Source organism: Lissotriton vulgaris, chromosome 3_1 (assembly GCF_964263255.1).
Source record: "Lissotriton vulgaris chromosome 3_1, aLisVul1.2, whole genome shotgun sequence".
Taxonomy (NCBI): domain Eukaryota; kingdom Metazoa; phylum Chordata; class Amphibia; order Caudata; family Salamandridae; genus Lissotriton; species Lissotriton vulgaris.
This window is the reverse complement of record NC_141689.1, coordinates 1,512,099,106-1,512,349,253: the sequence shown is the minus strand read 5'-3', so window position 1 is coordinate 1,512,349,253 and position 250,148 is coordinate 1,512,099,106. Positions and strand designations below refer to the sequence as shown.

The 250,148-nt window shown below is 46.3% G+C and overlaps 1 protein-coding gene across 1 annotated transcript; it reads right to left on the bottom strand.

Annotated features, from left to right (window-relative positions):
* Nucleotides 1–6,821: 6,821 nt before the first annotated feature.
* HPSE (heparanase) lies at nt 6,822–172,364 on the bottom strand. Its single transcript, XM_086961979.1, has 12 exons — nt 171,995–172,364; nt 162,769–162,914; nt 111,619–111,744; nt 102,125–102,298; nt 100,614–100,785; nt 98,388–98,435; nt 97,268–97,361; nt 96,883–96,989; nt 78,237–78,351; nt 67,616–67,743; nt 27,922–28,068; nt 6,822–7,318 (listed from the first exon to the last, which is right to left on the bottom strand). The coding sequence occupies exons 1-12, from the start codon at nt 172,168–172,170 to the stop codon at nt 7,135–7,137; spliced, it is 1,617 nt and encodes a 538-aa protein (XP_086818105.1). The 5' UTR covers nt 172,171–172,364; the 3' UTR covers nt 6,822–7,134.
* Between the last annotated feature and the right edge of the window lie 77,784 nt (nt 172,365–250,148).

The following is a 250,148-nucleotide window of genomic DNA, read 5'->3' as shown; positions in this document are numbered from 1 at the left end:
TCCTTGAAAATATTAGGAGTGGGTTTGAGCATTCCCTTCAGCATGGGCAGGTACTACATAGAACAGTGGGAAGAGGACAGAGTTTCAAAGAGGAAGTCCTCTTCTATAGGCTCATTATGCATCTGTACATTAGGATAAGTTGCAGCCCTACCTAAAATCTCATGGTAGGAGGTGCTGGTGTTTGGCGGGGAGGGACCGGCAGGGTAAAGGTCAGGATCAATATCCCCAGATGGATCCATATCACAAGAGTCCCAATGACCTCATTGTGGGGGCATGTCAGAAGTGTCGCCATACCCCCACCATGTTCACCCAAATCAGAATGTTATGACCCTTGCGAAGTGTATGCAAGTGGGTCAGGCACAGACGGGAAGGGGGAAGTCTGGGTGGAGTGGTAGGGGGTTACAGTCTGGGGTTAGGAAGAGCACTGGTGGCTTTGTTGTGCTTCTTTCACTGGTTTAGTGGAGGAGGTGCTACAGAGCTGACTTCACTCTAAGGTGGTAGAGTGCCTGACACCACAGGTTGCATGAGGATTTGGCCAATCTGAGGAGGTAGGATTAGCTGCCTCTGGCGAGCATCAAGTTCATCCTGTAGTTTCTGGAGGACTGGTTCGTTGGTTGATTTTCCAGTCAGCGCCGACCTGGGTATCGATGCCAACTGCTTTGGATCCGATGGTCGGGTTTATTGATTTATTTTTGAGATTTGTAAAGCGCACAAATGCCCCGGGCGTCTCGGCGCTGCGGACGGTGAGCAGAATCGGTGGACAGAATTATTGGTTGAACAGCCAAGTCTTTATCATTCTTCTGAAGAGTGACAATGACTGACTCTGAACTCCCGCGGGAGGGTGTTCCAGAGTCTTGCCGCCGTAACAACAAAACGATTGTCACCCCAGGAGATGGTTTTTGTGCGTGGTACCGTTAACTGACATGCAGTGGAGGAGCGAAGCAGTCGGTTAGGAAGGTAGGTGGATAACTGATTTATTAGGAACTGGGGGCCTATTTTACGAGAGGCTTTATAGGCAATGCATAATGCCTTAAATTGTATACGGTTCTTTACTGACAACCAGTGTTACCTTTTGATCACGTGGGAGATGGGTTTAAATTTGGGGGTCCCTGACAGCCTCCTGGCAGCCACATTTTGAATGGTTTGCAGTTTTTTAATAACCCTGCTTTGTGCATTAGCACACAGCTCGTTGCAGTAGTCCAAGGATGACATCACTAGTGTACTGACCAAAGTTTTACCTGCATTAACAGGAAGAACTTTTTTGATCAGTCAAAGTTTGTGGAACGCTGCCGAGACCACCAGATTGGCATGGGGTGCAAAAGTCAATCTATCATCATGATGCCTAGGTTCCTAACTTTGGGTACTGGGTTAGGTGGGGCGCCTAATGAAGGTGGCCACCAGGAACTGGACCATGAAGGGGATAGCTTACAAAAGATAATGACCTCTGTTTTATCGGAGTTCAATTTTAGGCAATTGCTGGCCATCCAGTTACTGATGGCCAGCATGCCCTTTTGAAAGCTGGCTGCTCCCTTCTCTCCATTGTTGTTAACCGCGAGCACCAACTGGGTGTCATCAGCAAAAGATGTAAGGCCCATCCCATACGCCTTGATGACTCTAGCTAGGTCCGACACATAGATGTTAAAAAGTGTCGGACTTGAGGATGAGCCTTGTGGAACTCCGCACGGTAACGTCAGTTGGGCAGAATGGAAAGAGCCCAGAGTCACCGCCTGGGTCTGGTTGGAAAGAAAGGATGACAGTAGTTCTTTTGCCTTATCTTGCATACCCATTGCAGTGACACGGTCGATCAAGGTGGCGTGATAGATCGTGTCAAAAGCAGCTGACAGATCTAACAGTATGAGCATAGCCGTACCTCCCTGGTCCATAATGGTTCTTATGACTTCTGAGGCTTTGATTAGAGCTGTTTCTGTGCCATGTGCTTTTCTAAAAACAAATTGAGTGTCATCTAACAAGTGGTGATCTTCTATGTATTTAGAAAGTTGTTGGTTCATCACCTTTTCAACCACTTTGGCCGAAAAAGGTAGGCTAGCTATAGGCCTATAGTTCTTGGTGTCCTCCGGATCCAAATGAGTTTTTTTTAGTAGTGGTTTTAAAATGTTTTTTTTCCATGAGGTGGGGTAAATCCCAGATGTGAACATGGTGTTACAGATTTTTGCTAATACAGGAGCTATTAGGTCTGTGACAGGGGCAAGAACCTTAGGTGGACAAGGGTCATTAGCTGATCCAGCTTTAATAGTATTAATTACATCAGCGATTTGATCCCCAGTGACTGTTTTAAACTGCACATGGAGGTGATCTAAGGGGTTCATAAATGTGAACTGTATGTTATGATTAGTGTGTGCTGAGAATTCAGAGTAGTTCTTATTTACTTTCTCGTAGAAATAATCCGCTAGTGAGTTACATAGAGGCTGTGAAGGTATGGGAGCTGCCACTAGTAATCAACCCACTAACTTATTGACTACTTGATAGAGTTGTTTATTTGAGTTTTTGGCTAGTTCGATTTGGGCTGTGTAATATTTGCTTTTTTCCTGCATAATCATAAGTTTGTGTTTGACCAATTCTTCCTTATAGCGAAGTTTATCTTCGCCAGCGTAGAGTTTACGCCAGTGTCTTTCACGATTTCTACACATCTGGTTTTGTTCCCTGAGAGAGTCAGTGAACCAGGGCGCTGACAGAGAGGTCCTATTTTTAGAGATCGTTTTCTTCGGCACCAGCAAATTAATCGCATTATGGAGCCAGTTAGCGTATCTGGTGGTGGCTATGTTAGGGTCAGATGGAACCTCAGGAAGAGTGGAAGACAAAAGAGTTTTAAATTGTTAGTTATTTATGTTATTCCATGCTTTAAACACCCCTGGGCTAGTTGCCGGCACATTAATGAGCGGGTTATTATCAGGTAGTATGTTAAATATAATGGCATGGTGATCGGTCCGTGCTAAAGGCAAGAAGTCTTTTACTAGAATGTTTTTTGAGTTAATGAAGAGGCCATTCAAGGTATGGCCTGCCTCGTGAGTGGCCTTCATGACTAGCTGTACTAAGCCCATGGACTCCAGGTCTGCTAATAACGAGTTGTTATCCTTGTTTTTGTGTATTTTCCAAGTGGAAATTAAAATCAACTAAAATGGTGAAGGAGTCCTCTACCACTAAGGTTTCCATCAGATTGTTAAGAGTGGCTAGGAATTCTGTCCTAGTTCCTGGGGGTCAGTAGAGCAGAATTCCTTTGAAAATTTGTGAGGGGGTTAGTGAAATCGAGAAGTAAATTGCTTCACACGTTGAGGAAGGAATGTGGACTATTCTAGTAGAAAGATTACTTCGCGAGATTATCGCCAGTCCACCTCCTTTTTTGTTTACTCTATCCTGTCTCAGGGAAGCATAGCCTTCAGGGGCGGCTAACGCCAAATCTGGTTCAGAGGCTTGGTTGGTCCATGTTTCTGTGATAAACAATAGATCGATGTTGCGGTCAGTGATCAGGTCTACTATTTCTTCCTTATGTTTGCTCAGGGAGCGAGCATTGATAAGAGCAGCTATTATGGTCAGTGCCTTGTTGTTATCCAAAACGGGTGATGGTAATATTCCGGTTAGATGTTATGGATAGCTTAAAATCACAGTGGGGGCATGATGTTTTCTGTTTTTTGGCCAGAGTGGTACAGGTGTTATCAAGTGGTCGGCGTAGTTGAAGAAGTTCCTTGCATGAGTAGAATTTCTTAGTATTTGTGAGTTGTCGACCAGGGGGTATGGCCCTGGGCCCGGTCCAGGCGTGGACGGGCACAGACGGACTTGTCTTTGTTCTGTCTGGTTTAAATACTATTTGCGGCTCGAAAGACTGGAGCGCTGACCCCAGCATGGGGGAAGAGGAAGTGTGAATCCCAGCAGCCCTCCGATCAAGCAGCACAAGCCGTGTCGGACCGGGGATTAGGGAGAGAGAATTCGGCAGCAGGTAAGCAAGTGTGTCAGTAATAGGACTATTTAAAAACACAAAACAACTTAAAAGAGTAAAAATAACCTTTGCGTGGTCACGCAGCTAGCAGCATCAAGTAAATACAGAGACTGATGCGCCCGCTGCGGGTGCGCGTTCTGTCTGGCTTAAATACTATCTGCTTTGACACAGGGATAGAAGGGTATAATAATTATAGGCCACAATGTGCACTATAATGGCAAAAAAAGTCCAGCCGGACTTGCAAAATTTATTCAATAATTCATATAACCAGTTGAAAAGAAGCAATAAAACAGTGGGACACAGTCCTGTATCCACAAAGCTTACACAGTCTCAGAGACAATACAAACATATACAAATACATCAGGCATGTAAACGAAAAAATGGAGCAAGAAGGGGACTATGATATACTTGCTTCACATATGTGGGGAACAAAACATATTATGCACATAATAGTGAACTAGTGTTAAGCCCACATATCATGTACGTGTCCCACTGTTTTATTGCTTCTTTTCAACTGGTTATATGAATTATTGAATAAATTTTGCAAGTCCGGCTGGACTTTTTTTGCCATTATAGTGCACATTGTGGCCTATAATTATTATACCCTTCTATCCCTGTGTCAAGGACCATTGTTTTTCGTAAAATTGATACCCCAGGTCCTTGCCTACCTAGCGGGTTCCCTTGTTCTTTATAGTATTAAATACTATCTGCGGCTCGAAAGACTGGAACGCTGACCCCAGCATGTGGGAAGAGGAAGTGTGACAGTAGGGCTGGGAGCGGGAGGCGCACAGAGATGTTTAAGAATTTCTTCAGCACTGAGGGTAGTCTCGAAAAGGCCCCTCTTCCACCACATGTGAGGCATAGGGAGAGCAGGCTGAATGGAAGGGAAAGAGGACCAGACAGGCAAGGCCCCACCGAGTCTATAGTAGTTCGGAGAACCGTCCCAGACAAGACTGGAGGCATCAACCTGATACGAGAGAAGGGTAAAACGCAGTTGCATACAATACCAATGGAGGGAGAGGATCCATGAAGACCAAAAAGAACACTGCAATTGATCTGGAGTGCAGGAGCACACATTCGAACAAGGCGGCGGAAAGAAAACCATCTAACAATGTAGCTGATGACCATGCACATATCAAACAGGAGGTGGAGTAGAGAAGAATTCTTCAAAGAAAAACAACTTGCACACATCCGGGCCCAACACTAGATGGCAGGAGTATGCATGGCCTACAGACACACATCTCGAACAGACATTTTCAGTATTACATTGTTTGGAATCCCATCAGCCTTCCAATCGCAAAGAAAATACATCCGCCACACTATGATGATGGACATTATAGCAAAAGCTAAAGCTTTGACTGTATCACGTATCAAATTACAAAGGAATTTGGAATGCATTCCAAAGTCTGTCAGGAGTTTTGCTGAAGCAATTTCAGTCTGGAGGGGGTTGCCACTATCGGTACACATTTAATCATGAACTTGGAAGAATATGGTGCATATAATGGCAGACCAGGTGGCTAGATTCTAACCCGAATAGCTCTTTAACAGGACAATTTTCACTTTTCTAAACCCCTAATCTGCCAATGTGACATGAAAGGCCAGATTTTTAAACCTAGGGGGCCAAACAGAAAGCTAAAGAAAGGACTAGCTTGACTTTAACGAGCAGATTCAGTTTAACCACAAACCTTAGCAAGCCAGCCTTTCTGGATCCCTCCATTCCCAGTAAAGTTGGTCCTTGATCTCACAGTTAATAGGAAGGGTATGCATCTGGAACTGCTGTAGCATCCTTCCAGAGTTCCTGGATTTCTCATCATCCATAGACAGGTGTAGATTCTCTGCCAAATGCTGGAGAACAGCTGCAGGTCAGACACTGGACAAACTCCCCTCTGAGTGGAGGATCCGGATGAGACCCACCTCATCCTTTGAAGAGGGCTAGGAAATAACTAAAGAGGGAGACTGAATGGATAGAGAAGGTGCTGCCAGCCAGTCTCTCCTGATATGGAAAGAGTAAAGAGCAAGGTGGCCTGAATCTGCGACTAAGGAACTGAAGGAGGGATCTCTGCGTTTAAGCCTCTTTTATTCCCCATGCCCATAGCGTGCGAGGAGAAATACAATTTAGAAAAGTGCTTCTTGTGTTCCATAGCAGTGGTCAGGTGAAAAAAAACACACACTGCAGGGAGCTCGTGTGTTCATTTAAAATAGGAGTTTACCAAGGATCTCTGGGGCCTTAGCAAGTCTGCACCTCCTGCCATCCTGTGCTCAGAGGCAGGACCAGTCATACAAGCAGAAAGAAATTGTCACACAAGTGTACATACAAGTATGAGTGAAATATGCAGAAGGTAGGGAGAACTTACCTCACCAGGGCTAGTTTCTGCACCTCAGGTCTCCCCGCCTTGGGTCTCGATCAACTGCTGGAAACAGGACCATGGAGGCTGCGTAACATCACCGAGCCTCACAATACCTGGGACAGCTGGTCAGTGTAGGCCAGAATGCCCATTCAGCAGGCTGTGCCATGCATAACCCAGAACGGGTCTCCTTTTCTTAGCGGCAGGGCAGAAGTGGCTCCTCAGTGGAACGAGCATCAGTAATGCATGCCCCAAACCTCCTCACGCTATACCCCTGGGGCACAGATAAAGGACCTGCAAGTTACCCGCCTTGTAAGGGTTAGGGTAACGAACGCTTGAGATCATGAGCATCATTTGGTTAATCAACTCAGTTATTGCAGAACTACAAAATTGCAGAAACAAAAAAAAGCATGTTTCTCCTACTGACCCTCTATGATGCACTAAAACCTACCATTTAATCTGAGATGGGTTGCAGGCTCGCCCATTAGGCTGATGAAAGGTGGTACCCTAATGAAATGTTTCTAATAGACAGAATATTTAATAAAAAAATGCAATCTTCACAATGCACATTGGACAAGGAAAGAATTCTGTATATGCTAGAGTGTGTGGTTTAGTGCTTGCACTACTCCAGTGGCCTGTGGAACCAGACTGAATTCATATTATAAATACATTATTCACAATCATACGCATCAATGTCTACAGTCCGCTGACTCGGACAAATATTTTCCTGAGAAATAAAAATCTGTCTGTCAGTGGAAGTCTTAATAGATAGTCCTTAGAGCACTAAGCACAGTGCAGATTCTGACTGGAACACTTGTTGTAGGATAGCAGTAAGCTTTATTTCCCTTTCTTCTCAGACATTTCACCGCAGGCAGTAACATTGGATTTTTTTACCACGTAGAAACCATATGTGAAAGCTGGAAGCTCAATGAGGCTGCCTGCAGCCAGTGGCTTCGCACCCAGTGAAGGAAGTGTTCTGTCGTCCACCATCTTCAAAACCTTGTTGTTAAGCTGGACAGCTCTGTGGAGAACACAAACAAAGGGTTATTTCACTTGGCACATAAACGGGACTTGTTTGGTGGATGTCTTGTAGTGTTCCAGTCACTATTGGGCAGTACAGCACCAAAACACCACAGACGAGATTTTAACGAAAAAGACTGCTTTAATAGAACAGTTATGTGTTTACAAGAACCTTGACAACAGGCACTACAACTAATTCTTGCCACATCAATAATACACCTGATTTCCTAACATTCTGCAATCCTTAATCCTCCCTGTAACTCAGCAGCCACAAGTAACTACACATAACAAAGTCCCATTTACTTTGGCCCACTAAATTGTCGCAAATTCCTTTGAAGTCCCCTTCCTATTGTTCCCCCTTTCACATCTTGCCCATGTCCTTCAACCTTTCACTTTAACAACCACCATTCACCGTACAGTGTCCCTATACCCTTTTCTGTGCCCGGTTAATCCATGCTGGAATAATTAGCTCTATAACGATCCAAACTTTATTATACTTTAAAGAGGTTGCTTCTTATCCTACCCACCTGCAACCCTGATCAATCAATGGTAATAACATCTAGCCTATTACCCACATTTGTTCCTAGATAGCTCATTAGAAAATGACTACAGAAATCCTACCAAACTCCAGAAACCCTACCAAACTCCTAACCCTGCCTACATACAGTACGCGAACATTACCCTCTACTATGCCCCACCTGTCAGACCCATTATGTGAACTCGGGCCGGTAGGGGCTAATGGGCCTAGGTCACGATTTAAGGGGATAAACCCTCACGTCTAGAAAGGTGGCTGTCAGGCAGATAGCAGACATCTGAATGCTTGGCATAGCACTCCCTTGATCATAAAGTATGTGGAGCTGAAACAAAGTGGGGTTCGTGGAGCACACTTTTATACACAACTTGTCAGTTGTGTATAAAAATACATATGGACCCACCGTCTCAACTTTAGTACTGGTTAGGGGTAGTTATTCTTTCAAGTGTCTTTTTCAGGCTGTTCTCCAGAAACATCCTTTGTGAGAGTGATGCTTCTCATAACAGGGTCATCCCGATCCTACAGCACCCACAACAGAGGCATAAAGACAATGACATTTCTACATCTGGCTGTCATCAGCCCAAGTGAAGGAGTAATCAGGGAAAGACAAGGCCAGACCTCATCTTTCACAACAGAGTATGCACTTCCACCCCTCACAGGCTTGTTTATAATCAAAAGGCTTCATCGAATATCTAAAGGAGTCACTTTTTCGCTTCTCAAGGTCTCAGCCCTCCAACTACAGGAATGGGAGAAATACATTTTCACTGTCTGGGTTCAGAGTCCTCAAACTCGTGTAAGGCTATGTGTCGGGCATCCAAAAGGGATCACAATGACCTCCATTACTCTGGCTCACTCATACACACTGCATATACCACACAGGCTACACACGTTTTACATGCCCTCCGAATGTTAGTGCAAAGTACTAGACAAGCACATTGAAGCAGAACTTTACATGAATGGTCCAGTAGGCCTCCCCCAGTGACTCCAACTAAAAAAAAGCTACTGATTGTAAAACACAGTATGCGGCCACTACCACTATCCTGCTAAATCCAAAGACAGACAGTAGTCCTCTGTCTAAAATTAGGGAACACTTGCTGCACCCCTCCAGGTCACAGGATAAGTCCAGGACCTCTCATTGTTAGAGATAGGGCTAGGCTCCTGTTCACATGCTAGATTAGCGATGCCAGGGACCAAAATAAAACGTAAGGACAGCAGATACATGCAGTTAGAAATTAAGGGCAGGGAAAAAGCTTGTTTACCATGTATGGGATATTCCCATCTCAACACCACCTTTGATCAAAAATTCAAAATATTCCTCCTTTCACCAACAGATTTAAAAATGCCATTTCATTTGATAGTCCTAGTTTGATGGTCCTGGCAGCAGGGCATGGGTAAACAGCAGTACTCGACCTATCGGTGGCCATCGGACGCGTGACAGATGGACAAGCATAGAGTAGAGCTAGAGCTGAGCAACTGTACCTCCTAAGAAACAATTGTCAAACATGGGAAATCTGTATGGGTGGAAAAAAAAGTGACAAGAAGGTGACACCACCTATGTAAAAAAAATCAAGTATTGTTGGGAGACAGGCAATACCTCTGTTGCCTGGATTTTATAAAACTCGTGACTAACTACTTCTAACACCAAACCATCATGGTTCTACTTGAATTAATATTTCCTCCAATATGCTTAATTTTTCAGAGCTTAGACCAGCCTTCTGCAAGTATAGTTTAGTATGTTTATAATCAGAGCTTGATCCACCTTTTCCGAAGGCCAAAAGAGCAGTGGACAGTCTCTTATCAGTGTGCAAACCTTCTCAGAAGTCATTGCCAACATTCATTTTATTTCCCTCATCCCCTATGTGTATGAAAAACGCAACAGCACCTGCTCTTCATTTCCTAAAAATGTAATTTTCTTGAAGTTTGAATAGTGTCTTAGGGCCAGATTTAGGTCTGGCAGACATGGTACCCGGTTGCAAATGTGATGCAGTATCCTGCCTGCCAAATGTAGCGTCCCCCCCAAACCCGAGCAAATCGATACACCACACGCAGAGCTCTGGATTGTGCATCTTTATTCCTCAGCATACAATCTCACTCTGTTCTCTGATTACATCATAACCATTATTAACAACACCTTAACACCTCCCAACCAGTTATGTACCTCCTCTCCCAAGTCCGACCAGAACCACAAGGGTTTTGGCACACAGAATCTCATGACACTAACCTCCCTTTGTTAATTAAAAGTACAAATATCAGTTATATTATATTTCTTCGATGAGTCAGAGACGCTTGCACTAGTCAACCAGATCGAGTGACAGGGAGAGGTTGAGATGTACTCTGTTCAGGAACGGATGGTTCGGATGCTTGATCTAGACTGTCAGGAAAGACAGCCTTATTGGTAGGTGTAGGAGCCGATGATTGCAAGGGGAGGTGTTTGAAATGTGATGAGTCCTGTGAGATGGACTCTACGGGACGGTGTGCAGTCACCATGCGTCCTTTGAGCGTCACAAGCCTCAGAGGATCAAAAGCAAAAATTGGATTCCCGGACTGACGCCGGTTTCTAAGCTACACTTTAAAATCTTGTATGAAACATCACATAAGGAAGGTTCCTCTTTTTGATACGGAGGTTTCTGACGACCGCTCATATAACACACATCCTTTCTATACCTCAGCATTTAATGCAAAAGCGGCTGCGACCATAGATCAAGTTCATAGTTCTAGGCTGTTTCTAATAGACAATAGAAGAGTCTCTTTTCTAAGCATATACTACCTTCCTGAAGATGGTCTGATGGACTGAAGCTGCAAAGACCGAAACGTCGGCACCACCTTCCATTCCTTAGTAATTTTGTTATTTCAGAGCGACACATATTCTCATTAGGAGATTTGTTGCCTGTGATTAGGTTGGAATAGTTGTTTGTCATGTACTGCTAGGTTAATTCAATTTGACTACTTTCCATGACTTCTTGCTGACCAATTTCATGCGTTTGTACTCCCTTTTAATTGCCTTCTATACATAAAAATGTATACTTGCAAACTATTAGGATTTCCCGTGTTTTCTACACTTACAATTTACATTGATTGGTGTTGTCTAATGACACTTGGGTTTTTGTTCCAGATGGACTGACCCTTCAAATAATTACACAATAATAGAAGTTTGTTCTAAATAAATTCCCTTGTAGGCACCTTTTACCTTTCATTGTATTGCCCAAGCCTCCAAGGGTACATTGGGTCTCCCAAATTATTGACTGTACAATACTACGATGTCCTTCATGAGCTAGTTCAATGACCTGTTGTCTCAGGTATGACAACTCTAGCCTCTCAATACTACACCTTCTTTGGTCACAGACAGTTCGTCCGGTACATTTAAAAAAAAAAATTATTTGACATTGTGAACAAGAGGTCGAACACTCCTTTTCCAGGATCGAGCCAGAAGGAGGTCTTTGAGGCATTTTCTTGTCAGCATTTGTTACCTCAATAATCTGTTCGATTGATATGGCTGCTTGTGTACCAGACTTCACAATGAAGTTGATGTACTCCTCAGCTGTCTTGGGTGTCGAACAGTGACAATTTAGGGGTATTCGTGAAAACAAATCAGCAGGGTTCAGGTCTTTACCTGGATTGTGTACAACTGTTTAATCGTACTCTTGCAGTCTCAGACGCCACCTCTCAATGTAGGGGCCAGGCTTCTAGGCTTTCAGATTTGAGAAGATGGTGAGTAGCACTTGGTGTTCTGTGATGACAGTACAGAAACACTTGAAAATATTTAAAGGCCCACCCTACAGCCAGACTCTCCTCTGGCTGAGAATAGGAACATTTGGTCGGACAGGCTCAGACTTGGCGTAGGCCACAGTGTGTCTCTAAACATTCTTACAACCATTACGTGGAGCAAGGAATGTCACAAACAAAAATTAGGGCTACTGTTCCTAAAGAGAAAGAGGAGATATCGACAGGTTGTGCAGGACTCTGGCATATGCACGGTGGCAGTCAACAGGACTGTTCCATGTTGCCCTCACACATCCCAAAGGGTTGTCATGCTTCATCATAGTGCTATTTCTCCTCATTGGGCTGGCGCTGCAATGCCCAACGGGTCCCCCAAAGGGTCACTTTGGCAGAGATCTTTTATTGGTATGCAAGGTAGAGTCTAGGTGGGGTGGTATCTCAAGTGTGATGTTGTGGGTTAAAACTGATCAGGGAGGCCACCAACTACTTTTTAATAACTGGAACGCCCTGTCTGATTAAAAACCTTTATTGGTTAATGCTACCAATGGGGTCACCGGGCTCGCATCCACTGTGATCTCAGTGTTTAGTTTGGAGTCAAAGTAAGCCATCTCGGTTGCATTGTTATTTGCATGGTTTATTCTTTTGAACTTTGATCACATTCAACAGAGCTTTGAAACAGGACATTTTGTTTTGTCAACTCTCTTAATGGAGCACTTACAGTAGCAAAATCACAAATGAACCTTGAGCAATAGCTGGTCATAGCTAGAAAGGATTGCAGCATGATGACTTATTGCGGGGGCAAGAAGCTGACAGTGCTTTTACTTTGTCAGGAGTCATTCCCACAACAGAAAGTATGTGTCCAAAGATTTAGAGTTTTGTCTTGGGAAACTCACACTTTGTTGCATTCAGAGTAAGACCTGCATCACACTTGTGTAAGAACCTTGTTGTGCTCCTTTTCTGTTGCTCCAAATACCAAAGGCATCACTGCAATTAAAAGCATTTGTGACAGGTTGATTTATTCGAAGTATAAAATCATAAACTAGTTCTTCAGCTGAAGACACTCCAAAACTCAACCTTTTGTGTCTAAACTAACTAACAAGAGTCCAAAAAGTTGTGTTGTACCTTCAGTTTTCTTCACCTCAAGTTGATGATATCCCTTGTTCAGGTCAAGAGGGGAGAAAACTTTGGCACCGTTCAGTTGCATAATCAGGTCATCTATGTGTGGACAGGATATCTTTCTCTCTCAATTGCTTCATTGGCCTGGCACATATCAACACAGATGCACAATGCACCTTCATGTTCATTTTGTGACACCACCAATATGGGCAACAGCCATGGCATAGGACCAGTGGGGCGCTCAGTGATGTCATGCTTCAACAGCATTTCTACTTCTTTCTCAACGGCTTCATGTAAATGGAAAGTGACTCTGCTCTTGCTGCTAGTCAACACTTTGAATGTCCTCATTGATGTGAAGTCGAACTTTCAATGTCTTGAGCCTGTCCAGGCCATGACGTAGTGACGGGAAATGACTTACAACTTGATAGATATCAGTTCCATGTAAACAGAGGTGGGAAAACGGAGTAGGCTAGCACAGTACAAGGCTAATTGTAGAACATGAATTGGCGCTTGCAGGGATACTGCTTTATGTCTCAAAGTCACTGTGAATGACCCTTCAGTTTGCAAGGGTTTAGAAGTAGCTCTCGTGTATACTTTCATGTTTGATGGGTGGAGACGTGGGACAGGAAATTAGCTGTTGAAATTCTCAACTGCCAGGATGTTAATCGATGAACCAATGTCTATAATGAAAGTTGCAAGGCAACCGTTGACCTTTATTGTAACCTTGAGGCAATGTCCAAATAAATTTTATTGCTTCTTTGGTGGTTTACTTTGGTCATTGGTACTTCCTTGCAAGCAGCCAGACCGACATGTGCCCATTGTTAGTTGGTTGAGGTGATCAGCACACATCCATTTTCCCTACTGGCACTCTATGACATTGACTAGCCTCTGTAGTACGAATTTGACGATGATTGACTTTGTCTGGTTTCTACTTGTCATTACTGATTAACGCCTTTTTATTTGGGGGGCATGGTGAGAAGGCTTCTGGAACTTTCCGCCATCCATTTTTTCTTCTTGCTGTGATGCAATTATTTTCTCTTTCGCTCTGCAAAATTAGGATGTGGTTTTCCTTACTTCAGCCTTTGCACATATGGCTTATGGCAGGACAATTGTCTTGTGGACATGAAAGCCCTCATCGGAAGCAAGACGGCAACTTTCAATTGTCTATTCAATGTTTGTCCTTACTCTTCATGGCCTACGCGGATTCATTTTTCGCTATTCCAGCTTCCCTGCCAGCGGCCTGAAAGACAGCCATCGATAACAAAGACATATGGCTTCTTCATCATTACATTCTCCAAATTTGCAATGCTTGATTAGCACCTCAAGTCTTTCAACAAACTCAACCATAGTTTCACAAGCTTGCTGTCCCACTTGAATGAAAATGTACCCATCAGAGTCAACTTTTGGCACAAGATTGAACTTGACATCTAGTGCTTCCTTGACGGTATCATATTGCGTCAGCTTCTAATATTTTCTTCACCACTTCTTTTACTCCACCAACGACATGGTTCTTTAGGTACTTAGTGATTTTATTATCATATACCGCTTCTAGGGCATCTATGAAATCATCAAATGTCTCAATCCACACAGTCGATCTGGCGCCAATATTCTGCTTCTTGGCGCTGGTGGTTTCAGAAATGTGGCTGCACCATACTTCATGGTCTTTTCAACTTCTGTTGAGAGTATATGCTGTTCAGGTGATGGCAGCTGTTCTTTTGGGCCAGTACCTCCTGCAAGCACGGGCTGTGTGCTCGAACCTGGGTAGTCACGCCTGATCAGACTTCGTAGGGCACCATCTTCTTTCTTGGCAGTAAGCAGCAGTTCCATCTCTTGTACTTGTTCATCATTGCTTTCCGCTCTTTGTATTGCGCCAAGTTGTGGCTGATTCTAGCTTTTAGCTCTGTATCGATGATGGTTCTGAATTAGGCTGTGGCGCAGTATTTCTTCCTGGACTCAACAGTGATTTTCTTGTGGGCTTTCGAGTGTGCTCCTCTGCAGGGTCTTTAACTTCTTTGAGACCCCTATGTGGACTGGAGAGGGCCTCAATTCCACACAGGCCAACTTTGAACTGCTTCTCATCGATATAGGCACAAGAGGTCCACACACTGAGATTGCGGTAGCGTTGCAAACTTCCAGGGAGAGCAGTCTTGTTTCTTCAGGACAGAGATCCCACACGTGTCACCAGTTGTTGCATCCTCCCCAACCCAGGAGCTTGCAAATTAATACGCCACACACTGAGCTCTAGACTGTATGCCTTTATTCCTCAGCATACATACTTTGCTCTCTTTCTTCCTGCCTGTAACACTGTAGGTCTATTCATAATAGCAGTCTGTAATTATTTTGAGTGAGCTAGAGTTGTACCATCCCATCCGAGGACATGAGGTCAAAAGGGGGTTCATAAATATATTCATTAGGAGGGGGTGGTGTTCCAATGGTGTTAGATGATGAATTGTATATATAAAATTCTGTATTCTTATTCATCAAACAGTGTAACAATACGATCTCCTTATGTGCACAATGTGATTTTAACTGATTATTTTGTTATAAAAAATACAGGAGGTGAGCCAAGTCTACTTTGCGTCAACTCTTGAGAGCGGACCCTCGTCAGTCTATCTCTTGCTTAGGACTCCGAGACTTTAAAAAAATCAACAAATTATTAGCATTTTGTAGCATTACAATCGACAGCACACAAGTATAGTCAGTGTCATTGGGAAATCAAGAAAACATGTCAGGTAAAAAGAAGAAAGAAAGTGTACAGCAAAGAGAAATAAAGAGCGTTACAGCTAATTGCAGATATATTATCCATTATACATTGGGCTTTGATGCCGTCATCCATATCTCTTCAAGCAGACAGTACATGTTACATTTCACGATATTTGCTAGCACATTAAGGGGCAATTTAGTTCCTCCTGTTAGCCAGCAACATTGTATACAGGTAAGCGGAGCTATGTCTCAAGAGTGGGTTGCTCTACATTATGTGGAGTGGGGTTGGAATGTGCATTGTTTTACAGTGACACAGTGGGGTGGGTTGGTGATGTTATTGGACCTGTAGATTCTCTAGATCTCAAGTAAATAGGGGTTCCCAAATGTCTCTAGGACAGCCCATTGCAGCATTATGCCTCAGAAATGCGACAATTGGTCAGTGCAGTGAGCAGCATGTTTTAGTCAGTCCTTTACCCTCTGCGTCAGCATTATGCCCCAGTTCATAGCCACTCTGCGCTTGTCCAGGAGAAGGAGCATGGCCGCAAGTTTGCTGTAGTATGTTTGGACAACTTTAATGTAGCCCAGTAAGCCTACTAGTGGTGTGCACTTGATGTGGCTTTGGGTTATTGACTGAATAGTCAGGAAAACTTCCTCCCAAACAGTTACCACTCTTGGCCAGTCCCAAGCTAAATGGAGGAATGTCGCTTGTGGTGCAGTGCATCTAAGGCAATTGGGGTTGCTAATCAACACAATTGATGTAATTACAATGGGGTGCGGTATATCCGGTGTAAGAATTCAAAATGTAGCAGCTGGAGTCTATAGTAAGGTGATAGCATTTCGATCTGTCCACAACAAAATGTCCAATGGGGGGGGGATCTGTCAGTTCGGGGCCTATGTCAGTGTCCCACAACCTTCTAGCACAGGGGGAGCTGAGCCGGAGCGCTTCACTGAACCACTGAGTATAACCGTGTTATCAGTTTGCAAGAAGATGTTGTGGTGGGGATGTGTTCAAGTGCTGGAAGTGTCAGAGGCTGTATTGAGAAGGCGTTGTTTAAAGCGTGGCATGTGGCTCTAGTCTGGTAGTATAAAAAGAGGTCTAGCCCAGCAGATGGGTGAGCAGTATCGGTGGGCATTGTTTATAGGAATTTAGCATCAGGTAGAGGTCTGAAAAAGTATAGATTTTAAAGCGACCAGCCCTCTGCTTGGCCTCTTTGTCTTGAAGTGTCGGCATCAGGTGGTTGTCGTGCAATGGGATCGACAGAGCGTTTAGCTGCGCTAGACCAGCCCTGTTCCTTATGCATTCCCATTCTCGCCTGTTGCATTTTACTGTGTTGATTTTAGCTGTAGGTGCCTTGTAGGGAGCATATAGGGCTGTGGTTAGGGGCCAGGGGTCCGCACAGTTTTTTCTACTGCAACATGGGGCGGGAAGGGAGTCGGATGAATCCAGAAATCTAGAAATTGTGATTATGCACAAAAAGCATAGAGGGTCACGCCCGGTGTTCCCCGCTCTCCCTATGCAAGGGTTATTGTGAGTAGTTCCCAGGATATATGGGGCTGCCCGCCCATGCTAAAGTTATCAGATTGGACCAGAGGCATTGCAAGAAAGCACTCATGAGTGGTAAGGGAAGGTTCTGGAAGAGATATAGGAATTTAGGTAGCACTATAATTTTGGCGTTAGCAATGTGGCCAGCTAGCGAGAGTGATAACTTTGACCATACAGGAATCCTATACTCTAGCCATTCGATTACATGGCCAACGTTTGCAGGCCATGATTCCTGCGTATCTCAGCTTAGCCATTTACCCAAGTATCCCACTGGATACACTTTCAAAGGGTATTCAGTACTAAATCGGCTTGTGTGGTCCGTGAGGGAAAAGAGTGTGGACTTCGCCTAGTTGACATTTATATCAGAAAGGCCCTCAAAGCGGTACACCTCCCGTATTATTGGAACCAGGTTTGTTCACATATCGCATATATACAGCGTGATATCATCTGCGTATAAGGAAATTAGGAGCCCTCTTGAAGAGAAGCCAATACCTGGTTGCGTATGGTGTTGCCTGAGTGTAGCAGGTAGGGGTTCATTGCTATGGCGAATAGTAATGGCGAGAGGGGGAATCCCGACCGCGTTCCTCGATTGATCAGTATAGATTCAGAAATAAGCCCATTCAGGACGGACTCTTGCTGTGGGAAGTGTATATAGGAATTGTATATACCGAATAAAAGTAGAGCAGAGTCCCAGCCGTTGGAGTAGAGAGAACAGATCGTCCCACGTTAGGGAATGAAACGCCTCAGTTGGGCAAGCAAGGCAGCCGCTCCTGTCCTGATATTGAGTGCTTCTGGGCTGCAATACTTGAATCAATCAATGAGATCCTTGAGACTCAAATATCCCCTTCGCCCAAAGTATGTCTTCTGGGTAATGTTCAGAATGTTATACCGGTACATTATAAACTTCTGGCCATGTTGTTCCTCCTGGCTAAACGCCAGATTGCGATGCACTGGGGCAAACAACACCCACCTTCTATTAAAACTTGGGTGCTAGACATCACGTTCTGCCAGGAACTATTAAATACGTATTGGAAAATCTTGCCTCAGGCATCTCGACCCAAGGACATCTGGGGCCCTTTTTTAGCCTGGCTATCTACTCGCAACACAGGTACTACGCAAAGTCCAGAGGTCTCCACTGAATCCCATTGAAGGACACTCACTAATTATGTCTTTTGATCACATAATGTCATTATATCTCTGTACATTATGCTGCTCTTCCGTTTCCCTCTTCTGTGGCCCCAGCCCTATAACCTATATGCGATGATAGTCTGGTCGATTCTAGATTGCGATCATGTTTCTTATGAATGTACTTGTCAATTGTGATGCCTCTGTTTTGGTTCTAATGTTTATTTGTTCACTCATGAGTATTTTCTTACTGCACAAGTGTGCACTATTTGCTGATTGCTATATATTTGCTTATGTCAAATGCCAATAAACAAAGATTTTTTTTTTTTAAAGCAAGGCAGCCACTGCTTGTACATGCGGGTCAAGGTGGTGCATTACCGTAAATAGTGTGTGCAGGTTGTGCTGCCTGGGATGAATCCGGCCTGGTCTGGCCTTATCATATTGGGCAGCAGGGGCAGCAGGGGCAGCAGAGGCAGCATGGAGTTTGCCAGGATTTTTCCAGTATTTTGTTGTCCACATTTATTTGTGATGATGGCCTGCACAAGTCACATCTAGTGACAAGCTTGTCAGGCTTAAGGAGTGAGATGATTAATGCCTCTCTGAGCCGGGGGGATGCCTTCTTTAAAGGGGGTCCTCAAACACGGCCAGCAGATTGGGGTCTACGAGGGCGGCATATTCCTTATAGATGGACGTAGTAAAGCGGTCAAGGCCTGCTGCCTTATCGCTCAGTCACTCAGGAGGGAGCTAATGGTTTGCACAATCTCTTCCATCATAATGGGCATGTCAAGGAACTCTCTATGCGCATTATCTAGCCAAAGTAATTGCAAAGTTTTGAGGTATGCATTTAGCCCAGCCTTGTCCTGGGTCGGGTTGGAGGTGTAAAGCTTGGCATAAAAGGTGGACATGGTGTCTAGAATTCCTGTAGACATGTCCTGGACACAGTCTTTATCGTCTTGCAATTCATGTACATATATGGAGGTGCGTGGGTGTCTAAGGAGGCCCACTAATGTCTTCCCTGGTCTGTACCCTTCTCCATAGTGGCGGGACAGGGACTCACTTCTCGCTCAGCCTCAGTTGTGTATTCCGATATTTTCTCCTGGATAGTTGCCAGTGTGCTCGGATAGTTAGAGCGGGTATAGTCTGATTCTAAGTCTCATTTGATGCTCTCGAGTTTAGTTATTTGAGTGTGTACACCTAAGCACTGCTGCCTGTTTGGAAATACATGCGCCACGTAGTACCGCCTTGAACGCCTCCCATACAAGTGATGAGATTCCACTGTGTCCTTATTCTGTTCGAAGTATGCAATTATGTCCGCACGTATTACAGTACCCCTGGGTGAAGGCGCTGGGGGGCGTTTGAGGAATCAATATCTCCAAAACAACAGGGGGATAGTCCAATAGTGTACAAGCCAAGTGTGTAGCGTGTAGCCCTAGTGCTCCATAACTTTGTCTTCTGTGATATAAGCCAATAATCTATTCTCAACCAGTGTTGTGGTGAGAGGAGACACGGGTACCATCTTGCTGCTCACACCAGGATCATCTCCATATGTCAAGTGCATGATCGTGTTGAGTGCGTATTCTGCTCTAGGGTGTGGCCAGCGTGACAGACCAGTTCTATCAAAACTGTCATTAAGTACTACATTGAAGTACCCTTCCCAGAGCATCGCATCGTTCGCCCTCCCCACCACTAGTCACCACAGTTCAGCAAAGAACCCTGGATCATCTGTGTCCGGCCCGTATACTGCCACTAGGGTTAGGGGTTGTTTATACAGTGTTCCTGTCGCAATGACATAACGCCAGTCTGTGTCTACAACAATGACATCCTTGGAGAGCCGTGGCAGTCCTTTACAGAGCAACATGGCTACTTCCTCGTACGAGGTGTATGCCTCGCCATACCACCTGGCTTTCAATCCTGGAGCAGTGTGTGTTGTGAGGTGTAGCTCCTGAAGAAAGCAGATATCTATAGGGTGGCGTACGACATTCGTATGTATAAGGCGGGATTTAGGATAGCCATTGAGACCCTGGATGTTCCAGATAAGACATTTTATAGACATCTAAGTTGAACCCGTGTATTCTGCATAGTGTTGTGCTGTCGTGATCATATAATAATGAGGTGTGACCGATTACCCATGTGTTGAAGCATTGCTGAGAGCTACAAATGAATTTAAAGACAGAAAAACAAGAAGATACAATTGGGAGAACCGTAATCCACCCCCCCCCCCCCCACCCCAATCCCTGAACATGGTATAGCTCCCAGAGCCCCTTCATCAACCCCAAACATTACAACAGGTAACATCCCAGGAGGCAGGACAGGACCGGGCTAACTCCCTAGGCTGGATGACCAGATGGGCCAAAGTCCAGTGTTAGCACACAAGAATATGAGAAACAACAATACTATAGTCATCTTGGGGTACCAACAGGCTGTGTGAAATACCCCATGTGACTTATCTGCAGTTGGTTTGAGCTGGCGCTCTCAGTAATGATTCTGCCATTATGCGTGCACACCTGGGATAGCTCAGTCCTTTTCCTTAAGAGGATCCTCTAAGGAGCCCCTCGCCGATCTCGCCGGGGATACCTGCTTCTTGGCAAGATGTTTTGCAAACTTAAGGGCCGACTAGACATCTGTAAACAAGTGTGGTTTGCCTGCCTGTGTGATGTGGAGCTTAGTAGGATAAAGGAACGCATATGGAGTTTCCACTTGGTGGAGAAGTCTCTTAGCAGGAAGGAATTCACATCTGGCGTTTTGGACAGTGATAGTGAAGTCCGGGTAGAATGATATAGAGTGGCCTGATGAGTTATTGATTGTTTCTCACGGGCCAGGTGGAGACTAGTGTCTGGTGCACCTGGAGAGGGTCGCTGGCTCAGGGATCGATGCGCCCGTTCTACAATTAATATAGGCGACAAGGCATCTCAGAACAGGTCACAAAGAAGCAGCTCCATAAAACTTTACATGGTCGTGATAGCAGTGATTTCGATTAAAGCACCTCGTTCTTAGCCCTGAGGAGATTGAGGGTCTTGTCCTTCCATAGCAGATGCTACTTAGACTCCAGTTGAGCATCTTCAGCTTTGGAGACACGGTTTTCTTCCTGTTCAAGTCTGGCGTCATGTTGGTCTACTCTTCATTTCATGATATCCAATCTGATGGTAAGTGCATCTAGCTTGGTGTGAATGGCTCTAAGGCTGCTTTTGACATCAATTAACAGTTCTTTATATCTGTATCTTGTATACTGCCACTCGTCCAGGTCTTCGAAGGAGTTTCCGAATGCGTCTCCTGTTCTGCATGGCGAGTAGAGTGTTTGCCCTCGAAGGTGAGCTTAGACTGCCTGGTGTCTTGCTTGCCAATGTTTCCCACAGGAGTCGGCATAGTAGCGATGGGTGTGCCAAGGTTCTCCCTGCTTATAGTACTCACAGAGCAACGATCAGGACTCCTCTGCCCACTGAATGTAATAACTAGGCAGTGAGTCTGCGTCCTGGCAAGCCCTGCCACACCCAGTGTCCGGCCGGGGGGCACAAGCAGGCCCAGGCCCAGGGAGTTCACTTACCGTGCGATCCTGGTCCCAGAAACTGATGTGCTGATTGGCAAGTCCCAAGCTCCAGGAGATTACGGGAGCCCCCTTTGTCAAGGGCTTAGAAGATGACAGCCAGATGTAACAAGACGATTGTAGCGGTGTGTTGGCTAGCCAGGAGTTGACCTCCCTGCTTCAAAGCCTACGGCTACACGATCCATCGGTCCCAAAGCCACAGCGGTGTTCGCAGGGTATTTTCTCACCGCTGGTCTAGGGCCGTGCGGCTATCCCATCCAGGGCGCCCTTTTACTATGAGACTTAACTTCATGTCAGACTCTTTGCTACATTTGATTTGCCCTTCTACTAATTCCCTATATTGGTTTACCAAGCATTCTGACTATTTTTGCTTTCTGTATCTCACTTTAAATTACTTAATTAACCTTCAGGATTACTAATTTGTATTGGTCACAAGAAGGCTTATTTAATTGACTATGCTGATTTATTCACTGTCAATCTTAACTCTGTGGGGACACACTGGCTCATATGGTCTTGAGGTCAACACCGTCCTCAATCTTATGTAAGCACTTTAAGATTATCTGATCACACAGCATCAACAGCAGTCAGTTGTCCAGTACGATAAGGGCCTCATTAGGGGACTAGCAGGACTTCTCCCTTGGTAGCCCCACACAAGGAAGAACCAGTACCATAGGGAATGTACTTCAGCGAGGGATAATTACTAGTCCATTCAGAGCAGGCCAATGAGAAATGGAGACTAACCACAGGAATCAGTGTTTCAGCACAGATTCCCACTTGAATATCTGCATAACCAGCCTTTTTTCTCCTGTACACGCCACCTTCTTTCAGCAGATGTCTGTGGAAAAGTATCGGGAGACACACTTTTCCTATGTTACTTTTAATTAACAGCCAATTTGCCCAATAACTCAAATCCCTATCTTCAAGACAACACTTACGTAAATTGAGCTATGTTGTATATGATAGAATCAGAGCCTGCATGGCCACACTGGCACTTGTACGGTTATAGTTGGGTATGTCAATGTTATGACATGTGCAAACAAAAACGTTTTATGTACGCAACAGAAAATGGCCCGGACTGTAAGGAGCTGCTACAGAAAAAGCACTGCATTGTTGTGAGGCAAGGCACAAAGGAACTAGCTAGATGCATTGTTGTGTCACTGTGGTGCATAGTACAGAAGCAAAAGAGTACACGGATTTCACTCCTGCCTTTACTTTATACACGGTCAGGTATGTCACGTACAGGCTGAATGCTATGGAAGCAGCATCCTGCCCACCCCTCAAAGCAACCAGTGGTTCTTAAAAAACAGACAAGCGTTAGTAAAGCCAATAGGCCTGTTTTCTGGTTTTTGTTAGGGGAACTGATTAGAAATACTTGGTGACTTATGTGTGATGTCCCCAGCTGTGTACTTAAAAGGCGTACATAGCAAAATATTGCAGTTGATACATTTCATAAAAGGCCAGCATTTTTGTTGGATCGTTGAGAAAGCCCATGTGCATCCATATCTTTTTTTATTTTTCCACAAAGTAAAAAATAAAGTACAATTTAGAACCATATTATCAATACAAAAAAGAAAAACCAAAGGGGCACGCAAGTGTAATTAGTGAATAGCGCTGTGACTTTATGAGAGGTTAAGGCATCAATAAGAGACACACTTACTAAACAAAGCCATAAAGCAGCAATTCAAAATGGCTTTGTGTCAGCAAAGTAGATGTGTGAAAGAGCAATCACTGTCTATAGCCTAACAAAAGGACTACTCAATGCGCCATCAACAAAACCCAATAGAAAGACAAATGGACCAACTCAAGCAACGTTAAACCATGAAAATCACATCAAAGCCAGAGGACCCCTAAACCTCATAAGTTGCCTAAATAGAAAATAATTTAACAGCACTAGGGGGGAAGGAGCACACTGCTTCTCATCCCAGCACAGTTCTCCCCATTGCATCCTGATCAATGCAGTACGCTTACTTTTAAAGTTGCTGTAGTTCTTCACCAAAGTGGGTCCGGTCGTGCTGTTATCTCTAGACATGCGTTTCTGGGTTTAGCCCTTCATCAGTGGAGAGCAAAAGGTTAGTAGAAGAGATAAAATTCATCAGGGGTTGCTGAAATCGTGCCCAGGTCTTTACAGGTCACAGTACCACTCCACGGGCACACAGGTGCATCCCAGGAGAGCTTGTCAGCTCATTGGCTCAAGGGAGCCTTTCAAACGCAAGGTGGAGGGAGCACACTGCTTCCCATCCCAGCACAGTTCTCCCCATTGCATCCTGGTAAATGCATTATGCTTACTTTCAAAGTTGATGTAGTTCTTCACCAAATTGGTACAGGTAGTGCGGTTATCGCTAAACACGTGTTTCTGGGTTTAGCCCTTTACCATAAAAAGAGCAAAAGTAATGTAGAACAGAGAAAAGTCATTAGGGGTTTGCTGAAATGGTGCTCAAGTCTTCACAGGTCACAGTACCACTCCACAGGCACACAGGTGCATCCCAGGAGAGCTCGTCAGCTCATTGAAGCTCATCAAGAATTTAACAGTAATCGGCCTTAAACAAAAATTACCCACCCATCGAACAATGCACCACAAAAATCGTTAGAAGAGTGAATAGATTAAAAATAATGGGCCATATGTATCATCCCATATTGCGATCGCAAACGCCGAAATTCGCAGAATTTCGGCGTTTGCGATCGCAATTGGGCTCAGTGGTATGTATGAAAGAAAAACTGCCTCGCAAAATAAGGAATCTCTCTGAAAAATGCACTTTTTTGCATTTTTCAAAGTACCATGTGGCGCAAACACATGCCCTTAGGGCAGAGGTCTTCAAACTTTTGGATGCCGAGACCCCCCTGTCAACATTTTCAAACGTAAGGACCCCCTCCTGACAAAACTTTCTAAACCTCTAGGTTATGAGGAAGATGAGGACCAAATTATGCGACAGGCTTGACTAAATTGTGGGAGTAGAAAATGTAAATAATGTTCTGTGATGCTGCGTATTTTGGGGTAGCATTGCTTTATTATTTAGAATTTTTTTAAACACAGTAATACTGAGGAAAGATTTCACCCCATCAGTACCAGTTTATAACCAAAATACAGCAATTAACATCAGAAAGATGTCTAGTCAACCTCTGTGAAGGGCCTCCCAATCCACAGGAATACGCGCTGCCACATTAGAAGCTCACCTGGCCATGGCCGGGAGCAGCAAGGGTGCATTCAAACCGTGGTGGTCTTGTGCAGAGTTAAGCAGTTTACCCATGCCCCTTTCCTCTCACCCCCTTCCTTCCATCCCTCTCTTCTCTCCTCTCTCAACCCCGGATCCCTCTCTCACATTGCAGGCAGATGGTTATTAGCCCCAGGACAACTTTTGGTAACAGTAGCGCACTACAAATGTAAATAATAGGCAGAAGCAGGGGATCCAGTAGACCCGAACTTCGGGGGAGGGGGGGGGGGGGACTAACACTTTCAGCCAGGGCTTGTCGAAGCACTGGTCGCACACGGTGCAAAAGTCTTTCCACCTTCTCCGTCAATTCCCTCACTACCACTCACCAACAATACACCTCATCTCTCTATAGCACCTGTCTGACAAACATTTCATTTTTTTATAGCGTTAATCATAGTTTACTCACACTCAGTTCTGTGATGTGCATGGTACATATTCTTTGTACCAGGCACTTTAACCTTCTGCACTGTGTGGGTGACAAGAGCACCCATGTGACTGCATGGTGAGCAATGCAACAGTGTGATAGTAGGGTAAAAGGAGTGACTGCAGGGTGAGTGAGGTGACCATATGAATTTGGGTTTGGCTGTAAGTGCAGAGCGGGACGAATTAGTGCATGGTTAGTGATGGCCTTGTTTGAGTGAGCTACAGATTGAGCAGTAAGGGGGGGGGGGAGATAGGTGAGTGGAGTGTCACATGAGTGCAGGGTGAGAAGTGGGCTCGTGTGACTGCAGGGTGAGGTACAGAGTGAACAATGCAAGCGAATTTTTAGTGCAAAGTGTTCACTGTGAGAGCAGGGTGAGCGGGTGAATGGTGTGAGTGCATGGTGATTGGTGTGAGTGCATGGTGATCAGTGTGTGTGCATGGTGATCAATGTGAGTACATTATGATCACTGAGAGTGCAGGGTGAGCGGGTGAATGGTGTGAGTGCATGGTGATTGGTGTGAGTGCAGGGTGAGCGGGTGAATGATGTGAGTGCATTGTGATCAGTGTGAGTGCATGGTGATCAGTGTGAGTGCATGGTGATCAGTGTGAGTGCATGGTGATCACTGTAGGTGCAGGGTGAGTGGGTGAATGTTGTGAGTGCATGGTGTGAGTGCATGGTGATCAGTGTGAGTGCATGGTGATCAGTGTGAGTGCACTGTGATCAGTGTGAGTGCACTGTGATCAGTGTGAGTGCACTGTGATCACTGTGAGTGCAGGGTGAGCGGCTGAATGGTGTGAGTGCATGGTGATTGGTGTGAGTGCAGGGTGATCAGTGTGAGTGCAGGGTGATCAGTGTGAGTGTATGGTGATCAGTGTGAGTGCAGGGTGATCAGGGTGATCAGTGTGAGTGCAGGGTGATCAGTGTGAGTGCAGGGTGATCAGTGTGAGTGCAGGGTGATCAGTGTGAGTGCAGGGTGATCAGTGTGAGTGCAGGGTGAACGTGAAAGTGAAGGCGAGAATGAGAAGTGAGTAGTCTGAAAGCAGGGTGCATTCCCAGAAACTTGAAGCGTAGGGTTTCAGATATAAGTTAAACTATTGCTATAATGGCATTAATCAGGGTTCGAGGGTGGAGGAAATAAATAATGTGCTGATCCAGCAACAAACTTCCAGTCTAATGATTAGGTTACCAGCTCATTATTTTGATGGCCCAGAAATAAGCAGTCACCTAAAGCTGTATTTTTTGCACTTATCTATGAATACGTAGAACAGCAAATATGAATAGAAAAGCACTTTTAATTGTGTTCTAGGGATGCCACAATGATCAATGACTAATAATTAAAGAGGATAAAAACAGAAAAGTCACATAACTAATTAATACATACTTTATTATTTATAACTCAATTTAGTGTCAAGAGCAGGTCTCTGCAGGATCTTTAAACACATAGCAGGCATGTTTCTTTTGGTAACACAACTTTATTTCTTTTCATTAAATGCATTCTCACACTACAGCAGTAAGTGTAAAAATACAAATGTAAGGAATAGGCAGAGTGGGGGCCCAGGGGGTACTGGAACCATTAAAAAACCGAAGCTTTGGTAATCAGTTAACAAAGGCATGTAAATATGCTAATGGTCTTAAATGACCTGTGAAAAACTCGGGCCGGAGATAAGACTCCAGACACTGCCCAGCCGAGGCCCCAGGAGCGAGCAGCAGCCCGGGCTGAGCCACAGGATGGGGGAAGAGGGGGGCTGAAGCCCTGGAGGCCAGGGCAGAAGTGACACTGTGAAGCAGCGACCCCCTTTGCATCGCTCCACGGCCCCCCTGGAGGTCGCGCCCCACAGTTTGAAGACCCCTGCCTTAGGGTATGTATGTGTGCCACATGTGCACACATGCACATTTCAGGGGTGCAACAGGGTGTCCTTTTGACACCCTGGCACCCTTGAAATTGCATTCTCAATTTGCGATTCTCTAATTGAGAATAGCAAATTGAGAATGTCTTCCCTTTCATTCCTACAGGCTTCTAGGCCCATAGAAATGAATAGGGAGCTATTCCTTAATTGCAAATCGAAATTTGCAATTCGCAATTCGCAATTAAGGAATATGTAGGATTTGCAAAATTATTTGCAAATCATACATAGCGTTTTGCGATTCTCAAATAGAGATTCACCCCAAAAAAAAACCGCAATTTGAGAATCGCAAAATCAGAGTTTGATACATATGGCCCAACATCTCTAAAGAATGATTTCTCAAACCACTCAATCCCTTTGAGGAAGTAGTTTGGAACAAATCCTTTCGATTTTTTGTTTTCCCAAATCACTGACTCCTCTCTCCCAACTGAGGATGCACAACTTTAAAGAGTTAACTAAAGAAGATTGTTTTTCAGTTAAAATATTGCATTTAACGTTTATTTGGAGAATTACTGCCATACTCCTACTAAATGCACACTTTTAAAATCCTGAAGAAATACTTGAGAAAATGTATCAAAAATCCTGTGAGTCGATGAAACTGTGACACATTACAAATTGGGATTAAGAAACATTACACAGAAGTTCTTCTTTGGGAAGATACATGACAATGGTAATATTAGATGTTGAGTAACATGTGAATTAGCTTTACTACTAGAATTGTTAGGTTATAGTGGGGAAACACCTTGCTCCATAATCTCAAACCAGTTCTTGGCCACTGGACACAACTCACCTGGAAAGTAAACCAGCTTCTCCAACTGGCTGCACCAAGTATTCATCGATGTCGCTTTTTGAGAGAAATGTGGGCAGCTGCACTTGACTGGTGCTGTTGTGCAAGTTTAGAGCAAACAAGGTGACATCCCCAACTTGGTATTTTGGACTGAAAAGAAAAAAGTTTAAAGAACATTTTTAATCTGACTGTGAACAGACTCTCTGGGTTCACTTCTGTTGAAATTGACGTACTACATGAAAACTGAAAGGAGTGCTATCGTCACAGCAACTTCATCCCTGCAGGTAAGAACGTTCTTGTGTTTTAGTGGGATGTCATGCATACGCAAATGAAACCACCACAAGCAACATGGTCATGAATACAGATGGGTACAGAGTTAAATACCCAGAGGATACCCTGCCTCCAGCACCTCTGGAACCTCTCCATCTAGCTCATGTAAAAGCAGATCTTCAATTACTTGTGTGTACACACTGGGATCTGGTGTCTGTACATATTGTACAAAACAAATTTGCAACAAACACTACTTGGGCAAATCAGTGCATCTCCTCCACCAGCATTCATCCCAACCCCACACAGAGAAGCTATGCCCTCAATATGCGGCATCATTGTGCAAAATGTCAGTACATGGTAACATAGGATTGGATTTTCACACATGACAGACTGCAATCAAGAACACCTTTTATTTGCTCAGTAAATGTTTTATTCGAGAAAACGGTCCATAAAACCACAGGAGTAAAAATAAAATTACATAAATGGAATTCAATTTTTATACTTTTCAAGTATAGTTTAGAAAATCTACTGAACTTTCAGCCAGATTCATCATTGAAAATTGCGCTCGCAAAGGGCCAGATTCTGAGAATCTGGCCCTTTGCGAGCGCAATTTTTGCATTTGGGATTCATCATCCCAAATGCAATAATCGCTAATAGCAAAATCGCTAAATTGCGAGGAATTGCATTTAAGGAATCTCTATTTGAGATTCTTTAAATGCAATTCATTAACCATTTTTTATATGCGAATTCGCAATTTTTGACTGCTATTTACCGTGAAGTCTGACTTCGTGGTAAATAGCGAAAACTTAAAAAAATGCACTTTAGTGCATTTTTCTAAGTTGTATGTTAAACACACACACGTCCTTTGGACATGTGTGTGCGCAACATCAGCCTACATTTTCATTTCAGGGGTGCTACAGGGTGTCCTTTGGACACCCCTGGCACCCTTGAAATCGCATCCTTATTTGCGATTAGCAATTTGTTAATCGCAAATAAGGAAGCTGTAAGAATCACAATTTATTTTGCGATTCCTACATGAATCCCGTTTTGCAAGTCCTTAATAGCGATTCCTTAATAATCGCTATAAAGGACTCGCAAAACGGGACAATGATGAATCTGGCTGTTTATTGCCACCCTAGGTCTCATCATATAATAAATCCATGGCCTTTATAAGATTTTGTATTCATTCAGTTTTAAACAGATGCTAGAGATATAATTTCCGCCGCACTAAAAATAATGAACTTATTAGTACACAGTGGACATTTGGATCCCCACATTCTATCCCACAATGGCAAATATAACTTCCTACTGCCCTGTTCTTCTATGTTAACACGCTCTTACAAATCAGTTGCTCTAATCTAAATTTCAAGAGGTGGGATCTCATATCAAACGTGGATACCATTAATATGTATGGACCATATGCCAGCCTCAATCTGAACCTTCATGAAGTTTCCCAATTAGCTTTTCCTCCCTAATGTAAGACAGGTATTCTTGATCGTGATTTTTTTTGTAAAATATATTTTTACTATTTGTTATGAAATACAGTATTCGCTGGGGCATACTATAACTGTGCATTTCAGTGCCTATATAGAAAACACATCTCTTGTGCCCAGTTTATGTGGGTCGTGGCCCCCCTTTTCAAATCTACCCTCCACTGCTATCCTAATGGCTAATTAATTGAGCCTACTAATGCAGACATCTTCTGCTACTCACATACATTACTACAATCAAACTGATAATTTAAAAAAAGAAACGGTCATTGGGTTTCTTAGAGCTCAACCTCACATAGATTCCATTGTCAAAATTTCCTTTATAAACTCACCTGCGGTAGATAAATTCCTCTTTTTCAATATCTTGACAAACAAGCATTTGCAATGCAATAGATCTCGCATTAGGACATTTTGAGCTATTGGTATTGTAAATGACAATTTTTTATGTATGTGTTGGTTTTGAAAATAGCTAAATAGCTTTGGCAATAGTTTCAACTTTCGCAAATGTGACACCTATAGCATTTGTAATGCGATATGTGTTGTATTTACGTGACTTAGATGTATTGAGATTACAAATAACAATGGCTTTGCATTTTTTTTAATAATTAATACTTATATAAAAGTTTTTGTAATTTATAATGGCAAAAGCTTAAACTTTTGTAAATAACGTTTGTGAAGATTATGTTCATTGTATTTTATTGTGACGAAAATCCAAGAACAGAAGTGAAATATTAACATCTTAATGTGACATTTGTTATAAAGCTTGAAACATTGAGAGAACATATTTGAACCAGTTGTTGTTGAATGGTTGCAAAGATTGATGCTGTGGTGGCGCTGAGTGATGTTGTGGTGGCGACGAGTGATGCTGTAGCAATCAGTGATGCTGTGGTAGCGCATAGTGATGTTGTAGTGCCCCTGAGTGATGCTGTGGTGGTGCTGAGTGATGCTGTGGTGGTGCGATAGATAGATAGATAGATAGATAGATAGATAGATAGATAGATAGATAGATAGATAGATAGATAGATAGATAGATAGAGTGAGATAGATAGATGATAGATATATAGAGGGCGAGATAGATAGATAGAGGGAGGGCGATAGATAGCTAGACAGATAGAGTGTATTATTTATGTTGCATTGAGTAGAGTGTAAGTACGAGGTGTGTAATTATATGGCACTGAGTGGTATTATGTGGAATGTATTTACGTTGGATTGAGAAGAGTAATTAAGTGGAGTGTAATTATGTGGCACTGAGTGATAATATGGGGAGTGTATGTTGTATTCAGTAGTGTGTAATTATGTAGCATATAATTATATGGCACTGAGTGGTATTGTTTGGAGTGTATGTTGCTTTGAGTGCAGTGTAAATATTTGGAGTATAATTATGTGGCACTGAGTGGTATTTGGAGTGTATGTTGCGTTGAGCGCAGTGTAATTATGTAGCATATAATTATGTGGCACTGAATTGTATTAGGTGGAGTGTATTTACTTTGGATTGAGAAGAGTGTAATTAAGTGGAGTGTAATTATGTAGCACTGAGTGGTATTGTTTGGAGTGTATGTTGCATTGAGTGCCGTGTAATTATGTGGTGGGTAATTATGTGGCACTGAGTGGGATTTGGAGTGTATGTTGCATTGAGTGCAGTGTAATTATGTGGTGTGTAATTATGTGGGACGGAGTGGTATTTGGAGTGTATGTTGCATTGAGTGCAGTGTAATTATGTGGCGTGTAATTATGTGGCACTGAGTGGTATTTGGAGTGTATGTTGCATTAAGTGCAGTGTAATTATGTGGAGTGTAATTACGTGGCGCTGAGTGGTATTTGGAGTGTATGTTGCGTTGAACGCAGTGTAATTATGTTGCATTTAATTATGTGGCCCTGAGTGGTATTGTGTGTAGTGTATGTTGTATTCAGTAGAGTGTAATTGTGTGGCGTGCAATTATGTGGCACAGAGTGGTATTTGGAGTGTATGTTCCATTGAGTGCAGTGTAATTATGTGGCGTGTAATTATGTGGCACTGAGTGGGATTTGGAGTGTATGTTGCATTGAGTGCAGTGTAATTATGTGGCGTGTAATTATGTGGCACTGAGTGGGATTTGGAGTGTATGTTGCATTGAGGGCAGTGTAATTATGATGCGTGTAATCATGTGGCACCGAGTGGTATTTGGAGTGTATGTTGCTTTGAGTGCAGTGTAATTATGTGGAGTATAATTATGTGGCACTGAGTGGTATTTGGAGTGTATGTTGCTTTGAGTGCAGTGTAATTATGTAGCATATAATTATGTGGCACTGAGTGGTATTAGGTGGAGTGTATTTACGTTGGATTGATAAGAGTGTAATTAAGTGGAGTGTAATTATGTGGCACTGAGTGGTATTTGGAGTGTATGTTGCGTTGAGCGCAGTGGAATAACCTAACATGTGATGTTTTAAAAAGTTGCCTAGAGACACGCGTTCCAAAATTGTCTCTGGGTTTTGTTTTAGAAAAAAAATCACACGCTGTCTGGGCACATTTGCATTTCGTGTTAAGTTTCCTTTAAAAATAATATAAATGCAAGTGCAGATTTTCTAACTTTGTCTTTAAACAACATGCAATCCCCAATTGTACGATTTCTGTGATCTTTCTTAGGCAGGCTGACACAAAAAAATATTTTTTAAAAGCTGCAGCCTAATAATAGCCCCGGCACCTCTTTTGTCCCAAATTAAGCACTGGAAAGCGGCTGAAAGTAACCAGCACTGCGCGAAGCAGCTGTAGCTAAGCCACAAACAACAAGGAACGGCAGCTGGCTGTGTGCACGTGCATTGGGTGATAAGTTGCTTTCAAAAACAATATACATCAAGTGTTTATTGTCTAACGTTTTTATGTACATTAACACAGTCAAAAAACGGCAAGTGACTGAATCTGGCTGGGCACATATGATAAGGCTTATATGCGGGTAAAAAAGGCTGGCATGGCCTGGAAAGGACACGCACGGATTCCAAAGGCCGCCAAAGAAACTCTTTTAGGCCAGAAATGGTGAAAGCGCCTGTAGCTTCTTTCAAAGTAAAATAAACACGAGTGCTAAAAGTCTCAGCTTTTTTCCTCTAAACAACATGTCCTCCTGAATAATATGATTTCTGTGCTGTTTCTTAGGCGGGCTAACAGAAACCTATTTCAATAAAAGCTGCCACATAATCAGAGCCCCGGCACCTATCCAGTCACAAATTAAGCTTTATAAAAGCAGCTGTAACCCGCACTGTAAAAGCGGCACTAGCTAAGCCAACAAAAAAAAAACAACAAACAACAAGTTCCCCTGTATTTACTAGTTGCGCACAGGAAGTGACAATTTCTAAACTATAGGATGGGTAGTGCTGTGCTCGAAAACGCACCCTCTAGTCTACAAGCAGGCAAGCAGACCCCATCAAGTCAGTGGAAGAATTTTCGGGCCTGAGCCAGAACAGAAAACATGAAGAAATGACAGCCAGAGGCTGAGTCACTGAACCTTCCCTGGTGCAGAATTTCAACAAAACAAGTTAAAAAAATTAATAGCTTTGTCATTTACAATGCCAATAGTTATAACTTTTGCATTTGTAATGCAATATGTGTTGTATTTACGTGACTTACATGTATTGATATTACAAATAACAATGGCTTTTAATTTGTATTCAATAATTAATACTTAAATAAAAGTTATTGTAATTTATGATGGAAATAGCTTAAACTTTTGTCAATAACTTTTGTGAAGATTATGTTCAGTGTATTTTATTGTGACGAAAATCCAAGAACAGAAGTAAAATATTAACATCTTTTTGTTACATTTGTAATAAAGCTTGAAACATTGAGAGAACATATTTGAACCAGGTGTTGTTGAATGGTTGCACAGACTGATGCTGTGGTGGTGCTGAGTGATGTGGTGGTGGCGACGAGTGATGCTGTGGCATTCAGTGATGCTGTGGTAGTGCATAGTGATGTTGTGGTGCCCCTGAGTGATGCTGCGGTAGTGCGGAGTGATGCTGTATAATTTTTTTTAGCATATTACAATATCCACTGCTATAACCAGTGTTGCACGTTTAGTTCTCATTTTAACATCCCTAATTCCTTCTGAAATTGCATCATAGAGGACAACACTGTACATGACGTTTATGGTCTAACGTTTCGGTTTTTGTTTAGGCAGGCATTTGTTTTCCACAGTTGCTACTTGCCAGGCATTTTATAGGTCCAAGAGATTTAGAAAACCATTACTGGATAAGAGAGCCTTGTGAAAAAAGTAGGTAATAATGGGAGCGGTTTGCACTATAATCCGCGGTTCACCGATAAACGAAACAATGTTATTTGGCACAATAAATCGAACTCATTTTTAGTTTTTCTGAAGACGCTATCCCTTCCAAATTATGGTGAAAATCTCTATTCTTCTTTTGATCCTGGCAATGAGTGAAATATAGCTTCACAAGCCACTGCTTGGAATCTGTGATAATATGTAATCCGACTGTCAACAGACCAGAGAGAAGGTCTGTGCCTCCTGCAAAGTGTGCGACAGAGAGCAGTGTTCCTCCTGAAATTATTTACTGTGGTTTAAGTTTATAGACTTTTAAAAGATTTATAACAGCTGATTAAAAGCCGCTGCTCCCCTGCAGCCTAATTGACGGATTCCACGTTTATGAGCCGAGCAGCCTGACTACTGGCGAAGATTTGCAGTCTGGAGACAGTAAGTCTGGCTGCGCCATTTTTACCTGACATACAAGAAGGCAAGTGGAGCCAGGGTAACGCTGCTAGATAAGCGCGGGCTGCAGACAGCATTACTGAAAAGAAAGCCCATTGAATTCAAAAGAAAAAGATCAAAAGAAATTCTCGGCTATTTCATTTTAATGTGCCAGAGAGCTCGGAAGAACAGTAAACGCAGTAGGCAAGGAGGAAAAAAAATGCTGTGCCTGCAGAAATGTTGTGTGGCGAAAACAAATGTAAGCCTGGGGCCACGAATTACTTGTTAAATCCACTTGGGAACGTAACTGTCAACGGCAAATGGCTATCTGCGCCACAATAGCAAACGAGACAATTATGTAAAAGAAAATGAGTTTTTGTGCTTAGTGGATATTGGGAACAGAGTTTAGACGCTTTAACCTCTGTATCACCCCAGTATCCCTTTCAGGTCTCAGAAATATCATTTAAACTAAGATAGATTTTCATGTTGGCCCGAATGTAAATGTAAATGTAAATGTACAGGAATTTATATAGCGCAAATCACCGAGCGGTTTCTAAGCGCTTGCTTAGGGAACCCGTCCTGGTATTCCCCTGTGAGATAACCCCGGCAGGGTATCCGCAAGGTGAAAGCCAGGCATCCCGCCGCGAGGGGCCGTTGTGGAGATTAAGCAAGCTATTGCCCAGAGTCGCAGAGTGTGAACCCGTGAATCTAGTAGGCACCGGAGCGAGAATTGTCGAGTCCATGGACATTTTTTAGGACTCAAGACCCCGCCGAGCCGGTAATTGAACCCTGGTCCCGGGCTGACCTCTGCTTCCAGGTCTGCCTCCTCTAACCAGTGAGCCACACTTCTCCACAATGTCATTATAAAATCATTACATGGCGTCCACAGACGCTGACCATATGGCGACATATTGATTGTGCTCTGGTCGTGCCCTACTCATTCTTTTAGCCAATGAAAGGTCAGATATTTCTTCATAGGTGCTTATGGTTCTACAGTAATTCGCAAGTGACAGTCATTGGTATATTGCTATTAAAACAAGATAAAACCAGTGGGAGGGAACGAGCATATGGGGGCGAGCGGCGGGGGAGTATGGTGCGTGGCGTGGGGGGAGGGGGAGCTGGCATATGGGGTGTGAGTATCTACAGAGCTCTAGACAACAACAGCAAAGAAAATAGAAGTAAACCAGCGGGAAATAGAAACACTCTAGAGAGGCAGGTGCAGATATTTTTAGCTTCTCCGTGGCTGTCACTGTCATTCTTTCTAACCGAGCACATTTCCCTCAATTGTCAGAAAAAGCAAGCAGCATTAGCTCATTCACGACCGCCAGCCAGTCAGCTCGGATGCCTCTTCAGAAGGTAGCTTGGGAGTTCTGCGTGCGAATTTCAAGGGATTTCCCTTTCATTTTCCGATCTTCGTAGAAGCGGTGATACCCTTGATAAAATGTAATATGCGTCTCTGTGTGAGCCCGTGCGGAATACTGCTTCCTGCCACGCAAATGAATCACCCGTGCATCAAATCCTATTCTATGCATGTGTGGCAAACAAAAAAGAAGTCCTTTAGGGCCAGAAGTACTAAGAGAAATATTTAAATACAAGCTCTTGGCATTGCTGTGGGGAGGCGGGGCGGGAGCGCATTGGCGGGGGAGCAGCAGCCTTTGATGTGCGAGCGAGTGGGAGGTAACACCATATGGGATGTGATTGAGAAGTGAGGCCAAGCTCGCGCTGGGGAAGCGTCGCGGTTGAGTACCTCACATGCATTAGGGACAATCCTCGCTGGTTTCAAGAGTTTGTTTTGCCTGCAATACTCTCGCAGAACAACGCATGCGCGTTAGTTCAGCGAGACCTAAAAACCTAAAAGTTGTCACCTGTTTATTCTTTCAGCCAATCACACACCCGCTAACTCACCCATACAGCTACTCATGCACCCTCATTCATCATTTACAGTCACTTACACACCCACTCACTCACTCACCCATACTCCTTAGGCAGTGCTGCTTTGCATGGCACACAGGCAGTGTGCCATATCCACCTTGTCGTTTTTCTCTGCACCAAGGCATGCAGGCTACAGTGGCAGTTGCATGGCCTTGGTGAGGGGTCCCTAGAGGACACTCTCCAGTCCCAATGCCCTAGGTACCATGGTACAATTTTATAGGGACTTACAGGGGGTTTGAAGTGGTCAATCATGGTACTGTTTTTAGGGAAGAAACTCTGGCATGGGGACATGGTTGGCAGGGATCCTGTGCACTTTCAATCGAAACCACATCATTTTCCTGGAAAAAACTGGGGGGCTAACCATGTGCGCATTTTCTCACACAGGTTACAGAAGACCCTCAAGATTTTGATAGTGAGGGACAAAGATGCTGGGTGGGTAACAAGAGAAGAGTCCGAATTTCTTCTGAGCACTCGCCCTAGGATTACCTACTTTTACACCCTACCGAAGATCCATAAACCAAGACTACCACCCCCAAGGAGACCTATTGTCGCTGGGACCTCTCTCCCAATTTGTCGATTGGTCTTTACAACTGATGGTCCATAAAATGCCCTCCTACCTATAGGACACCAAACACATACTCATGGTACTAGCTGATATCCCCTTTGATCCAGAACTACACTACTTGGTTTCCTATGATGTGGAATCGCTATATATATATATATTCCACAAGAAGACACCATATCAACCGTTAATGAACTACTTGAACAAAAGGTTCAGGATGATATGACCCCCAACTCTTTCGTGATGGAATGTGCTATGACTGCCATGAAAGAAAACTTCTTTCAGTATCAGGGCCAACTTTGTTTGCAGGTGACCAGTTCTTCAATGGGCAGTACTTATGCCCCAAGCATGGTAAACCTCTACAAGCACAGTTTGAATCTATCCACATTTACCCAGCGGACAATCCTCATCTGCAGAGCCTAAAGGTATGAAGGAGGTTCACAGATGACATCCTGGTGATTTGGGAAGGTGATCTCACCTCTCTACATAATTTCTCTGAGTGGTTCAACACAAGAAATCCCCTCCTCAGATCCACTTGTGAATACAGCAAGGTGGCTCACCCGTTCCTGGACCCCCTGAGGTAGCCCAAGGATGGAGGCATACACTCCAAGTTATACACAAAACCTATGGCCAGTAATTCTTTCCTGTGTTACAACAGCATCCACCCAAGTGCACTTCGAAATAACTTACCAGCGGGACAGTTCCTCAGGATCAGAAGGAAGTATATGAAACTGGCTAAATTCAAAGAACATGCGGCTAGACTTTGCACCCATCTGTCTCAAAGAATATACCAAAAAGACCTCATCTACAGGATATTGAAGAGAGCTTTGAATAACAACAGAGAAGCCCTCCTCCAGGCACACTCCAAACGTGAAACAGACAGATTGGTGTGTCAATACATTTAGACATCTTACCAATACGGTCAAGGTGGTGATCAATGAGAATTGGCATATTCTCATCACAGGAGACCAACCACTACTGAAGCCTCTCTTTGCTCTCAAGCAGAGCAAGAATATTGGAGACATGGTGGTTCATACCAGACCGTAACCCATTAATCACGGGATGAACCAGGACACTTTATGGCCACTACCTCCAGTTAGAGGTCATTTTACAATGCAGAACCTGCTCAGTCTGCCCTCAAAAGCGACCCATGGTCCGCTTTGACCTTGGTCTCAGGACACCTTGGGAACTCTTTAACCACACAAATTGGAACACCAAAGGAGTCATCTACCTCCTTACATACCCGTGCAAACTATTTTATGTGGGCATGACCATGTGCAAGGTTAGAATGAGGATACTAGAGCACAGGAGTTCAGTGAGATGTAAGGAATCCAATACTGAGCTCAATAGACACTGCCTTGTTTCTGGCCACACAAAGGGTTGATATCAGTTGGGTGGCCTTAGATAAATCCAATTTTTCACTGAATATGGGCACCCTTGAGTCAGTCCTCTTCCAAAGAGAGCAGTGCTGGGTCTTCAAACTCAAAAGTGATTGATTGGGTCTGAATGAGGACATCCCATGGACAAGCTTGGGCTGCTAACCAACCGCTGAAAACATGATCAGGATGGGCTCATTACCCCCGTACATATACTATGTGTTATGCCCACCTTCGAGAGGTAACAAATGTCTGGGCAGGCTAGCACACATACTGACCTGCCAGTTACTCTTTTCGTTAGGGCACAGAACATGACGTGTCTCTGTCACTACGTGATTGGAGCATCCCCTAAACAACAAGGTGCCACACACCCTCCCATAGGCTCATAACAAAACTGCATTTGTGGCCTTTGTTATACTCTTTTGCTTGCCATCTACTCCACCACCTTTATAGGCTTGGACAAGCATATGTTCTATAACTTTTGTTCACTTCACAGCTTTGCTACCCTACTACCCTGTAGCCCAGTGTAGCCACCTACTGCATCCTACCACTTTTTGGCCTTCCACAATGACTAGGATGTCAGTGATTTTGACACTATCTCCACATAAGTTCTCATTTGAGATGGCAGTCTCAAATCAAGATGACTACATCCAGAGGCCCATAGCTCCCAACCCTTGGGACGTCCAGACAGCACTTTGTTACCCCTTGAAACTAGATATAGTGTCTGAAATATGGCTGTCTGATATATCCCTCTATGTCGCCCCATGTTATCTCCCCATATGAGTATGGTATAGTTTACTATTATGTGGCCCCCACTGGGAGACTTTGCCTGTACTGCAGACACTCCCTACATCAGAGACCTCTTTTTTCATGGGCACATACCCGCTTACACATACGGTGTCCGGATTAGTTCATCACCATTCTAGACAGTGTGCTTAATCTTATGTCCTTTTTACATGCATAATAGTTCACTGATGACGGTGTTACCCACACACTGGGCATATCCCTTACATTGTTCATGCTGCCACCTCTTGAAACCACCTCTCCCAGAAGCGCTCTGATTTTTAAGTCTTCGTGAGCATGGCACTTCCCTCTGCGCCCTCAGAATTTGATGTGCCTGGGAGGCTGTTTTGACTCTCACAGGGACGCCGCTATAGCACTGCACTGTTTTAACAGGCAGAGGGGCACATATAGACTGTTCTTGCTTCCCGGCCCACAGCCTGCGGAGCATGTTATGGACTTTTTTGTATCTTTTACCATCTGCCCGGCCGGGGGTATTAACATACCACAATTGACACGCAGGAGATTCTGGACCCCCGCTTTGTGAGGCAGGCGACAGTGTGCATTTTCCCTGCTCTAGCTTCTCTGTATTGCATTATATGTTAATGGCCTCCCCCTGCTACAATGCATTGTTCACATAAGGGATTGTAGGCGAACATGCCATTGCTATGGTACTCATACCAAGGTTTATCCACACACCACTAGCTGGCAGCTCCCCTACCCTTTTTTGGCCCATACTAAATCTTGTGAAGAGTGGGTAATCACTATATCCCATCCCTCCTACAGGCTCCATCATTTAACATTCCTCTGAGTGATCTATTATAAAATAGACTTGTGCTTTGCTATCTGGTCCCACCATTCAGTTACCGATGCCCCTGGTGTGTGCCCCTTGCCCATCAGTACCTCCTTGGGGCAGGCCACATAGAAGGGCCCCTGGTTTATTACTTGTACTGAGCAATCTAGTGGCGTTTTTTGTTTTGCGTTTCTATGACACTGATTGTATATTTATTTCCATTAGAAGACCAGCTTACACACCCCCGCCATGCCCTTCCTTTCATTTGTTTCTTTGAGGGCATATTCTGCATAACATATGAGATTTCAATGTACCCTTTCTCTATTTTTGTATGTGCTTATAGAAAATTACAAGCCTCAGTGTGGGATTGTACTAGTGTTTCTCTATTTCTCTATCTTCTTATGACTAGACTACAGCTCTGTGGTTGAGACGCTACCCAAAAGGTTTGGAAGTGGATGGTATCTCCTCTAATTTTTGGTAAGATGATCCATTCAGTACATTCACCTGGCATCACTTTGGTTGGTGTTAGGCATGAAATATATGTTGTTAGAGCATTAACAAAAATTGTGCCACTATGTTTTGGAGTTGCATTGAGAATGCTTATCATCAATTTGTTTTTCATTTTTCACTTTCGCAGAACGCTGGTGTACCTGAGGAACTGTTGGACCATCCACGTTCTTACCGGTCTTTCCCCTGCGAGGACAGTATTTCATTACCTTTCAATTCTGTCCGATTTTTTTATTACCAGCAGAGTGACAGACTATCTCAGTTCTGACAAATGCCTCAGAACTTCTCCCTGGGTCGACTGTGGGCAGAAAAATGTTGACCACATAAAGGGAGTATATTTGTTGAAAAACCTAAGACCGCTCATACTTTTAGTTCTATTCCAGAGAGCATTTGAATAAAGTCAATCCAGCCCTTCTGGAGATAGTTTTATTCGTAAGCTTGTTTTTGTTTCAAACTCTGCCACATACTCTCTGCCAACACCTTCTCATCATTTAAAACAACTCAGCCCCTCCCCATTCAGGAGCGGTCGCCCACACCAGGTACCTTGCGGTCCTGGTATGAAGAGGGAACCCAATGATGAAGCATGTCGCGTTAAAACTGAATAGAAAGATTGAATTAGATCGTTAAAATGTTTTAATTAGTGCCGCAGATTGAATTTCAAAATTTTAAAAATTGTTACGTGTCAATACAATTCTGTGCTACACGAACTACCGTTAGTGGGAATTTGAGGGGGGGACTAGTGACACACAAATCTGCCCGCCATCTTGGAAGTTAGCGCTCCAGTCGCACTAATCATCAGGGCTATAGTAAGCCTGATGATGCGACCGCGCAGTGAGTAAGAAGCTGCTTGATCCTTGCTGGCGCGAGAACGGCGTTAAAACTGAATAGAAAGATTGAATTAGATAGTTAAAATTTTTAATTAATGCCGCCGATTGAATTTTAAAATTGTTAAAATTGTTACCTGTCAATACAATTCTTTGCTGCACGAACTACCGTTAGTGGGAATTTGAGGGAGGGGGGGGGTGAGATGAACTAGTGACACACAAATCTGCCCGCCATCTTGGAAGTTAGCGCTCCAGTCGCTCTAATCATCAGGGCTATATTAAGCCCGATGCGCGGCCGCGGGCACGCCAAAGGCAAGCCCGTCTGCGCCCTTCCGTGCCCTTTCGGGACCAGGGGCCAAAACCCCTGCATGTTCCACATCAGGAAATTTACAGTACAGCTCAAACCTACTCAAATCTTTTAATTCATCCTTAGACCCTGAATGCCTTCATTCCATTGCTCCCGATCAGTGGAACTATAGATGCAAACACAGTTACCTTAATTTGCAGGACCTTGGTCCTACTAACTTAAATACAGTCAAACCCCATCAAATTTTTAGGTTACTCCTATTGAACTGTCGTTCCCTATCAAAACACTTGGAAATATCCCTGCTCCTTTTGGAGGAAAGTCCGGACGTCCTGTTTCTAACGGAAACCTGGCTGAACACGGCCTCTGATCCTGATATAGCACAAGCCCTCCCTCCTGGCTACACAATACAGAGACTTGACCGAACCCATAGTAAAGGGGGTGGAATGGCCATTATTTCAAAGAAATGTATAATTTGCAGAATCCTGGGGAGTCCTCTCTCAAATTGCGAAAATCTTCACTTCGATAAGATTTACTCCTATGGTAACCTTTTCAGGGATTTTGACTGAAGTACGGCATTCGATAAGTTGAATCACCGTCTCTTGATTGGATGACTTAGAAGTTTGGGGGTGACTGGAACAGCGTTATCCTGGCTGAGGTCATTCCTGGAAGGGCGCTCCTTCCAAGTATTTGAGGGTGAATCCAAGTCCAAGTCCTGGCCTCTCTCATGTGGAGTCCCTCAGGGCTCCTCTCTAAGCCCAACGCTTTTTAATGCTTACGTAGCCCCACTGGCAGAGATCATACAGCCCTTTGGAGTAAATATTGTAACATACGCTGATGACACTCAGCTAGCTGGCTCAATGGAACATCAACCCATCACTGCTAAGAGCGATCCAGTCTTTGTACCAAAAAACGTGGGTGAGAATCAAACTCTTGAGGCACTCCGCATCCGCGAAGATCGACACAGATCGAGGTCTAAAACAAGGGTGCGTTTTAGCCCCACTGTTGTTCAATCTATATACATCGGACATGGAGAGGGCCTTAACTGGGGCAGCCTTAGCAACCCCAAAGATCGGAGGGACCAAAATCCAATTCATGCAATATGCTGATGACTTGGTACTCCTGGACCACACTAGAATTGGGCTACAAAAGGCTCTGACGGCACTTGCAGCATATAACAAAAACAGGCTGGTAGCAAATTCTTCCAAGTTAAAAGTAATTATCTTCGGACACTAACCAAAGAAAAAATCAGTAAGATGGAGGCTTGGTCATCTCTCCTTGGAAAGCACACAGCGATACACCTACTTGGGCATCTGCTACCAAGAGTCGGGGCTTTCAAGCGTCCACTTAAAGAAAATTCAAGGCAAAGGTAAAACCATCACCTACGCCCTCTGCAAGTTACAAGCCTCCTTATATAGCCCGTCTACAACGGCTATTCAAAGAGTACTCAAAGCTAAGTTAATGCCGGCCCTCAATTATGCTCAACAAGCATTCCTGGGTAAACTCAACATTGACCTAGAAAACATTCATTGCAGAGCTTACAAGAGACTGTTCCACTTACCAAGGTGCATCAGAAATACCCTCGTCCGCTTGGAGTTCTCGCTCAACCAGCAAAACTTGGAAGAGATGGCCGCCCTAAGTAAATACTATTTCCTGACAGCGGCACACGAGAACACACTCAAGGCAGTTCTGAAACACATCTTCATGGAACCCGGGAATCCCTGGTCGGCCACTCTTAATGCGGCAGAGGACCTTCTCAATCTTGCCACCGAGTCTTGGAACACCGAACACGTTAATTACACTGCCATCAAAACCGCGATTAAAAAACAAGTACGCACGCGTTCGCGGGAACTGGACTTGGAGTCACCGGCAAAAAGAGATTTTCATGAGTCCCTATGCCTGCCGCATACTGTGCACAACCCTAAACATCATCTTACGCAGGCCGTGGGCCGTGCAGCCCTTCACAAGATTTTAGCCTACAGACTACATCCCCTGCCCCTAAAAGAACTATATGCTTTTGAACAGGCTGGATCAGGAGCCCGGGAATGCAGGCTCTGCAGGTACAAACGAGAGTCATTGACCCACCTTCTATTTTGTTGTACGGCTCTGCGTACGGCTCGCAGTCTTTATCTTAGGCCAATCCTAAGACAAGCAGGGTTACGCACCGCAAAGGAGGCGATCTACCAACTATATACACTGACTATGGTAAAACAGATGGCCTCTTTTGGAAAGTTTATCCATCAGACACGGTCCAAGCTGATGGCCACCCAGGGCACACACGAATAGAGACTTTGCAGACTCACGTCGGGCTGTCTTACCATGAACCCTATTCACTGTATCCATCAGTGCCCAGGGAACTATCACACAGACTAGCTTGCCGACACTTCCTTGGTTTTAACTTTTGTAATTTTGTATTCTGGTTTTTAATGTAATGGTTTTGAGTAACCAAACAAAGTATTCATTCATTCATTCATTCATTCATTCACTCAGCTAGTGGTCTCACTCAACCAGTCTGACTCATCATCATCTCATCTCCGTACTTGTCTTGAAGAAGTGGCCAAATGGATGCATCATTCCCATTTGAAGTTGAACGGAGACAAGACGGAGATAATGCTCCTTGGTAATCCTTTACTATTTAGACCAAGGGAGATGTGGCCTATTGTAATGGGATCAGCGCGTGCCCCTAAAGCAAATATAAAGAGTTTGGGGTTCTGGTTGGACTCAGACCTCACCCTTAAAGTCCAGGTCAGAAAGGTGGTTGCTTACTGTTTCAACGTGCTCAGAATGCTTCGTAAAGTGCTGCCCCTACTTACTTTTCAGGCTAGGAAAATGGCTGTTCAAGCCCTCATACTGTCACGATTGGACTTTAGCAATGCACTTTATTTGGGTGCCCCAGAGGCGGTACTTTCTAGGCTTCAAATGATACGGTGCGGCAAGAACCTTTATGGGAACTCCCTATCAACAGTCGGCTAAACCGGTCTTAAAAGCCTTACATTGGCTCCCCATTCGGGAAAGAATCCATTTTAAAGCACTTTGTATTACTCACACATTGCTTGGAGGGAACGGACCAAAGATTATCTCCCCATTAATCAAACCCTATCAAGCCAACAGGCCCCTAAGATCGGATGAACTACACTTGCTGTTTGTACCAAGGATCAGAAGAACTAGAAGCGGAGGTCTGCTTTTTTCTTATAATGCTGCCAAACTTTGGAATTCTCTTCCTCTCCAGTTACGGAAAGAAACCAATCATTTGACCTTTCGGAAGCTGTTGAAAACCTGTCTCTTCCCCAGATAAGCCTCATCTGCCTCTTCCTACTTCCAGCGCTGGGATGCCCATGGGTAGCCATGCGCTTTATAAATGCCACTTCTATTCTATTCTATGTCACCTTTGAGTGAGGGTTTTCGTTCTTAAAGAAGCGCTCTTGGAGAATGGCCGCTGCCTGAACGAGCTCCTTCCTTCCTGTCAAGTCAAGTCAAGTCAGAGATTTATATAGCGCGCTACATACCCAGAGGGTCTCAAGGCGCTTGAGGAGGGGAAGGGAGTTACTTGTCGAATATCCAGGTTTTAAGTTGCTTTCTGAATGCTAGGTGGTTCTGTGTGAGACGTAGGTGGGTGGGGAGTGAGTTCCAGGTTTTAGCTGCGAGGTAGGAGAAGGATCTACCTCCCATGGTGGTTTTATTGATGCGAGGAATGGTAGCAAGGGCTTGGTTGGAAGATCGTAGCTGGCGAGGGGGGGTGTAGAAGGAAAGTCGTGTGTTGAGGCATTCGGGTCCAAGTTCGTAGAGTGCTTTGTGAGCGTGGGTTAGGAGTCGGAAAGTAATCCTCTTATTGACGGGGAGCCAGTGGAGGTTTTTCAGGTGGTTAGAGATATGGTCTTTGCGTGGGATGTCTAGTATGAGTCTGGCTGATGCGTTCTGGATGCGTTGGAGTTTTTTCTGGAGTTTTGCGGTGATACCGGCGTATAGGGTGTTTCCGTAGCCCAGGCGACTTGTAACCAGTGCATGGGTGACTGTCTTTCTCGTTTCGGTGGGGATCCAGCGAAATGTTTTTTTGAGCATGCGGAGGATGTTGAAGCATGAAGATGAGACTGCGTTGACTTGTCTGTTCATCGAGAGAGAGGAGTCCAGGATGACGCCCAGGTTTCGTGCGTGGTCCGTCGGGATGGGTGCTTTTCCAAGGGCCTCTGGCCACCAAGAGTCGTCCCAAGCGGAGGGGGAGGTGCCTAAGATAAGGACTTCTGTTTTGTCTGAGTTCAGTTTCAGACGGCTGTGCTTCATCCATTCTGCTACTTCTTTCATGCCTTCATGTAGGTTGGTTTTGGCGGTGTTGGGGTCTTTGGTGAGTGATAGGATCAGTTGGGTGTCGTCTGCATAGGAGATGATGTTGAGGTTGTGTTGGCGAGCGATGGTCGCGAGGGGGCTCATGTATACGTTGAAGAGGGTGCGGCTGAGTGAGGAACCTTGGGGTACGCCGCAGATGACTTCAGTGGCCCCGGACTTGAATGGTGGGAGGCGGACTCTCTGGGTTCTTCCGGTGAGGAATGAGGTGATCCATTCCAGTGCTTTTCCTTGGATCCCGATGTTATTGAGGCGCTGTAGGAGAGTGCTATGGCAGACTGTGTCGAAGGCTGCGGAGAGGTCGAGGAGGATGAGGGCGACTGTGTCTCCGTTGTCTAGTAGAGTTCGAATGTCGTCTGTTGCTGCGATGAGAGCGGTCTCCGTGCTGTGTTTGGCTCGGAAGCCGGACTGTGAGGAGTCGAGGGATTTGTTGCTTTCGAGGAAGGCAGCGAGCTGGTTGTTGACGGCTTTCTCGATGACTTTGGCCGGGAATGGTAGGAGCGAGATGGGGCGGTAGTTTTTGAGTTCGGTGGGATCCGCTGTGGGTTTTTTCAGAAGGGCGCTGAGTTCGGCGTGTTTCCAGCTTTCCGGGAAGGTGGCGGAGTTGAGGGAGCAGTTGATGACGTCTCGGAGGTGTGGTGCTATGATGGAGTCTGCTTTGTTGAAAATGTGGTGAGGACATGGGTCTGTGGGGGATCCTGAGTGGATGGAGTTCATCAGGCAGATGGTGTCCTCGGTGGAGATTGGGTTCCAGTCGTTAAGGATGTTCGAGGGGGGTGCAGGTAAGGCAGAAGATTGGGTGGGATGGTCTCCGGGTTGGAAGTCGAAGCTGTTGTGGATGTCTGCAATTTTGTTGTGGAAGAATGAGGCTAGGGAGTCGCAGAGGGCTTGCTAGGGGGTGATGTCGTTGGAGTTGGCTGAGGGGTTGGTGAATTCTTTGACGATGTTGAATAGTTCCTTGCTGTTGTGGGCGTTGTTGTCTAGTCGGTCTTTGAATGCGGCTTTCTTGGCAGTCCGGATCAGTTGGTGGTGTATGCGGGTGGCGTTTTTGAAGGCGTCCCTGGTGCTGGTGTTTGGGTCTTTTTTCCAGGTCTTCTCCAGGGAGCGACAGAGTTTCTTGGATTTCTTAAGATCATCATTGAACCAGGAGGCGTTTTTGCTGCCAAGTTTGATTTGACGTTTTTTCGGTGGTGCTAGGATGTCGGCGCTGTTGGATAGCCATTGGGTGAGGTTGAACACTGCTTGGTCGGGGTTTGAGGAGTGGGCAGGTGGGTTTTGAAGAAGCAGTGAGGAGATCTGGTCGATGGTGATTTTGTTCCAGTTTCTTCGTAGAGTAGGTTGGAGTCGGTTGTGAGTGGTGGTTTTATTGTAGAAAAAGTGTACGCAGCTGTGGTCCGTCCACTGGAGGGTAGTGGTGTGACTGAAGGAGACATGTTTGCTGGAGGTGAAGATGTGGTCGAGTGTGTGACCTGCGATGTGGGTGGGCGTAGAGACAAGTTGTTTGAGTCCGAGGTTAGCGAGGTTGTCCCGAAGGGAGGTGGTGTTGCTGTCGTTGTTCTTTTCCAGGTGAAAGTTGAGGTCTCCCAGTAGGATGTATTCCTCGGAGGGGAGGGCATGTGGGGTGATGAAGTCTGCGATAACGTCGCTGAATTTTGCACGGGGTCCTGGAGGTCTGTAGAGGAGAGTGCCTCTGAGTGTGGTCTTGGGGTCGGTGTGGATCTGGAAGTGAAGGTGTTCGGCGCTAGCTAGGTTGACGTCTGAGCTGGTTGAGATGCGGATGGAGTTCTTATGGACGATAGCGATTCCTCCTCCTGTTTGGTCGATGCGATCCTTACGGATGATCTTGTATCCTTCCGGGATGGCAATGGTGACGTCAGGGGCTGATGAGGCGTTCATCCATGTTTCTGTCAGGAAGGCGACGTCGGGAGAGATGGTGTCTAGTAGATTCCAAAGTTCGATGGCGTGTCTGTGGACTGAGCGGGTGTTGAGCAGGATGCATTTAAGGTGGTTGGTGTCGGGTCTCTGCTTGGTGTCGGTGGATGAGGAGTTGGTTTTGGTGCCGTCGAACTTGCAGGAGTTGCATGAGAAGGGTCCATGGGTGTGTCCAGGAGCGGCTTGGACGCAGTTGGGGGAACGGCCGGGGTTAAGGGCTAGGAGGGTGGTGGCATCATAAGTAATGCGGGGGTGGTGGGAGGTACGAGGGCCAGGGGGTCTGGCGCTGGGCGCGGTCCAGGCGCGGACGGGCGTAGACGGGCTTACCTTTGGCGCACCTTCGGCGCGGATAGGGCGCGGTCGCTGCGCGTGGACGCTGCGCGCATGGGCTACTGTCATATATGGATGGTGGGAAGGGGGAGGGGCGAGGGCGGCTCAGCTGGGAGGCGGGGCGGGCTCACGAGGACACTGACCGAGCACAAACAACAACACCCAAAATGGCAGCGGAGGGGAGGGCAGAGAACAGCGCCGGGGGTAATCGCGCTAAATGTGGAAGGTTCTGCGCAGGTAGAGCGGAGCAGCGAGCAGGGGAGCACAGGTTAAAGAGATACTGGCCAATTAAAATAAAGTAAAAGCGGAGCAGCGAGCAAGGCAGCACAATGCTAATAAGCTAATAACACAATTAATGAACGCGGAGCAGCGAGCAGGGCAGCACAATGCTAATAAGCGGATTACAATTAATGAAAGCGGAGCAGCGAGCAAGGCAGCACAAGGCTAATAAGCTGTGGTAGGCAGTACAACGATACCAGGTCTCGCCAGGGAGACTGGGGAGCGACCACTCAGCACGGCGGTGGAGAGGGGATCACCCTGCAGCACCCTGCAGCTATCCTGCTCTATCCTGTGCCATCCGCAGTCGTGAAGTGCATTAAAAAGCAGGTGTTCATTTCCCGAACCCCCTGGGGACACTTTTGAGCTCCCGGTGCAGCGTGTGCACAGTAGAATCGTCCTCATTGTTGGAGTGCACTCGGCAGTAATGGCGGCCCGAGGTACGACTTGAGATAGGAGACGGCCTCCAGGAGAGATGGGGATTCCACCCTGTGGGCTCCGTGGCGGCGGGGTGAGGCGCCACAGACATCGGCAGAAGCAGCGTACAGCCTGAAGCGGCAAGCTCAGAGAGAATGGCCTGGCGTGGCAGGCGATTTCGCAGGGTCCTGGTGGGCGCCCCAGTGCGAGAGGCCCCGACTTTGCGGCCTACATGGCGGGCTGCGCCGAGACGTGATCGGCGGCCCGGAGGCGACGGCGTGAGAAGGCCCCACGGTGGGGCGTTGTCCGGGTGGAGGAGGCCCAAGAGCGGGGAAGACTGCGGAGACCATGGATGCCGTCCTGGCCGCAGTATATCTACCTGAGATCCCGGCTTGAGGACTAAGGGGGAGAGTGACTGCCTAGGTGGAGCAGCACAGGAGGTACTCGCTGCTGCTTTTGACCTTTCCTGGCCAAGGGGGTGCCGGTGGATTGCTGGTGACATGCCAGGGAAGCGCTGGCTGGCGCCCTTCTCCTGAAGTGGTGCCACTTGACTGCCTGACTAGGCTGAATACCCTGGCGGCAGGAAGGTAGGAGAAGAGGGTGACAGCGGCCGGCCCCGGGGTCTGTGTGTGCAATTGTGGCCTACCTCTGCTGGGCTGATATCGGACAGGCTGCTATATACAGGGGCCCTGCGGGCAGGAGCCTGAAGTGAGTGCTGAGCCAGTGCTGCTGCGTATGAGAAGACTCTTGGGGTGGATACTGGCGGTTGGAGCCACGCGCGCTGAGGCCCTGCACTGAGGGACGTGCTCTGGACTGGGGGGCTGCTCTAGTGGGTTCCCGGTTTCGGGACTGGATTGGTGCAATGATTGTTGGCCCTCTCCTGTGTGACTAGAGGAGCTGCGACATAGACATTGCAGAGCTATTCTTAGGTGCGAGGCATTGACTTGTGGGCCTCCCTTTTAATCTTTGCTGCAGGTTTACTGAGTGCCGGTGTTGAAGCCAGTAGAACCTTTACTGTCTGAAGTACATTGCTTAAGAGAGGGCTGGAAACCTTGGCCCCTCCGCGAGAGGTTATTGTGCACTGGTGACGTGACTGGGGGACGGGAAAGTGACATGCTGGAAGCCGCCACTGCGGACCCCAGAATGTTGAGGTTTACTTTCATGAACGGAGTGGCCCAATTGCAGTAACGGGCTCCAGGAGAGAGTAATTCAGTTTAAAAGAGTGCTATGTGCTAGTTTGGCCGCTTCCTTCCACGAGTTGCGGTTGTCCCCACAAGGCTGCCCTCTACTTTCACTCAGTGATTATCCGGGGTTGCGCAGCCATGGCGACAGGGTCCCAAGGCTAACGCCCAGAAACAGTTGGCGAAATTCGCTTGGTCAAAAACAGGTGAAAAAGACGCAAGCGGAGATGGCGGTCGCAGCTTGCTAGAGCTCCCGCCGGCCCGCCATTTATCCGACGAGTTATCCGGGTCCCCAAGCCCACAAACCCACAACCGGACCAAGACTGATGTTCCTGGAGGCGCCGGGGACCATCCGGTGTGTTCGGTGGCGATCCCGTGCCCCCGGACGGAGCTGAGCAGTGAAGGGCGAGGTGCGGCCTGGTGGACAGCGGTGCAGCCGGGGCCTCGATTTTAGCGGAGCTGAAGAGTGCGCTGCTTGGCCCGGGAACGACCGCGTTGTTTGCCAACCCTGAGGCCGAGACACTGCTGACGATCCTTCTCCCGGGGCCAGGCTGGGCCGAGGAGAGGCACAGGCGCCACGAGTGGGCAGTGGCTGCGGAGGCGGCCTGGTGGCCTGGGCGCAGCCGGGATCTCGATTTTCGCGGCCACGTGTCAGGCCGGGGCCGGCGGCCTGGAGGAGTGACTGGCACCCCCGGCGACCCTGATCGGAAGCAGACGGACAGAGGGCGACCCGTGGCCCGGCGGGCAGCAACTGTGAGTAGTGGCCCTCCCCCCCACCCCCCCCGGGCCCGCTGATCAGTGACAATACCGGTGCGGTGGCGCAGGACGCTGGGGGTCCTCGCACCTCCTGGAGGGGCAACGCAGGTCACAGGAGACCCTGGTTGGCGGCGGCTGGGGGGGCTGTTCCTGGGGGAAGTGGCTGAAGCCTGCCCTATTTCTCATCTGCCACTAGATCTTACCGGAGAGATATCTTTCGGGACTCCCCTCCTGGGGGCCGGCGACCCTAGTGGCCCTAATACACCCAGACAATCATGACCTGGGGAGGTGGCGGATCCACCAAACAGGTGACCATCGACAAATTTACTGGTCCCGGTGGGGGCCCTGGATCGTCGGGGGGGTGGTCCATCTGGAGGAGGGCCGGACAATGCAGCCCTTATGGCGGCCATAACCCAGTCAAGGGACATGCTGGACGCCAAGATAGGGGCAGTTGGTGCAGATGTAACCCTGTTGCGCCAGGACCTTAGAAACGCAGTGGCACGGATCACAGAAGCCGAGTCCAGGGTGTCGGTGGTGGAAGAGGATGTAAGTGCCCTTAAGAAGAGAATGGCGGCGATGGAGACCGCGCAGCGGACCACAGCACTCCGTGTGGAGGATGCTGAAGGGCGGGCACGGCGTAATAACCTCCGTTTTCTTGGATTTCCGGAGCGCTGTGCCAAGGGCAATATGGAACAATTTCTCACACAGTGGCTGGAGTCATGGATGCCCCCGGGGTCGCTATCTGCCTGTTTTATTGTCGAAAGAGCACACCGCGCCCTGACGCAAAGGCCGCCTGAGGGCGAGCGGCCTAGGGCGGTAATCGCTAGGCTGTTGAATTACCACGACAGGGACGCTATACTGAGGGAAGCCAGAACTAAGGAAACCCTCCTGTATGAAAACCAAAAGATCATGATTTTCCCTGACTATACTAGACTCGTGCAGCAACAGCGCCATTCTTTCATGGCGGCTAAAGCTAAGTTGAGAGGCCTTAAGCTACAATACTCCCTGTTGTACCCAGCGCGCCTGAGGGTAATATTCCAATCACGGACACTGTTTTTTGATACCCCGGAAGACCTTTTTAAGTGGACGGATGAAACAGTGCAGGTCAGGCCGAATTCTCAGCCAGGACTTCATCCGGGCCCCCCTGAGGGCTCATCGCGGGTGCAAAGAGACCAAATGGCAAAGAACGGGCGATCCAAACGCTCCAAATCGCGCAGGCGTGCGGCCTCGGTGGATGGCTCACAAGACACTGGTAGAACCGAAGATTCAGAGCAGGCTGGAACGGATCACTGAAGTCTCCAGGAGCCTTGGCTCCATTTCTTGCTAGTAATGCTGTGACTCCTGGCTGAGTGCGCCGAGTCGCTTGAGACCTTTGAATTGCTGACTATATTGCAGCTCTGAGATAGTGCTGCTTCGGTCTCCTAATTGTGGGAAGAGTTTTGGTGGGGTTGGGGACTTGGGGACTACGAGATGGGGGCTACCACTCTCCCAGTTGTGAGTGGGACATCAAGGGGAGGGGGGTGTGTTTACTGTTTTTTCTTTTTGGGATGTTGGGATCCATTGGTATGGGTGGGCCCGGGCCCTCTGTTTTCGTCTCGAGACTACCCATGCAGCGACAGGTACTTCATGGTTCATTGAGGTATAGGGTGGGGGGAGGCGGGAGATGGGCAGTCGAGGGTGTGACTGCTGAGTTGGGGAAGGGAACTGTTGCAGATCGTGGGACGAGGGGGTTGGTAGTTTTTCTTGGGGTAGTTAGTGAAATGCATGTGTGTACCGAGATGATGCTTTGTGTGGTGTGCGGCGGGTGGAGCGGGCCTAAGGGGCTTTTATGGTGGACTCCAATTGACTATGGCTGAATCGACTCATCGACTCCCTGTAGACTCTATGCGGGTGATTACGTGGAATGTCAGGGGGTTGTTAGACAAGATTAAACGTGGGGCGGTGTTACGATGGGGGAAAAGAGAAGCGGCAGATGTATTATTGCTTCAAGAAACTCACATGATGGGCACAAAGGCACTGGGTCTACAGAGGTTTGGTTATCAGCAGGTTTTCCACGCGGGGTTCTCCAGGGGATCCAGGGGAGTGGCCATATTGATACACCGCAGGGTGGCATATGTGCACGAGAAGCAGTGGGTGGATCCTCAGGGCCGCTACTTGTTTGTTAAGGGCATGGTGGGCACGGAGCCCGTGGTGTTTGGGAGTGTATACGCCCCCCCTCCCCTGCAGTGGGCCCTGGCCGAGCGGCTGTTTGCAGTGTGGGAAGACGTCTCTGGATCACTGGCAGTGATTGGGGGTGATTGGAATGACGTGATGGACGTGAGTGTGGATCGCCGGAGACGTCAAGAGGTGACCGAGACCACCCCCCCCTCCCTTCCACCCACCAGATTGCATGCAATGAGTGAGGGGCTAGGCTGGGTGGATGCTTGGCGACATATGCACCCTGTAACCCGTGAGTATACGTATGTCTCAGCGGTATATGGCTCGTTCTTGCGGTTGGATTGTATGTTTCTACCTAGAGAATACTTGTGTAGGGTGAAGGGCGCAGACATCTTGCCGAGGGGCCTGTCCGACCACTCCCCAGTTTCAGTTAAAATAGATCTACTTCAGAAACGGCAGCCGTTTAGATGGAGGATGTCCTCGTGGCATCTCCTGAAACCGGCATATGCCAAGCATTTGCGAGAAACCATCGACCATTATTGGCGGGAGAACCTGGTGGAGGGTGCCGACATAGGTGTGGTGTGGGAGGCTATGAAACCTACCATACGGGGAGTCGATATCGCATGGTGCTCAGCGGCCCGTCGGCAGCGTCGTGAACATACTACAGAGGCAGCTGCCCGAGTGGCGACCCTAGAACGAGAACACAGCGTTGGAGGTGATGAGGTGGGTCTGCGGCTGCTCCTGCAGGCACAGCAATCGTACGCGTCCCTGTTGCTAGATGAAGCCAAACAGGCGTGGCTGGCCACAAGAAGTAGGGTGTATCAATGGGGGGACAAGTCGTGCTCAATGCTCCATAGATTATGCCAGCACAACTTCCAGCCCCTCGTACTGCCGGGTCTCACGAACTACAACGGGGAAGTCCTGACCGACCCGAACGAGTTGGCGACAAGCTTCGCCACATACTTTACAGATCAGTATGCCCTGTGCGACCAATTGCCTGAGGGCGACTTGGCCCGCTTCTTCGCGGAGTTCCCGCCAGTACCAGTGTCGGACGAGACCAGGGAGGCCCTAGATGCACCCCTCACGGCGGAGGAACTGGGAGACTCATTGGGGCAACTCAATGCCGGTAAGGCCCCTGGACCGAATGGCTACCCATGTGAATTTTTTAAAAAATTCCATGTGCAGTTGGGACCACACTATCGCCGAGCGCTGGAAGCGGCCCGTACACGGGGTATGCTGCCCCCAGACTGGTGCCATGCAGAAATAGTGGTCTTTCAGAAGCCTGGTAGACCCCCAGATAGCCATGATTCGTATAGACCCATCTCCTTAATTAATATTGAGGCTAAGATATTGGCCAAGGCTCTGGCGAACCGTCTGGCTCCGCATATCACGGATTTAGTCCATTCGGACCAGGCAGGCTTTATGCCCCACAGGGCAACGCGACATAATATCCGACGCGCACAGGCGGCGATCGACGCTGTTGGGGCCTTGGGGGACCAGGCGGCGTTGTTGCTGGCCGATATCAACAAGGCCTTCGACTCGGTTAGCTGGTCGTACCTATTTACATTACTATCTTGGCTCAACCTAGGCCCGGTCTTCCTGTCCTATATAAAGCTCCTCTACACCGATATCAAAGCCTCGGTGCGGGTCGCCGGGGCGGTATCAGAGACATTCCGCATAGGCCGAGGGACCAGGCAGGGCTGCCCGCTCTCCCCCTATCTATTTGCACTGGCCATGGAGCCCCTGGCGGCTAGAGTGCGCCGGGATGCACAGATACGAGGCTTTGTATGGAATGCTGCCCTGTCGGATAAGATTGCGTTATACGCGGATGATGTTCTCTTTTTCCTTACAGATTTGCAACGCTCGGGCCCGCGTGTATTGGAGATCATGCACCAGTTTGGGGAGGCCTCGGGCTTGTATCTCAACCTACACAAGTCCACCCTGTGGGTGCTATCAGGAGACCCGGTGACAGACCCCTGGGCTTCGGGATTACGTGTGGCCACGAATGGGCTGAAATACCTTGGGGTGTTTCTCTCGGACTCGGCTGACACTGCCTGGGAGCATAACCTGCTGCCCGTCTGGGAACGAGTTCAGACGGACGTCAAAACTTGGTCTCGAATGCCCCTGACAATCTTTGGCCGTTCTGCCATCTTCAAGATGGTTGCGCTCCCGCGCCTACTCTACCAGTTACAAAACCATCCATATCCTATCCCACCTCGGTGGTTTAAACAGGTTAACTCAGTGCTGGGTCGCTTTCTTTGGGCGGGAGGTGCCGCCAGGGTGGCACTGCGTACATGTTTTTTGTCCACCTACTGTGGAGGCCTGGCCACCTCGGATCTGCAGTCGTATTACCAGGCCGCCCATCTCCTTATTCTGAACGAATGGTGGTACGGTGACGGTGGGGATCCGGCCTATGCCCTGGAGCATGCTTTGATGGGCGATAACTCGCTCCACACCATCTTATACTCACCCCGGCTGCGTAGTTCGCTGCCGAGGGTTACCAAACTCGTATTTGCTATATGGCGACAGGCCTTGCGTCGCGTGGGCTGGTGGGGCAGACTAACCGCAGAAACGCCTTTATGGCGAAACGGTATGCTACCTGAACTCTCTAAATTATCAGGCTTCGATGGCTGGGATGCAATAGGTATCTCGCAGTTGGGCCAGGTGATATCTGGAACGACGCTCAAATCCTTTCAGACCCTTAGTACCGAATTCGATATGCCCCAATCTCAATTTTTCCGGTACCTACAATTCCGACATGCACTGATGCCCAGTATTGCCAACCTTGACTCACTCCCTGAATTTAGCCCGATCGAAGCGAAGGTCTTCATGGGTGATCTTGGGGACAAAAAAGTATCGCGCATTTACCAAACAATGGTCACCCACTGCTCCCCTACTCTTCTTTCACTGAAGACGACTTGGGAGGCTGATATCGGCCCCTTGGACGAAGATGACTGGCGAGAGGCCTTAGAATCCCCGAGGGGGGCGGCTATCGCAATGCGATTTCGACTCATACAATTCAAGATTCTCCATAGAGCGTACTATACCCGAGAGCGTCTGTGGAAGGCGGGCCTGATTGGGTCCCCAGAGTGTTTGCGGTGTGGGGCTGAGGTGGGTACGTTACTTCACACAATGTGGTCGTGCTCTAGGCTGGTTGGCTTCTGGAGGGGTGTTTGGGGATGTCTGTCTGAGGTGCTGGGCTGGACCCTCCCCCGTACTCACCGTCTGGGTCTGTTGCACGTCCTGGAAGGGGTTGGTGGTAATATCTATAAGCGGCACCTGCTCCTCCTGGGGCTAGTGGTAGCTAAAAGAGACCTGGCCCGAGCATGGAAGAATGTGAGGCCCCCCTCCCTGAATGCATGGAAGGCTGGTATAGACTTCTGTATGGGCCTGGAGAGACCTATATTTGAGGCACGAGGATGCCCCCGCAAACACTTTAAGATATGGAAGAGGTGGGCAGACTATCGAGGTTTGACACTAGACCCCCCGGCGGAGCAAGAAGAAGATCTTTAGCCCCATACGGTCTGGCAAAACCCGCTGTCCACACACACATAAACCACGTCAAAAGTTTACGTCGATACGGTTAGTACACACATGCATGGGGTTAGGGTGGGTTCCAGGGTTGGATCAGGGAGTTGGGTAGGTAGATAGCGGAATAAGATGAAGGTGGGGTAACTGTTTCCTGATATCCTTGATTGCATTACCTGCTTGCTTGGACACTCAGTTGAATGCTGCGATTGTATCAAAATGTCTGGTGGTATAGTCCTGATTGTGGGCTGCCACTCTATTTCATATGCTCATCTTTATCAATAAACTTGTTGTGAAAAAAAAAAACTGGTGAAAAAGGCGAAACAGCGATCAGAGAAGGAGGGGGGAGCAGTAGCCCCTGCACAAGGTCCGGAGTTAACTCTTCATGATGTCATGGCAGCAATAGGTGGGGTGCGTGCTTCAGTGGACTTAGTCACCGTTGAGGTCTCTCTACTCAGAGTGGACTTCAGGAAAATGGATGAGAAAGTTAAGGAACTCAAGATAATGACAAGCGCCCTGCAGACGGGTACATCGGAACTTCAAACGCAAATGCTGTAAATGCAGAAGAAGCAAGAGAGAATGTTGCAACAGCTTGATGATTACGAAGGTCGGGCCCACCGCAATAACATTTGAATTTTAGGAGTTACGGAGAGAACGGAGTGGCCGGCTGCTGACCTATATGTGGAAGATCTAATTACGAAACACCTAAAACCCAAGACTATGTCCAGCTATTTCTCTATTGAAAGAGCCCACAGGGTACCGGGTAGTAGACTAAATCCTGGTAAAAACCCCCAAGGCCCATTATTGCCAGGGTGTTCAACTATCGAGATAGGGACATAATGAATGAATGAATGAAAGGCGTCTTATCCTGCGCGAACTTAGCCCAATGGGCGTCAAGGCGCCTACTTCAAAATACCAGCTCATATCCATGGCGTAGCAGTCCATCATTAATAGGCTCTTGAGAAGCACCACGTTTTTAAGGCCTTTTTGAACAGGTCCATTGAGGGTAGGGTTTTAATCTCCATTGGAACGGCGTTCCAGAGCTGAGGGGCAACGACGGAAAAAGCCCTAGCTCCCCATCTGGTCAGCCTGAATCGAGGAACAACAAGTTGGAATAATCCCGCAGAACGGAGGCACCTTGTTGGATAATAGCGGGTAAGTAGAGAGCTAATAGCACCCTTAGAGCCATCCTCGAGTACTCTATACGTCAAGCACAAAATTTTAAAGTAAATTCTGTGCTGGACGGGAAGCCAGTGGAGATCCCTCCTCGCGGTGGTGGCAGATGATGTCTTAGGAAGGGCTAAGACAAAACGCGCTGCAGCATTCTGCACGATTTGCAGTCGATGTATGAGGCCCTTGTTGGACTCCATGTATAAGGAATTACAGTAATCTAACCTGGAGCCAACAAGGGTGACTGCAATCTGCTTGCGTGCCTGAAGGGAGAGATAGCTACGAATTCTGTTGAGTATCCTGATCACACCCCAACAAGTGGCCACGGTCCGATTCACTTGTAGAGACATCGAGAGTGAAGTGTCAAAGACCACGCCGAGATTTCTGGCAGATTGAGAGGGGGTGGGGCAGATGCCAAGAGAGGAAGGCCACCACTCACTCGACCAGACATCTTGGTCCTTCCCAAAGACCAGTACCTCTGTCTTGTCGCCATTCAGCTTCAGGGAATTGATGATCCTCCAGTCTGCCACATGCTGCATGCATGACCTGAAGCTGAAGGCAGATGTAGTGACAGAGGAATGAGTGAGTGACACCATGATCTGGGTGTCATCGGCGTATGATACCACCTCCATCCCCTGCGATCTTACCAGCCTAGCAAGGGGGGCCACGTAGATGTTAAACAGGGTCGGGCTTAATGCCGACCCCTGTGGCACCCCACATTGCAAAGACTTGGCAGGGGAGAGGTGGTTTCCGAGCATCACTCTCTGTTCCCTATCAAGGAGAAAAGAGTTGAGGAGACTCAGGGCCGACCCAGTAACCCCTGCCTCCCTAAGCCGAGATGTTAGGATGGCGGGAGACAGGGTATCGAACGCGGCCGTGAGGTCCAGAAGCACTAGAACTGTAGTTTGACCAGCGTCCACTTTGCGTCGGATGTTATCGACCACAAGAGTGAGAGCAGATTCTGTGCTGTGATATTTTCTAAATCCGTGTTGGGTGTTGTCAAGGTACTCGGAGGCATCCAGAAAGGAAGACAGATGGAGGTTGAGATGTGCTTCTAGTATTTTTGCAGGTGCAGGGAGTAGGGAAATAGGCCTAACATTTTTAAGGAGGCCGGGGTCAAGTGATGGTTTTTTGAGGAGAGGCTTCACAATAGCCTTCTTCCATACCGATGGAAAGGAACCCTGGGCAATCGCCTTATTCATCACCTCCAACATGGAGGGAAGAAGACTGCTTCTACACTCTTTCAGTTTTTTAAGAGGTAGAGGGTCCATAGGGGAGGAGGATTTCGTCCTGTCAAGTAGAAGGTTCAGTCCTTCAAGAGACAGAGATGGAAATTCCATGAATGAACTGGAAGGAGCTGCATCCAAAGAATCCAAAGTACTTATAACAGGAGGGATATTCTCGTCCAGAGAATGACGTTGTACTTCTAATGAGGTATGGATGTCAAGAATTTTATTGTGAAAAAAGTTTGAGATGTCATTGCATAGATCCTGAGAGCTGACTACGGGATCTGGGAGTTGAAGGGAGCATAGCGAGTCAGCGATTTTAAAAAGCTCCCTAGAGGAAGCGAGAGAGCTAGTAAGGCTGGAAAAGTATTCCTGCTTTTCCAATATCACTTTCTGTTTATACTCCCGCAGAGCAGACTTATGGGCCTCCCGGTCCTTAGGGTCCCAGGATTTCCTCCATCTTCTCTCACTGCTTCTGCAGCCCTGTCTTAGGGATCTCAACTGGTCAGAGAACCACAGTGCTGTCGGCTTGCGTCGGGCTACATAACGCAGGGATGCAGGGGCAAGCTTTTCCACTGCGTTAGTGATAGAATCCATCAGATCTTGAGCTGCCTCATCCGCATCTTTGGGGGAGAGGACCTCGGGAGATAGAACTAGAGAGGCAAAAGCCTCATCCGTGATGTTTCTGAGGTTTCTTCTAAGAACGAGTGAAGTTGTATCCTTATTAGTGGGGCATGAGGCAGAAAGAGCAAGATATAATGGTACTGCAAATTGATCAGTCCAGACCAACGGCAGAGGAGAGCGTCTAGAGAGTCTCGAATCATTAGAAAATACCCCGTCGAGGATGTGACCTGCCTTGTGTGTGGGACTGTTCACAAGCTGAACAAGGTCACAGGCTCCGAGTGACTCAACCAATGACAGGGTATCCTTTGAATCAGCCTTGTCAAGATGGAAATTGAGGTGGCCCAATATGGTAAGACAGGGCTTTCCAAAATAGGGTTCGAGAATTCTCAATAAGTCAGAAGAGAAGCTGGCTCTATGGCCAGGCGACCTATAGATCAGTATCCCCGTAAAAGAGACCGATGGAGCACACATGATACAGAAGTATAGAGCTTCAAAGCGATCTTGAGGCATGGATAGCGGTTTAACTGTGCAGGAAAGAGAAGATTTAAAAAGAATGGCAATTCCTCCTCCTCTACGTACAGGTCTATCCAGCTTATGAAGAGAATAGCCCCCTGGGATAGCTAGCACAAGATCATGGCCTGAAGAGTCAGAAGCCCAGGTCTCCGTAATGAAGACCCAGTCCGGCTGTCTCTCTTCCACAAAATCGTGGAAGGCTAAGTTGTGTTTAATGAGCGAACGCGCATTAATAAGAAAGCCAGTTCTGAGAGAGGTGGTAGGCTGTATAGAAGAAGGGTAAGGTCTAATAGGGCCAGAGACGGGAAATTGAAAGGAAACTGTACAAGTCATACAGCGGTGAGAATGCAGTATCCCTTCAGGGGAGAAGCGATGTAGACAAGGGCGCACTGAAGGTCTAAGAGCCAAAAGTTCTAATAAGGAGTATCGCCTGGTTACCTCTACGGAAGGTGGAAGAGTATGATCCAGGTCCAGCCCGTCCTGCAGCCCGTCCTCAGCACAGACGTGGGTGCAGGACCCGCAAAGTGCGGTGAGTTTTAATAATTACAGTGCGGGAAAGAGGACAGCAGTGTGAGTATGCGTGGCCGGCTTTTAAAAACAGGGGAAAATATCTAAACCTAAAAACAACGTAAAAGACAAAAACAGGAGCTTTAAAAACTCGATGAGCTGCAAATGAGGTCGCGCTGCAAGTAAGGCGCCAAAACTGATAATACTGCAGATAATACTGCAGACTGCACGATCTAACCCTTCCTTGAAGATAGATAACTATGAGGTGGCGTTCTTTTCACAGCTAAAGTTCAGGCACAGCGCCCTAGCTTCCAGACGGTGAAGAAGGACCTGAGAGATCGGGAGGTGAAATATGCAATGCTCTTCCCTGCATGGCTGCGAGTGGAGTCGGAGGGCAAGTTGTGGTTCTTTGACTTACCGGAGGCGGCCTGGGAATGGCTTGAGGACTGGAGCACGGTGGAAAGCCAAAGGAGAGATCGCCCTGGTAGACCTGGCCTGCAAAGAGGTGTCCGGATAGAGGCGGACAATAATGGTTCAGCTGAGGACGACAGTCAGCTGAAAGAGCAGGACTGATGGCCCTGGCTGCGGTAATGGAGAGCACAGACTCAGATGAAAGCGTAAGTAGGGGGGCGCGAGTGGGGGGGTGGAAATGCCCATTGTTACGAGACTGTCTTGCACTTGGGGACTTCATGACATGATATAAACTGATGGGTTTACTTATGTGATATGACACAGCTTGGTTGCTGTTAAGTATGGATGGCTAAACTATAAGCTAATTGTGATGTCTACCTGAGGGAGGGTCAGTTCACCCTGCGCATCTTTAGCATTTGGGGGGGGGGGGAATAGGCACTCTGCCAAGTTTGGGGGGGGTAGTTCTAAATCCACAGGCAGGGAGGCAGACAGGGGGGTTGGGATGGGGGTCAGGGGTGTTTTGTAGTTCCTTATTGTTTCCAAAGAAGTTGTTGCGAGCTCCTACGATGCAGGCTGGGCAGGCTGACAAGTATGCGCTTTGGCGACGGGTTTGAATGTAAATGTACTGTTTTGTCATGCATTGATTTTCATGTTCGTTTTGAGTGTGACAGACACAGAAGTACGAGTGCTGCTTTTATCTGCAGGTTGCGTCAAGAAGTATTTGCCGTATTGTTGACCTATCAGGCTGTAGATACTACTGTGCTATGGGATTGTGGTTGAAAAGGAATTAGTGCTCTCTGTCCTTTCCTGGAACGTTAATGGATTGGGTGACAAAATAAAGAGATGTATTGTCCAGCAGTATCTGAAGAGACAGTCCCCAGATCTTGTTCTACTGCAGGAAACCCACTTGGTGGGTAACAAAAGCAAGGCCCTTAATAGATGGTGATACCGGCCCTTAGTACATGCTGATTATACCACGGGGTCTAGGAGGACGTGTATTCTGGTTAAAAAATGCACACCATTGATTGTACAGAACACGTGGGCGGATCCGGGGGGACGGTTTGCTGTGGTTGAGGCCCAAGGGAGGGTAGGGCCCTTAATGTAGTTTCTGTTTACCTGCCACCGGCACTGGGTAGAGTTGCCTTAACAGTTCTGGGCCAAGTATTGACCAAACTTCCCGATTGTACATTGATACTGGGCGGAGATTACAATATGACTATGGACGATACGGTTTCAAACAGCGGATTCCAAATGTACGTACTTTTCCAGTGTGCACGGTAGTCTCTTCTTAACATATACGGCCTCAGTAGGTAATTTTAGACACACTCGGACGTTGCCTAGGGGTATCTCAGATCATTCCCCTGTGGGGGTTGAGTTTACTCACGGGGAACGGCAGCTGCGCAGTACTACCGTTATTAACCCATGGTTGTTGAAAATACCTTATATCAAGGAGGAGCTCTGTGTGCAAACTGGAAACTTTCTAACAGAAAATCTAGGGTCGGTAGACTCGTCACAAACTATATGGGAGGCATATAAAGTGGTCCTGAAGGGATATGCCCTGTCACTGAAAACAAAATACGTCGCTAGAAGGCGCAAGATCTTGCTTCAACTAGAGGAGGAACTCTGGGAGCTTGAGGCTGACCTCACGCTTAATCCCTCAGAAGATACACTACATCATTTGATATTGAAGCAGGATGAGTACAGGCTCAAGGCGTGTGAACACATGATGGCCAAACAGAATGCTACCCAGCATAGGTTGTATGAGCTGGGTGATAGGGCAGGGAAGACAATAGCCTGGTTGGAAAGGAGGGAATAGGATACGAGGTGGGTGCCTCGGCTAACGTTGCCTGGCAGAGAGGTCCTCCATCGCCCCAGCAACATAGAGGAGGCATTTGCAGATTACTTCGAGAAAGTATATTCTCCCTCCACAACGTATACAGCGGAGGACTCGCACCAGCTTCTAGCGGATAGTGATGTGCCAACTCTCGGAGATGGACAGAGATGTATTAGATGCAGACCTGTCAAATGAGGAAATCCAGAAAGCTACTGGCCAAATTAAGTCCGGGAAGGCGATGGGGGCCGAATGGCACTCCCGTTGAGTTCCTTAAGGTCGTGGCCTCTCAGGTTGTTCCGCACTTGCGGGCAATGTATGAGGAAAGTTGTGAGAGGGGAGTTCTACCAGCAGACCAACGTCTAGCTAGTAAAGTTGTTATTCATAAGGCAGGAAAGCCGGTAGATGACTGTAGCTCATACAGGCCGATCTCACTGATAAATGTAGAGGCAAAGATCTTGGCAAAAGTTCTTGCCACGCGACTTGGGACAGTGATTTCCTCCCTGGCGCACCTGGATCAATCTGGCTTCATGCCTGGGAGGAACACAGCCCTTAACATTCGCCGGCTGCATAATGTGATGGCGCGCAGGGACTTTTTGAGGGAAGATGCAGTTATATTGTCAATGGATGCCTCCATGGCATTCGATTCAATCGAATGTCCATATCTTTTTGAAGTTCTCGTGAGTGCTGGGTTGGGCCCTAAATTTATACGATGGGTGAAGCTGCTATATACTGACATCCAGGGGCAAGTGAGTTAACAACTACACGTCCCGAAAGTTTACGCTACGAAGAGGCACCAGACAAGGGTGCCCACTGTCCCTGATGCGGTTTTACCTTATGCTAGAGCCCCTGGTGGCCTGGATCCGTCGTGACGTGATGGTGCGGGGTTTTAGATGGTCACTGGAGTGTGAGAACAGCATATCCCTATACGCCAATGACATACTGCTATATCTGGCCTCCCCATATAAGTTGATCCACACAGTCCTTAATATTTTTACAAACTTTGTGAATTACTCGGGGTACGCAACCAAGTTGGGTAAATCTGTGCAATATGTGCTGCATGGACAGACTCCCCGTCTCCCTAGAGACTGCTCACTAGTGGTTGCAGCTGATGGATTTAAGTACCTGGGAGTCTTTATTATGTTGGACCCGGCTCTCTTTTACAGCCACAATTTGGCGCCCCCGTTGGCCAGTTTGCAAACCGATGTTAAACATTGTAGTTCCCTGCCTCTGTCGTTTGTGGGGCGGGCTGCTCTTTTTAAAATGTTGGCACTCCCGCAATTTTATATATTCCCCAGAACTGCCCGCACCGAATTCCGGATATGTACTTTGTAGGGGTTGAAGGGGAGATACGTACACTGCTGTGAGATGGTAAAGCCCCTAGGATTGCCCTTCAGAAACTAACGAAGGGGTGGTATGATGGGGGGGGGAATAGCGTTGCCCGACATTAGGCTGTACTATTGGGCCTCCCAGTTGGTGGCTGTAAATCAATGGATGTACGCCCTGCCAAAGGACCCGGCGTATGCCCTGGATGGGTATCTGATGGATCGCTCGGGTTATCTGGGTGCCCTGTATTCCGGCACCAAGAAGCAAAGATCTATTGGCCCTACACTGCATACGGTGCAGATCTGGCGGCTGGCTAACTCGCGACTGAGATGAGCTGGCGTTCTCACTAAGGCAACCCCATTATGGTACACGCAGAAACTAGGTATGTTGTGCTATCATCCAGGTTTTGATAGGTGGGATCTAATCGGCATCTCGAAAGTTAATGATTTGGTTAAAAAAGGAGCAATACTCAAATTTGAAGATCTCCAGAAGAGCTACCACTTGGCCTCGGGGGAGGTTTTCAGTTATCTGCAAATCAGACATGCCTTGCCCAGCTGCGAGGACATACCGGATTTGTCGCCTCTCGAGGATCGCTTGTTAGATGGGCCGCTGCAGTCCAAGGCGATCTCCTTGACCTATAAAAAAACGTAGTAATAATTTGTCAGATGCCTTCGGGAAGCTCAAGGAACAATGGGAGAGGGACCTAGGACCGATCGACGAGGAGGATTGGCGACTGGCGCTCATGTCAACTAGGGAGGCGGCTATTACGCTTAGATTCAGACTGATACAACTCCGAATTCTGTACCGCTCCTATCTGGCGGGGATAACGATGGCCAAAATGGGGTCTAGGCAAGATTACCTTTGTCTGAAGGGTTGCCGGCAGCCAGCTACTTTCTATAATATCCTGTGGGAATGCCCGCTGGTGCGTGATCTTTGGGAGAGGGCCGCAACTCATATGCAGTCCGCATTGGGGAAGGCAGTGACCCTGACGACCCGCCTGGGTTTGCTCAATATATGGAAAGATATAGACCTGACTGAAATAGAACAACAATTGGTGACGCTGTGATACACATTAGTGAAGAGGGAGCTGGCGAGGGGATGGGATGGGGTGGGGTGGGGTGGCGCCGCCTGCAGTGTCAGTGTGGCTGAAAGAGTTCGACAGGTGTATGATAGCGGAGAAAGAAGTCTTCATTGCCAGGGGATTCCCAAGGAAATGGGATAAGAAATGGTTGAAATTGAACACGTACAGGGGGGAGATTTGTGTATTACCCGTGGTGGAATTGGAAATGCGAAGAAATAGAGACGGAGAAGTAACTGTTTAATATGCCTTTTTTCCCAACCTTAGTACCATGTATGGTGCTGAATGGAACTTGCGAATACCATGTGTAATTACGGTCTATCTGTCGGACATGAACTTTATTAATAAAAACATTATTTTTTTTTAAACGCTTTTCCCATGAGACATTTAAACTTACATGCTGCCCTTTTTCCTTTTCTAAACACCAGAAGTACTTTTTGTGAGTTTTATGCTCATAACTAAAAACGTCCCTTTCAAAGCAATGTACATCACACAGCAAGCATTCCATGGAATGAGATCACTGTTCCTTCAATACGAATTCCAAACATCGCCATTATGTCCAGGTTGGTCCCTCTTTTTTGCTATTCCTTTCTTGAAAAACTCTAAAACTGGAAAAAGCTGTGGAAATCTTTTCTTGCCAGAATAACTACTGAAAAGCAAGTAGTTCTGGTGAAAACTAATGATCAATGAAATAATAAAAAATTAAGTCTTCACAAACGTGTCTATTCTCACACACTGCAACGCTTCAAGTTTAGGTGTAGCGACACAAGTTTCAAATTAAACTGCATCTACAAAGACACCTTGTCGGTGGACAGTTGCAACATAGGGATGTGTGAACCGCACTTGAGAAAAGCCACCAACAATCTTGTATTACATTTATTCAAATTGCATGTCACAGTCCCCAACCAGGTCGAGGAGCAGTTATGTACCTTCAAGTTAATCATATGAAGGAAATTAATGAATAAAATAAAAATAGCTGCATTCGCTTCCAGGAAAGAAGTCTACCCTCTCTAAGCAGAAAACATTTGAAAAGTATGCTGTGCGCACAAAAACACAGGCTCAGAGTGCATCGTTTTAAAAAGAAATATAACATTTGTGGGGAGGCCCATAAAACATTTATGTTACAATTTGTTTCTACAGTTCTCCACGTGGGGAAAAACACAAATTAAATGTTAATAATATCTCAATTAACCCATCTCCTTATCACCAATAAGGATTGCTGAGCCATTTAATTAGAAGCGAACTATGTCAGCACCAGCGCTTTTACATAAATATCTCTCTGCCTTGAGTAAATGTTTGAACACTGCTGCTATGAGAAAAGGATGGTGATGCATATCCAGCAAGGAACCTCCATCGCCGGGGTTTGATACTACTCAACCTCCATCGCAGGGGCTACATCCCACTCATCACTTACAAATCTATTTCACTGTCCACTAATATCAAGTGCTCACATTGAAATATATACCACTTTTTATTCATACAACTGGCATCACTTTACAATATCCTCAATTCCTTACTCACATTTGATATACTTCCTGTAAACTCAGACACACTCCTGGCCACAACTCTGCCAAAATCACTGGACCTCGCCCCCGCTACGATAGGCATTTAAGAGTCCTCCTTACGGAGCATCTCAGCCCTTCCTAGAAAAAAATGATATAGTAGATTCTGCTCAAGTGGAATGCTGACCAGTCACGGAACACCAAACCAGTAATCACTTCTAGCCTAGGTGTCCTAAAAATCTGGGTACCAGCAACATCGTGAGTCTGATCCTCTTTGCCTAGTTAGCCATGTTTTGACACAGTTAACCACCTGACCCTCTTCAACCAATTCCGCCGTATTGCAGCATGTGAGACAACCTGGAGTGGATCTCTTCCATCCACATCAGAAAACAGCCAATCAATCTATCCATCTTGGGCCCCTAACACTCCGATCACATCATAATACCAGTGGTCAGGTCACAACACCCACTCCCAGGACTTCAGTGCATTAAATTCATAACCCTCTGCTGTCTGGAGGTCTTCAGTCATTGACAAAACGGAGACATGCACACACTCGGCACCATTAATAGGGATTAAAACATATGGTCTCTGGCCCTCTACTAAACTGAAGACCTGCTACACTTCGGGACGGCTCTGAAAATGTAGATCATCCCACAAACCCCACGCTATTCCCCTTGCTCCTTCTCTGTCTCTGCTCCACTGCTCTGGTTCTTCAGAGTTATGAGACCATCCTGAGACTAGTCTTGTGCACTATAACTGTAGGAAATCATGGAGCAAAGGATGCACTCGTTACAAGCTATAAATGGAACCTATTTGAAGTTTACACAAGGGGTTCCTAGAACATGCATATTTTCAGTTTCATATTTGCATATATCCCAGCAGCGTCACTGCTTTAAAACATACTATAATCAACTCTTATTTTGGTTGCCCTATAGTCAAAAGCCTCACCAAACCAAGTAGAGAGAACACACACACACACATATATATATATATATATATATATATATATATACACACATATACACACACACACACACACACACGCAGAACATACTGAACTACCAAACTATATGTCATACTTACTTGTTGGTATTTGTGCAGTGGAGGTAAACTCGAACGTTCTTATCTATTCCTCTCTTGATACCGGAAACATTTGCTTTCAAAACTTTAGTGCCCACCAGTTTCTTATGGAGCAGAGAGAGCCAATAATCCTGCAAAAAATAAAAAAATAAAAAAATTTGGTTTTGCTTTTCGTGCTCAACTACAATTTGAAACTGTGCTTGTAAACACATATTTAGGCTATTTATCCTTATCAGTTGATATTTGGAGAAAAATCCAGCCTCTAACGACTGGAACGAGAACTCTGTGCTTTTTTGCATTGTGACTGACATGTTGTAAAGTCACTGACTGTGGTGTCCTCAAACTTATGTTATTGGGAGAGACCAATTGTAATAGTTAAGAGACAATGTTTCCAGTTGATGAAGAGTTAAAGCTTATATCAGAAATGCATTTTTGGTCACAAGGCACTAGTCCTCCTATAACAAATAGCAGTACAAACCACACGCCTGAAACAAACTTGTTTTGAGTGAGAAGAGATATTTTACATTATCAAATAGCTCGTACACTGAAAGGATTACAATATTGGCTTGAATAAAACCCATAACGCAACTTACCAAGAAGAAAATAAGTTTCCACTTATATTACACAGATTAAAGTACAACTCATGCTTCTGGCCACCAAAGGTCTCATGTACCAGCCAGGCTAGCTCTGTGTTGCCATTTTCATTTGACTGACCAGACTATAGGTATCAAAACAAGATGGCCTGGAGAACTCTTACAACTACCATATGTTTGGACTCATAGTCCATACTCCGATGCAAAAATAATGCTGTGAAAACCTATTGGTAGTAATTATTTCGCTCAACTGTTCGCTTTTCTTTAATCCAAATCCTTAATAACTATTTGAGTTGAGAGAATGACACTTCTGATGTAACAAAGAAGTATTTTGGTGCAAAGAGATTTATAAATAAAAGAATCGGAATACAAATGTTCTTTAATATTACATTAAACAGAATCTTTGCATATATAAACTGATATTTATAAATTTCTGTGCACCAATAGATTATTTTGTGAGCTCCAAACTGTAATTTTCTTAGTAAATAAAGAACACTGTTTGGGGAATGTACCATACTGAGGTCTGCTTCAGGTGAATTTGTAGTCTATTTCCCCGTCTGTTTTAACTAAATGTGTTGTCTCCTACCAGTGCAAGAAGCACTATATTGTCTACATAACATCAAACCCCTTTGTGAAACACGTTAACTCCAAGGAGCCCCCAATTTAGGAGGACCCTTAAGATACAGTCCTTTTAGATGTCACAGTGGAGTTACATCAGTCAGAAATGTGTGGTCAGCAGGGGGGGGGTGGCCGGGGGGAGAGAAAGAGAGAGACAGAGAAGTGAGAGAGAAAAGTGAGAGAGAGAGAAAGAGAGAGAAAAGTGAGAGAGAGAGAAAGAGAGAGAAAGAGAGAGAAAGAGAGAGAAAGAGAGAGAAAGAGAGAGAAAGAGAGAGAAAGAGAGAGAGAGAGAGAGAGAGAGAGAGAGAGAGAGAGAGAGGTTGGTTACTGGGACGTTATAGTTAGGCTCAGATTTCACACGTACAACTCCATAGAAATTCAGCAGTTATAGTTACCTAAGCTAACTATTACTTACGACCCCGCAATGCACTGCTTATGACCTCATATTACATCACTCATGACATGGTCTGACATAACTGATGGGGTCAGGGTACCCCTACTCTTATCCCTCCTGTACTTTTTAACCTTTTTTTCCATCACCCAGGACCACGTCCCACTTTATAAAATGGCAGCCGGTCCTTTCTACACAGGTTGCGGCCAGCCAATCACAGCATTGCTCCTGGCCTGTGGGGTCACGAAGCTCCACATACACGTTGCGAAGGCTCCACATGCCTAGATATACACATTTGGATTTCTTTAAATAACTCAAGCTACTGAACAGATTTACACCAAATAGCAAAAAGAAATCTCTCTGGACCAAGAGCTAGCTTTCTGCAAAATTTGGTATCATTCCGTCCAGTGGTTCAAACTGGATTTGTGTTCAAAATCCCTATGGGAATTAACATAGTAACACACTTTTTGACCCCCCTTTTTCTCGAACACCCCAAAACTTCTCTTGCACAACTAGAATCACCTGCACATATTTTTCACAAACTTTTGTGACGATTTGTCAAACGGCGACAAATAGCTAGGCAAGTCAAAAAACGCTTTTCCTATGGAAACATGGTCCTAACTATAACTACCTACTGGCAACTAGCAGTAGTTCTAGTTAGGTCACAATTTCCATTGGAAGACCGTTTTTTGTTTATCCAGTAACTTTGATGCAGTTTGATGAATTTTAATAAAACTTTCCAAAAATATAATGAATCCACCTCAGCTCCTTTTTGGAAAGTTTCTGGGTGATCAGTCAAGTGGGGGCAGAGGCAAGGGGGTGGGGTAATGAAAAGCATTTTCCCCGTGCAATCTTACACAGGAATTTTAGTAAGAATTTTAGAAAAACGACTGAACAGCATTCCACCAAATTTGGCAGACAGCTAAACCTTTACTCAGAAAGTGTGCTTTTTAGTTTGAAGCCTAAGAGACAGCCGAGCTGTCTCATTACAAGGACCTATTGAGGACATGATGAAAACTTATCAAAGGATGTATTCAGCCCATTACTTACCACTGGCTTAGTGTTATGTCACGGACATATGCTTGCTCACTGGTTTTATTTATTTTAGCCCATCCAGCTTGTGTTTTTCCCTCCGGTGGAGCATAGTCTCTTTATCATCTCTGATTGGCTCCTTCTATTCTTCCAGAAGAACGCGAGTTACGGGAACTCTTATTTTTAGGTTGAGCTTTCAAGAGCTCTCTGTATATACTTATACACTTTAGTATATATTTCTTTGTGGGCTTACTACTTTTCATTGGTTTATTTGTGTCCTTGAAAAATCCTTTCTTGCTAGTGATCAATCTTTCTATTTGTCCCTCCTTTTCATTCTATGGAGCAATACCCCAGTACTTGTACCCTTCCATTGGTCTCATTGTAGCATATGTTTAGGAACTACTTTTCTCTTCCTCTAAGAGCATTTGAGCAGATCGATCTTTACCTGCTCATGTTATTGTTTGCCTGTGCTCCGACTTCTGGTTATGTAAGCAGGACTGTAATTCTGGGACTGTAATTCTGGTTATCTCCTCACATTTGCTGTGCATTCAGAGACCGAGATCAAATGCCGGATGAATTTTTTTCTCAGACTTTAAAGCGAGAGGATTTCCCTATCCCCCAAATCCCTCCCGCTTTGCTGCTTACCTTTGTTCATGGGTGACTCCTCCGTTTGGGCAGAGGAGCGTTGCTCCACAAAGAAAAGCCCCAATCCAGAGTTGAAAAATATAATGGTAATAAAGTTTATTTATTAACTTTTTATTTTTCAGAAACCAACACATCCCAATCTGAGAAACAAGATGGAGTGGGGCCAGAGCTGCCGATTGGCAGCAGGGAGCTGTGTGCTAACGTTTAAAACAAGCTGCAAGTCCAGCACCTTACTCCTCAGAAGCTCAAAACCTCATCTGTGGAGGGCTTCGAGGTTCATGGCTTAGCCCTACCCTCTTCAATGCCTACATGATCCCTCTAGCCAATGTCATCTGTGCACACATCAACATCCTCTCCTACACAGAGGATGTGCAACTCATACGTTTTCCCCTATTGGAGAAGACCCCCATCACAAGAAACAAGTTTACCGCCTGCATGACCGCAAATGCTAACTGAATGATCTCAAGCTCAACACAAATAAGACAAAAGGAGTGATCTTCAGCAAGAACACCTCACCAGTGGACTTCAACTGGTGGCCAACTGAATGGTGGCCAACTTAATGCTGACCCACACTCAGACCCCATGCTAAGGGCCTCAGATTAACCATCAACAGCAAACTGGGCATGACAGCACAAGTCAACACTGTCACTGCATCCTGCTTCCGTACCCTGAAGATGTTAAGAAAGATCTTCAAATGGCTCCCTGTCACTCACGTCTTAGTCACCAGCAAATTGGACTACGGGAACACCCTCTATGGTGCGAACACCAAGCAACTCACTAGAAGACTACAAACCCTCCAGAACTCTGCAGTCAGACTAATCATCAACCTCTCACACAGACCTCACATCACACCACACCTAAGGGAGCTACACTGGCTCCCGATACACAAATGAGCTCAATTCTAACGCCTCACACACGTATTCAAGGAACTACACAACACAGGCCCCACCTACCTGAACAGTCATATCTCCTTCCAACCACCATATAGACACCTTCACTCCACAGTACTCCTTCTCGCATACATCCCACATGTACACAGAACCAGGTCAGTAGGACGGACTTTCTTTTACATCACTACTAAAGCGTGAAATGACCTCCCACTCTACACCAGAGCCTCCTCCTTCCTCCTTGAATACCGCAAGAAGTTAAAGGCCTTGTTTTTCAATTAACCACCCTGTCAAAGGCAGGGCTAGGCACAAACACCTGCTCAGCACCAGCATACCCTCGCACGTGTAAATGCGGTTTAAAAAAAGAAACATAACAATACACTATTTCAATAGCTGGTTAACATCCAGAGCTGCCAGACCAATTAACAAAAACAGAAATCCTCAAGATTTTAAAACGTCAGCACCAACCAGTGAATACCAGTGTGCTTTGGCCAGTAAGATCGTACTCAAAGCCATTTGCTTATCCTTTTTTAGTATCACATATAAATAGCGTCAAAGTCTATTTCAGTCTTAAGGCAACACTTTTGATGCATTCTGTGTGATGTATTCCATTGTAAGTTCAAATGCTTTTTTCTTCTCTAATTATTTCCACAATCCAATTTGTAGATGTTAGCAAATCTGATACAGTGCAAGTAAAATATTGCATTTAGTCTCAATTGCCCTCTGGCGGTTAAGCTGATCAGAAACTAATAAGACTTGTGCTGAACGTTGGCAGAACCAATTGGTGTGCTTTTGTTTATGTGCTTACATAACACAATGCCCTAAGTATTATTCTCACATATAGAGCCATGTGGTGGGCATTTAGGATTGTAACCAAACCAAAGATGAAATACGTAGCCTCCCAATAATTGCTGGCCCATTAAAAAACAAGAAGCTGTATATGATGCAACCTGTTCTTCATGATCCTCAGAAGTTCACTCACATTTTGTGTGGTATGCTTTGGAGCCCGACAGCTTTCCTCTTTGAAAAAAGTGCTTTATGTTGAGTGATAAAAAAAACTTCCAAACATTTCACTCTAAGTGAACAAGGAGTTCCTCATCTGTGGTAAGTCCATTTGGTGCCTTGGAGCCAGGCCGGATGTATCTTGAGTCTAACTGTCGCAATTTTTGTACTGTTACCTCCATTTCCTCTTTGATGACCTTGTCAACTGCATAATTGCATGAAATTTCAACTTGTCCAAGACCCTGAATAGAGCAAGTCCAGCGCCGCTTCTCATTCCTGGCTGTTGGCATCCAGGGTGAGACACATGGGAAGTAGGAGAACACTAGGAGGGATTCAGTAGGACCAATCACCACCGTCGGTTACAGTAGAGTTGGGAGCTAAGAGTCCACCACTGCAGTTGTCATCTTGTCTAACGTCTGCTGTATGTTGGCCAATGATATAAGTAGAAATCAAGGAGGCATACAGGGAAAATCTCAAGAATATTTTGAAAAAACTCTGCCCAGTGGGGAAATACATGGCTACTGCAGACTTCCTTTGAAGAGGTAGGATATGGCTGTTCTCCCTCATTTTCTGGGAAAACACTGACACAATACCCGTCTAGAACTAGGCCAAAAGCAGGAATGTGGCGAAGGGATAGCACTTTAATAATGATCAAGAAGCTTAGCAGCTCAAGAGGCTTGCATGACTCGAATGTACTCCTGTTCATCTAGATAGTGTAAAGTGTTAAGATAAGGGTGTGCAGCACCATTTATGGCAATTTCAGGGCCCTCATGAGCACCGTTCAGTTGGATTTTAAGCCAAGCTGAAGAACTACAATTGAAAACTGGACGACTCAGATCTAAACATGCACCAACTGTCTCTCAGCACATAGGCATGCAGGAATTCTCTGGGTCAAGTGAAAGCATGAACACCTCCTTTTGTTATGAGATGGATGCATTTTTGGAGGGCTTACTCTTGGAGAATGTATTGATTGCACATGACAATGGATCCCCGGCAGGTCTATAATATGGATTCATACTAGAGGCACTCTACCTGTTAAACCTGAGGAACAGACTTCTGCAGAAATTCATGTGGTCCATGCCAAAGGATCTCACTTGGCTGAGAGGTTTAAGCTTAGACAGTGGCAATAAAGGAATCTACTGTCTGTGATTGAGACCTCCCACCAGGGAAGATACAACTGCTGCCTTCTACCAATTGTCAATGCTTTGACGTGACTCAGAATAGTCGAGAATAGGTGGGATTGAGGTAGGAAATCATAGGTTTCATTGAACCTCTCCTAAAGGCATCGCTGCTAAAATGCTAGGAAGGTGAAAAGAATACCTGTAAAATTTTGTCTTGGGGAGAAAGGTCCGGGGGGAGGCTTAAGTATTTTTCTGCAGGTTTGTGAGGTTCACATGCCTTGAAGGCCTGGGGGACTTGTTCTTTCAGTTGTCCTCAAGCAGTTTTTCAAATAAGAAAGACATTTTAAGGATGGCAGGTTTCTGCACACATTCATCAATCCAGTGTGTTACATCAAGTTTTCTTTTGGCTGATTCATGTTCAGCCAGTGCTCTTGTCTTGAGGCCATCAAGGGAAACATACCCCCCAAAAAGCTTTGACTCAAATTGTCCCATGTCCAATATCATGCCCAATATTTTTTAATCATCCTCAACTCTTTGCGGGCCTGTCTCCAGGGTGTTAAATCACCATAGGTTTCCTGTGCAACCCATACAGTTGTCTGCTCGGAGTAAAAAAGTGAAGAAGAGGATATGCCTTCTTCAGGACAGCCTCACCCTTTCATTCACTGGATCAGAAGGAGTTTGAAGCTCGAAATCAATGAGAATGAGAATTGATAATAAGGTGAGAATAAGGTTCACCTGGATGGCCTAAAGAAATGAAACCTCCACCTTCTTCAGCAGAAAGGCCTCCATCATGTACCAAAAAATCAAAAATCAGTTTTAGGTTTTGCCATTCGCATGGGATCAGTTCCATAATTGGGAACTACACACTGGGAATCTGTAGGTGCAAAGAATGCTAAATGATTCCACAGCAATCTTGGTCTGGCGTGCATCTCATTTCAAAACCAAGTTTAGTCCTGCTCAAGTTCTTTTTCAATGAAAGCGCCACCTTCAAAGCAGACGGAGAGCATTAAGTGAGGGAGAAAGAAGACTAGCTTACCTGGGAAATACTAGATACATGAAGAGCCAAAAGTTTCCCCAAATGTTGCAGGTGCAGATTTTGATGACTGGCATTGACATGGCCAATCACCACCAACCTGATACAGAGAATCCCAAGGCAGTTGCTCCACAGTGCATTCATTACCACTGGAAACACTCTGGACCATGAGCCTATGCCGCTCCACATGCTCTATTTACAGCACAATGCCTTTGTTTAGAAGGCCTCTTGGTAGGTTTCATGGCAAATAGGATCCATGGATGAGTCAAGGAGAGTAATAACATCTACCATACAGTCACAACCTTAAATAGGCTCTCCTTGATCAAATCAGACCCGGTCCATCAGGAGGCACTTTCACTGTCCCACTCAACGTACAAACAGAACCTTCTAGTCAAAGGCAGGTCATCCTAAATCAGAAGATTCAATCATGTCCAGCACCAGAGCCACAACATTTAAAAAAGGACTATGCAAGGGGAGGTAATAATATATGGTTCCTTCCAAGTTTGGAGGGAGAGCCAAAAGGCCCTCCAGCTGAATAACTTTCTTGAAAATAACTTTAAGTTCACTAATGGGGTGCCTCTTTTAGGTTTTAGCCAGTGCGAATTTCAGATTGGGAAGACAGTTGGGGGTTAATGTCGGGAGCCCCGCTCAAAAAATGTTTGGCCTATATCAAACATAGTTAAATCTCTGCGAACGAACATCTTGAAAATCATCTCGCTGATAACACTAGCTTTTATGGGGTCATGGGCCATTCTTGGTGAAGGAAACCATGAATTTACACGTGGGTTGTTGTAAACGTATCTAGGGCTCTAGTGTAAATTTCCCGATTCATGCCCTTATACAGGTATAACTTATCATATCCTTATATAGGCATAAGAATCATAACCATATTTAGGCACAACCAATGCAGTCCAAATACGGCATGGCTACGTCCACTAAGCTCCTAGAGTACAACGAGTTCTTGAAGACAACCAGCCTTCAGCAGTACGGGACTTCCCCCTGCTTCAGTATTGATTTGTCCCAGAACTCCTGGAGCGTGTAAAGAACTTCGAGTTCTTAGTGACGTTATTATGTCCACCCTTACCTCAAACTCGGCACCTTCCAGGTATAAATATACCCACATCTGCCCTAGCAAACACACAGTGGTTTGGAGCAGATCGACTAACTACTTGCCCGACGCCCTGCTGTAGCGAGTGCCGAAGGAAGCTGACCCTCCAGCTGACGCACTGAGAGAGACGCTGTTTTTTCTCCTGCCGAGAAATCCAGCTCCAGTGTTTCCCTGCTACCCTTGCGGGTTACTGGGAGATCGAGTCCTGAGAGAGAGATACAAGACCTTCATTCTATAACCAAGGTACGGAGCTGATTAGACCCTTAGAGAATTCTTGGATAGATTCTTGGCAGAAACTATTTAACTCAAGCTACACCTCACTTACTTCTTTCCTTGTACTAGACTTAGGTTAGGTACACCGGGGTAGGAGTATTTTAGATGCACCAGTTGAGTACTTTTAGTCATTATTTATCATTGTATGTATTTTATCTATTTTAAGTATCTTACGGCTTAGAAACCATATAATGCTTTTACAGTATTATTTCATAATACTCCTTTTACTGGACGCACTTTACTTCATAGCAAGTATTACGATTGTTGCAATTAACTTCTCTTGCATGAGAAAGAAGACTGCTCAATAAATAACCTTTTTATTGAAAACGCCCGTCTATTTCTCTGCAAAAACCCTGGTGAAACGAAGCATGCACGATTGACTGAGTGAAATAGCCATCTATTGTTTCCACGACTCTGAAGATATATTTCTTATTCTTGGGGAACAGAGTTGTCATGTTATATGGTTGTCAGAAACTAATCCCTTCTGGTTTATTTGAGAACGTTTCTAGTGACCTCTGAGCCAGCTGGCATTCACAATTAAGTCTAACATACTCAATAGAGACCTAGTCGACTTCAGTCCTACGTCTAAACTATCGTTTATGTTATTCCAATGCGCAGAGCCTATTGGGAATATAGGAACTACACTACAGGGTAGTCATTAAAATATGCAGCTTTTCAAGGGGAGGGTCTAGACTTTGATGGTTATGATCCGTGGATTAAACTGTCCTTTGAAGAAAGTGCAACAACTTATCTGCAGCTCTCATAGGATTTCTCAATTGTGCCCCATCTAGCAGGCCTCCATGCATTCAAATAAGTGACTTTTTCCAGCTCCAACGAAGTGCCTACTTACAAGTCAAGTCGTACTACAATATGTAGCCTTTCAAGATCATTTGATGAATTAACTGATGAGTGGAGTAGAAATGCATAAAAAGCTACACATCATTTCTCTGCACAGAGTTGTGGTACATTATTCGAGTACTGAATGATGACACTGATCTCCCATGCTTTCAAAGACATGCACCATTAGCAGCACACCTATGAAAAGCTTCACAATTTTTTTCTAAGTGCTTCTTTCAAATACTGAAAAGACTGTGGGGAAAGACGCAATGAACAGGTTTGTGGTCCTGCACTAACTTGGGACTGGGGCTAAAGCAGTCATATTGAATGTAGGGCCAGAAAAGTTGAACCCAAGCCAACTTTTCAGAATGAGCACAGGTTATGTAAATTGAGTTAGTTCAAACTAATTGTAGTTAAATGCGTCTTATGTGGATATACTGAAAACCCTGCCCTCTAGGGCTAAAGATCCAATTGGTAAGAGTAGTGGAAATGATGGAGCACTTTAGACCCAAATGCCTCTAGTTGAAAAATTGGGCATAGTTGACTGTAAAAATAATCACCAGCAAAATGAGCAGGATTCATAGAATCTGGGATGTTTTATACATGGAAGGAATGCTATACACATTGAAGGACACCTATAAATCGTTTCCCACCATATGGAGTCCAGGGATAGCCAATGTGGGAAAAGAGGTCCTCACGGTCATCCTCTCACCAGCCAGCAGATACTGACAGCACTAAACCTCATAGGTTCAGGCACTTGCCGACCAGATCTTCAAGAAGCTTTAGTCTTTAAATGATGCGGTCAAGAGTGCACCGACCCCTAGCAAAACCAAAAATACTAAACCATTCCAATTGCTGCTCTTTTACTGGGTTAACCAGTACTCCTAGGAAAGTCATCAGTAGAAACAATGGGTGGGAATTCAAGTAAAGGATTAGATATGATCAGCTAAAATATGTATCATTTCTGAAGAACAACTCACATGGCTTCCTCTACTAATTTGTTTAGTGAAAATAAAAAGTACTCTTGAAAAAAGTATGTTATTTAAAAACATAATTTGTAAATAATGATATGAAAGTACTTAACCGGTAGGGGTTCAAAGTTCAGATCCACGAGATTGTACGATCCTGTTCCAAAAAATGCCTGTCTCATAACTATGTCAATTCCCAGTTTGGCAGACAGTCCCAGCTTGTCCAGCCACCTGAATATGAAAAATGATAAATTATCATGAAGAACTTGCAGCATAATACAAGATTATGTCCAACATACACTGAAATAAGGCAATAACCAAAGAATGGTGACGGAAATGTAGACCTGAATCCTCTAGACCAGGCTAGAACATGGACACTAAGGGCCAATTCTACTAAAAACAGTTTGCAAATGACTAGTTACAATTTGCAACCAGTGTGGTATTTTGCAAACTGACGTATGTACCAATAGGACGGTTCACAAAAAGCAGGTCGCAATTAGACTTGCTTCATTAATATAAATGAGGTAGGTCGCAAATTGAGACCCACTATGGTTTGCAGTTATTACAGGGATGGTGGCCAGCTGGAGTCAGCAGACCACCAGGTCTGTGATTGTTTCTAAATAAAGCAATCATTTTTTAAAAGTGCAACTCTTTTTCTTTAAAGTGACTACAGCCTCCTTTTAAACCAAACATGTTTTACATTCATTATGAATGGGTCTGTATGACATCAAAGTTTTGCAATCGGATTTTAGTTGCAAAACATTCATACATAGGATAACGATTCGGGATTTGGAAAGGATGCCTACAACACGTCCCTTCCAAATATCGAATTGATATCCATTTCTAAACACATTTATCAATTCAGAAAGTGCTAAATCTGTATAGAACATAGGAAAGCGGTTTTAGCTTGGGCAAACCCTCTGATTTACCGATTAGGAGGGTTTGAAAATGATAAAACCCTTTCTTCACCTGGCCCCAAAAATGTAGATAGCAATCTGGCAGAGAAGGGAAGTGATACAAGCCAGACTATATGGCCTTTTCATGTGTATCTCGATTCATTGCATTACCATCTAGAGACATGCTCATGTATGACAATGGCTAATGTCAACATGCCATATACTTTATCTATGAAGGTTATTACAAGTGTAATGACGTTGCTTTATTATAGTGACCAATTTACCAATATTTCGGGCGAATTTGCCATTAACCTCAAAGTTGTGCTTACCCAACAATCCTTCCTATTAGATTCCACTGGGAAAATTGTTCCTCTTCAATGTATATCCCTTCACCCACAAGATACAGACCATCCAGAACACTGCATGCTTTGTCTGTTTCCCGCAGAGAGAGATGTTCAGTTAACCATCGATTCTAGTACTACTAACCCTGGCCACTTAATTATGCTACACAGGTCTTGGTGCACTCTCAGTTAACGCTCCATCCGAATGGAGAGCACTCTCAGCCCTGAGACCACACGAGGAATAGAAGTCTTGCCTGGAAGGTGCAGGGTGCAGTCTCAAATGACTAATAAAGCTGGTTCCAGTATAAATATGGGGGTGGGGAATTCGAAAGTCCTCACAATTCTCCAAAACTTACCAAAGTAATTCTCATACTTGGTTTACGTATGTGCGTATGCATGACTAATTGTACATTATATGCGAGTCCGAAACACAGCTTTTTAAAATCGTATTCTCAGTTAACAAAATTATCTCCATTCATACTGTTCCTGTTAAATATATTTACCTTTATTTACAACTGCATTTAGGATTATTCATCCACCATTAGAACAAAACCACAACTGGATCATACACGTATCCCACATCTTTAAATTACTCTTTTGTATTTTACATTCCTTGCACAAATATAGAAATGGACTTCACATGAGTAGGCGCCGCCTTTTTATACAAATCTTAGGTTTTTTCATTTGAAAACTAGGAGTACTGTACTTTTTTCCTTTCAACTATATAATTGTACCTTCCTTATAGTTTTTTTTCAATTTTTCCTCATTTCTCATTCTGCATTCCTTACAGAATTCACACGTTTCGGCTGGTATATCAGTTAAAGGCCATATTATGTTATTAAAATAACAAATATGCATCTTCACTGTTTTCCAGGGCGAATGATGTTAACCCCTGGTTGTTTCAACCTCGGATAGTTGGGTCTCTATTTGCTACAACATCTAGAGCGTTGGCAAACACATTAGAAATGGCCAGTACTCACAGGTTCGTTATTCATACATCAATCTGAATAGGCACAGAGTAGCACAAAAGTAAAAAAATAAGTGCCCTGAGGAAGAGCAGGGCACAGCTTCTTATTAACCATAGCTCATCTCTAAGAAGTAATTGAAAGAAACAAAATGACATGGCAGTGACTTCTGCAATGGCTTCATGTCCTCCTCACAAGAGAGCACAAATGAATTATATTGCTAATGCCAAGTAATATGAAGGCCCCAGTGTCCTTCCCAAGGGGAGTAATGCTCAGCTTTCTCAGCTCAAAGAAGTCCAGGCACACATGTGGGGGCATTTGAGATTCCAATCAATTGGAACAGAACATGATTTGTTTCTACCATTATGTCCCAGTACAGAGGACTCCCTGGCATTCTACAAAAAACAATTCAAAGTAATCTTTAAAAAAAATTGAAAATGTGGTAAAGTTTGAATTTCTGTGTTTCATTTCTATATATTATCAATTAGAAGGATTTGATGGAGAGTTTCCTTCAGCCTCTAAAATTAACTTGGTTCTAGAAGGACAGTGGAGCTCCATGACTTTGGAAGATGCTCTCTAGATGAATCTTGTGACTACAAAGATTCACAAATCTATGAAAAAGTCCACTATATTAGGATTGCTCGATGGATGTTCTTGTTTTAATGAGGCAGCTCTCCAAATTCCTTTTGGTTGGTTTTTCGAAAGGATGCAAGCATAAGCAATGGAGGCTGGAGTGGTAATACATGGTCACCATCATATCAGGATGTAGCATATAAGATATAGGATCTCAGATGGCCTACATCTGCATTTCAAGGAAGTTGTTTGGGTAAGAACTGAACAAACGTCTAACAGACGACTGATGAAAAGCAAATGATCCAGGCTTTTTGTTTTTGTCCTCAGGATGTAGTGTAGTTCCTATTTTCCCAATAGGCCCTGCGCATTGGAATAACATAAACAGTAGTATCGACGTAGAAGTGCGGATCTTCCAGTCATCCACTGACTATGTTAAACTTAATTGGGGTTGTTACCAACTAGCTCAGAGGTCACTGGAAACTTTCTTGACTGAAATAGGAAGTGATCAGCTTCCCTGGCACAGCCAAGAAGGGATTCAGTTTTCCAACAACCGTGCAACATGACAACTTTGCTCCTCAGATCAAGAGTCAATCTCTAGGGTCGTGTGAAACAATAGACAGTTATTTTACTCAGTCAGTGGTTGTGCAGTTTACTTTCACAATATGTAGAGAATAGAGAGACGGGCGTTTGTCAATAAAGGGTAACATTTATTGAACAGTCTTTCTTCTCGTACAAGAGAAATGAATTGCCACAATTGCAAGACTTGTTATTATAAAAAGTACGTACAGTAAGATAAGTATTGCGAAATAATACTGTAAAAGCATTGATATGGTTTCTTAGCCATACAATGGTTTAAAATGAATAAAACATATATACATTCATATGTACATTAGGCTAAAATACTCAACTGGTGCTTCTAACTACGCCTACCCCAGTGTACCTGACCTAAGCCTAATACTTGGGAGGGGAGTAAGTAAGTAGCTTTAGTTTAAGTTGGTTTTGCCAAGGTTTGCTTCAAGAATTCTCTCTAAGGGTTTAGTCAACACCATACCTCTGGAATAGAATGATGGAGGTCTGGTATCTCCTTCAGGGGGTCAATATCCCAGTCACCCGCAAGGGTAGACTAGAAACGCCGGAGCTGGATTTCTCTGCAGGAGAAAGACAGCGTCTCTTCTCAGCGCGTCGAGGAGGAGGAGGAGGGGCAGCGTCCGCGGGCAGCTTGCATCTGCTGGGCTCTTGCAGGGGGACGGCTGTTCAGCTCCTAAGTTCACCACACCATCGTTCGCTAGTTAGCAGCGATAGCAGAAGCGATAGCAGCTATGGTATCATCAGCATGACAGCTTCTTCAGCAGCAACGAGATAGCTGGCAGCATCAGCGAAACAGCAACGTTTGCTTAAGGCAACGTTGGTAATATTTATACCTGAAAGGTGCCTTGTTTGACGTAAGTTTTTGAACATAATACGTCAATAAAGATGTCACTAGGAAGTGATCGTCTATCAGTGCTCATTAGAGTTCTATTACTAATCAAAACACAGCAAGTGGGGATTTCCAGGTTGCTGAGTTTTTATCTTGTTGAAGAACTCGGAGTGTTAATCTAGGAATCTCAGATAGTAACTTCTGCTATGTCATTGCACTAATTGGTTGCAAAGGAAGTGGCAGAGAAAGCTATTCTGAAATGTGGCTCTGTTCGTGTGAGGCCAGAGACGAGTTTCTGAATATTGCACTTGAACGGTTATGCCAATATAGGGAATAAATTGATTTATAGCCGAATAGGGGCATAAGGTCACAGTATCGATCAGGGTCCTAGATTAGAACGCTACACCCACTCCACGAATTCATGTCCATCAAATTACTAAAACTAGAGCAATAAGATGCATGTGTAACATTGCCCACCCCAAAATACATATATGCATTTGAAATAGGCGTATTTGTAATACGTGAAAATTTAGGTACGGTACGTTTTTGAAGCATAGAAATCATTCAAAAATTATAGCATATGAAATCAATGAACGATTATGCAAAAAGAATTACACATGAAATATCTCTGAAACAGAAGGGCGAGATAATTTCATCACATATAAATGCATTGCAATAAAATGTGCTAGAGGCTGGTGTAAAGTTATTATGTCTCTAGATGTGTTTAGAAATAGAAGTTGAAGCTTCTGTTCTCTATGAATAGTTTTACTTTAAGCAAAGAATTTTTCGTGCCAGAAAAAGGGTGAATATTAAAAAGTGTTCAATTCAAAAGAATTATTGCTTGAACGGGGAAAATAGAGTTCCAACGCATTTAGCAGTTTTTGTTGTTCAAAACTGAAGGCCGAATTCAGAGTTCATGGGAACGCTGTGTGTCGGAATGCTTCTCTAAAGATATTGTTTCTGTTCGGGTGAGAACATCATATCAGACAGGCTTCCAAAGAATTGGTCTACAAAATCAGGTGACAGTTCGACCAAATTCGATAGTGCTGTAACTTGGCAGGTGTGAGAATGATTGCTGTCATCAAAGTCGGGATCAGCAATGCTCACAGAAGGTCGTACCTGGGTGATGTTGCTTTTGTCACTCGCTCCACTGTTACCACCTAGTCGTAGCACAGGAGTCTCAACGAATGCCGTCATCAGGATTGGTAGCCGCTGGGGACAACACAATGCGTGAGCCGTTATCGGACTTAGCAAAGTATCGATATCCATTGGTACTGCTGATGGAAGTGAAAGACAGATGTCCAACACGCACTCATCTCCGCATAGCATACATCGTAGTACAGGTAAGATGCAATTTTGCCATATCGGTCTGAATGAAAGGAACCAGGTCATGTTTAGATCTCTCAGCCTGGCCAATCCAAGGACTCTAGTTATTCTGTCCCGGTAGCGGATTGCTAGGATTGTCTCTTCCATTCCCATAGGAGTCATGTCTGAGCTGTGGCTTGCCATAACGAAGCAGGAGGGTCAAAAATAAAATCCCTGCTACAAGTCCCAAAAATAGGGGTATGCCGCCAAAAACAGAGTGGACAAAATTTGGAACGATTTCCAGAATTGCTTGAAATGGTGTTAGCAGTCCCGTAAAAATCTTCTTAAATATACCTGGGATGCCTGTGGCACTAGACATGTTAAGGAGTTGGCTCAAAATTTCTACGAAATGCACGGGGCAATTTGTTGATAAAAGGTCATGAACCTCCGTAGCTGTCCTTGCAACTAGGAGATCATACGTCTCTTTTGATGACGTTATGGGCACTGTTGTCTGCAAAAGCACAGACTTCATTTTGCTTAAAGTATCAATTCGTATAGAATAGAGATTCAGACGAGGCCAGATGGGAGTCTCTATGTCTCCAGGCCCGCTCGGGAACAATGCTTGCATACAGCATTTGACCATGGAAGTTACGCTTACGAGATAAATTTTCCCTGGCACAAGGCCACAACATCTGTGATCCGTTCTTAGAATGTAACTCCCATTCGCGAGTTGCATAAAGAAGGGCTCTATCTGAGTTGCAGGTGTGACAAGCTGGTGGCATGAAAGGTTGTTAGAATTACCTTCACAGGCTCCGTGTAAATTAATACCCTGACACAAAAGTATACCGCTTAGTGAACGTTTACAGTTTTCACCACTAAGAAATACATTTTTGTCGCTGTCACTATAGCATGAATGTGTGTATGGTAATTTCCATGCTGATTTAACATATCCTTTACCCAATCGTTCATACTGGCCAGTAGGTATGGATTCAAGGCACTTTTTAAATCGGAAAGTTGTTATCGGAATAGTGATAATTCCGTGTATTATCCATTCAATGACAGGACTTTCTGACATTGTCAATGGTAATCTCTCAAGTTTTTCGATGCTCAGGATTGTATAGTCTGCTCCTTTCTGTGCCAAACTGATTTGTTTATCAGTAAGGTTAAAAATGGAAAACAATGACGTTGTGTTGATTAAACGCCAAGGCACATAGCCTGAACGAAGATTTTGCAGCGTCCAGCCTAATTGTACAATAGAACGTAATTGAGATTGGCCATGCTGTAACATTAGCAAGTCTCTGTCTATTATGTCAAAGGCAGAAGATACAATATTGTCCAACGAATATATTCTGGAGGACAGAGTCATTAACCCATTGTCCACTACAGAAAGTGATTTTTCCAAATGAATACGATCAATTTCTCGTATTTTTTCCAGCTGTTTCAATTTGTGTGACTTTCCAAGCCTCGTTGTACGCAGAATAGATGCTGGCCGCTATGAAACGTTTTTGACGCTGTTTGCGTGGACCAAGAATGAAATCGCGCAAATCAGCACCATCTTTTAGTAAAGACAAGTGTTGCTTAATTTCAGCCAGTGTGGATGATCCTAGCCATTCGAGGCAGAGTTTCCCTACACTGTATGTTGTTACTATCCCTGGATGTTGTCTCTGGGAGTATCTAGGGTCTTGTCTGGTCATTTTTAACCCCTGTGTTTTGTTCAGGAATCTATCTTGACAGTTGTTTGTGTCAGTAGGCCAGATTAACCACTTTTTCCAATCAGGATGTGTTCTGTTAAAATGTAAAATTTTAGTTACGTCTATCTCAATATCTGTTGTTGCATTATCAGGTATTGGCTTCGGAATAGACGGTTTGTTAAGGTCTTTGATCTTAGCTAGGCCAAGACAAGATGTTTGGTGAATTGTGTCATTTAAAAACATCATTTGTTCTGGTATCATGCAGGTTCTGAATAGTGCTTCAAGGCCTTGTACCTGCCAATCTCTCGTACCTTAAATGGTTTTTGTTTCAATGTTATTTTTCCAATAATCAAAACCAAATGTCATCATTTTTTCATAAATTCTTCAGAATATATTAATTTAGTGTTTATCAGCATTGTTTTCATTCCTGTTTTATCTAACAGTTTGTAATAAAACGTTTCTGCATCACTGGTGTTAAACCCTGAGAAGTACTTGAATTTCTCAAAGAATGTTTTAGAACTGCTTTTAGGTGGTGTAGCACAATGTTCCCATTGATTAAACTTAAAAACATTTCTAGGCTGTGCAGATTTATGCAAATAATGATCGCCATAATGTGTAAAACAGAATAACTGTTCATAACTAGACGAACCTTGTAAATAATCATGTTCTGTGAATCTAGCTGACATTACTAAATAAGACATCATGTCATTAATACTGTTAAAGTCCCAATCATCAGAGAATGTACTAGGTTTTACAAAGTCACTTAATGAAACCTTCAGTTGATGAGGATACTTCTGGATCTCGACCGGACCATAGATCTCATAGTCAGTTTTCTCCCATACTACCCCACCGGGTATTGGAATGGCTGTGACATTTACTGTTGACAGTTCTCTTTTCTTCACGTGGGATGATCTGTGTCGTTTGAGGACTAGGTTGATGTTCTGACTTGCTGTGTCCATTGTACTATATTTTCCCTCAATGAATTTTCCCAAAGTACCATGATGAGCCAAAGCAGGAGGAAAAATACACCTAGACCGAACCAGAACTCTAACCAAGGGGAAATAAGGTGGATTTCCTTCAGTTGATGAAAGAGTTCCGTTGCTTTTTCTTTAAAAGTCATTTTTGTTTCTAGCATCCCTTCGGGGTTACTTTGATCCTCGGAAAAGTTGTCGAAGTCGATGAAATAACCAGAGGCAGTTCTGTCAATTGTTGGGATTGTTCTTTCAATCTGTCTTTCGGTAGCACTTTCTGATGCCACATTATTGTAGACTGGTGTTTCTTGACGAACTGTTTCAATCTGTGTCTCATGAGGCACGAGTTTCATGGCATTATTGCATAGTCCTTCTCTGTGCACTGCAGGCTGATCGAATGTGATTAGTCTTTCAGTTTGAACCTCTTGGATTGTTGCAAGTTTGGGTATTCTGTTGTTTCTCGGGAGTCCACTGGGCCTACTGTTGATTATAGGCCACATGCTGTGGTTTTACCAGGTCGATTGATACAACTCTGTTCTCCTTTTAACCAGCAAGGGGCGCTAGTACTACTGATCTTGTTCAGGTGACTGCCAAGACAGGTACTGCTTTTCTGTAAGAAGGCCCAAATTCCTTCTTCACCGCGATTTTTTCTCTGACTAGATCCCCAATCTTTGGAATCCAGACAGGCCTTGCTGGGGCTGTTGCTTGTGGTGCCTCATCAGTGGTATCTGGCTGTGGCTTTAACTTTATGTTGCTTAAGGATTTTCTTGTTTCATTCAGTTCCTGTAAAACAGTCAAACGATCTTTGATGTCAAAGTCTGTTTTATTATCTTGTACCACTGATACCTGACTATCTAAGTCCTGAATTCTCATTCTAATTCCGAACAATAGTTCGTATGGGCTGAAACCTTTTAGAGAATTTCTTGGCAAATTGTTAAGACTGGTTTGGACACTTATTAGATGTTTGACCCACCCAGCGCCTGAACCTAATACCTTCGCTGTTATAGATCGCTTTATGTCCTGGTTTTTTCTTTCGACCACACTATTCCCTTCGGGGTGCGAAGGACAAGAATACCGCAACCCAATTCCCATGCTGGCCATGGCCTCCTTATAAGCTCGAGAGCTGAAAGCAGGACCCTGGTCAGAATGGAACGTGGCAATTGCGTATGTGCCGATAAAGACTCGCAGATCTTTCTTATAACCGTTCTGGCGTCAGCCAAGCGCTGGGGCCACATCCATATGAAGCTCGTACAGGAATCCACTGCTACCATGATATATCTATAGTTGCCGCCCCTTTGTAGGGGACCACAGTGGTCCAGGTAAACACATGCAAATGGTTTATCCGAGATGAGAAGGGGTGTCTGCGCTGGTCGTTTTACTGTTGATACTTTTATCCTTTGGCATATATCGCATTCTAATAAATACATACTTTTTAGTTTGTATTCTCAAGCGAGGCCACCAATATCTCTGTTTTAATAGTGATATTGTTGCGGAAACGCCAGCGTGTGCAGAAGCAAGCCCTTCGTGTGCCGCTTTGATTAATCCTAACCTGTGTTCCATGTTTGGAATTACCCTATCCCCCACTCCAGGGATTCGAGCAAAAGGAACATTATTCGTATCTGTTGAATATAAGTACTTTTCTGGAAAGCCTTTTGGGAGTGTTTTCTTATCATCTTTTACTGACGCACTGACAGCTTGTAGAATGTCGCTGTTTGTGACCGAGTAATCGCAGCTACGGAAGCCATTTGCACAGCTGCCTTTGCGGCTTCATCAGCCAATGAATTCCCTGCAACGTGAACGCCATCACGTTGATGACTCAGAGTGTGTATCACGTGAGTCTTTTGTAGTTCTTTCTGTAAAAGACCTACCTGTTCCCAAAGCATTTTATGCTTTATTGTGCCACCTTTTGCATCTTTGAAACAATTTTCCACCCAATTCTGCAAGTATTCATTATAAGATTGTACGCAATAATAAGAATCGCACACTATTAGTGTGGGGAATTCGCGATCGGTATTTTCTAGCGCCATCTTAAATGCTACTAATTCAGCTCGTTGAGCTGAGCAATCTCCTAGAGATTGTGTTTTAGTGACCATTGGTCTAAATTTACCTTCGTGCCAGCAACCTTTAACAATCGCGCACGCAGCACTATAAGCTTGTTTGCCCCCAACTGCGGGTTGTGCTGATCCGTCAGTATATATAATACTTCCGTATTCTTCGAGAGGCAGGATTTCAATTGGCAGAGGACATTCATATTCATATTGTAAAAATTCTTGTGTCTTTAAATTAGGATCAAATTCGTAAACTACGTCTGTTGCAGCAAGAGAATTAACCCACTGGATCCATCTCGGATGCAAAGCTTTAGCATTAGGAATGCTTGCTTTAGTTACCGCTTCTAAAGCCGGTATAGGTGTTACGATTATTATTCGTTTACCTTGTGCTAGGGGCCTTTCTTTTGCTACAGCAGTCTGAACCGCAGTTAGAATTTTCTCAGTTGAACTGAATTTATTTCAGCCTTTGTGTACAAATGTGATTTGTAAGCTATTGGTACCCTTTCTCCCTCATTAGAGGTTAGGTACGTGAATCCGCATCTTCCTGGGATGACTCGGATTACAAGATTGCGTGTGTTGTCACGTGTATCTAATTTTGTTTTTGCTAACATGTCTGTTTGCAGTGATCTCAAAATTTCTGTGTGTTTTTGAGTCCAATTGATTTGTTTAAAATCAGGTTTAATTAGTTCGTAAAGAGGTTTATCCCTCTCTGCGTAATTTAGAATGTATGTTCCTCCGAAATTCAGAAAACCTAGTATGGATTGTAAATTCTTCAGTGTTTTTGGAGCTTGGAGTACAGCGCACTTCTCTAAGAAGTTGTCCGCTAGGCTTTTTCCTTCACTTGATAATTTGTACCCTAAGAATAGTACTGTCAGATGGGCAATTCGAGACTTTTTAAAGTTGAATTTGTAACCCTCTGCTGCGAACCTAAGTATAATGGTGTTCACTCTTTTCAAGTGAGTATCCAAGTCGTCGTCTGTGAGATAGATATCATCTACGTAAGATAATGCCTCATCATCATATATTTGTAGTAACTCTGTTACCCTAGCTGAGAATAGTCCTGGGCTGTTCTTGAACCCCTGTGGGAGTCAACAGAAATTTTTCTGCGACCCAAAAGCTGAGAAAGCGGTCAAGTATCTGCTTTCTGGTGCAATGTTTTGACAAAAGAAACCATTAGATATGTCTAATGTCGTTTTATATTTTTTCCTAACTATGTTGTTCATTAGTGCAGCACTATGTGAGTTTTGTACTGCAAATGTTTTGCAACATGCATTAAGGTGTCTGTAGTCCAAAACTAGACGATATGAATTGTCTGGCTTGGAGACAGGAAACAAAGGATTGTTCATTTGAGAGGTGCATGTTTCAATCACCCCCTGGTATTCAAGTTGATCTAAGATCTCCCTGACTTGTTTTTTAGCTTCTTGCTTAATGGGATACTGCCGTTGGGCAGTTGGTTCACTTTTTAACTGGATTTTGTGAGGAGGTGAGTCCTCATCCCATCCTACATGATTTTTATATAATGCCGGTGCCTGGGCTACTGCCCATTTCCTTGCATAAGTATATTTTTTGTGAATCGGAATGTGATTCACGAAGGCAGGCATAATCATTTCTTCGCCACGAGTGCACTCCCTGACAAACTCTGGGGGCCAATCTTTTTCAGCTAACAGAATATCATAGCCTTTTGAGAGTTTATCCCAAAATAGACCCTTTATTTTCCTAGTCTTATCACCCTCTATACGCAATGTTATTTCGTATATTTTATGGGGCTCGCTAAGTCTGGTGTCGGCAGTTTCAACCTGAATGAATTCATTCGTGTCCACCGTCTCCAGATGACTCATCAAGATCTTGCGGGCTATACTGATTTCTGCTGCACTGTCTAACATTGTCTGTGCCCACTCCCAGTTTTTCAACTGTGTCCTCAGTATTCTCGGCATGGTTGATTACTCTAATACTGGCTACCTTCTTTTTTGGAAATTGAGATTTTTTTACTCTGAGCAGGTTCCTTGTCTTTGGACTTGGTGTGCTCTCCTGGGTCTGACCGCACTCTTCTTTCCGATTTCTGCGAAAAAGATCGAGAGGGACGTGTATCAATACTTTGATATCTATCAGGTTTTTTCAAATTATCCCTATTTCTAAGGTTGTATCTTTTCTCAGAGGGCTCCCTCTGGGGAGACTGGTGTTCTCGAGTCGGAGTTCTTTCCCTCCGTCGAGGAGACCTTCCTCTGGACTGGAAAACTTTTTCCTTGGGAGTGGATTGTTTATTTCCATCCCAGCTCTTTTTAGGAGTGTTTAAATTATTTTTAATAAATAATTTTTCAGGATTTTCGAGCAGTTGGGGCTTTACTGCTTTCCCACCCAAGCTGTCTCTACCTAATTCTTCATAGCACTTTTCTATGATTTTGGCAAGCTCAATTGGCTGATCTGTTATATCTGTTTCCTTCAACTTCTGGCGGATCGCCACAGATGCTGCTTCTCCCTTTATGTTGGCTAATAATATAGCCGAGACCTGCTTGAAGTCTTTCAGTAATTTCATACCAAGAGTTAAAGCAGGTTCTGGACCGTATTCATTTTGAATCTGTTTTAGCACTTCTGGTATTACCGCCATGGACGGAACACCAAGTGTTTTTGTGTAAATGGAAGCAAAGACTGTACCCCAAGTGTCGCAGTCCTCCACGTGTGGTGCGATTCCCATAGGAAGGCAGATGGTCAAGATTCTGTGTTTCTCAATAGGGGTAGTATCCGGAAATACTGCCTCTATTTGAGTGATTTTCTGTGCTAACCAGAAAGGAATTTGTTCCCGTTTTACGGGTGTTTTACCAAGATATGATTGTATGTTCTGTGGTGTAATTTTATTAGTGTTCCCCTGATGAGGGGTCAGCTGTGGTACATTAACAGCTGGTTGGACTGTTGCAGTCCGCATTACATATTAGACTAGTTGCCTATGTATTTTAAATTAATGTTTTTAGCTGTACTAACAGCTCTTCCTTTGACATTTTTGCAATGTCCGGATGTGGTGTGTAGCTGGCTAGAACCGGCCACGTTGCTCCTGGTCTACCTAGTGGACCGAGCCTGGTAATATGATCATTATGTTTTAGGGCGCCATTAAACCAGAGCAGGTGCTCTTGGAATTTTAGTGGGATTTCAGTCTCCTCGAAAGGAGCGTACTCATCCGGTGGTTTCTCTATTTTGTAATAGTGAAACTCTTTTGTTCTAGCGTTTGCCGCTGGAAAGTTTATCCATGAATAGAATACCTCTGTCTGCCGATATTCGTGTGCCTCTATCACGAAAATTACTGTACCACCTTGTGGTGTCAGTCCGTTTTCTAGAAGTTTTAACATTATAGATTTTCTTAAATGTACCGGGATGATAATTGCATCCGGTTCAGTCTGTAGGAGACTCGTGTCTTCCTCTATTAATAGGGTTGCCAGCCTAGCTGCTTCCCTTTCTTCTTCACGGTCTGACATTTTATAAATGCAGGTTTTGCAGAGTAGGTCTCCAAGGAGACAAAGATTAGGTGCACAATATTTTGGAACACTGTATCCTTCAACGTTGAATAAACCAGAACTTTACATAGGAATCTCTTCCTACTGAGTTCGGGCGGATTTTAACCTTTCACCCACTCCAGACGTCTATTGGAGTATTTACGGGAGAAAGGGGTCTGTGTGAAAAATGCACGACTGAGTTACTCTAACGTCTTGCGTTAGTTTATCGCCTTACCAAACGGTTGGGCGCCATGTAGTGTAGTTCCTATTTTCCCAATAGGCCCTGCGTATTGGAATAACAAACAGTAGTATCGACGTAGAAGTGCGGATCTTCCAGGCCTCCACTGACTATGTTAAACTTAATTGGGGTTGTTACCAACTAGCTCAGAGGTCACTGGAAACTTTCTTGACTGAAATAGGAAGTGATCAGCTTCCCTGGCACAGCCAAGAAGGGATTCAGTTTTCCAACAACCGTGCAACATGACAACTTTGCTCCTCAGATCAAGAGTCAATCTCTAGGGTCGTGTGAAACAATAGACAGTTATTTTACTCAGTCAGTGGTTGTGCAGTTTACTTTCACAATATGTAGAGAATAGAGAGACGGGCGTTTGTCAATAAAGGGTAACATTTATTGAACAGTCTTTCTTCTCGTACAAGAGAAATTAATTGCCACAATTGCAAGACTTGTTATTATAAAAAGTACGTACAGTAAGAGAAGTATTGCGAAATAATACTGTAAAAGCACTGATATGGTTTCTTAGCCATACAATGGTTTAAAATGAATAAAACATATATACATTCATATATACATTAGGCTAAAATTCTCAACTGGTGCTTCTAACTACGCCTACCCCAGTGTACCTGACCTAAGCCTAATACTTGGGAGGGGAGTAAGTAAGTAGCTTTAGTTTAAGTTGGTTTTGCCAAGGTTTGCTTCAAGAATTCTCTCTAAGGGTTTAGTCAACACCATACCTCTGGAATAGAATGATGAAGGTCTGGTATCTCCTTCAGGGGGGTCGATATCCCAGTCACCCGCAAGGGTAGACTAGAAACGCCGGAGCTGGATTTCTCTGCAGGAGAAAGACAGCGGCTCTTCTCAGCGCGTAGAGGAGGAGGAGGAGGGGCAGCGTCCGCGGGCAGCTTGCATCTGCTGGGCTCTTGCAGGGGGACGGCTGTTCAGCTCCTAAGTTCACCACACCATCGTTCGCTAGTTAGCAGCGATAGCAGTAGCAATAGCAGCTATGGTATCATCAGCATGACAGCTTCTTCAGCAGCAGCGAGATAGCTGGCAGCATCAGCTTCAGCGAAACAGCAACAAGACAGCAGCGTTTGCTTAAGGCACCGTTGGTAATATTTATACCTGAAAGGTGCCTTGTTTGACGTAAGTTTTTGGACATAAGACGTCAATAAAGATGTCACTAGGAAGTGATCGTCTATCAGTGCTCATTAGAGTTCTATTACTAATCAAAACACAGCAAGCGGGGATTTCCAGGTTGCTGAGTTTTTATCTTGTTGAAGAACTCGGAGTGTTAATCTAGGAATCTCAGATAGTAACTTCTGCTATGTCATTGCACTAATTGGTTGCAAAGGAAGTGGCAGAGAAAGCTATTCTGAAATGTGGGTCTGTTCGTGTGAGGCCAGAGACGAGTTTCTGAATATTGCACTTGAACAGTTATGCCAATATAGGGAATAAATGGATTTATAGCCGAATAGGGGTATAAGGTCACAGTATCGATCAGGGTCCTAGATTAGAACGCTACAAGGAGGCCATGTCATTCAGTTTATGTCAGCAAAACAACAATCCCCAAAGATAAAGATGGCCCTTTTTGGAAAAACCCGAGGTTGAGGTCATGCCAGCAACAGCCCCTGAAGGCATGGTCTAGTAGGAAGGTTAATGCTGGGCAGTCAACTTCACTTGTATCAAAAGATCTCAAAAACATGGTGGCTGGGTCTTGGTGCCTTTGCTATTGGGTCCTTTGCCTCCGATCCTCTAGGATCCTGTCCTCGTCTCATATCCCTCACTTCAAGCTATCTTCAGTAACAAATCTTCGTGGCACTGGGACTCCAGTCTACAAGCAGATGATAGTGGCGGTTATAAAAGGGAGAACGTTTTGAGAATGTATTCCACACTTGTTTTTCTTCATAAAACCTTTGATGATAATCAGCCTTAAACAGGTCATGAGTTTTGTGAACCACATTCCTTTCCAATCAACTGAATCATTTTGCTGTTCCATCCAGTGTACAATTTAGCATCATTAGACCTCTGGACACAGTACTTCCAGGTACCCTTCCACCAGCAGAGCCAGAGGTTCTTTCACTTTAAAATTTGTTTGAACACATTCCAGGCCAGTGTCCTTCTGTTCGGGCTCTCCTCATCTGCTCAGGTTTTTGCCAAAGTACTGGCCTCAGTTGTGGCTTTGAATCACAAGGTGAGGATTCAGAGTTCCTATATCTGGACAATTTGCTGATAAATCTTTTTTGAAAGTCCAGTCCTAGGTCAACCGAATGATAAATGTTCTTCTTTACTTTGGATTCTGTGTGAACTGGAAGAAATATGCTTGGCTCCTTCACAAGGTCCGACTTATTGGAGTGAGCCTATACATCATGGAGTGTATATTGGCTGTACTCAAAGACAGAACATTTTCTTTTTTTCTCACACTTCAAGCATTGCTTCAAAAATGGAACATTGGAAAGATATGGTTGAGAGTTTAGGGGTTGATGTAAGTCACTGGCCTGGTGCTTGGAAAAGTTGTGATGCTCCTCCCCGTTCAATTATTCTGGCCAGCTCTATGTATCTCACACTTGACTCAAACTGTGAGCTCACTGGATTGCTATCCCTTACAACAAGAGAAGCTTCAACACCACATCCTTGCTCTGCAGAATGTGGATACACCCAATGTCTACCTCCTACTATTCTACAGGAGGCTATTGCTCCTCTGACTAGGCACATGGCAGTGGTAGTACTGGCTTACATTTCAGACATACAGGACTTTTTACCTACATTCCAGTGGGAAGACAGTCTACTGATGCATATAACTGGTATTGTTGCCTTTACGGATTAGTGAATGTGTGTGTTCTTCAAATGTTTGTTACTTGGAGAATGTATGCAATATAGCGGGCGTGCATTTAGGATACTGTGAATAGCTATTTAAGAATGCGACTTCGCTTGAGTCTGTCCTTGACACCCTCTCTTGTAAGCAGAATGAAACGCATCCTCTCCCCAGTATGTAGTAAATTTCCCTAATGGAGTGCGGAAATTTGCTGCCATCTGCTTCCTGTTAGCCAAGAGAGAGATGGCTATTAACTGGAGTGGGAAAAGGGTGCCCATCGTGCAAAACTGGTTAACTAGTCTGGCTTTATGCAGCACACATAGTGAGATATATATGCTACCACACTACCTCGCACCTCCCGCCCTAAATACATTTGGGGCCCACTGAGAAATTTTCCGGCATCTACTCATTTAACATCTGACTCGCAACTGGAACAGGGACGTGTGCCAACTGGAGTGGGGTGAAAATATAATGCTAGATACCAGAACTACAAGTAGTTATTACATGCTTTTGATTCATACCTTCATGCAACGTGCCTGTTATTGACATGAAGAGGCTGATGCACAACTGGACAGTTGGATGTCAGTATTAAAAGGGCCAGGGAATTATGGTAGGATGACCTGCTATGTAACAGTTGTGATAGTATTTTTGTATATGAACCTTTAATAATGATGTTTTTTTGCATACTTCATAGTAATTCTGGAATGACAGTGAGCACTAATGCTTTCGCCTGGTACCCGAGGCCCTCTCGCTAAACCAGTGACTAGATTGTAATGGCCTGCCTATGAGCCCTTGCTTCAGGAGAGGCCTTGAAAGAATGACATAGTTGGGAATCCATACAGAGACTGCTGAACATCAATGTTTGACGTGGATAAGACCCCCATGCTTGTTTAGATGGTGGGTTTAAGCCACAAAGTTATTCTGAGGGTTATTTATCTGCAAAAGAAAGCACCACCCACTTGTTCTTGGGGACACTAGTGCTAAGGGCATACAGGTCACATACCACTGGAATCAAATTACCTTTTCTCAGCTGGTACCACTATCCCATTGACGGAGGTCAATTTACAAACATAGTAGTAACTGGAGCAAATCTCCGTCAACACTTGGACTCTGCCCGACAGATATCACTTGCCAAAGGTCTCAACTTTCTTTCAAAACAGAGCGCCTAAAACTGTACACACATTTGGGTTTATATTTCAGCCTAAGAATGTGCCACTGCCTTCTGGTTTTTGTAGGCATCATAATTTAATATCTAGATTGTGTTTATAAAAACACACGAAAAACACAAAATAGGCCTTCCGTTATAGAGGTAACTACATAGGAGCATAATCTAATACTACAACCATGACAGTCTAATAAAGTTAGCACAGCTCAGTGGCCCACAGTCACAGGACCAGGACATTCACCTCCAACTTTTATAGTAACAACAACATTGTTAAACATTCCTTGAGGAACCTGGGATCTGACGCTATAAGAAAGTGAAGAGGCCCTGGTGGGCACGAAGAAAATGATGAAGGGGGCGCCAAAAGAGACCATACCAATCAAAAGAAGTGTTCTTAATAAATGATCTTCCACACTCCCACCACTGCTTCATGGGCATTATGTTTTGAACTGCACTATTTTACTTACATGGTAATAAATTCCTACTCTCCTTTGAAGCTTTAGCAATGAATGGACAGAGGTAATAGTGTGTTAAAGTGTAATTATGCATAGAGTGATCCTTGAATGTTCAACTGTGTTATCCCTGGAGTGTTAAATGCCCAGAGGAGCAACGTATCTAGCCAACTGGAGCACATAATTTGCTGCCCTCAGGTATCACTGGTAAAAACCAGCACTTTACCCCACTGACATGCCCTTGAAAAAAAAGAAAATAACTTACATATGTGGCAAACTAAACTGATTGAATAAAGATTTAAAATTTAAAAAGGCTGGTTTTTTAAAGAAGGCTTTAGAAACAAAGGCATTCTGAAGTAATGAAACATCAGTCAACAAAGTGTGGCGAAACAAACTATTATTTACTTACATAAATCCATCGACATATGTATTGGACAATCCAGGTGATCCTCCGCCATAGGCAGAACTAGTCTCTCCCAACCAGACCTTTTTGCCGGGTACAATTTCATTGACAATCTAAAGCACCGGAAAACATTACATACATCATAATCAGTAGGGTGCTTGAAATAGAGGGTGAGAAGAACTGCAATTTCTAGACATTTCAATATGAACAAGAGCAACCCCACACGCTTGCTTATGTTCGATCAAGAATAAACTTTAATATTCATGACATTGCCATGTGGTAATAAAACAGGCAACATTTTGTACTGCCACAAAAGTAACTTAACACAAATGACTATAAAGAAATGATATTATGATTCTCTATAAATGACAGAAAGGGGCAATGCTGGTACCTGAACCACTTCTTGTATCTTTTGAGTAAGGGAGTCCAGCACGTCCGGATTTAGAAAATCTTCCTCAGAGGCTGTTCGTCCATTTACATAATACCTGCAAAAAATTGAAATATTTTGTCCATCAAAAAATGGTGTACACCTCTCACAGTTGTCTGTACTTAAGGAATGGTGGGGTCAAGGGTTAGCTCGGATCAAAGAAAAGCAAGGCTGGTGGTAGGGGGAGGTCAGGAGAGTGGGACTTCGGAAAGGGATGTCAAAACTTCTCCATTCTGAAGCACAGGTTTTAGGAGTAGGAAAGACACCAGTTCAACGTAGACCCTTGTATTACATGCAACGTCCTGCAGTTAGGGCTACTTTAAAGCGAGATGCAACACTTTAATTCTAACCCTCAAATCCTGACAGACTCACAGCATTTTGTACTACAGAATGGGCAGGTTAGAATGGAGAACAGGTGCCTGGCCATAATTGCTCAGTGAGAAATTAGAAGTTGTGTGAACACAAGGCCGTACGAGAGCTTGTGGGAAGAGCAATGGGTGTTACTAATGCACACCAGCCGTTACTAATGCACACCAGCCAGACTCCAGCACCTACTTTTTGCATGAGTCTAAGCATTAACAAATAGTTTCAAATTCATATCTCCTTTCTTCACAAAAATTGCCATATAGTTTTTGTTTTAAATAAATAAAAAACATAGCTCCACCTAAATAAAATCACTGCATCCCCAACTAAGATAAAATCTGATGCCATCAATTCAGCTGGAAAAGAACACTGTCCATTGCAAGAATCAATGTCATGACTGGTGACCATATGATACGTGGGATTACTGATCGACACCGACCAGTAGTATTCATCTGCAAAGAGCTTAAGGGGACTATTACTCACTATAAGAGTGCATGACTTAAAAGGTTACAGATTGGGGATGGGATTTCTCTTTACATTGGGCAGCCACACTGGAGACGCATGGTTAGGGCAAGACTCTACTCAGCTAGAGTACATCATCAAATTGAGATTTCACTCCACACATTCTACATTTGAGTGTCCTATATATGTGGCTAGTATGCATATCAGACAACCATCAAACAATGTGCGTATTTCACTGAATTGCACACGGAGTACTCACTGGTGCCATGTAACAGAATCTATGGCCTTGCCTCCAGCTTTCAGGAAACTAAAAAAAACAAAGGTTTAATAGTTAGACCACAAACAAAAATGCAGACCACTGTCACAAAAATTGGTTAAGGGATTGTACACATAATAACATCTTCTTAGCTAACAAAGGAACAAAGTCAATGAAAAGGCTTTGGTCTATAAAATGTGCTTATATCTCAAACCTTTTGGGCACCTAGGAGCTAATGAGGAAACTCCTTTCCAAGGTTATGTATATATGATGTCCCTACAAATTCCTGCTGCAGTACGTCTCCATTCCTAACGCTGGATGGACAGTGGATTGCCAGTGTTACTGACTGTTTCAGTATTACACTACTGCAAGCAACTCTATCTCAGGAGAAATCTCTCCAACATCTCCAGATCTTGTAGGATCATCCATCTGGAATGGCAATCTAAGCGCTCACATTCAGAGGAGCATGATCTATTCTTCAAAATATTCACTGGTTACAGAACCTAACTCGGATATCATATAACGTTTGCTGTATGGCCCATTGCTCCGTCTATGCAAGTATCCAAAACTTTTTCAACCAGCATCTTCTAATCTTTCTGATATATGCATGGAGTCATCTTAAAGTCCCCTTGCGTTAGGAAGGCACGGACAGGAAACCAATACTTTTCAGTACTGGCCCTCTCACTCTGAATTAGGTTTGTGAAATATCTGAGCTCTCTCTTCAGGAAAAACTCAAGATTCCTTTTTTGAGCAAGTGGCTTCAAGTCATGAGCGTAGTCAGATCTTCTCTTGTCTTTTTTACTGTGCCAAGCAGCCCAAGGGGGTGATAGAATACTTTACAAATCTACAGTAACATAATGTAAAAGTAACAGCATGTGAACTATGTTAAATAAATAACAGCCTGAACCTAGGCATCAAAAGGCATTACAGAAAGCTGAGAGAAAGCTACAGAAAATTCCATCTTAAAGCAAAGTTCTGGAATCTAGTTTGTTCTAGTTACCACTGGCAGATAGTAAATAAGTCTACATTTTTAACTAACTTACAACCAAGTAAATTGCAAACATTCTGCCAGACAATAGAAGCAGTGCACACTTCATGTTCCTAAAATAGAACAGGGGCTTCGTGCCAACATAAAACATACTGAAATAGATCATTTGTAATTTAAAAAAATATCCCAGGCAGTGAGAGACATAGATAACAACCAACACATTGAAGCGATTGGAAACATCTTCCATTTCAAGAAGAAACAGAGTGGAATAAAATTTCATCAAAAGTATGATACTATATTTCTACTTTTGGCACAAAAATATTTTAGACCAGCCATGGTTAAAGACATTGTTACTCTTTGGAAGATTTAGAAGATAGGGATGAAGGAGTGTGGCAATGCATAATTAGAATTTCACATGCACAACTGTATTATATATCAATACGTGACCATTTATAACTTGCACCCACTTCAACAGCCCACTAACTCACTGTGCCCTAGCACGTCGTAGGATATGGTGCAACTTTACTCTTACTCTGAAAAAGAAGCAACTAACATGGCTACCTCAGTCATTCTTCTTTTGTCAACCATAGGCTCACTGAAGAACGTGGAGGTCAACGCTTAATAAAGGTCAAAGGTTGTTGCTATGTAGGTGAAACCAGTAATGCAAACACTCTGAATAATGACCAACTATTGACACAGGTCTCTGACATCACCTAAAACAATGGCAAGGAGTTATCTCAGACATACAATTCCACGTTTCAGGGAATCATTTGTTTGAAAAAAAATATTCATCATATAGAAAGCCCTTTTGCTATGTCGAAAAATCCTATTTAGAACTAGCAGTAACAGTAGGTTAAAACTCTGTGCAGAAGTCGCAACTGAAAAACGTTTGAGATACAATTAAATGTATAATTTTTGCATAAAGCTTCGTCTTACTGTGATAGCTATTAGTTGGATTTGTATTGCAATCTGAGGCAAAATGTAAAAAATCTAGGGCTTTGTAAGATGACTGCGTGAAGCACCAACTAAAAATAATTATGTAAAAACCAATATTGGATCCATCCATATTTCCAAAGACACTGTTGATTCGACCCACAACTATGGCACATACTGCACAACAGGGTATTTCAAACTAAATTAGTTTTTCCTTTGGTCAGTTTTAGTAAAATTTGTTTGGAAAAAGAATTAACTGGTTCAATACTTTTAAAACTAAGTCTCTTATGCGTATTGTTTTCTTTTACCTCATTAATAGCTGCTGAGACCGCGTACGAGGCTGGCCAACATCAGGGCCAAAGAGACCGGAGTGCTGAAAACTGCTGAAATGGCTCAAAACATCATGGAGACTTACAAAGTCTTTGCCAAGCTGGGAGCCGTCTATGTAAATTCCCGCCTTTTTCCTGAAACTGTTTGGTTCTAGAAGATAAAAAAAAGATAACTATCTAGAAGGATCACAAATGAAAGAGAGGGGTAAGTCTTATGCATTGGAATGCAGTCTCACTTCAAATGTACACATTCAAAAAACGTGTTCTCAAATCTAGAAATTGTTTTCTAAAACCATTGATTAATGTATACTTTGGGGCCTATTAGTATGGTGGGCGGACGCACCCTAGCATTGCTGGGGCCGGCCGCCAGTGGTGCGGCGATCCCGCACCGGCAATTAGGATGCCACTGCCACGGTGGCATCCCCCATCCACAACATTGTGGTGGGCGGTGCACACAGCACCACCCGCCACAATGCTGCGGCTGCACCTTGTGCATTTGCATGCACAACGTGGCAGGCACCGCGCGGTGCCTGCCATGTTGTGCATGCAAATGCAAAGGGGTACCATAGGTACCCCACATGTGCACCCCCCCACCCCCAATTACCCTGGGGACCCGCATTCAGAGACATCTTGCCTTTCCATGGCGCCAACGCTGCCATGGAAAGTCACATCTCTGCCTGATTTGTAATATGGATGGCGGTCTCTTGCAGACACCGGCAGTATATACAACCCCTTTTCCACCCAGTCGACTCATCAACCGGTGGATGGTCTTTCCGTCCGCCAGGGTCCCCCCCGCCATCGTAATATGGCGGGGAAATGGGATGCGGGCAGAGGAAATGTCGGGCGGATCGCCACCGCCATACGAGCGGTAGCGATCCGCCCGACATACTAATAGACCCCTTAGTCTATGAAAATTTAAAAATCTTGTATGAACAGCACTAAAATGAATTGAACACCAATTTGATACACAGTGATGCATACCATATCACCGAAGTCAAGACTGAAGGAACGTGCGACTAACATTTTCACTCAGTGATCGCCACTCAAATATTTTGATCTTATTTTGTAATAGCAGACTATGTGAAATGCACCGCTTAGGTATGTCTCCATTTAGGTACCAGAATGGATTCTGTGCTGGTCAGATTCAGCACAAAACTCCAATAGATCAAGGTACACACTTACAGAAAATTGCCAAACCATGAATTAAACTATACAGTGAAAATATGTTAAATGGCCTTTACTTCCCGATTTACCTGGAAAAATGGAGGCCTAGTGCATAGCCTTCTCCTTAGTGAGTTAGTTTAAATAACACCCATAAAAGCAAGCAGTAAAAGCAAAAACTTTTTTCCAATATACTGGTAAACAAGAACGTATTTTTTAAATTATCTATTTATCCAACAAAGAAAGTTAAACCCAAAGAAATATGAAATCAGATAAAATAGAACTACAGGTAATTCAAGAGAAACTTGGTTAATGTTCATATAACTCACCGTTGCCCAGCTCCCACGACAGGTTGTAACGCTGCGACGCACAGTAGTCCAGAAGCAGTAGCGCATTTGAACTGTCCCACTCAGAGTCTTGTTTCCGGAGCAAAGCATTGAGGCCAAATATCAAATCCAACCGCGAGCAATTTGCAAAGCTGTATAGCAGGTCTACTGTACTCCCTGGAAAAGAAGTCAGTGTGTCAGTGGTTCGGATGCATTAAAAAATAAATATAGATAAAACAAGCATTTGCAATGCAATAGGTCTCCCATTTACGCGAGTTTAAGCTATTGCCATTGTAAATTACAATGTCTTTTATTTATGTTTTAAACACCAAAACCAAAATAAAAGACATACCCATTTACAATGCCAATAGCTCAAACTAAACTTGTGTAACTACAAGACTTATTTCATTGCAAATGCTTGTTTATGGTGACAGCGAACATGTTGTAAAGACACCAGGTGTCTCTAAAGATACGCATGAATAGGTGAAATACCCTGGCATCACCATAGGTGAGGAGAGATGTGTGCAAAGGGCGACACAGACTGTAATGTAACAGGCTAAGGAAGTTGAGGAAAGAGGAGAGTGTGCAGCAGAGAGCAGGGAGAATAATATATATATTATTTTTTACTGAGTTTTATATAGTGCGAACTTGACCCGATTCGGGTATCAGAGCGCTTTACATAGCACCAGGTGCATTACATGAGGATGCATTCATTTTTGTTAGGCACGGGGAGATTAAGTGAATTGCCCAGAATCACAGGATGTTCAGCGTCATTGCCGAGATTCGAACCCAGTTCCCCAGATTCGAGGTCGACCGCCCTAGCCGTTATGCTACATCCTCACCCCAGACACTGTAATTTATCTTTCATAATCTTCAGTAATGTGAAACAAAATTAAATAGAGCATGCACATTCAATGTAGCATGCTTGAAAAAAATGTACATTTTTAATATCACTCAAAAAATATTTCCCATAATTTTTTTTAAAATGTGTCCTTGTGTACGGTCTATTTTTAGAAATGTGTGAAAGATATTTTTTTAAAATATAGAAAACATTTATTAAAGTAGGCGCAAGATGCATACTAGCTGACAAATAAATGGTGGCAGCATGTATGTGGGTTGTGGCCTTGTGCTCCATTTCGTAATGCCACCTGGCTGATCCCTGCCATGGACCCACACATCTTCATTCATATGTGGAACCTCTGTTGCTCTGGTACACTGGTAAAATCCTCCCTCCAGAGGCGCAAAATGCAAACTAAAGCTGCGGTGGTGTACGTTTTGCAAGGGGTCGTTTAGGAATGAAGGGGTGAAAACTAACCTACATGATCACTCACTATACAAAGGGAGTAGTGCTCGATTGCCCACACCCACCTTCGTGAGTGTACTTGGCATGGCAGCCTGTGCGTAGGCACATGGCTACCTGGCCTACGAAACCTATAGCCAATCACACTGTGCTCACAGGTAGCCTGTGATTGTTCATGGGTTAAAGTTCCTGCACTGTGAGTTACACTTGCAAGTATAAGTGCAGGCCCTGCTGCAGGAGAGGAGGATGCCAGTTTCACAGTCCCCATTCTATTGTAGAGAGGGAAGTACAACTGGAATGGTTAAGCCACTTAGCAAGGGGGTGATGGGAGAGTGTGTGTATGTGCATGTGTGAATAATTGAACTTCCACCTCGAGAACAACAACGACGCCAACTCTGCCACCCTGATCGACAACCTCGCCAAACTCTGCCTCAGACTAGTCACCGCACCCACCCACGCCGCCGGCCACACGCTGGACCTAGTCTTCTCCACAGGCACCCACGTCGCCTTCGACCACACCACCGAACTCCACTGGACCGACCACCGCTGCATCGATTTCACCTTCAAGAAACCCAACCACGCACCACCGCACTAAACAGCTGCCTCGCCGCTGCTGGAGCAAAGTCACCGAAGATCAGCTGATCACCACCCTCGCCCAGAACCCACCCACCGACCCCACCAACACAGACACTGCAGCCCGCAACGTCAGACAGTGGATCGACAACTGTGCCAACACCCTCACCCCGCTCAAGAAACATGCCAACAGCCACGCCAGCAAGAGAGCCACCTGGGTCACCGACGAGCTCCAGACCTCCAAACGTGCATGCCGGAAACTGGAGAAAATATGGCTCCACGAACGCACACTGGACAACCACGCAGCCCACAAGGACGCCATCCGCAGACATCACCAACTCATCAGATTAGCCAAGAGATCCTCCTTCAAATACTGCTTGGATAACAATGCACACGACAGCAAAGAGCTCTTCAGCATCGTAAAGGAACTCTCCAACCCCAACACCAACGACATCCCGCCCTCACAAGAACTGTGCGACTCACTAGCCAGCTTCTTCCACCGCAAGATCGCTGACATCCATGACAGCTTCAACTCCATGACAGCTTCAACACCTCGACCGCCCCTACTACGCCAGACTCCACCTCCCCTGTGAACACCAGCGCCATCCGCCTGACCTCCTGGTCCAACGTCAATGACGACGAGACACGCAAGGTCATGAACTCCATCCACTCAGGATCTCCGTCAGACCTGTGCCCACACCACGTATTGAACAAAGCAGACGCAGCCATCGCACCCCAACTACGGAATACGCCTCTGAGCCATCAAGTCACAGCACGGGTCATCGCTTTTGAACAAGCAGTAACCCATGACATCAAGAACCTCAGTCAATCTAAGCAAAGACCTTATCATAACATCACGAGAGCTGAAAAAGCTGCTCTTACAGATCTGGCTATAGACACATCCTTGACAATTAAACCAGCTGACAAGGGTGGAGCCATTGTGCTTCTGGATACTGAGGTCTACCGAGCAGAGTGCAGGAGGCAGCTTAATGACACTAGAGCTTATCGCCGCCTCACTGAGGACCCTACCACCAGGATTGCACATGAAATTAAAATCCTTATTGAAGAAGCATCAGGTGAAGGCTGGATCACGCCTCAAGAAGCGAGATACTTGATCACGACTCATCCTGTAACACCTTATTTTTACTGTCTACCCAAGGTACATAAAGAAAAAAGGCCTCCACCAGGACGTCCCATTATTTCGGGAATAGGCTCACTTTTGGAGCCTCTGTCCACGTTCGTGGATTTTTTCTTGAAACCAATTGTATCAGAAACTCCAACATATTTGCAAGATACCGGTGATGTTCTGAGATTATTGGCAGAAGTGGAATTCGACGTCACGACTGACCTCTTGGTAAGTTTTGACGTCGAGTCTTTATACACATGCATTCCACAGCAAGAGACACTGGACTGTATCAGAAGTCTCCTTGAATCAAGACAATTGAATACCATCACTCCGGTAGGGTTCATCATGGAATGTGCCAGGTTAGCCATGATGGAAAACTTTTTCCAATATGAGGACGAACTCTTTTTACAGGTCTCTGTTACCTCTATGGGGAGCGTTTTTGCCCCGAGCCTTGCAAATTTATACATGCATCAATTTGAGCAAGATCAAGTCCTTCACCACAGCAACCCTTTTCTCCATCAGGTGTTGCTGTGGAGAAGATATATTGATGACGTGTTAGTCATCTGGAGAGGTTCTACCAATGACGCCGAGTCGTTCAATAATTGGCTCAACTCACAAAATCAATATCTTAACTTCACTATGGAATCAAGCAAAGAGAAACTTCCATTTCTAGATATCTTTATTTTCCCAGGAACAGGAGGCCTACAAAGTGAACTTTACCGGAAACCAATGTCACGCAATTCCTTGCTGTCCTATCATAGTTTCCACCCCCAGGCACTCCGGGATAACTTACCGGTAGGACAATTCCTAAGAGTCAGAAGAAATTGCTCCTCCAAGACCCTATTCCAACAACATGCAAAAGAATTGTCGACACAGCTAAGGGAATGACATTATCCGAACCATCTGGTAAGACGTGCCTGCAAAAGAGCGTCTAACAACAACCGGGAAGCGCTCATTGAACCCAAGAGCAGACCAACATCTACAGATCGTATGACAATGGTACACACTTTCAACACCCTTTCCAATGGTGTGAAGAAAATTGTCCTTAGACACTGGAAAATACTGAATACAGTGTCGGGGGATGTTCCACGTCCCCTGTTTGCCTTTAAGAGAGGCCCTAGCATCAGAGACAATCTTGTCCACACTAGGCCAAGATACCATCAAAAAGAAGTCATCAATACTCTTTGGAAAACAGAACCGTTACGTGGTCACTATCCATGTGGAGGGTGCGCCGTCTGTTCACAAACATGTAAAACCCTGACAATAGATATAGGGACTAACAGACCTTGGCGCCTAAATAACCACACCAATTGTAATTCAGAAAAACTGATCTATATGATCACATGCCCGTGCAGGCTGGTGTACATTGGACATACTACCAGGAAGATCAAGCTCCGTATAAGCGAGCGCAAAAGCACCATTCAGTGCAATAAACAATCTACTCGCTTAACTAATCACTTTTTGGAGCTCAAAACACAAAGCAGACGAACTTAAATGGGTAGTGCTGGAACAACCGTTCATTCCCCCGCACGTAACTGATGTGTCACGTTTTTTGTTCATCAGGGAACAACGTTGGATTTTTAAACTTAGGACAGATGTCCAGGGGTTGAATGATAATATACCTTGGGTGTCTGTCTGAAAGTTGACAAATTCAGTTATAGTACCAGATACAGCTCACCCATTAGAATTTCCAGTCGAGGATACGTGCTATACCCTTAGACACGCACCTTATCACACCCTAGTAAACTGGCTGCGTTACATGAGGACGTGTATTACAATTGCAAAACGGGGTTTTGTGTCCTATGAATAACACACACCACTAAGGACCAGTACAATAGTGTTGAAAACGACATATGATAAGTACCCCTGTTGGTTCTCATTCATAGTTCTTCATAATAATTTTCTAATCATTGTGTATGTACAGTAGATATGTTATTTTGCAGTGTTAGCAGGTTAGTGGCAAGATCAACTTTGCCATTTTTAATGCGCGAGATTATCTTTAACAAAATTATATTAGTATACATGCAAGCAGTGTTCCACGACAATATCATTCTACCTGCACATGCGCGAAAATACATATATCTCAACATCCAGTGAAACAGGGTTAATTCCCGTGACATTCGTCAACTACCCCACCGTGGTAGCAGTTCAGACACAGTACCATACCAATCGGTACATGCGCGAGGCTGTGACATCTGCTCTCGGCATGATGTAGCGTTTAGATCAGCGCGCATGCCCAGAATCGAGCTGGCCCGTGTCGCACCTCTATTGGATGTCCCGGAGGAAGGACCAACCTCTGCCACGAAGTATTCAGCGTTCTGCGCATGCGCGAGGCAGTGACAACAGCCTCGCGGCATAATGTAGCAGAGAGACATGCGCGCATGCCCAGAATCGAGTCGTCCATTGCCGCGCCTCGAATTCGCAGGTGTTTGAAATTTACTAATGCCATTTCAATTAGCGGGGGTATAAATACGCGGTTCCTTCCGTCCGTCGGTACCTCCCCTTCGGTTCAGGCACACTCCTGGAGGCACCGACGGACAGGTAAGGACGCTAGGAACCTGCTTCTTGATCTACACCTGCTAGCCGCCCTAGTCTCTCTTGGCAATTCCACCCATGTTAGTTCACTGAACCAGGGAGCAGCTTTGGAGCCTTTTAGTCGACATTAGATCACAACACCACAAGTACTTGCTAAAGTCGATACTTAGACTCTAAAAGTGTTTTTCATAATTCCTAATTTCTAATTTTGAACCCTATAAATTGGGAATATGATGTAACAAGAATATCCCTAATGGAATGCAGCCCTCTTAGTGCAGCGTATCGTGTTTTGTGACCCCATGGGCTTTCTTTGAACAACCAAGTATTTCTGTTTTTGTATCTAAATACATATAGAGATAGTGACAGCCATCATGTTCTGAAATTGTCCTTCTCCATATGTCTATAGAGCAGGGCCTCTTTATCCGAGCCGTTGCCGGGTGAGGTGAGGCTTACTTCCCACACAAAGCTGGGTAAGTGCATGTTAGATTTATTACTTTTTAATTGTACACAGATTATCTGGATGTGACTATATACAATGCACAGGTTACAATTTGGCCGTCATGAAATTGACTGGCCCACTGAGTAAATGAATGCCACAATTTTTGTTCACACATCTGGTTAAAAGTTTGTTGTTCCATTGTTGTCACAAAATTGTCCCTTTTCTTGATGTTTGCAGGAAAGGATTGCTTGTTACACGGTTATTAACAAGGATACGGTAGGGTGGTTCATCTAGCCACACCATTCCATTTTCTACAACCATGTTATATATATTTTTTTTGATTTAGTTATTACTTTTTCACACTAATCATGGTGGATGTTGCAGTAGCCAATAATCCAGCCTGGCCCTGAAGAATGCCGGTAAACTAATACCATAACGGCAGAAACATGTTGGCCTAGATCGTATATGCTTACTGTACAGTGATATTCTCACACTGTCATCACACTTTTTTACTTGGCGTCTGGTTAGATACCAATAAACATATTTTTCTACCCTGACCGTCATTTTAATCACCATCACTTATCTTTCTGAGCACTGCACCCTATCAGTACCACTCTCAGTGAGGACACATCTTCTTTCAGCATCAGGATCTACTGGCACCAAGCAATGACCTTTGGGCTTGGCCATATAATAACCTGCTGATAAGGTCCTAGATGACGACGTTCCGCCATAGGGGTGGGCTGATAGGACTTCTTTACAACTGATGGTCCTTCACCGTTAGTCGTGATAGTGGTGTGTGATATTTCCTTGTGGCCACTTCTTTTTCTCAACTCCCTAGACCTTCAAGTTTTCTTGTTGTTGTAGTATAGTTCATGAGGGGTATGAGCTTGATAGGTCGGTAAATATAGTCCCCCAGACCCTCCTTTGACAGTTGTTTTTCTAGGTCATCAACATCTCCTTCGAAACAGCAACATTCCCGGAAAGCTGGAAGCATGCCAAAATCAACGCCCTCCTCAAGAAGCCCAAGGCGGACCCGTAAGACCTCAAGAACCCATCTCCCTGCTCCCGTTCCCGGCAAAGGTCATCGAGAAAATAGTCAACAGGCAATTGGCCCGCCACCTGGAGTACAACAACATCCTGTCCGGATTCAGAAGAAACCACAGCACCGAGACAGCCCTCATCGCCGCCACAGACGACATCAGGCGCCAACTAGACAACGGCGAAACATCAGCCCTCATCCTCCTGGACCTGTCAGCCGCCTACGACACGGTCTGCCTAAGCAGGTCACCGCCGTCTCCTCCTCCTGCTACAACACCCTCCGCATGCTCCGCAGGATCTACAAGTGGATCCCGACCGAAACAAGAAGAACGGTGACACAGGCCCTCGTCAGCAGCAGACTGGACTACGGCAACGCACTCTACGAAGGAATCCCAGCCAAACACCTACGACAACTACAACGCATCCAAAACGCATCCACCCGACTGATCGTCAACGTCCCCGGGCAGACACATCGCCCCCCACCTGAGAGACCTACACTGGCTCCCCGTCGACAAGAGGATCACCTTCAAGCTCCTCACCCACGCACACAAAGCACTCCACAACGCCGGATCAGCCTACCTGAACAGCAGACTCAGCTTCTACACCCCCACCTGCCAGCTCCGTTCTGCCAGCCTCGCCCTCGCCGCTGTCCCCCGCATCCAACGAACGACCTCCGGCAGCAGATCCTTCTCCTACCTCGCCGCCAAGACCTGGAACACCCTCCCTACCCACATACGGCATACCCAAGACCTACTCGCCTTCAAAAACCTCCTCAAGACCCGGCTCTTCGAGCAGTAGCAGCCCCCCTCCCTCCCCTCAGTGCCTTGAGACCCTCACGGGTAAGTAGCGCGCTCTACAAGTACTCTGATTGATTGACTGATTGGTTGTATATATGCGTATGACTGTATTATACATCTGTACACGTACATCCACATATGTGTGTGGTGGTGTCTGACAGCCACCGGCTGGTATTTGGTGGCCATAAACTACTGACATTTTGTGGCCACACCCCCTACCAAACCTTTAAATGTGGGCTATGCCTTATAGTACTATCTGTATAAGGTGATCCTTATTGACATATTGTGAGCAATATTTGAATGATTTTGGTTGGTTAGGGGAGTACTGGTGTCCATCCTAGCCTAATGCTAACCCTACTATATAGTGAACACCCCTGGCTTTTGGTTGGTATCCTGTGTAAGATGAGCCTCCTTGACATTTACTGGCTACCAGTAATGTATGATAGGCATCCTTGCTATATGATATAATACACTGGAAAGTGAGGCAGTTGTGGCTGACAATGGGTAGCAGAATACGCATGCACTTGATGAAAATAATACGCTGAAACTTAGGGACTAAATATGTGGATTTAATACATATTGAGATCTGGCATTTGGCTTACCAAAAAAGTGATTATAAAAAATTACAAGTTTTTGTTTGGGGGAATAGAAATTATGTACCCAGTATGAAATGTTTATGTTTATTTGGAAACCAAATGCGAACATGCTCAGAAAAAGGAAAACTAGTGTTGGGTGACATTAATGAATTTCAATAAAATACTTAAAAGTTAATATTTGAGAGATAATTCATGGAGAAATGGAGACACGTATTGCTTGTTTATTATATGTTTTCATAGTTGCAAAAGGACCCACTGTGATGACTGTTCTCATGACTTATATGGCTCATGTGTAAGCGATTCAATATCTAGGTTGATCCCCTTTTTAGGAAATTGTCTGATGTCCGAGTCTGTATGACTGGTGTACCCATACCAATATGTCTGTTCTATGAATGTATATGGTCTTGGTAATCTGAGTGGTAGTTCTTTTAACGCTTCGTATGTAACACTTTCAATCACCCACTGTTTTATCTCTTTCTGTATTTTCATGATGTACTGTTTTATTGAAACTGCTCACTATGATGTTAATATATAAATTTTAAAAAAAGAGAAACACGTTACTTCTTTTTCAGGCGTCCCAAAATTCTCCCTACCAGGGACTGAATTCTTTCATTGGCATCTTGAACAGCTGATTTCTAAACCAGATCTGAAGTTCTAGGCAGATTAAGTTTCTTCCAAGACTGTTCTGCAACTTTCCTGCAGTAAGATCATATTTCCATACTACCATAATAGAAGGAACCATTTTGTAATTTCTGTGCTCTGCCAAAGAGCTTTGGTAAGCCACCTAGCTAGTAGAAGAAATGGCAGACATATGTTTGAACTCATTGTAATCTCAAATCTTCAGAGATAATACAAGGTTAAACTAAGGTCCAACGTCCTTAATTAAACACCATTATTGGTTTTACAAGTAAATCTTTACAAAAATTGCCTTGAATCATCGGCTCTCTATTTTGCACCACTAGTAAATTGTCTGATTCTAAAATAAACACCTCCCTCAACTTATCCCTACTCCTCTCAGAAGGACAAATTAAAATTTTAATGCAAGGATGAAATACTTTTTTTAAATTAGAAACAGCAAGTTTAGACAGCATACTTGTAATTGTTGTATTTTTGTATTTTTTCTTCAATGCTTCTTTAAGTAGAAGCTCCTCTTGAAATGGCCATTGGGACTGCAGCTTCTTCTCCACAACGGCAGGGAGGGCTCGAGGGGCACAGAGATCTGGGTAGTAAGAGACAGAATTAAGCTCCACAATCCAAAATTACACCGCGATAAGGGAATCACAGTGCACAAATACACACAGTTAAAATGATGCTGTGAAAGATCATTACTGCCAAAATGTAAGCGGAAAGTGAACAAAACAGCATTTTCACGTAAAAGTGACAAAGCAGTAGAAATGACCTGTGAATAGGTTCCCTTCCCCACTCTTAATATTTTGATTTTAAGAAAACTCATCTTCTGTACTCAGTTGTGTGACTCCGAATCAAGGTCTAGATTATGAACATACAATAATACTGTATGGACTACAGTGACCTAAGCACTACATCACAGGGTAAATATAAATTATTGTTCTTAACCGCACATCTCCTTACCTATCCTTGCCCTACGATGTAGTGGTAAGGTCAATGCAGTTTATACAATATTGTTGAACTGTGATATTATTGTGGTGTACCGCTGTACTTGCGCAATAAAATCAAAGATGTAGTGACCCAGAGTCATAGTTAGCAACTGGCCCAGAGCACGTGCGCTCGGCCACTTTTATTATAGCTGTGTCACCTGACCGGTGACATCAGTGGTGGGTGGGTGTTCAGTGGGTGTTTCAAGCAGAAGGGAACTGAAAAGCACACAAGAGACAGTCAGCATTATTGAATGAAAGGCATGCACACAAGGCACTGTGAGAAGAGGGCGCAAGAATGCGCCACAACCCCAGGAACGAGCCAGAAGTCCCAGAAGCGCGCCAGGAGTGCAGCAACTGCATACAGGACACACTAGGGGACACGCAGCAAATGCGCAGAAGAAAAACGCACAAAGAGCACAGCCATCAGCGCGCAAAAAGGAAAGACCAGAAGAATGTCAATGGAGTGGTGACGCAAATCTCCAAAAGCAACATTCCAGAAGCACCTACGCCACGCCGGAACAGAGTACAGCGATGCCTGGTGGCCACAGGCCATCGCTGCAGCAGTATGGCGAAGGTAGGAGCACCCCCACACGAACCAACTGTAGTTCTGGAACCCAGCAACATGAAGTGCGAACAAGCATGACACAAATGTGCAGTAGTGCAGACAGCACTCGCCCAAAGTGGTAAGTTACAAGGAAGACACGAAGAGCGCACCCAGATGCGTACCCAAGCAATCCAACTGCGATGAAAGGAAAATGGTTGCGCAGACAACCCGAAGCATGAAGACTCACCACAAGAGGAACCTGACCACTCAGCCTGGTCACAAAGCCGACCAGCCAGATGGTCGCACCAAGAAGCAGACCAGCCAGATGGTCGCACCAAGAAGCCTACCTGCCAGAGATCAGCAGAAGGGACCAGCATAAGGTCCAAGAAGTTCAGCCAAGGAGCGGTCCGCGAACATGGACCAACGAACTTCAACACCACAAATTAACGGAGGCGACTGAAAGAAGACGTGAAGGTCGCGACGCTAACCCTGGGAGTTGAGTGAAAAGAAGACAGTGTCCTAGGACTAGGACAAGGCCAGGAAGACACCTGCCGAGTGCACGTGCTGCACGGGGTAGCCTGGTCAGAGAAGAAGAAAGAAGATCAGACCAGGTTACATCGCGAGAAGGAGGAAAAAAGATCAGAATGGCACACCGCCACTGAGAAGAGAAGAAAGGAGAAATCAAAGTGACCACCGCCACTGAGAAAAGAAGGAAGGAGAAATCAGAGTGTCACCCTGCCACTGCAAGAAGAAGCCGCCACTGCGAAAAGAAAGAAGGTGACAGACACTGGAACATCTGAGTGCAGAGGAGGATGAGGCCTGGCAAGAACACCGGCAGCACAGATCAAAGATGTTTACCTATGAGCCATCCATCCACATGACGATCGCAGAAGAGAGCAAGCTAGACTGTTGGCGACATCTATCTCTGTGGTTGAGCAGAATATTGGATGGCGAGAGTGCTCAGGCATCCGGAAGCTGAGGAACTGACCACCTCACACCAGCCCGTGGCAACCCAAGAAGCAGAGGCCTCAAGGGACTCTAGTGGCAGCAAGTCCCGCACGGGAGACAGATCCACAGCAGCGCGTCTGCAGGAGCCACGGGGATGAAAGCCTTGCGAGCAAGGAAAAGAGTTGACAACTCAACCTTCAGGTGGAACTAGGACACAATGGTGAGGCTCGTGGCCCAAAGGCAAAACGACCGAAAACACCAGTCCAGTGGAAGCCTGGCAAAGATGTCCTCCCGGACATCTTGGGAGAGAAGAAAACCGGCGAGAGGGGCATCCTAGTGAGAAGGATGTTTGCACCTAATCTCTTCACCTGCCAAGAGACACATTGAAGCCTGCCTGGAAACATCGCAAAACCAGAATAGAGACATGAAGCCAGAAGACAAACAACACCCCTATCATCCATCTCTCTCTCCAACTACTCATCGTCACCAATTGAGCGAAGCAAAGGCAAGGCTGAGAACAACGTCCAGGCGGAGCAGACAGAAGACCGAACCCGCCGAAAAACTGCAAGCCATGCCACAGAGAACTGTTGGCCCTGGATGCAGGAACTACACTGCTTGCGGCCTGCAAGCAGCCAAAAAAACTTGTTTGAAATCATAAGTCCAATGTTACATTTTCGTGTCTTTTCTTTTCCCCACAGGGTTTTGGACTTTTCCCGTTTGGTTTGATTTTTACCAATTTTGGGAGGGATGTAGTGGCCCAGAGTGAAAGTTAGCATTCTAGTGCTCAGGGTGTAATCACACTGAACACCCACCCACCACTGATGTCACCGGTCAGGTGACACAGTTATAATAAAAGTGGCCGAGCGCACCTGCTCTGGGCCAGTTGCATCCAGTGTGTCTGCATGTCCAGGTATTTCCAGCATGAGGGCCGAGGGCCTAGGGCCCGACTCTACAAAAACGAATCTAAAGCTGAAACATCCATTGAAGTCTATCAGGGAAATCAAGGGCTACAAGAGAAGGGATTCTGTACTATTGTCTCGGTGCCTTAGCAGACCGAATACCCAACATATGTGTTACTCCAAGCAAGGTGCAGCGAGGACTGCCTAGAAATGGTCAAAAGCATTCTAGGAGGGGTGCAACCTGCAACTAGTAGCGGCTGCTACCGAAAAGCGTTGGGGGGTAGGGGGACACAGATGTGGGGCAGAGGACTAATTTTGTTTTAAAAACCCACTTACTTATACAGCCGGCCGCTGCCTCTTCTTCCCGCACAGCCTCTCAGAATCCCCTGACCAATCGAAACACTACCTTAAAGCAGCGTTGTGATTGGCTGAGCAAAATGGTTTGGCGCTCAGACGGGGGGCTTGCAGGTTGTGCATGTTCTACACACAGGCTGTAATACAGCCTGCGTAGAGAACATGAAGAGTATGCGTGAGGTGTTGGCCAGCCAAAACATCATGCTCATTTTATGTACTGCCACCTCTCCTCCCCATGTGACGTGCGGAGCCAAGTTCAGAAGCAAACCCAAAATCCTGTATCGTGAGGCATGATGAGGCCAATTTTTTTTTACATTGTGTACTCGGAAAGGACAGTATCTCAGATAATTTGGCTTCAATCTTGCAGGAAGCTATGAGCTTCAAAAAAGTGGATGGCATAAAGGCAAATTTTGAACAAGACAAATGCCAGGTACTGTAGATGTTGAGCACAAAGTTCTGCTCGGGTTAATCCAGAGGGGTTTGTCAATGTTGGAAGAGAGATGGTCCATGTTGGCTAGGGAATAAGTGTTATCCATTTAAACACCAAAATTCGTTTAGCATTACATCCAATTAACCTTTTAGACTTATAAGTATTCCTTGGCAGCCACTTACATTTTTGAAGTATCTTTTGGGTTTTTTATATTCTGTCGATTTGTACGGCGGAGATTATCACCCACTAGGATATCAAGGTGTTACAGCAGAAACACAGGCTAGACGGTGCTCCTAGGTGAACAGCCAAGTCCTCAGCTTCTTGCAGAAATTGAGGAGTAAAGTAGCTGCCCCTTTGTGTAAAGGAAGTTCATTACTTTTCTTGGCAGAGAATGTGCACCCCCCTGCATTGCTTCTGTGAATGCAGGGGGCTGAGAGGTAGAGCGTAGCTGTCTGGAAGGTTGGTAGAGTTGAATTTGGTCATTGTAAGCTGGTCCAGTGTGGAGGAGGGCTCTGTAGACTTGGATGAGCAGCTTGAATTTGCAACATTTTTGGATCGGTAGTCAGTGTAGTTTAGTGAGGTAGGGAGTCTGGATGGTCAGGAGGAGTCTGGTGGAGGCAGTTTGGATGGTCTAGAGCCTTTGAGTGAGTTGGTTGGAGATGCCGACGTAGAGTGTTGCCGTAGTCGAGTCTACTGGTTATGAAGGCCTGGATGAACATGCGTCTTGTGTGCGTGGGGACCCTAGAATGATGCCATGGTTTCTGGTGTGGTCCGTGGGGGTGGGACCTAATTCAGATGGCTGTCGGTACGACTACAGTAATTAGTAACAAAGATAAAGATGCAGTGGAAGCGCCACCATCTACCCAAGGATTACCCTATCAGCAACTGACATCGGCTGAGATGACCAGAACTTTACTAGTGACTGAAGAGAATGGATGGCTGCCCCAGTATTAGCATATAGCAGAACCTTGTCAGAATGGCAAATTCTGGTGCCCTTCCCATCTTAGTTTCCCCATCTATAAGATTGGTAGTACCGGGGTGGAGGGAATGACAGGTTTAAAGGAAAGACTCAGGATTACTCCCAGTTAACACCAAGCCAAAATAATCTGAAAGCTCAAGAGAACCTCAATTAGTTGAGTCAAATAAACTAAAATACATAAGGATATGGTCATGAAATGGTAGCACTGACCCTGACAGGATGTCCCCTAACTTCCCCATTATCTCAGACTTAGTCGACCACTGACGCATTCTTGCATTCACCCACTCATCCATCCACAACAGAACACGCAAACTTAACAAGCACATGTAATATAAATAATAAAGAGGAAAAACAGAAAAATGTCACCTGAATAAATTCAGCAGACATGAGCTTGCTATGAAAACGAAGTAAATAATTGTAACATATTCAATGGCCAATCAACTTGGATTGGTATTATGAAACGTGTACAATTGTTGTCCTGATCCCTAATGACTGATATGTTGCTTCGAAACAAGTCAGCCATCGTAGAATGGTAAAACAATGAGACATTACAGCCAAAATCATTCCAAGACGGCCTGCTGCTTTAGAACCAGTGACAGAGAAGGATATTGTGGACGGCAGAGGAACTGAGTAACAAACAAGCGAGTGGACACTCCCCAAAAAAATAAGAAAAGGAGAGAAAAAAATGGCATATAAACTGAGAGAATGGAAAACTAACGACTGGCGCACAAGCTCTGGAACTGAAATACTCTTCAATTTAGATGGTTGTACTTATGTGATCAAGCAAAATGGAGTGCAAAGGTGGAATAACCCACTTTCCCATGCTATATACTGTCTTGGGTAGAAACAGAATTTGAATGACAGTCAACCAGTCCAGGGCCTGATGAGGGATAAGCCAACACCCCTCTATAAATGTATATATTGGTTATGATTTGTTTTTTATTACAAGGGCCTGGGTGTCAGCTAGCGCTGCCTGGTGAGAGCTATAAAGTGTGTACTCACTTAGGTATAAACTACACATATAATTACCAGGCCAACAGCCTTCATCATTAGCTCGTAACCTTAATCAACTCGCACCTAATTAATTGAGTAAATGCATTCCTACAAGGAAATCCTCTGGCAAACAGTTATAAAATTACAAATATGTGCACAGTTACGGCTGGCAAAAACATTCACTGACCCTTGCAGGTGGGACTAACAAGGATTCTCACATTGCAAAGATTGTAACCCGAGTGTATGTCAAAGTGAGTAACTAACACCGAAACTTTTTCCTACTATTGTAACCTATGAGATTCCATGTAACAAAATATCTGCCTACAGTAACATATGATCAAACCTAAAGGCCTATTGGCTGTAACATATGATTCTCAGTATAAATAGTTCAGTCCTACTACCTTCAATGTGGCTTTTTATCATTAACAGACCAGACCTATGCATGTGACAACTATTTTTCCAATGAACCCATCAGGTCTAAAGCTCTTACCAATGGCTTGTCACCATAAACGACTCAGGCCTACTCTATTGAGCAGAAGATTTTTTATCAGGCAAGCGTCGGACATGCAGTTATAAAATTACAAGTATGTACAAAGTTACTGGTGGCAGTCCTACCGAAGATGGCCTAAAAAGGATTGTCACATTTCACAACTTCAACCCTTTGGTTTGGCAGGTGGTAACTAATACCAAAAGTATTGCCTACTATGGTACTCTGAGGTTTCACACACCCAAAAACTTGTCCACAGCTAATAGCAATCCACCCTACAAGTCTGTTAGTTTTAATATCTGCTTTTCACAGTAAGTCAGGCCTACTGTCTTTGTTGTCACTTTTCAGAATAAGCCTTGCAGATACCCATTGGGTATCATTGGCTGGTCACCATAACTGATTCAGGCCTACTGCATTGAGCATAAACTTTCCAACAGGGCATAAAGTGCAATTGAAATACTATTTTTTCAGCTGAAGTACACAGCTTCTGCCCAGTTAATGCTGTAGTTATGGGAATCGATACAAAAGGGGATGATGGACGGAGCGTTTGAGCAAATCAAACACTCACCCCCAGTCAACTGAATTGGGTTTAATCCATCACCATTCTTTAGCTCACTCAGCCTCCCCAGTTCAGAGATGGCCATATGCAAATCAGTCTGACCCTGTGCCTCATGGGAACAGCCCAGCCCGAACTGCCAAGCCATGTCTTCCCTGGACCGGAAACAAGCATCCTGGGACCGGTTTCGGATTCATAATCCTCATCAGCCAGGCTCTCTTGAATCCAGTGGCCAAGTGAGCAAGGGACTCACGTCTGAGCACACCCTGCCAACTTAGGGCGAACAAAGCGATACAGAAAACAAGCACAAGCAAAGGCAAACACAAAAGAAAACAAGCACAAGCAAATGCAAAGGAGAAATAGAAGACAAGCAAAGGCAACAGGAAAAGGAAACAAGCACATGCAAACACAAGAGGCGAAATAAGAAAAGAAGCACAAGTGAATACAAGAGTGACACAAACAAGCACAAGCAAATGCAAGTGATGAAATAAGACTGTGATAACGACAAGGCAGAGGGACCAAGACATAAATCAAAGATGTCGACGTCACCGGGCCAGAACGCTGCGGGCACGGTGGCGACCACACCAAACACAACCGGTGTCTCATATCTGCGCCCCCCAGAACCACTGGCCCTGATAGCTGGAGGGGGCATGGGCCTCAGATGGCAGGAGTGGTTCAAGGACTTTGAGGATTTTATGAAAGGATCAAAAGTCACGGATGAAGAGGAAAAGTTAATTGCATTACGCAATCTGGTTGGATAAAAAGTCAGTAAGTTAATCAAGGAACTGCCGACTACAGAAACAGGATCATATGTCAAGGTGCGAGATGCTTTAAATAAAACGTTTTTACATAAAAGAAATGTGGATTATGAAAGGAACATGTTTCACCAAAGCCCGTCAAGAAAAGGAGGAATTGATGAGTACGTTTATAATGAGACTACAACGACTGTCTCGGTATTGTGAGTTTGATACGTTTTCCACGGAGGATGCCATAAGATTGCGAATAATTGAAGGTTGCCAATCGGAGACCCTCAGAAGGCGACTCTTACGGAAGAGTCACAACCTAGACGAAATTGAAGAGACGACCCGGGTATATGATCAAGCAGAGGAGCATGCCAAGAAAATGGAGGCAGGACATGTTGAGAGGCGGAAGCAAGCCTAACGTCTTCAAAGCGGTACCACTCGCAAATACTCGCGAGATCGACGGCGGACTTCCAGACCCTCTTCCCGCCAACGCTATGCTGGACGCAGACACCATGAATCTGGCCGTGAAGACAAGAAACGAGATGGGCCCCTGAGGTGCTACCGTTGCGAATATGATTTTCCACACACAGATGCGTGTCCAGAGTTTGGGCAGCAGTGCCGTAAGTGCGGCAGAGAAAATCACTTTGAGATTGTTTGTGGGAGTATCGTAAAGACAGAACGAAAGAGACAATGAGATCCTCTCGCCCCGTCATAAAGCAACATCATGCAAAGGCAATTCAAGATCGGCCAGAGTCATCATCTGCCTCCTCACACTCTAGCAGAGAGTCTCGTAAATCACAATGGATGAGAAAATCTCCATCCAGAGAATCCAGGTCAGCATCTTCAGCATCGCTATACATTGATGAATATGTCAATATGGTAGCTTATCCGGATCAATTGAAAAAATACCCCAGACTGGACATACGTGTGGGAACCCATGCAACCAAGTTTGTACTGGACAGTGGGGCCTCACTGAACTATATCCCTGTAACAGAGTACAACAAAATGCAGCCACCAACCATCCTGAGCCCGGCACACGTCAGGGTGTACACGTGGATTTCGAAGAAACCTATCCCATGCCTGGGAAAATTTGCAACCACGCTCAAGCACAAAACCACATCTGTGCCGGCCCACACACATGTCATTGAAGGACCGGAAGCTGACTGTCTCCTCAGCTTACCCACTGCGGAGTGTCTTCGGCTGGTTGAAATTCTGTATCGGGTGAGTGAGGATCCTGACATCATCCTTAAGACAAGAAAGGAAGACAGGAGAGAGGAGACATCTCTTGGAGTAGTGAGTAAAGCCCAAGAAATCAAAAACATCAGAAAGAAGGGGGACAAAGGTAGATCAGGAACAAGAGACCATGAGAGGCAAAGTGACATGAAATTCCCCAAGGCAACAATACAAAGGGCTGTGGATGATGGCGGATGAAAGACTGGAACAATCCGGAACTGCAACAGCCTGACTAACACAACTTGGAGAGGTCACTCAACAAACTATTCTGGAGAAACATCAAGCAGTGAGCCAGACCACACAAAGGAGACAGAGGACGGTCTATTCAATGGTTATAAAGAAAAGACCAAATATAGACGAGTGGATTATTCATGCCATCTCTGGAAATCGGTATACGAACACACTCGAACAACCCACCGATTATCAAATTTTGTAGACCCCTCTGAGGAGGTGTCAAGCAGTAGGACACATCACACACGTGGCACTGACGTCAGTGCACCCAACAAGCGAGAAGAGTACACAAACCACATGAGGTGGGGCAAGCCACTCAGGCACCAAAGAAGGAGAGGCACGTGAACTCAAGACACCCATGATAATGACTCAGAATATTCGATCCCCCCACCAGACAACATGTCATGTCAGCCGTCACAGTTAAACCAAGAGTTGAACAATGTACCGTCACCCCTGATGGGGTCAGTGAGGCTGACTCAAAGGGCTTACAGAAGGAAAACAGTTATATGGGACATTACTCACCGGGTGGCAAAGGACTATCCTGTCACCCTGCAAGAAAGGCGAAATGTGGTGACAGAGACGGATCGCCGTCGGATGAGTGAGAAACATGCACATGTCTGGATGGTCAAAGGGCTCACTAGCCCCAAACGCGAGTGGGAGTGGGCGAGCCAAACAGAGTCAGTAAATGAGTATCAGAACCAAATCAGGATACCCATTTCAGATAGTGACTTACTGCCTAGTATGCATGATTTTGAACAAGAGGATAGTGTTGCCCTCGACTGGACAAGACAAAAGGAAGTGGAACTATATGTGGGTGCTCGGAAGAGAACCAGAACAATTTCCATTCATGGAAGAGATTGAGCGTCAATTGTGCCAGAATCACAAAGGAAGACAGACTGGCACCTATGATCACCCTGGAACCTGAAAATGAATGGAGAAACCAGAAGCTTTGGTGGAAACTGCAATGAATCTGACAAGAAGAGGACATGCGATATCTCACATTTTCAAAGGTGCGCATCTGCGGTCAAGGATGGTCTTGTCAAGGCGACAGAAGAACTACACAACAAAGTGACTGAACGGCTGACTACAGAGGGGCCCGAAACTGTCTCTGCAGCGCAGCTACCTGAGCATTAGACACAAGCTGGATCGGACAATGGAGGTGTGCCGGCAGGTCAAACGAACTATTCACCGACCTACATGGCTGATCGAAGAACTATAACCAAGTCAGACTCTGTTTCATCACTTTTGTTAACAAAGGGGGAAATGTAATAATGTGTGCAGTCTAGTTGTTGGTGGGTGGAGTTAAGGGGACACAGGAAGAGGAGGAGCGGCAACAGGAGCAGGTTAGATAGAGTAGGGACGGGGAACAGTGAAGACGTGAGAATAAAGAGCTCGTCAAATGTAAAAGGTGTGCAGCGTCGTTTTTAGTAGCACAACACTACACTTTATACAATTTTTGATTGTTGCACTCATTGTTTTGTATTGGTATGTGGTGGTGCAGCACATTCCAGTGGTGCAAGAGGGGCCGTAGGCACCCGAAGAATTGTATCCTTTCACCGCAGGCCACCTTCCATTGCAGTGCATTGCTAATAGATTAGTAGGGGAGTCCTATTTATTCAATTCATCAAGGCATGAGCAGGATGAAGCATTTCAGCAATCTGATCATCATCGATGCAGTGCTTTGCCGCAAGCAGCTGGCCCCACTCATCACTTTCCCTCGTTACTCCTCATCCGTCAGTCCTTCACCTGCCTACTACAGCCGTCAGTCCTTCACTTGCCTACTACAGTCAGATTATAGGCTGCAAATTCTGCACCATATTCATTCTCTGGAAGAGGCGATGAAGTCCAGATCTGACTTCCACCCCCTTTAGAAGGCCTCTTTCTGACCTATGCAGTTGTTTAAGACCAGTGTCAGAAGCACTCTCCTTTGCTGCACATAAGAGAGTGGGCTCATCCTGCTCTGCTTCCCACACTCAGATGAATGCATGTGTGTGTGGATGGGTGTGAGTGCTTTTGAAGCTGTTGCCCACTGGTGCACGCTCATCTGTCACCAAAGCATGCCTGTGCTTCGGATAAGACCTACATTCATCAGAACGTAGACGCATATGCGTGAGCAGCCTACGCACTGACCTAGCCTGGTGAATTATTGCTTGTTCACAGTTTGTAGTTCTTGACAATTGGCCTTTTGCAGATTAAATGAGAGATGTAGAGTTTGGGATTGAAGGAAATAGGAGTGTTCAGCTGGGAATGGTAGGTTACCGGTGCTGCCTCAATCCAGTGGCGATGGCAGAAGGGGTGTAGTGGCTTGACTGTCAGGGTGCCTCCGCAGAGAACTGGTGAATCAGAAAACTACTGAGCTACAACACTAGACACCAAGAGCAGTTAACCATGTTAATACCACAGTACTGTACCACAAAGGCCGGTGACGTGCACATATGCGTGTTTTTAGGAAATTCATGTTTTTATAATGAACTTCTTGATTTGCCGTCATAAACACAGGCTTCAAGTTCTTTCTAAAACAGCCAACAGCAGAGCTCCCACGTTTTACCACATTCGGGGTAATCCAGTCCTGGTTGTACCTTTTGTATTACGGACTAGTGTTTAGTTTATTCCCTTAAAAATGGGAAGACTACAAGTCTCAGGATTCAAAGATTGGAAAAACTGGCTGGAGTCCTGGTGCGAACTGTGGATATCTTCAATGGCTACAGCACAGGATTCTGGGGAGCCTGCACTGACGCTACTTTTGCTCAATTCGTTCACCGCACAGGCAGAAGCTTGAATAGCTGCTGTACATGCTATACCACTTCTATCGAACTTTCCTGGAAGCTCTCTGCACCCAGGAACAACTAACTGGAATATCCCAGACCACTTCTTCCCTCCTCAGACACACACAAGCAGAATCTTACCCAATGCTGCAAGTAGTGTTGCTCGGCCAAGGATGAGGTCAGTCCAGGCACACCCAGTGACCTCACTTCTGTCCTTCCTACCATAGTTACAATATTCCTTCTTCCTTCTGGGCTCGTCAACAGGGTCTGCCCAAAGTCCTGGAGAAACACTGTAACTTTACTCTTCACATGCCAACTCCTGACACTTTCACGGCTTGCTGACTGCTTCAGGACTGTTAAGAGTCACAACCAATCACCTTTCTTTGCTAGAATCTCTGTGGGAGTGATGTGAACCCACCTACACCATTCGGAATGTGTCACACCCTGGGCGCGTTTTTCACACGGGGGCCTGAAGCAATGGGGTTGTTTGGGGCAGGAGGGACCTTCCTCTTTTGGATTCCAATTGCACATCCTGGGTCCTCCTATGGCATAGCTAAGGCTCTAGGTGGGTGTTGAAGACCTATCTGTAAATGGACAGAGAAAACACAAACTACTACTGCGTGTTCATCGGGACACAAAGAAATGCATCAAGATAATGACGACTCGGGTATCAGTCTCGAGTAAATAACAAGGCTAATCGAAGACCATAGAGAGCAATATCTGCCCCAGACTGGCCGTTAACGCTCAGCTTGTTCAGTAGTCTGTTCAATGCTTCAGCAATTCTTGACTTCTGAAAGTTTGTTTACTGCTAAAGCCATTACCTCATGACTAGGCTGTGTGTTCCAACTGAGTCCCAAAATTGTAATTCTTTAGCTAAAGAGGTTCACTTCGGTCTTCCTCAGTCAGATATATGGTCTTTTGCCAATGCAAGGAAGGATCATTGGCATGGAACCCGACAACCATCAGCAATAGAATCAGTCAGCAGTACCATGAAAAAAAAGGCAGAAAGCCAAGCATGGGCATCAAACTGAATGTGGTCTAAATACTGCTGCACCCAAGATGGCTGACACATTCCTGACCTCATGTGAGACCTTGCACCACAAACGATAAAGAAAGTGAACAATGAAGCTTGCCCTGTGGGGGATAGGAACATCACTGGAGAGTTTCCAACAACACACCAGTGTGTACACCATTGGGGTGGATCAAGAAACGCCAGAAGATTTTTTGAAGGCCTGGACATAACCACATGGCAATAATGGGTACAGGGTCAGAAGGAGGAGTTAAAAGGTTTAAAAGGACATGGGAGACATTCACAATAGGCCCAGAATCAGAGATCTGGGCTAAGGATTGCAAGACCCAGCTGACGAAAGACAAGGCCTACACACCATGATAAGTGCAACATACATTAATAACTTTAGAAATATTTAACTGTTCCCCACATGAATGGAAAGCACACAAAATAAAGATCCTCACATAGGAAGTAAAAAGAAACTATGTATAAAGGCACTCCTAACAGTTGTGTAGTCAAAAACTGTTCTTAAACATACTTGGACTAAGAAAAGAAAAATCAGAACAACACTGTGGCCAGCCACAACTCTGACCTCCACTATTAAACAGGTAGCATACGAGGTCTTCACTGCAGAGCTCAAGGCTGATGCGCCCATGGAGAAAACGAATTTCATCCATGAAACAGATTAGTGGCTCACTATCCTGTACCCACAAGTAGTTCAGAGACTTCTAGATCGGTTTCACTTCCCCATTTTCATGCACATTTTTCTCCCCATCACCACGAAGGTTTTCTTTTGATGCTGCAATAGGAAGATAGCTGAATTTACAATAAAAACAGTCATCACATTTTCAGGCTGAATGTGGCTGAACAGCAAGGTAGACCACGTGCCAGATGCAACTGAATTTCTGGAGGGACCACAGTCCTGAAGCAGATGAACTGTAGGCAGAGCAGCACCAAACAGATGGTTAGCTGGGCAGCCCATGTTTGGTGGCAATAATGAAAGAATGCATAAAAGAAATGGGCGAGAGGCACTTGTGGTGAAATGCAGCATCCATGCACAACAGGAATGGTGGCTGCATACCAGTATCTGTACTATGTTGTTGTGCTGGATTCTTTACACAACCACCTAGATAAAGCTACTAACATTCAGGAATGACCCCGTATGGCATCCCATTCACCCAATAAGTAAATTAGTAAGTACATTTTTATTTGCACAATTAATTAAAATCATTGCAAAATACACACTCAGGAATGACCTTTAAGAATTAAAAGATTAAAAAGAAAAGGCAATATAAAAATCAACAAGAAACAAAGAGGTTGCCAATTAAATTGAGAAGGGCGCAGGAATGTCACTGAGGGGAAAGGAACTCAAGCTTTAACAAAGGGCAGATTCGGAGAATTGATTTCTGTAATAACTTAACAAAACGTGCCGCCAACTGCGGTGAGTCTCCCCTCATGCATGCATCTAGTGCTTCCTGGCAAGTCCTGATACTAAGAAGGAGCCAAATTGGGCGCAGCCAGAAGTTTCTTTGGGCTCGGAGTTTTCGGCAAATGCACAGGATATGAATAAGATTTTCCTCGTCCTGCTTGCAGAAGCGGCATTGGGAGGATGCCTCTTTCCTGTATCCTTGGCCAAACTTGTATGCCATCAGCGGGATTAAACCGAAACCCAATAAGATTTAGAATAGTTGGCCCAGTCTTTAGTTTCTTGTGTTGAGATTTGTTATTGCTTACCACCAAATGTGTGTCAACAAATCTTGGATTTTCGGTAAGTGACAGAGTTTGCCCATTATTGTAACTTCACACATGGCCCCGAAGATTGTCTCGCAAAGGAGATTGAAACATCAGCATTCATTCTGCATGGTTTTAGAATCATTTTTGAGGGCCAGTCTTCGATAAATTATAAGATTTTTGGACGTTTTCATTCTCAAGTGGAATTACACGGACGTATGCGTTGCTTTTGATGACTTCTGCATTTATTGACTAGTGTGGGATATGTCAGTGTGTGCTTTGTGTTTGTCCCCTATGTGTATCTGCTGTAGCTATTTCCTAGTTCGAAGCATATGTGCTTATTAACACTGAACCTTTCCAATTGAAACGATAATGTTGTGATGTACAGAACTAGGTTTTCCTGGCATAGACCAATCTAGGCATCAACTTCATCTGATTTCTTGAAGCATTCATATTAATCTTGAGTTTATATTTCTCATTGAAACCGCATGTAGCAAAATTTGAACCAATGCTTTGTGATGACATGCTAATCTCGAAGCACTCTGGAGAAAGGTTTTGTTACTTTTGAAGGCTCTTCCTGCTCACTCAATGTAGGCTACACATTTATAAGGCTTTTAACGGTTTATGTAACCAGATTTGTTCGGACTCCTCTGATGACATCAGGTCACAGGGCAATTTATTAATATTAGGGGAAAGTGCTAGCATGGTGGTATTGGATGACATTTAATAATGATGTATTTTGATTTGATGATGTGTTGATTTGTTTGTTCGTCCGATGCCGAATGTGGGATTTCCATTTCTTCACACTGTGACATTTCTTATAAAAAGTCATGGTTTTGGGACTGTTTGTGACACTTTCAATCTCTAGGGAGGCTGCCTGACTTACTTGCTTGTGCTGCATCTCTTTACAAGAGTCCTCATGGCAATTGATTTCAGATCACTATGACGTATTCTTTGAAACCAACTATATTTTAGCTTTCTGTATTGCTCTTTAATATTTTAATAAACCTTCTTTTTTTTCTAATTCACCGACCTTGAGCTCTTTTTGATTTTATCTTCACTTATTGGCAGTTATTTGAAATGCTTTTTTATATCTTATCTTTAGGTACACATTCCCTCATGTATTTTTGAGGACAACAGTCTGCCCCCGACCCTGCATATGCATTTCATCTCGGCTTTGCCAATTACCAGAGGGACAGTACCTATGTATATATTTTAGGATTGAGAAATATTGATTTAGTATTGATAAAACTGAACAAACTGAGTGTGTTGTGTTCATGAATATCAATTCACCAAAATGCCTGGGGTAGCGGAAGTGGCATCACGCACCATTTGACCTTCAGTTTCACTCACACACACATGATTACACATACACATGCACTCTCACCTAAACACGCACCTACGCACAACATACATTTAAACACATTTTGTGTTTTTTTACATACCTTAGCTGCCAGGGAAGGTCATATTCCAGCTAATTTAACTTATTTTTAGGTCTCGCGACCTATCAATGCGCATGCGCATTGAGCAGAGCGAGGATTCAAGTGCTCAAAATACTCGTCAAACCAAGGGCTTTTTGGTGCGGTTTTCTATGAGTTCACGTGAATCACGTGACCAAACAAGCACGCGCATCAGCCTCCCTCCCTCCTAATTGCATTTTTTAACGGCCGCCACCACATCAAAGGGCTTCGCCCAGCGTGAGCTCTGCGGCTTCTCCTCCCCTAATTAATCATGGCTGGCCGGCCGTACTTTCAGTTTCCCGGCTGCTCTTGTTTTATCTTGACATCAGCGAAGTGAGGTACAGGCTGTTGCGGCGCACCACTCGCGTCTTTTTTTTAAAATCATTTTCACATGCTTGTTACTCATACAGCATAATTCTTGTTTTATTTTAATTAAACAAGCGTTTTCCTGGCTCAGCGTGGTGCCCACTTCATGGAAGCCGCGCTTTACCTTTCACTGACGCCCACTCTTCCTGCCCTCTCTTCGGGCTGCCTCCTCCTCCCCCTTGTCTATGTCAGGGGCGGCCACTGAGAACTCTGGCTCACCTCGCAGTCCTCTATCGACATTTGCTCCCCTGTGCAGTGTTCCGGGAAACCTCGCTCGGATGCCAGTCAGAGAAACTAGAGAAAATTAAAGGCTTCGGGTTTGATTTAAAAATAAGCTATGTGGAATCACGTTTACCTGTAACAGTTCTATATATGTATGCTTTTATTCTACCTAACTTTCATTTAGTCCATCTTGCTGCTGCCTCCCTTCCATTTGTCGGCCCTGTGTTTTGTTTCATTCATGATCATTGCTGGAGCTTCCTTCACGTATCTCAGCCTCCCTTTCAGCTGCGTGCGAATTGTCCCCATTACTCCATTCTCCACCTATAGAATTCACTCCATGCCTCCTGGAAACTGTATGCCATCCCACGGAGTTCAAACGCTCCTCTCTCGCCCCCAAATCTTAGAGGGATCTGAAGCCAAAGGTGAGGGAAATCCAAGGGAATGCAGCTGAAACTTCTGAGTATTCTGTCTTTCACAAGTCGGGTCTGCTTCTAATCTCTGGGTTCCATCAGTTCATCTGTAGCTACTCAACGCTTTTATGTATGAACAGTGCAAAGCGTGCCTAGTTAGCTTGTATAGTGTTACACCATCGAGGATGGCCTTTTGTTTTACATGCTTGTAGGTCTTCAAACATTGCCATGTCCTTTCAATTTTTAAATACTTTTGTATTTTATTTCTCACAAAATGTAATCGCGATGAAATACTATTGCAGCCTTGAAAAGGATTAAGTTCCATGTATGCCTTGGTAACATATTTAAAGCGTATTTTGTAAAGAAATGTTCTTCCTCACCTAATTAAAAGGATCGTTGTGTTAGTTCCTGTAAATGCTTGTATTGTTCGCTCCTCCATCATGTCAGGGTTAAATAACCCGGATAAACCCTGGCTGCTTCCAAATATTCAAATCATTAGCAGCCAGGCCTCCTGCCGCATCGGCAACCAATGCAGCCTGTTCATGCAGTGGCCAAAACTTTTTTTTTAATAATTTCAGCGGAAAGCGCAATGGGGACGCAAATCCCGCCGAAATAAATTCTTTTTAAAAAAACAAAGCGCAGGGCTCCCTTGCTTCGTTTACAGCACCCCTGAATTCAATTAATAGATAGACATCACCCTTGGGGGACTGTGTTTGATGAAAATATACAGGCGTGCTAATAAGAAGCATCTTAAAACCAGAGCGTTTATCATGCAGCAGCCAGACGTGGGCACTCTAGTGGGCAGACTGCGGTGCTCTGAGGATACCTATTAAAACTCCTCCACTTCATTTAAGGATTTGGGTTTTATCATGGCAGAAAACTTGTGGGCCCACTAAACTTTACATATGGAACTGCTTAGGTCAGAGAAAATAAACCACAACAGACCTATACTGCTGCTTAGTATAAATGTAGAAAAAACAGAAGGAGGAGAGAAAAAAATTGCACCCCGGCTGATTTCCATGGAGTTTACAGGAGAAGCGCGTGCTGCCCTTTAAACTCGAGCTTCAAGACGTCTGTGAGAAGTTGTGTGCATGGAGAGATGATTGACAAATAATTGCCTGGTTTTATTCACTTTAAAAAAACCATATTCTAAGGTGGGTAGGTTTGCCATTTACAAATCAGTTTCCTGGAACTCTGCAGTCCACGTTTTTAATGAAGTGTGCGAGTCCAAGCGGGCCATGATTTTCATAAATATATCAAATGTGCCAGAGCTTTGGGGATCCCGCACAGTACGGAACTGTGCACAGTTAGAGGTACTGGTGCGATGGTTTAGCCTTGTTCTGAGATCCCCTGATGCCTGTTGGTGTTTGATTCCTGTTCTCTGTGAGAGGTCAGTCACAGGCAGGACTCAAGGGAAAGAGCTTCTTGGGGGGTTAAATGGCACCAACGGAAAGCGCAAGTCACCGCCACTAGAGATGGTAGGAAGCCGTGGCCTAGCGGAACCCTGCTTTAGCAGCTTCAGATAGAGTTTCACTGAACGTGGTGTTGTTTTATGTGTTGACAATGATAAACAAGCATTGGTATAGCCAATAGATGTTGCTTTTGGGACCTTATAAGTGTTTAGCCATGCAACAGTTGATGTTGTTATACCAAGGATATTGTGCTGCATAACTAAATACATATAAGGTCCCAAAGTGTGTCATTTACAATACCAATAGCTCAAACTTTCCTAATGCGAGACCTATTGGCAACGCCAGTGCTTGTTTAATTACACGAGTGGTGAATAATGAAACATTCTTCTCTATTGGAGCCCTGGAAGACCTGCCACTGTGTTCCGGTCATTGTTTTTGCCACCTCTGAGGCAGAGGTCGCAAGGGACAAGCCAGGGGTCACAGCTGTGACCCCTGGAAACCTCTAAATGACGTTCATGGTTGAGTTTCATTTGACACAGAGTATGATGTTGTTAATTTCTAGATTTCTAGACCTGCTTTTATACTTGATTAATTTCAATTCTTTGGATTGTTTTGATACCAACCCAGGGGTGTAGTTTCATGGGGGTATATGTGGTGTTAGACACCCCCCGACCGCCACCCCAAAAAAAATACTGTGTTCTGTAGTAAACTGTTAGGTACAAGAGATCACAATCTGGTAGGGTAAGATATCTGATTTCGTCTGAATTTTTAAATGCACACAGAGTTTAAAAAAACACATACATCTCTCTCTCTCTCTCTCTCTCTCTCTCTCTCTCTCTCTCTTTCTCCCTCTCTCTCTCCCCCTTTCCTTCCCTTCCCTTCTCTTCCTTCGACCCCCCCCACCAATCGGCATTTAAGGTGTTTGAGAATGTTGTTTGTTTGGCAAATAATTGTGTTAGTTCTCACTTAGTACTCCTAACAATCCACACTCCTCACCAGCTATGCGATGCTTGTAGTATAAGGTAACTTAACTGGATATGTCAGCATCTGTGTTAGATAATCTGAAGGTCACATGCCCCCCCCCCCCCATTATTCCTGACCAAGGTGCGCCCTCGTATACCAACCCTTATTAAATTCTCAAAATTGGCTATACTAAATGGTTCCTTCTGGAGTAATATTCGGCTTGCTGATATTTACCCAATCTCCTGAGGGACTAATGGGGTGCACTGGTTGTGGTTAACACAACAAGAAGTGGGTTCCACTAGGCGCACATGTGGCGAAAGGCACTCCGTGCGCAATAGAGCAGGACAGGAGGGGCTTTTACCAGTTCTTTTTAAAGGTTATCAAAAGCTGGACGCCATGTAACATATTTCAAGGCTGTACACTACTTGAAAGCAGCCCTGTGCCAGGGAACCATGCTCGCCAATGATTACAGGGAAGAATAATTGGCATAGTGTAAGATTATTTTAAACAAAACAAAAAATCAGCATTATAAAGGCAATAGGTTTGATGTTGGCTGCCAGCCTTTTGGCTTGTCAGTGATTGGCTTGTTTTATGTTATAATGCTCGAAGAGATCCTGGGCCCTCACCATTAGAAAAATAAATAATCAAATTAAAAACATTGGCCCAAGCAAATATATATATATTGGTCTTAAAAATCATGTATTGCCGTAATAGTCCTTGGCACGGAAGGGAACTACTTTGTGTGTGGATGTGCTCCTTGTAAAAGGGCAGGCTCCCACCACTGAGAGTGAAGTTAGCCAATGGCTCATGTGGGGTGATCATTTGCTTCACGCTTCATGCTGTAGCAGGGCCAACAGAATTTTTGAAAACTCAACAACACACCAATGGATAAAGAGGGATTGCTAAAAACATGTGCAATAAAGAAAATTACTCATATAAATTTAAGTTAAAAAAAAAACTTTGTTTTCAGCTCGCACCAGTTCCCTGCCAGGCATTTTCTACTTTAATCCCTTCTCCTTGTTCAAAAATTGTGTAAATGTCACACTTGGAAAACTATCTAAATTCTGTGCAATTCAACCTTCATTTATTTTGTAAGCATAATAAAAATCTCTGTTAGGAGTAGTTTGGGGTCGCTTCGACGGCTGAAGTACACCAGGCTGCACTCTGTTCGAAGTGCACTAGTTAGGGTGGATAGTCTCCATCACTATGTGGTAGTCCCAAATTGAACTTGCAAGTCCAATACCGGTCTATGTCTATCACACCATGCGCTCCTTGAACCCTCATATATTTAGGCAAAGGATCACACCAAACAATTTGTACCAGCTCGACTTGGATTATTAGTTGGAAACTTTGAACTGATGCCAAGCTACAATTTTTGCTCAAGATAATTCTTGCAACAAGGTCACAACCCAGTGGATTGATTGTTCCCTCAGATTGACAGTACCCTGAAGAAGTCCTATGTAAAAAAGGACGAAACGCGTTGGCTGATGGTTTTTTGTGAATTGAATAATAAAGAACAGAAACATGATATATATCTTGCATTAGCAGCAACTTTCTTCATTGAATTAGGATTCCTCAATATCTATGGATAATTCTTTATGGACTTTTCTGATGAGTTATAGTGTAGCTCCAATCTAGCTTTTTTGAGTGGTAACAATGTTCCTGGCTATCCAAACCCACATTGGGCATTCCCATTACACTTCGGGAATATACTGCAAAAACAACAAGGTGATGGATGAAATGCCTGAATTAATCCAAGCCACTGGCAATCGCCAGGGGGACATTTGAGACCACTGTCTTTCACCCACTGTGCTATTCTAGACCGAGGTCTGCCTTATGCAAATCAATATTGGTCCCTCTCCAATAAGAATTCAGCCCAAAATGCCAGGCCTCCAGATGGGACCTCAAGCAAACTCGGACCAGTTTCGACCTACCTAAGTCTCATCAGCGATATATAGTTTGAGTCCTAAAGCAATGTGAACACGCTATCCATATCTGGGCATACATTCACACTGAGGGCTCTTACTGCAATAATAACAAGGTGATGGAAAGAATGCTTGAATTAATCTCAGCCACTGGCAATCGCTCATGGTCACACTCCACACCATTGTTTTTCACCCGCGAATTAAGGTTTAGGTAAACCTGGCTTGGCAGTTCAGACTGGACTGTTCCTTTTAGAACAGAATCAAGACTGATTCCCATATAGCTGGGTCTAATCTGAGGTCGCATGGTGACAAAAAAATTATGGACCGGGGATGCAACCTGAGAAATTACCTATGGCGAAGATTAATTCGAGCATTCCACGCACCACTTTTTGTTTATTTCCTATGAAATTACCAGTGATGCTATTCCGTTACCAAACCATCCACAAGGTGAAACTAGCACTGGCAAAGCCAATAGTTCTAGCATTTGGAAGGCTGGAATGTTTTTATTAATGTACTTATGCAAGCATATGTAGAATGAAAAAAGCAACTTGAAAAAACATTTTAAAAATATAGACAATCAAAGGAGTGAAGCAGGCATACTAACGCTGGCACTGAAGTGCACCCTTTTTCAGATGCCTGTCCACACGAGCAGGCAAAATGCTATCCCTCCCAGTACAAAACAGACAATGGTTGAAGTGGGCTTACCCATCACCCTGTACAGTAAGCTATTGTTGGAGGAGCGAAATGTGGATGAAACTTGAACAGACCAATGGATGAAGGGGGTTGACTGAAAAGGCATTGATGCAGGAGTATATGTATGTGTTTTTTCATTAATTGTTTTTGGAAAACAAAGCTGGCAAAGCACCTAAAGGTGCCTGTATGTCAGACCTATAAAAGACCAAAGGCAAATAGCATCTTTGTCCCAGGTGTGCAGGACTTTAAGTGGGTTGAAAGAACTGGGGAGGGGTCTCTCTCAGGGGCGTGGCCAATATAATTAAGGCCGTGGCTTAAAAATATGTAAGCTAAAAATCTGTGCTTAGCATAGTGTGTGTCATGACTTGTATTTTGCTGTTTCTGTCATTGCATCCAGATGTATGATACAAGTAACATCATACCTACAACAAGTCTGGACTATTGGCTTTGTCAATGGTTGTTAGTTGCATATGATAAATAAGCAGCATTATGGATTGTTGTATATAATATTGAAAAAGCTTCCACTTAAAGCCCTGGTGACAACACGACAATGTTGCTGCTCATGAGTTTCAAAAAGAGAAGGAAAATCCACGGAGAATATGACTGTATAAAGGATTTCCCTTCCCCTACAACGCTCACCTGGCATGACGTCACTAGTGAGAAGCGCGCAGTGTGAGCACGCGTGCAGCGATGTACCTGCTGCCGCAAAAAAACGGACCGCCTGTGCCAGGGCACAAAACAGAGCCCGATAGAGACCCATTTCGAGGGCCCCTTTAAAAAACTGCAAGTGCTCAATACCAGTGACACCTGGACCACTTAAAGCCCTGCTTTGACAGGAGTTGATGTCCAAGGGAGTACAGCTGGACACAGCCACACATTATCTCCTGCTCCAAAAGCTTATGAAGGGAAACTAGGGTACAATGTATTGTCTTGGCTCAGACAGTGTTCAAGGAAAGAAACTCAAGAGATTAAAACGTTTTACTTCAAAAAGCTCCAAGGGGGGAAAACGGGTTTTCAAAGTAAAGGTGAAGAAAATGTTTGTGATGATACTTGTAAAATGAGGAAGGGCAACCAGGGATTGTGGATTCTCTTTTTCATGCAACAGTGGAACATAATACATGCCTTGACACATGCTGATGTCAGTATCGGGTGTGTAACCTGTAATACTGTGTGCAGTCTAGTTGTTGGTGGGTGGACCTAAGGGGACAGAGGAAGAGGAGGAGCAGCTACAGGAAAGAGTCAGTTAGAGTAGGGACAGGGAACAGAAAAGAAGTACATTAAAGAGCTTGTGAGCATTGAATACTGTGTAGCGTCATTATTGGTAGCACAACGCTACAGCTGGCGACGAGGGTGGGATGGTGCAGCCTGCCACCCCTGGACCCCTGGAGACGAGAGCCCCGTCCCGTGCAGCACACTGAGGAAGTCGCCGTCGTGACACGTGTGCCTGGCAGGAACCGACGCCGAGAGAGAAGCGGCCAGCGGTGCACATGAGCTTCCCTGCGACCATCCAGTCGCGTGAAGCCCCAGCAAGAAAAGCGCGGTCGAGCGCTGAAGCTGCCCAGCCGAGAAGCGCTGCCGAGCGCTGCCGAGCGCTAGCATCGGGTGCTCTCCCCAGATGCGTGAGGAAGTGCAGGCGCGGTAGCGACGTCGGGAGCCCACCCCGGTCCTACCTGGTAAGAGGAGATCCTGCGCGAGTGGAGGGGCGAAGAGCGGAGACCCCGGCATCCAGTGTAGACCTCATGTGCCCGGTGAGTGTCCTGAAGCCGGACGTTAACTGCAGTGCATTGGAGGGAGGCAAAATCTCGGGAGGAACGAGATTGAGCACGGCGGCCATTTTGAGGTCAGGATGTCCCCACCAATCCTTTCGAGGCCAAGAAGCGGCCATTTTGAAGTCAGGCAGTTTCCAGTTTCGTCATCAAGCCAAGCAAGTGCAAAGAAGATCAGGAAACAAGCACAAGCTGCTGCAAGAGAAACTAGAAAACAAGCACAAGCTAATGCAAGGGGTGAAAAAAGCAAACAAGCACATGCAAATGTAAGAGGTAAAGCAAGAAGCAAACAAGCACATGCAAATGCAAGAGGTAAAGCAAGAAAACAAGCATAAGCCAAGGCAAAGACAGTGAGAAAGAAATAAAGATAAAGTAATACACCAAAATGTCGACGTCACCGCAGCGAAACGTCACGGCCACAGCGGCGACCATGCCAAGCACGGTGGGCGTCTCATACCTGCGTGCCTCAGAACCACTGGCCCTGATAGCTGGAGGGGCCATGGGCCCCAGATGGCAAGATTGGTTCGAGGACTTTGAGGACTATATGAAAGGATTGAAAGTCACGGATGACGATGAGAAGTTAATTGCATTACAAAATCTGGTAGGGAAAGAAATCAGTAAGTTAATAAAGGAATTGCTGACAGCCGAAACAGGATCATATGTCAAGGTGCGGGATGCGTTAAATAAAAGGTTTGTACAGAAAAGAAATGTGGACTATGAAAGATACATGTTTCACCAAGCCCGCCAAGAAAAAGAGGAACTGATGACTACGTTCATAATGAGACTACGACGACTGTCTCGGTACTGTGAGTTTGACACGTTCTCCACGGAGGATGCCATAAGGTTGCAAATAATTGAAGGGTGCCAATCTGAAACGCTCAGAAGGCGGCTACTAAGAAAGAGTCACAAACTTGACGAGATAGAAGAGATGACCCGGGTGCATGACCAAGCAGAGGAACATGCTAGAAGAATGGAGATGGGACACAGTGAGAGACGGGAACAAGCTTATCATGTACAAGCCAAGAGCAGTCGCAGACACTCTCGAGATCGACGGAGGTCATCCAGGCCGTCTTCCCGCCAACAGTACACAGGGCGCAGACGCCATGAGTCTGGCCGTGGAGACAAGAAACGAGATTGCCCACAAAAATGTTATCGATGCGGGTACGACTTTCCGCACACAGATGTCTGTCCAGCACTTGGTCAGCAGTGCCGTAAATGCGGAAGGGAAAATCACTTTGAGGCTATGTGTGGAGAATATCGCAAAGAACGGATGAAAGAACAAACGAGATCGTCTCGGCTAGACGCAAGGCGACATCATGCAAAGGCGGTGCAGGATCGGCCGGGGTCGTCCTCGGCTTCCTCACACTCCAGTAGAGTGTCTTGCAGGTCCCAATGGGTGAGGAGGTCTCCATCCAGAGAATCTAGGTCAGCGTCGTTGGAATCTGTGTACACTGATGAGTATGCCAGCATGGTAGCTGATTCAGACCAACTAAAAAAATACCCAAGATTAGACATCAGTGTGGGAACTCATGAAACCAAGTTTGTACTGGACAGTGAGGCATCATTGAACTACATTCCTGTAACTCAATACAACAAAATGAAACCACAAACCACGTTGAGCCTGGCCCATGTCAGAGTATTCACATGGATGTCAAAGAAACCTCTCCCATGCCTGGGAAAATTTGCAACTACACTTAAGCACAAGACCACCTCAGTGCCGGCCTATGTACATGTCATTGAAGGCCCGGAAGCTGACTGTCTCCTCAGTTTGCCCACTGCGGAGCGTCTTAGGCTGGTCGAAATTCTGTATAGGGTAAGCGATAATCCGGACATCATACACAAATTCCCTAAACTATTCACCGGACTGGGAAAAATAAACAAATGCCAGATCACGCTACACATTAATGAACAAATACGTCCTGTTGCACAACATCACAGGTGGGTGCCTTTCCACCTTCAACAAGCCTTGGAGGATGAAATCCAATAGTTATTGAGAATGGACATTATCGAGCGGACGGAAGGGCCAACACCATGGGTTTCACCAGTAGTCATCATGCCAAAGAAGGGTACACCCGAAAAGGTGCACCTGTGTGTAGATATGAGGCTTCCCAACACTGCCATCGAAAGAGAGCGCCACCCAGGGCCTCATTTAAGTGACATGATTTCATCCTTAAATGGCGCAAGAGTCTTTTCCAAACTAGATTTGAATAAAGGATACCACCAGCTGGAACTACATGAAAAGTCGTGCTATATAACAACATTTGCCACTCATCTAGGGTTGTTCCGCTACAAAAGACTCAGTTTTGGAATTTCATCTGTGGCGGAGATCTTTCAGGAAGCCATTCGCCAGACCATACGTCACATACCAAATACCTTAAACTATAGTGATGACATTCTAGTTTACGGTTCAAATGTTAAAGAGCACAACAAGGCACTAGACCGGGTGTGCCATGCTCTCCTGGAGGCCAACCTTACACTCAACAAAGACAAGTGTGAGTTCCATCTATTGACTAAGTTCTTTGGACATGTGTTTTCTGGAGCAGGGATGAAGCCTGATCCTGAGAAGGTGATAGCACTGAACGATACCAAAAGTCCACAAGATGTGAGCGACATTCGATCGTTCGTAGGCATGGCAAGCTATTGTGCCAGATACATAAAGGATTACGCCACCATCAGTCACCCGCTACGTGTCCTTACCAAACAAGGGCAACCATTCATTTGGACTCACCAATGTGATCAGGCGTTCCAGGAAATCAAACGAGCTGTTGAGTCAGCGGACAACTTGGCATATTTCAGTCCCAAGAGACACACTGAAATCACCGTTGATGCCAGCCCGGTGGGACTGGGTGCAATACTGGCTCAATTTGACAACGAAACAGACCAGCGACACATTGTGGCCTATGCCAGCCAGAGTTTGTCAGACACTGAGAAGGCCTACTCCCAAACCGAAAAAGAAAGCCTTGCTGTTGTGTGGGCCTATGAGCACGTTCACATTTTCATATACGGCAAACATTTTACGCTAGTGACAGATCATCAATCGCTAGTCACCATTTTCTGCAACCCCAGAGCCAAAACGCCACCTCGAATTGAGTGCTGGGGTTTGCGTCTACAAGAGTACACTTATACAATAGTGCACAAGCCAGGAAAATCAGCGAATCCAGCCGATTACATGTCGAGACACCCTCAAGCATCACAGGCTTCACGTCCATCCGTGGCAGACAGAAGAGTACATCCACTTCGTAGTGGACCAAGCCAGATCACCGGCGGTTCCCTTGGAGGCGATATGTGAGGCCACAGCTCAGGACGATATCCTTCAAGGAGTGATGCGTCGACTGCAGACTAATCAATGGCGTCACGACAATGAGGAGGAAGGGCGTGACCCACATGTCCGTCAAGAGATGCAGGCTTTCCGGCATGAGTGAAGAACTGTCTGCCACGTCAGAGGGGCTCCTACTGAGGGATCAACAAATTGCCATCCCTATGCAACTCCGCCAGGGCGTCATCAATCTAGCCCATGAGGGTCACCGTGGAGTGATCGCTACAAAAAGAGCGCTCAGAGAGCGAGTATGGTTCCCGCTTCTTGATCAGATGGTGGTGTCGTGTTCTTATCTAGGACCCTAATTTGATATTCCCAATTTATGCCCTTGTGAGGTTATAATCAATAATGTCCTGACAACGGCATAAGAATCAGATTCATATTCAGTAATAGCCCATGCAATCCAAAGCACAGCACGGCTACTCCCATCGACTCCTAGAAAGCACAACGCATTCTTTAAACAAACCAAGCCTTCAGCAGCCCGGGAAACCCCCCCCCCCTGCTTTTGTTTTGATTTGAACAAGAACTCCTGAAGTCCTGCAAGAACTGTTAGTTCCTGGTGACTTCTTATGTCCAACCTTACGTCAAACCCGGCACCTTTCAGGTATAAAATACCAACGGTTGCCTTAAGCAAACATGCGGTGGTTTGGAGCAGAGCGGCCATCTACTTGCCCGAGAGCCCAGCTGATGCGAATGCCCGCGGAAGCCGCCCCTCCTGTTTGACGCACTGAGAGAGACGCGGTCTTTCTCCAGCTGAGAAAATCTAGCTCCGGTGTTTCCAGCCTACCCTTGCAGGTTGCTGGGATATCGAGTCCTGAGGAAAGAGATACCAGACCTCCCACATCCTAATACCAAGGTACGGAGTTGACTAAACCCTTAGGAGAATTCTTGATGCAGATTCTTGGCAAAACTATTTTAACCAACTTAACTTAACATTGCTACTTACTTCTCCCTTCCCGAGTATTAGGCTTAGGTCAGGTACACCGGGGTAGGCTTGGTTAGAAGCACCAGTTGAGTATTTTAGTCAATGTATTTGTGTATGTATATATTTTATCCATTTTAAGTATCATATGGCTAAGAAACCGTATCAATGCTTTTACAGTATTATTTCATAATACTACTTTTACTATACGCACTTTACTTTTCTCTAAGTATTGCAATTGTGGAAATTCACTTTTCTTGTATGAGAAAGAAGACTGCTCAATAAATAACACCTTTTTATTGAAAACGCCTGTCTCTCTATTTCTCTGCACTCTGGTGAAACTAAGTATGCACTGATGACTGAGTGAAATATCGGTCTATTGTTTTCACACGACTCTAGAGATATACTCTTATTCTGAGGGAGCAAAGTTGTCATGTTTATGCAGTTGTCGGAAACTGAATCCCTTCTTGTCTGAGCCAGGGAAGGTTATCCATCCCTCTTCATTCAAGAAAGTTTCCAGTGACCTCTGAGCTAGCTGGCGCAAACCTAAATTAAAGTTTAGCATAGTCAGTAGAGACCTAGATGACCTCAGTTCTACGTCTACACTGCTGTTTATGTTATTCCAATGCGCAGAGCCTATTGGGAAAATAGGAACTACACTACAGTGGAGCTCACCTTAAAGGATTGCCCCCAGCGCCAACTGGTCAATCATGGAGACCCTCCCGCTCCTCTACAGATGTCAAAGCTACCAACTAGTGTCTGGCAAGAGCTTGCCATGGATTCCTATGGACCGCACAATGGTAACAGCTGAGTCGGAGAACAGGAGGATTACTAGGAACGTCTCGCATTTTCAAAGGTGCACTCCGGCTGTTAAGGATGCCCTCAGCAAAATGAATGAACAACCACGCTCTGAGAGACCTGGCGGTGCAACTGCCGTACAGAGGCTTGAGATTCCGACCGAAGCTGAAGGGACGAGAGAGGTGTGGTCCTGCGACCCAGAAGAGACATTCGACGACCTGTGTGGCTAATCAAAGAACTCTGATCAAGTCAGACTTTTATTTCATCATTTTGTTAAGAAAGGGGGAGATGTAATACTGTGTGCAGTCTAGTTGTTGGTGGGTGGATCTAAGGGGACAGAGGAAGAGGAGGAGCAGCTACAGGAAAGAGTCAGTTAGAGTAGGGAAGGGGAACAGAAAATAAGTATTTTAAACTGGGGCTGACTAGATAGATCTCTGCAACAGGCACTAAGCTACCATACATTGCATTCTGTTTGGGAATAAAGTGGGCCGAGGGGGTGCTGCTCAATTTTGGGCCAGATCACAAAAACATTCTGGTCAGCACCATTACATGCCCTGGTGTCTCAGACCAAGCCTAGTGGTGTCCCTCCTCCTCACTTTAAGTCACAGGCCACATAAACCTACGGCAAGGAGTCTCTTTTGAAGCAGCGCCGACAATCAGTACATAACTGTACCCAGTCCGATTAACATATACTACCACCTGAAAATGCGCACACGCCCCACAGTTTTCTAGACTTTGAACATGCAAGCGCTATATTATGCAACCCGCTATTCAAAATGTTGATAACAACCACCACGGTGCAGAATAGTCAAAAATATTAAACATAGTGTGTGACCAACGCCACTGGTTCTCGTGATTCCCTTCTGGGTGTGGACTCGCAGTTTCGAAACTGTTGATTCGGGCAGTTCTCCTCGGCTGGCTGCCAAGAGTCCAAGTGACGCAACCACTGGAAAGGGAAGTTTGTGGGAAACACTCAAACCTACGTAAACACCGACACAAGGACGGGGCACAGGCAGGGCTTAATTTGAGCCGGGGCTTGCCGGTGCTTAGCACCGGCACCTAATTATGAGGGCCGGGTCTATGTCACGGCAGCCGCGGCATTGATTAAGTGCACCTGTGACTGTAAATTAAAGTCTCCAGTCGTGACTACTCGTGCGTTAAATAATGCATTCCGACTCCCGAGTGTTAGTTACTGCGGGGCCGGCCGCCGGGCTCGTTGACACTGACAGATAGTCTTAGTGGGGAAGGGGGGGGGGGTGACGTGAGCCAGTCCACTGCACTTGTTGTTTCGATTCTCCAGGATTCTTGTCAGCATCACGTGAGTAGTAGGTAGTCTAGTCCTACCTTACTGTCTCTGACTGTTCAACTTCTTCAAAACTTGACTTCGCCTGCCAGTTGCAGGCAGCAGCGGGTCAGGCCGCCACAGGGTCGAGTCGCCATGCCAGGGCCCCAGTGTGGGTGGGAGTCTGTTCTTGTGCTGGTTGGAGGGCAGGGCAGGGCTTTGCTGCGGGGGTGGGAGCTGTGCGCGGCAGAGGCAGCCACGCATGCGCAGATGCCAATGCAAACTCATTTTCGCTGGCTGCCCGCCCCACCCCAGCATACCCGCCCGCACCTCCTCACCAGCAGCAGCGTGAGGGCCGGCAGCCATCCCTGAGACCAGTCCTGCTCCTGCCTGAGACGAGACCAGTGTGGTGGCGGTGACGTAGCAGGAGTTGGGAGCTCAGTCACTCTCTGGACTAGTGCTCCTCAGCAGGTGAGGGCGAGGCAGGCAGGGCTTAGCCGATGCGGGGGGGGGGGGGGGGGGGGGGGGGGCCTGGCTGGCTGGCTGGCTGGTGGTACTGGTAGCCAGTGTAGCATTACTGGTGCTGGTGGGTGGTCACTGGTGGTCAGTGACTGAGACTGGTGGTGACACTGTCGTTAACTTAGGACCGATACGATAGGCGGTGTAGTAGTAGGCCGGCCCGGCCGGTGCCATAAAAAAAAAAGTTGCGCAGTTGAGGCCTACCTACGGTGGGGACAGACTGTAGTAGTAGGCCGGCCCGGCCGGTGCCATTAAAAAAAAAGTTGCGCAGTTGAGGCCTACGGTGGGACCGTGGGTCACGTCAGTCACTGGTTAATGTTGTTTTTGATCCCCGCCTGGTTTGATCATCGACGTCATCGTCATCAACGCGATCATGTTGTTGCCAGAATGCCAGTGCACTGCAGTGGGCAGTAGTGCCCAGGAAGTGGCTATTTATTAATGCGCAGTTGCGGCAGGGCTGGTGGATACAAGAAGAATGATATGGGAATGTTTATTTATGGGTTTTGCATAAAGCTGGTTTCATCATGCTTCCACCTGCCGTTGCTGATAAAGTAAGTGTGCCTACAGTGAGGGGCATAAAATCATTTGACTGAGACACTGCGGCACTTTAGTTAAACACATGCAGCGCTGCATCGCGTATGCCAGGAGCGATTATTTTATGGTAATTAGTTGCAGCGCGCTGAGAGCCGAAGCCACCGGCGGCTGAGACAAGTACCGGGCAGGGACATAGCCCTTGTGGTTCAGTAGTCCACAGCACACCAGTCGAAGTCACTGTGCAGCTGCTGCTTCCCGGGTCGGCGTTAGCCAGGGAGTCATTTGGAAGTAAGGGAGTGCGTGTGATATCTCTCACTCTGCTTTCTTATTGGTTTTATAATGCTAGCCTATCGCCGGGCGGTGTCACCTCCCAGGGACACCTGGATATATTCTCGGTGGTGAGGGATGAGTGGCAACCGGCGCAGATATACTAATGGGAATTTCACCAATGCAGTCACTCATAGTTTACTTCCAATCATTCCTGCTGGCAATCATTATGGCCGAGAACTCGGTCTGTGTCAGTAATAGCAAAGTCAGACTCGGACTGCTATTACCTCTTTCTTCCAGATCTCATCTTATGCGCGCCAGGGGCTGTCACTGTTTAAAGCCAATGCCTGCCCACCCTCCTCCACCCACGCACTGGTCACCAGGTCACTAGGCATCGAACGATTCCTGCTATTGTGTTGCTAACACGGTTTTCCTATCCCTGATCCAAGGCAGTGTTTCACGAATTTCACGTGCTGTGTGGTAAGTACAGAGCTGCTCATATTACCCCAAACAATTACGAGATGGAGCCAGGTGCTTGCATTTTCTTCGTGGTGGTGTACGCACCGAAATGTAAAACAAGTGTTGCTTCTTGAAAAATGAAAGTTTTCTGTGCTGATAAATGGAGTACAAGTACGAGTTAATTTTATTACATATGGTATCAAGATTACAGTCTGGGCCTGTGATTTTTTTTCCCCAGGTAGTAGCGTATTTTAGTATCTACATGCAAATCTGTTTTAAACGGTGGGGACCCCTGATCGTTTAATCGTTCACTTTAGCTACAAATATATTAAGAATTGAGGTGCATTTTCAGAGTCCGTGTGACCTCCAGCCCCCATGAGTTAGTCCGCTGCAAGACTGGAGTATTAACAAAAAGTGAGTGTGCAAAAAACGTTAATAAAGTTCTTGTAAGGAGTTCTGCTGTGGACCATAACTGAAGCTGTTTACTTTATGAAATATTGTTTTGCCCGTAAAGCTTAGATTACTTTCAGATTAGTAAATTGAGTTAGTGTCAATAGTCTGCAGCTGGACTGCAAGGAGGAGTCTCCAGTTAGCGCCCTTCCATTTCTGGGCCTTTGCCGCAGTTTTAAGATCTCCTTACAGTTTACCATTGCTCGTATGGGTGTAATTTCTGATATCTATATGTTTCTCTTACCTTCATTGATAGATTTTGCTCGTGACAAAGTGTCACTCATAGTCGTTGAAATGTCACTCATATTTACTCTGAAATTAAGAAAATGTCACACATAGCATTCTGAAACCTTGGCAGCTATGCCTCTTTAGGGCACCAGGTCTTACCCTATATGGGGTTTTTGTTAGTTATGACGCCACAGTACACGCAGCCATCGATCTGACCCTTCTTCTCCCACTAATTTGTTTCTTCTTTCCCCATCCCTCGCATTCTTGATCATTTCTTTTCTCCCCTTCACGCCCGTACCCTCTGCCCTTCCCCGCCCCTGTCCCCCTCCCCTCCTCTGCCTGCCGCATTTCCACTTGTCACGTCACCCTTTCCAACCTGTGTCGTATCTTCATCGTCTACAGTCACCTACTCATTTCTCTTCTGACTTCTCTGTTTCTTGTCTTTTTTTTACCAAGCTCCTATCTCCTTTTATTCATCCTCTGACCTCTTCCAATAATTCCATTTTTCTTTTTCACCCCGACTCCCTTTCGTGTCACTTGTCTTTTCTTTCTATTCAAATTTCAACCGTTTTATGCAGACCGACTGGCCATGCGCCTTCAGAACTGGAGACTGCATGGCTGCTGGACCGATCAGGAGATTCGGTTTCGTTTTTGCAGGGCAGTGGAGATCAGATTCGGTTTCCAGTGGCGGCTGGTGACATTTGAACCTGGTAGGGCGGAAAATGATTTCCGCACTGTAGCTCGCGAGCGCGGCGCGCGTACCCGAACAGTTGGGTGGCCAATTATGCTGAGCACAGATTTTTTTTAAATGCCTGTTTTAAGCCACGCCCTTAATGATATAGTCCACGACCCCTTTGAGAGACCCCAGTTTTTTCATCCCACTTAAAGCCCTGCGTGCAGGGCCCACCCTCGGACTCACTCACCTGCGCACTTCACTTGAGCACCAGTTTCGATACATATTTGACCCATTTATTTGTCATGCACGGGTGGGGGTTGAGTGAATTGCCAAGAATCACAGGATGTTGTGCGTTCCTGCTGCGACTCGAACCTGGTTCCCTAGTGAGATACTAACCCAGCCCAACGCTGCTTGGCATTCACCCAGCCATTGCATGTGCTTACCAACCCAGGTGACGCGCCCCCCAAAATGCAAGACTCGCCCTGATATTGCCCACACCAAAATAGGCTGCTCCCGCCACCGCCAATGCTGCCCGACTGCCTCACTGAGGTAACAAGCAGAAAGAAACAAACTGCAATGTGACGAGCCCGCTGCAGTTGTGAATAGGATTAATGCAAGTTACCACAAAAATTTAGCAGAAATACAATCTAATAATCACCATAAAAAGGACCAACCAGGGCAACTACGAAGAAATGCCCCCAGCAGGCGTACTGTTCAATTAGCATTGTGGTCAATAACACATTTAACCAAATGTGCGCATATATGAAAGAGGCTGTGATGCATGTTTAATGCCCTGGGCTACACAAACACACTCACGCACAGGAAAGTGTACTAAAATCAACACTGTGGGACTAAGTAGTTAATTAGAAACCCTTTGGTAGATGTCATCAATAACCATGTACGTGCCTCCCGATATTACTGATGTGAGGGCCATCTTAAAACCTTATGCCCACGACTAGGGGGAACAGATTTTGATAAGCAACATCTATGAATGTCCAGACATAAAAATAGACTTACTTCTGTCCCGATGTTTGCGTTGCCTTGAAAAGCTGTGTATTCCCAGCGACGCGGCAGCGTACATAACATTACCTATGGCACGTCCTTCACCCTGAGCCCCCCTCTGTCTCCCCACTGCTGCCGCGTGCACGCAGCTGGCGTCCTCCTGCGCCCCTGAAACAGATACATTAACATTACTTAAAGAGAGTATACCTTTCAACTCTCATTTACAGGACGACCTGGCCTTTGTTCCCAAAACCATGTATTTTAACAATTACAGAGAACACCGGGACAGTCCTCTGAACACCGAGAACGTCGAGGCAAATCCGTGAAATCTGGTCACCCTACCACGACTCGCTTGCAAACTAACCAGGACACCTTCCTAACAGTCACGGCTCGCTCACAGTGGGGGCCAGGGGGTGGGGATAAATAAAATAAAAAACTTACCTCGTCTTCGTTTGACCGGGTCCGCACCATCTCTGCTCTGGGGTCCCGTTGGCGCCTAGACTGATGGCTGCCAACTTGCCGATGACGAGAGACAGTAGTAGCCAATCCTGATGCTGCTCTCTTTAGAGGAGAGCTGCTCTCTAAAGAGAGTAGCATCAGGATTGGGCTGAGCATTGAAAAAACGTCGTTCGTTTTTTCAGCAATGGGGTACGTTGCATTAGGCAGGCAAACCCCTAATCGGTGGTTTTTTTTAAAACCACATAGCTATTTAGTTAAAAAAGCCCTGCCGGGCAAACACCACATGCGCAGTGAGTGCGCACTGTGCCGGCACAGAGTCAGTCCAGCGCCACCCAGTGTCAGACAGTGCATACTGTCCATGTCCATGACACACACCACGGCCGCAGGGCAATAATTACCGGGCAATTTATTCGAGCGGCGCGTTAATTTATAAAACTTTTACTAACGCGCCGCTCGAATAAATTGCCTGATAATTATAGGTGGGGCAACGCCCAAACGCCCTAATGGTAAAACCGCCGCTGTCGGTTTCGGTTTTTTTCAGGGCACACGCAGCCTCATAAAAATAATCTGTTGCCTGTCCTGCACGGTTGTCTGAATATCCCAGCTACAGCATCATATAGATGGATGCTGGAAAATTAATTGGGATTTGCTCATTTAATGTAAACCCATCAGTGGTACCTGACATTTTACTTGTCGTCCACTGCCAGATTTAATGTTTCCATGCTGCAGTGACAAATACATCTGAAATGGGCAGCTTTTCTCCTGCTCCTGTGCCAGGCATGGTAAATATATTGCTGTCGGGTATAGAATTTCTCCTAGCCAAAGTTAACACTAATTCAAGGTCTTAGAGTGCCATGAGAAGATTACTTTTTTGATACAATACAAATCCTGTAGTAACTGCAGTAGAACCACAACTCACACTGAGACCCACCTTTTATTATCATATCACAGACCCGCCATTGTCTCTTATTTTCTTCCAGGTCATTGGTAACTGCTGCTTTCTATGTCAACTTTGTACCACACATAAAGTGTATTTGTAAAGCCCACGTTCACTCGTAGGCTTCTTGCCACTGAATAACAGATGTTTACTGTTGCCCAACTCAATGGTACTCATTTTATCGACCTCAGAAGGATGAAAGGCAGAGTGGACCTATCAGGATTTGAACCTGTGACCATGAGGTCGAACACAGACCCATACAGTGGACCTATTCATCTGCTAAGCCAACAGACCACACTGCTTTTGCTACCCAAACAGCAAGCAGAAAATAACAAGCAAGTCCCTGTCCCACAGATCTGCCCGTTGGAAGTCAAAAGATGGAGGAACTTCAACTTCTCATGAACACAAGCCCTGCTGCCGGCACTCATGCATTGCAATGCTACAGCTGTTTTTCTCAGCACTGAAAAGCACTGCTGCCATTGAAGTGTGTGATTCCACAGCAGAGGGAGCTAACACTGCATCTATATTGCAGTTCAGATTCAAATGTTGGTAATTGTTTGGGTGGTCCCAGCCAGTGTAACGCGGGGTTACTGGGCTCTGCTTTTGACAGTTTGATTTTTTTCATCTCTCGTATCCTGTGGCAACATTACTATTGGATCCAGACCGAGCACTATCTCCTCCCGTTTAGCACTGGACTTTTCGGGTAGCGCGTCATTGCTGTGCAAGACTTATTCAGAGAACTAGAGCGTGTTACAAATTCAGAACTCCACCAAGCAAACACTGATGCTGAATAAATCAAAAAATAATCTGTGTTTTATTTTTAAAAAGAAAACATGCTTTAATTCATGCATGAGTAAATACAAACCTTAAAATTACAAATGAACACAAAGAAAACCAGACATTTTCAGCCCTCCTGAAGAAGAGATCTGTGCAAGAAAGTGTGTAAGTGATAAAATATGTAAAGTCCTTTCTTGTGGATGGCTCACAATGTAAAAAACACTTCCTATTGCATTTGTCAGAGAGTTAGTTCACAATGCTGAAATTCGGATCAGCCAGATATATATTACCTCTGACTTTTAGCAGTCCCAGATGAAAAGGTGGGTGGAGCTAATATAGTAAGTGGGTGGAGCCAGCGGATGAAGTGGGTGGAGCCAGAGAAAAGTAGGTGTGGCCTCCGACAAACATTTGAGCACCTGCACTTCATATTTTACAAATTAAGCACTGGGCACAGGGGGGAGAACGCCTTAGGCACCGTGCTCCTACAGCAATATTTATGTCTAGGTGTTTAATTATTAATTAAAGTTAGCATGCCTACACTAATAACGAGATCGCTTACATGCACACACCACTAGATGGCGCAAGTAGCCGCGTTTTCTCTTTTTCGGATCTGGGTATTTTGTATTAACACTTGAAGCACCTGGCAATCACGGAAGACACCTCGCGTCACCTTGCTGAGGCAAGCTCGCAGAGGTTCTGACCGGCCTACATACCCAGGGCACAGCAGGATGCAGAGGCATGTAGCCTCTCCCTCTTTAAGCTGCATGCCACACCGGTCTGTGTCCGCACCGCGAGCCTAACCCGGTATGTACACACTACCCAGGTAGTTCAGCCAGAGGGCAAATTGGACCCTAAAAACCTTCTTTGTCGGCAATATAACTTTGCACAGACGCCCAACCGACACATACATTAACAAATACACATTATAATGTATTTTACATTTTTTATTCAAACTCACACATTCTAATGTATTAAAATGACATGAACCTTCAAAAGTTGCCCCAGCAGGTATTAAAACGCGGAAACAAAAACATGAGGCGTAGCCCAATGTGCACTCTGACAGACGTCACCCGCCGGGAAAATCGTGCGTCCCTCACATGACTTCCACTTTTACAAAGAGTACAGCAAGCGTTTTTCAGTAGCAAATTACCACAACATTGCTGTGCCCGTGAAACGACACAGCGAGGTTGTTCCTGTTCTCAGAAAAAAAAACAGCGTTTCCTGTTATTGCCACAAAGTTGGCTGCTAACAGCTTTGTGCGGATCAGTGGGCCGAAGTCACTTTCCCGCTTCCTCAAATACCGGGTTTTACTGTCAGAAAAAGTAGCGCTTTATATCGTCAGATAACGCTAAAAAAACTCAACTGGAATCTGGGTTTACTGGCGACGTGCGCCACCTAACAAGTTATGCCTGCCAACAACACTGTCAGGAACTTCCACATTCTGCTCTGCCTAAGCCAGTATTGTAAAGAAATAAAATAAACAACCATTGGCATAGCCAATAGGTCTCGCCTTTGGGACCTTATAAGTGTTTAGCCATACAACAGTTGATGTTGTTGCACCAGGGATATTGTGCTGCATAACTAATACTTATAAGGTCCCAAAAGCGAGACCTATTGGCTATGCCCATGCTTGCTCTTCTTATTTGTAATGTAATATAAAGTTAGTAAAATAGCTCTGTGGGCTAATCTATGCATTATAGAAATCAGTTTGTAAACTGAAGATTCGAATCTCGACTGGTCCACTCAGTATTTTAGCTCTCCCACAACTCCCTGAAATCAATAAAATTAGTAGTCTTTAGCTGGGTGATATTGGAATCTGCTGTTTTTTCGACCACAAGCAAACCTCAGAGGTTTACAAGTGTTTTTCAAGATACTGTGCTTCACAATACACCATCAACTGGCTAGCCTCACGAAGAAGTGTGAGAAACGTTATTTTTTTGCATCTCCACTCAGATGCAATGATCTCCCTTCTTCGGATTAAATCAATGTATACAAAAGCAGCATCTATTCTGAAGCATGCTATCATTGCAGTTTTCAGCACAGTGCTACATTAATTACAATTAACGGGCATCGTTCAGTTGCGCAGCAATCAATTGCTAAAATGTGACCTTGTTCCCAAAATCGGTTTTGATGTTTTGGTAAGTACTGTGGCCCTCATTGCAAGTTTGTCGGAAAAGGGTGAGCTATTTACTAAAAGGGAAAATACAGTTACCTCAGGGTGAGGTACTTACCTGAGGTGGTTAATGCCTCAATCAACAACAACAAAATTTGTATAGCGCGCTGCTCACCCGTAAGGGTCTCAAGGCGCGGAGGGGGGGGGGGTCGCTACTGCTCGAACAGCCAGGTCTTGAGTTGTTTCCTGAAGGAGAGAGGGTCTAGGGTCAGCTGTAGGTGAGTGGGGAGGGAGTTCCATGTCTTGGCTGCCAGGTAGGAGAAGGATCTTTCTCCGACGGTGGATTTGAGAATACGTGGGACGGAGGCGAGGGCGAGGCTGGAGGATCGGAGCTGGCGGGTGGGTGTGTAGAATGTGAGGCGGCTGTTGAGGTATTTCGGGCCCGTGTCGTGGAGAGCCTTGTGTGCGTGGGTGAGGAGTCTGAACGTGATCCTCTTGTTGACGGGGAGCCAGTGCAGGTCTTTCAGGTGGGCGGAGATGTGGTTGTGGTGAGGGATGTCTAGGATGAGTCTTGCTGAGGCGTTCTGAATGCGCTGGAGTCTTTTCTGGAGTTTGGCTGTGGTTCCAGCGTAGAGGGTGTTCCCGTAGTCCAGACGGCTGGTGACGAGGGCCTGGGTGACCGATTTCCTGGTTTCGGCGGGTATCCATCGGAAGATCTTTCGGAGCATGCGCAGGGTGTTGAAGCAGGATGACGAGACGGCGTTGACTTGCTTGGTCATCGTGAGGGAGGAGTCCAGGATGAAGCCCAGGTAGCGTGCGCGGTCCGTTGGCTTGGGGGCGGTGCCCAGGGCAGGGGGCCACCAGGAGTCGTCCCAGGCAGAGGGAGATGGTCCGAGGATGAGGACTTCAGTCTTGTCTGAGTTCAGTTTCAGACGGCTGATCTTCATCCATTCTGCGACGTCTTTCATTCCTTCCTGGAGGTTGGCTCTGGCGGTGTCGTTGGTGAGGGAGAGGATCAGCTGGGTGTTGTCGGCGTAGGAGATGATGTTGAGGTTGTGTTGGCGAGCGAAAGCTGCGAGAGGGCTCATGTAGACATTGAAGAGGGTGGGGCTGAGTGAGGATCCTTGAACGCCGCAGATGACTTCGGTGGCTGCGGATCGGAACGGGGGGGGGAGGCGGACTCTCTGGGTTCTTCCGGCGAGGAACGAGGTGATCCACTCCAGGGCAGCTCCTTGGATTCCGGTATTGCCGAGGAGCTGTATCAGGGTGCGGTGGCATACGGTGTCGAAGGCTGCTGAGAGGTCTAGGAGGATGAGGGCAGCAGTTTCCCCGTTGTCGAGCAGGGACCTGATGTCGTCAGTGGCTGCGATGAGGGCGGTCTCGGTGCTGTGGTTTGCTTGGAAACCGGACTGTGAGGGGGTCGAAGTATCCGTTGGTCTCGAGGAAGGTGGAGAGTTGTCTGTTGACAGTCTTCTCGATGACTTTGGCTGGAAAGGGGAGGAGCGAGATGGGGCGGAAGTTCTTGAGGTCCGGGGGGTCCGCGGTGGGTTTCTTCAGGAGGGCGCTCAGTTCGGCATGTTTCCAGCTCTCCTGGAAGGTGGCGGATGCGAAGGAGCTGTTGATGATGTTCCGGAGTTGGGGTGCGATGGAGTCGGCTTTGTTGAAGATGTGATGTGGGCAGGGGTCGGTAGGGGAGCCGGAGTGGATGGTGTTCATCAGGATGGTGGTGCCTTCGGTGCTGACAGGGGTCCAGGTGCAAAGGGTGGTGGTGGTGTGGGGCTCTGGTTCAGTGGTTGGGTGCGTGGTCAGCGCGCCGAAGCTGTTGTGTATGTCGGCGATCTTGCGGTGGAAGAACGAGGCGAGTGAGTCGCAGAGGTCTTGCAAGGGTGTGATGTCGTTGTTGCAGGCGCTGGGGTTGGAGAGGTCTCTGACAATGCTGAAGAGTTCCTTGCTGTTGTGGGTGTTGTTGTCCAGTCGTTCTTTGAATGTTGTCTTCTTGGTGGTGCGAATCAGCTGGTGGTGTTTGCGGGTGGCGTTTGAGGGCTGTCATGTTTTCCTCTGTCTGGTCGTGGCGCCAGGCTTTCTCGAGGGTGCTGCAGGTTTTCTTGGAGTTTTTGAGGTCGTTGGTAAACCACAAGGCTTTCCTGTTGCCGGGTCTGCTGGGAGGATTCTTCAGTGGTGCGAGTTCGTCGGCGCAGTTGGTGAGCCACTGTGTGAGGTTGCGGGCTGCTTCGTTGGGGTCCGTCGTGTTGGTGGGCGGGTTTTGGCTGAGGGCGGTGGTGAGCTGGTCAGCGGTGATCTTGCTCCAGCTTCTACGGGGAACCTGTTGCGGGTGTGGTGGGTCGTGGTTCTCCTGAAGTTGAAGTGGACGCAGCTGTGATCTGTCCAGTGAAGTCCGGTGGAGTGGCTGAAGGAGATGTGCTTGCTGGAGGAGAAATGGGGTCAAGCGTGTGTCCGGCTATGGCGATGTCGGGGGCTGAGGAAGCGTTCATCCATGTTTCTGTGAGGAAGGCGACGTCTGGTGATGTTGTGTCGAGGAGGTTCCAGAGTTCGACGGCGTGCCTGTGGTCGGAGCGGGTGTTGAGCAGGATGCACTTGAGGTGGTTGTTGCTGGAGCTCAGCTTGGCGGGTGCGGTGCAGGTTCGGAGTCAGGTGTATTGGCAGGCTTGGCAGGTGAAGGGTGTGTGGGTGCGTTTCGGGGTGGCTCGGTAGCAGGCGGGGTTGCGGCCGGCGTTGAGTGCGTGGAGGGTGGCGGCGTCGTAAGTTAGTCGGGTGTCCTGGCATCTTCGAGGACCAGGGTTCCTGGCGCTGGGCGCGGTTCAGGCGTAGACAGGCTTGCCTTTGCCGCGCTTTGACGCACAATCGGCGCGCCCGCTGTGCACGTCTGCGGCGCTTCCGTGCGGCGACCTCCATAAATGGCGAAGTGGGAGGGAGGAGCAGCTGGGAGGCGGGAGCGGGGTGGCCAATGGGCGGGATACAGAAGAAAAGGGGGCGGGCCGCAGGGGAGCAGCGGCGAGGAGGGGGAGAAGCGGCGGGAAACAGTCACGGGTACACGGGGACGGCAAAATTACAGGGGCACAGCTAAGACAAGAAAACAAGAGGCTGGCAAAAATAAAGGGGCACAAGCTAAGGCAGAACAAAGAAACTGGCACAAGTCACTACGCAAATAATCCAGGCACTCAGCTGGAGCGAGGCAGCAGCGGAGGGGTCAGGGGTCCTGGCACTCACGGGGAGAAGCCGCGCGGTGTGTGGAGCGACCGGCCCTGCAAACAGGGACAAGGTCACAGCTCACCACCGTGCGGGGACCTCCATAAATGGCCAAGTGGGAGGGAGGAGCATCTGGGAGGCGGGAGCGGGGTGGCCAATGGGCGGGATACAGAAGAAAAGGGGGCAGGCTGCAGGGGAGCAGCGGCGAGGAGCGGGGAGGGGGAGAAGCGGTGGGAAACAGTCACGGGTACACGGGGACGGCAAAATCACAGGGGCACAGCTAAGACAAGAAAACAAGAGACTGGCAAAAATACAGGGGCACAAGCTAAGGCAGAAGAAAAAGAAACTGGCACAAGTCACTACGCAAACAATCCGGACACTCAGCTGGAGTGAGGCAGCAGCGGAGGGGTCAGTGGTCCTGGCACTCACGGGGGGGGGGGGGGGGAGCCGCGGTGTGTGTTTAGCGACCGGCCCTGCAAGCAGGGACAAGGTCACCTATGCCTCCTATTCCAAATTTACAGAAAAGTGAGGCAGAACATGCCTAATCGTTTTTTAATACACCGCCAGTTATGCTTTTTTCCAGACCTTTTTCCCCCAGACAAATTTCAGCAGTTTTCTTCTGCCAAAACTTATCAAGAAAAAACATGAAATTCTGAACCACGTGTCTAAAGAAATTGTGCATTGCTAGTCCCATAACTGTGTGTGTGGGATCACTAACTTTAACCCCTTTTTTCTTGCTTTTGGAATTCAACATATTTCTACCACATATTTAAGTGGGCTGTGTGTGTAAATCATTGCCTGTTTATAATGACCTTGTGAAAGTCGGCATTCAGAAGCAGTTTGAGTATATTAGCGAGGAGAAGGCGTCACTCTTTGGCCGCGAGTCAGCCATCCCTCACCTCCGTATATGCCTTTGGTCTGAGGACGCAGGCAGGCACAGAAGCACTTTTAGGGCCCTCTTGTGTAGCTTCCCCACTAATCGGAAGAAGTTGGAACTAAGCCCTGGAAAGCACTGTATGGAAAAAAGACGCACACTTTCTAGGAGTGTCCTGAGGTGACCGTTTCCGAGGCCCATTTATCACAGTCCTATGCCTGCTGGAGCGCAGACACTATGACGTCACTGCCTTCATCACTTCCGTGTAGCGAAGTTGAAGTAACGCGAGTACTGGCCTGGTGGCGTTTGGCAGCCTACAGCACCAAAGAGGATATTCCGGCGCCAGTGTCCACAGATGAAGATAGGTCTTCTTTAGGTGCGGGGAAGGAAAGGATGGCGTTTTCTTCTGGTGCGGGGGATGAAGGGATGGGGTTAAGGGCAAGGTTTGTGAGATGTGGAAATAAGTATCCAGTTAGCTGCTAGGCTCTCCTCAGAAAGGAACAAGTATAAACAAATGGCCCCTGCGCGCACCGCTGTTCCCAAATGCAAGAGCCGGCTACAAACAAGCATGTGCGCTGAAAGTTCATGAAAATAAGCATGAGGGACAAGCACTCATGCTTGTGCTGCCATCCGCCTTGCGGGAGCGAGCAGCAGGATCGCGAGAGACATATATTGTCAATTACCATGCACGCTGCTGCTTGCTCCCGCAAGGTGAATGCCAGCACAAGCACGAGTGTGGGGGAAAAGGAGCAGACCGATGGCTAAAGGTCACTCCTAGAGCAAGCAAGACCTAAAAACATTATGTTAAATGAAGCAAAGCTCAGATACTGTACCGCAGCCCATGCACCACTATATTGTATTGCTCCAAGCTCCAGGGCTCCTCAAATAGTTCTGTTGTCACCGGGCGGTGAGTGTGGTGTCATCCCTGTGACGCAACAGGTGCAACACAGGACCGCCCACTGGGGCAGGGAAATCTGTTGAAGGCCTGTGTAGTTATGTTACAGTATTGTGGTCCTAATGACCATGTGAGGAAGTTATTAAAAGGGAGCCCGGCACTCGTGACGTCAGTCGCGCACTGAGGCAGCAGCTCCGGAACTCCACACAAGCATGCTGTGCGATTCCTGCTGCACGACCCGGCCCGTTCCTCACCCCACGCGCACTCACAGTGACCACTGGCAGCGGGTGTGCCCCACTGCACAACACAACATTGGCGACAAGGGTGGGGGTGCCCAGCATCACTTTTACTCACTCCATGGTGGCCCTCACTCCGTAACCACACGTGGTGTTCGTACCATGGAGTGCATCGGAAAAAGGCACACCACGCACCACGTGGTTGCCCCGTCTGAACCATTCCAGACATACCGTAGAGGGAGCGCTCCAGGAAGGCTTCACCCTGTGTGCCTCATCGACGCTCATTGCCACACGGACAGCCTTGTGAACCTGCACCACTCTCTGGGACAGGTCAGTGGCCCTGCAAGCTTGAGCCAGCTGAAACAGAAAACAAAACCAACAGCCAGAATGCCCAGTACTATTAACAAGAGACCCATCAATACAATCACTGGTGTCTTAGCGCTGCTGGGTACCTCAGCTTTGCAGCTGTGACGTCAGGGCAGGGGGTGTTGTCTTGGAGACCCAGGGGCACGGTAATTGAGGGTGCCCACGGCTGCCTTTTTACACCACAAACGGATGCCCTGCTGCCCGCTGCAAGAAAGGGAGCGAGGTGCACTGAATGCACACAATGGCCACCATACCGACCATATAGCCGTTCCTGGTGTAGGGGCCGCCTTCTGCTCAGGCCCCAAAATGGAAGGAATGGGTTGAGCGGCTAATTCGGTTCTTCTAAGCAACAAAAGTAAGCAATGAACAGAAGAAAGCAATGCTACTGCATTTAAGAGGCACAGACATCTAGAGGATTGCCAAATCACTAAATGAACCAGCCCCCAAACACACATCTCACACTAATTGCTGCACTTTTGGCGCATTTTGAGCCGCTGGCCATGAGGGGAAAGTTCAAAATGACCATCTCGTATAGTGCTAAGTCCACCAGGTCGCAAATCTACGTTGTTGAGGAAGGGCATGGCATGCTGCCGGGTTGCCGAGCAGCGGAGGACGTGGAGATCACCACTTTCGCCTTCGGAATACACAACGAAATGGTCCAGCACATTCTCGCCAAATTCCCTGCTATCTTTGAGGGGATCCCGCGGCTAACCGGGAAAGAAGTGCATTTACACATTGACCCCACGGTCAAGCCTGTGGCCTTACGTCATAGGGGCATCGCCTTCCACCTACGGCCATTGGTCGAAAAATAACTGGTTCAACTAGAAGCTGCTGGGATCATTGAGAAGGTAACTGGACCCACACCGTGGGTGTCCCCTATCGTTGTCACTCGCAAGCCGAGGATGCCAGGAGAGGTGCGGATCTGCGTCGACATGAGGCTGCCCAATGCAGCCATATAGCAAGACCAACACCTCACTTCCACGATCGACGACCTTATTGGGGAGCTGAACGGAGTATGCTGGTTCTCAAAGCTCGATCCCTGGTCTGGCTACCATCAGCTGGTGTTAGAGGAGGAGTCACATATATATCACCATATTCTCGACCCATGTAGGTCTGAGGTGATACACCCGCCTCAGCTTCAGGGTGTCATGCACAGCTGAGGTATTTCAGAACGTGATACAAGAACTGTTGATGGACCTGCCCAGAGTGATAAACGTCAGTGACGACATTCTTATCCATGCAAAGACCATCCCAGAGCACAATGCCAGGTTGACCCAGGTATTTCAACAAATCCAGGAATCCGGACTCACCCTACACCTCAAGAAATGCGAGTTTCTAAAATGACATCTACAATCCTTAGGATATGTCCCCCCTGCATCAGGTGTTACTCCAGACCCCGACAAGGTACAAGACATTAAAATGGCCCCCACTCCCACTACTGTTACTGAGGTGAGGAGTTCTCTCAGCATGATCAACTACTGTGGCTGGTTTATAAGAGACATAACCACCCTCACACAGCCTTTCCGGGAGCTCACCAAGGGATCAGTCCCCTGGACCTGGGGTCCAGAACAAGAAACAGCATTTCAGGCAAACAAAGATGCTCTATCTTCCAATACCACCTTAGTATATTTTAACCCGAGCAAGCTAACCATGATTGTAGTCGATGCCAGACCAAAAGAACTTGGAGCTGTTCTGTTGCAGAAAGGCCAGGCGGAAGAAGACTGGAGCCCCGTGGCGTTTGCCAGTCGGTTCCTAACAGACACAGAACAGAGATACTCGCAAATTGAAAAAGAGGCAATAGCCATCCACTGGGGATGTCGCCACTTTCATTTGTATGTGTATGGACACCCATTTGTCGTAGCAACTAATCACAAGCCTCTAATCCCTTTGTTCACCGGCACCACTTCCAAACCATCTCCTCGCATCGAAAAGTGGATGCTTCAGTTGCAAGAATATAATTGTTGTGTGGCATACCACCCTGGAGCTTTGAACCCCGCGGACTATCTGTCACGCCACCCTCGAGCGGCAACCCCAGAGGAGCAAGCTGAAGCCGACGACACCGAGCAATATGTCAGGTGCATCACGGCCAGGTCATGCCCCATCCCCCTGTCGATGGAGGTACTGGGGAAAGAAACCCATTGTGATGAGTGTCTTCAACGGGCAAAGCAAATCATGAGGCATGGTAGGTGGCATGCTGCCAAGCCGGAGTGGAAAGCACTCACTCAAAAGGCCCGACGGACAATGGAAAGTCTATACCACGTACGACAGGAGCTGAATGAGGACCCACGGGGTGCCTTCTCAGGGGACATAATCCCTATAGCTCTGACCAGTCGAGTAATCCAACTGGCGCATGCTGGACACCATGGGATGGTGAAGACCAAGAGCTGCCTGAGCACAAAGGTGTGGTTCCCCTTGATGGATGAAAAGGTGGAAGAGGCAGTGAGGTCTTGCCAGTGGTGCCAAGCTACTGGAAAAGTCAGTCACCCAGCTCAAATAATCAAAGAGCCTCAACAGACCCATCCCTGGTTTAGCGTTAGCCTGGATTTTGGGAGCCTCCCAGAGGGGAGGCATAGTTTTGATCGACGATCACTCGAAATACCAAGAGGTGTAAATAATATCGTTGTCGAGTGCCAATGAAGTCATTCCTAAGCTCGAGAAAGCAATGACCACTCATGGACTGATCCGAGAACCAAAGACGGACAACGGACCTCCGTTCAAAGGACAGGAGATAGCGAACTATCTAGCATCGCTTAACATTACTCACAAGAAGGCCACTCCACGGTGGCCTCAAACAAATGGTGAGGCCGACAGGTTTATGCGGACCCTGAACAAAGTTATTTGCATTGCCCATGACCGCCAACAATCTCTGGAGTTAGCCATTTTTTCATTTCTCCGAGTATACTGACAAACGCCACACTCCACGACGGGGAGAGCTCCAGGATATTTGTCCATGGGTCCGGTGGTAGTTGACCCGATCCCACACCTCCCCCAATGGCGGCCAGAGCCCCTGCAAGAGACCGTAATTCAAGACCACTGACAATCTTGAAATGATGAGGTCAGTCGACGTAGGGAAGTGCGTAGTCTGATCTCAAGGTCGGAGATCTGGTACTTCTACGGAACCGCACCCCAGGGGGCAAACTCAGATTCCTGTATGAAAAGGAACCCTGGGTGATCACTCACTGGAAAGGCACCCGGATCACGGTGCAGCGAGGACCAGAGGCTGTCACATGGAACGTGTCGTTCTTCAAGGCTTTCCACGCTCCCTCTAGAGTGTTCTCAGATTCAGCAGCGCCTGGGCCCGTCAGCGACGATATCCCAGATGTGGAGGAGTGGGCAGGCTCAGAACCCGATTCGCCAATGGCTGTTGCTCCTGTTCCGGGGGTGGCCGTGAGCAGCCCTTGTCCCTCTGAGATGGTCCCTGCATTGCCTCCAGTTGGCCCACCGTGACGTCAGTCAGGGGTCTACCCAGTACAGTCTAAGGAACAATCCTGAGCCCTCCAGTCGGCTGAAAGATCACTTCATGTAAGACTGTTCTTTATTATGTCTATTTTAGTTGTGACATTGTTGTTTGGAGATCAGATCTGTTTGAGGAGGAATGTGGTGTCTTCCCTGTGATGCAACAGGTGTGACACAGGACCGCCCACTGGGCCAGGGGAATCTGTTGAAGACCCCCCTAGTTACAGTGTTTTGGTTCTAATGACCACGTGAGGCAGTTAATAAAAGTAAGCCCGGCACTTGTGACATCAGTCGTGTGCCGAGGCCGGAGCTCCGGAACTTCGCACACTCACAGTGACCACCGGCAGTGTGTGTGCTCCACTGCACAACACAACAGTGAGCAGCAAACATGTCCGCCCCTCTCTGTACTCTGCACGTGCTGCCATTAGTGATGCGGGCCGGGCCAGGTGCTAGAACCCGGGTCGCTGCAGGCTGTGCTGTTGAGGCAAAGAGCTGCAGTGGCCGGCACGCCTGTAGCAGTGCAGTAAGGCAGAAAAAGGGGCATCCCTGTGGGTGGTGAGTGACTAGGTAGTGCCGGCCACGCAGGTGAGAGAGGCAAGCCATGCAGGTGTGTGGCAGTGACCCGGCGGAGATTGGGGGTCCAACATAAGTTAGCTGTAGGGGCGCTGGTGTAGCTGGAAATAGCGCCATCTCGTGGGACACGCTTCAGCGTCACGCAAGTGGTGCTGTTGGGAAGCAGTCTCTGGTGGTGCCGCACGTTTTAGTGGGCCCAGTAGAGGCCCTGGCTGTGTCAAAAGGAAGGGACTATGGGCAGTGTGCTTGAAGATGGCAGAAAACATACAAAATGCAATACACAATACTTCTTTCAACCTAAAGGAGCAGGCGAAAAGGAGAGAAAGTGCACATCCTAGCTAAATTAAGGTGGAGGGAAGGAAATAAGGTCAGAGACCCTACATACCATCCCGTAGAACTGGAAGCTGCAGATGCTGCGAGGGCTGATATTGGTATTATATGACAATGCAGTAGATCCTAAAAGTCTTCAACACAGGTGTAAATGGGAACAAAAGTTAAATTCTGATAAAATCACATTTTCTTTCATCCACAAACATGCACACTACATACAAAACTCACCTACTGTACATATATTAAATTCTTTTCTATGACAACACAGGTCTTGAAACTTCTCCAATGTGCAGCTCATTTGGTCATGTCAAGCATAGGGATCTCATATTTTAATTTTGAAACATTATTCAATGATATTTATACAGGCCATTTTGATTCAAAACTGTGGCTAGTGTATAATGCTTTTGAAGACATATCCATTACGCCCCACATCCCCCGGCGCCTGAAAATCAGCAATCGGTGACACCGTTATAGTCACCTTTTGCAGTGCTCATTTGCAGGAGTTAATGATGAAAACCATCGCAACCCTAAAACATGATCAAAGATTCAGAGTCTGCACATACTCCTTTTCCCAGACCTTAGTAATAGGACGTATGCCGGGAGGAAGAAACTGCCGTAAATTCGAAAGGAACTCTGTGAACTTTGCTATTAAGTTCTCTCTCGGTCTATGGCCTGTCCAAGAGCAGTATAGGGGAGAACAAAACGTATGTGTTTTCTCGGATGGAAGAAGCTCATTCATTTTTAGATAACATCAATAATGAAGGGAGCAAAGCGGCTATAAAGGTGTAGATGCAAGCTCTATTTTGGAGAGCAGTAAAACTAGTAACACAAGCATTTGCAATGCAATAGGTCTCGCATTTGCGAGAGTTTGAGCTATTGGCACTGTAAATGACAATTATTTTTATTTATGTGTTTTGAAAACCTGCGTATAGTTGTTGCTTACAAGAAGCAAGGCTGGCAGTAACTGTGCCTCTTTTACTGCCATCCTTCCTTCTTGTAATTAAGGACTATAAGTACAAAGTGCGTGTTTATGCACCACTTGCAGGTTTTCAGAGCAAATAAATAAAAGGCATTGTCATTTATAATGCCAATAGCTCAAACTCTTGCAAATGCGATACCAATTGCATTGCAAATGCTTTTTTTTGGAGCTCATATCAGTAGGAGGAGATTTGGAATGAGTAAAATGGAGGTGGAGGGTGGGACGGGTTTAGAAAGGCTTGTTTGGGAGATCGGAATAGTAGAAGAGGTATGAGATGATGTAAGGCAGGGTAGAGGAGGTGTAGGGCTAGAAAGGGTTATTTTATCCGCATTATGGCATGTTTCCAGAACCCCAGAGTTTTGACCAGAACTATAAATATTAATGTAAATTTTCAGCAATTTATTTATTGCATAAAATCGGAGTCAGACTGTCTTTAATTGCCCCCTATTGTGGCAAATGAGGTAATGAGGAACAAATGAAATATAAAGTTCCCCAGGACCGCATTATATCGAAGCCAGGACCCAAGACCAAAGCCTGGAACTTAGAAGGCAGGTTATGTAACTAGTTTTTCGTCTTCCTTATTTGCATTATGTGGAATAAATGCTAATGCCTCTGACACAAAACTGTTATGTGATCCGGTCGATGTTTCCTGGGTCACCCCCCATGACTTAGCAAGTTGATAGAACCTGAACATTCTTCGTGTAACTGGAAAACAAAACCTCTAGCCAGGAATTAGCTGGAGTGCCTCTGGGGACATAAATTACATCCACTTCAGTCTAGATATCAGCAAACCCGATTTCTAATCAAAACCCGAACACTCTGAAACACCCTCGAACAATAAAGCATCGCTGGAAAACGTCCATTTTGTCAGTGCTCTTCTTCCATTTACTACCACTCTGACAAATAGTCTGTGCGCTTTCTTCCTGGTGTATCAAAATCGATTCTACTGCGCTGAACATGCGTCATCGCCAGTGAATTTCAAATAAAATAGGAGTACGCAAAGGTGATGACATCTGATAGATCTAACTGCTTCTTGCTAATAGAGTTCATTTTTTGGGAGGAATGAACTGTTTCTCATAAAGCACTACCACGCCAAAACGTAACAATAATAGTAAATAAAGATAATCGACGCGCCATAATAGAAGTAAGGAGAAAACAAGAGACCGCGCCTCGCGCTGCAACGGGAGAGAGAGAGGCCGCGCACTGGAGAGAGCAGTCTGCTCTTTTTACAAAGCACATACTCGTGCTTGTGGTGCACCACTGCACACTCCTGCAAGGCGTATGCCGCCACAAGCACGAGTATGTGCTTTGTAAAAAGAGCTGCATGACGACTAAAGGTCTCCTAAGCGGCGTATGCGCACTGCGTAGGCGAGACCTAAAAAACGGCCATCAATCCTTCAAAACCACCCCCCACCCTTCCGGCCCACCGGAAAAACACCAGATGCCCACTACAGCCAGTCTGGCCCTGGAGCTCTAATGGTTCCAGCCTAATCTTCTCACATAAGAGATGAAGTCATGATAGGAGTGTAGGGTAATATCCCCAGCCCTTATGTATTTCTACAAATTAAGCACTCGAGTCCGGTTCATAAAGGAAGTAACTTGGTTATCCAACTGCATTACAATAATACTCTAATCGCTGAGAAACACCATGGAACATGCCTAATAGTTCTTGACTGGCATAGAACCTAGAGAAAAATTACTATCCCTGTTGCAAGACTACAACCAACACACCAGCAAGCGTAGAAGTAACTAAAAGCGGACATATGCTGCATTGGATTGGAGGGAAATATAGTGCTTAACTGTAGATTTGGTAACACCTTACCAATAACTAATAAGTTAGATAAAGCACTTACCCCGAGTGTTCTGTGACTGCCAGTATAGTTTCTCCTCCCAAGACCACCGTTTTGTTGGGCTAAACAGCATGAAGTCTGTTTGCGTCCCGCCGAACCTTAAGAAGGCAGGAGACAAGCCTTTTGCCAAAGTCCGCAGCCTTTGTGACCTTCAGGGGCAGAAAACCGCATGAAAACGTGCTAAATAACTCCATGAAGAAAACACATTCATTCAAATCCAAAACACATTATAGATTATCAAAATAAAATACAGCAACCTGCTGCCAGTGACAAAAAAAATGAGATTGTGGTCAGCCTCGAAAATCTGATAAACAGCGGCTATCGCACAGGCTGCCCTTATTAAAGCTAGTTTTCATTTCCTTTAAAAGTGTTGTTCCCTGCTTTCTTTCAGCCACAAATTCTGGTTTGAAACCGGAGTAAAATTAGCATGGCATTAGTCACGCTTTTGTGTTATACAAAATGAAGGTTCTTTTGGTCAGCATTGACCCGGATAAACAAAAAAAAAAAAAAAAAAGGCCTGCAAGTTCAGCTCTACCCACAAGCTTTTGATTATCTGTTGTATTTTGGCTGCTAAACTCTCCCCTGCACATACCACTCCATTTTGAACTGTTGATTCACTGGAATATGCTTCGGGCAACTGGAAATAATAGTGGATAGGACTAGGAGAATGCATGCAGTCTGAAGGCTTCCTGGACTTATACTGAGCCACAGTGCCTCTGACTGATCGGCAGTCGACCCCCCCCCCCCCCCCCCCCCCTCATGGCACTGGGACATCCTTACGGGTGAGTAGTCGCACTTTACAAGTCACTTGATTGATTGATACGGAGCATGTCCAGGCTTAAGGATAAAAGGCCAAACCGGACCACGCTGGGCGGGCAGTGCAACTCCCAGAGGGCCCCTCAAAAATGGGGGCATTTGGTGGAGATCTTTTCTTGCCCTTGTTCCTATACGGATATGGTGGATGGGTGGTCATAGTGGGTGTAGTGAGAACATTTTAATTACCTATAGATAGCCAGCCAGTATGTACTGTTTTTATTCTCAGAAGGTAATACGTGGCAAGGTTAACAAGCATTTGCAATGCAATAGGTCTCGCATTTACGCAAGTTTAAGCCATTGACATAGTAAATTACAATGCCTTTTATTTATGTTAACAAAAACAAAATAAAAGGCATTGTTATTTGCAATGTCAATAGCTCAAACTTGTGTAAATGTGAGACCTATTGCATTGCAAATGCTTGTTATTTAAGATGCTGAGGCAAGTTTTATCCCACCTCAATGTTTACAATATGAATATGCAATATTATTAAATACCTCCCTTTTATTTCTGCAAGTTAATATTTTTGTCTGTACTCAGCCCCACAGTCTACAGTCTCGCAACCAACTTGATGAATCTGGAGACACCAAAGAGTGGACAGTGGTTTTCCTGGTGATGGCCATCTGCATGGACTTTGTTTTGTTTGCATTTCTGGACCGACTAAACGGACTTTCCTACCCAATGAAGAGGAAATTGTAGACTTTGAGGGGTTCTATATATAACCTTTTAATGAAGCACCTGTTATCTACAGTAAACCATTGACACACCAATACCAGTTACTACATACGCACTCACTGATTCCTAGGTCTACACACACATTCACTCATTCACCCATAGAATCACTCATAGATACAGTCACTCATCAATACAACACTACCATATGCACTCATACACCTATACAGACACTCACACACTGCCACTCATCCATGGAGTTACTCACAAACCTAGTCGGTCATGCAAAGAATCAATCACACTTCCATTTCCTCAACTATACAGTTATACACACACCTTACTTATTCAAACATATACTAACACATACTTACTCTCTTATATGATTACTGATACAAGTACACAATGATCCATACAGCCACTCGCACATTCACTGGCTCTCATATATAGTCATTTATATATGCCAACTCTCACATGCACTGTGTTTTACATATGTACTTACTTGAACATGTAGCACTGAGATATCCATTCACTCACCAACACACCCATGCACACAGTCAACCGCCCCTATAGCTGTTTCCACATGCACTCTTGAACTCATACACCTAGTGAATCAACTGCTCACACATCTATGCACAGAGTCACACACCTCCCAGCCACCCACACACACACTCAGTCTCCCATACAAATACTTGGGCAAGCAATCAATAACCCATATAGCCACTCATATAGCTACTGATCAACACATGCAGCAGCTTACACAACAACAGACATACTGATGCACACATTCAGACAGTTTAGTCACTAACCCATGCATTTAGTAAGACACATTTAATCACTCACTCCTACAGTCAGTCACGCATCTACTAAATCCTTCATCCAGACAATTATACATCCACTCATTCTTCAATATGTAAAACATATTTAAACTTTACAGAAACACACAGTCACTGGATGATGTCATCAGTGATGTCAAATGAGATGTCATCAGTGATGTCATCCGTGATGTCATTTGAGATGTCATCAGTGATGTCACTGACCATGTCATGAATGATGTAATATTTGACATCATCAGCAGTGGATTGCGGGTGTGCGAAATATAGTTAGTACAACTAACTATATAGGAGCAATTTCAATGGTTTTTTAAATGCTAATTCCTAACTATATAAGGCCTGAAGCCTATGGTTTTTTAAGTGAATATATATATATATATATATATATATATATATATATATATATCCAAACATAGTTCACCTGAAGGAAAGAGGCAACCCATAAGCAAGGTGAGGAATTCAGCTTTTATTCTCGGAAGGAGCGCAGCTTGCGAAATGGATCCAAAAACAGCATACAATGAAAGTCAGCCTGACGCGTTTCGTAGTTTATACTTCATCAGAGGCAGTGACTAGGCTTCAAAGGCAGGCGTTTATTTAGGCAAATTGGTGTCACTGGTACCCGCTCAGATGGGCGTGGCCGCTCGCAGGGCCTTGTGGTACCTGGAGTCCAAAGTCCTGTCTTTCTCAAGTGAGTGGCTTGCCTCGAAGCATAATGTTCAAAATAATGACAACCACAGAGGGGTTTGCGGTATTCGGTCAACACCGCAGCTGCCTGTATTGCTCCAACCAATGCTCCTCGCTCCCATCTCGGTGGCGTTGTTAGACGTCTCCGTGGGGGGCTTGCAACCCCAGGGTCAACCTCCGCGGCACAGGCACTCCGCTAAAATCCAAACATAGTTCACCTGAAGGAAAGAGGCAACCCATAAGCAAGGTGAGGAATTCAGCTTTTATTCTCGGAAGGAGCGCAGCTTGCGAAATGGATCCAAAAACAGCATACAATGAAAGTCAGCCTGACGCGTTTCGTAGTTTATACTTCATCAGAGGCAGTGACTAGGCTTCAAAGGCAGGCGTTTATTTAGGCAAATTGGTGTCACTGGTACCCGCCCAGATGGGCGTGGCCGCTCGCAGGGCCTTGTGGTACCTGGAGTCCAAAGTCCTGTCTTTCTCAAGTGAGTGGCTTGCCTCGAAGCATAATGTTCAAAATAATGACAACCACAGAGGGGTTTGCGGTATTCGGTCAACACCGCAGCTGCCTGTATTGCTCCAACCAATGCTCCTCGCTCCCATCTCGGTGGCGTTGTTAGACGTCTCCGTGGGGGGCTTGCAACCCCAGGGTCAACCTCCGCGGCACAGGCACTCCGCTAAAATCCAAACATAGTTCACCTGAAGGAAAGAGGCAACCCATAAGCAAGGTGAGGAATTCAGCTTTTATTCTCGGAAGGAGCGCAGCTTGCGAAATGGATCCAAAAACAGCATACAATGAAAGTCAGCCTGACGCGTTTCGTAGTTTATACTTCATCAGAGGCAGTGACTAGGCTTCAAAGGCAGGCGTTTATTTAGGCAAATTGGTGTCACTGGTACCCGCCCAGATGGGCGTGGCCGCTCGCAGGGCCTTGTGGTACCTGGAGTCCAAAGTCCTGTCTTTCTCAAGTGAGTGGCTTGCCTCGAAGCATAATGTTCAAAATAATGACAACCACAGAGGGGTTTGCGGTATTCGGTCAACACCGCAGCTGCCTGTATTGCTCCAACCAATGCTCCTCGCTCCCATCTCGGTGGCGTTGTTAGACGTCTCCGTGGGGGGCTTGCAACCCCAGGGTCAACCTCCGCGGCACAGGCACTCCGCTAAAATCCAAACATAGTTCACCTGAAGGAAAGAGGCAACCCATAAGCAAGGTGAGGAATTCAGCTTTTATTCTCGGAAGGAGCGCAGCTTGCGAAATGGATCCAAAAACAGCATACAATGAAAGTCAGCCTGACGCGTTTCGTAGTTTATACTTCATCAGAGGCAGTGACTAGGCTTCAAAGGCAGGTGTTTATTTAGGCAAATTGGTGTCACTGGTACCCGCCCAGATGGGCGTGGCCGCTCGCAGGGCCTTGTGGTACCTGGAGTCCAAAGTCCTGTCTTTCTCAAGTGAGTGGCTTGCCTCGAAGCATAATGTTCAAAATAATGACAACCACAGAGGGGTTTGCGGTATTCGGTCAACACCGCAGCTGCCTGTATTGCTCCAACCAATGCTCCTCGCTCCCATCTCGGTGGCGTTGTTAGACGTCTCCGTGGGGGGCTTGCAACCCCAGGGTCAACCTCCGCGGCACAGGCACTCCGCTAAAATCCAAACATAGTTCACCTGAAGGAAAGAGGCAACCCATAAGCAAGGTGAGGAATTCAGCTTTTATTCTCGGAAGGAGCGCAGCTTGCGAAATGGATCCAAAAACAGCATACAATGAAAGTCAGCCTGACGCGTTTCGTAGTTTATACTTCATCAGAGGCAGTGACTAGGCTTCAAAGGCAGGCTGCGCTCCTTCCGAGAATAAAAGCTGAATTCCTCACCTTGCTTATGGGTTGCCTCTTTCCTTCAGGTGAACTATGTTTGGATTTTAGCGGAGTGCCTGTGCCGCGGAGGTTGACCCTGGGGTTGCAAGCCCCCCACGGAGACGTCTAACAACGCCACCGAGATGGGAGCGAGGAGCATTGGTTGGAGCAATACAGGCAGCTGCGGTGTTGATCGAATACCGCAAACCCCTCTGTGGTTGTCATTATTTTGAACATTATGCTTCGAGGCAAGCCACTCACTTGAGAAAGACAGGACTTTGGACTCCAGGTACCACAAGGCCCTGCGAGCGGCCACGCCCATCTGGGCGGGTACCAGTGACACCAATTTGCCTAAATAAACGCCTGCCTTTGAAGCCTAGTCACTGCCTCTGATGAAGTATAAACTACGAAACGCGTCAGGCTGACTTTCATTGTATGCTGTTTTTGGATCCATTTCGCAAGCTGCGCTCCTTCCGAGAATAAAAGCTGAATTCCTCACCTTGCTTATGGGTTGCCTCTTTCCTTCAGGTGAACTATGTTTGGATTTTAGCGGAGTGCCTGTGCCGCGGAGGTTGACCCTGGGGTTGCAAGCCCCCCACGGAGACGTCTAACAACGCCACCGAGATGGGAGCGAGGAGCATTGGTTGGAGCAATACAGGCAGCTGCGGTGTTGACCGAATACCGCAAACCCCTCTGTGGTTGTCATTATTTTGAACATTATGCTTCGAGGCAAGCCACTCACTTGAGAAAGACAGGACTTTGGACTCCAGGTACCACAAGGCCCTGCGAGCGGCCACGCCCATCTGGGCGGGTACCAGTGACACCAATTTGCCTAAATAAACGCCTGCCTTTGAAGCCTAGTCACTGCCTCTGATGAAGTATAAACTACGAAACGCGTCAGGCTGACTTTCATTGTATGCTGTTTTTGGATCCATTTCGCAAGCTGCGCTCCTTCCGAGAATAAAAGCTGAATTCCTCACCTTGCTTATGGGTTGCCTCTTTCCTTCAGGTGAACTATGTTTGGATATATATATATATATATATATATATATATATATATATATATATATAAAGATAATGTCAAATTTTTCGATTTTAGATGTGTGGGTGCAGAAAAGATACACGCATGTAGGGAAGAATAAAGGCGGTGGGTAATGTATGAGATAGTATTTATAGACATCAATACGTAGAAGTTTATTTGTATATACTCTATGTATAAAGATATATACAGTTGCATCAGGTGGCCATGCGGGAAGCACGGTCATTAGAGTTCCAGAGTTGATGCTTGCAGACCTGGAAGTACAGCAGACTTGGACATGGAAACGTGCATTTTATTAAGGTGTAGGTTAGATTTCCCTGCGTCTGATCAGTCTTGAGGCTGTATGAAGGACTGCTTTTAACGGGGTTCTCTGGCTAGCAGGGAGACCAATTAGAGCCAATATCCTGTATTGCAATTTCGACATGACCACTGGCTGCATGGCCCGTTTCTATCGGTTTGCATCTAAGTTCCACAGATTCTTAACCTGTAATAGGGAGGCTTCCTTACCGTCTCCTGACCTTCTATCATCATAGACCAGCAGGGCCTGGCTCGCTGCCTATTTTCCACCAGCTCCCAGCATCCTTTGGAGTATTTGACTAACAGTGATTGACTAGTCGAGAGTCGTGTGAAATGCCAGAACTTTCTTCCTCACATTAAATTGTCGTGCCATCTGCTCTAGGTGGTTTCTCCTCACCACATTAACGGCCAGATGTAGGTGGCCATTTACCGGCCGGTAACGGCCGTTACCGACTGGTAAATGGGTTTTTGGGATGTAGGGGGCCAATTTTACCGATGCAGTAAATTTACCGAATCTGTAAATTTACCGAATCGGTATTTTTACAGATTCTGTAACTTCTAGATGTAGGTGGGACTCTTCTGAGTCCCAAAGGCCTTTCAGATTCGATATTTTACCACCCAATCCAATTGGGTGGTAAAATACCGAATCCATGTGTGCATGCACACCTATGCCATGTGACAGACAGACATGCCCTTAGGGCATGTCTGTGTGCCAAATGGCACACATGCCTGTATTTGGGGTGCTAGAGGGTGTCAAAGTGACACCCCCTGCACCCTTGCTGGAATCGGTATTTACCGAATCGGTAAATACCGATTCGGTAATGCCCATTGATTCCTATGGGCTTCAATGCCCATAGAAATCAATGGGCATTACCGAATTGGTATTTACAGAATCGGTAAATACCGAATCTTAACGATTCGGTATTTACCGATTCTGGAATACCTACATCCCCCCCCCCCCCCCCCCCCCCCTCTATTTTACCACTTCTTAAATACTGAATCGGTAAAATTCGGTATTTAAGAAGTGGTAAAATAAAATTACCTACATCTAGCCCTTAGGGTTTAACATGTTTGATTCCGACACCAGCTGTGTTCCTCCTTTCCACAGCCAGCCTCTTGCAGTTCTTGTGGCAAAGCGCTGGCAGTCATGTGACCCTCTACCCTAATCCATGTTAGTGGCCTCCCAGATCAGCTTTCTTTACACTTTTTGAGAGGTACTCTGCCCCATCCACCAACAACGATCCCTGCTGGCTTGCCTCGGTTAATGCCCAGCAAACTAGCACCCAGCTTTCCTCGGAGCATCTGGCCCCTCTAAGAGTGTCACCACAAAGGACCAGACGAAGTAATGGAGACCCCCCTTACAACTCTTCTACGGCTGGTAGGCCCAAAGATTACTCAAGGCCCAAACCCACGCCACAGCAGCGTCCCATGCAGCTGAACATCTCCTTCTTCTTCCCTGTGATCCAAGACTCCGCACACTAGCCTTCCTGCAGAACTATACCTACGTTTTGCCTGTATACAAGGAATAGCTAATAATATCAGTTCTTTTGATGCACAAGAATGGAGCAAGAACCATGAGCCCAACAAAACTTTGTGTGCCATTGGTTGACGCCCTTTTCACAGGATCACACTCAGTTGGTTACTGTAGCCGTAAGCAGGACAACTTGAATTATGCAATTCCTCAGCAGCTGTTTTCCACATAATAGTGGATTTGCCGCACTTGCCACATAATACGTTATCCTCTGCATAATTTACAGATTTAAAAAAGAAGTTTGTTTCTAGCTCGAACGGATCAAAAGCTACCATTAAAAACTGCAACATGTGTTGCTGTGCAGTGACTGGCCTTTTTACACACAGAGGCAGGTCACCTTTCAGTTGCTGACTGCTGTATTTAAGCGTTAAACTGATATTAACTAGGTGAAACATTTGCCCAGGCAGTGTTAATGTGCAAGAATGAGAAAACAGTGAAGCAATACGGCTCCATAATGTGCCTCGTTAGGCCACAAAACTTGTCTTTTCTTGTCGCATAATTTATTAAACCCTGCCGCATGATTCGTTACTCCCTAGCCATATAAAACCAGTGGTCCTAGTTATTACTCAGACGGTGACCAGCCTATTGTTGTTGTCCCTGCTCTAACTACATCCACTCAGTGGAGTTACACTCAATCCTACAATGAGCTGTGTTGGTAGTATACACACCGACGGTCAGGTATTGGGGCTGCAGACATTGTTCAGGGGTTTAACTACTCTCCCTGCCGTTATCACTGTGGGGTGGCCCTGAACTGGGCGAAGTTGTATAGTCGAATATGCATATTGGAGGAGAAATGTGCTTCTTGATTCCCTCAAACTACTCATTTCTTCGCCCACGAAAAATATTTCAGAGGCGATTTATTAGCGTCTAGTAGCAATTGTATGCAGTAAGCGCTACATAAATCTATTACTGCTGAGACGTCGGGTGTTGTCGTACTGCACTTTGAAAGTAAAGTAAGCAGTTACTTGCCTCAGTATTTCGAACTTGACTTTTAGATTTATTTATTTTTAAAGAAAGGGCCTCAAAAGAATTTGACATTTTCCGAAAACGAATCCTCTCGTGGCTGACAGACAGTTCGCTAAATTGACCCGAGGCCATTTCGCCGTAGATGCGCCAGTGAGAAATTCCCCTGACAAATTTTGCAATTTTTTTTCTTGGCAAGTGCACTGGAAAACAACAGCATCGTCCAATGTTCTTCATTTAACGTGTTCGTTTTTGCATGTTTTCCAGATTTTGAGCCAGCATCCATACTTAGTCATTTCGGTTTTGGCCCCGCCTACTCTTAGACATTGGGGGTTTGGACATATCCTGGTGTTGGGGGTCTATCCACAACAACCAGTCTGGTAAAGGGGTATTTGGCTCGAACACAGATTGTGAAGTAGGCTTGTTATAGATGCCCCTGATCCTCGTCTGGCGCTCGCTCACGAAAGCTCTAAAAGTGGCCAGAAGGCGTCATGTTGGGGCTACACCAAACACCTAAAGTAAATATTTTGGAAGCGGAGGGGAGTGCACTTACCCCAGGAAAGTGATGTACTTGGGTTCTGCGGCCAGACTGGCATCGACGGTCACAGAAAGGAATCTGGGGTCAACTTCGGATGTTTCCTTCCAATCCACCTGCAGCCTCACAAGGTTTGCATCCCGCGCCCGCGTCAGTGCGGGCAGTACCAACAGGAAGAGGGCGGTCTCCATCATCCCTGGGGAGCCGCGGCACTGGGCGAGGGGCGGCTGGTCCTCGCCCGACAGCTGCTGGGAGGACTGGGAGTCAGGGGAGGGCAGTATTGAGCGGCCCTTCTCTCGTGTAGTCAGTCAGGTCTCTCCTCCCTTTATTGACTGGTAAACCTGCAGCTTCCTCCTAGCTTCGCACGCACAAAAACCGAAAGCGAGGGAGGAACCAAAGGCAGCCAGGGGCGGGGCGAGGCCTGGAGCCGCCCACGGGGGCGGGCCCAGGTGCGGAGAGGTGAGACCGCAGGTGCTGCGACGGCGCTTCCTGTTCTTGGTGATTCAGATGCTCCGTCCATCACCACCACCTTTTGTTCAGCAATATAACAGCAACAGGAGGAGACGCAACGCCTGCCCCACAACCGAGCTTACACAGTTGTCTCACCCCACTCTGCCGTGCGTGAGACAAACATTCAGAACAAGAACACCAGGGATTCCACGTTCAGAAACATTAAAAATTACGTTTTTCAGATCTGGCACCACTTTGACGTCTATTGCAGGCTTAGGGTTAAAAGGGCGTCAGTGCTAGGGCCAGTGCACTGGGCCAGCCCTGTCTCGGAGTGTAAGCCCCCTGAAGTTCTGGTCTAGTTGCTCCCCTGGTCTATGGCATCATAGAGAGCGGACAAGACGCGACCATACCTGGCAAACAGACCCAAATCGTCTGTGATACATTTAACTTGTTAGCAGTAGGTGCTTTGAATACTGGAGTTGTGGTTTCGATGTTCATATGTATGTCATGCAGAATGAGTGCCATTTCAGTAAGAGCTTTTCCGGTTCTCTGTGTCCAGGCTTGAGTCGTTCACCCAGGCAGGCATTTCATTGGCGATCTGAAAGTTGCAATCCTGTTCATCTCATAACCCACTCAACCCTTTCTCGCCCCAGCCCTTTGAAATGAGATGTACATCGAAAACTAGACAACATGCGTACCAGCTAAAAACAAGTCATCCTCACCCAGTCCTCACTCTTTAGGCCTGATGAGTACCGTAATGCAAAATGGTAGGGCACCCCTGCAAAATGTGATGAGGGGCCCTTGAGTGTCCCATATCCAGGGTCGGATTGGTAATGCGGGCACGCGGGCAATGCCCGAGGGCCAGTGTCCAGTCCCATCTGTGGGCTTCTTTTTTGAGTAGTCTGGGGGGCAGATTTGGGTGGTTCATGGGTTGTTCAGATCCCGCCAGAGCCCATTGGGTGCCCGAGTGGCCTTTCTGGAGGCAGATGGGCGTACATGACCTCCCTTTTATCAACGGGCAGAGGTGCCACTCCCTTTCTCTCGCTGGGCCAGGCTACATAGTGAGCGGGGGCAAGGGGCCTTAGCAGAAGTGGCCTCACTTGTTTTCAGGTGTGTTTCACAAGTGCAAACTAATCCATGCATTTTTTTTTTACCACCCCTACCGTTCTTATAAAATGTTGCCGAAGCAGTGTTTTGTGGAAAGGCATTATGCAAACGTGGGCTACTGCCCATATCTAACAGATAATCATTGTCATTGGCCGGTTGGGGATTCCCCCTGCACTACGGGAGCCTGCCTGCCTTATCTAGTGTCACCTCTACTCCACAGAGGTCTTCCTTACGCCTCTGACTCTCTTCACCAAACGAAGAACCATAAAGTGCGTAGACTCTTACATCAATATCTGTATTTCGGTTCCTTTACACTGTGCAGTGGGTTCTGGCTAGGCCAATGAGGCGTAACAAAGGCCCCTGCAGCCCCGCAGTGTAGGGGGCCTGAGTTCCAGGGGGCCCACTCATCGCAGTACCCTGGCCTGACAGCTCCTCAGTAAGTCCGGAAGGTGGCCCCTACATGCACTTTGCAGGGGGGCCCCCTCAAGTTTTGTTACACCACTGCTAGGCCAGGTTTGCCCATCTGGCTTTTTTTTTTTTACCAGTTCCCTTGGCCCTGAATGAGATTGAGAACTTCCTGCTGAGTTTGAGGGCTGTGTCGAGCTGGTTCTTATGTTAGAAATTCCGTTCCACTGTCCTCTTTCCTCGCCCCAACCTACCTCGCATATTGGCTTTAACAAAATCAATAGTGTACAAGAAGCCCTGCAAGATGAGGGGAACCACTTATATCAGCCCCACAGCCTCTGCTCCATCCCCCTGAAGCCAGGGAGATCCTGTAGTGGATGATGGGATAGCATGCAGCCAGGTGTCTAGCAAAGCGAGCAGAGTAGACAGCTGTGAGCCTGGCCGGCGCCGCCTGATTTAGACATCAATGATGAAACAATGGAGCAAGAACTGAGCAACAAATTCTTCCTGCCCATGCCTTGAGCACAGGTCCACTCCTGCGGCTTGATTCTCTGCTGGTGTCCTTGCAGAAAAGCGGCTCGGGCAGTGGAGACATCTCAGGTGGCCCTCCGAATGGAAGTGCAGGAAAGTAGCTCAGCGACTGCCGAACATAATAATCAGCTAACCACTCTCTCATCTAGGGTGGAAAATCTGAAAAACAGGTGACATAGAAATAACGTGCAGCTCTTGGTGGTCCCCGAAAATATGCAGGGGGACGACTTTAGGGGGTTTGTGGTCCATCTGTTCCAATAAGCTTTGCCTGCGCAAAACAATTAGGACTTTGACTGTGTGATCCAGAGGGCACATCGCTTTTCATTCAGATTTCCCAATAAGCCCTCTCGTTTTCCTCGGGCTATCCTTATCTACATTGGGAACTTCATCCATCGCCAAGAGATCTATCACTTTGCTACCTCTACCTTAAATGCTTGCTAAAGCCTGTGGGGTTGACCATTTGATCGTAATTTTCTATATTGACGCCATGACCTCTCACCTAGGTGAGTTCCTAGAGTTCAATATTGGTTTAGCATCACCTTCAGTTGTCTGGGATGACTGAAAGGCTTCTTGTCAGGGATGAACAATTCAGTTCTCTGCTCGCCAGCGAAAGGCGGTTATTGTGGCGGAGATGGAAGACCGTTGGACTCTTGGTATTCTAGAGTCAAACTTGGGACGCAGTATTATAGCTAGGGATGGGCCACAGTCTGAGGCAATCCTGGAGTAGTCCATCGTTCTGTGGGCATCACTCAGGAAGGAAATCTGGGATCGGGCAGTCAAAAAGTGTTGCGTCAGGCATTTGTGGAGCTTTGAAACCAGCACATATGGGGCAGATTCTTCCCATTAGAATAAAGGATAGTTCCAACACCAGTATCATCCAGAAGATTAGGTGTAAGAACGGCGAGCTGGTGGTCAATCCACCTGCCATTATAGAAGTCTTTTGGCAGTTTTATCAAGCTCTTTACCAGGATGATTGTATTGTATCCACTGATGCAATTTTCAATGTACTGGCTGTACTTTCTTCATTAATTGTGCCACATGAAAAGATTGAGACTTGAAGCACCCATAGCAATTTCTGAAGTGGATCTGCTATCGGCTCCCTGGCTAAAGGCAAGGTCTCCGGCACTGATCAGATCTCGCTAGAAATTTATGCCACTTTAATGTATATCTTGGCACTGATCCTTCGGGATCGCTTCAACTCTTTTGAAGCATCCGGTCGGGTACCTGATTCCTGGGGAGAAACTAATGTTGCTATTGTTTTGTAAAAAGGGAATGATCCTCTGCTTTGTGGGTCATACCGCCCCATTTCTTTAATCAATGCGGATTCAAAGATCTACACACAAATTCTCGCTAACCAGCTATTGGCAGTTATCTCAGGTTTAGTAGATTTAAACCAGTATGGCTTTATCCCAGACCACAACACAACATCTCATATTAACACTGCAGTTACGGCACTAGAGATGGCCTCCACCTGCCGGGGACCAGTCGGCATGATATTTCGCGACGCAGAGAAGGCCTTTGACTTGGACTTCAGGCCCTACCTTTGGGGATTCATGGAGACTGCTGGCCTAGGTTCTGGTTTTATCTCCAAACTTCGCAAGGATTCGCTGCTCTGGTTCCCTCTCAGACCACATAACTGTCTCTCAAGGTACCAGGCAGTGGTGTCCTCTCTCTCCTCGGTTATTCGCATCATAAATAGAGCCAAATGTTTTTCATTAGTAGGAGGGGACGAGTATATCCTTGTTATAATTAAATATCCAATTTCAATTGCTTACAGCTGTAATCACTCTTTTATTATCCAATCTGTGCATGCAAAGTCTTTTCTTTTTAGTAAATCACCAAAGTTGATATTAATTTCATATAAAGTTCTTTATATTCAAGAGCCAATTTTTAAACCCCACTTTTTCGCAAAGCGTTTCATCCCTTATAGGGACTTCATGAGGTCCTAAATTTATTTTTACATATATACAAAATCAGTGGTTCGCATGAATAAAAATGTGTTCAACAATTTCTTCATTTGTTAATTTTTTTTATTTTTCTCTAACTTTAAATAAAAACAATTCATACTGTAGAAATGTGTCAAGTCACATTTCTGTGTGATTTGATCCGATATTGTCCAATATATAAGACCATTACTATGCCTGAACTATATACAACAGTTTCTTAATTTTGCTAAATCACATTTTTTTCCATTCCTTTAAAAATGTGATTTAGAAAAAGTACGGAATATGCCCTGAGCAGCTGTAATCACTCAAAACACAACTTAAATCTGGGGAGATGGATCATAATCAGTTGTATATAGTTACGGCATAGTAATGGCTTATATATTGGGCAATCTCAGATCATATCGCACATAAATGTGACTTGTACATATTTTTAAAATATGAACTGTTTTTTTTTTTAAATTAGAAAAAAGGTAAAAAAAATGAAAACATATTTTAGCTCATGCAATGCACTGATTTTGTATATATGTAAAAAAAATGTAGGCCCTGATTAAGTCCCTATAGTGCATGAATCGCGTTGGTTGGGTCTGCCAAAATGTGATGTTTGACAATTGGCTATTGAATAAAAAGAACTTTATATGAAATTAATATCAAAGTTTGTTGATTTACTAAAAAGAAAAGACTTTGCATGCAAAGATTGGATAATAAAAGAGTGATTACCGTTGCAATTTAAATTGGATATTTAATTATAACAAGGGTATACTGCTTCCCTCCTACTAATGAAAAACATTTGTCTTGAGATTGAGTTCTGTGAGCAGTCAGAACTCTAGGAGTAGCCACATGATTTAGGGAAAGATTGGGAATTTGACCTATGTTTCCCAAGGATCACTACTGCTACTCTTGTGCAAAATCACATATAGAGCCCTTAATTCAACACCTAAGGTTTTCTGAGATAATCCAGCCAATGAGGATACATTGGCTCAAGGTTAAGGTTCTTGAGTACTCAGACGATCTGGCTGTTTTAACCCTTACCCCGATTAGTGACTTAGAGGGCATGGTGAAAATGGTTCAAACATTCGAGAAAGTATCTGGTTACAAGCTTAATACAGATAAGACACAGTCTTGTTCAGTGTTACTCCCCCTGGTTGTGACAAAAGATGGGTACATACAGTTGTTTATCTAGGAGTCACTCTATCACTTCAGATGGCTGACATTGTTGAGAATAATTATGGGAAACTCTCAGCCAACATTTTCATTAAATGGAATTGTCTCCATCTAGGCTTAATTGGTTCCTGTAATCACATTACAATGATTATCCTCTCAAGGTACCTTTACCTTTTTAGTTGTATCCCACTTTTTCTTGCCAGGCCTCTGTACAGTCATCGTCCGTAAGTTCTGTAATGTCACCCTCCCGTAACTTCCCCACTGTGGTACAATTATGTGTAACTAGGGTTTGATAGATTTGTCGGATCTTGTGGGCACCTAAATCTTCCATTAGCAGCCGCACTTCAAGTGGGTTAAATTCAGGTAGATCTTCTAACGTCTTGATTTATGGTGTCAGTGCATGTCTAAGTTGTAAGTACTTATAAAACTGGCTGCTGTGGAGGTGATATTACTCCTGTAACTGTTGAAGGGATTTGAGCACTGTCCCCTTCGTAACGTCATCCAGTATGGACAATCCAATGAGGTCCCAAGTGCGAAACACAGACAGCACAGCCACTTGTCTAATATAGGTACCCTGCAATATTGGGGTCACCTGTGTTAGCCTCCCCCGGCCCATCTGCCGGACCGTACGTCACCATAATTGAAATACCACCTTTGTTGCCGGGGGTAGATGATCTAGGCCAGTCTGAATGTATAGAAGATCTAACAGTGTTTGATTATCCATCACACGTCTCTCTACTGCGAATGCTGAATCTGCCTGGGCGTTGTACCACCATTCGTTAATATTAAGTAGATGAGAGGCCGAGTAGTAGGCGTATAAGTGGACTGTGTGCATGTCCGAATGGCGACTCTGACTGTCCCGCCACCCCACAGGAAATTATTGATGGTTGCATTGATCTGCTAGAACCAGGATTGTGGGATATCATAGGGAAAATTCAGGAGTCGATATAGCACCTGCCGTAATGAGACCATGTTGAAGATAGAACCCTGACTGAATATGGATAGGGGTAATGGGGACCAATCCTTCACCTTGTCTCGGATTCGTGGTAATAGAGGGTTACGTTTATGTGACTAGTGGGGGGTGGCCAAGATGGGGACCGGAGCAGACATGTGTTAATCTGCTCCATCTCGGCCTGCTGTGAAACCCTGGATTATGGTTAATCTGATTTGTATGTGGGCGGCGAGCGATAAGGCACTGGTATTCCGACTGGGGCTGTAAAGTTGGTAACCACAGTGAAAGGGGAGAGACAAGATGTACACCCCAGGCTGACATGGGGCTCTCCAACAGGACCCGTTCTGTGGAAGCCAGAGACAACAGAACCTGAGTGACGCATTTTCCCGGGCACCCGGAACACATCAACGAGGAGCTGCATACCGGGGGCTCACAGCTGGAGTTGACGCAGTGGTGCTGGTGGCCAGCCTTTGTGGAGAAAAGGAAATAGGAAAGTGCAGTTGTCACTGAAGCGGTCTCGGGCACAAAGGGGGCGGTCCTGGGCCTGCAGAGGTGTGAATCACCCAGAGCTGGCAGATGTGTTGCGTGACCATCTGTGCCGAGTGATCTTGGAGCCAACAGAGGAAATAAGCCCAGGACCCCCTATCGTTAAGCGGGGAATTTACTATTCTGGGGACTGTGTTACCAGCGCTGTGATTCCTTAAGATAAGGGCTCAGCTAAGTGAAGAGGTGTGGGACTGTGGACCTGTCTCCGACGCGGGCGGACTTGTGGAGCATTGAAGCCCTGGAAGCAAGATGTGAATGAATCGGACCCTGCTGGGAGACACATGTAAATAGTTGAGACTCGGTGATACGGGGAGGAGGACTCAGGTCCAGGATAGAGAAAATGACTCATGCTGCGCTTAAACGGACTCAGGCTCAGATTTAGGAAGCAACCCAGAGTCTGCAGGCATTGTCACCCCATAGCCCCAGGGTGTGTGAAGCATGAGGAACTGAAGGCACACAGTGAGAGACCAATGCCCTATGTGGTAGGGTAGATCCGGGCTCTGGAGGGCCGTGAGTACTTTATGGCTGTTCTAAGCCAACAATCGTAAAGACCATCCAGTGCCTTCCTCCCTTGGTAATAAGTTGGGGACCGCCGGGGTGCTGTGTAGATGAGGTGCTGCTGTAATAATGTGGCGGTGAGTGCACTACCATAAACTCGGGACCTAGGAGAAGGAACCTGTCCAGATCCCCTGTACTCTGGACTCAGACTGGGATGGTCTCAGATCCTGCACTGAACTAATCGACCAGATCTGTGTCAGGCAGGACCAGACTTGTGAAAGGACTGCCCAGAGAGCTGACCAACTGCTCCCGTGAATCGGACCGACTACGCCGCAACACTTTCTGGGTCACAACGTTGACACCCACACACGGAGTGCAGGAAATTGACACAATATAGTAACAATTGCATGTTCTTGCACGCCATACAGCTGCGGAGTTGCATAGATACAGCGCCTCAATATCCGGTATCTGTACTCTGGCTCCTTCTCCCTCCTTTCCCCCTCCCCCTGTGATGAAAATGGACAGAACCAAGAAGAGAGACCTCAAATCCAGGCGGGGTCCACAACAAATTCAGCAGAGAAGACATCAGAAACAGCCCCAGCAACAGGACAACATCAGAGAGCAATTTCTGACTACACAGAACGTTATGATTGTAGCCATCTTGGACATTAAGTCTACTCTGGGTCTCAAGATCGACTCACTTTGTATAGAGATGGGCCTTCTGCGTGAAGATCAAAAACGCCTAAAGGAACGGGTAGAAAAGTCTGAATCAACCCGTGCATCTCTGCGACCCACAGTAAAGGAAATGGAAGCACAGCTGGTATTGTTGCTGAAGGAGGTGAGATACCTATGTGACAGGGTGGAGGACCAGGAAGGCAGATCACATCGAAACAACGTCCACATTGTGGGTCTCCCAGAATGAGTGGAAGGCCAGAACATGGAGTTATACATGAAACAGTGGTTCACAGATACGATCCTACAAGGCAAACACTCAAAATGTTTCCTAGTGGATAGAGCCCACAGAGTACCAGCAGGTCCTGTGGTAGCACACCTCTTCAACTACCACAACAGAGACCATATCCTGCAGGTCACAAGAGCGCACTGCCGTGGACGCGTATGACACTCACAAGGGAAATAGAAGGGCTGGAGGATGACATACAAAATCAAGAGCAGCAACTACCAATAAACCGACAAGTAGCAGCGAGACTAGCACAAACCTGGTTAACTCACAAAAAAACACTAGGCAAGGTATGTGCACTAGATTATAAGAGGTACCTGATGAAAAAACATGCAGAGGGAGACAAGGCTGGCAGGGCACTAGCCTGGTTGTTAAAGTCAGAAATGTCCCAAACACCAATTATCAACATATATAATTTAGAAGGCCGCCTGATCAACACACAAGTGGAGATCAACTCAGCCTTTCAAAAGTATTATGCAGCCCTCTATAATACATCCTCAAGCGGGACAGATATGAGGAAATTTTTAGAACATGTTATACTCCCACAAATCCTGCCTAGTTATTATGAAAATCTGGAAGCCCCCATCACAATCGATGAAATAACATTGGCTTTACAACAAATGGCAAGGGGGAAGACCCCAGGGGCAGATAGCTGGCCTCTGGAATTTTACACCACTTGTAATACACAACTAGTCCTGCACCTTCATCATGTATATGTAGATGCATATGAGAGGGGCTCATTACCATCATCGATGCAAGAGGCCATACTAGTAGTACTTCTCAAACCTGGCAGAGACCTACAACAAATTGGCTCATATCACCCCCTGTCACTACTAAATACAGATTACAAGATACTGGGAAAGGTCTTATCTAACAGACTGACGGAGGTTAGACAATTACTGGTACATCCGGACCAAAACAGATTTATACCCAATAGAAATAATGGCCTAAATATGCAGCACCTCTTTCGATTACAGGATTTGGCAAGCACATCCAGAGTACAGGCGTGGATAGCCTCCCTTGATATGGAGAAGGCATTTGACACCCTAGGTAGAGAGTATCTGAATATGCTACTAATAAAGTATGGCATAGGTCCCAATTTCCTGAAACAGATTTGATTGTTATATAACGCTCCACCGGCCAGGGTCAAAACTGGTCATCATATTTCAGACTCGTTTAGTATCCAGCGCAGCACCAGGCAGGGGTGTCCTCTCTCCCTATCATATTTGCTTTGGCAATGGAACCCCATGCCTGAGCACTGGGTTCTAGAGTAATGGACTGGGGCATCAAAGCTCATAACCAATGGCCCATAATATCATTGTGCGTGGATGATGTATTAATCTATATCAGGGATCATCAAGCAGCATTAAAGGATCTAATGGCGCTGCTTGAATCTTTCGGACAGGCTTCAGGTCTCAAAATAATTTGGGAGAAATCCCTACTGTATCCAAAGTGGGTCAGTGGTCACCACATAACAATCAGACGACATTACTAGAATGGCTGTCAGGATCACATATGATGATTCCAAAACATCCTGATAACATCTTAATATCCACAGCACGTAGCTGCTGCACTATATACAAACAGTCTACAAGCTCACCTCCACCCTCTGCCCCGGACCTACCTCTGGGGTGATCCACAATACTCAGAGCGACGTTAGGCGCCCGGAAATGACAGAATGGCAAGCAGCTGGACTCACGACGTGGGGTGACCTATTTAGTGGCTCCACACTCTGCGAATTTGGGACACTAGTAAATGATTATGGGATATCCCCTGGATCGTTCCTCTTGTACGCATCGCTAACACAACGATTATCTCAAATATGGGGTACTAGACTGGCTGCACCAGTATCATCTGACGTACTCCAAACAGTCCTTACACATGGCACGGGTAGGAGAGCAATCACTATGATATATATTTCACTCAAACCGGATATTGCGTCTATTATGGACCCCCTCAGAGAATGTTGGGATCCTGTACTTGAAACTACACTCACAGATAAACAATGGGCACAAGGTTTATCACATCCAAAAATAATATCAATAAATGCACAAATTAAATTCACACAATTTAACTACTTACACCACAGCTATTTAACTCCACACAAACTGGCAAAGATGCATGTGGATTCACGCGACATTTGTCCCATTTGCCACAACAACGGAGCCACTTTCACACACATGGTGTGAGACAGTCTGAATGTAGCAACATATTGGAATGCGGTGAAAACCCATTTATCAGGAGCCACCGAAACATCAGTGGTAGCGTAATGGCAACATTTCCTATTAAGAACTACCAAGCGCACTGCCGGGAGGGAAAATGTTATTACATTTAGCAAGAGGGTAATCACATTTATAACAATGTACTAACGACTTATGCCAATTGTGGTCCACCCTGCAACAGTATTGATGATTGTATACAGTATATAAAAATAATAAGAAAAAGAAATACATTTATGGACCTAATACTCAGACTAGCTAAACGTCAACTGGCTATGACATGGAAATCAAGCCAACCTTCAGGTATACGTACCTGGCTCATAGATCTCAAGACAGCACTAATTACTGAATACTCACACTTACAGGGCATCACACATACACAAAATATAGGGACCAACCTTCCTGACTGGCAAAAATACTTAACGTATGAGGAATCAGAGCTGCGGTGACCCAAGCATATTGCACCGCTCCACGATACTGTCCCCCCTGATAACGCACCGTTAGGAACTGACTTTTCCTCCCCTATTTTGATTGGGACCGCTGCAACAAAACACCTTCACCCTCCCTGACTTCCTACACCCCCGCTCCCCCTCAGCATCCCGAGACGGACATAATTGTCTTTAGGATTTACATCTCTCCTCATGCATTTCATCCCATTTGTCTCTTTCCTCCTGAGGCGGAAGCCGGGAGGTTGCTTGGTGACTGTACTGTTTTTCTGTACCCTCTCCCTATTGTGCCACGGATTTAACGTGCTTTTAAAATTTTATCATTATTTTTAACTTGCCTGCACTCGCACTTTGCCTCGATTTAGGAGCGCATTTGCTTTGTTTCCCCGCCATTCCCGCATCTTGGGCCAGCTCACAGCCGATTTAGGTGGTGAGTCTGCCGGTCCCGGGGATCATTTAGGAGCGGCCATTTTGGATAGGGAGGAAGCACTTTGCGCAGTCCAGTGCTCAGTATAAAAGGGGACGGACATGGCTCCGCGCAGCGGAAGCGAGCAGCGGACGCGCCGGACCTGCGCCGGAGTCACGCTAGACTCCAGCCCGTCTGCGCCCGTCAGCGCTGAGGAAGCACCAGGTGCAAGTGACGCTGTCCCCGCTTTACACTTCTAGATGACTGTGAGTTATACTCCCTTGCCACTTTACTCTCGTTCAGGCCACCCTCGTTACCATGCCATCATACGAGATCCCCTGATAATGTCACCTGTGGCTGTATTACCCCACTTCCCTGGGGAGGTACACGTGGGTCCAAAAATTATCGGACCAGGAAACTGACAGATAAGGGTTCAGACAGCCTGATAATGGAGCCTGGCTTTCTCATCAACGCCAGGTCCCTGGTCAAAAATAATGTAGCTTTTAAGGAGTTTGTATTACTAAGGGAACCCCCCTGGGTTTTTATAACTGAGACCTGGGGTTCGGGGGCTGCCGGTCCTGATCTGGTCGATGCTATCCCCGAAGGCTATGCACTGGTTAGAATGGACCGAGAAGGGCGTAGAGGTGGGGGGCTGGGAATTTTATGTAGGGATGATTTCACGTGTCGTGTAGACCCCCTCTCCTCCCCCTCGGATAAATTTGAAGCTCTATATTTCTCCATACAGTTTGCCCCCACTTCTTCCTTCTCTGGCATTCTCTGCTATAGGCATCCCGGCCCCAGGGCCCCATTTGCTAATGACATACTTGAAACGTTAGAGCCTTTTATCAATAGGCCTAATCTAACTCTCCTGGGTGACACGATTGCTCTAGTGGAGAGCCTGAACGCCTGTGGGTTGAGCCAACTGGTAGATGGTCCTACGCACCTTGCTGGTCATACTTTAGACGGTATTTTTTCCAACGATAACAGGTTGAGGACCGGAACGCCGATCCCATTAACTTGGTCAGATCATTGGGCTGTTCCTTTCCGTCTAACTACACCTTCCTCTGCCATGACCCCTAAAAATAGCAATTCATGGGAAACCAGAAGAAATTTTAAAGAGGTCAACAACCCTTTTCTGGCAGAAGTCAACTTTTCCCTCTTGCCTGATGCTAATGCCGCTGCTCAAAGTCTGTCCAGTGCATTAGGTACTGCTATGGATATTCTAGCACCTCCTAAAAAACATTATTCTGCTAGGAAGAGCCCCTCTGCCCCCTGGTACTCTGAACGATTGAGATTGCTTCGGCAGAAATGCCGACAAAAAAGAAAGAGCCTGGCTCGCCTAATTTAACGCCCCCGAGAAGAGCCAGCATAAACAGGCCTTAAAAGAATACAAACGGGCGATAATAGAGGAGAAAAAGAGCCACTTCAATAACACCACTGCCGCGTTGAAATCTTCAAGAGAGCTCTTCAAAATCATCAACTCTTATCCTCACCTAAAACCGCTAATTCAGTGGTTGAGACACAGGCGCTATGTGATAATATTGCTAACTTCTTTCACACTAAAATAGCAGACATACATACTGCCCTATAAACTCTAAATTTGGAGCTGAACACCCGGCCAACATCCACCTCATCTTTACCTCATTTACCGGTCATGCCTGTGGTCTCGGTAGCAAGTCCTTGCTCCCGTTTGACATATTTTCCTATGATGTCACTGGTAGAGCTTAACAATCTCCTTGACGCTACTAAGTCCTGTTCCCCCTTAGACCCTTGCCCTTTAAAAATTCTTAAGGCATGCAGAGAGGCTGTCCTTCCTTCCCTACTGGAGATCATGAATATGGCCATCACCGAAGGGATTTTTCCCGTAGCCTGGAAGACCACAGTGGTTAAACCCCTGCTAAAAAAGGCTTCCTTGAATCCCGAAGTCCTGAAAAATTTTCAGCCAATTTCTTTACTTCCGGCCCCGGCCAAAATACTCGAAGCCCATCTCAATCGTCACCTGTCCTCATATCTGGAGAGTGAGAATTTGTTGGATGTTTCCCAGCATGGGTTCCGTGCGGCCCATAGTACAGAAACGGCCCTCACGGTGGTTGTTAACAACATCAGATCAGAAGTTGACAGAGGTCAAACCGCTCTGCTGGTGTTGTTGGACCTAATGGCAGCTTTCGACACCCTGTCCCCTTCAATCCTGGTAGACAGGTTGAGGGCGATAGGGGTCGAGGGCAACGCTTTGAATCTCCTTTCCTCTCTTCTGCATCAGAGACAGCAGAGAGTTAAATTGAGCAAATTTCTCCCTCCCTCCCAGGCGGTGCAATGTGGGGTCCCACAGGGCTCGGCTCTGAGCCCTGTATTATTCAACATCTATCTAACCCCTCTCGCTAAAATTATAAGATCCTTTGGGTATCAGGTACTCTCCTATGCCGATGATACTCAGATCATTGTCTCCACTTCCCGACCGACACAAGACTCTGCCCGTAAATTTAGAGCGTGCATGGAAGAGGTATCTTTATCGATGATACGTAACCATCTTAAGCTAAACGGAGAGAAGACTGAAGTCTTGGTTTTTGGTGGGAGTCATGAATTGTGGAATGAAGATTGGTGGCCTGTCTCACTAGGGGATTGTCCCCAACCGGTACAAGCAGCCAGGAATTTAGGCGTCATAATTGACCCGGCCCTCTCATTTGACCTTCAGGTCAATAAAACAGTGGCCACATGCTGTACTATTATTCGGACACTAAAAAAGCTCGCCCTTTATCTGTCCCCTGAGGCACGCAAACAGTCAACGGTCGCCCTGGTATCCTCCAGGCTCGACTATTGTAATGCGCTATATGGTGGTATTAACAAGAAATCGATTCAGCGACTTCAGGTGGTTCAGAACGCCGCCGCTAGGCTGGTTCTCAATCTGCCTAGGCGCTCATCGGCCACCAAGGCGAGAAAAGTTCTCCACTGGCTGCCAATCCAGGCCAGAATTTCTTTTAAACTCCTCTGTCTGGCCCACAGGGCTGTATTTGGACCAGGTTCCGAAGGGATTAAATCTCTAGTCAGCCCCTACATCCCCAGCAGACCCCTTCACTCATCCACCAAAAACCTGCTCACCGTCCCTAGATTCAATAAGGTGAGATGGGGAGGAAGAGCGTTTTCCTTCTCGGTGCCCAAACTGTGGAACACGCTCCCGACTGAACTTTCCAGCCAACCCTCATTGGTGATTTTTCGTAAACTTTTGAAGACATGGCTCTTTTCCCTGGCTTATTAATTATTAACTATTACTATATCTCCTTTCTGCTTTGTTGTGTCTATCTGTCTGTTATCTGTGCCTTGGGGTTAAGTTATGCGCATTATAAGACACCCATTCATTCATTCATTCATTCATTCACGCACATACCAGCATATTTGTCAATTGATCCACTGCTCACCACAGCACAACGTAACAAGCACGGAAGGGTTAAATACATAAGTATGTCCGGTCTCATAAATTTCAAGGACATTCACTGTTAATAAATAAAGTTGGTTATACTTCGCAGTATTAAAATTGAATAATATAAATCTTAATGCGTGTATATCTTTAAATTGCTATGTTACCCAAAGGTGTTGACTTAAAAATCAATAAATATTATTAAAAAAAAAAAAAGTTTATGTAACCAAGATAGAGTTTGATTAGGTGATGAATATATATACACCCAGGTATTGAAAACCCCCGGAAGCATGTGCCAGATGGGACGCCCATGTGCCTCTTCCCTGGTCTCCACATACCAGGAACAACACTGATTTAGACGGATTAGTACAAAGTACAGATGTTTCCCCAAATACTTTGAGTATTTGTAGGTTCCGTGGGCCTGTGAACCCTGGGTCTGTGAGGAAGAACAGGGCGTCATCTGCATACAGTGCGATGCTGTCTGATGCCTCGGCGGACCAGTTAAATCCATGCACTAGAGGGTCCCACTTCACCTACGCGGCCAAAGGCTCTATTGCAAGTGCAAAGAGCAGCGGGGATAGCGGGCACTCCTACGGATTGGGAATTGAACTGATCATACTCCAGTCACATGCACTGAAGCTGAAAGATCTGTATATAGGAGACAGATATATGATAGGAATTTCGGGCCAAAGTTAAGAGCTTGTAGCAGGAGGAATAAATAGTCCCAGTTGAGTGAATCAAGTGCTTTATCACTGTCAGCAAGTAAAATGGGTGCAGGTCTTCCGAGTTTTGGAACCATTGCAAGGGCATTGTGGACTCGCCTAATATTGTGACGTGGGGGTGGCTGCGGCATAAAGCCGGCCTGATCCGTGTGGACATGGTCTGATATGTACGGGAGGAGGTGATTCGCGAGGATCTTACCCTACAGTTTAGCTTCCAGGTTCAGCAATGAGATGGGGCGATACGAAGAAGGTTCCTCGGAAGGCCACTCTGGCTTATGGAATACCACAATTTCTGCATGTCGCCAAACCGGTGGGAGGATCTGTTGTTCAAGAGCTACCAGGAATGCCCTAAGTAAGTGGGGACCTAATTGGGCCATGTGGGGGAACAGCGTTTACAACGCAACTTTTACAACGCAGTACCTTTACGACGCAACCATTACAACACAAGTCATTACAACGACTTGCGCTGGGGGACGTTCTAGGATAGGGAAAAGTTTTAATTTAGTATCCAACACCTTCCCTACTACCCACGGGGACTGGAGTTTGAATAGTAAATTAAACTTTTCACTATCCAGCGCCCCCCAACGCAAGTGTTGTAACGACTTGCGTTGTAAAAGTTGAGTCGTAAAGGCATGCGTTGTAAAAGCATGCGTTGTAACGACGTACATCCGGCCATGTGTACTCTTAAGAATTCACTCGGGAACCCATTGGGACCCGGAGCCCGGCCAGGATGCATGCCTAGTAAGACGATAGTGAGTTCTTCTACCGTGAGTGGCGTGTCGAGTCGTCCCCGTATACTATCTGGAACCAGTTTTGGCGATAAGTCCCTTAGAAATTCTCTAATTTGGTCAGGAGAGAGGGCTTCCCGTTTCCAGTGGTCTTTTTTAACAGGGTGGAGGCTTTATGGCAGAGGTTTATCTGGTGGTATAGGAAACCTCGATGTAAGATTCAGCTTCTTCAACAACCCAAGGAGGATAGCGTGGTATCTCGTCCAGTATCGCGTTTTTATTATCTTGCCTTATCTTTTTCACCACTTAGCTTGGTTCTGGGACTGGGACACTGCAACAAGGGTATATGTTTGCTGACCTCTTGCCATTGGGATACCAATCATTCCAGGTGTCGGGATCGTGGACACAGTGTATTTTAAAAGGACACAATTTAAGACTTTATTGGTTCCATTCTATTTGAAGTTCTTTTAAGAAAATATTTTCTGATCTTACTCCACTCAATCAGTTAACCTATCTTGAATACAATCCCTACTTACCCTCCTGTGTTCATGACTGCTTTCATGAGAAATAGGAGAGGATAAGACTTCACCGTTGGTCAACTATTTCAGGGTGGAGTTCTTCTTTCCTTCAAGAATTTGAAGCAGTAGTACTCTCTTCACAATACCTGTTTTTACAGATATCTCCAAGTCCAACATTTAATATATAGTCTCAATGAAGAGGAGATTCATTGTTCGGATAATTCTCTACTATAGCTGGTAGCCAAGGCTCCAGCAAAGAGAAGTATTGGCCTTGCATATTCGTTAATCTATCAGCACTCTCTGGACTACATGGAGGACCGTTCCAGGGCAAGGCCAACAAATGGAGTCGATTTCCTAACACATGGGTCACGGCTGGTGATTTGAGGCGTAGTAATATCCTAGAGCAATTGGTTCTTAATGTGTCACGTGTTAAGGTGCATCATTTTAGATTTATCGTTGACTTCTATTATTCTCCACACCGCCTGTTTGTCATGAAACTCTAGGTAGGTGATCGCTGCTTCTGGTGTGGCCTCGAGGGCGCTGATTCCTCTCATATCTTTGCCTCTTGTACGGTTCTGCATTCATACTGGGACTTCATCTTTGGTTAGATATATAGTATTTAAAATCTTTGTGTGGGAATGGATCTGAAACTTATCATCTTTGAACACTCGCCGGCTATCCCTCGTCGTCTCGCGGCTCTTTATTTTTTTGCAATATCTCTGGCTAACTTGTTCTGGCATGCTCCTGGCTCTCCAGTGTGACCCCGATCCCTGGAACTGGTGGTGGGAATTTTTGAATATCAACATTTTGGAGATGATACTGGTAGAGAATGCACCACGGCGATTGAGACTGAGGCATGTATGGGATATCATTTGGCTTTGGATGATGGATGCACTTGCTGGTCAAGACACCCTAGATCAGTCTGTTAATTCTGTTCCTCACCACGCTGCGCCCCTCTACACTAAATAACATATTTTTTGTTTCTATATCTTGTTGGTGACCACTCCGGCAGTTTCATATAGAATATATTTTTGCTCTAAACTTTGTTCCCATCTTGTGCCTAGATTTGCTATGTACTCGGTTCCCCGACACCGGCGTACAAATGTTTTTCTTCATTTCACTGTCGGGCTTGCGGGCTGTGCAGGGCTGTTTCTTGTATTTAGCGTTCAGTTTCATGCTCCCTGTTGGAGGCAGAGTTAAGCGGTTTTGGCCACCTCATTAGTGCTCTCTGCTGGGTTTGTGGGCTGCACCAAGCTGGTTTTGGGGGCTCCATTGGGCTAGTCCTTTTGTTTGACTTGACATGTCATGCTCCTTGCTGTGCCCAGGCCGTGGTCCACTTATTTCCCATGAGAGTTTGACAGGTTGTGTTGTTGCTCTCGCGACCCTGTTGTCTGATCTCCTTGGGCTTCAAGTTGCTTCCCGCTGGGCTTGGAGTTGAGGGTTCGTCTGGTGCTGCACGTTTCTTGCTTTCCTCCTTGGGGACCTGAGGTAGGGCTGCTCTCGTTCTCTTGCAGAACATCTGGTCCTAGCAATTGGATCTTTACCTCCCTTCTTGGGAATGGAGCCCATGCCTTTGTTCTCTCTGCTGGGTTTGTGGTGGGGATTTTTGGTGCTGGCCACTTGGCTGGTGGACAGGGGTGTTCTGTCCCTTTTCATTGGGTACCGTCTGGGCTCAAGCTTTACCTTTACCTTATACTCCCTGCGTGGTTTGAGGCTTTTTAGCCTCAATCTCCCTGTTGGGACAGTAGTTTCTTTTTACCTGTTGTCAGCCTGCCTTTTTTGTTCTTCTGCTGTTTTGCCTTTTATCTAGCTTGCCTTGGGGCAGTTAGGATATTTGTAGCCCAGGCCTAGAGTTTCCCTTTTAGTGAGAGCCAGATATTCTTCTGCTAGTCTGTAGGATGGTGACCCGAAATGGTGCTGGTCTCTGACCGGAGTGCCAGGATATTTCTGGTTCTTCATTCTTCTTGGTGGTTTGTATTGCTATTTTTCTACAGGATCTTCCGACTTGGTTTCTGTGCTGCTTGAGGGCTCACGTTTTTTGGCAGCCTTGTTGTGCTACTCCCGAATGCATTTTCTGTTTTCTGAGTAAAGTCACTCTGGGTCTAGCGATGGTGCTTCCTTATTCTTAGGTTAGTGACTGTTTCTAGCTTTGTCCACTGTAGTACCTGGGGTGCTGCTTCTTCCTGGTTGAGTCTCCCTCACTGACCATTATTGGTCAGATCCTTTTCCAGGGTTATTTCTCAGGTCTCAGGGCCTTTCTGATACCTCTGTTGGAACGGTAGTTCTGGTCTTGGTTTGTGTGGATTCTTGCAGTTTTCTTCAGCGCATGGTACAGTTGACTCCATTATTGAGACCTTTTTCATATGGATGAATTTTCTGCATTGCATGGGTTGGTGTGGTCTACTTCTCTGCATAGTTTTCAATGTGCATTGGCTGTGACTGTTTCTTGCTCCCAGCTGTTTGAGTTGAGTCTGCATTCAGCTCTTCTTCCCAGCACTGATTCCTCCTGTGCTGCTGTGCTCCTGACTTGGTGTATAACCTTGAGGTATCCTGTTTTTCAGGATCACTGCGTAGGTATATATTACTTCATAAGCACTGGGGCGAGGAAAGATTGAGGATGTAATCTGCTGAGTATTTACCGGTAATCTTCATCGGGTGAGGGTTTCACACTTAATATGTCCCTGCCAGACAGCCGTCTGCCACATTTCCACACGTATGCTGAACAGCTCACTTTGTAGTAGCACAAATGTAAATATGTATCAATATTTTCTTCCTCAGCAGCATGGCCGGCTGAGACGTGTCCTGCCGGAGCTCTGGCCGGGCTGCCAATTGGTCCGTCATTTATACCCCACACCGGAGGAAGGATCTCGCAACAGGTGGTGCCTATAAGCGCTCTCCATCAGGGGCTTCCTTTCTGGCGCTGACTGCAGCGTGGATCTCCCGCAAATCCACCGAAATCGGCGCCGGATCGGGTGCGCTCGCTCTGGTCAAGATGGCGGCGCCGGCATAGGAGGCGGCAGCGGACGAGAGAACCAGACCACGGAGTTCTAGCCAGGTGCGCAGGAAGAGACGGCTGCGGCGCGGAAAGGCTGGGACCCGACCCGCGCCCCGGAGCGGACGAGTGGAGCCCGCCCAGCACCAGGGATCCCGAGTCAAGCCCCGGCAGCCTTTACCAAGATGGCGACCGCCTGCAGAAAGAGCTGGTGAGCGTCGGTGGGGAGTAAGGCAACCTTGCCTGCAAACGGGGGCTTTGTGCGGTGGCGTGGCACAGGAGCGGGAGATGTCCAATGCTGTCTTCCCCCCTCCCCCCCCCCGCCCGGCGACAAGGACCACGACCATCAGGAGCGGTGGAGATTCCCCGCCCCCGCGAGGTGAACGGGAGAGGGAGCTGAGGAGAAGGTGAGCCCAGAGGGAGACGTCCTGGGGGTGAGGCCAACCGGAGTAAGGACTTGCAGTGGGAGCCAGATATTCCCCACCGGGCGCGAGACTATGGCATCGGCGCTGAAGGCGACGCACCCCCCTCCCCCCCCCCCTGGCACCCGCTCCGCTTGGTGAGTGGTGCGGCAGTACCATGTGGCCCCCAGGTCACGGGCCCGACGGCAGACGGTGGCAGCGGAAGACGGGCAACGGCAGGCAGTGACTGCAAACATATACTGCACCCGGGTGAGGTGCGGCCCAGTAACGCACCCCACAGTCGAAGGGACGGCGGGGGAGCCAGGCCTGGGGATACACTCTGGTCCCTGAGTGCTGCTCCCTCCCCGCGGACCGGACGCTGAGCCCTGCGCTGGGGGTGGTGCAGTAGGGAATCATCGTGACTAAGTATATGACGAGAGGGGAGACCCCCCAGCGAACACCCCACTGCGGTCCTGCACAGGCAAGAGAGTACGCCTCGGACACCCTGGATGCCACAGAGGGAGCGGCAACCTGTGACGCTTGGGATCTGACCCTGACATAGAAACTTCCCGGGTGTCTAGGAGGGGGCAGGACGAGGTGCCCTCAGTGGGGACGTGGGGTGCACAAACCAACAGCCACACGACGCTCACCCTCCCCCCCCCTGGGAGCGACCCACAAACCAACGGCGGCAACCCCAAAAAATAAAAGGTTTACACGTGCTGGGGACAGCGTCAGGGCTACTGGTGCTCATCTCCAACAAGTCGAAGGCGCCAGCAGAGATCGCGCCGAGATCACAGCCGGATACGCGGCGAGGGCAGCCATGGGGAAACGAGATCCGATCCCCAAGCCAACGAAGCAAGGCCCCATGGACAACTTTGCGACATCTAGGCCGAACACGGAACAGAGGATGGACACGCCGGGACCGCTCACAGAAACGGCAATGCTCCTGGCAGCCATCCAGGCATCAAGAAGTGATATCCAGAAATCGCGGGCGGCGTTGGAGGTAAAAATCGGAGAAGTGGGCTCAGAGATAACGCTGCTACGCCAGGACTTTCGCAATTTAACGGAGAGAGTAACGCTGGCTGAGAACAGAGTCACAGACAATGAGACATCGATTGCAGTGTTAAAAAAGGACATGGCAGAGTTACAGGCCTCCCATCGGCACCTACAATGGAAGGTGGATGATGCCGAAAATAGATCCCGCCGCAACAACCTTCGCTTTGTGGGTTTTAGGGAGGGACTTGAGGGGGGGGATGTGGCCTCCTTCCTCCACGCGTGGCTCAAGACTACTTTCCCCGCAGCTAAGTTCTCCGAATGTTTCGTCATTGAGAGGGCTCACAGGGCGCTGCTGGCCAAACCGCCGGAGGGCGCAAGAGCAAGACCGGTCATCGCTAGATTCCTAAATTATGCTGACAGGGACTTAATCCTTAGGGAAGCCAGGAAGCTGGGGGAGATCCGATTCGAAAATACCACCATTATGATCTTTCCAGACTATAGCCAAGAAGTGTCAAAACAACGCCGCTCCTTCGACTCAGTGAAGATGAAACTACGTGCCTTGAAATTAGACTATATGCGTCTTTTCCCGGCAAAACTTAAAGTCATCTATAAAGACAAAACCATTTTCTTCACGTGTCCAGAGGACGCCTGGCACTGGCTTGAGGAACGCCCGATTTTGAACAGTAGGGAAACAGCGGGTAGAGACGCCATGGAAAGATCACTGAGGGAAAGGGCGCGGTGGGAACAGCCGAAGCCACAAAGACGAAGGTCCGGAAAGAACAGAGGACGTAAACCAGCGAGGCCCTATCAGACCCGAGGTGCCGACGGGAGGAGAGGGGGTTGATCGACGTCCCCGAATAACAACTCTGTGGAGGGCTCCAGGTTCAGCAGCCTACGAAATGGTATCCGCTCGGAGGGAGATGAGGACGAGGACTCGGAGGGGCGGGAATCCGGGGGAGATGGAGAGAACAGCCGTGCAGAATCAGTCCACCCCTTGGTCACCGAGATACAGCTGCTGGAACAGGACTCTTCGGGTCTAGGTCCTGCGGCGGACACTCAGGACTCGCACTCATGAACATGGACTTCCGGGGGACACTGAGATAGCAGCCCGGTACCGGGAACACGCAAGTTGACACGCCTTCATATGTTGTTTTTCTTGTTTTTGCAGTTGTTTGGTATGTGATGGGAGGGAATTGTGGGAGGGCGACAGGCCTTCTCCCGCGGATGGTTAGGTCCCTGGAAGGGCCGCGACTGGAAGGGGAGGGAGGTGGGGTGGGGGAGGCAGGGAGGACATGGTTTTTCTGCAATTGGGAGTTGGGGGACCGGGGGAATTGGGGAGGGAGGGGGACACAAGTTGAGAAACAGCGACTGCATGCCATTACGCACCTTACACTACCCCACTTCAAGTGCCATTCCTGGAAATACGGAGGGAACACACAATGGCAGACCCACTAGATCACAATCACACTGGTGACACAGGCGTCACGATACTCTCTTGGAATGTGAATGGCCTTGGGTCAAAGATCAAAAGGGGCCTAGTGAATGCATATCTTAAGAGGCTAGCGCCGGACATTATATTACTCCAGAAGACTCACCTAAGAGGCACTCAGTGCGCCTTTATAGCACGAGGCAGGCATGTGGTACTAGCGCACGCAGGTTACACGGCAGACTCCAGGGGGGGCGGCAGTCCTCGTTAAAAAATCCACACCGTTTGTTGTCACTCGCACATGGTTGGACCCACAGGGGACATATGCAGGAGTACAGGGAACATGGAGGAGGCGCAGGTACACAATCGTCTCAGTCTATGCCCCACCAAAACTACAGGCACGCACCCTCAATGCAGTCACTGCTATTCTTCTAGACACGGCAGATACGATTCAGATTGTGGGGGGGGACTTCAACGATGTAATGTGTGCCATAAGGGACAGATCGGGGTCCTCGCATGCAGCGGGACATGGTACGGCGCTGGCAAGACAGATGCACACTTTGGGCCTCACAGATGTCTGGAGATGGCTCCACCCGACTCAGGAGGCCTACTCCTTTTACTCCGGGGCTCACAGGGTCTTTTCCAGGTTAGATTATATATTTACTTCTAGGCAAGAAATCACGGTCAATGACTTAGCGGACTATAAAGCACGGGGAATCTCGGAACACTCCCCCCTATATGTACATTTGGGACGAGGGAGGAGGAAAAAGACCATGGAATGGCGCCTCGCGGCATGGGACCTGCAGTCACCGGATCTATTGAAGGGAATTAGAGCAGACATGAAGGTCTATGTGGCTGAGAATGAGGGCTCAGTAGACTCAGGGATCACGCTCTGGGAAGCATTGAAGCCAGCCCTTAGGGATCGTATAAATAGAAGATTGGGAGCGGCCAGGAGGGAGTTACACCATGAGGTGACGAATGAGGAGGCCACGATCTTAGCCCTCGAAACAGAATATCACCAGGGGAAGGAGGAAAGATTACTTAGGAAACTATTAGACACACAAAGGCACTATAGAGAACTTGTCACAGGGAAAGCGTGCACACAGGCTCTGGCGACACACCACCGCCTATACGACGTGGGTGACAAATCGGGCAAACTTCTAGCATGGCTGAGCAGGAGAGAAAGGGCGGCACGTTGGGTAGATAGGATTGAAGTGCTAGGGAACAGATCAGCCTGTACAGACGAGGCTATAGCAGAGGCCTTTGCAGCATATTACGAGGACTTTTATAGAGCTAGGGACTTGGGTGGCGAGGCGTAAGCCAGCCAATATCTGTGCGACATGGAGGTCCCAACACTGTCCCAAGAGGACGCTACGGACCTGGAAGCAGAGATCACACTAGAAGAAATAGAAGAGGCAATAGCGTCCCTGAAGCCGGGGAAGAAGCCGGGACCCAATGGCTTCCCGGCGGAATTTTCCAAACGTACGGCGGACCTACTGCAACGCCATATTAAAAAGCTATTTGTCGAGGCATTCCAAAAGGCGAGCCTGCCACCTGATCTAGCCACGGCCACAATTGTCCCTATACACAAGGAGGGTAAACCCAGAGACAAGTGTGCCTCCTACCGCCCGATCTCCCTCCTTAATATGGAGAGGAAGATTCTGGCTACGGTACTTGCTCGGCGCCTGCGGAGGGTAATTTCTGATTTAGTGCACGCAGATCAGTCCGGGTTCCTTCCAGACAGGGCAACCAAATTAAACCTCCGCCGCACCCATAACTGGCTTCAGGAAGTCAGAGAGAGGAGCGAGCCCCACTGGTTCCACTCGTTAGATGCCGAAAAGGCCTTCGATGCAGTCCACTGGCCCTTCTTGTTTGAGACGTTGCGGAGGTTCGGCTTTGGCCCTAAGTCCCTACAATGGATTAGACTCCTATACTCAGCCCCAAAGGCATGAGTGCACGTGAATGGACGACTGTCGTGCGAATTCCGCATTAACAGGGGAACACGTCAGGGGTGCCCACTGTCCCCCCTCCTGTTCACATTGACGATAGAAATACTAGCAATCCGGATCCGACAGAATCAAGGGATTAGGGGGTTCACCTGGGGAGACTCGGAAGCTGCCCAGGAAAAAATCTCATTATATGCGGACGACGTTCTGCTGTTTGTGACGGACCGGATGCCACGATTCCGGTCCTGTTCAAAGAGTTGGATGACTTCGGGGCGAGAGCTGGTCATACTATTAATTGCCATAAATCGATTCTATATGACCCACAGGGCCGAGAGCGGAGGGGGTGCCTACCTGAACTCCTCATTCACACCACAGAGGGATTCCAGTACCTGGGGGTATTCATAACGCTAGACGAAACACTCTCCCTTAACAACAATGTGACGCGCATCGTGGCAAGTGCGAAGCTAGATATGGACCGGTGGAGGCAGCTTCCGCTCACCCTATTGGGGCGCGCAGCTCTGTATAAAATGGTTCTGCTGCCAAAGTTCCTCTATGCACTGCAAAATGAATACTACCCGCTCCCTCCCACAACCTTGTCCAAAATTCACGGTGATTTGCGAACATTCTTATGGTTGGGGAAACACCAGAGAATAGCCTTAGCCACACTACAACGCCACCAGTACAGCGGTGGGATCTCCCTTCCCAACCTAGAGGCATACTATTGGGCAGAACACCTTGCCCCGATAAATGAATGGTTGCATGCAGCGATAGATCACCCTACTTATGCGCTAGAAAGATCAAAATGGTCTTACACGAACGTTCTGTACTACCTATACGGTGGTCCAGCGGGGAGACACCTTCTGCCGGCTACTAAGATCACGCTGGCCGCGTGGAACAGGGCGACCAAACGCATGGGATGGGACAAACGACCCACCCGACAAACCCCACTATGGCACTGCAAGTGGCTGGGTGAACTCAACAAACTGACAGGCTTTAGACAGTGGGATACCATCGGCATCTCTACCATAGGGGACGTGATTGCCAGGGGAGAACTCAAAACATTCCACGCTCTACAGGAGGACCTTGGCCTACACAACACTCAGTACTACAGATACTCACAGCTCAGACACGCCTGGAGGGCACAGAACATCGATCTGACAGACATCCCAGAATATGCCCCATTGGAGGGTAGGTACCTGCAGGAGCAGATTGGGAGGGGGGCGGTGTCCCTTACATACAGAACGCTGACCAACAACACATTAGGAACCCTACAAGGCCAGGGTAACAGATGGGAGGCAGACACGGGGGAGATGGAAGACCTGGACTGGGAGCTGGTTCTCATGCACCCTCGTGAGGTCGCGATTAAGTCCAGACTCTGTCTCATACAGCTGAAAGTGCTGCATAGAGCATACTACGATAGGGTGCGATTGTACAAAATGGGAAAGGTCATGGATACGACATGCCTTAGGTGCCACCAGCCAGAGGGAAATTTCTACCACACACTTTGGGGATGTAGAATCATACAGACATACTGGGAGGACATATTTGGTGAATTAGAGGAGGTCCTGGAAACTACTCTACCACGTGACCCAAAGCTAGCGCTGCTGGGGTTGATGACCGAAGTCGACTTGGCCCGCCCTCTGACCATATTTCTAGTGCTGGCCCTAGTGGTGGCCAAGAGAGACATTGCTCAGCGCTGGGGAGCGGCCGAGCCGCCAGAAGTGGAGGAGTGGAGGAGGGGGCTCGACCTCTATATGGCGGCGGAGAGAGTGACATATAAGGCCAGGGGTTGCCCAAAGAAGTTCCGGAGAGTATGGACAAAGTGGAGGCAATACCACGGACTAGAGTGAACCTACAGGAGCTCTAAAGGAGAGCGCTCCTATACCTGATGATTAATCCATGCATGATAGTGGGGGCGGAGGTTGGGCCTCTTAAACTGTATCACTGTGGTACCCTGTGTTTGTTCGATGGTGGTAATTTCATCAGGAAAGGGTGGACGGACTCTGGGGTGGGGGTGGGGGGCGGGCAGGGCAGGAGCTGTTTGTTAGGGGTTGTTTTTTATTATTCATCTGCATCTGTAACATGCTTTGGTTTGAATTGCAATGTTGCGGTTGATTGGTGGGTGATCCTCATGGGCAAAAGAAAAGTTGCGGAACCGACGGATACTGGCTGAATGTTGAAGCCAGCCCGTGTCCTCATGTATTCTCCTGTGATGCGCCTAGTGCAACAATAAAAATGTATTTGAAAAAAATATATATATTTTCTTCCTCAAAAGTCAACTTACTTCCTAGGCACATAGATTCCCCTCACTTTTGACACAGAAATGTTGTTACCAGATACTGTGTCATTAGGGACCCAATGTCTTCTGGGTATTGTAGTCTCACTTTGGTTCAACTGAAGCAACTGGGCTTACAAAGCTGAAAACAACGATCTGTAAACGGAAAGTGCAGGACTGGGAACACGGTGTCCCTCAGGACATCTGGTAACCTTGCGGAGACTGCCACCCTTGGGCATGGCTAACTGGGTTTCTGAAAGTGCCTGCACTGGGTACTGTTTTCAAGTATCTCAACCCCATGCATGAGTCTCATCCAGTCCAGGTTTTTACTTTGTAGTCTGGGAACTTGAAGTCTATTTTTACAGTCCATTGAAAACCAGGATTACATGATCCACAATGCAAAGCAAAACTCCTTTTCTGGATCATACTCACAAATGGATCTGAGAATCTTCTGAGCCCTGTCTTCAAAAGTATGAAACTACCTTCCAGTGAGGGCACTGCATTGGGTGATAGCACGCTGTAGTAACCACTCAGGAGATTACGTGGTTAATAATCTTTATTTCCACAAAAGTATTACAGCAATAAGGGTGCATGCAGCAGCAAGCAGGGCGAAGACAGAATGACCTTACACATTCCAAATTCCTACATATATACACATTCCAAATGACCTAATAACATTCTACATCCTAACATTCTACCTTAACAAATATGAGCCCAGTTACTACACATCCCCCTTCCTACCCCCCCCCCCCCTCACCCAACAAAAGCAAAGAGACAAGAACATTGCAATTGATTCACATCTAGATGCAGGTAAAGAACTAGGGGCCATATGTATTAACATATTCTTTTGCGATTTCTTAATAGCGATTTTTAAGGAATCGCTATTTAGAAATCGCAAAATCGTATGTATGTAGAAATTCGCTTTTTTTTGCGATTGCTTAAAATTCCTTGATTGCGATTAGCAAATTGCTAATCGCAAGTAAGGAATTATTTCCCATTCATTTCTATGGGCCAGGAGGCCCATAGGAATGAATGTGAAATTAATCTCAATTTGCAATTCGCAATTTGCTAATCGCAAATAGAGAATAATTTCAAGGGTGCAGGGGTGTCCAAAGGACACCCTGTTGCACCCCTGAAATATGCATGGGTGCACATGTGGCGCACACACATGCCCTAAGGGCATGTATGTGCGTCACATGGCACTTTGAAAAATGCAAAAATATGCATTTTTAAAGGAATTCGCAACTTACCACCAACTAGAAGTTGGTGGTAATTTGTGATTCCTTAAGGCCAATTTGCGATTTTTTTTGGCTTCTTACATTGCATTTAAGGAATCGCAAAATTTGCGATTCCTTATATGCAATCGCAAAATAAGCAATCGCAAATTTTGTGATTCCTTATTTTTGAAGCACATTTCCTTGATACATACCATTTGTCCAAATTGCATTCGCAAATGCCGAAATTCTGTGAATTTCGGCGTTTGCGAAGTCAATTTGGCTTGATACATATGGCCCTATGCACCTAAACAGAAGGTGCATGTTTAGTCACAGTTAATACACACGCCCTGTTATAACAGTGCTAGGTGACCTGCGTGGCAAAATGATATAGAAGCAACGGGTATTAATAATATAACACTATTTCATTGAAAGGGTAGACTGCAAATTAGGATAAATGATAAAACGTCATCATTCTTCCCACCCGTGTAGGCTGTCTCAGCTGAAAGACCAGGTTGACTGAGCAAGGGGCTGAATTCCACAATGCATACCAGGGCTTTAAGTATGACTTCTGGGGAGAAGAAAGGGGTCTATTTAAACTGCCCTAAAGCATCAACGTTATGGGTCAGCCTCTGTCCAGTGTCTTTCTCTTCCATTTGATATTCTGAAAAGTGAGCTCAGTTGAAAAACATACACTTATGTATCATATAGTATATTACAGTGCCACAGTCTGTCCCTAGGCCCTTCAGAGCGCTTAGAACAGCAATGACGCATGCAGAAGTATTATGGAGAGCCCACGATCTAGCATTCCTCTTAGTTCCGCTTGTTGCAACAGTTACACAGGCAACAAGCAGTGGCAAAACACATAAGTCTGGCAAGCTAGTGTGATGGTTGCATTTTATTTTATTTTGTAATGCAAGCATATGTCACAAAAATAAAAATAATAAATAATGGAAACACGCAACCTCTTGAATGTGGCAGCAATGCTTATAATAAAAGTTTTAAGTTAAAAATACACAGCCAATGTATGATATCAATAGAACAACAGAGGTGTATGCTAGCAGGCTAGTATAAACCCCTTTTTAGTTTTAATGCACAACAAGGAAAAATATGATTTTAGTTGGTGAAAAGTGAGGGTACTATAGGTTTTGAAGTACTTTAACTTGAAGATATAGTTTAAACACACAAGGATGACTAAAACATGAACAAGTGCCAAAAATAAATAATTGACAAAATAATGTACTGTCCCACCAGCCCTGACGCTGAAGTGCACTTCTTTTTAGGTGGATGTGTATATGTGATCAGAGAAAAAAGATCACTTCTACAGCAAGAGAGCTAATTGCTGAAGAAGGCTGACCCCTTGCTCCATGCTGTGGTGGGTGGAAGCAAAAGATGATTGACTGATGAACAGGCTGAAGAGGGCTGACACAAAGGCCATCTATGCGTGCATGTAGTTTATTATTTATGAATGTTTTTGATTACATGAGGCTGAACAAACAGCTGAAGTTGTGTCTAGGCAAGACATAAAAACTTGAACAGGGTACATTTTAATAAAATATTTTTGTACCCATATGTGTAGCTTCAAGCTATTCCAAAGACTGGACCTGTGGACTCCAAGTTTTATGACCACCTGCTTTGGCCTCTTGAAGGCTAGTTGGTGCATCAGTCGATTGGAGGCTGATCTTAATTTCTGTGTGAGAGTGTGGAGAGATGCCAGATTCTGGAGGTTGTAACGCCCATTGCTTCAGAATGCCTCTTGGGGAGAGGAGTTTGCCTAACGACTAGGTCGGTCAACCTCGAATATGGGAACATCCTGTGATTCTGGGCAAATTACTTAATCTCCCTGCGCCTAACAAAAATGAATGTGTCCTCATGTAACGCAACTGGTGCTATGTAAAGTGCTCTGATACCCGATACCTTTGGGTCAAGTTCGCGATATATAAAACTCAGTTATAAAAAAAATATAATGCAATATAAATGCCATAGAGTATTTTAAATTCAGCCATGTCTCCACCGTGAGAGAATGGAGTGATATAAATGGCGGATTCTTGTGATCCCTTCTGCTGAAGCTCAGGCACATTCTTACTGCCAGGTTCTGTCACCTTTGTTGTTGGTTCGTGAGTATTTAGGGGAGGCTGGTGTAGACTATATTCCAATAGTCCAGGCAGGCCACCAATAGGACTGGTGTCAAATATGACTGATGAGTAGACTGGAGGAAGAGAATTCTTCAGATAGACAACTAAAGGTTTGTGCAGTTAATCACTGCATTTATTTTAAGATGCTAGATGAGCTCAGAGACCTCAGTTTTTTAGGTCTCGATCTAAAGAATTGCTTTAGCAATGCATTTTTGTCAAGATTTCTAGTAAGCGGTCTGAAAAGTCTGCCAAAATGGCGGATTAGCCACAGTTCATGTAACCTATGCGTGTGCACAAACCAGGCACGTCACAAACCACCATTTGTCTGTGCCTCGCATCAGACTTCAAAGGAATGCGCTCCCGTCCCGCCCCGCCAAAGCAATGCCGAGAGCTTGGTTTTTTAATCCTCCTTGTGATAAGACCAGCCGCTGCTGCTCCCTGGGAAAGTTTGCTCGAGCTGTCTCCTTCACTAATCCCCACATCTCGGTCTTGTCTGTCTCACCTACCTCCAGCGAGCTGTCTCCTTCACTAATCAATTACGGTGTCAAATGCCTATACTGTGTCTTGCATCAGACTTCAAAGGCTGCCGCCCCCCCATCAGACTTCAAAGGAATGCGCTCCTGCCCCCGCCACAGCAATGCCGAGAGCTTTTTTTCTAGTGAGATCAGTGAGTAACTTTGATTAAATATATATAGCATTGCACTATTTCTCCTGCTTTGTGCAGCGCAGCGCTGCAGATTTTCACGCAGCACTGCGTTGCATGCGTTAGAAAATCTGGTCCTCATTCTCTTTCCACGGGCAGAAACATAATTTTGCCCCTTCCGCCATTCATTCCTTTGACGAAAATATACTACTTAAGTGTTTTTGTCTTTCCACCGTACTCGAGGTTTCATCCACACGGGCTCTCCTTGCATAAATAATTACCTGATGCTTGCTTTCATCGCTTCACATATGTGTGGAATTACCCTCTACCTCTCCCCTGCTCTTTTTAGCATTTAAGAACTGTGTAAAGTGCTGCTGTAAAGGAATTAATGGAACCCGCTAGTGCCTTGTTCAACAAAAATCATTTCAATGCGCCCAAACACAAGGTTCTTTCTGTAGCCCTCACTGTTGCTTTATTTTTCAGTTTCATTCAGTAAAAAAAAAAAAAGTACAGATACGCGAAGTCAGGCTTTTTTATCATGTACTGTCTTACTAAATAAAACTTCAGATGTTGAGCACGTTTGCATGTCTACTTTGTAAATGGCCACAAACAAACGTTCAGCAAAAACACGTCAACTCCACCCTCCAACTCCACCTCCACCCTCCAACTCCACCCTCCAACTCCACCTCCACCCTCCAACTCCACCCTCCAACTCCACCCTCCAACCCCAACTCCACCCTCCAACCCCACCCTCCAACTCCATCCTCCAACTCCAACTCCACCCTCCAACTCCACCCTCCAACTCCAACTCCACCCTCCAACTCCAATTCCAACCTCCAACTCCAACCCCACCCTTCAACTCCAACTCCACCCTCCAACTCCAACTCCACCCTCCAACTCCAACTCCACCCTCCAACTCCAACTCCACCCTCCAACTCCAACTCCACCCTCCAACTCCAACTGCACCCTCCAACTCCACCCTCAATCTCCACCCACCATCACTCTGGGGCACATCACCCAGCAACACCGCCACATCACTCGGGGACACCGCCACATTACTCGGGGACACTCACCACATCACCACATCACTCAGGAGCACCACCACATCACTCAGGAACACCACCACATCACTCAGGGCCACCATCACATCACTCAGGGGCACCACCACATCACTCAGGAGCACCACCACATCACTCAGCCGAACCACATCATCACTCAGCACCACAACAGCACAGTCCTTGCTTGCTACCAACCATTATTGCCATAGCCAATATGACTCGCATTAGGAAAGTGTAAGCTATTGGCTTTATGAATAACAATGCTATTAATTTATATATTTTCAAAGCCAACACATATTAAAAAAATGTGTCATTTACAATACCAATAGCTCACACTTTCCTAATGCGAGACCTATTGCATTGCAAATGCTTGTTATTTATTATCTTTAAAAGCAGGCGATTCCAACACTACCAGCCTTTCAAACTGGAGTGCATATGTGGCTTCTTCATTCAGAAAAATGACTTCAGCGGCGCATCAAGATGGTAAGCTTACCTACGTTCACTGATAGATGTGATCAATGTACTCTTAAATACTCTTTTGCGCCTCTCTATGTAATCCGTTAATATTAAATTGAGTGTAATCGACTTCCGTCTGAATGTTAACCTAGAGATTGATCTAATATCTTCACCAGATGGCACTTGTAAACATTGTATAACAAAGGTAACTAGGCAGGGCTCCTGCAGTACTGCTCAAAATGGGTGGAAATAAGGTTGAATCAACTTGAATTTGCTAGTGGTGACTGAGGACAACAGGTCTTTATATCCTGTGGACCAGGCCAGTTGCTTTTAGTCACCCTTTGGTCCTGGCAGTAGAATAGCAGGAGTCGCTGTGCGCAGGCTGCCAACAAGTCGTGGAATATCAAGCTTGCTTGTTCACTGTCTTTTTTTGTAGGTTTTCATTTTATATTTGATATCATTATATTATGTATAAGTGTCTAATCATGCATCAGGCTTTACATTTCCATAATCTACATGTTGAGATTAAAAGAGTGTCCATTTTATCCTCTATTTCATTGTAGAGCCAGGACAACTCATTTATTCTCAAGTCCTATCAGCTCTGTAAAGTGTGTCCGCATATGCCCTGGAAGAAGGGCCTCGGGATGTGCCATACGGAAGCTCAACTCCTCTTTCACATGAATCGTTCCCCTTCCATAGGGCTTGAACTATGTCGTCTCTGCTCCTTGCTCCTCAACCCATGAGGGCATGCAAGCAAAATTACAAAATACCTATGTCACGATAACGGTTAATGATGGAAAAGCACTGTGAATACACAAGCAATGTTTCTCTGTGTTAACCTGGTGTATAAAGGTCACACCTTTTAGCCTTGAATGATTGAGTACAACCAACCAAACACACTGTATGTATGGGTAAGTGCAGGGAAGGCCCCCAAGTCCTTGTAGTGTAATTAATGTATTACTATTCAACCTCCGGTCTGATGTATTTCGTGCTTATACGTGTGCTCAGTTAGCATGGATGTGATATAATAATTTTGTAGATGACAGCTAACCGCTTGTTGCTGTGTGGTCTACAAGTGCTGAGTGTTGTTGTATGTGGTTCTTGTTGTCAGAGGGGTTGCCGCGTAGGCTGTTTGGGCTATGGTTCTGATTGGCTACTAGGCCTAAGGGTTCTTATTGGACTTGGGGATTAGGGTTTTGGCTCTGATTGACTGTTAGAGCTAGGCTGCGATTGGTTAATAGGGTCAGGTCTCACATTGGCTTTAGGGTTAGGGTTAGGGTTCTGATCGGTTAGAGCTGGGGTTCCATTGGCCAATGGGAAATAGGGCTCGGGGTGTCTCAGCCCAGGCGTCAAGGCTAAGGGCGGAGAGGACAAGGGCAGTTGCTTGCATGGGCTGGGCAGATAGGACAAGTGCAGTTGCCCGTTAGGGCTGGACCGCAAGGACCAGGGCATTTGCCTGTTTAGGTCAGGCCTAGGGCCAGAGATGCAGCCCAATTTTCACTTACGAGCTATAACCTTAAACCCTTCTACATCCGCCCACATCCAAACACAATATCAGCAAAGGGGTTCTACTCATGCACCACAAACAAACCTCATACAGTTTTCAATGTGTATTGAACCACTACAAACCCTTCAAACCACACATACACACAATTCTACCCCAACTACAACACTATGGCACCTGCATTCTCACACAAAACTCAACTCTGTCTTATACCACTAACACACCCCCAACACAACACAAAGCCACATTATGCATAACATTAATGCATCCAAACACGCACTCCCTTTCCAAATGAAACACCAGCTCTATCCTCTACTTGCTCCTAACAGATCCCCTTTTATCATGACAAAACCTATACTCAGCCTTCCACCCACCAACACCCGACTCCTCTTTTTACCAAATACACACAAACATACAATCCTTACACGCTACTCCACCACATACATTACCTATTCTAGTGATCAAATCTAACACACTCATAACTCTTGTCCATCCCCTCTTACCTACTACATACGTTTCTCTAAAACACATCACCACCCCTGTACTATTCAAATGCCACTCACCAGAAGTACTGCAATACAAATCTTTCGCAGCAAACCACTAAATCAATATCTCTTTTCACTACTCCACAAAAACAAAACACACAAATCGCAATATATTATATTCGTTACACATATATTCCCTTACTATGTAATCATCTATCTATATATTTATTATTTTAATCCTATTGTACAAGAAAAAAATTCTCTCTCGAAAGCTTTACTCTGTCTTACCATCACCCTACACCTCTACCAAGTTATCCTTTATCTTCACTCTCTCTCATCCCAAACCCTTTCTACTACTATGATCTCCAAAATAACCCTTCCTAGACTCCTCTCTCCTCTACAACTCCTGGCTCACCCCAAACATCAGTTTATTACTATGATCTCCCAAACAACCCACCTAAATTCTCCTTCATGTTATCTCTTCTTTGACTCGTCCCCTCATTTTCTGCTTATTCTCTTTCTCCCTAACCCCTTTCTACATGCTCTTATCTCCCCCATATCTCCTTTACTCATCCCATACCTTAACTTACTACTATGATCTCCCAATTAGCACTTCTGGTTTTCTTCCCTCTTCTATCCCTCTATTACTCTACTCAATCCAACTAACAGACTTGCGTGTTTTCCGCTCAAATTAACTTATACTTCTCTATATTAATACTATAACTATACTGATCCACCACTGATCCTTTTGGGTTCCAGAGTAGTGTGCTACTCACCGAAAAGCACTTTGATGCCTCGTCAGAGGTAGTAGGTGCTATAAAAATACAATTAAAATTATTAAATATGCTATATCTCACTATTAGTTTCAGTCACTTGTGTATGCTGCTGTCATAACTTTGTATCCTGGCTATTAAGAACCTTTTGACTCAGAAAGCAGGAGTTGGCACACCCGTCCCTTTACCATACCTTTTTTCCTGAGAGGAAAAAGGATCATAAATGTGCTTAAGGAGGATTTGGTAAAAACTTTCTGTCTCTCAAGGGTGGGAGTTGGAGCTAGTGTGGCTATACACAGACTAACCTTCCTCCTGGTTAAAAATGGTCTTTCAGACCAATCCAAAATGGAGGCATCTTTTTTTAGTAATATTCTTGTTTGTTCGCGGCAGGATAGCCGGCATTACCTTCCAGGTTACTTTAGAAACAAGTAGCAGATAAGGTGAACTGGTACATGCCCAGTGAGTCGTCTGACTGTTGACTTTGGACCCAATAGTTCGGGTTTCGACTCACTACTTGAATCCTGCCTTTAAAACCTACAGTGGCAGTTCCATCTATTCTATCTCTTGCTATCCATTCAGAGGTATTTTTCTGGTTTCTCTGCTTATTCTCTAGAATCCTGACACACTCTTGTCTGTGTTCTGTAACCTTTGTCTAGTCATAGTTTTTTGGCTATTGCACTATAAATCCCCTCGGGTAGCACCCCTTTCTCAATACATATGTTTAGGTATAACCAGTTTGTAAAGGAGTGGGCAGTCTTTCTACGACCTGTGTATAATGTATAAAGGTTCATGCAAAGATCCTAGTGGATTAATTCTGGTTACTGAACCAGAAAACACTTCATCATGCATTTCTCCAAAGAAACACATTCACAAGCGGTAAGGATGTAATTTATCGCTGTCGATTAAGGAATGGCTGTTTTGAACTTTTAGCCCCAACCACCCTCCTCAATGTAATATTTTATTTTATCTTATTGATTGTAAAATGTATTGTGCTTTTATGGCTGTAAAGGCAAAATAAAGTATTTTTGACTGACTGACTGACATTCACAAGCTAGCTAGCTTGGTGCCATACTTCAGAAAATGTATTTACAAGTGCACCTGAGTCTAAACATATGATAGTCAACCACATCGCTACAGAAAGCTTTGACTCGGGCTGAACATATACACTCATATGCATTTACATATACATCAAATTATTGTCCCTAAAGGCTCACACACAATAGTGAAGTAACATCTTTCTGCCCAACCCATTAGAGATGCCCCCCCCCCTTTTCTGAATCAACTCAGGTAGAGGCGCAATAGCTCCCATAGGTGTATTACTCCCTCTCTAAGGTGGTATTTCAATTCTCAGCAAAGCGAAAATGTATTCGGTACTTGGCAATGGGTGCGAAACACTGTCCGTTGACAAGAACCTCCTTTGGAATCTCAGTTCTCCTCTATGCTCAATAATGCATCCACATAGTTGGTAATCCTTAGTGGCGATTCGCTCCTTGTTGCTCTCTAATTTCCAGTCAACAAATTGGGGGTCCCCCATCTTTTCTCTGGTCTTTGCACCTTTATGCTTCTCACAAAGAAGAGTCTCTTGTCTAAAAGAGTTTCATGGACTCTGCCCACCAGTGGCACGATGAAGCCTATTGCCTAGAAGGGGCTAACCTTCAAGGCCTTTCAAATTCAGTCCTTTCCATAAGGCCATGACCCTTGGGGTAAATATACCTTTCCTCCAGGTATAAAAGGCTACTTCCACCCATGCTAGTCCAGGCATTGCCCATTGCCCGCTATCTGCCCATCAAGAAACTGCAGGTCCAGTAACTCCTCTCCGTCTCTGCACCCTCATGAGCCTCCACCCTTTTGGTCCCCTCAGAGCCAGTCATTCCTGCCCCATGGGCACAGCTCTCAAGAGCTGCTCTTTTCCCTTCGAAGACCACAGCTCAACTCCAACTAAGACTTGCCAGAAAGTTTCAGCCACACCATCCCAGTCAAAGAATCAGTTAACTTGACGAAAGCTGCTCTGTCCTCAGTTTTCCAAGAACATATTACCTCATCAGCTCTTGTGTTATCTTTCCTGCTGGAAGGAGGTGCATTGTTAGCTTCTTCTAAGGCCTCCAAACATGTGGTCAGCCCAGGTATCTGTGCACCTGCTGCAGTCTTGAAACTTCCATACACACATACTTGTAGACAACGTGGGCCTACATTTGCTACCAGGATTTATCATATAGGTCATTGTATGATAAGCCAGCATTTCAGTCATCCTTTTCTTCAAAAGATGAACGCCAAGCCCATGTTATCTTTTTGTCTTGCTACTTGCAAGCTAACACGCCAAAGTGGCTCTGTGGAAGTTTTTAATAATTAGCTATTTCAAACCTTGTTTAATGCAGTTAATGATCTCAAGATATTATTTCATGAACATGTGTCTCATTGACAAATACTTGCAGCTCAAAGTCATGTAACCTTAGTTTAAAAACTGACAAAGATCTTAACGTCTGTGGTCATTTTTGCCCATGTGGATGCTACTTTTTACAACGAAGTCCCAGCAGCATACCTCAGACCACTCAAGAGGTGGGCTATAGAGTTGTAATACCTCTAACAGTGTACTAGTCTAGGCCATTACATTGGTTTTTCAGAGTTGCCCCTTGATTGATAATCACTATTATTTGCCGCATTGCACAGTTTAAACAAATGTTCTCAGAGTATGATCACATATAGAGCCCGGGGGAACGTCCTGGATTTACATGACTGTGCACTAGATCTATATATAGTTTTGAAAACTCGATTTAGGGCAGTAGCTGTAGTGTCCTTGTTTGCTCAGTTTTGCAGAGGTCTGAAGCAGGCACTGCAAAAGTTCCAGCGCTTATCAATTCTGGAGCTCGAGAAATATTCAGAGATTGAACGGTCGCAAAGTCATAAGATTCTTTTAATAAAGAAAGATCATACTCGTCAGGTGCTGGCTCTATGCAGAATTTTGGTTCCTCTTAGTTGTTGAGAAAATAAGTCAGTCCAATCTATTTACAAATATTTCTGCATCATGAAATAGCCTGATTTGTATTTAGTCTTGGGCATTTCATGGTTAAAATCCCATGGCTTGTTCATAAGGTGGGAACCAACATTTCCTTACTGGATTGTGAATATTGTGTTGTATAGTGCTGCGGCATCCCTGGTACATGATCACTTCCAAAGTCTTACTACTTTTATACCGACTGATAGCTCAGCTATGTGCTGTCCTACCTTGTTGGCATGCTTTTATTGATGTATGTTCTAAGTCTTCTGTTATGTTATGTCAATTTGTGTAGCACGACTTATCACCCATGAGGGTATGCAATGCGCTGGAGCAGGGATGTGGGTTGAGCAGAGCTCCTAATTGAACAGCCAGGTCTTCAGTTTCTTGCTGAAGTGGAGTATCAAAGGGGCAATCCCAACGTGTTGGCGGAGTTCCTTACAGGTCTTGATGGTGATGAAGGAGAAGGAGCACTCTCATGACTTGCTACTGCGGTTCCACGGGCCACATGTGAGGGCAAGTGAGGCTGCACATAACTCTCTGGTTGGCTGAGAGAATTGAAGTTGGGTGGTCAAGTACGCAGGCCTAGTGGTGTAGAGGGCTTTGTAGGAGTGGACGAGCAGCTTGAATTGGCATTGTTTCTGGATGGGTAGCCAGTGTAGTTCAGAGAGGCAAGGAGTGATGTGAGCACGTCTGGTAATGTCTAGGATGAGTCTGGCAGCAGTGTTTCGGATGGTCTGGAGCTTTTGAGTGAGCTAGTTGGAGATGTTGATGTGGAGCGCGTTGACACAGTCAAGTCTGTTGATTATGAGAGTCTGGGTGACAGTGTGCCTCATGTGCATGGGAGCTATTTAAAAATTTAGTGGAGCATTCTGAAAATGAGGAAGCAGGATGAGGTCATTGACGTTACCTCTTTATCCATCGTGAGTTTGCTGTCTAGGATGATACCGAAGTTTCTGTTTTGGCCTTTGGGGGTGGGGTGGGGTGGGACGTAGCTCCCAGTTCAGCTGGTCACCAGGAAGAGTCTCATGGGGAGCTCCTGTTTCCAAAGATCAGGATCTCTGTTTTGTCAGTGTTACGTTTTAAGCAGTTCTTCCTCATCCAGTTGGCCACGTTGGTCATGCAGGGGGTGAGGTTGGTCTTGGTGGTGTTGTTCTCGTCGGTGAGGATAAACAGTGTGTCATCGGTGTAGGAGACAATGTTGATGTTGTGGGCTCTTATGATGCGGGTGAGGGGTGCCATGTACATGTAAAAAAGAGCTGGGCTGAAGGAGGATCCTTGGGGAACTCCACAGACAAGCTTCTTGGGTTCAGAGGTGTAAGGAGGAAGTCTGACTCATTGTGTTTTGTCATAGAGGAAGGAGATGATCCATCTCAGCATGTGTCCTCGAATTCCTGAGTCATGAAGTTTAGAGGTGAGGTTGCTGTGGGATACTGTGTCAAACGGTGCTGAGAGGTCGAGGAAGATGAGGGTGGTGGTTTCCCCTCTGTTCATGATGGTCTGGATGTCATCTGCTGGTGCCAGGAGGGTAGTTTCCATGCTGTGGCTGCTGGGGAATCCTGACTGAGTGATGTCCAGGAGTTGGAGCTGTTCTAGGTGGGAGGGGAGTAGCCTGTTGAATTATTTCTCCATGACTTTGGACGGGAATGGTAGGAGCGAGATGGGTTGCTGAGTTCTACCGGGTCTTCTGAAGGTTTTTTTCAGGAGAGCTCTGACCTCTACTTGTTTCCAGTTATCTGAGAACTCCTATTAAAGATGGAGATATTGATGATGTTTGTGAGTTGGCGCGGATCAGTGTTCTTAACAAGTTGAAGATGCGGTGAGGGCAAGAGTCAGTGGCGCCCCTGAATGGATGGTATTGATAATTCCGGTGGTGTCTTCTGTGGTGATGGGATTCCAGTTCATTAGTTGATTTGTGTTCTTGGTGGTGGTGGGCAGTTGCCTGATGAGGTCTTCTGTAGTGGGTTGAGCTGTGAAGTTACTATAGATCTTGACTATTTTGCTATGGAAGAAATCGGAGAGGCTGTTGCAGATATCCTGTGAGAGTGTAATGCACTTGGTAGCAGCCTTTGGGTTGGACAATTCTCTGACTATGTTGAAAAAGTTATTTACCGGAGTTGGAGCAGGATTCCAGTCTCAGTGCTGCTTTCCTCGCCTCTTTTATCTAGGTGTGATACCATCTGCGTTCAGATTTGTAGGTGTCTCTTGAGAGGCTGTCTTGGCTGGTTTTTCATCTTCTCCCTCGTTGTTTGCAGTGATGTTTGGAGATTCTTAGATCTTCTGTGTACCACCAGACTTGAGCGTTAGTTCTTGCTTACCCAGTTTTCCTCACGGGAGTCAGTCTGTTGGCACAGTCTGAGAACCAGTTGTTCCGTTAAGGATACGCTGGTTGGATTAGAGGGTGTAGATCCAGTTTGCCTCTGCTATTTTGTTCCAGTTGCGTTTGAAGTTGGTGGTTGGCTTCGGCTTGCTGGAGTGAGATGCTTTGATGTGGAAGTGTACAATGGAGTGCTCCGTCCATGTGAGCGGAATGAGGTGGCTGAAGGTGATCTTGTTGTTGGCTGTGAAGAGGGGGTAGAGGGTATGTCGTACCTTGTGAGTCTAACCTCAGATGAGCTGTGTGAGTCTGATGTTGTTGAGGCTCTCGAGAAGAGCAATGGAGTTGGTGAATGTTGGGGTTGTGAGATGTCAGGCCCCATGGTCCCCTTCTTACCTTCAGTCTGCCATCCATCATCGCCATGAGCCACGCCATTGCCAGGAACCCTGTAAAAAGAGAAAGCAAAGGGTTAAGACATGGAGGCTGGCCCAAGCAAAGAAACTAAAGGATGGATATTTCTTTAAGCAGGGAGGAGGAACTGTGGGACAGAAGGACCCATCTGAAATGGTTCTAGGGAATGAAAAGGGGGCTACAGGACTGGAAGGGAGGAACATGAAGGCTGAAGAAGAAAAAGGACACAGAGAGAGAGAGTGGACCGGGAATCATGGCCCGAGACTCCAGCCAGGAAGTGGTGGAGCGAGAAGGAAGACCGGCTGAGCTGAACATCAAGAGGATGCTGTCCTCAAGGAGAAGACTCGGGTTGGAAAGTCGGCAGCTGAGACACCCCGAAGTCCGAGGAAGAGGAGGAGAATCCTTAGAATTGGTGTGAGAACTGGCGGTCGGTCCCAGAGGACGCTGTAGAGCTGCAGCAACTCAGGAGAGTTGCGGTGTAGCAGGTGAGTCCCTGGGAGCCAGAGTTCAGGGATTGTTTTAAGGGTGGAGGTTTTCACAGGGTCGAGGGGGTTTGTGTGGCACCCACATTGCATGTGTGTATTACTTCTACACTACTAGTCCCAGAAGCCACTGGGTGTGTTATAGTAAGTATAAGAGTTGACCCCACAAGACAAATCATATGCATTTAACTGAAGGGCGATCTCTGGGTTACCATTCCAAACCATATGTACTTAGTTTGAAAATCATATATACTCGGACAACCTGGACGGAAACGGAAACGGGTCAACCAAGTGTATCCCATTGGCAGTATTCAAGGAGGGTATTACTTTGGAGGAAGAGGAGGAGATGTTATTCGTTCTTGCTCTCATTTCTTTTCTGTTATAATTCTTGCACGTTCATTTCCAGTCTTGAGCACAATTTGGGTGTGGTGACAGGTCGCCATTATCCCTAACCTAAGCACATACTTACCGCTGTTTCTTTCTCCCAAGATTCCGGGTCCCTGCCCTCGTACATAAGGCCGGAAGCTGATTTCAATCTGAGAATCAAGGAGAATCATCCTTATAATTTATTTTCTATGTAACAAGATTGAAATAAAAGACATCATTTTTTTTTTAAACCCTTTATTGAAAAAACTTCCACATCAAGTTACAATATATGCAGGCGGAATGTCCGCAATGAAAGAGGAGAACCACATATGTTACATACAGTATAGGAACCATTGTATCCCATTACATTAAACAGGGAGAAATGGACTGAGATGAAGCAGGGAGAGCAGAGGGAAGCGCCCGGGAGAGGCCCAGCACTGGTAAAAGAGGCCACAAGGAAGCAGTAAAGTGTGTAGGTGGGGAGGCCGCACCTCGCGAGCCCATGCCGGTGGCCGCCGCAGGCGGAGTGCCGGCAGGGAGCACGGGAAAGGCCGCAGAGGGCAAGGCACTCTGGTACTGGAGATAAGAAACAAGGGTACCCCAATGTCGATAGGACGGCAGGTGGCCGACACCAGGTCCCAGAATTCAGACAGAAGTCTCTGACAACGCGTAGCGTCTTCAAGCCAAGTGCTAACCTTAGGCGCAGACCTCCGACCCCAGCACATGGAGACCCTATGCCGTGCAAGAACGAGCAGCATCGCAGTCAGACGGCGAGTGGCATCTAGGCAATATTTCACAAAGCCTAAGAGGCAAAGCAGTGGATCTGGCATGACAGACGTGGAGGTGATCTCAGTGATGGCGGCACACACATCACGCCAGTATGCAGAGACCTTGGGGCACAGCCATGCGAGGTGGGCGAAATCGGCCGCGGGAGCAGAGCAATGCAAACATCTGTTGCTGAGGGTGAGGCCCATTTTATGCAGCTGAGCGGGGGAGCGATATAATCTATGCAGGTATTTAAAAATGTATGAGGCGCAGGCAGTAATTAGGAGATAGACGTTTGGTCTGATTGCAATACTACAGCCAGACCTCCTGAGAGATCGGTGCCCAGATCCTCACTCCAAGCTGCGCCGGCGTGGTCAGCAGAAATAGAAGATTCCGCAAGCACAAGGGTGTAAATCCTGGTGACCAGCTTGCGGGGTAAGCTGGATGTGTATGCAAAGACGAGGACAGCCATCGAAGGGGGGGACTAAGAAAACGTGGGATGAATCTCCCTGCAGACAGCTCTGAGTTGGTAATACAGCAGAGTGTCCATGGGGCCAGACTCGGCCATAAGGGAAAAAAAGGCATTGTTAGGGTAAAGGTCCGACAGAGTGGAAAGTCCCAAGCGGGTCGCGCGTTTGGCCATTCCGGCAGTCTGCAGAGGGGGGAAAGGCGAATTGTATGCAATGGGCATGGCATTGGCGGAGAGCCAGAGTACTTCCGGAGCCCATCCCAGCGCAATGTCTCCAGCGTGTCGATTTCGCCACGCGGGGGGTTTTCAGGGGAAAAGAGAGCGGTCAGGAGCAGCCAGGAGCGGCCAGGGGGCAGCGAGATCAGCCTCCACCACCACGTGTGGTTGAAAAGTCATCGGGTGCAAACAGAAGTGAAGGAACCTGGCTTGTGCACTAAGAGTGTATAGTTTGAAATCCGGGGCACCCAGTTTACCACGCGACAAAGGAAGTGTGAGAATGTTATATGCAATCCTGGGTTGGCACCCGGCCCAGACAAGGGTGATTATAAGCGAGTGGAGCCTGCAAAAAAAGTGAGCCATGAGGGGGATGGGGATTTTCAAGAATAGGTACAGAAACTTCGGAAGCACAACCATCTTGGCGATGGCTATGAGTCCCGCCAGGGACAGGGGCAGTCGTCAGAGTTGGATCTTAGACTCCAACCAGTCCACTGTCCGGCTGAAATTCGCCCCCCAGAGTTCGTCCACGTCCTGCTGAGCCAAATGTTCAGGTATCTAGTAGGTCCCAATGCCCACACATATGGGTAATCCGGAGTGAAGGGGACAGTGGCGTCCGTGAGGGGAAAAAGGATGGACTTGCCCCAGTTGACCTGGATACCGGACAAACCCCCAAAATGCACCACCTCGAGGATCATGGGCCAAGATTCTCCTAGGGATTGCGGACATAGAGTGTGACATCCTCCGCATACATGGACACGACCAAGGCTCGAGCCACGAAGCCGAGACCCCTCTGGGTGTGATATTGCCTGAGCCTGGTGGCAAGGGGCTCCATGGCAATAGCGAATAACATGGGCGAAAGTGGGCAACCCTGTCTTGTGCCCCTCGCGATGGGTATATGCTCCTTAATCTGACCGTTGATCCGAAGGCGGGCTGTGGGGAGGGTGTAAAGAAGCTGAACTTTGCGCAGAAAAACTGGGCTACAGCCTAAGCGAGGGAGAAGGTAAAAGAGGAAGGGCCACTCAAGAGTATCGAAAGCTTTGGTGGCGTCCAGGAGGGCCGGAACAGCCGGTAATGCAGGATTGATTTGATGGAGGATTGAGAAAATGGTGCTGAGATTGTGGGAAGTGGCGCAGCCGGGGACGAAGCCGGACTGATCTTGGCAAGCTATCAGGGGCATAAGAGGGAGAAGGCGGGAGGCCAGCAATTTGGCAAAGATCTTGTTATCTGTGTTGATGAGAGACAGAGGACGATAAGAGTCTCAGAGCTGGGGGTTTGTCCGGTTTCAGGAGAATCATTAGCAGGGCCTTGCGGAGCGAAGGAGGAAAATGGCCACACTCAAAAGAGTCATTGTACATAGTGGCGAGGGGCGGAACCAGGAGGGGCATGAAAGCTTTATAAAAGGACGCTGGCAGGCCGTCAGAACTGGGGGCCTTGTCACCTGGCAGGCTGTTAATAGCAGCCAGGATCTCTTCCTTGGAGAAAGGCTCGTCGAGGTATTCCGGTGGCTGTTGACCAGCCAGAGGAGCTGAAGAGTGTCAAAGTACAGATCAAGGATATCGCGCGAGGGCACAGCTCCAGCGGTGTAGAGTTGGGAGTAAAATGAGGTCAAAAGAGCCGCTACCTCCTCGGGAGAGGTTGTTCTGTCCAGGCCTCCATCCTGGAGAGCAGTAATATAAGAGGCAGCGTGAGGCTGTTGCAAAAGATTGGCAAGAGTCCTACCAGGATGATCCCCCTCACCTAAGCGACATGCCCTTGCCTCCCTACACAGAAAAGAGAGCTCTCTAGTGGCCTTGTCATTAACATCAGTGAGTTTACCCCGGAGCTGCGCAAGGGTGTCGGGGCTAGGATGAAGAGAGGGCGAGGAGTCCAGAGCCTTGATCTCCCCCTCCAATCCTTCAAGAGTGCCTCGAATCGAGCGTAGCACACCAGATTGCTTGGAGATACATTCACCTCGGATCACCACCTTAATGCCCTCCCAGAGCGTGGAAGGGGAGTCGACAGAGTCTACATTGAGGTCAAAGTAGTTTGTGATTGCGGTTTGGTTCTCATCACAGAATACCGAAACCCGGAGCGCATAGGGGGGCAGCCGCCAGGCAAAAATCCACTGCGGGAAGTCCGTGAGTTGCATACTGAGGCGCACGGAAGCGTGGTCAGACAGGGTGCCAGCCATATGCTCCACGGAGGTGACCCATGCAAAAGTGTCTGGAGTGGTGATCCAGAGTTCCAATCAGGACCAGCAGCCATGAGAGCCCGTCACACATGTGCCCTTGCGTGTTTCTGGATGGGTGTGCCACCACGCATCGAGCAATGAGTTGTCTATATAGAGTGCAGAAGAGAGGTTGCACACGGGTGTAGAGCATGTGGCCCAGAGCGGTCAATGGTGGCTGAAGGCGTAATGTTAAAATCACCCCCCCAGAGAAGCGCAGCAGGACCCATGGAAGAAATGTGTTGCCAAACCTGCCCGAAGAATTTGGGGTCATCGGAATTAGGACCATATATTGCAGCAAGGATAGGTGGGTGGGCCAGGAGAGTGCCGCACAGGATGACAAAGAGCTCCCCAGGGTCTGCAATCACCTGAGATGTGTGCCAGGGAAGCCCTCTGTGCATTAGGATGGACACTCCACGAGAGTAGCTGGAGTAGAAGGAGGAGTGAATTTCGCCCCAATGTCTAGAGAGAAGCCTGGAGAATGTGGCGGGCACCAGATGGGTCTCCGGAAGAAAACAAATGTCTACCTTGTGCTGGATGAGGTGAACGTGTACCAGGCTGGCCTTGCGATGGTCATTGAGACCGCGGACGTTCCAAGTCCAGAGAGTGATGTCCGTCATATCACTGTGCAAAGGGGTGTCACGAGCAATTTTCCATCTGCTTTGAAACCAGAACTCGCCTGTTAGAGTGACGGCTTTCGACCCCTATTCTTCATCAAGTTGGGCTGATTGACACTCCACTTAAGGACCTACCTCTAGACTGTAAAAACTTACTATGTAATATCCGCTCCCTAGCCAAACATGCAACACAGGTATGGGACCTCATAACATCCGAGAGTCCACATTTATGCTTCCTAACCGAGACATGGCTGAAGCCACATACCACACCGGCCATTACATTGGGGGTTCCATTAGGTTATAAGATGGTGAGGATGGACCGGCCAATCAAAACTAGAGGAGGGATAGCCATTGTGTTTAAACAGGAGCAAGACGTTATTATCATTGAGACAGTGTGCACTCCCCAGATGGAGCTTCTAATTTTTAGACTCAATTCTAGCTCAAAAGAAACTAGGAAGGGAGCTTTAGTCTATCGCCCCCCAGGCCCATGTGAAAACTTCTCCATACAGTTGGTTGAGGCCCTGGCACCACATGTACAGGAGAACTCGGATTTCCTTTTGGTAGGGGATTTCAACATCCACAGTGAATTAAATAACTGTGTTGAGGCTAGGACCCTACTGACAGATCTGGACACTTTGGGGCTTAAAAAGATTAATCAGGGACCAACACACCGGGCAGGCCACACATTGGACTTGGTGTTGTCTAACTCAAATGCTATAATATGCATACCTCCTATTCAGGTGGAATGGACAGACCACTCCATCATTGAATTTCATACCCGCATTAACCACAAACCACAAGCCACACAGAGGGTGATGGCAGATACCAGGAGACCCTGGCACAAATTAACATCAGAAGGTTTTAGGGGGAAATACATCGAACCCAGCTGTGGTGAATGTGTAGCCAATGTGACCACTGCGTTATGCAAGTTCGAGGAAGCAGTGACAGTGGCCATAAAGGAGGTTATACCTTTGAGAACTTTTAAACCCCGATCTGCTTCTAAACAAGAAGTATGGTTCACAGAGGACTTAAGATTGCTAAAACTAACCACAAGAAAGTTAGAAAAACTCTGGAGGGGAACTCACAAGGCAGAGGATAGGGAGAATTACAAGATCTCTCAAAACACCTATCACAAAGCCATCAGGGCTGCGCGAAAACAACACATAGCAGCACAACTATTAGCAGCAGGAAACAATGCAAGGGTTTTGTATCAAGTTCTTCAAACCTTCACTAAACTGCTGCCTGTGAGACCATCGAGATAGCATCCCAGGAACTCTGTGACAACATATCCCAATTTTTTACCAAAAAGATCGAGGGTATATATGACAAAATAATAGCTACTAAAGAAAACACCAAAAATAAGACCATAGTGGACAATATGATTCACCTAGCCACTGGAGCACATATGAATATCAGTTGCCCAAATAAGATGGCAGAATTCCCTCTCATAACAACGGAGGAGGTAATTACTTTAATTAGCCAGACAAAAAGCGGGTGCCCCTCTGATATCATCACGGCACGCATTATGCCATTAGTGGCTAATGTTTTGGCTACAGGAATCCAGCATGTAATCAACCTGTCCCTGAGCACAGGGGAAGTCCCCCTAGATTGGAAGCGGGCACTGGTGAAACCACTGAGGAAAAACAACACCATCCCCTGGACTGAATTGACAAATCTAAGACCTATCTCACTCCCTCCATTTTTTGGGAAGTTGACGGAGAAATTTGTCAATCGGCACTTGTCAAATTTCATCGAAAGTGCAGGGGGGCTGGATCCCTCCCAGTCTGGGTTTAGGCCTAGGCACAGCACTGAGACTGCCCTGTTGTCCGTCGCTGACGATCTTCATATGCTACAGGATGGGGGTTTTTCCGTTATCCTGGTGCTTTTAGACTTGTCAGCGGCGTTTGACACGGTGTCACATGACATCATGACCTCCAGACTAATTGACATCGGTCTGGAAGGCAGGGTGCTGGCCTGGCTAAGGAGTTTTCTCACTAAGCGTACCCAAAGTGTCATCATGGGGACGTATCGGTCGGAGGAGGTGGAGATCTCTAAGGGGGTGCCACAGGGCTCATGTCTGAGCCCTACTTTATTTAACATCTATGTGGCCCCCCTGTCGAACATCATGAGATCCCACGGTTTCATCCCGGTATCGTATGCGGACGATACACAACTCCTCTTTCCGTTCAAAACTTTGACATCTGAAGTGCGAAACTCCTTTGCCCGGGGTATGAAAGAAGTGGCCCAGTGGATGGCCTCGAACTTCTTACAGTGCAACGTTTCCAAAACGGAGGTGATGCTCTTTGGGGAAGCTAAACGCCTGTGGACTCCTGACTGGTGGCCGCAAGACCTGGGCCCAGTCCCTGAACCTAAACAGTGCGTGAAAAATCTTGGAGTAAAACTGGATCAGGAGCTTTCCTTAAAACAACATGGAAACCAAGTGGTTGGCTCCTGTTTCCATATCATTGGGCTTCTCCGAAGAGTGTTCCCCCTGCTCCCTGATACCACTAGAAAAACCTTGGTACAGGCGCTCGTGTTGAGCAGGCTTGATTACTGTAATGGATTGCTGTTAGCTGCCAACGAGGGGGTCATCTCCAGATTGCAGGTTGTGCAAAACACTGCTGTACGCCTTGTCCTCAATGCCCCTGCACGTACTCCATCTAAACCCCTGTTGATTAAGCTTCACTGGCTTTCAGTGAAACAGAGGGTATTGTTTAAGACATGTTGTGTCATCCATAAGTGCCTCACAGGGAAAGGCCCCAAATATCTGACAAAAAAATTTAATGCATATGCTCCCTCCCGATCTCTTAGATCGGGAGATCAAGAGCTCCTATGTGTTCCTAGGATTAAGAAGGCAAGGCAAGGGGGTAGGGCCCTGTCTGTGGCTGGCCCAAAGCTGTGGAACAATCTCCCCAGAGAGATCAGACAATGTAGGGAACATCTTCCTTTTAGGAAGAAACTAAAAACTTTCCTTTTCCAATACTAGTTTATACGACAAAGGGAAATAATGCTACATTGTAGGACCTGCTCTGCTCAAAGATGACGCCAGGGGCGCGGAGATACTCCTTCGGGAGTCGATTCCTAGCGTGGTACAAGTTTGTAATAATAATAATAATAATAATAATAAAGGAAGTGAGTGACGGATGCGGACAGATGTGCAACGGGAGCCATGAGAGGTAGAAATGGGAAGTGCAGTGCAGGAATCGATGTAGCAGATGACATGTTACATAAAAAGCCATAAAGCAAAACAAACAACAGGCCTCGGGAAAGAGGCAACAACCCCAGTAAACCCAACCCACACCAACCCCCCAATTAGGTTGAGGAACCAACCCTACCCGCCCAGGGTAACTCCAACTGGGAAGGGGAATATCAGAGACAAGGAAGGGAATTATCCCGTGGAGGCATTGTTTCTCCCCGCATACACCCCTGCCATAGAGACAGGGTGGCCAAGCTGTGAATTATTTCAGACTACGGTTTCAAACTAACGAGGACCGAGGAGGGGGTCTGCGAGGCAGCGGCGCGGTTCATGGAGGCAAATGAAGTATCAGATAGCCTGGGATAAAAGCCTGTAGAGGCTGTGGGAAGGGAGAGGTGAGGAGGAGACCATTACTTTAGGAAGTGTGAGTAACCCCTCTACCTACGAGAGCCCCAGGGCCCAATGGCCAGCGAGAAGGAGAGCAGCAATTGAAAGAGGGAGCATATGCAATAGCTGAAGCAGATTAGAGACTAGCCAGGGCAGGTGGCATTATGTCAGAGAGTATAGACTGCAAAAGAAAACACAATAGAAGAGACAAAAATCAGTCATTGTCACTCAAAGTGCTGTCAACAACAGCCAGAGAAATGGAGGGTGATGAGCGTTGTGACTAGTCGAGTTTTTTCACATAGGCCAGTGTAGCCTTCGGCTCCGTGAAGACATGCATTTTGGAGCCCTGCCTGACACGCAGCTTAGCAGGGTATGCCAAGGAGCAGGAGACATCATGTTTCTGGAGCAGTCGCATGGCCGGTAGGAACTCGCGGCAGGCAGCCTGCACCGTCATCGTGTAATCAGGAAAAAAGGCAAGGGAGTTCCCTTGATGTCGGATTTCCCCCTTCTGCACGGAGAAGGGCGTCCCGGTCCCTAAAGTTCAACAGCTTGGTGATTATAGGGCGAGCAGGCAGGCCAGGAGCAGGTCTAGGACCAAGGGAGCAGTGAGCTCACTCGATAATGAAAACAGGGGAAAGGACATCGCAAATAGGTCTTGAATAAGCTGCTCTAAGAAGTCTTCCATTTTGGAGATGTTGGAGGATTCGGACACGCCCATAATGCGAAGGTTGCTCCTGGGGGAGCGCGCCTCCAAATCCTCATTCTTGTTCTTGATCAGCTCGAGAACTTTGTCCATTTAGAGGAGCTTGTGATGGTCTTGTGTTGCGGCATCCTCAACATCCGAGACTCTCGCCTCCACCTGAGTCAGTTATGCGTCGTGCGAGTCAACCCAGGTAGGGTGACCAACCGTCCGTAAATTTCACGGACAGTCCGTAATTTCGGCCGTCTGTCCGTTGTCCGTGAAGGAATCTTTAACGGACGCCATTTGTCCGTCATTTTAACAGGGCACCGGTTGCTCCACCCAAAAGCCGGCACAGCTTGCACCCACCTCTTTTCTTCACTCTGATGCTGCACCAAAGCTCCTCAGATGCCCCGCAGCATTGGAGAGGCACAGCGGGATGGCTCCCCTCACACCTCCAGCCCTTGATGACCTGTTAAGAGGTCCTTCGAAGGTGACTGAGAGGGAGGGGCTGCCGGTTCAGGAGCAGTGACATCTATTCACATGCAAACAGCCCTGAATGTGTCATGTCTCTGCTATTTAGAGGGGGGCTCACACATTCCATTTCTACCCAGGGCCCCAAACATCCGAGACTCGGCCAGATTACACCCCTGATTACACCGAGGCAGCACGTGGTTCTCTTCACAGAGCTTAATTACTGTCACTAAATTTTAAGCAAACCTCGGTTCTTCAAACATGCAGTCTATAATGTAAGAAAATAAAGAAATGGCACAATCGCACCCACACTGATTAACAAAGTATGGAGGACAATCAGTTCAATCAGTTCTCTTAGATTATCTCCTGTAAGTACTGTACATCACAGTGGGGGATGGCATTTTGGACAGAGAGCCTGTCTTCTCGTTGTCTTGTGCAGGAGAGGAGCCCAAGATGATACTACAATACTGCATGCCCACCCCTGTGTTCCCTCTCCTGTGATGGCTCCTGCCCTCCCCTCAGTGATGGCACCTGTCCCCCCATGCGGTGGCTCCAGTCCACCCCACGCCTGGGATGGCTCCTGTCCCCCCATGTTGTGGCTCCAGTCCACCCCCACCTGTGGTGGCTCTTATCCCCCCCTGTGGTGGATCCTGTCTCCTCCCTGGGTGGCTTCCGTCCCAGTCCTGGAACGGCCCCTGCAGCGAGGGTGAAGTTCTTGATGGGCCTCTTCTCAAAAGGGCTCAGCTCAAAATTAATATGGAAAGGTCTGCGAGTAAGTAAGTGAAGGGATGGGTGAATGGCTGGATGAATTAGTGAAAAGGTGAATGGATGAATGAAAGATTGAATAAATGGCTAATGAGAGAGGATGGATGGATTGATGAGTGAGGGGAAGGATGGAGAGAAAATGTAAATAGCTGGATGTATGGGTGGACGGGTAGCTGGATGATGGATGAGGGGTAAGATGGATGAGGGGAAGGATGATGGATGAGGAGAAGGATGGATGGAGGGGAAGGATGGATGGATGGAGGGGAAGGATGGATGGATGAGGGGAAGGATGGATGGATGGATGGAATGGATGGAGGGGAAGGATGGATGGATCAGGAGATGGATGGATGAGGGGAAGGATAAATGGATGGGATGGAAGGATGGGTGAGGGGAAGGATGGATGATGGATGAAAGGAAGGATGGATGAGGGGAAGGATGGATGGATGAGGGGAAGGATGGATGGATGAGGGGAAGGATGGATGGATGAGGGGAAGGATGGATGCAGGGAAGGATGGATGGGTGAGGGGGATGGATGGATGGATGAGGGGATGGGTGAGGGGATGGATGGATGGATGGATGAGGGGATGGATGGATGGATGGATGGATGAGGGGATGGATGGATGGATGAGGGGATGGATGGATGAGGGGATGGATAGAGGGGATGGATGGATGGGTGGGTGAAAGGATGGATGGATGATGAGGGGAAGGATGGATGATGAGGGGAAGGATGGATGGATGGATGATGAGGGGATGGATGGATGGATGGATGATGAGGGGGTGGGTGAAAGGATGGGTGATGAGGGAAGGGTGGATGGATGGATGATGAGGGGAAGGGTGGATGGATGGATGATGAGGGGGTGCGTGAAAGGATGGATGGATGGATGATTAGGGAATGGATGGATGATGAGGGGGTGGGTAAAAGGATGGATGTATGATGAGGGGAAGGATGGATGGATGATGAGGGGAAGGATGGATGGATGATGAGTGGGTGGGTAGAAGGATGAATGGATGGATGATGAGGGAAAAGGATGGATGGATGATGAGGGAAAAGGATGGATGGATGATGAGGGGAAGGATGGATGGATGATGAGGGGATGGATGGATGGATGATGGGTGGGTGAAAGGATGGATGGATGGAGAGTCGATGGGTGAAAGGATGGATGGATGATGAGTGGGTGGGTGAAAGGATGGATGGATGGATGAGTGGGTGGGTGAAAGGATGGATGGATGATGGGTGAAAGGATGGATGGATGATGGGTGGGTGGATATTGGGTGGGTGAAAGGATGGATCAGTGGATTGGATGGTGGGTGGGTGAAAGGATAGATGAGTGGGTGGGTGGGTGGATGGTTGGGTGGATGATGGGTGGGTAGGTGGATGAGTGAAATGATGGATGGATTGATGGATTGATAAGTGCATGGGTGAATGAATGGACGTATGAGTGAAAGGGTGGATGTAAGGATGGATGAGTGAGTGAAAGAGTGGGTAGATGGAAAAAAGGATGAATAGATGTGTGAAGGAGTGAAATGATAGATGGATGAGTGATAGGATCAATGGATGGATTCATGAGTGGATGAGTAGATGGATGGATGGATGGGTGGGTGGATGGATGGATGGAAGGAAGGATGGCTAAGTGAAAGGGTCGATGGAGAGAGAAAGGGAGGATGGATGACTAAAATAGTGGATGGGTGGAAGGATTAGTAAGTGAAAGGATGGCTGGATTGGTGAAAGGGTAAATGGCTGAATGGATGAGTGAATGGATGGATGGGATAAAGAGTGGATGGATAAGTGTACAGATGGATAGGGTGAAATGGTGGATGGATGGATGGATGTTTGGAAATGGCTGGGCTTACTTATATACTATTGCGCGACCTCTGATGTGTCTGTAAAACGTACCTATTGTCCTGAAGTTTTGTCCTGAATTTTGACCTCCTGTCCTGGATTTGTGTCCTGAATTTTGACCCTTTGTCCTGAATTTTTACACTCACCGTCCTGAATTTACACCAATGCCAGTTGGTCACCCTAAACCCAGGCTTTGAGAGTGTCCAGTCTGGGCGACAGCTGGTCGAGCTGGGTGACAATGCCAGTTACGGTAGATTTCAAATCAAGCATGATATCTTTTAAGTCATCCTCTCTGGTCGGACTGGCTTCAGTCTGGGCGGCTGGCTCGCCCGTGGCCACGGCCGCCCCATCTTGTCGTGTTTGCCTGCGCTGGTCGAAGGCCAGCTTGGGTTCAGCCTTCCCCATGGCCAGGCACTGGCGCACCGCCGAAGCCGCCGAAGATCAAGAAAGGCGGGGAGGCAACTCAAGGTGGGGCGAGCGACAGTGAGAGAAGCTGTGGCCGTGGGAGGCGGGCTAGGCAGTGTGACAGATACAGGTCCCGCGGAGTAGGCTGGTGAGGGTAGAGAGCAAACCGGCGTCTCAGGACCACAGTCTCAGGGCCGGCAAGGGAGAGCCACATCTGGGCAAGGCCCCCGGGGGTCGTAAGTATCCGGGGAGGTGATGGTGATGGTGATATTTCGGTCTGTTCCAGGTGGGGTTGACAGTCCGGAAATCAGCAGCAGGAAATGGCAGCAGCGCCGAGCAGGGGAGGCCAAGCGGGGCAGGAGGGTGCGGTGAAGAGAGAGGCTATCACCAGTAGCAGGCCGGCAATGTCTGAGGCTCCGGCAAAGGCCTACCCACTCCAGTGGTGGGCAGATCGCTGAGGAAGGAGCTGATGAGGGCCAGTGCGCGCCGCCACACGCAGTGGTAATCGAAGAGAGCCACGAAGCAGGTCCTTAGGCCTCGGAGGTGGAGAGGTGCTAGCGCAAAGAGCCTGACGTGCAGGGCGGCGGTGGCGGGCCCATACACAGGGGCAGACAGGAGGCGGCTGCGTAGATCTTGGCCTCAGTGGTGAAATATCAGGAGCGCTGTGGTAGACCCGCGCCCGCAGGGGCGAAGGCAGCGGGGAGAGGCGGGTAGCGCTCTGCCCACGTCAGGCCCGAGGGAGGCAGCGGAAAGTGATGGGCCCGTGAGGCACTGGGTGGCTCCAAATGGAGAGTGGCAAGGCACAGGCCCTGCGGTACGATGCGCGTGCCTCCTACCCCGCCGCGGAGTGCCCCACCATCAGCGCGACTCATCGGTGTCAGGAGAGGCTGGACGGCAAGCCGGTTTAAATGGGATGACCCGGTCCCTGCAGCGCGGGACAGGTAGTCCAGCAATCCAGCAGCGCAACAGCGGCCCGGTGCAATCCTTCTCATGCACCTATCAGCGCCAACAAGAACCTCCATGTTTTTTGTCCTGAAGAAAGAGACTATAGTGTTGTGTCCCTGCACAGATTTCCATGGATTAACCATGTAGTAATAAATATCAGGTATTTGCTACCTTTGATCTCAATCAGGGTATTTATAAAACTAAATTTAAGAAGGGCTTATTATTTCTTGATAATCAGAATGAAGAACGAGTTTAAGATAATGTACACAAACATTGCTTTATTCGGTCTATTAAGAGTCTTCGTTTTCTGTTATCCAGTGAGGAGTTCCTATGGACAATAGATTAACTGAAGAGTTTTCTTGAGGGGCAATCACATACAACAACAAAATATAACACATATTGTTAAGGTTGACTAATTTGTGCAATAAGTTTACACATAACTACTCTTTTTTCTGCTTCCATAACGCAAGTACTCAATCAGCCAGTCAATTAACTTTATTCAACCTTAAAATAAGATCATAAAAGTACAGTACATCATAAAGTGTATTCTCACAATATATGAGGGCATCTTATAATATTTTGCAAACATATCTAATCAGAATTTACATAAAAAAATGTATGCACAAATAACAATTGTAAAAAGAATAAAAACACAACTGTTTAGGAGTTAAAACCATCCATAAAACTTCCAGTATATTCTTACTTCATAATAAAAAAAAAATGGTTCCATATATAATATCCTAAAAAAGTTCAAATTCATGATCAGTTAAATTAATGAATATTATTATTAAGAATCTTGTAGTCTCCTGGTAATTATTTGCAAACAGAGGTGAGATGCAAGGCAATGGCACACAAGGTGGTTGGACAGCATTTGTAGAAAATACAAAGTAGGGCGACATTGAGTAAATGTATGTTTCCACATGAGAGGAAAAGTGCACTTTTCGCGGTGTGACAAATAGAATTTTCAAAAGAAAATAAAGTGTAAAATGAATTGAGGGGAGGATCCACCAGGCGGGCAAACTGACAGTTCGTTTGGTGAGTAGGTTCCCGTAGGGTAGTCTAACATACACGGGATAAAGTTTAACCGGGATCTCACCAATATCAATCAAAGTTGCATTTAGTGACAAACACTAAATAAGAATTTGAATCAAAGGGAATGGAAGGTGACCCTGAATATAATATTACCATATGTTTATTACAGTTACGTTCGTGGTTATCGTACCACCTTTTAGTTAATAAGAGGTTTTTTTATTTCAACTTTAGAAATCTTTTGTCAATTAACTGAGTCCCTATACAGGGTTGCCGTCCCAAAGCTGTTAATGTATCTTTGACATATTGGATCCATGGAACCTTCTTTATCTGATCAAGGGTTAGACAATTCCTAATAATGTCTTGTGTTAGGGCCACAGTTTCCTGTGTCAATATTGAGTGGCATAATAAGACAGGGGCAAGACGGGCTAAATCTGATATATATGCTGTATTCAGCTCTTTATGCAAATTAGAACAGCTATTAGGGAGAGCTAAAAAAAAAAAAAGAATCTTCTATACTTTGTAGGGGATTGATGTTTGCCATTCACCAGATCCCTGCCCCATATGTGGCTACTGAAATTGCCTTTGCTGCGTAGATTACTTGAATTGCATCCAATGGCTTTAAACCTAATTTTTTCATAAAAGAAAATATAGCCAGAATACTTCTTTCTAACATATGACATCTATTCACTACCATATTGGTCCATGAGGACGGGTCTTTGATTTATTAACCTGAAGGTCCAATGAAGCCATAAAGAGGATATACTCATCAATAATTTTTTGCTGTGCTACCCCTTGCTTGCTATCAATACAGCATCATCTGCATATAACATTATGGCTATACACATTTTATTTGAATGTATGACGTTACAACGCATACATTCACAACGCATACCATTACAACAAAACTTTTACAACACAGGATCCATTACAACGCATGCCATTACAAAGCATGCCATTACAACGCAGCTGCTATTACAAACACATGCCATTACAACGTAAGTATGGGTAAGTATTTTTTTATTTTTAATGAATGGGAATGTACTAGTAGTGTAACTGTTGGATAGTGAAGCGGTTAAAATTACTATTCTAGCTCCAGGGGGGTGTAATAGAAGGGTAAGTGTTGGATAGTGTACGGGTTCAAATTACTATTCTAACTCCAGGGGGGCATAATAGTAGGGTAAGTGTTGGATGGTGTAGGGGTTAAAATTTTATTAAATACTTACCCATACTTACGTTGTAATGGCATGTGTTGTAATAGCAGCTGTGTTGTAATGGATCCTGCGTTGTAAAAGTGTTGTTGTAATGGTATTGCGTTGTTTTAGTTGCGTTGTAATGGCTGTTTCCCTTTTATTTACCATGGGAACATCTATTGCGGAGCCTACCAATGCAGACTCAACCCCGTTTGAGTAAACAGAAAACAGAAAAGGGGCCCGGACACAGCCCTGCCTGACTCCCCTAAGAATAGAGAGCCATCTTGTGCATCCCCCCTGACTACCAAACCGTGCACAGGCTGATGATAGGGAATACAATTGTCGTATGAAAGATATGATAGTCTCATCTACGCCCATTTCTTTACTAAATTCTCCACAGTTTATGATGTAAGACGCAATCGAACGCTTCAGAGAGGTCTATAAATGCCATGTAGATTTTACCTTCTTTAGCTAGCGTATACTTAGCTGCAATCAAGTTCAGGTTTAAGCATTGGTCCAGGGTTCCTTTCCCTTACTTAAAGCCTCAATGTGCCGGTATTAGTATTTTTTTCAGTCGCCCAATCATCTAGTCTATTCAATAAAAGTCGGCCCATCAGTTTGACTGTGCCATTCAGAAGAAAGATGGGCCTATAATTTTTGGGCAATGATTTATCACCCTTTTTGTATATAGGGGAATGATTGTCTTCTTCCATGACTCTGGTGGCCTAACTATCACAACTGCATTAAACACATTCGTCAACAGAGGTATCCAGAGATCTGAGTTATCAAAAACAAAATATATGGGGGCTCCATCTGGGCATTAGGCTTTGGCACTACTACATTGTATGAGTCCACATCTCACTTCTGCCATAGAGAATGTTAAATGGGTTTGTCTATCGTTAGGTTTACCATTAGGGGTAAAGTTTTCCCCTTCAGGCACTATCCCAAATATATTAGAGTATTGGTTAACCCAAGAGTCCTCACACATGTGTACATCTAAGTTTGGGCCTATGTCTTGTTTCAAAAAAGGAGAATTGATTACAGCCCCAAACTCTCCTGAATTTTTAGAAAATGCAGCGTGTTGAAGGTTTTCGCAGACTTCCTCCTTCAAGGCTCTGAGTCTAACCTTCCTAGTTTCTTTATACTGATAATGGAGGTGCGTAACCATTGCCTTATCTCTTGGTTTAATTCTCAGTGCCATATGTAGGAAATGAGGGGGTAAATCACCCTCTTCATTAGTTAGGCCACATGTTGGTTTTGACGTCCAGTTGCAACTATGAGCGTTAAAGTCACCCATCCATACTATATTAAGGGGTGGTGATGGTTGGTCATAGACCGTGTCAATCACCTTCTCGAGTGATTCAGTCACTTGAGTCATATCACTCTTGAAGTTGTTGTTATAAAAGTTTATTATCAACATATCTGCACCACTAGGTCCTTTGCCCACTAAAAGATGATAATAGGGGGATTCATCAAAAATACTAAGGATTTTTAAACTTAGTGTGTTTCTAATTAATGTGAATAGACCCCCTCTTGCTCTGCCCGACCTAGAGGAAATTGCCGTAGTATGGAATGTATGAAATCCATCTATATAAGTAGGGCCAGTTTCCCATATTTCTTGAAGGCATACTAAATCAAAAGATTGTATAAGCCTTCCAAGGCCCACATGCATCAAAGCAAAATCCGGTCGCAAACGGGGCAGATTCTCAGAATCTGCCCCTTTGCGACCGATATTTTTGCATTTGTGATGCATCATCCCAACTGCAAAAATAGCAATTTAAGGAATCTCTAATTTGTGATTATTTAAATTACAATTGCATTTAAGGAATCACAAATTGAGCTTCCTTAAATGCAATGCATTAAAGTTAAAAAATTAGCGATTTCGCTAATAGGGGGCGCAAATTACCATGAAGCTGAACTTCATGGTAATTTGCAAAAACTTTGAAAAGTGCACTTTTGTGCATTTTTCAAAGTTTCATGTTGCGCACGCACATGCCCTTAGGGCATGTGTGTGTGCAACATATGTGCACAGATCAATTTCAGGGGGTGCAACAGGGTGTCATTTTGACACCCTTGCACCCTTGAAATTGCATGAGCAATTTGCGAGTACCTAATGGTACTCGCAATTGCTTATGCAATCTCCAATTCATTCCTATGGGTCTGGAGGCCCATAGGATTGAATGGGATGGCATTCCTTAATTGCGACTCGCAAATGTGTAGGATTTGCAATTTTTATAGCGATTCCTACATGCCTAGGCTTATGCGATTCCTTAATTGCAATTCCTTAATAATCGCAATTAAGGAATCGCAAAAGCCTACGTTGATGCATGTGCCAGCAAATTACCTATCTTTAATCTGAGCGCAGCTACATTCCAATTTAATGCTTTTATCATATCATATCTTTGCAAAATTCTGGTGGGCCACTACCAATTGGGAGGTTGTCTACAGAGTGAATAAGTGGTTGTTGCACCTCCCTATCTGCCTCCTGTCAATCGCATGGACAGGACAGCAAATGTATTATTTAGAGGTATGGCCCTGGCATAATGATATTTATCTTACACATGGGGGAACGGAAGACTGGGGTTACTACCATTACCTAATCCAAATAGCTTTGATCCTGAAGGTCTATAAAAGAATCCTTATGGCAATGCATGAATCTACATGGTCACCGGAGGGTGATTGGGGAGTGTATCCAATAAGTATTTTACAAGGCGTTGGTCATTGAAATTTACTACTATACAGTCCCATTTATACAATGTGGCTATGTTACCCACCCATTGGACTCTTCTGACCATAATGATATAGTTTGATAAATCTGGACAACCAAATACACATTTTGACAACCAGTGTAAAACTTTATTCATCAGTTGTTGTATAGACTCTGAATGGGTATGGTTCCATTCTGGAGTATTTACTAAAGAAATTACAAAGGGGCAGGCAGCCTAGGGGAGATTTAAGTTTGAGTAATTCTTCTGTCAATTTAATCCCTCCCAGTTCTCCCCAGGCCGGGGCTGCCTCGCTCTAGACAAACCTACATAATAGATTCAGATTGGAAAGCGTCACTTGTAAGGAGGGGGCTTATTGGATCTTTAGGACAGTAAGTGGACAATTAGGGTGGCAATGATCTGATACAGGCTGTAAGATATGACTCCTGCTCTCACCCCCTCCAACTTGATCATCAGAGCCACTCTGCCTTTGAAAATGGGTCATTATGGTTTTACGCCTAGCCACCGGATGAAAAGTAGCCATTAGATTAGCGCTACCACTTAAATCTTGCGTAACCTCTGGTGCCTTGGGTACTCTCTCATACAAACTGACCTCTCGGGTGCTGAGTAAGGCTAAGCTATCTTCAATACATTTTAATCTGTTTAACAAGGGTTGCAGAAGTCAGGAGATAGTTTGTTCCAGCTCAGCATGGTGTGTCTTAGTCTCACTTGGGGGATCTGAGGTGACTTCTCTCCTAACACAAGTGTTCACTTTCGAGGTTTTACACAACCTCCCACCCCCTCTTTTCTTTTTCACAGGTAGTTCCTTAGGAGACCCCCTATCTCCAATGATTCTTGAGAGGACTGGGGAATGAGATAATGCACCCTCAATAAGGGGAGAAGGACTTACTTCCGTTAAGGATGATATAGCATTGACCATACTGTCCATAGGTTGTGCTGGGTGTTTCATCTCTCCTCGCCCAGACATCCTTCTCTCAGTCAACTCAATATCCTTTGATAAAACATTTGCAGCTCTTGTGAGAAAAGAGTCCAGGGTGTTGATGGTTTCCACCCCTTGACGCTAAATTTAGCCTTCCGTTTGCCCATAATGCTCTGTTATAAATATGGCTGAGGGAAATAGAAGTCAAAGTCCCCAATGGTGCCTCCAAAAATACAAAACACAGGTTCCCCCTCATCAGAGATGGCAGAAACAGGTACGTGGGTGGCTATTCTTTAGCACAAAAACACTCTTGTGATCCTGGCATAGATGAAAGAGGGTGGGCCCAGCCCAGCCGCCTCCGGACAATGGCGGACGAAAAAGTGCCCGGTCTTCGCCCGGGCTTCGGGAGCCTGTGTGTCAATTGACTGAGGCACCTCCAGGCGCGAACCTGATGCTGATGGCAGGGGTGTGCGGCTGCTGCGGAGGAGCTCCCCGGGGTTTGTGGTCTGCCCCTAACGACCACAGACAAAGACTCCCCTACACAAGTACTCAAGAAAAGAAACATTTTTCATCAGATTAAAGAGCAGGATAAAGCTTTCAATGCCCTAAATAGATGTTTACAGATTCACTCTCTTCTTTTACATCATCTTAATTGTCTTCGAACATTTCAATAGAAAGAGATACTTTGTTCATGGGTGTCTGGACTTATCTGCGGAAAGCTAATAACTTTAGAGAAAATCATCCTGAAGCTTTTCTGTCTTTTAGAACCTATCATACTCTTCTGGAAAAAGATTACATGGCCTTTGAAGAATTCTCTTTTGAGTGAAACATTATTTGGAAGCATGCTTTCCAGTGACTGGACTGATATAGACACCTCCAGGGGCTTCAACAAGAAGACTGTAGAAAAAGAAAACAGGCCATTTGGGTTTTGCAATTTTTCACAACACAACCTTCTGCTGATTTACATACTTGTGTCTCAGAATATACTATCTAATTTCCTCTCTTTGTTTTTATCAAGAAAGGTATATTTCTGGTGTGCAACATATTTCTGGTGTGGCATTTGAAATAAATGTACCGACAAGTACACCACTTACTATCCTTGCTAGAATATAACCCTAAAACCATAACCTATCAGAAATGGTCCGGTCTTTAGTTCTACAGAAATGCGTCATTCCTTCTTTTGATCCCAGTTGGTTTTTTACTCTATCACAAAACCTTTGAATAGGGCATAAAGGGCAAAAGCCAGTTCATAATTTGATTCAATACCAATACTAGTAAACCACTGTGGCTCAAACTCTCAAGAAATGTATGTGGTTTTGCACTGTTTGTCTCAAGTCATTGTTGTTGACTCTGTAAAGCAACCCCATACAGTCTCTGGAACTCTCTGTCTATGTAGCCTTTGAAGTGCATTTCCAACAAGCACTGGCGTTGCCAATAGGTCTCGCAGTAGGAAAGTTGGAGCTATTACAATTGCAAATAACAATGCCTTTTATTTTTGTTTTCATTTTAAAAACATAAAGGGCTTTGTCATTTACAAAACCAATAGCTCCAACTTTCCTACTGCGAGACCTATTGTGCACTGCACAGTGTGGGTGAAAGTGTCACTGCGTGGGTGTGAGTGGCTTTGAGTGAGTTGCGTTGCGTGGGTGAGTGGCGTTGCGTGGGTGAGTGGCGTTGCGTGGGTGAGTGGCGTTACGTGTGTGAGTGGCATTGCATGGGTGAGTGTGGCGTTGCGTGTGTGAGAGTGGGCTTGCGTGGGTGTGAGTGGCGTTGTGTGTCTGAAAGTGGTGCTGTGTGGGTAAAAGTGATTCAGAAAAGGGGGTGGTGATGAACAGAGTGTCTGAATTAAGCAGACCACTCTTACCCAGTCCAAAGATCAGGGCTTGATCCATCAACGTTATTTATCTCACTGCACCATCCCAGCTCAGAACCTGGCTATATGCAAATCAGTCTGTCCCTGGCCCAGTGCATCATGGGAACAGGGCAGACTAAACTACCAAGCCAATTCTTCACCAGAAAGGAGACAAGCTACCGGGGACCGGTTTCTGGCATTTCAGCCGTCTTCGGCCCGGCTTGCTTGAATCCTGATGGTGCAGTGAGAAAGGGACTCATGTCTGAGTATACCCTGCCACACCTATAGTGGCCAAAAACGATTCAGAAAAGGGGGTGGTGATGAACAGAGTGTCTGAATTAAGCAGACCACTCTTACCCAGTCCAAAGATCAGGGCTTGATCCATCACCATTATTTATCTCACTGCACCATCCCAGCTCAGAACCTGGCTATATGCAAATCAGTCTGTCCCTGGCCCAGTGCATCATGGGAACAGGGCAGAATAAACTACCAAGCCAATTCTTCACCAGAAAGGAGACAAGCTACCGGGGACCGGTTTCTGGCATTTCAGCCGTCTTCGGCCCGGCTTGCTTGAATCCTGATGGTGCAGTGAGAAAGGGACTCATGTCTGAGTATACCCTGCCACACCTATAGTGGCCAAAAACGATTCAGAAAAGGGGGTGGTGATGAACAGAGTGTCTGAATTAAGCAGACCACTCTTACCCAGTCCAAAGATCAGGGCTTGATCCATCACCGTTATTTATCTCACTGCACCATCCCAGCTCAGAACCTGGCTATATGCAAATCAGTTTGTCCCTGGCCCAGTGCATCATGGGAACAGGGCAGACTAAACTACCAAGCCAATTCTTCACCAGAAAGGAGACAAGCTACCGGGGACCGGTTTCTGGCATTTCAGCCGTCTTCGGCCCGGCTTGCTTGAATCCTGATGGTGCAGTAAGAAAGGGACTCATGTCTGAGTATACCCTGCCACACCTATAGTGGCCAAAAACGATTCAGAAAAGGGGGTGGTGATGAACAGAGTGTCTGAATTAAGCAGACCACTCTTACCCAGTCCAAAGATCAGGGCTTGATCCATCACCGTTATTTATCTCACTGCACCATCCCAGCTCAGAACCTGGCTATATGCAAATCAGTCTGTCCCTGGCCCAGTGCATCATGGGAACAGGGCAGACTAAACTACCAAGCCAATTCTTCACCAGAAAGGAGACAAGCTACCGGGGACCGGTTTCTGGCATTTCAGCCGTCTTCGGCCCGGCTTGCTTGAATCCTGATGGTGCAGTGAGAAAGGGACTCATGTCTGAGTATACCCTGCCACACCTATAGTGGCCAAAAACGATTCAGAAAAGGGGGTGGTGATGAACAGAGTGTCTGAATTAAGCAGACCACTCTTACCCAGTCCAAAGTTCAGGGCTTGATCCATCACCGTTATTTATCTCACTGCACCATCCCAGCTCAGAACCTGGCTATATGCAAATATCAGTCTGTCCCTGGCCCAGTGCATCATGGGAACAGGGCAGACTAAACTACCAAGCCAATTCTTCACCAGAAAGGAGACAAGCTACCGGGGACCCGTTTCTGGCATTTCAGCCGTCTTCGGCCCGGCTTGCTTGAATCCTGATGGTGCAGTGAGAAAGGGACTCATGTCTGAGTATACCCTGCCACACCTATAGTGGCCAAAAACGATTCAGAAAAGGGGGTGGTGATGAACAGAGTGTCTGAATTAAGCAGACCACTCTTACCCAGTCCAAAGCGTGGAAGGGTATACTCAGATGTGAGTCCCTAGCTCATTGCACCATCAGGATTCAAGCAAGCCGGGCCGAAGACGGCTGAAATGCCAGAAACCGGTCCCCGGTAGCTTGTTTCCTTCCCAGTATAAGAATTGGCTTGGTAGTTTGGTCTGCCCTGTTCCCATGATGCACTGGGCCAGGGTCAGACTAATTTGCATATAGCCAAGTTCTGAGCTGGGATGGTGCAGTGAGCTAAAAAACGGTGGTGGATCAAGCCCTGATCTTTTGACTGGGTAAGAGTGGTCTTCTTAATTCAGACACTCTGTTCATCACCACCCCCTTTTCTGAATCATTTTTGTCCACCATAAGCGTGGAAGGGTATACTCAGATGTGAGTCCCTAGCTCATTGCACCATCAGGATTCAAGCAAGCCGGGCCGAAGACGGCTGAAATGCCAGAAACCGGTCCCCAGTAGCTTGTTTCCTTCCCAGTATAAGAATTGGCTTGGTAGTTTGGTCTGCCCTGTTCCCATGATGCACTGGGCCAGGGTCAGACTAATTTGCATATAGCCAAGTTCTGAGCTGGGATGGTGCAGTGAGCTAAATAATGGTGATGGATCAAGCCCTGATCTTTTGACTGGGTAAGAGTGGTCTGCTTAATTCAGACACTCTGTTCATCACCACCCCCTTTTCTGAATCATTTTTGTCCACCATAAGCGTGGAAGGGTATACTCAGATGTGAGTCCCTAGCTCATTGCACTATCAGGATTCAAGCAAGCCGGGACGAAGACGGCTGAAATGCCAGAAACCGGTCCCCGGTAGCTTGTTTCCTTCCCAGTATAAGAATTGGCTTGGTAGTTTGGTCTGCCCTGTTCCCATGATGCACTGGGCCAGGGTCAGACTAATTTGCATATAGCCAAGTTCTGAGCTGGGATGGTGCAGTGAGCTAAAAAACGGTGATGGATCAAGCCCTGATCTTTTGACTGGGTAAGAGTGGTCTGCTTAATTCAGACACTCTGTTCATCACCACCCCCTTTTCTGAATCATTTTTGTCCACCATAAGCGTGGAAGGGTATACTCAGATGTGAGTCCCTAGCTCATTGCACCATCAGGATTCAAGCAAGCCGGGCCGAAGACGGCTGAAATGCCAGAAACCGGTCCCCGGTAGCTTGTTTCCTTCCCAGTATAAGAATTGGCTTGGTAGTTTGGTCTGCCCTGTTCCCATGATGCACTGGGCCAGGGTCAGACTAATTTGCATATAGCCAAGTTCTGAGCTGGGATGGTGCAGTGAGCTAAAAAACGGTGATGGATCAAGCCCTGATCTTTTGACTGGGTAAGAGTGGTCTGCTTAATGCAGACACTCTGTTCATCACCACCCCCTTTTCTGAATCATTTTTGTCCACCATAAGCGTGGAAGGGTATACTCAGATGTGAGTCCCTAGCTCATTGCACCATCAGGATTCAAGCAAGCCGGGCCGAAGACGGCTGAAATGCCTGAAACCGGTCCCCGGTAGCTTGTTTCCTTCCCAGTATAAGAATTGGCTTGGTAGTTTGGTCTGCCCTGTTCCCATGATGCACTGGGCCAGGGTCAGACTAATTTGCATATAGCCAAGTTCTGAGCTGGGATGGTGTAGTGAGCTAAAAAAACGGTGATGGATCAAGCCCTGATCTTTTGACTGGGTAAGAGTGGTCTGCTTAATTCAGACACTCTGTTCATCACCACCCCCTTTTCTGAATCATTTTTGTCCACCATAAGCGTGGAAGGGTATACTCAGATGTGAGTCCCTAGCTCATTGCACCATCAGGATTCAAGCAAGCCGGGCCGAAGACGGCTGAAATGCCAGAAACCGGTCCCCGGTAGCTTGTTTCCTTCCCAGTATAAGAATTGGCTTGGTAGTTTGGTCTGCCCTGTTCCCATGATGCACTGGGCCAGGGTCAGACTAATTTGCATATAGCCAAGTTCTGAGCTGGGATGGTGCAGTTAGCTAAAAAACGGTGATGGATCAAGCCCTGATCTTTTGACTGGGTAAGAGTGGTCTGCTTAATTCAGACACTCTGTTCATCACCACCCCCTTTTCTGAATCATTTTTGTCCACCATAAGCATGGAAGGGTATACTCAGATGTGAGTCCCTAGCTCATTGCACCATCAGGATTCAAGCAAGCCGGGCCGAAGACGGCTGAAATGCCAGAAACCGGTCCCCGGTAGCTTGTTTCCTTCCCAGTATAAGAATTGGCTTGGTAGTTTAGTCTGCCCTGTTCCCATGATGCACTGGGCCAGGGTCAGACTAATTTGCATATAGCCAAGTTCTGAGCTGGGATGGTGCAGTGAGCTAAAAAACGGTGATGGATCAAGCCCTGATCTTTTGACTGGGTAAGAGTGGTCTGCTTAATTCAGACACTCTGTTCATCACCACCCCCTTTTCTGAATCATTTTTGTCCACCATAAGCGTGGAAGGGTATACTCAGATGTGAGTCCCTAGCTCATTGCACCATCAGGATTCAAGCAAGCCGGGCCGAAGACGGCTGAAATGCCAGAAACCGGTCCCCGGTAGCTTGTTTCCTTCCCAGTATAAGAATTGGCTTGGTAGTTTGGTCTGCCCTGTTCCCATGATGCACTGGGCCAGGGTCAGACTAATTTGCATATAGCCAAGTTCTGAGCTGGGATGGTGCAGTGAGCTAAAAAACGGTGATGGATCAAGCCCTGATCTTTTGACTGGGTAAGAGTGGTCTGCTTAATTCAGACACTCTGTTCATCACCACCCCCTTTTCTGAATCATTTTTGTCCACCATAAGCGTGGAAGGGTATACTCAGATGTGAGTCCCTAGCTCATTGCACCATCAGGATTCAAGCAAGCCGGGCCGAAGACGGCTGAAATGCCAGAAACCGGTCCCCGGTAGCTTGTTTCCTTCCCAGTATAAGAATTGGCTTGGTAGTTTGGTCTGCCCTGTTCCCATGATGCACTGGGCCAGGGTCAGACTAATTTGCATATAGCCAAGTTCTGAGCTGGGATGGTGCAGTGAGCTAAAAAACGGTGATGGATCAAGCCCTGATCTTTTGACTGGGTAAGAGTGGTCTGCTTAATTCAGACACTCTGTTCATCACCACCCCCTTTTCTGAATCATTTTTGTCCACCATAAGCGTGGAAGGGTATACTCAGATGTGAGTCCCTAGCTCATTGCACCATCAGGATTCAAGCAAGCCGGGCCGAAGACGGCTGAAATGCCAGAAACCGGTCCCCGGTAGCTTGTTTCCTTCCCAGTATAAGAATTGGCTTGGTAGTTTGGTCTGCCCTGTTCCCATGATGCACTGGGCCAGGGTCAGACTAATTTGCATATAGCCAAGTTCTGAGCTGGGATGGTGCAGTGAGCTAAAAAACGGTGATGGATCAAGCCCTGATCTTTTGACTGGGTAAGAGTGGTCTGCTTAATGCAGACACTCTGTTCATCACCACCCCCTTTTCTGAATCATTTTTGTCCACCATAAGCGTGGAAGGGTATACTCAGATGTGAGTCCCTAGCTCATTGCACCATCAGGATTCAAGCAAGCCGGGCCGAAGACAGCTGAAATGCCTGAAACCGGTCCCCGGTAGCTTGTTTCCTTCCCAGTATAAGAATTGGCTTGGTAGTTTGGTCTGCCCTGTTCCCATGATGCACTGGGCCAGGGTCAGACTAATTTGCATATAGCCAAGTTCTGAGCTGGGATGGTGCAGTGAGCTAAAAAAACGGTGATGGATCAAGCCCTGATCTTTTGACTGGGTAAGAGTGGTCTGCTTAATTCAGACACTCTGTTCATCACCACCCCCTTTTCTGAATCATTTTTGTCCACCATAAGCGTGGAAGGGTATACTCAGATGTGAGTCCCTAGCTCATTGCACCATCAGGATTCAAGCAAGCCGGGCCGAAGACGGCTGAAATGCCAGAAACCGGTCCCCGGTAGCTTGTTTCCTTCCCAGTATAAGAATTGGCTTGGTAGTTTGGTCTGCCCTGTTCCCATGATGCACTGGGCCAGGGTCAGACTAATTTGCATATAGCCAAGTTCAGAGCTGGGATGGTGCAGTGAGCTAAAAAACGGTGATGGATCAAGCCCTGATCTTTTGACTGGGTAAGAGTGGTCTGCTTAATTCAGACACTCTGTTCATCACCACCCCCTTTTCTGAATCATTTTTGTCCACCATAAGCGTGGAAGGGTATACTCAGATGTGAGTCCCTAGCTCATTGCACCATCAGGATTCAAGCAAGCCGGGCCGAAGACGGCTGAAATGCCAGAAACCGGTCCCCGGTAGCTTGTTTCCTTCCCAGTATAAGAATTGGCTTGGTAGTTTGGTCTGCCCTGTTCCCATGATGCACTGGGCCAGGGTCAGACTAATTTGCATATAGCCAAGTTCTGAGCTGGGATGGTGCAGTGAGCTAAAAAACGGTGATGGATCAAGCCCTGATCTTTTGACTGGGTAAGAGTGGTCTGCTTAATGCAGACACTCTGTTCATCACCACCCCCTTTTCTGAATCATTTTTGTCCACCATAAGCGTGGAAGGGTATACTCAGATGTGAGTCCCTAGCTCATTGCACCATCAGGATTCAAGCAAGCCGGGCCGAAGACGGCTGAAATGCCTGAAACCGGTCCCCGGTAGCTTGTTTCCTTCCCAGTATAAGAATTGGCTTGGTAGTTTGGTCTGCCCTGTTCCCATGATGCACTGGGCCAGGGTCAGACTAATTTGCATATAGCCAAGTTCTGAGCTGGGATGGTGTAGTGAGCTAAAAAAACGGTGATGGATCAAGCCCTGATCTTTTGACTGGGTAAGAGTGGTCTGCTTAATTCAGACACTCTGTTCATCACCACCCCCTTTTCTGAATCATTTTTGTCCACCATAAGCGTGGAAGGGTATACTCAGATGTGAGTCCCTAGCTCATTGCACCATCAGGATTCAAGCAAGCCGGGCCGAAGACGGCTGAAATGCCAGAAACCGGTCCCCGGTAGCTTGTTTCCTTCCCAGTATAAGAATTGGCTTGGTAGTTTGGTCTGCCCTGTTCCCATGATGCACTGGGCCAGGGTCAGACTAATTTGCATATAGCCAAGTTCTGAGCTGGGATGGTGCAGTTAGCTAAAAAACGGTGATGGATCAAGCCCTGATCTTTTGACTGGGTAAGAGTGGTCTGCTTAATTCAGACACTCTGTTCATCACCACCCCCTTTTCTGAATCATTTTTGTCCACCATAAGCATGGAAGGGTATACTCAGATGTGAGTCCCTAGCTCATTGCACCATCAGGATTCAAGCAAGCCGGGCCGAAGACGGCTGAAATGCCAGAAACCGGTCCCCGGTAGCTTGTTTCCTTCCCAGTATAAGAATTGGCTTGGTAGTTTAGTCTGCCCTGTTCCCATGATGCACTGGGCCAGGGTCAGACTAATTTGCATATAGCCAAGTTCTGAGCTGGGATGGTGCAGTGAGCTAAAAAACGGTGATGGATCAAGCCCTGATCTTTTGACTGGGTAAGAGTGGTCTGCTTAATTCAGACACTCTGTTCATCACCACCCCCTTTTCTGAATCATTTTTGTCCACCATAAGCGTGGAAGGGTATACTCAGATGTGAGTCCCTAGCTCATTGCACCATCAGGATTTAAGCAAGCCGGGCCGAAGACGGCTGAAATGCCAGAAACCGGTCCCCGGTAGCTTGTTTCCTTCCCAGTATAAGAATTGGCTTGGTAGTTTGGTCTGCCCTGTTCCCATGATGCACTGGGCCAGGGTCAGACTAATTTGCATATAGCCAAGTTCTGAGCTGGGATGGTGCAGTGAGCTAAAAAACGGTGATGGATCAAGCCCTGATCTTTTGACTGGGTAAGAGTGGTCTGCTTAATTCAGACACTCTGTTCATCACCACCCCCTTTTCTGAATCATTTTTGTCCACCATAAGCGTGGAAGGGTATACTCAGATGTGAGTCCCTAGCTCATTGCACCATCAGGATTCAAGCAAGCCGGGCCGAAGACGGCTGAAATGCCAGAAACCGGTCCCCGGTAGCTTGTTTCCTTCCCAGTATAAGAATTGGCTTGGTAGTTTGGTCTGCCCTGTTCCCATGATGCACTGGGCCAGGGTCAGACTAATTTGCATATAGCCAAGTTCTGAGCTGGGATGGTGCAGTGAGCTAAAAAACGGTGATGGATCAAGCCCTGATCTTTTGACTGGGTAAGAGTGGTCTGCTTAATTCAGACACTCTGTTCATCACCACCCCCTTTTCTGAATCATTTTTGTCCACCATAAGCGTGGAAGGGTATACTCAGATGTGAGTCCCTAGCTCATTGCACCATCAGGATTCAAGCAAGCCGGGCCGAAGACGGCTGAAATGCCAGAAACCGGTCCCCGGTAGCTTGTTTCCTTCCCAGTATAAGAATTGGCTTGGTAGTTTGGTCTGCCCTGTTCCCATGATGCACTGGGCCAGGGTCAGACTAATTTGCATATAGCCAAGTTCTGAGCTGGGATGGTGCAGTGAGCTAAAAAACGGTGATGGATCAAGCCCTGATCTTTTGACTGGGTAAGAGTGGTCTGCTTAATGCAGACACTCTGTTCATCACCACCCCCTTTTCTGAATCATTTTTGTCCACCATAAGCGTGGAAGGGTATACTCAGATGTGAGTCCCTAGCTCATTGCACCATCAGGATTCAAGCAAGCCGGGCCGAAGACAGCTGAAATGCCTGAAACCGGTCCCCGGTAGCTTGTTTCCTTCCCAGTATAAGAATTGGCTTGGTAGTTTGGTCTGCCCTGTTCCCATGATGCACTGGGCCAGGGTCAGACTAATTTGCATATAGCCAAGTTCTGAGCTGGGATGGTGCAGTGAGCTAAAAAAACGGTGATGGATCAAGCCCTGATCTTTTGACTGGGTAAGAGTGGTCTGCTTAATTCAGACACTCTGTTCATCACCACCCCCTTTTCTGAATCATTTTTGTCCACCATAAGCGTGGAAGGGTATACTCAGATGTGAGTCCCTAGCTCATTGCACCATCAGGATTCAAGCAAGCCGGGCCGAAGACGGCTGAAATGCCAGAAACCGGTCCCCGGTAGCTTGTTTCCTTCCCAGTATAAGAATTGGCTTGGTAGTTTGGTCTGCCCTGTTCCCATGATGCACTGGGCCAGGGTCAGACTAATTTGCATATAGCCAAGTTCAGAGCTGGGATGGTGCAGTGAGCTAAAAAACGGTGATGGATCAAGCCCTGATCTTTTGACTGGGTAAGAGTGGTCTGCTTAATTCAGACACTCTGTTCATCACCACCCCCTTTTCTGAATCATTTTTGTCCACCATAAGCATGGAAGGGTATACTCAGATGTGAGTCCCTAGCTCATTGCACCATCAGGATTCAAGCAAGCCGGGCCGAAGACGGCTGAAATGCCAGAAACCGGTCCCCGGTAGCTTGTTTCCTTCCCAGTATAAGAATTGGCTTGGTAGTTTAGTCTGCCCTGTTCCCATGATGCACTGGGCCAGGGTCAGACTAATTTGCATATAGCCAAGTTCTGAGCTGGGATGGTGCAGTGAGCTAAAAAACGGTGATGGATCAAGCCCTGATCTTTTGACTGGGTAAGAGTGGTCTGCTTAATTCAGACACTCTGTTCATCACCACCCCCTTTTCTGAATCATTTTTGTCCACCATAAGCGTGGAAGGGTATACTCAGATGTGAGTCCCTAGCTCATTGCACCATCAGGATTCAAGCAAGCCGGGCCGAAGACGGCTGAAATGCCAGAAACCGGTCCCCGGTAGCTTGTTTCCTTCCCAGTATAAGAATTGGCTTGGTAGTTTGGTCTGCCCTGTTCCCATGATGCACTGGGCCAGGGTCAGACTAATTTGCATATAGCCAAGTTCTGAGCTGGGATGGTGCAGTGAGCTAAAAAACGGTGATGGATCAAGCCCTGATCTTTTGACTGGGTAAGAGTGGTCTGCTTAATTCAGACACTCTGTTCATCACCACCCCCTTTTCTGAATCATTTTTGTCCACCATAAGCGTGGAAGGGTATACTCAGATGTGAGTCCCTAGCTCATTGCACCATCAGGATTCAAGCAAGCCGGGCCGAAGACGGCTGAAATGCCAGAAACCGGTCCCCGGTAGCTTGTTTCCTTCCCAGTATAAGAATTGGCTTGGTAGTTTGGTCTGCCCTGTTCCCATGATGCACTGGGCCAGGGTCAGACTAATTTGCATATAGCCAAGTTCTGAGCTGGGATGGTGCAGTGAGCTAAAAAACGGTGATGGATCAAGCCCTGATCTTTTGACTGGGTAAGAGTGGTCTGCTTAATTCAGACACTCTGTTCATCACCACCCCCTTTTCTGAATCATTTTTGTCCACCATAAGCGTGGAAGGGTATACTCAGATGTGAGTCCCTAGCTCATTGCACCATCAGGATTCAAGCAAGCCGGGCCGAAGACGGCTGAAATGCCAGAAACCGGTCCCCGGTAGCTTGTTTCCTTCCCAGTATAAGAATTGGCTTGGTAGTTTGGTCTGCCCTGTTCCCATGATGCACTGGGCCAGGGTCAGACTAATTTGCATATAGCCAAGTTCTGAGCTGGGATGGTGCAGTGAGCTAAAAAACGGTGATGGATCAAGCCCTGATCTTTTGACTGGGTAAGAGTGGTCTGCTTAATGCAGACACTCTGTTCATCACCACCCCCTTTTCTGAATCATTTTTGTCCACCATAAGCGTGGAAGGGTATACTCAGATGTGAGTCCCTAGCTCATTGCACCATCAGGATTCAAGCAAGCCGGGCCGAAGACAGCTGAAATGCCTGAAACCGGTCCCCGGTAGCTTGTTTCCTTCCCAGTATAAGAATTGGCTTGGTAGTTTGGTCTGCCCTGTTCCCATGATGCACTGGGCCAGGGTCAGACTAATTTGCATATAGCCAAGTTCTGAGCTGGGATGGTGCAGTGAGCTAAAAAAACGGTGATGGATCAAGCCCTGATCTTTTGACTGGGTAAGAGTGGTCTGCTTAATTCAGACACTCTGTTCATCACCACCCCCTTTTCTGAATCATTTTTGTCCACCATAAGCGTGGAAGGGTATACTCAGATGTGAGTCCCTAGCTCATTGCACCATCAGGATTCAAGCAAGCCGGGCCGAAGACGGCTGAAATGCCAGAAACCGGTCCCCGGTAGCTTGTTTCCTTCCCAGTATAAGAATTGGCTTGGTAGTTTGGTCTGCCCTGTTCCCATGATGCACTGGGCCAGGGTCAGACTAATTTGCATATAGCCAAGTTCAGAGCTGGGATGGTGCAGTGAGCTAAAAAACGGTGATGGATCAAGCCCTGATCTTTTGACTGGGTAAGAGTGGTCTGCTTAATTCAGACACTCTGTTCATCACCACCCCCTTTTCTGAATCATTTTTGTCCACCATAAGCATGGAAGGGTATACTCAGATGTGAGTCCCTAGCTCATTGCACCATCAGGATTCAAGCAAGCCGGGCCGAAGACGGCTGAAATGCCAGAAACCGGTCCCCGGTAGCTTGTTTCCTTCCCAGTATAAGAATTGGCTTGGTAGTTTGGTCTGCCCTGTTCCCATGATGCACTGGGCCAGGGTCAGACTAATTTGCATATAGCCAAGTTCTGAGCTGGGATGGTGCAGTGAGCTAAAAAACGGTGATGGATCAAGCCCTGATCTTTTGACTGGGTAAGAGTGGTCTGCTTAATTCAGACACTCTGTTCATCACCACCCCCTTTTCTGAATCATTTTTGTCCACCATAAGCGTGGAAGGGTATACTCAGATGTGAGTCCCTAGCTCATTGCACCATCAGGATTCAAGCAAGCCGGGCCGAAGACGGCTGAAATGCCAGAAACCGGTCCCCGGTAGCTTGTTTCCTTCCCAGTATAAGAATTGGCTTGGTAGTTTGGTCTGCCCTGTTCCCATGATGCACTGGGCCAGGGTCAGACTAATTTGCATATAGCCAAGTTCAGAGCTGGGATGGTGCAGTGAGCTAAAAAACGGTGATGGATCAAGCCCTGATCTTTTGACTGGGTAAGAGTGGTCTGCTTAATTCAGACACTCTGTTCATCACCACCCCCTTTTCTGAATCATTTTTGTCCACCATAAGCATGGAAGGGTATACTCAGATGTGAGTCCCTAGCTCATTGCACCATCAGGATTCAAGCAAGCCGGGCCGAAGACGGCTGAAATGCCAGAAACCGGTCCCCGGTAGCTTGTTTCCTTCCCAGTATAAGAATTGGCTTGGTAGTTTGGTCTGCCCTGTTCCCATGATGCACTGGGCCAGGGTCAGACTAATTTGCATATAGCCAAGTTCTGAGCTGGGATGGTGCAGTGAGCTAAAAAACGGTGATGGATCAAGCCCTGATCTTTTGACTGGGTAAGAGTGGTCTGCTTAATTCAGACACTCTGTTCATCACCACCCCCTTTTCTGAATCATTTTTGTCCACCATAAGCGTGGAAGGGTATACTCAGATGTGAGTCCCTAGCTCATTGCACCATCAGGATTCAAGCAAGCCGGGCCGAAGACGGCTGAAATGCCAGAAACCGGTCCCCGGTAGCTTGTTTCCTTCCCAGTATAAGAATTGGCTTGGTAGTTTGGTCTGCCCTGTTCCCATGATGCACTGGGCCAGGGTCAGACTAATTTGCATATAGCCAAGTTCTGAGCTGGGATGGTGCAGTGAGCTAAAAAACGGTGATGGATCAAGCCCTGATCTTTTGACTGGGTAAGAGTGGTCTGCTTAATTCAGACACTCTGTTCATCACCACCCCCTTTTCTGAATCATTTTTGTCCACCATAAGCGTGGAAGGGTATACTCAGATGTGAGTCCCTAGCTCATTGCACCATCAGGATTCAAGCAAGCCGGGCCGAAGACGGCTGAAATGCCAGAAACCGGTCCCCGGTAGCTTGTTTCCTTCCCAGTATAAGAATTGGCTTGGTAGTTTGGTCTGCCCTGTTCCCATGATGCACTGGGCCAGGGTCAGACTAATTTGCATATAGCCAAGTTCTGAGCTGGGATGGTGCAGTGAGCTAAAAAACGGTGATGGATCAAGCCCTGATCTTTTGACTGGGTAAGAGTGGTCTGCTTAATTCAGACACTCTGTTCATCACCACCCCCTTTTCTGAATCGTGTGGGTAAAAGTGGCACTGCGTGGGTGTGAGTGGATTTGCGTGGGTGAGTGGCGTTGCGTGGGTGAGTGGCGTTGCGTGGGTGAGTGGCGTTGCGTGGGTGAGTGGCGTTGGGTGGGTGAGTGGCGTTGCGTGGGTGAGTGGCGTTGCGTGTGTGACTGGCGTTGCATGTGTGAGTGGCGTTGCGTGTGTGAGTGGCGTTGCGTGTGTGAGTGGCATTGCGTGTGTGAGTGGCGTTACGTGGATGAGTGGCGTTGTGTGTGTGAGTGGCGTTGCGTGTGTGAGTGGCATTGCGTGGGTGAGTGGCGTTGCGTGGGTGAGTGGTGTTGCGTGTGTGAGTGGCGTTGCGTGTGTGAGTGGCGTTGCGTGTGTGAGTGGCGTTGCGTGGGTGAGTGGCGTTGCGTGGATGAGTGGCGTTGCGTGGATGAGCGGCGTTGCGTGGATGAGTGGTGTTGCGTGGATGAGTGGCGTTGCGTGTGTGAGTGGTGTTGCTTGGGTGAGTGGCGTTGCTTGGGTGAGTGTGGCATTGCGTGGGTGATAGTGGGCTTGCGTGGATGTGAGTGGCGTTGCGTGTCTGAAAGTGGTGCTGTGTGGGTGAAAGTGGCACTGCGTGGGTGAGTGGCGTTGCGTGGGTGAGTGGTGTTGCGTAGGTGAGTGGCGTTGCGTGGGTGAGTGGCGTTGCGTGGGTGAGTGGCGTTGCGTGGGTGAGTGGCGTTGCGTGGGTGAGTGGCGTTGCGTGTGTGAGTGGGTTTGCGTGGGTGAGTGGCGTTGCTTGTGTGAGTGGCGTTGCGTGTGTGAGTGGTGTTGCATGTGTGAGTGGTGTTGCATGTGTGAGTGGCGTTGCATGTGTGAGTGGCGTTGCATGTGTGAGTGGCGTTGCGTGTGTGAGTGGCGTTGCGTGTGTGAGTGGCGTTGCGTGGGTGAGTGGCATTTCGTGGGTGAGTGGCGTTGTGTGTGTGAGTGGTGTTGCGTGGGTGAGTGGCGTTGCATGGGTGAGTGGCGTTGTGTGGGTGAGTGGCGTTGCATGTGTGAGTGGCATTGCATGGGTGAGTGGCGTTGCGTGTGTGAGTGGCGTTGCGTGTGTGAGTTGTGTGTGTGAGTTGCGTGTGTGAGTGGCATTGCGTGTGTGAGTGGCGTTGCGTGGGTGAGTGGCGTTGTGTGGGTGAGTGGCGTTGCGTGGATGAGTGGCGTTGCGTGGATGAGTGGCGTTGCGTGGATGAGTGGCGTTGCGTGGGTGAGTTGTGTTGCGTGTGTGAGTGGTGTTGCTTGGGTGAGTGGCGTTGCTTGGGTGAGTGTGGCATTGCGTGGGCGATAGTGGGCTTGCATGGGTGTGAATGGCGTTGCGTGTCTGAAAGTGGTGCTGTGTGGGTGAAAGTGGCACTGCGTGGGTGTGAGTGGCTTTGAGTGAGTGAGTGGTGTTGCGTGGGTGAGTGGCGTTGCATGTGTGAGTGGCGTTGCGTGGGTGAGTGGCGTTGCATTTATTGAGTGGCGTTGCGTGGATGAGTGGCGTTGCGTGGATCAGTGGTGTTGCGTGGGTGAGTGGGGTTGCGTGGATGAGTGGGGTTGCGTGGATGAGTGGGGTTGCGTGGATGAGTTGCGTTGCGTGTGTGAGTGGTGTTGCTTGGGTGAGTGGCGTTGCGTGGGTGAGTGTGGTGTTGCGTGGATGATAGTGGGCTTGCGTTGGTGTGAGTGGCGTTGCATGTCTGTAAGTGTTGCTGTGTGGGTGAAAGTGGCACAGAGCCTTTGATGTGGCCTAGCGCAGGAGAAATGCTGCTGCTGCTAATTAAATATAAAAAGTGTTTAGGGACTCACGGCTGCTGAGAGTAACAAGGCAGTGCTGGGAGGGGGGCTGCGCACCAACTGAAGTGCTCTGGATGCACGGCCTGCGGCCGGCCGTGTGAAGTGATAAGCCTTTGAAGTACACAGGCATGCTGTGACGGAGTTGTGAGAGGTCTGGCAGGGAACAGATAGGCTGTGAAGCAGGGGGCGGGGCAGCGCTGGGAAAGCCTGTGGGAGGGTGATTGATGCCTTTGATGTGGGGAGGGAGGGGAGCCTTTTGCGAGCCTGCAGGAGAAATGCTGCCGATGCGCGTGCATGTTTAATCACGTGATTCATGTGAACTTAAAGAAAACCTCGGCTGAAAGCCCGTGGTTTGAAGAGGATTTTGGCCACTTGAATTCTCGTTCCCTCAATGCGCTTGCGCGTATTGTAGGCCACGAGACCTAAAAACGATATGGTTCAAATGTTGTACCACTTTTATGATCACCATTTAAATCTTTTCGAAAGTGGCAAATTATTCTCTTGCCCCAAATTATCAACTGCCACACAATGTATGTAGTCGTTTTAGGTTTGGCAATAAGCTAACTTCACTGTTTACTTCACGACTAACTAGTCATAATTCATTTTCATGGACATATGATCCGAGGCTTCTGCAATGTTGTTCAACGTGCGGCCATTTTGCTCAGCAGGTTCGTTTTTCGGTTTAGACTACCAGACAGCACAAGTGGCCTTGTTGCAAAAGACCTATTGTTGACTTACCAATAAATTAGGGGCTTACATCCCACCCCCTTCTTACCATTGGTTGGCCTTATTTTCACTCTCATTTTCTTGCTTATTTGATGACTTTCTGTGCCCCAGCTTGTCCATCTTGTGTTTGTCTCTTCCTTGACTCACAGCCTTTATACCACCTCCCTTATTGGCTGGGGGAACATTTGTTCTTTTTGCTTAAGCAGTCCATGAGAGTGTGTATATTATTTCCAACTCTCTGTCTGTTGTGTACTCCTCTATCCCCACTAAATACCCA

What these genes read in the sequence shown, in the direction of transcription:
- HPSE (XM_086961979.1), bottom strand. Translation starts at nt 172,170, where the DNA reads ATGATGGAGACCGCCCTCTTCCTGTTGGTACTGCCCGCACTGACGCGG. An exon ending in GATTCTGTTACATGGCACCA is followed by an intron (nt 97,362 to 98,387) that starts GTGAGTACTCCG and finishes AATTTTTTGCAG; the next exon opens with GTATTATGTAAATGGACGAA. An exon ending in ACATATGTCGATGGATTTAT is followed by an intron (nt 78,352 to 96,882) that starts GTAAGTAAATAA and finishes TTTCATATTCAG; the next exon opens with GTGGCTGGACAAGCTGGGAC.